General features: G+C 40.9%; 3 protein-coding genes and 1 long non-coding RNA gene across 24 annotated transcripts; 3 read left to right on the forward strand and 1 right to left on the reverse strand.

Moving 5' to 3' along the window:
• Positions 1 to 3,580: 3,580 nt before the first annotated feature.
• On the forward strand, positions 3,581 to 28,140 carry prpf38a (pre-mRNA processing factor 38A). The gene is made up of 10 exons (XM_069938697.1): positions 3,581 to 3,732; positions 8,705 to 8,864; positions 9,367 to 9,488; positions 10,975 to 11,060; positions 14,648 to 14,755; positions 17,393 to 17,505; positions 22,547 to 22,573; positions 22,664 to 22,761; positions 26,588 to 26,636; positions 26,720 to 28,140. Exons 1-10 carry the CDS (start codon positions 3,603 to 3,605, stop codon positions 26,760 to 26,762), a joined length of 936 nt encoding a protein of 311 aa, XP_069794798.1. The 5' UTR covers positions 3,581 to 3,602; the 3' UTR covers positions 26,763 to 28,140.
• A 4,064-nt stretch (positions 28,141 to 32,204) lies between these two features.
• On the reverse strand, positions 32,205 to 145,866 carry LOC138763842 (terminal uridylyltransferase 4-like). 19 transcript variants are annotated; one of them, XM_069938680.1, is made up of 35 exons: positions 136,206 to 136,444; positions 134,099 to 135,118; positions 132,018 to 132,160; positions 129,774 to 129,821; positions 129,313 to 129,364; positions 126,431 to 126,568; positions 124,313 to 125,025; positions 120,590 to 120,753; positions 114,487 to 114,603; positions 114,128 to 114,305; positions 113,337 to 113,425; positions 112,500 to 112,551; positions 104,819 to 104,888; positions 101,799 to 101,925; positions 95,073 to 95,192; positions 94,570 to 94,797; positions 91,847 to 92,021; positions 88,585 to 89,390; positions 83,814 to 83,964; positions 82,710 to 82,790; positions 81,739 to 81,842; positions 79,614 to 79,671; positions 77,172 to 77,275; positions 76,912 to 77,001; positions 74,983 to 75,096; positions 62,171 to 62,248; positions 55,665 to 55,842; positions 54,168 to 54,215; positions 53,997 to 54,085; positions 52,206 to 52,321; positions 50,910 to 51,070; positions 36,112 to 36,230; positions 35,180 to 35,687; positions 33,282 to 33,446; positions 32,205 to 32,708 (listed from the first exon to the last, which is right to left on the reverse strand). In XM_069938680.1, the coding sequence occupies exons 7-35, from the start codon at positions 124,920 to 124,922 to the stop codon at positions 32,626 to 32,628; spliced, it is 4,983 nt and encodes a 1,660-aa protein (XP_069794781.1). In that variant the 5' UTR covers positions 124,923 to 125,025; positions 126,431 to 126,568; positions 129,313 to 129,364; positions 129,774 to 129,821; positions 132,018 to 132,160; positions 134,099 to 135,118; positions 136,206 to 136,444; the 3' UTR covers positions 32,205 to 32,625. The 19 variants fall into 19 exon arrangements, with proteins under 19 accessions (XP_069794781.1, XP_069794783.1, XP_069794780.1 ...); XM_069938682.1 differs by lacking the exons at positions 129,313 to 129,364; positions 136,206 to 136,444 and adding an exon at positions 145,750 to 145,866 and having other exon boundaries at positions 134,099 to 134,213; XM_069938679.1 differs by lacking the exon at positions 129,313 to 129,364 and having other exon boundaries at positions 134,099 to 134,928.
• Positions 145,867 to 145,923: 57 nt separating this feature from the next.
• Positions 145,924 to 183,630, forward strand: LOC138763846 (uncharacterized). 3 transcript variants are annotated; one of them, XR_011357859.1, is made up of 5 exons: positions 145,924 to 146,269; positions 150,411 to 150,522; positions 155,345 to 155,478; positions 156,286 to 156,419; positions 183,400 to 183,630. It is a non-coding gene; the product is annotated as an uncharacterized lncRNA (long non-coding RNA). The 3 variants fall into 3 exon arrangements; XR_011357857.1 differs by lacking the exon at positions 183,400 to 183,630 and adding an exon at positions 175,921 to 176,022; XR_011357858.1 differs by lacking the exons at positions 145,924 to 146,269; positions 183,400 to 183,630 and adding exons at positions 146,923 to 147,233; positions 175,921 to 176,022.
• Positions 183,631 to 183,754: 124 nt separating this feature from the next.
• Positions 183,755 to 215,549, forward strand: gpx7 (glutathione peroxidase 7). The gene is made up of 3 exons (XM_069938698.1): positions 183,755 to 183,973; positions 206,811 to 207,072; positions 214,004 to 215,549. Exons 1-3 carry the CDS (start codon positions 183,776 to 183,778, stop codon positions 214,165 to 214,167), a joined length of 624 nt encoding a protein of 207 aa, XP_069794799.1. The 5' UTR covers positions 183,755 to 183,775; the 3' UTR covers positions 214,168 to 215,549.
• Positions 215,550 to 216,998: the final 1,449 nt, after the last annotated feature.

The following is a 216,998-nucleotide window of genomic DNA, read 5'->3' on the forward strand; positions in this document are numbered from 1 at the left end:
ATATGGAAAGTGAATAATCTTTTCCATAATCCCACCTTTATAGTTTTTAGTGATGTGATGTTGAAAAAGGCTGTATATAATGTTGATACCATACTCAAATTTTGGAACTACTGTGTGATGAAAATCATGCCCATTGTACCTGTTGATGATGAATTGATATTATGGCTCAGGCAGGAGCTATTGGATGACCAGAAGGAAGTAAATGAGGCATGTTTAATGACATATCTTGTGGCATTATGCCAAAAATCTGTATCCTTTTGAGAGGATGCCACATGAGCCTATTGACACAAGCAAGTCTCAGGTTTTGATCTTTAAATATTTTCCTCTATTGAATAGAGCAGGGGTGTCAAACTCAAATTCACGGAGGGCCAAAATTAAAAACTTGGACTAAGTCGAGGGCCGAACTAAATATTTATTGAAAATTTTCAACAACATCTGCATGTTTTCTCTTCTTTCAACATATGTAATGTTAAACTTTTTCCTTATTAAAATAAATGTTTAATAATAGTTTTGGATAAACTCTTTCCAGAAGCATTAATAAATGAGAAATAAAATATTCAATAAATAATATTTCTCTATAGAGGATTTGTCAAATGTTGCTAGTGTGCTGTCGAATAGTAAAATCTGAGGGCTATTGATAATGTGGGAGAATAACATGATTCCTGAAACAATCAAATGGGTGACTGATTGTGGGCATGAACTCTAGCAGGGTTATTTGCCATGCCCTTTTTCCATTGGTACAGATATCCTTTGATTTACACACTTTTCAAGTTTTATGCCTAATGAGTTTGTATCCAGGTGCAGGACCATTTTTAACCAGGAATATATTTATCACTGTGACATGAAACTATTGGAAGATCGTTTTATCCTGAGATTAAAGTTCATAATCCTTACTCAGGCCTGTGTGCGGGAGGGCGGGGTTTGCGGGCGATCGGGTTGGACAACGACAGTGCGGGGGCATCAGCTCTCGCTGCAGGGCAGCATCTCGGCGGATCAGCGGCCCCATCACCGTGAGTCGCAGATCGGCCTGTGGCAGGGAGGGGGAGTGTGCAACGGTCCTGGCGAGGTCAGGCCCGAGGCCTCCGGTTCCGGGCGCTGGGAAGCGGCCTTGGCTTCCCCTGACACCGGCCAGGCCCCAAAACCAGAGTCCACTGTGAGACCCTGCAACGTAAACAGAGGAGGTGGGGGCGATTAGCAGGCTGACGCCAATGCATTCTGAGATTTGTTGTATTACTGTGCATGCGCTATACTGGCGCAGCGGCCAGCGGGCCACTTCTAATACATTTTTGAAATTATCTTGCGGGCCAAATATAATTATATCGCGGGCCAAACTTGGCCCGCGGGCCAGAGTTTGACATGTGTGGAATAGAGGAATGTACTTTTGCACTGAAGATGGGTGTTAATTTCATCATCGTTTTGTGTCTTTGCTGAAGGATGTCCCCCAAAATTTGATTAGTGACATACTCTGTTCAGGATCTTACTGCAAACCTTTATCATCGGAGAGCAGTGAATGCAACAGGGGCAGATTGATAGAGGATCATTTTGAGACATCTCAAGGCATTGGAAAAGTACCACCGATGCAGTCATTGTGAAATCTTGCCTTTTTTACTGTAAGATCAAGCAAATTAATGTTACTATCCATTCCCTGGTTAACATTCCCCAATATTGAGGCCATACTAACTTTCAGTCAGCCAAATTAGGAAGATTATGTTATTTGGATGGTCAACAGCAAATTCCCAAAACATTCACTCTATTCTGAGTTCTTTCATGGATAGAAATTACCAAGCAGCAAAGGAAAAGCCTTTCAGAGAAATGCAACACCACAGTGCTCTTGGTAGTATTACTGCCCCACAGCTACAGTGACCTAGATTCAATAATGACATCTGATATATGAAGTTTGCCCATTCTACCTGTGATTTCCAGTTTTTTCTCATACCCCAAAGATGTACTAGTTGAGGAGTTAATAATCTACCAGAAATGACCCTTAGTGACTCCTGGGAAAATCTGAGGAGATTATAGGTCATGTGTGAAAGAATAGGTTAGTAGAGTAATTGGATTGCTCTCAGTGCTGCCATCCACTACTCCATGGCCAGAATCCTTCTGTCATGAGGAGATGTGTAAGCGAAACACCTGGCAATCCCTGGCCCATGACTCCGACTACAAATTGATAATTTGAGATGGTATTGAAAACCTTGAGCCATGAAATGAAACTCTGCATAAGGCTGAAGGAATGCACCAACTCACACACAAAAAAAACAATTCTGGTCTGCCTTCTTTGATATCTGTAGAAATGTATGCAATTCCCTGTGATAGTTCAGATTCTATCACCAATGTGTACAGATTGTAGTGTGGGATGACCGTGATTGGCTGAGAGCGTAGCCACACCTACAGGCAGGTCTTAAAGCATTACTCCTAGCCAGACCAGGTCATTCTGGACTGGTCGACCTACATGTGATATGCTCTAGTCTTTTTGTTAATAAAAGCCTTGGTTTGGATCAACAAGTCTTTGGTTCTTTCGACGCGCTCTACATTCCCATGCTGGCCTCATTAGTGACGTCAGAATGGAACGAGATAATTTGTGTTATAAAAATACAGAAATCCTAGAGGAACTCAGCTGGTTGTGCAGCGCCCTTAGGAGGTAAAGGTATATATCCAATATTTTGGACCTGAGCCCTTCAAGGTACAAGCATAAAGCAGACAGTTGTCTGAAAGAGAGAAAGGGGGAAGAGTGCAGACCAACAGACAAAATGTGTTAATTAGATATGATAAGAGGCTCCACTTGCACCCACATCTCCTCCCTCACCCCCATTTAGGGCCCCAAACAGTCCTTCCAAGTGAAGCAACCCTTCACCTGTGAATATTTAGGGGTCAGCTACTGTTGTGCTCCTATTGTAGTCTCCTCTACATCAGATAAGACTAGGCACAGACTGGGAGATCTGTCTGTGGCAATAATGTGGATCTCCCAGCAGCCATGGGTCACCCATTTCAATTCCCCATCCCATTCCCTTGTCAACATGTCTGTCCACGGCTTCATGCACTGCAAGACTGAAATTGGAGGTACCACATCTCCCATCTGCACATCCTCCAACCATCAACTTCTCCATGCCTCACTTTGCATCTTCTTTCCCTGTCTCCTTTCCTCTTACTTTGCATCTCTCTCCTTTTCCCTCCGTCTCCTATCAAAGAGGCAAAATCAATTCTCACCTTTCCTCCTCATATCCCTGTTGGTCTGTACTCCTCCCCTCCCATTCTTACTCCTCTCTCTCCCCAGCCTTTAATTCGGACCCTTGCCTGTTTTTTGCTTATTCCTCGAGCAAGGGCTCAGGCGCGAAACGCCGGTAACCTCCGATGGCCGGCTGAGATCCTCCAACAGCTCTGTGCGTTCACTGCAATCACAGCGACAGAAGGCTTTATTGCTGGGGTTATCCCCTGTCGTCGCGGGACGTTCTGCGCATCATAGATGCGCGGCGGCAGAGGGCGCTGCAGTCCTGTTTCCCCGCTCGCCTTCAGAGGAACGTTGAGTTTGTTTGACCACCAGACGCAGGGTGGCGCTGTGAATCGGCCATTTACGTCACCACCTCGCGGAGGTTTCTGGGATTGCAATGGCGAACCGGACGGTGAAGGATGCGCACAGCATCCATGGGACTAATCCACAGTATCTGATCGAGAAAATCATTCGCACTCGCATCTATGAGTCTAAGTACTGGAAGGAAGAATGTTTTGGGCTTACAGGTACAGAATAGTGAAAGGTCAAACAATAAGAGCCGAGTAATGATTGTAGCAGATGTGTGGTTGGGCCGCTATCTCTTCGCATTTACTGAGGGGCAAAATTCGTCGTTTGTGTACATTGGAAACTTTAAAAAAATCTTGCAGATTTTTTTTTTACCTTCTGTTTGATTCAGTTTATGGGTATATAAAACTTAGACGAGCGTTAGATAATGAAGAAGGTTGTCCAAGGTTACAACAGGATATAGATCAAATGGGAGAGTGGTCCAAGGAATTGCAAAGGATTTTTACTGAGACAAAGGGTTTTGGGGAAAGATAAATCAGGGCAGAACATACACCGTGAATGGCAGCGCCCTGAGAGTGTTGTAGAACAGAGGAATTGAAGGGTACAGATACATAGTTCATTGAAAGTGGTGATAGGTCGATAGGGCAGTGAAGATGTTAAATGGCATGTTTGTCTTCATTGGCATGGCAGAGTTGGAACGTCATCTTGCAGTTGCACACATGACGATGTAATGAGGATAATTCTGATCGGCATGTTGCAAGAAGGGTTGAGTAAACCAGAGAGGGTGCACAAGGGTGTTGGGACTGGATGGCTTGAATTATGAGGACAGACTGGTAGACTAGATTGTTTTCCTGTAGTGAGGAAGGATGCAGAAGGACCTGGAAATTTAACGTGGATGATCATAAGTTTTTCCCCCAGGATAGAATGACTAAAACTAATGGGCATAATTTTAAGATGAGAGGGTAAAGCTTTTAAGGGGATCTGAGGGGCATGTTTTTCATAGTGATGGTGGTGAGTGCACAGAACAAGCTGCCAGAGGAAAAGGCAGGAACAATTAAAATGTTCAAAAAACATTTGGACAGTTACATGAATGGAAATGGTCTCTGGCCAAAAATCTGGAGATATTTTGTATGTGAATCATGTACTTGATCATTTCTAACCAAATAGCTGAGCTAACACCATGGATAATTTGACATGTTCTTCCTCTTTTTAAACTGATAATGAAATCCTCAAACACACATTTTATGTCTTAATTTTTTGCTTTTTGCTTTATCAAAGGCCTGCTTACTTTTTTTCCTCCAATATCTGCTCTTCTGTTATTTACCCTTCCATTGTTAGGATTGTTAACCACGATTGCTTATATTGGTATATTTACTTTTTGCCCACCTATATTACTTCAGCTGCCTGCTTTTGTTTCTACAAGTCCTTTTACTGAATTTTTGCCTCTCTTTGTGACTTCCTTCCTTTGACCCCTCCTGAACATGCAGTCATGTATGTTGACAACCATTTCTACCTCACTACCTTGCTTGACCTCTAATCTGTCTCTAATTTGGTAGATTGCTTTACAAGCATCCAGTTAGCATGGGTTCCCTCTGACTAAAGATTAGAAAGACCAAAACTGTCGTTTTTGCTTCTTTTCATGTATTCCATTCCCTAATCACTGATGCCATCTTGCTCTCTGTCATTTGTCTGAAACAGAATCACATTGTTTGCTGCCCTGGCATTGTACTTTCTGCTGAAGTAAATTCTATAAGACTATTTGCCTCCTGCTTCATAATATTCACATATTCTGGCCTTCACTCATCCACATCTGAAATCAGCATACTTTTGGAATGAGTTGATAAACAGTGCTGTCGTGGCTGGTCTTTTTTATTTCGACCTGAGATGATGCAAAGCTCTGGTGCCCTTGTACTTGCATTGAATCTCATTCATCCAACACTCCATTGCTTCTTAACCTTGTAGCTCCCAGCACTTGATCCTAATGTGGTTTCATCCATTTCAATCTTTCTGATATCCTTCATTCCAAATGGCTCTTTGTTATATTCGATCCTTGTACCAATTAGAATCATAGAACATTACAGCACAGAAACGGGCCCTTTCGACCTTTCTGTCCCTCTGACCTTCACCCAGTCCTCCATACCTCTCCCATCATATACCCGTCTAAATTCTTCTTAAATTTTAAAATTTTAAATTTTAAAACCACTCTCTGCTGAAGTTCCCCCTCATGTTCCCTCTAAACCTTTCACCCTTAACCTATGTTCTCTGGTTTGTATCTCATCTACCCTCAATGGAAAAAGCCTATCTACATTTACTCTGTCTATCCCCTCTGTCAAATTTCCCCTCATTCTTCTACCCTCGAGGGAATAAAGTCCTAACCTGTTTAACCTTTCCCTGTAACTTATTTCCTGAGTCTGGGCAACATTCTAATACTGCACTCTTTCTATCTTATTGATATCTTTCCAGTAGTTAGGTGCCCAAAACTGCACACAATACTCCAAATGGCCTCACCAATGTCTTGTAAAATTTTACCATAATATCCCAACTCCTATACTGAATACTTTGATTTATGAAGGCCAATATGCCAAAAGCTTTCCTTAGAACCCTATTTACCTCTGACGCCACTTTTGGGAAATTGTTTTCACTGCTTGTTTTCCTTACTTTCTTGACTCTGCCAGTGTCCTGAGTGAAGACTGATGAAAAATAGCTATTTAAGATCTCCCCATCTCTTTTGACTCTGTATATAGGATTTTAAAGGGGATCAATTTTGTCCCTTAATATACCTGTAGAAACCCTTAGGATTTTCCTTCACACTGTCTTTCAAAGCAACCTCATGTCTTCTTTTCGCCTTCTTGATTTCTTTCTTGAGGTTTTTCTCGCACTTTTTATACGCCTCAAGTACCTCATTAGCTTCATGTTGCCTATACCTGCTTTACACCTCTCTTCTTCTGAACCAGATTCCCAATATTCCTCAAAAACCAAGGTTCCATATGCCTGCTAACTTTGCCTTTAATCCTGACTGGAACACACAAACTCTGTACTCTCAAAATTTCACCTTTGAAAGTCCTCCACTTACCTCGCACATCCTTGTCCAAAAACAATTTATCCCAATCCAAGCATTCTAGATCTTTTCTCCTTTCCTGAACATTAGTCTTTCTCCAATTTAGAATCTCAACTCGAGACCTAGACCTATGCTTCTCCATAATTAACTTGAAACTAATGGCATTATGGTCACTGGACTCAAAATGCTCCCCTACATACACCTATGTCTTATTCCCTAATATTGCACTGTCTCTCATTGGTACCTCTAGATATTGATTGAGTAAACTTTCCTGAACACATTTGACAAACTCCAAGCCATCCAGCCCTTTTACAAAATGTCTGTTATCTCTCTACAAATTTGCTCCTCTGAGTCGCATTGACTATTGAGCAGTCAATGAGTGTAGTCATACCTCTCCCATTCCTCAGCTCCACCCATATAGCCTCAGTAGACAAGCCCTCTGGTCTGTCCTGTCTGAGCACAGGTGTGATATTTTCCCTGATGAGTAATGCCACTCCTCACCCTTTCATCCCCCCCACACCCCCCCCCCCCCACCATTCTAACATGTCTAAAGCAACGGAAGCCTGGAACATTGAGCTGCCAGTCCTGCACCTCCTGCCGGGCAAGATATGAAGATAAAAACAGAAGCCCGGCACCATCACAAGATTGCACCAGGGTAATACTCAAGCGGCCTGGAGTGCGTTGTTGCCAGGGTGGTTGACCAGTCGAGGCATGCGTGGTGCGTCGCGGGTCCGAGATTTACTGGAAAGAGTCTGGGCCGTTGGTGACGCTGGCCGGCAAAAGGCCGAACATGTCGGCTCGGAGTTGGTCGACATGAAGACACGGAGCAAAGTCAGGAAACCATTGATGGGACTGAAGGAACAGGAAGGAAAAGTTCCTGTACAAATTGAAAAGCTGGAAGAGGAAACATTGATTACTGGTGAATTGAGTGAAGGTAGGCCTCAAGGAGAGACAAGTAAATCTACTTTTGATGCTGTGTTTACAATTTTGGAATCTATAGCTCATCAGATGGGCAATATGTCAACACAAATGTCTACTCCGATTGACCAGGGATTTATGAAGATCACTGAGAAAATGAATAATATCAGTGAGGAGGTTACTACTGTTAAGAGAGACATTTCTGTTGTTAAAGGTGATGTTAACAGATGTTTGAATATGGTGGATACAGAGCAAGATAATTTTAAGAAAATGAAAGGTGCCTTTCAAGATTGCAGAAAACAAGTGGAATGTAATATAGAAAAAATAGAAAAAGTGGAAGATTCCTTTGTCGGATGGGAAATTCAGAAGAAGGACATTGAAGAAAATAGACTCTTTGGAAAATCAAAGTCATCGGAATAATGTTAAAATAGTGGGAATTCCAGAGGGAATTGAGGGTTCAGACCCATTAAGATTTTTTAAAAAGTGGATTCCTGAAGCATTAGGATCTGAATTTTTTCAGGAAGGTTTGGAATTAGACAGGGCACATAGAGCTTTGAGGAGTAAACCATGCCCAGGTCATCCTCCAAGAGCACTGTTGATACGCTGTTTGCGGTATCAAAATAGGAAGACTATTTTCCGGGTTGTGGTTCAAAATGCGCATAGATATCAATCTCCGTTGATGGTTCAGGGTAATAAAGTATTCTTTTACCCAGATTTAAGCCAGGAAATTATTAAGAGGCGTAAAGAATTTACTTCTGCTAAAGAAGTGCTGTGGAGGAAGGGATACAAGTTTTCTTTTTGGTATCCTGCAGTTCTGAAGATTTTTTTATGGCGACTTTCAATCACAGTTTTTTGAGAATGATCATGATGCTTTAATTTTTGCTAACTCTTTGCCAGACAGGGCTACTGAAAGGCATTCTCTCCTAAGAGGAAGATATCTGATAAGAAAAATGGAAATGGGAATGGAAAGGCAGATATGTCAGAAAGCCTGATTGACATTGATAATCTGCATATTTTTGATGTTTTTTTATTTCAGATTTCCTGTTTTGGCAGTAACTTGCTTGTGTGGTTACTGTGTTAGGTCGACTGCTTCTCTTGCTGGAATCCTGTCAAGTTCAGTGTAAAATGTTTATAAATAATTGATATTGACAGAATTGAATTTCACAGAAGTTTGCTCAGTGCTGTGGAGACATAGTAACAAATTTCTTTTTACTTAGCGGAATTGGTTGTGGATAAAGCAATGGAACTGAAATATATTGGTGGTGTTTATGGTGGGAATATTAAGCCTTCCCCATTCCTTTGCCTGACTCTCAAGATGCTCCAAATTCAGCCTGAAAAGGACATAATTGTTGAATTTATAAAGAATGAAGATTTTAAGTAAGTATGATTTTCATTTAATTGTAATGTTTTTAAACACTTGTACAATTGTAATTCAGCTCGCATAATGGTGATATGCTATTAACATAATTAACCTGCTGCAAAATGTACTTATAGAGATATAGGGGTTAAGAAAATTGTGCTCAGCTGTAGTGTCATTCTGAGTTGATTATTTCTTGAAGGTTTTGTATGAAGAACACGAGTTTGAGTGGGAAAGCTCTGCTTGTGGATTTGTTCTCAATATAAGAGAAGATTGAAAACTTTAATGCTTTTTTTTTGGTCACATGGCACATTGCCTCAAAAATAGAAAGAAAAACTGTGGGGGGAAAAGTGAAATACTTATTTTTCAGTTATCCCACAGTAAAGCATAACTGTCAACTTCGTGAGTTAGAGCCTTATGTATAATGTTTTCTCAAGTTCTGTTGTGCATTGTTTCCGAGGTTTGTTAATAAAGCCACATGTTTTTTAATATACAAAATACATTAATTGGTTTTCATTCTAGGTATGTTAGACTGCTGGGGGCACTGTACATGCGGCTAACAGGCTCTGCTATCGATTGTTATAAATATCTGGAGCCACTTTATAATGATTATCGGAAAGTGAAGAGACAAAAAAGGGATGGAGGTAAAATAAATCTAGTAATCTAAGTAAAAGTAATGATGTTCTCAATAATTGTACTTTGGGGAAAAAATCTATATTAGACCATTGTTCGTTGATCACTAAGATGCAAACATAATTCACTATCACGGTATCTTAATGCTGTGTCAATTTTTAACTCTCTATTTACAAGTATTTTCTGTTATGTCATGATTTTCCATGTATTCAAGGTAAATTATTGCAATCATCTACATGAACCTTAATGCACAAACAATTCCAGATATTTTTAATTATGTTTGATCCTGCAGTAAGATTATTTGCATGCTTAATGCTTTACAAGCAATAGGGTGTTGAAAATTAGTAGTTATTCCAATCAAATCAGATACTATTTATTATCATGAAATAAAACAGAAATTTAATATTACACAAAATTGCCTTTAGTCTGCCACAGGCAGTCAAAGATTCACCATTAGTTGCCCCAGTGACCCTTTCAGTCAAAGAGCAGTAAAAGAGAGTTCCTACCACCCCCCCCCCCCCCCACCCCGTCACCAAGCATCCATGGATTCGCCTCCAGCGCTTCCATAGCCTCTACAGCCACTGTTCAAACCATCAGCAGCCTGAGCCCAGATCCAAACCTCTGACACGATGAGGAAGCCCTCCGCGCCCATGGCCTTCACGAGCCCTTGCCCTCAGCAGCCTCTCTAGTCTCGCCTCTGATACCTGGTTCTCATGAGCCAGTCTCTCAACAGCCTGCAGCCTGTGTCGTTCCTCACCCATGAATCTAACAGCACAGGCTGTGTATGCCCTTCAGCTGCAGAACCTCTCGCTGGTCCGTGGTCACCGTGATCATCTCTTCTGCTTCTCGTTCTCTAGGACTGAGCGGTGAGACCCTATGGGGGAGTGCTCTCTCTCCGCTCCCTTCTCTCCCCAGGTCCGCAGCAGCACTGCCATTTATTTTGTAGTAGTAGTTATGAAATTGCCTTGAACATGTTAGAATCTAAATCTCAAAACAGAAAATTTATGACAGAAGATGCCATGTGGTGTGACTGACAAGTACACATTTTAAATACTGTAAGGGCTTTTGCCTCTACTGCTCTTGAGGTAGTGAGTTCCTGACTTCTACCCCCTCTATTTGAAAAAAATCCTCATCTTCCTAATTTTTCTATTAATTTCATTTTGTGTCCCTACTTTTTGACCAATCTACTAAGGGAAATTGGTTGTTTGTTGTTATTTGTTATCTAGGGCCCTCATAGAGATCTCAGACAAAAATAAAACTTTGCTTATCTGTTATTTTCTTATAATTAAAATTTTCCTTATTTTTGGTTACTGAAACTGTACAGATGCTTTTTTAATTACTGTAATTTTTCAAATCAGTTGGTGAGTTTTCAAAACAAAGTAGGACTAATTAGTGTGTTTATCTTTATGTCAGGGCAATGTGCTGTACAATGTGTTTTATTCTTGTATGCATTACTTCTGCATTATTTAAACTGATACTATTATGTTTTTCTTCAAGAGTTTGAACTAATTCATGTTGATGAATTTATGGATGAATTACTCCATGAAGAGCGAGTTTGTGATATAATTTTGCCCAGACTTCAGGTATAAATTATTTTATTTTGTCACATTAAACCATACTTAACATAAAGACATGAAAAGATTAATTCTTCTACATCCTGAGTGTCCAACATTCTCTTTTGCCCAGCCTCTCAACTTTTCTGAAAAGTTATGGATTACAAATGTCAGGTGAGATGAGAGATGGTTAGGTGATGACCTCTGCAACCATCTATGATTAAATAGCTTGTCAACATTCTCTCCCAATGCTTTCAGTGGGGAGTGGGGATGCGAGTAGGACAAAACATTACCACACATGGGATCTAAGAGTTAGCACTTTCAAACAAAAGAGGAAACTTGAGTTTTGTTTGATGTCCCTGTAACTGGAGATTAGAGGGCAGTGAAGCATTTTTTCCCATCACTTCTTAGAACCAAAACTACTTCTCCGTCTTGAAAAATTCTGTTAGGATTAATATTCCATCTCTGATTTATAGTAAAATTGACTTCTTTTAAAAAAATTACTAATTTGCAGATTTAACTACTACTGTTGTGATTTTTAATCCCTTCACAAACTCTGCTTCATTGATGTACTTTTGAGATGTATTAGACTGTTCTACAAACCCAGCCTCCTGTTCCATGTCGAGCCATATTTCTGACCAAGTGTTCTATCCCCATCAAGGTATCAAATTAGAGCCAAAATGCATTTGATTTACTTTTGTTTAGTACACTGAGGGGGATATTCTATATATTTATTCATCTTGTTATATAGCAAAGTAAACCTTTAATATATGGTTATTTTGTGATTATAGCTATGAGAAGCTCAATACCAACCAGGATAAAGCAGACTCTCATTTGGGAATCTATAGTGTTCATTTCCTTTTTCTCCAATGCAGCATGACAGTCGTGCTTACTATCTGCAAAATTTACTGGTGTTATTTACCAAAGCTTCTTCAACGTTTATTTTCCCAAAGCCAAAAATTCTACCTCCTAGAAAGTCCAGGACAGTGCACATGGGAACACCACCACCTGCAACTTCTCTACTAAGGTCTGCCTTCTTTCACAAACGTGGCTTCCCCTCCGCCACTATCAACTCAGCCCTCACCCACATCTCCTATCTGCCCTGGTCCCCTCTGGCCCCAGATGCAACAAACATAGAATCTCCCTGATCCTCACTGACCACCCACCAACCTCCGCATCTAACACATCATCTGCTGGAATTTCCAGCACTTACTACAGGATCCCACCACCAGACACATTTTTCTCTCTCCTCCCCTCTTGGCCTTCCACAGGGACCGCTCCCTCCGCGATTTCCTCGTGCACTCATCCCTCCCCACCCATTGCCCCCCTGGCACCTTCCCCTGTAGCCACAGGAGGTGCAACACTTGCGGCCACACCTCCTCCCTCACCATGGTCTGGGGCCCCAAACAGGCCTTTCACGTGAAGCAACACTTCACTTGTACATCCAGAGGACTTATTGACTACATCTGGTGCACCCTTAATGGCAACTCTACATCGATAGCATTGGAATTATGCCTGGCTGCACAGTCATGGGTGTATAAAGAGTAGAGCAGAAGGCTAAGCATGCATTCTTGGGGTGTGCCTGTGTTAATGATCAGTAAGGAGGAGATGTTGTTTCCAATTCCTCCAATGAGAAAGTCAAGAATCCAGTTGCAAAGTGGGATACAGAGACCTAGAGTTTGTAGCTTCTTGATCAGCACTGAGGGAATAATGGTATTGAAGGCCAAGCTGTAGTCTATGAAGAGCAGCCTTATGTATGAATCGCTGTTTTTGAGGTGATTCAGAGCTGAATGGAGAGCCAGAGCTATTGTATCTGCCATGGAGTGATTGTGTCGATAGGGGAATTGCAGTGGGTCCAGATCTTTACTTAGGTACATGTTAATTGTGGCCATGACCAGCCACTCAAAACATAATTTAATTGCAGTAGAAGTTAGTGCTACTGGGTGGTCGTCCTTGAGGCAGCCCATGCTACTCTTCTTGGGAACCGGGATGATTGATGCCCTTTTGAAGCTGGAGGGAACCTCTGACTGCCACGATGAGAGGTTGAAAATGTCTGTGAACACTCCTTCTAGTTGGTTGGTGCTGATTTTCTGTACCCTGCCAGGTACACCGTCAGGGCCTGACGCCTTGCGAGGGTTCATCCTCTTGAATGATGTTCTGAGGGCGGCATCAGAATGAGATCACAGAACCGCAGAATGAGCCAGATTTCCTTATTCTGCCTCATTGGTGTAATTGGAGTTGATTGGGTCAAAGAAACTTCATTGAAACAGGCAACAAAATAAATTTTGGCTGTAATTTTATACAGTGAAACAATTCAAAATTAAAAATGGCCTCTTGTACAAGGTATGACTTATTGTGCTGGGGAAAGTAAACTACATTTTCAATTGTATGCCTCCTAAAACTACCAAACAAGAAACTTGGGGTTGAGATTGGCTAGGGGACATTTTTATAACCATATAACAATTACAATATGGAAACAGGCCATATTGGCCCTTCTAGTCTGCACTGATTTAAGTGAAACTTCACTAGTTCCACCTACCTGCTCCTTGCAGAGAAATCTAATGTTTGGGTAATGGCATAACGATATGTGGATTAGATGATCCTTAATGCAGCCTATTTTAGGAACATAGGAAGTAGGAACAGGAGTAGGCCAAAAATGGCCCTTCGAGCCTGCTCCACCATTCAATAAGATCATGGCTGATCTAATTTATGTCCTAACTCCACCTACCTGCTTTCTCCCCTTATCCCCTAATTCCTCTATCATGTAAAAATTTATCTAACCAAATTTTAAATACGTTTAATGAAGCAGCCTCAACCACTTCCCTGGATAGAGAATTCCAAACATCCACTACTCTCTGGGAAAAACTATTTTTTCTCATTTCTGTCCTAAATCTACTCCCCCGAATCTTGAGACCGTGTCCTCTCGTTTTAGTTTCCCCGGCCAGCTCAAAAAACCTTCCTACATCTATCCTATCCATACCCTTCATAATCCTATATGTTTCTATAAGATCTCCTCTTATTCTTCTGAACTCGAGTGAATACAATCCTAGATGATTTAATCTTTCATCATAAGTCAACTCCTTCATCCCAGGGATCAACCTAGTAAACCTCCTCTGGACCGTCTCCAAAGCCAGTATATCCTTCCTCAAATATGGAGACCAGAACTGGACACAGTACTCCAGGTGCGGTCTCACCAGTACCTATACAGTTGCAACATTACCTTCCTACTCTTGAATTCAATTCCTCTAGCGATGAAGGCCCACATTCCATTTGCTTTCTTAATAACCTGCTGCACCTGCAATCTAACTTTTTGCAATTCATGCACAAGCACTCCCAAGTCCCTCTGCACGACAGCATGCTGTAGTTTTTCACCATTTTTTCAATTTACTTGTGAAGAATAACCCTTTGATAAATTTAAATTTGTCACATAATACCTTGGATAGGGAGAAGGGTTCTTCTGTGAGTGACTCTCTAACATTCATATAGCCATATAAATAATGCAATAAGTGAAATTATTCCCATGAACCAGCCCTTGTATATGCTATGAATTGTTCAGCCTAAAAAACTTTCAATATACTTTTATAGTTTTTAATTATTGCGTGCATTTAATCATTTAGAAACGTTTTGTGTTGGAAGAAGCAGAGATGCTGGATACACGAGTCAGTGCACTGGAGGAAGATATGGATGATGTGGACACAAGTGAAGATGAGGATGAGGATGATAAGGTTTGTAATAGACAGATCATCAAATAGTTTCAGCACAGGGGGAAGCTGTTCTGCTTATTGAGATAATACTAATACCATGTAAGAAACCAGTAAGTCCTATGCACCTGCTTCCTACTTGCCCTTTCAGATGCTTACCAACTTCATTATAAATGTTGCAATTAAATCTGATTCAATGACTATCTCTGTAAGTGCATTGCAAGCCCATTTGCTGTTTCAAAAAAGAAATTAGAATGTCCCTTTGCGAGCTATCATCAGTGTATTTTTTTAAAAGATAAAAATGCTGTAAAAATTCTGCAAATCTTGGAAAGAGAAATTGTCAACATTTTGGGTCTGTCTCATTAATCCACCTACACTAGTTAGGCAATTCTTCTGCTACTCACCCTCACTTGTTAGCCAGTCAACCTTCCAATATACTTTTAGGATGTGAAAGGAAATTGAAGCACCTGGGGGAAACTTGCACAGTTATAGGGAGTGTGAGCCAACTCCACACACATAGCCCCTGATATGAGAATTAAACCCAGTTAACCATCGTAATGCAGCAGCATTTCTATCTTTTCTGATGCCCTGTTTGTTCCAAGATATCCAGTCAAGATGGAATCTATTGTGTGGCACCTTATCAATCATCTTTTGGAAGTCTTTGCAGATGCCATCAATAACATTTCCAGCATTTTCCTTGCCTGTTAATTCTCTAAACAACTATATTGAGTTAGGATCATTGTTTCATCAGAAAACATGGGTAATGAATTGTTAATCAATCCACATTTGTCTTTAATTATTGTTTCTGGAACTTTCCTGACCACTAAGGTAAAGTGGTTGTTGTTACCTAGTTTATCCCAACATTTTTTTGAAAAAGGGTGTAATATCAGCAATTGTTCACTCCTCAGGCATCATCCTTTAATTTAGCTTAGGAGGTTATGACCAGGGTGTTTGTAATTTTCTTCTTTGCTCCCCTCAAGGATGCATCCTATTTGGACCAGGTGATATATCCACTTTTAATATACCAAGACTTTCCAGTACCTTCTCTCATCAATTTTGAGCTCATTCAGAATATAATTTACATCTTCCCTTGTTGAGTTTGTAGAAACTCTATTGATAAAGGCAGATGTAGAGTACTTCACCCACGCCACTGCCTCAATGAGTAAGTTTCCTCTATCTATAATGTCTGATGCCCTACCTTTATTGCAATTCATTTCCTATTCACTTGCCGAAACTCTATTAATTACTTGATGTCAGTCTTTTTTTTTCTTGGACTTTCTTTGCCTCTCTCACTTCCTTTATAACTTTTGAACTTTATGTAATTAGCAGGTTCTCACTTGTATTATTCTGGCATCTGGCAAATGCATTTAAAAAAAAAAGCCAGAGCTCTATAGATGAACGTTAAAAAAAAAAGTAATTCATAGAGCTCTGCTTTTAATTTTCCTTATGAGAACACATGTAGGACACAAATATCTGTACGTTGATCAAAATTTTATCTTCCAAGATTTGATTGCAATAGATCTGCTCTCATCATTGAAATTGGCCTGTTTTTATGTTCAAGTGGTTGATATTCTGTATAATTTGCAAACCTTATGCAATACTCACTGTTTCTTGAAAGTTCCCTATTTCTCCACTGATGCACGTTCCATTTGCTGATTTCCCAGCAATGTCACCACCTCTGAGGGATCCAAAACTCTAATCTTAAAAAGTTCTTCTGGACACACATCTGAAATTATGACCTCTCTTTGCTCCTGATGTTATTGTTAGCTTTATATTTAGACAGTTGAGGTCCCCACTTCTTTATGGCTTTTGCAACTTCCCTATAAGTTTACTATTCGTTATGCTTTGTCCCATTTAGCAGCCTGTAGAGCGATCACTTCCATCAATTATTTATTCTGAATTGATACAGACCTCCCTAGGAGTTAGATTTCTAAATAGCAATTCAATTCACTGAAAAATTGGTACAATAAGAGGTGCAGTAAACCCTTAATTTTTGCTGGTGACACAGATGGTAAGAAAAGTTAGAAGCTAGTTAATCTCTTCCCAGAAAGGATGGAATACATGAAAAGGAAATCACATTTAACAAGCTGAAACAAACATAATCTGAATATTATTTTATTCATCCAGCAGTAATTTTTCCAAGATAGAAGAGCACATGCTCAAGGGAGTTTTTCCATAGTTTAAATAACTTGTTTATCTCATTGTCTTTTTCCCCATTAACCTGATCAAATGTTCTGTTCTGTTTTACTGATTTTTCACAAGCCAGTAAATTGCTCCTAGTGTGCAGGTAAGAAGTAGAATCTGGGAGAAGTTGATGGGAATGTGGTGAAAATAAACAGGATTGGTGCGGGATTAGTGTAAGTAGCACTTGGTTGTTGGTGTAGAAAAGGTCTTTTCCTGTGCTACGTGATTCTATCCACACATTGTTCTTGGCATTTCTGTATGAAAGTACTGTAATCTCGATATTAGGCATATTAAAAATTTATTTCTTTGATATCATTCCCTTGATTAAGGAGAAAATGCATGCTGTTATTGGAGTTAATTTTATCAAATTTTTAACCTTCAAGTATGCATTTAGTGCAAACAAACTATACATTTTTAATTTGTGGTTATGAAGTGTTCTGAAAATGGTGAATATGTGTTATACGCTGCAATCTCCAGGGTGACAGAATGCCAACACCAGATCCTCCACGAAGAGGTTACCGAGATCTCGATCGACCTCGTCGATCTCCCTCTCCAAGGTATAGGAGAAGCCGAAGCAAAACACCAAGGCGGTAAGAAACCTGCTTGTGGATTAACTGTCCAATGATGAATCAAGCAAAGAGCTAGAAATTTACGACCATTTCATGTGTGTATGAGGGAGTTGAGAAACAGAAATTGCTGGGAGAACTTGGGGTCAGGTAAAATCTGTGGGTAGAAATGGACAGTCAGTTTTCAGGATCAGGACCCTTTATCAAGACTAAAGTGGGAGGGAAAAATACCAATGATATGAATGGGTGGAAAAAGCTAAGAGGTTATAGAGTATTGGACAGAAGGTGGAAGAGATGGAGAGACTACTGGGAGGGGAAAAGTTGGAAAAGTAAGAATGAGCATTGATAATGGAAATGGTCGAACCAGATAGAGGTGGGGGGAAAAATACATACAACTAGAAAACCTCATGTTCAATGCTGTTGGGTTTAAGGCTTTCCAGGAGGAATGTGTTATTCCTCAATGGATGAGGCCAAGTATAGACATATCTTTGTGGGAATGGTCCAGTGAATTTAAATGGTTGGCTATGGGAGTTCAAGCTTAGACCCACAGACAGAATGCAAGTGTATGGTGATCATTCATCCAATCTATGTTTGGTCTCAATAATTTGAGGAGGCCACACCCGGCTACGTCGATTGCAGTGGATTAGATTGAATGATGTGCTTGTAAAGCTTGGCCTCACTTGGAAGGTCTATTTGTGCCCCTGGATGGTAGTGAGGGGGGCAGATGTAGGGACAAGTTTTACATTTTCTCCAATTACAGTGGGAAATACCTAAAGGGCTGGAAGGGTGGGTGGGTAGGGAAGTGTGGACCAGGGAGCTCTTGAGAAACTGATCCCTGCAAAAAGCAGATAGGGAGGGTGGGGAGGGGTAAGATCAATCTATGGAGAGATTGCACTGATGTTGAAGTGTCGGTGGATAATGTCTGATGGGATCAGAGACTGGTGGGGTGGTATGTGAGGACCAGAGGGACTCTGTCCTTGTTCTGCCTGGGGGAAGTAGGGTGAGGGCAGAATTATGAGTAATGGAGGAAATACAGGTACAGGCTTTATCAATGACAGTTGGGGGAATCCACTATTTAACAAAGATGACAGTTCAGATGTCCTGGAGTGGAGGATGTCATCCTGGGAACAGATTTAGTGGAGACAGAGGAATTGGGAGAAAGAGATTGCATCTGCACATGAGATAGTGTGAGAAGAGGTGTAATCGAGGCAGCAGTGAGAGTCAGGTTGTAATAGATTCCTGAGGTGGAGAGGTGTTCAGGAAGGGAAGAGAGGTATCAGAAACAGTCCAGCTAAATTTAAAGCCATGGTGGAAGTTGGCAGTAAAGTTAATGAAATTGCCAAGTTCTACACAGGTTCAAGAGGTAGTGACACCAATGTCGTCATTGATGCAGCGGAGGAAGAGTTGGTAAGTGGTAACTGCGTACAGTTGGAACAGGGACTGTTGTACATAGCTGATTTAATAATGCAGGCACAGTTGGGGCCATTTGTGTTCCCATGGCTATTCCCTGGATCCATTGGAAATGGGTGGATTTGAAAGAGGTAATGTTAAAGGTAAATACAAGTTCTGCCAAGCAAAGGAGAATTGGAGTAGATCAAGTCAAATCAGCTCTCTGTTATTGGCACATCCATTGCTGACAATGTGTTGGAGGCCAGAGAATTAGAATTCTTCAGATGTGGTCTGGATGTCGGTGGGAAGGGACTGGACAAAGGGGGACAGAATGGTAATGAGGTATGAGGAGATGAGTTTGGTGGTCAGGAGCAGGCAAAAACAATGGGTCTACCATTACCCACCCATTTCATTTCCCTTCACTATTCCCACATGGATTTGTCTGTCTCCATCCTCATCCATTGCCAAGGTGAGGCCAAATGTAAACATGAGTAACAACACATGAGCAGCCTTGAGCCTAATAGAATAAACATTGATTTTTTTTTCTAATTTTAGGTAATATTAGATCTTGTTCCACTCTTTCCATTTCTCTTTTAAATGTACTCATTTTTACTTTTCTTGCTTACTGCCCCCCACAGTGGTCTCTCCATCTCCGTATCTCTGTAATTCTACCACCTTCTGTCCCATACTCTATCACCCCCATGGCCCCTCCCAGCTTCTACTGCCCTTTGTTATAGTTGGCCTTGATAAAAGCTGGATGAGCATTTCTACCATGGAAGTGCTTCCTGACTCACTGGGTTCTTCCAGCAGCTCATTATTTGGAATTATAATTGGATCGAGTATTTCAGGTTTCCCTTGGTTTACTTGTGTTCTTTCTGTGAAATTTGGTTAAATGTAATTGATTCTTCAAGAAATGTGTCTGTTAAAGTCTTTCATTGCTATTATGCTCAATATTAATGTTGGCAAAAAACAGTGATTGAAATCTCAGTGGAGAGCTGAGCTGCTTTGTCAACTAACCGTAGCTCCTTAAGAGAGTGGTTGAGAATGGTGAGGTGTGAATTTGGAGTGTGGGAGAGGGGAGAATAGAGTGCATGGGAGGATTGTCAAGGCAAAAAATTGTGGAAGATGAGAGAGAAAGACCATGAGGCTCCAGAAGAAATGGTGGCAAGAGCCACAGGAAATTCAGGGAACCATTGTTTTGGGTGGGGGGGGAAGGAAGAGAGAGGCCTGAAAGTGTGCATTAAGATTTTATTATCTTTGGTTCCATTTTTTAAATAAAGCAATAGATATTCTTACTTTTTTGCATTTTTGATTAAAATTCTTGGGCTCTGAAGTTTTTCTTGAATTCTAATGAGAAATAATTACCATATGTTTCGGCATATAAGTCGACCCTCTTCCCCCCTTTTCAACCTCATTTTAAGGGTTTTATGTTATATTCCGTGTATACGTCAACTCCAATTTTCTGGCTGCCTGAGGTGCCCCATTGACCGGCATATAAGTTGACCCCCAAAGTTTACGATGCCTGAGATGGGCCTTTGATTAGCGTATACGTCGACACCCATAGATCGTGTGAATTAATCTGCTGGGTGTTGGCTGGAGGTGATTGCTATTATGGAGGGTCCATCGACACAATGAAGCACACAACGAAAATATGAAGCGAGGTTTAAGTTGAAAGTGATAGAAATAGGCCAAGAAAACCAACAACTGAGCTGCTGCAAGAAAATTTGTGTGAGAAGTTGTTAAGTGATTTGAGGAAGAAAGAAGAGACTTTAAGAAACAGACCAAAAAAGCAATGTTCTTCGAGAAAAGGAATCACTCGTTGGCCAGAGTTGGAAAATCACTTTGCATAATGGGTACGTGAAGAGAGGCAAGATTACTATATAGTCACCCGAAATAACCATATAACCATTTACAGAGTGGAAACAGGCCATTTTAACATCTATCCATAGGTACTCTGTACTTTGGATGTGAAATCTCATATTAAAATATTCATGACTCAAGATTTCTCCCACTATCTCAAACTTTCTGCAAATCTTTGTAATCCTTTTTTCTTCACATTAAAATAAGAACATTTGCAGTGCAGTGGGCCAAGTCATACCCAGTCCTCAGTGATGATTTTGAGGCTACTGTAGGCCGGTGCAATTGTTTCATGAACAGGAAAAATATGATATTACACTCAAAAAGCAAAAATCGCACAGAAACTACCAAAAGATCTTGATCATAAAGTTATAAGTTTTCACCAGTTTGCATTGGTAAATATCGTAAACCCCAATAATTTTAACATGATAGGCAATAGAACAGTGGTGTTAACTTTGCAAATCAGAAGTACAGGACATGAAAGGACGTTTACCATGGTGTTATCGTGCATGGCCGACGGGACAAAGTTAAGACCCTTGGTAATCTTAAAATGCAAAATGAAACTGAAAATGAAATTCCCTGGGTATTTTTGTACATTTTCATTAAAAAGGATGGATGAATGAAAATGGTGTAAAACTGTGTTGTACAGGCGGCCAGGCGGTTTACACAAAGAATGGGAGTTTGCTGGTCTGGGATATGTTTTGTTGGCATTTAACTGAAAACACTAAAAGTAGATTAGCACTACATAATACTTGGTGGTAATCCTGGGTGATTTGACGTCTATATTGCAACTTCTCGATGTCTGCTTGAACAAGCCATTCAAAGACGCGAGCAATGGAATACATGGATGTCGAGTGCAGAAAAATCGTTTAAAGAAAGCTGGGCAATGTGTGCTGCATCACTTGATTTAATGTGTAACTTCATGCTCAAGGCATGGGACAAAGTTAAAGTAGAGTTTGCGATAAAATCATTTAAGAGGTGGAGTATCTCTTTTGCAATTGATGGCACGGAAGATGATTTATTGTGGGACCCTGACAACGAAGCTGAAACTGCCTCATCAGGTATAGACTGGGACCCATATGATGGCTGTTTAAACAGTGAGAGTATGGATGTGCTTGCTGCCATCTTTGCTTCAGATGATGATCGTGAGAGTGATTTTGATGGGTTCTAATTGTGTTGTTTTCAATAAAAAATTTCAATGAAAATCTGTTGCAGTCGGGTTTTTTTTTTGTTTTTCAAGGGTCGACTTATGTGCCGAATCGGTTTTTCAAGGGTCGACTTGTATGCCAGATCAGCACAGATTGGATTTTGAGCTCAATTTAAGGTCTCAAAAGTATATCTGGCTTATTTGCCAGACCCCCATGTTTTGAGAGATTTATTTGGGTTTCACAACTCGACTTGTATGTTGAAATATACGGTATTTGAATATCATGTTCTTGTTTAATGCAGTATTTTCAACAATACAACCAGTGATGTATTTTAAGTATAGCTGTAATTGAGATCCATGAGTAGTAATAGCTTATTTCAGCAGTATTGCATTTGAAGTTTTTTTCTCATTTTTATATAGATTTTTTGGACTCACAACCACATAATTGTTTTTGTAATTTATGGACATTTCTTTCCCTTCGAATGCATTTAGCATTTCTGTGGAGAAGTGAAGTACGCTTGTATAACAATAAATTAGCCAAGAAAAATGGTTTTTACAATGTTGTAATTAGCAGTTTGAAATAATGTCAGAATAGTACTTTGTCTATTTAATTTGGTTGATGTTAAAGGGAATGTTCAAAAATAATTAGCTTCTCAATTTTTCTATTTGCAGACGAAGTAGGTCTCCCAAGAGAAGAAGGTATGTATTTTAATTTCTTTGTCAGCTTTTATATGCTGGGTACATTTTTAAAAAAGACTTATTTTTTTATTTTACTTTGTTTTACTGAAGCCCGTCACCACGTCGTGAAAGACATCGCAGCAAAAGTCCCAGGCGTCACCGTAGTCGATCCAGAGACCGTCGTCACCGATCAAGATCCAAATCTCCAGGTACAGTTCTCTGATTGTTTGCAAATCAATATCTTGCTGGTTAAATCTTGAAAATAAATCTGTTCTGTAACTTGTTCATTGGATGAAAATTCATATGCTCTCTCAAATTACTGTTGTGACAAAAACTATAGTTAGTAGCAGTTAGCACAACACTATTATAATCCCACTGACCTGGGTTTAAATCTGACACTGTTTATAAGGAGTTTGTATGTTCTCCCCTTGGCCGCTTGAATTTCCTCTGGGTGCTCTAGTTTCTTCTGTTACTGTGGCACATCTTTAAAATTTAAAACTTCATCTTCTAACCAGAGCAAAGATAGGGTTCCACTTGTCTCCATTATCCACCCCATGATCTTCTATGTTCAACAAATCATCCTCTATGAGTTCCACTACCTGCATGCACCCCTTCCCTTTTAGTATTCCAGCGGCATGGTTTATTTTGCAGGTCCTTGATTCCTCCATCTCCACCCACACTCCTTTTTTTAAAACCTTGTTTTTAACTTTCCCTTCCCATCACTGAGGGATCCAGTCTTTCGGGTGAAGTAGTGATTCACTTTCCATGCTTCTAGTTCAGTGTATTGCACTCAATGCCTCTAGTACGGTTTTGCCTAATTTGAAGGAATCAATCTAGATTGGGTGACCAGAATGCCTCTGTGAAATCTGTAGGAGCAATCCTGAGTTCCCAGTTGTTTGTCACTTTAATTCTGTGTCTCACTTCCACCGATTCAATGTTGTTGACCCACTTCTCTGTATCATAAAGCCCAATGTTCTTTCTTCTTTCTTTGGTTTGGCTTCGCGGACGAAGATTTATGGAGGGGGTAAATGTCCACGTCAGCTGCAGGCTCGTTTGTGGCTGACAAGTCCAATGCGGGACAGGCAGACAAGGTTGCAGGGGAAAATTGGTTGGTTGGGGTTGGGTGTTGGGTTTTTCCTCCTTTGTCTTTTGTCAGCCCAATGTAAACTTGAAGAAACGCATCTACTTTACCATTTCTGCAAATTGTAGCCCACGGTACTAAACTTAACAATTTCAGTTAACCATTCTTTCCAGTTTGGTTCAGGGCTGGCCATTTGTAGTTTGAAACCAGAGAATGTTGGGGGAGTGGGGGGGGGTCCTCTGTGAGTTGTGTGGAGTAAGTGAGGATATTGGGCTAGCTTGGCATTTTGGATTGTAAAACTTTTTTGTTTGGGGAGGTCCTGCAATGATTAATTAGAATTTGAGATATCCTGTAGTGATAGCCAATTTATTTTTTAAGTATATGACAGGGTAAAAAATCAGCATATTCAAGAGAGGGTGGGGGAATTTGTTCTTCCATTGAGCAGGCAGGAGCCATCTATTTTGTAACCATTGTTAGACTGGTTCTTATAACCATATAACCACTTACAGCACAGAACAGGCCAGTTCGGCCCTACTAGTCCATGCCGTAACAAATCCCCACCCTCCTAGTCCCACTGACCAGCACCCGGTCCATACCCCTCCAGTCCTCTCCTATCCATGTAACAATCCAGTCTTTCCTTAAATGTAACCAATGATCCCGCCTCGACCACGTGTGTCGGAAGCTCATTCCACATCCCTACCACCCTTTGCGTAAAGAAATTTCCCCTCATGTTCCCCTTATAATTTTCCCTCTTCAATCTTAAACCTCTAGTTTGCCCTCTAGTTTGAATCTCCCCCACTCTTAATTGAAAAAGCCTATCCACGTTTACTGTCTGTCCCTTTTAAAATCTTAAACACCTCGATCAAGTCCCCTCTCAATCTTCTACGCTCCAGAGAAAAAAGCCCCAGTCTGCACAACCTTTCCCTGTAACTCAAACCTTGAAATCCTGTCAACATTCTCGTGAACCTTTTCTGCACTCTCTCTATTTTGTTTATTTCTTTCCTATAATTTGGTGACCAAAACTGTACACAGTACTCCAAATTTGGCCTCACCAATGCCTTGTACAATTTCATCATAACCTCCCTACTCTTGAATTCAATACTCCGATTTATGAAGGCCAACATTCCAAATGCCTTCTTCACCACACCATCTACCTGAGTATCAGCCTTGAGGGTACTATTTACTACAACTCCTAAATCCCTTTGTTGCTCTACACATCTCAATAGCCCTCCATTTAATGCTGTAGCTATTGTTTGAAACTACACCTGAAGTGCCCAGGTCATTATTATCCTGTAGAAAATTTGAGTTTGTGTTTGGATGAAAAGTTTAAATTGAATGAAATGGAAAAGGTATTAAAATAGATTTTTTTTAAGAGGAAGTAAACTTATGAATATAGAAATGAGGAGGAATGATTGAATAGTTAAACATATCATTGAGATTAAAAGTTTAGTGGTATGGTGCCAAGATAACAATCTCTCACAACGTCAATAATACAAAGGAGATGATCAATGATCAGAAGAGGGGTTGGAGTCCACACCCCCGTCTGCATTAATGGTACTGAAGTTGAGAGTAGATAGCTTCATACTCAGGAAAAACATGACCTGGGACAGACATGTTGATGCACAGGACAAGAAGGTATAACAATACATCTTCTTTCTCAGAAGACTGAGGAGGCTTGGCATGCTCCTTCCTACCCCTGTCATTCAATAACTCCTACAGATGCCCTAGCGAAAGTATTCTTGCTAGATGCATCACAGTATAGTTTGGGAAGTTCTCTGCTCAAAACCCAATGAAGCTTCAAAAGATGGTGAATAAAGCTCAGATCAAACTTCCCTCCTGTTCATGGACATCCAATGCCCATCACACCCAGGCATATTCTCTTCCCTCTTGTTCTTTTGGGGAGAAGGCACAAGAGAGTTAAAGAATGCCTGGTTTCAAGGCAGTTTCTTAACCACAGCCATCAAGTTCCAGAATGAACCCATAATGCTGCCTTGCTTGGTGCTAATTGATCTTTTCATTGCATTCCAACACTTTGTGCTCTCTTTTTACACAGTTGTATGTTAGAAATAATCTGTTAGCCTGCTCATAGAAGAACCTTTCTCACAGTACTGGATATATTAGACACATAAATTTCAAATTTAAAAACCGAATGAAAGAAGGGAAATTTGAAATACCAAACAAATTCAAATAGTTTCAATCTGTGCACAGTATAAACAAAATTGAGAAGCAATTAATAAATTAAAAGTTATTACATCAATAAGTGTTTGGCAAATTTTAAGTATTCTATTTTAAATAATCTTTAAGGGGAGAGCTTGATATGGAAGAACATGCAGGAGGTAGCCTTGCATTTGAGATCAAAGTTCCTAATGAATATGGGTGTGTAGTCATATTAGAGATTAGTAACACAAAGGCTCATATAATCATTACCTTGCAAAAGTGAGATTTTGAATTTGGATGGTTTTAGTAAAATCTTCAGATAAATTGCTGGTAATACTCTTGGGCAGCCATTTTCAATTTTTTTTGTCTATGGCCACTTTAGGACTCTGCTCAAAGTTTATGGGCCTTTCTTCCCTGTGAAGCAGTCACATTCTGTCAGTTTCTTCTGTACTTCTTTCCTATTGACTACACAAAAAAAAACCCAAAAAATATTTTAGGATTTCAGTCCATGTTCCCTGCCTTAAATGTGCTGTGGCCCTAATGAGAATGGCTGCTCCAGGCGATCATCAAACTGTTGATAGATTTAAAAGCTTAACCAATTCAATTGTTCCCTTAACCATTTTAATGCTCTGACTCTGATCAATTTGGTTGATTTTTTAACTGTTCTCCAACATTACTTTGATTTTGCAGTATATAATTTTTGCATAATCTGCAAAGCTTTTTGGAAGAAATTATCTGGTTAAGCTTTGTCATCTAATGTACACCCTCCATCACTGATACTTACCCTTTTCAAACAGGTCATCACAGAAGCCACAGACACAGAAGTCATTCCAAATCACCTGAAAGGTAGCATCAGCTTCAAACAATTTTTTATTATTAATTTGCACTTATCTGCGCATTACTTCTAATCACATTTACAATGTTCTTAGATCAAAAAAGAGTCACAAGAAGAGTCGCAGAGGAAATGAATGAAAGTTCCACAGTCACAAAGAAACATTTCCAGTGAATCACAAGACACATTTGTAGATAAAAACTGCTAGGTTAACATTTTTTTGTTTTTGGTGTTCATTTGTAAAAATTCCATTTGACTTATTGCAGTGCTATGGTAAATATTTTCAAAATTTTTGGAACAGACAGAATATTCACTTTTTTGTGAATAGCAAAAATCTTGATGACTTTTTTTAAAAAAGTGACTTAAATTTTATTCCTGGAATTTAATAATGTTTTGGGTGTTGAAAAAGGAGATATTCATTTTTTTTAAAGCTTGCAAAATGACTTAAATCAGACGATGGTTAGGCAAAGATTCACTTAAGACCTGGTTTATTCTAATTCCGAGTCTGTGATTGTTAACAGTTAAAGTTTATACTATTTTAAGAAGTAAAATACTGTGGAAAATGTTATCGCTGTAATTGTATAACTAAAGCAAATAACCGTTTGTATACACAAGCTATTCACAAAATGTTTGTCCTCATTCTCAAAATGCAAATGAACAATTTAAAAGGGGATGTTGGAAACACTGTGATTCTTAAAACCTTTGATAAGCACATACTTATAAGTATAAGTAATGGGATTATCAATGTTAATTATATATTAAACCTCCTGTTCGGGAGTTAAAGCAAAAACTGTTTTCTGCCTAATAGTGAAAATGTAAGATCTGAGAGCGCAGCTGGTCAAGTAAAGATGTATGATGTATCATGATTCCCTCCTGCCAGGATCCATTTAAAAAAGTTTTAAAATCTGTTAAAAACCTAGACTATTGAAAAAAATACATTAAAAATTTTGTCTCTGACAAGAGAATTCCCGAGATGACTTACACCATAATTTTTGTTTATATAAATTCTGTAAACAACATAGTTGAAATGAATACCTTCATAATTACTTTTACATTAATATCATGAGGTCTCCTTTATGAGTTGACTGTTGTTAACTGTTTTGTATATAAACAATTATTATAAACCATATCTGACTTTAGTTGTGAAAAATGCTTCTGACCACTTCTCTTCATGTATTTAAAGTATAGGGAAATTAAATAACATGTTATCTTTAATGTCAATCATCAAAAATTGGTAAAAAGGGTTTAAATATAAAGCTACTGGGAAGAATAGGAGACTGTTTAATTTGAGGTTCGTGCTAGACCAGAATTTAAACAGTAATGAGTGATCTCAATTAAACCAAATATTAACCTTTGGTAGCATGTTTGTCTTGATTCAACCCCTTGGAGACTTGAGCACATAATGTAATCCTGAACTAAAGAATGGTTAGATGTAAAAGATGCTATGCAGCTGTTTTGGTGCCCTGGACAATGTTGTATTCAACCAACATCAATAAAGTAGCTTTTTTTTACAGTAAATATCAGAAATGTAGTTCATTTAACCATGAAATGTTTTCAGGGTTTTGAAAGATGTACAAGATTGTTTCTTCATAAACTCAGAATTTGTTAAAGATTCAGATTATAGAGAAAAAAGCTGCACCATTCCCTTCTGCAATTACAATGTAAGTCCATTGTTGACAAACTAATCTGGACTACTACTACTAAACTGACAAATTAGAGGTTTTACAAAAACTGAATGTCAGCGAGAAATTAATGTTCTTTCTTTCCCACATATTTTATATTGTAGGCCAGTAAATAATTCCAAATTTAAAATGAGGTTGTGGCAAAACTGCAGCCAGATAATGCCATGCAAATTGGTGCGGAAATTGCATTGTTACTCAGTCATTTCAAATTTTGAGGTAACTTTTTTTTGGCTTTAATAGAGTTCCACCTATGATGCTCTTATTGGTGAGCTTCAACCTACAGTGTATTGTGAATTTTTTTTTTTTTTTGCAGGACCACTTTGGCCTTGCAGTGTATGCTGTTTCTTCACAAGTTAAACACTGAAAAGACCAAAGCTGGCATTTTAGTTGACAAATGCTTCATCCTTGCCAAAATTTTAGCCACACATCGGGTTGAATACATTGTTGGATCCTAGCTTCATTTTCCTTACCCTCAAAAAATACTTCTATCTCTATAATACTTAACATCCTAGACAAAGGAATAGATCATCTATTGTACTTTCAAAACCTTCACCCTTGACTTTGTTTCACACTTGATTATGCCACTGCTCTACATTTCATAAAGCTCAGCTGGTTTATTTTGATCATTGCTATATAAATCCCATTCCACACTGACCATTGCTTTAATTCTTGACATGTCGTCATCCTTGTTAATTCTCCAAGTTGTTCATCCTCCCTGTCTGTAACTTCATTCAACCCCACAACCCTCTGACTCTCTCTATGCAAACAATTTTGAATTCTGGGTGAAGCTACAATTGTTTTCATCTCAACATTGATTACTGTGCATTTGCTTCCAAGCCCTAATGCTCCAGTGTTTCCTCTCAAAAACCAAACTTGTCCAACATGCTCCTGCTTTGCAACTCCCCACAACAATGGTTAAATATTCTGCAATCCTGAATGTAAATCCCTAGCCTTAAGTTTAATAATTTCCTCAAATATCACTTGGGATATTAGTGTTACAAGAGGAGCTTAATACTGAGTGTACCTAAAAATTCTTAAGGATATTTTCTTTATTTCGCTCAGAGTGAATCAGAGTTCACAATTTATGCCACAGAGAACACAACATGCATGCCTTTTTGAATTATGGATTTCATGTAGCATTCTGCTTCCACAATCTGACATATTACTTATATTGGAAAATGATGAATAAATTCTATTGGAAAATTTGGTCGCATAAATGGGATACGAAAAATGTGTACTGGAAGTGTGGAGGTGGGAAATGACACAGTGGGAGTAATGTTTCTCTAGAGTATGGCAGTATCAGGGAGGGATTGTTTGTAATTTAGATCAGAAGTAGTTTAAATACCTTTTTAATAATAGAAATAAAGTGCATAAATTATAAAATTTAAAATAGGAAATTGAGGAAATTCTTCAAACACTAATCAGCTCTTGGAAAATATTTCCGGGAGTAGCAGTGGCGAAGGCACTGGAAGCATTCAAGAAGTGATAAACTGCAGCAATTGTGTTGTATTTCAAAATTTCTGCTCTACAATTATGAAGTGGTAATGCAAATAAAATAAATGGAACATATGAACCAGTTTGTGGTTCTGATTGAAAATATAGTAGAAAGGATTTTCTCAGGGTTAGGATAGTTGGATGAGAATGAAATGTAATTGTAGCAAGAAAGAATAAATACAAGTTACAAGGCAGGATAGATGATGATGGTAAATAAGAAAATAGTACGTTATCATATTTTCCCCTCTGACTACAACTTAGCTATAGGAGACTTACTATTTCTAAACAACATGAAGGCCATTTAAAACCTGCATTTGGAGAATCCTTTTGACATTCCAAATTCCATGCAAAAAGCAGGTTGATCGAGTACTTAAATAAAATTATTTTAAATTTAAATATTTTAATATAACTTGGCCAGAGACTGACTATTGGAACTGTTCACTCTTGTATGGGGATTGGTATGGCTGTGGGTATAGGGAGATGTGAAACAAATCATAATTTTTAAATAAGCAGTGGACCAGGGCATAATGATAAAGTGATTCCAGAGTATACCACTTTTTAAAAAAAATTTAATAATATTCCGGTGGATAGGATCACTATACCTGAAAGCAATTGTGTGCCAACAAAATATTAGACAACTTCAGCATATCTAAAAACTAATCACTAATTTTTGGTGTTTTAAGAAATGTCTGGGAACAATTAAGATCCTTCAGCAACTTTATTTCTCTCAATACTTTCAGCCAAGGATCATCGAGATGAGTGTTTTTATTGGGTCATTAAGAGACTCAGTGATACAGCTTCTTTTGAATGATGTTTGTTCCTCAGATTTTCACGCCCCACAGATTATGATGTTTTCAGCTCTTTATAATTGTACCTTACATCTAAGGATACATAATAAAATGAAATGTCCGTGTGAGCTGTGTAATAACAAAACAACCCTAAAATCTTGCATGTGTTAAGTTTAGCAGAAGGATATGGAGTGAACTCTTAGTTTTGCAAAAATCCACAATGAAGGTCTTCAAAAGTCCAAAGATGACCTAATTTTAATTTTTCCCCTTTGAAAAACTATTTTTATTACAAATCAATTTGAGTGGACCTCTCCTGAGTATTTTTGGTCAATCAACCATGAAGAAAAACTGAGAATTTATTCATCGAGTTTCTGCAGACCAGCTATGATTTAAATCATAGATTTAAGATGAATGCTTGAAAAAAAAACAAAGTTTAGTGGATGCTGATAATGACCAATCATTTGAGTAATTTGAAGGGTGCTGATAAAAGCATGGATTTATTAATCCCCTTCAGCTCATTTAAAATGATTTGAAATTGCAGTTAGTGCCAACAGGACATAATTTGAATATCCCAGACTTGTACAGTGACAAATCCATGCCCACTAGTACAGTACATCGTGTTTGGAGGTGCACCCTCCACACTTTCTGGTTCTCATGTGCTTCTGATGGCCAGTGTCACGGGCTGTTCCTTTCAAAGGTAGATGTTTCTGAGAATTCTCTGGGATGGTTGTCAGGCTTGCAGTTAAAGATAGTATGGTGAAGGACAGCAAGTGCCAATGACCATATCGTCAGATTGGGAATTTAATAACTGGAAGGTCAGAATGCTATCCAAAAGTCAAATTCCACCTCTGTTCTGAATGTCTTAAAATTAATTTTCATATTCACTGGATTAAATCAAAAGTTATTGCAGTTCAGGTTGTTGTCACAGTGAAATTGCAAAAATGGGCAGGCAAAAAAAAGACAAAGTGACTCAATTATCTTGTATGATAACATTTGCAAATGGCATTCTCAAACAAAAGGTGCTCACTGATGCACAAGATAACAGAGAAAACGTAGTTTTAGCTGCGGCGTAGCTCTACTACAAATAGCACCAAACAAAACCACTACCTTTTTAATTTGTATGAATAACCCCAGGGCTTCTTTTTCATGCTGGATACTGGCTACAGAACTCTAATTTCACTGTGCAGTTCAAATACATAGCACCTGTAGTTAAAAGATGGCTGTGGATGGCCCTGAGCTATCCATGAATGGAAGGTTTTGTTTATTTTTAATATGAATGTTATAGATTTCTGGAATCAGAGAGCATGTTTTAGGTAGAAAATAGAGAAGAATTTGTGGATATTTTTTCACCCAATGGGATGATTAAAATGTGGAATATATTGCTTGAAGCTGGTATTCCCACAACACTCTCACAACTAAGCACTTGAAATTGAAATGCCAATGCATACAAGGCTGAGTGCTTAATAAAAATGGCTACAGAAGGCTGAATGGCCTGTATCCTTGCTTTAGTACTAATTCAACAAATCAGCTGTGAAACAGTTGTTACCATGTGAAATTGAGACTGCTAATATTAGTGGTATGAATGAAAGTTGGGAAGAAATAACTATGTAATACAAAATTATTAAAAAGCTACAGTTTATTTTTAAAAGGCTTTTGGCACTATATACTTCTGTTCTGAACACAGCTGACCATCTTTAAACCATATTTTCTTTTTTTAAGAACCATATACAAAGTCTGAGGCAGCTAAAGTATGAATACAGAGAAAATAAATCCAGTTTTTTTTAAAAAGGCTTTTTACAGTTGCATCAGCAAACAAAAATGATTTTTCCCCACCTTCAAAAATGGGAGGCATTAAAATAGATGTGATCTGTATCATAAATCACATTGTGGTGCATTGCAACAAAAAACTATTAAAAATTACAATCAAGTTTGGTCTATATACACACATCATACAGTTTAAAAACAGTCTTAAAATAATTTTGTTCTTCCCCTTTCCAAATAAGGTCTGTAATTGTATATTGTGTGGAGTTCCACTTAAGTCATTTCTTTTGTTGAATGAAGTTCATCCGTCCTCTTCCTTGTTGCATGATTGGAAAATGCTGGTTACTGTGGATTGTAGAACCTGCCAAAGGAGACAGGTGGACATGTTTTACAGGTAAACTTGTTCTACTTTGAATGAATGATGACAAACTTAGTTTACAATTTACAAAATTAGCTGATGTCTCCTTATATGCGAGGTTTAGTTATCAAATTAATCAGAAGCATGAGCTAGCTTCTTTCTAGATTTCATGGCACTCAATGTTTCTATTCCTTGTATTCTAAACAGTCAACATGCACATGCAATAGCGTATGTGATTCCAAAGAAAATCTTGATCAATTGGAATGAGAGGAAGATTCAAACCAATGAGTTCAAAGATTATTTTCTCTGTAGCTCTAGGAATAACTTCTACAAAAAAAATCTTGGTACAGAAAACTAAGAGATCCCTGTGTTTATAATTTAATGTGAAAAATATTTGTTTTTTTTTGGTCTATTATAATCTGGGTGAAAGACTACTAAAATTCTAATGGTAATTACTTGGTTTCAAAATCTTTTATAATACTTTGGGGAATACATACAAGCTTAGAAGCAATATTCTTATATTTATCTGCCTTATCACTAAGCAATAGACCAGAATGGTTTGTTTTTATTTGGTACCTTGAGAATAGAAGGATTTGTTCTGCTGAGGATAGTTCGTATTTCCCTGCTGAATGAAGTTTTGAGGCATTCTGTAAGGCCACGTTGCTTGAAAATGAACAGGATGATGCTCCCAAGGTATGGGTGGAGGATTTAGTTTTGTAAATTGTCCCTGAAACCTTTGATCTATGTTTCCATGGGGGGGGAAAAAAAAGTCACATGTTTGTTTTAAGACATAATTGCCTAAAATGATTAAGCAACCTATAAAGTGCATTCTTTTGTCTCCTTTTCAAGCTGAGGGACATGTATTTTTTTCCTTTATTATTTCTTGTGAAATATTCTGTTTTAGCCTTGCAATAGGTAACATTAACATATTTTGTGGCAAGATGTATTTCATCAATAATAGTTGAAAACAAATGTTAGAGGTAAATATTATTAAATTCAAAAACACTACATGTTTTAATAACCCTTTTACCAGTAATCAGCTAAATGTTCTTATTGATGATTGTTTTATAAAATAAAGTTAACTCAGGATAATTTTACAAAAATGCATAATTATAAGCTCAATTACCCTCCAAAAACATCCTAAAATCATTAGTCACTTGTTTTTGTTTCTGTTGGCGCCACACTTTTAATCGTCATAATAATTGTTCAGATGGAATTTTTCTGTTGGCATTTTTTAAACCACATCGCATGATTGGTCATAATTTTTCTCTCAAATCAATAGGTCTTTTTAACATTTATTTTGTAATTTTATGATTTTCAAAATACTGCCCACAATAATCAATTTTGCAGGTGTATTTTGCTGTACTGGCTTTCTTTCATTTCCATACAAGATCATATGGAAAAAGTTGTAACTTTTCCCAACAGTATATATTGTTCGATCCTTCCCTCATTTCTTGAGCACAAACTCATGTCAATCTACAACTTTACATTGACATCAATATATGGAATGAATGGGAGAAGAGCCAGCTAATTCTGGAGGGTAATTATAGCATTCCAAAAGCTAAATCAGCACAGATTTGTCATCATAACATCTCTGTAATTGGGTGTTAATTATCAAGGCAGTGCCACCACAGATCATTAACATTGTTGCAAACCTCATTTATCATTTCAAATGATAATTTTGCTCCTCTGTCATTATGTATTTTAGCTCTATTATTTTAAATAAAACACATATACAGGTCGAATACCCCGTATCCGAAATTCCGAAAAGATCCAAAAACCAATTTTTTTTTTTAAGTGCTGACATGACATCATAAGTTGAAAAAAATTTTACCACTTGACTTGCCCATATGGGGCTTTGATGCTCTGTTAGCGCCAGTTTGGTACCTCAGTGCTCTGTGGAACAAAATAAAATCTTTGCTTCTGGCCGGGAAAATGCCAAATGGAGCTGGGTCCAAGTCTTCAGCAGCCGGCCACTCCATTCTCAACATCAGGTGCGGTGTTGTTCGCATCGAAGAAATCACCTCGGGCTCCCAGTCAGGAGCGGGACTACCAGCGGCAAAAGACAAAAACCATTGGCACTGCCATATGAAAAAGCCATCAAGGAGAATTTCTAGTGTTTGATGCTGCATTTATCTTCTTTTGTAAGCAGAGATCAATTTTTTTGTAAGTACATTATTTCATGTGAATTTTCCACTTGTGACGTCATGTTGGTGCTTAAAAAGCCTGCCTTGTTTGTTGTTTAACCGCTGATACAGGTATTCTGCTGATGTTATTGTGCTACTTAGTTCCATAGTTCCAAAAACTGGAAAAAAACCCAAAAAACATCTTGTCCCAAGTACTTCGGATACAGGATACTGTACCTGTACTATTAAAATGTTGAAAGAATTATATATGTAAAATTAATCATGTCCATTACAGCATATTAGAAGAATAAAAGCTACTTATTAATATAATGAGAAAAAGAAATATACCTGAAGCTCCCAGAGTGCCATTTCCCATTAGTGTGCTGCGAGTCATGTGATTGTGCCACTGTCCATCGTGAGGAGTGTTGGAGATACCCATAGGCCTGGGAGCAGGCTGAGCAAAGATGATACTAGGATCATTGAGATTCATACTGTTGGGATTAGCTGTGTTGCTGCCAGACCGCATTGGGAAAGGCATGTTATGATGGTTACCAGATGCACACTGAAGGACAGCAGGCCAATTGCTAGTCGGTATTTGTACCTGGTGGTGTGGTCTGTGTGACTGAATGGGGTTCAGGCTATGCAGATTGGAATACTGACCTGGATGACGCTGAGCGTATGGAAACAGGGGTAACTGAACCTGATGGGTTGGTTGAGCAAGTGTCTGTGGAAGTTTATTTTGAGAACCAGCCTGTTGAGTCTGTGGATGGGTAATAGAAACTGTTTGAGATGCATTTGGTGTTATTTGCTGATGCGCAGTTTGAGGAGAATAAGGAGGCCTCTGATGTGGTTCTGACTGAAAATTAGAAACAAAAAAGCAATGAGACCAACTATTGCTCAGGTAATGGTTTTCCAGTTTCTAACATTCTTTCACTAAACCATGTTTTAAGACGGAAGGAAATAATTTACAAAATATTGTGTGTGGGAAGGTAGGGTAAAGTGATAAGTTCCAAATGATTGATTTGATACACCATTTTCAAATATAAATAGGTCATTACAACTGCATGGCTGTAAATATAAAGATTTGGCTTAACTGTGGCATCTTAATTCTCATACAATTTGTTAAATTCATTTCATTTGCAACCAGGGATTACTCCAGGGCAGTAAGCTTTAAAAAATAATTTGGGGGAGAATAATTACATTTGCCAGTTTCAACATTCGAGTCTTCAAGGCTGGAGGAAACCCTGTGCAACTGCAAGAAGCAAAAACAAACGACTTACACTTTCTGAAGGCTGTCTGCTACGTTGTGAGTAATCCTGATGATGTTCTGAATGTGATACTGATGGCTGGGAAGTAGCTACTGTCTGTATAGTGGTCAGATTCCGTGTACCCTGAGGAACTTCAGGAAAAAATACAAACTCTCAAATGCCAAACAAATGTTTACTGAATAACATTACTGTTTTGAACTATTGCACTCATTTTTTTTTCTCTTTGCTTCTACATGTCACTCATGACTAGAAAATCCTTTTTGAAATATCTAAAATCTTCAAAGAAAGGAATGGATTGCCCTTCCTTTGTCAGGGGTGGCAAATGAAATATATTAATCTTGCTTTGGACAACTGGGGCTTGGATTACTCTTTTGGCTTTTCAGAAATATGAGGTCCCTTGGCACTTAGTAATCTGTAACACAGATTAGGGACTTGCCCTGAAAAGCAATTCAAACAAACCATTTCTCTACAAATGGTTCCAATGTGAGGCATCATTCTGCTATCCAATAATTGTTCCTAATTATGGCCCAACCCAAGTTGTTGAATAAACAAAGCAAAGGGGCATAAGATTTTAGATACCTGGTCCCAAATATCGAGGACTGTTATGACCAGGGGGAACTTGTAACACTTGAACAATAAAAAGTTTGGTATTGCTAACCTATTTAAGGGATAAACTGGTCCCGACAATGACTCTATTAAAATGTAGTGATGTGGAGACTGATTCGAAAGAGAAACACAAAATTTACTTCAACAATCTCTTATTTCAAATGGGAGCCCCAAAGGGGATACACAAGTCTAGACAGAGATGGTGAGACCGCACCTGGAGTACTGAGTCCAGTTCTGGTCTCCATATTTCAGGAAGGATATACTGGCTTTGGAGACGGTCCAGAGGAGGTTTACTAGGTTGATCCCTGGGATGAAGGGGTTGACATGATGAAAGATTAAATCATCTAGGATTGTATTCACTCGAGTTCAGAAGAATGAGAGGAGATCTTATAGAAACATAGGATTATGAAGGGTATGGATAGGATAGATGTAGAAAGGTTTTTTGAGCTGGCCGGGGAAACTAAAATGAGAGGACACAGTCTCAAGATTCGGGGGAGTAGATTTAGGAGAGAGATGAGGAAAAATAGTTTTTCCCAGAGAGTAGTGAATGTTTGGAATTCTCTAACCAGGGAAGTGGTTGAGGCTGCCTCTTTAAACATATTTAAAATTTGGTTAGATAAATTTTTACATGATAGAGGAATTAGGGGATATGGGGAGAAGGCAGGTAGGTGGGGTTAGGTCATAAATTAGATCAGCCATGATCGTATTGAATGGCGGAGCAGGCTCTATGGGCCATTTTTGGCCTACTCCTGTTCCTACCTCCTATGTTCCTATGGGAATCAGACTTAAATATAAGTATTGGTGATCAAAACAGGTCCGATTTTGTCGGGTCTATATGACAAATACAGTAAATGCAAGATATAGATTAGTGCAATATTATTTTTTGCACCAGTCACATCTCACACTGCAAAAATTAAATAAATTGAAATCAGACATTTTGGATCAATGCTTTAGGTGCAGTGAGGAGATAGGGGCTTTTTTGCATTCAACTTGGGCATGTTCCAAGGTAAGACCCTTTTGGTTGGATCTGGGGAAACTTAGAGCAAATTACAGGAATTCAATTTCCTGTATCAGAACCCAAGAACTATTCTTACTGGGGAATATTGCCAGTGTAAGACCTAAAATGAGGTTGTCTCAACATCAAACAATATTTGTCAAGAGCCAGAAAATGTATAGCAGTTAATTGGAAGTCTAATTCACATCTAGATATAGCCCATTGGAATGCGGAAATGCTTAGTTGTGTTCCCCTTGAGAAGATTACCTACAACCTAAGAAATAAGTATGACATGTTCTTACAAATATGGCAGCCATATCTACAAAACGTAGGTGCAAATTTTTAATTGTGCCCCCATGCTAATGTCCCCACGAGATCTAGGTAAACCATGAAAATGTGAAACTTATGGGGTAGACGATGGATCCCCGATAATCCCTCTATCTCTCTTTCTTTCCTTTTCTTTTACTGCATTTCTTTATTACCTTTCATGGGAGGGTGGGTGGGGGGGGGGTGGAGATTACAGTCACCATGTATCAAAGATTATTATTTTTACTCTATTCATTTTTTCTTTGTTGATTGCGTGTTTGGCTTTAAAAAGGTAAATAAAATATTTTAAAAAAAAAAGGAAAAAAGGAAATTGGTCAAGTAGTAGGAATTGGAGATCATCAGCATGGATATCAAACATGGATTTCTATTTCGATCTCAGCTAGTCATGTAATAGATATTGGGAAAGAAGACCATGTATCCAGGTTTACCAGCGACATAAAGAAAAATCGAATTGTAAAGCCTGTAGATGGAAGTACAGGTACACAATCCTTTATCCGCAACCCTTGGGGGACAGTGTGTTCCGAATTTAGAATTTTTCCAGATTTCAGAACAAAAGTCAGTTGCACCAGATTTAAGCCCACCTGATTTGTGCTGCCGTATCCACCTCCTTCCAGTCATGCTGCAGTCTCTCTCCCACTTGCCCTCCTGAGTCACGCTGCCATCTCTATCCTCCCCCCCGCCTGCCCGAGTCATGCTGTTGTCTCTCTCCACCCCGCCCGCCCGAGTCACGCTGCCGTCCCTCTCCTCCCTGCCCGCCTAAATCGCGCTGCTGTCTCTCTCCTCCCCACCTGCCCAAGTCGCGCTGCCGTCTCTCCCCCCCCACATCCGCCCAACCTAGTTGTGCTGCTGTCTCTCTCTCTCCCTCCGCTGTACCAGCACCAGGAAAAAAATGCCTGTTTTTGGAGCTTTCCAGATTTTAGATGTCTGGATAAAGGATTGTGTACCTGTTCAGTAAAACCAGTTATTGGATGGAGTTCAAGCAACCGGAAAAAAAAGACTTCAAGTAGGTTAAAAAAAACCAGTAATTTAAAATTGGTGCACCTCTTCATTAGTTCGCCAATTACACAACATTCAATCTCAAGCAACTGGAAAATTCACTTATCCAGCATCTACCAATTCCCATAGGTGCTGGATACCAGTGGTTTTACTGAATAACTTGGGTAGTTTACTCTGGAGCATCAGAGGCTGAAGAGAATCATAGATAAGGTAGACAGGCAGAATTTTTTTTCCCAGTGTAAAATGTCACATTACTAGAGGGCATGTTTTAAGATGATGGGGAGGTAAGTTTAAAGGTACTGTAATGTTCTATGGTGAAGTCTAGGACAGGTTTTTTTTTAACTTGGAGTAATAGATCCCTGGCTTGGCTGGCAGGGGTAATCATGGAAGCAGAGATACCATAGTAATATTTAAAAGGTTTTCAAATTGACGCATGATTATGCAGGGAATAAAGCAGCAGAGTTTCAGTTTAGAACCATAGAACACTACAGCTCAGAAACAGGCCCCTTTGGTCTTTCCAGTCTGTGGAGAACCACTGACTTACTCCAAATTCATAGCCCTTCATACCTCTCAGATCCATGTAACTGTCCAAATTCTTCTTAAATGTTAAAATTGAACCTGCATTCACCACCTCAGCTGGCAGTTTGTTCCACACTCCCACCACTCTCTATGTGAAGAAGATCCCCCTATACTTTTCCCCTTTCACTCTTAACCCAAGTCCTCTGGTTTGAAACTCACCTACCCTCAGTGGAAAAACCCCATCTACATTTACTCTGTCTATCCCGAATTTTAAATACCACTATCACATCTTCCCTCATTCTTCTACTCTCCAGGGCATAAAGTCCTAACCTGTTTAGGCTTTCCCTGTAACTCAGTTCCTGAAATCCAGGCAACATCCTAATAAATCTTCTTCGGTCTCTATCTCATTGATACCTTTCCTGTAGATAAGTGACCAATATTCCAAATTTGGCCTCACTAATGTCTTATACAACTTTACCATGACATCCCAACTCCTACACTTAATACTTTGATTTATGAAGGGCAGTATGCCAAAGGCTCTCTTTACAACCTTATCTATCTATGACACCACTTTCAGGGAATTAAGTATTTGTATTCCCAGATCCCTCTGTTCTACTGCACTTCCGAGTGCCCTACCATTTAGTGCGTATGTCCTTTCTTGGTTTGTCCTTCTAAAATGCAACACCTTGTAGCAGGCCGAGTGACCACGCGGGTGGACAGGCCAGATCGCTGCAACAGTCAGCCATCCCAAGCTGGCCCAGGCCCTCCTTCACTACCAAGAAGAAACCTGCGTTGACACCACTTGCGAGCTAAGGGAATCCCCCGCTTCCGTATGGCACACTGCCAGCAGAGGAGTGATGCAGTGACACACTGACGCCACTTCCGGAAGCCAGAGCATTCATCACCAGAAGTGGACGTTCCCCACAGGGCAAAGCAGTGAATTTAAATAATAGTCAGTTTTTGGTTCACCCTCGTACTGTGTGGACATCTCTTCATTTTGTAGCGCTACCGCAGCAGTCACTACAGTCGTGACCCCAACCGTTCCAACATCTTGGAACCCACATTGAACACTTCAGAATGCAAGAATCTGTTACTACTACTAGTCGCAACGGCTGAGACCAACGTGGTGGGCGTGCATTTACTGCCCTTCTGGGAAAACCAGCCCAGGAGCTGGCTAGTCCCAGTTCCACATCAGGGGAATCGTCTCCGAGGACGCCATGTCCTGGCACATCGTCTGTGCTCTGGATCCTGCCACCACTGCCAAAGTAAGCTCCTTTGTGGAGAACCCACTAATGGAGCGCAAGTACAAGCAGTTCCTCCTCGATTCCCTAGAATTCAGCCAGCACAAGTGCGGCATACAGATCTTAAACATGCAGGGCCTGGGTGACAGAAATCCCTCCAAGCTTATGCATGAGATGTAAGCCCTAGCGGATGGCCATACAGACGGTTTTCCTCTTTGAGGACCTATTCATCTTCAAGCTCCCGGTACACATTTCCTCAGTGGTTTCGGACATGGATTTCAGCTCCCCGCATCTGGTAGCCAAGAAGGGCAGACAGGCTCTTTCACACTCCACAGCAGAGCTCCCTCCACATGCAGCCTGTCGGCATTGCCATCACGACCAGCCTGCTGGAAACCCCAACAGTGGCTGTGGCACAGCAGCAATGTAACAGGCACACAGAGAAGCACAGTGAATTCTGTTTCTACTACCGCCAATGGGGCCAGAATGCCCAGCGGTGCACTACTCCATGCTCAGATCTAATATGACGAAGGGAGACGGACAAGCCAGTTGCCGATGGTGGCCTCGGCATTTGGCGCTCTGAAAGGCCTACTCTACCTCAGAGATCAATGTACAAAGAGGGACTTCCTAGTCGACATGGGTGCAGAAATCAGCCTCATCCCGCCGACGTATTTCGAGGCCAGACACAAGCCCAAGGGCCTCCTCCTGCAAGCAGCTAATGGATCCTCCATCCCGAGCTATGGGACCTGTCTGGTTACCATCCACGTAGCAGACACAGTCTTCCAATGGGAGTGCACAATCACGGCTGTGGGCTAGGCACTACTCGGAGCGGACCTCCTAAGGGCACACAAACTGCTGTTTAGTGAATGCTACCATGTTCCAGTCTTTCCCCCTCACCCTGCAGCAAAGTTCCTTCCTGCCATTAGGGATCCATGCCCTGGACCGAGATGAGTACGCCCACCTACTGGCCAGGTTCCCAGCCTTACCGGCCCCAAACTTCCATGACTCTAACCCACCACATGGCTTGGAGCACCACATCGAGACCGCTGGGCCCCTAGAGCACGCACGGGTCCAGCATCTCCCACAAGAAAAGCTCCAACAAGCCAAGGCCAAGTTCACTGCCATGGAGGAGCTGGGGATCATCCGCCGTTCAAACAGCCCATGGGCCTCCCCACTCCACATGGTGCTGAAGATCTCCGGCAGTTGGCACCCATGCAGTGACTAAACGAGGTGACAGTCCAAGACAGAAACCCCATCTCACGTGTCCTGGACTTCGATACAACGCTGCCGAGTTTTCTCCAAGGTGGATCTCGTCAAAGGATAGCACCAGATTCCGGTACACCCCAGCAATGTTCCGAAAACAGAAATCATCACACCCTCCAGCCTTTTTGAGTTCCTGCGGATGCCCTTCAGACTAAAAAACACAGCCCAGATGTTCCAGTGATTAATAGACATGGTTGGCAGGGACCTCGATTTCATCTTCATCTATTTCGACAACATCCTCATTGCCAGCCCTGAGGCCAGCACTCACAGGACGCATCTGACCCTCCTGTTTGACAGACTGCTGCAGTTCGGCTTAGAGACAATAGACTTTTTGGGATACCGCATCACCCTAGAGAGAGCCACGCCACACCAACGAGGTAGAGGCCATTCAAAATTTCCCCAAGCCGAGGATGATCAAAGTCCTGCAGGAGTTCCTGGGGATGGTTAACTTCTATCATTGCTTCCTACCGGAAGCAGCCATCCTCATGCAGCCTCTGTTCAACCTCGTCAAGCTCAGTGACAAGATGTTCCAGTGGACACCGGATACCACAGAAGCCTTCCACGCCACAAAAATGGCACTGGCAAGGGCCATGGTGCTTGTGCACCCAAACGACCTCCCCCTGGCCCTTACAACTGATGCGTTAGACAGAGAAGTGTGTGCAGTGCTAAAGCAATGGGTGAGCAAGCACTAACGCTCGCTCCCTTGCTTTCTTCAATAAGCATCTTCGAACGCTAGAGCTAAAATACAGTGCATTTGACCATGAATGTTGGCACTGTTACTGGCGATATGGCATTTCCGATACAATGCTAGAGGGAAGGGTTTTCACCACCTACACGGACCAAAAACCACTAACCTACAGCCTCGGCAAGGTCTCAGACTCATGGTCAATGAGACAATGGCACCTCTCCTCCATCTCAAAGTATACCACAGACATTCACCACGTCACAGGCAAGCCCAATGTCGTGGCTGACGCACTGTCCAACCGAAGTTCGCCGCAAATTCAGAAGGGCTCAACATTGGTTAGCTCACCAAGGACCAGATATGAGGACGCTGACGTGCAGGCCTACCAGACAGCCATCACCAGCATGAAGATCAGCAATTTCTGTCCCTCACCAGGAGGTCTGTCCCTGCAGTGCAATGTCTCCACTGGTTTTCCCAGACCTATCCTAACTGTGACCTGGCGACGGCAGGTTTTCCATCAGATCCACAGCCTATCCCACTCCTCCATAAGGTCCACGGTCCGCCTGCTGGCCGACAAGGTTCATGTGGCATGTCCTCTGCCGAGATGTGACCTGGTGGGCCTGAACCTGCTTACAGTGCCAGTGTGCCAAGGGACACCAGCACATGAAAGCTCTACTCCAGACTTTTGAGCCAGCGCAACGCCGGTTTACGCATGTTCGTCGGCCCACTCCCCATGAGCTAGGGAATGTGGTACTTGTTAATGACAATTGACCATTTTACCCGCTGGCCAGAGGCAATACATACCTGTGTGTGACACGGAGACGTGTGCCAGGGCTTTCCTATCCACCTGGATCACACGCTTCGGAGCCCTGACCCACATCACCTTGGACCGAAGGGCACAGTTCATGTCCTCGCTCTGGTCCAACCTGACTAAATTCTGTGGCAGTTTCCACTGCCACCTAGAGCCCAGCTGTATGGCCCGAACTGGGTGGATGAGCACCCATGGGTACTCCTAGGCATTCGCACAGCACTGGAGGACCTGCCAGCCTCATCCATAGAGATGGTGTACAGTTTCCCACTCTCACCATTCCCGGGGACATCCATTTCAACCCCAACCCCCGGCCCACAGCCCAGCACCTTAGACGTCCTCCAGAGATTGAGGGTGCAAGCGGGTGAACAGCCCCCTCTCCCCGCCACCATCTTGATATAGCTCGCCGCCCAGCCACGTCCCCACAGACCTACAGTCAACCCGCTACATTTTCGTAAGGCGAGATCATCAAGGAACACCCCTACAGAGCTCATACGAAGTCCTGTTCAAGGTACTATGGAGAGATGGTGTCATGTTTACACTAGACATTGGTGGCCGACTGGACAGATTCACAGTCGACCACCTCAAAGCCGCACATCTGGCACAGGACCCCAGGTCAGATGCAGAGGCCGACCGCCCAGAGGCTGCAAGTTAAACCGCTCGGGGGCAGTGGCGATTTGGGGGTGGGGGTGTGATGTAGCAAGCCGAGTAACCGTGCGGGTGGACGGGCTGAATCACAACAGTCGGCCATCCCAAGATGGCACGGGCCCTCCTTCACTACCAAGAAGCCGCCCACAGTTGACGCCATGTGTGAGCTAAGGGAACCCACTGCTACCATGTGGCGCACCGCTGGCTGAGGAGTGTCACAGCGACGTGCTGATGTCACTTCTGGAAGCCGGCATTCCCCACAGGGCCAGATGGATTATTCAAATAATAAGGTCAGTTTTTGGTTCACCCTTGTACTGTGTGGATATCTCTTCATTTTGTAGCGCTGGAATTTAATGCAAACTAGTGCAGGTTAAATTCCATCTGCCTTTTTTCAGCCCATTTTCCACTGGTCAAGATCCCTCTGCAACCTTAAAAACCTTCATCGCTGACCACAACATTTCCAATCTTTGTGTCATCTGCAAACTTGTTGATCCAATTTACTACATTATCATCCAGATCATCGATACTGATGACAAACAACAATGGTTCCAGAATTGATCCCTGAGGCACACCACTAGTCACAGGCTTTCTGTTTGAGAAACAATCATCTACCACTACCCTCTGGTTTCTCCCGTCCAGTTATTGTTGAATTCAGTTCACTACTTCACCATGAATATCTAGTGCCTGAACCTTCCTGACTAACCTCCTATGTGGGACCTTGTGAAAGGCCTTATTAAAGTCCATGTAAATATCCACAGCATTTCCTTCGTCAACTTTCCTAGTAACTTCCTTGAATAACTCTCTAAGATCGGTTAAATACGACCTACTACGTACAAAGCCACGTTGACTATCCCTAATCAGTCCCTGGCTATCAAAATACTGGTATATCTAGTATCTTAGAAGATGTTCCAATAGCTAACCTACTACTGACATCAGGCTCACTGGCTTGCAATTTCCAGTACAAGTATTCCTGGACTTACAATCTAGTGACTTACAACCATCTGTACATACGACAGAAAAAAACAAATACCGTATATACTCGTGTAATCATCAAATTTTTGGACCATTTTTTTCAGGCCAAAGTGGGGTTAGGAAATTGACTTTTAGACTTTTGACTTCATAAGTACAGGTATAATATCTGCTTCTTTCAAGGCTTCGGGAACTGGGATGGCTGCAGGTGGTAAGTTCTTATTTGGGGCATCAGTGATCCACTTGTGTGGGAGGCCGGGGTGTCGGCGGTTCAGATGCATGAGAGGCTGGGCATCGGGAGCTCGGATGCGCAGGCGGAGTGAGTATTTGTGGTCGCATGTTAGCATGCACAGTTAGCCAGTGCAAGGATCTGCGGTCGGGAGCTCAGATGGGCGGGTGGTTAGGGTGAGACTGGCCTTGGTGGTTGCTGTGTTGTATTTCTGACTTGCATCCATTTCAAGATACGACTGGTCACTCAGAATGGAACCCGGTCGTAAGTTGAGGATTACCTGTATTTCTTTTGGAACCTTTATTAAACAACAGAATGACCTGAGCTACCCTCCAATCCTCCATTACCACATCCAAGGCAAAGGACATTTTAAACATTTCTGCAAGTGATCCTGCCATTTCTACGCTAGCCTTCCTCAAAGTTCAAGGGAATATCTTGTCAGGCCCTGTGATTTATCCACACCTATTTGCTTTAAGACAGCAAGCACTTCCTCTTCTTTAATCTGTATAGATTCCACGACCTCACTGCTTGTTTTCCTTACTTCCCATGACTCTGTGCCTGTTTCCTGAGTAAATACTGGTGAAAAATAAAACATTTAAGATCTCCCCTATCTCTTTTGGCTCCAGACAAAGCCGACCACTCTAACTTAAAAGGGATTAATTTTGTCCCTTACGATCCTTTTGCTCTTAATATATCTGTAGAAAGCTTCACATTTCTGCCAAAGCAACTTTATGTCTTCTTTCAGCTTCCCTAATTTATTTCTTGACGTTTTTCTTGCTTTTTGTATACTCCTCAAGTATCTCATTAGCTTCATGTTGCTTATACCTGCTTTACACCCTCTCTTCTTCTGAACCAGATCCCCAATATTCCTCAAAAACCAAGGTTCCCTCTGCTTGCTAACTTTGCCTTTAATCCTGACTGGAACACACAAACTCTGTACTCTCAAAATTTCACCTTTGAAAGTCCTCCACTTACCTCACACATCCTTGCCCAAAAACAACTTATCCCAATCCACACATTTAAGATCCTTTTTCATTTCCTAAAAATTAGCCTTTCTCCATTTTAGAATCTCAACCCGAAGCCCAAACCTTGCCCTTCTCCATAATTAACTTGAAACTAATGGCATAATGATCACTGGAACCAAAATGTTCCCCTGCACATATTTTTGTCGCCTGTCTTGTCTCGTTCCCTAAAATGAGATCCACTATTGCATACTCTCTAATTGGTAGCTCTATATATTGATTTAGTAAGCTTTCCTGAACACATGTGACAAACTCCAAGCCATTCAGCCCTTTTACAATATGGGACTCCCAGTAAATAAGTGGAAAATTAAAATCGCCTACTATCACAATCTTGTTTCCTGCAGCTGTCTACTATCTCTCTACAGATCTGCTCCTCCAATTCTTGTTGACTATTGGGCAGCCTATAATACAACCCTTTGAGTGTGGTCATACCTTTCCTGTTCCTCAACTCCACCCATAATAGCCTCAGTAGACGAGCCCTCTGATCTGTCCTGCCTAACCATAGTTGTGATATTTTCCCCGATGAGCAATGCCACTCCTCCCTCTTTCAATCCCCTCATTCTATAGTATCTAAAGCCTGGAATGTTGAACTGCCAGATCTGCCCTTCCTGCAACTAAGTTTCACTATTGGTCACAATGTCATAATTCCATGTGCCAATACTCTCTCTAAGCTCGTCTGCCTTTCCTACTCCTTGCATTGAAATAGATGCACCTTAGAACATTTCCACCATGTACAACCCATTGACTTCTAATGGTGCATTAAATTTTCACACCATCTTTTCCTTCCTCCACACCTCTGTCTGCTCTGGCACTCTGGTTCCCACCCCACAGCAAATCTAGTTTAAATCCACTGGAGCAGTACTAGCAAACCTTCCTGCAAGGGTTTTTGTCCTCCTTCAGTTTAGATGCAAGTGGTCCCATTGTTACAGGTCCCACCTTCTCTGGAGGAGAGCCCAATGATTCAGAACCTGATGCCCTCCCTCCTGCACCAGGTCTTTAGCCACATGTTAAGCTGCATTATCCTCCTATTTCTAACCTCACTAGAACATGGCAAGGTTAGCAATCCTGTTTGCTGATTAGTTTTAAGGGGATGGTGGTGTTGAATGCCAAACTGTAATCAATAAACTGTAATCCTGTTGTATCCATTTTATCTGTCCAAGTGTTCCAGAGTTTTGTGTCGAGCCGGTGAGATTTCATCTGCTGAAGACCTGTTACTATGGAAGCAAACTGGAACGGATCCATGTCGTGGCTCTGATATGATGTGCTTCAATACAAGCTTCTCAAAATATTTTATCACTGTGCATGTGAGGGCCACTGGTCAGTTGTCTTGGGCATCGATACTATTAAGGCCTGTTTGAAACAGGTTAGTACCATGCCCTGACAGTGTGAGATATTGAAGATATCTGTGAATACATTGGCCAGTTGGACAGCTCAGGTTTTCACTACTTGGGCAAGTACTCCGAACAAACCAGATGTTCTCCTTAGATTCACTCTCCTGAAGGCAGCCTGCATGTCATCTTCAGATACTGACAGCAGTGGATCATCATTGATCTTATTTGAGAGTGAAGCTTTGCTGTCTCCTATTGCACTGGGTTTAGTAGGTTAAATTATTTTAGACCCTGCCAAAGCTGTCAGGTATCCTTTGTAGTTTCTATCCTCGTCTGGAATCTCTACTTTCCCCATGAAATAACTTTCCATTGGTTGTCCCTACTCCTGTGTGGTATTCAGGATCTCCGGACTTAAATGCCTATGATCTGGCTCTCAGCAGGTTCCTATTTCATTATTCATCCAGAGCTTCTGGTTGTGGAAAATCCTGAATGATTTGGTTTATAAATGGATCAAATCATATCAGCAGAAACACGAGCTCTTTAAAGCATTACACCCTGGAAAGGGTAAATGCCGTGGAGTGCAGCTTAGACCTAACAAAATATCTGGACTCCAAAATATTAAATTAGATAATCTCCTTGGAATTAAGATTAATAGTAGTATTATGGGTTACTGAAGATAATTAACATACGGTGTCTCACAAGGATAAACACTGGGACTGCTGCTATTTATGGAATTAATGTGAATGATAGCTATATATTGATAGATATTATGAGTAGATAATTGTTGGAGAGCACAGAGCTCAGACTTTCAAGGATCAATCAGGAAACTCTTCTCAACACAAAGGCTGATAGAAGGACACATTTCTGCAAAAGCAACTGATGTTAAATCCAAAATTTATAACTTTTTGTCAATCCTTATTAAGTATATTAAGCATAGGAGAGTATAGAGTTAATTTGTAGATCAGCCATGATCTCAAAACAATAGAACAAGCCTAAAGGGCTAATGGCTAATGCTGCTCCTATTTCTGCTATCCCATCCCACTGATATGGAAGTTAATTTATGCTAAAGCTGAACAAAGTAATAAAAGCTATTTCTTCCCCACATGTTCAGTCACAAATACATCACATAATGAGCTATGAGCAGACCCGGATGTTCTGTTCTTGGACTGTAATGGTAGTTATGTAATTAGAGTAGTTAAAAGTAAAATTGTTGGCATTGAGAACATCATGGTGAAAATTTACTTCTCTTTTGACTACTCTATGATGTTGAATAGGTAAGAGTCAACACAGCATGGAAACAGTCGTCTCATCTACCACATCTATATTCATTTCACACTAATTTCATAGCTCGGTAGTGCAGAGAGTGAAGAGCCCAAGTTCACCAGACTCCACTTAAGAAGTGACACACATCTCCTCACTTGTCAGGAAGGCACAATAGTGATTACACTTTATCAGGATGAATATAAAATAAATTTGTTTGCAGATGATGTTTTGTTTTATCTAACAGATCCTTTACATTCTTTGCATCATCTTAAAATTAGATTAAAAGAGTATGAAGAAGCACCTGGTTATAAAATTAATTGGAATAAAAGTGAAATTATGCCCTTAATAAATGGAGATTATGCACAAATGAGTAATTGGATTTAGATGGCTGGATGCTGGGATAAAATATTTAGGTATCCATGTGGAACCGCAGTTAAAAAAATTTAAACTAAGTTATTTACCATTATTAAAGAAAATAAGAGATGATTTGGAAAAATGGAATACGTTAGCTATTACTTTAATAGATAGAGTAAATTGTGTTAAGATTAATGTATTTCCTAGAATACAATATTTCTTTGAATCAATTCTAATTTTGATTCTTCAAAAATTTTTAAAGAAATTCCTGTGAAGACTGATGGGGCAAGGCTAATGGCCACCATCCTGTCAACTTCTCGAGGAGCTCTATCAAGTGGCAGGGATGATCACTGGGGTCTTCTCCACTCCCCTTCTCCACTCCCCATCCCCACCCCAATTGATGTGTTTTCCAAGATCATTGTCTAAAGAGGGCTCTCAAAATAAGTGAGAATCCCTACCACCCCACATGCAGCATCTTCCAGCTATTCCCCTTGGGATAGAGATACATCAGAACCAGAACCACCAGGATAAGAAACAGCTTCTTCCCATGGGCAGTCAGACTGCTGAATGACTGATGAACTGCTCATGCAACTCATCCATGATTCTACTATTTATTTTACAATGATATTTATTTATTTTAATATTTAGATATACGTACTGTGCATTTGTATCATTTGTCTGTGTGATATAATGTTGGAAGTGTTTACACTGATGGAACAGTTTTGCTGGGTGGTACTTGAACAATCGAATGATAAATAAACCTGAACTTGAACTAAATTAAAGCCACACCCAAGCCATTTGTGTAGGGAACAGAGGAAGAAATGGCTCAAATACGGTGTGTGACGATGATAATGGCATGTGAATTATAATTATATTGTGTGTGTATGTGTTCAGGTGCCTTGCTATTCGGCGTGGGCGATCAGGTCTTGCCATCCATCATGGTCTCTGACCTTCCAAATTGTAGTTGTTGCCTCCCCTGCTTCTAACCATGACGCTAATCCATCTATCATTTTCATTCTATTTGCCTCGGCTTCTTTTTCCTTCCAGCTTTCCAGTTGTAACTAAATGTTCTAAAGTATCTCTTTGCATGATGAATTTTGATTGCTGTTTTCTGATTCTTTAAAGTAATGTACGTTTTGTCTTTGTAGAACTTCTTTGTTTGTTATCCTGTCCATACATGAAATGTATGGCATTCTTTTAAGAAAAATCACACACACACACACACACACACACACACACACACATTTCCACTGTGTCCATTTTTTGTGAAGTAAACTGGGACATTTATTTTATGGGTACTATATATGGAGATAATTTTTGATTTAGATTGTTCATAGAACATTAGGAAGCAAGTTGGGGTGATTCACACTAGTTTTATGATCATTTTGGAAAATAAATATGCCTTTTCACTTTCTTTAGTATTATTATTAATACTGAATATTATCAAACTGCATCAGTAAATATTTTGAAATATTTCATTCCAAATATTGAAGGAATTTTAAAACTTTTTACTAAGAAATGCATTGAATTAATATACTGCATCTCCTCTCAAAAAACACATTACCTGACACCAAGTTGTTCCGTGTTCGGGATGTTCTATTTTCTGGGCAATCCCTTCTCATGTGACCAGTATCACCACAGATAAAACATCGCTTTTCTCTCAATTCTTTTTCTTCTTCCTTTGAATCTTTTTCTTCCTCTTTCTCATTTTCTTTCTTCTTCATTCTTAAACAAAATAATATGTAGTCAATGTTACAATTCTTTATTTGTAAAATGGTAACAAAGAGGAAATTCTGATCCCCAAATTTTGGCTGATTTTATTAATATAAAGGCCATTTAAAAGTATGGCATTCAAAATAGTATTGTAGAGATCATTAAAAATACATTTAAAATGAAATGCAGTATTTGTGGGGCAGGAGAGAAAAGCAAGGAAAAATCAATGTGAGGGTGGATGGCAGGAGTAATTGAATGACCAAGGATTGATAGTGTAAAGTGAAATATTGGTTATCTGAGAATTTTGAACTCAAATATTAGGTCCTAAAAGCCACAACCTGCTATTAGAAGCAGAAAACATGGAAGTAAGATTGAATAGAATGGAGAATTAACATGACAAATAATACTGGAAGTTCATAAATGGACCAAATGGAGGTGATCCACAGTCATTCATTATTTATTTCAGCAATACAAAATTATGTATTCAAAGTAGTACAGAAAATTGCTCTTTAAATTTCAGATGGTGTTCCGAGACCAATGGGAAGTTAGTAAAATGGCAGCTGTAGCTTAGGAAGGCGCTAGGGAATGGAGATAGGTCAAGATGGAAAACTGAACTAGATTACTGATAGGACAGATCTGATTCTCATCTACAGTACTGGCAAGATGAAGTTTCCTGCGCCTATACCTATTCTGTTTCTCCCATGTTCCAAAAAGCAGGTTGGCTAATAAATCCACAGGTTGGCCCAAGTGAAGGTAGTTGATAAGAACATTAAGGGCTGCTAATGGATAGAAGAGAGAGGATTATTTAAAGGGATTGCTCTAAGACTCAATAAGCAAAATGGCCTACCAAGTTATGAGGAAACATGAAATGAGTTGGTGGTATTTGTTATTTAATTGCATGCAGTGACTGATGAAGCCAGTGGTACCGAAATGCACTATCCTGGATTCCAGGTAAGAGGAGAATAGGTGCAGAGAAATAGAACAGACAGTTAAATCTGCTGCCAAACATGATGCATGGGAATTCATGAATAAAAGATTATAAATCAATATAATTCGTTAATGGCATGAGGGCATCATTGTTAGGTCTAATGTAATGGAAATGAAACTGGGAGAATGGTTTCCCATATAAATGCAAATTCATTGTCACCTCCTTCTTTTTGGACAATCTTTCATGTAATGTCCAATTTTGCCGCAGATCCGACAACATCTGTCATTTGGTGCCAACTCGCCATCAGTAAGGATTTTTGAATCAAAAAAGTAATCCTAAAAAGCAAATACCAGGTTATTGATCATGATAGAAAATTGATCACTGGACCACTATTTTTTTCCACTGGTGATCCAAAGGTTGAACAATATGATGTAAAGTTTGAAACAGAAGATTCAAATTTAAACATGAATGAAAGGCTCTAAATTTTGCTTCCAGTTTTAATTTTTTTTTAGTTTCTGGACCATCTTATTTTCACTTTCAATATCTCATTCACTCTTTCTCTTGCAAATAGACACATTTTACAACCATTTAGATTTTCAATTCCTGATACCTACCTCCAAATGCCTAATCATATTTTGCAGGTCTTGCATCCTTAAGTTACCTTTTTCTCTTTGTAGAACATCAGTTTGCTTCCATGTTCTTGTCTCTTTTGTAGTGTTCATCATGCCTAAGATAACTTCATTTTCTTTTTCTTCCATGTCAACATCTCTTTCCTTATCTAAATAATCTAACATCAATCCTTCCTCTGAATCCTCCTCCATTAAGCTAACTTTTTTAATACTTTGTTTCCTTTCTATCCACCTAATATCAGTATCTATGCAAATTCCCTGACTGCATATTTGGATCCAAAAGTAGAGGCTACATGCCTATGATTACTTTCACCTCCTGACAGCCTTATATGGGCTCCAAAATCTTTGCCAAAATTGGGATAATGTATCAAAAATTATCCCAATGAAATGGATAATGATAGAAAAGTAATATTAAAACAAAAAATTTACGGAGCATTTTTTTTAGGAATTTGGTATTTCAAAAATAGATCATCATAATTCAGCTCTTATTTGCCAAGTAAAACCTTACAAACATAATAGACAATATATTTTGAAACATGAATACCATCATTAATGTTGTACTAAATAAAGATTCTATTTAATTAATAGAATTTACAAAATAGAATCAGGTCATTAAACCTATCTGGTATTGTGTCAGTTTTTTACTGCACATATTGTTCAATCCACATAATTTCCAATTTTTTTCACCCTCATGTACATATTCTCTTAAAGGTCACTGTGCCATGCACCCTCAACAACTTGATATGGTCACATGTTCCACATTCTAACCACTCTCTGTGGAAAAACTGTTTGGCCTGAAGTAACAAACTTAGATTCATGGTCTCGGTTTTGGATTTCTACACCTATCCAATCAAGCCTTTTCATAATATTAAATACTCAGCCTTCTCAATGAAATCATCTCTGGATTGGTTTACAATCAAAATCAATTGAGAGACAGAAACCGGCTGGGACAGTGACTGACCATCTGGGATTGGGACCGACCACGTTATTTCAGGTAAAATGTAATTTACCCTTTCCTATTGCTAAATAAATTGGTTTACTATAAGCATTATTTGTGAGATACATACCCTTGTTTATAGTGTTAGATTAGTTGTTATTTTAAATTTGCAGTAGACTTAATACCAAGAAAGTGGGGTGTGTGTGTGTGTGTGTGTGTGCGTGTGACGGTGGGAGGGCAGGTGGATGGCACTGGGGATGTGGCCTGGGGGCGGCAGTTGAAAAAGTTTGGAAACCACTGATTTACATAAACACAGTTGGATATAGTTAGAACAATATCAATTTGTCACATATGTAAGGTGTTAGTCCTGGGAAACTATTTAGGATATGAGGCAAGCATTAAAATACATTTGAGTTTATTTTAAAGCAAAGAAAATATTCGTACACATACTGTTTCCATGCCAGGATGTGGATATACAGGAGTACCAAATAATTTGCGTCCGTTGATAAAAGCCTTCATTATAAAGTTGGTCACTGCAAAAGAAGCAATTATCCGGATTAAAGCTATGTCGATGCTTTTGTTGCAAGAAAAAAGATCAACTGAAAAAGGGCTTACTTTTCCTCGAGACTCCAGCACCAAGATTGTGATTCAAGTCAAAAGGATCTAAAAAAAAACAAGGTCCAGCATCACTGAATCTTGTTAAGGGTTTAAACTGCCATTAACTTTCTTTATCACATAATTATTAGAAATAATAATGATCTTAGATTTGAAGGTAAGTTTAGAATTATTCCAAATTCGATAAGTTCAAACGTTTTCATCTTTTTAAAATTTCTTTCAGATGACTTGCACAGTTACACTGCCTACATTATATGCAAAATTGATTATAGGCAAATAATACTGTACTATCTATAATGTTGATATTAAAAAAGAAAAGCTAATAGAAAATACCATAAATTTTTAGTTTAAATAAAAGACCCAAAAGAGAAGATCACACTGTGGTAAATTTTTTAACAATTACAAAATTTTAGGTAGCTTCCTTACAATCATTCATCAAATTAAGGAAATAGGCATACTGATTAAAGCAATTTCTAATCTTAGTCCAATTAACTGCAAAAAGAGCAGAGGTCAAGCAAGGAAGGGTAAAATTGGGAGACAGGTTACTTCAGAGTGCTTTCACGTATTATTGATAGGTTAATGGACAAGTCAGAGACCCAAGAATGCAACAACTTTTCCTCTTTATGGTCAGGGTATGGGTTGCGAATATTGTGATGAAAATTACACTGTTCCAGAAAAAAATCAAAATGATCTGTATTCAACCTGCACCTTGTAAGTACAAGTCAACTTGGTGGAAACTTTTCTTCATCCTACCATCAATTCATGTCTTCAATATTAAAACGGCATAAGAAATAACTCAAAATGTTTACTTCAAAATGTAAACATTCATGATGGTTTTCAGTTCCACATGGAATAAACCAACAAAAAAGCTAAAATTATGTAGCACCTTCTCAAATGCTTGAAATGGCATTAATGTGTATTTGGAAGCAAATAACCAAAAACTTGTTTGAGAGAAAGGTTTTATGCAGCAGATATGATGATATTTGAGGAAGGAATTTTAGAATTTAAGGCCTCAACAAATGAAGGAACAACTACCTATGTTAGAGCAAATCAAACTGAGAATACAGAATTAGAGGCGCACTAATATTTTGGACGATTGTGAGTAGAGGAGGAGGGCTGGATGTTCATGCCAAGATGAAAATCTGAAAATAATTAGTGAACAAAAATAATGGTCATAAACTTTCAGAAGAAAGAAACAACGAGTCAAACAATATTCATAAATCATGAAATTTAGGGAATAGGTAAAGGGCAGCAGCCCAATGCTCCTATCTGGTCTACAACATTGAAAATTCTTGCTGGGATTTAAAAAGACAATCAGCAACTAAAAATCAAGTGCAAATCACATTTAAAACTGTTCTATATTAAATAAATATTTCAGGGTTGTGCACTGATTTTTGTCCCAATGAACATGAGGATCTGATTTTATAGTTATAATTAACGGCATTTAAATAGAAGTAGGTAATTGGCAAATGAATAAATGTATTTAAATTTAAATACCTTCTATAGCAATGCATTTTGAGGTCCATTGCTTTTCAAATGTTGTTAAAAGTTTTTTCTGTCTGATACTGATAACATATTCTTTAAAATCAAATTCTTCAGTGTAAAATCGCAAAAGGCCTAACCAAAGTTCACCCACTGATTCTTTGTTCTTCCCAAGTTCTGGCAATCTTTTTTTCTATAGTAAGCAAAAAGAATATTCAATGCATTAAAAAAGACATTTATGACACTGAAGTGGAATACAAAGCAACAAAGACCTGGATTTTACTGGCAGATGCCGGTAATCTGTGGCAGAATACATTTTGATAAACTCTAACACTATTAAAAAACCAAACAGGTGTTAAATTTAGTACTCCTAAAGAAAAAGTGAAAGAACACAAAAAACATGTCCAAGCACAGGCCACCCTCTCAAATTGCATGTTCATTCATGGCTGATCTATGCTGGCTTCAACTCTCTTCTGCATCAGTTCCCTAGAACCTTCAATTACTCAATCTTTTGAAAACTCATTTCAAGCTATCTATCCATCTCCATCTTAAATTATATAATGATCAAGTTGGCACCACTCTTGAAATTTTGCATCTCAGTTTTAAATGACTATTGCAATAGAGAAAACATCTCAACATCTACCCAGTTAAGTCCCCATAGCATCATATATTTTCTTTTAGGAATACAGCACGGTAACAGGCCAATTTGACCCACGAACCCATGCTGCCTATTCAAACCAAATTAACCTACAACTCCCAGTACATTTTGGAAGGTGGATGGAAACTAGAACCCCCTGGGAAAACCCACGTAGACATGGGGAGAACGTACAAATAGCATAGGATTTGAACCTGTCCTGATCGCTGGCGCTGCAACTGCATTGCAATAACCACTATACTAACCATGGTCATCCATCATTTTAAACACCCAAGGAATACAGCTTTTTCTCGACAGAACAACCCTCCCATCCCAAGAATTGGCCTAGTGAATTTCCTTTGGATTATTTCCAATGCTCCTTGATCATCTTTCAAGTGAGGGGACAAAAGCTCTGCACAATACTCCAAATGTGGCTTCACCAACACCATGTTCTCCATTGGCTTGGCTTCGCAGACGAAGATTTATGGAGGTAAATGTCCACGTCAGCTGCAGGCTCGTTTGTGGCTGACAAGTCCGATGCGGGACAGGCAGACACGGTTGCAGCGGTTGCAGGGGAAAATTGGTTGGTTGGGGTTGGGTATTGGGTTTTCCTCCTTTGCCTTTTGTCAGTGAGGTGGGCTCTGCGGTCTTCTTCAAAGGAGGTTCCTGTCTGCTGAACTGTGAGGCGCCAAGATACATGGTTTGAGGCGATATCAGCCCACTGGCGGTGGTCAATGTGGCAGGCACCAAGAGATTTCTTTAGGCAGTCCTTGTACCTCTTCTTTGGTGCACCTCTGACACGATAGCCAGTGGAGAGCTCGCCAAATAACACGATCTTGGGGAGGCGATGGTCCTCCATTCTAGAGACGTGACCTACCCAGCGCAGTTGGATCTTCAGCAGCGTGGATTCGATGCTGTCGGCCTCTGCCATCTCGAGTACTTCGATGTAAGGGATGAAGTCGCTCCAATGAATGTCGAGGATGGAGCGGAGACAATGCTGGTGGAAGCGTTCTAGGAGCCGTAGGTGATGCCGGTAGAGGACCCATGATTCGGAGCTGAACAGGAGTGTGGGTATGACAACGGCTCTGTATACGCTTATCTTTGTGAGGTTTTTCAGTTGGTTGTTTTTCCAGACTCTTTTGTGTAGTCTTCCAAAGGCACTATTTGCCTTGGCGAGTCTGTTGTCTATCTCGTTGTCGATCCTTGCATCCGATGAAATGGTGCAGCCGAGATAGGTAAACTGGTTGACAGTTTTGAGTTTTGTGTGCCCGATGGAGATGTGGGGGGGGGGGGATGGTAGTCCTGGTGGGGAGCTGGCTGATGGAGGACCTCAGTTTTCTTCAGGCTGACTTCCAGGCCAAACATTTTGGCAGTTTCCACAAAACAGGACGTCAAGCGCTGAAGAGCTGGCTCTGAATGGGCAACTAAAGCGGCATCGTCTGCAAAGAGTAGTTCACAGACAAGTTGCTCTTGTGTCTTGGTGTGAGTTTTCAGGCGCCTCAGATTGAAGAGACTGCCATCCGTGCGGTACCGGATGTAAACAGCGTCTTCATTGTTGAGGTCTTTCATGGCTTGGTACAGCATCATGCTGAAGAAGATTGAAAAGACGGTTGGTGCGAGAACGCAGCCTTGCTTCACGCCATTGTTTATGGAGAAGGGTTCAGAGAGGTCATTACTGTGTCTGACCCGACCTTGTTGGTTTTCGTGCAGTTAGATGACCATGTTGAGGAACTTTGGGGGGCATCTGAGGCGCTCTAGTATTTGCCAAAGCCCCTTCCTGCTCACGGTGTCGAAGGCTTTGGTGAGGTCAACAAAGGTGATGTAGAGTCCTTTGTTTTGTTCTCTGCACTTTTATTGGAGCTGTCTGAGGGCAAAGACCATGTCAGTAGTTCCTCTGTTTGCGCGAAAGCCGCACTGTGATTCTGGGAGAACATTCTCGGCGACACTAGGTATTATTCTATTTAGGAGAATCCTAGCGAAGATTTTGCCTGCAATGGAGAGCAGCGTGATTCCCCTGTAGTTTGAGCAGTCTGATTTCTCGCCTTTGTTTTTGTACAGGGTGATGATGATGGCATCATGAAGGTCCTGAGGCAGTTTTCCTTGGTCCCAGCAAAGCTTGAAAAACTCATACAGTTTGGCATGCAGAGTTTTGCCGCCAGCCTTCCAGACCTCTGGGGGGGATTCCATCCATACCTGCTGCTTTGCCACTTTTCAGTTGTTCAATTGCCTTATATGTCTCTTCCCGGGTGAGGACCTCATCCAGCTCTAGCCTTAGGGGCTGTTGAGGGAGCTGGAGCAGGGCGGAATCTTGGACTGAGCGGTTGGCACTGAAAAGAGATTGGAAGTGTTCTGACCATTGGTTGAGGATGGAGATCTTGTCGCTGAGGAGGACTTTGCTGTCTGAGCTGCGCAGCGGGCTTTGGACTTGGGGTGAGGGGCCATACACAGCCTTTAGAGCCTCGTAAAAACCCCTGAAGTCGCCAATGTCCGCGCTGAGCTGGGTTTGTTTGGCGAGGCTAGTCCACCACTCATTTTGGATCTCCCGGAGTTTGCGCTGAAGATGGCTGCATGCGCCACGGAAGACTTGTTTCTTCTCTGGCCAGGACGGCTTTGTAAGGTGAGCCTGGTGGGCAGCTCGCTTCTTTGCCAGCAGCTCCTGGATTTCCTGGCTGTTTTCGTCGAACCAGTCCTTGTTTTTCCTGGAGGAGAAGCCCAGTACCTCTTCAGTGGATTGCAGTATGGTAGTCTTCAGCTGTTCCCAGAGGGTTTCAGGGGATGAGTCCGTGAGGCGGATTGCATCCTCAAGCTTTGCTTTGAGGTTTGCCTGGAAGTACAATTGTAACAAACCCCCTCCTTTTCAACTCCAATCCTTTTACAATAAAACCACTTGCTTTCTTACCTATTATTGGATTACCCTGCTAACCTTTTGTGATTCATGCCCTAGATCACATGGATTCCTCTGAGCAGATAGTAATCGTTCTTTTCATTCCTCTTATCAAAGTACATCATATTAAACTACATTAAAAAAGATGAGACTATTTTTTTTATATACACAGTAACATGACAAACACCAGTATCCATGTTGAAAGCTGAATTCAGGTGAATAAAAAAAATGAAGAGTTATGAGAAAGGGATAAAACCAGTTTTTCAGAAACAAAACTGGTCAAAATGACTATCCTCTGTGGTTGTAAAAAGAGGGGGGTGGGGAGGGGTGTTGAGTTACCTTACTAATCAGGGATAATATCACAGCTGCAGAAAGAGAGGACCTTGTGGAGGGATTGTCTACTGAGTCAGTGTAGGTGGAAGTCAGAACAAGCAGGGAACGATCACTCTATTGGGAGAAGTCCATAGGCCCCAAAGAGCCCTCAGGACACAAAAGAACAGATAAGGAGGCAGATTTTGTAAAGCTGCAGAAATAACAGGATTGATATAAATACGAGACTTCAACTTTCCAAATATTGACTGGCATCTCATTACTGCAAGAGGGACAGATGGGGCAGAATTTGTCATTATGTGGACAAGTTGATGAGTGGAGAGGTCAAACTGGATCTAGTACTGGGTAATAAACCTGGTTGGGTGACAGATCTCTCAGTGGGGAGCATTTTAATGATAATAACCACAACTCCCTGATCTTTAGCTATGGACAAGGATAGGAGTAGACAAAATGGTGAAGCGTTTAACTTGGGAAGGGCTCATTTTGATGGGATTAGGCAGGATCTGAGGAGAACAAGTTGTGCACAGTTGTTCTCAAGGGGGTAAAACACAGAAGCAACGCAGAGGATATTTAGGGACCTCGCATGCAATTCTGGATAGGTTTGTCCCACTGAGACAGGGAAAAGATGATAGGACAAGGGAACCATGGTTGACAAAAGGGCTGAGACAGCTAGTTAAGAGGAAGAAGGAAGCTGACATAACTTTTAGGAAGCATAAGACAGGAAGGTTTCATGAAAATTATATGGTAGCCAGGAAGGAACTAAGGAAGGACTTAGGAGATCTCGAAGGGGGCACGAGAAGGCCTTGGCAAATAGGATTAAAGAAAACAGCAAGGAGTTTTATGAATACGAGAACTGAAGGATGACACACGTGAAGGTAGGGCTGCTTAAGGATAAAGGAGGGAACATGTCTGGAGGCAGAGGAGAGTAAAGGAAACCCTAAATGAATACTTTGCTTCAGAGAGAGGGATCTTAGTCAATGGGAGGTCAGTATAGAACAGGCTTAAGTGCTGGAGCATTTTAAGGTTAAGAAAGAGGAAGTGTTGGATCTTCTTGATAAGTCCCAGGATTAGGACAAAATATACCCCAGGTTACTACAGGGAGTGACGAAAGATATTGCTGAGGTGTTGGCAATGGTCTTTGCATCCTTCCCGGCCACAGGCAAGGTACTAGAGAAATGGAGAATAGCAAATGTGGTCCCCTTGCTTAAAAAAGGTAATAGGGAGAATCCTGAGATTATAGACCAATAAGTCACGACAGTGTTGGCAGGATATTGGAGAGGATTCTTAGGGACAAGATTTATGAGGTTTTAGAGAAGTATAGTCTTCTTAGGCATAGTCAACATAGCTTTGTGAGGGGTAAGTTGTGCCTCAGGGGCCTAATTGGGTTTTTTTGGGAAGTAACAAAAGAGATCAATGAAGAGAGGATGATTTTAGTAAGGCATCTTAATAAGGATTTCAATAAAGCATTTGATAAGATCCATGCTAGAATTATGAGGCATGGAATCCACAGAAACTAGGCTTTGTCGATTCAGAATTGGCTTGCCTCCAGAAAGCAGAGGGTAGTAGCAGTTGGAACATATATCTGCCTGGAGGTCAGTGACAAGTTAAATTCCACAGAAATCTCTTTTGGGATACCAGCTCTTTGTGATTTTTATAAATGACAGATGAAGAAGTAGAGGGACGGGTCAGTAAGTTTGCAGATGTCACAAAAGTTGGAGGTGTTGTGGATAGTGCAGAAGGTTACAACAGGATATAGACAGGATGCAGAGTTGGATGGAATAGTGGTGGATGAAGTTCAATCAGGATAAGTGTGAAGTGATGCATTTTGGAGGGTTAAATGAAGGTAGAGTACATGGTTAATGCCACGATTCTTAACAGTGTGGAAGAACAGAGGGATCTTCGGGTCCAAATCCACGGATCTCTCTAGGTTATTGCGCAGGTTGATAGGGTAATTAAGGTGGCTTATGGTATTCTGGTCTTCATTAGTCAGGGATTGAGTTCAAGAGTCATGATGTAATATTGCAGCTCTTTAAAGCTCTAGTTAGACCCCACTTGAAATATTGTGTTCAGTCTAGTCACCGCATTACAGGAAAGATGTGGGTACCATGGAGAGGGTGCAGAGGAAATTAAATGATGCCTCGATTGGAGAACATGTCTCATAAGGCAAGGCTCACAGAGCTGGGGTTTTTCTCATTGGAATTAAGAAGGATGAAAGGTGACTTTTTCAGGTCTACCAGATTATAAGAGGTAAAGATAGGGTGGACTGCCAGGACCTTTTTCCCAGCGTGAGACTAGCAAATACCAGAGGACACCTGTACAAGGTGAGGGGAGGAAAATTTAGGGAGATGTCAAATGTAAGTGGGTGCCTAGAATGCATTGACAGGGGTGGTAGTGGAGTTTGGTATAATATGGTCATTTAAAAGACTTAGGCAGATGGATGCAAGAATCATAGAGGGTTATGAGTGTGAGGTAGGAAAGGTTTAATTTGTTGAATGGGTATATATCAGCGGAACATCATGGGCCGAAGAGACTGTACCGTTTTGTAAATTTCGATCTTCCATATTTTATGCTCTTCATAAAACATTATTTTTCTAAAACAATTAAATTCCAGGATTGTCACTAATTATATTTATGCTAAAATACACACATATGTATCAAAATAATACTGATTACCAGTTCTTCGATATCATCAAAGAAGAAGGCATTCCATCCATCTACAATTCTCTGCGGCACCTCTTGTCCATCAAAAATCTACAAAAAAAGTTATGATTTTTATGCTCATTTTAGAAAAAAAATTACAAGCATCAGAGATTTGGACGATAAACTTGGTAAAATGTTGAACATCTGGGTTTTGGGGTCCTCTGGGCCCATAACAATACACAACCCAGCAGCAATAGAAATTCACCAAGACAAATGGTGACTGAAACAAAAATTTTCTTTAGACATTAAAACAGGATCAAACTTTAACTTATTACACTTAACTTAACCCCCTTCTAATTCTAAGCGCACGTGTATGCAATGCATATGCAAGTTCAGAAAAGTTCTTTGATTCACAGTCCAATCTCACTTCCCCAAGTTCACCAATATCAGGCAATTCTTCTACTGTGCACAGAATTTAACATTTATGAATTTCACCAGGCTCTGGTGCTTGAAAGGTAAATGGTTACCGCTTGGGAAGATTTTTGTCGGTTTTCAGAGAGAGATTTGTTGCTTGTTGGACATAAGCTGATTCCTTCTGGTCAGCCACTTCAGTGTCTTGCTGAAGAAACTTGCCCCATCAGGGTTTTCCAGATGATAACCTCTTTCTTTCAGGTCAGCACAGAGTTCCTTTTCTGTTTCTCTTATCTCAGGTGAAACCACAAGGACTTTGAACAGTCTGAACTAAGAACTCACAACCCTTCTTCCAAATGGGGTTTTTCCACAAGTTTGCCAGCTTGTCATGTTTCAGTCCCAGCTGCTGCTGCTGAACTGTAGAAATGTACTCTCTCTCTCTCTCACTAAGTTAGAGAAAACCACCTGGCCCTCTAAGAAAATCAAACTACATTCAGACAGACTGCGGCACTGGACCCAATCTTCCAAGTCTGTTCATCTGTTGTTTTCCAAAACAATAATCCATTAATCCACAGCATATCCAATTAACACCTACTTGTGAAGTCTCTATAGGCATTCTTCAAAGTTTTTGCAAAGGCACTCGGAGCCTGGACTGTCTGGCTTGAGCAGAACTCTGGCCTTTTAAATGAGATCTATTTTGTAAGGTGTTTGTAACCTATACTAAAAACACACCACAATTTGTCTCCTTTAAAACATATCTATATACAATATAATATATAACATAATCCATCACAGTATTCATTAATTTGTTCTACAATGGCCACATTAATATAAAACAATTGTAGCCTTAAATGTATTTGCCTTTTGTATTGTTGGAATCTAGGGGTTAAAACATTATGAAAGAAATTATTAATTAATAAGTTTATATGTACTGCATGGTTCAGGGAAAAAGAGGAATGTGATTAAGTGGCAATCACAGCATGGAGCAAAGTTGGCCGAGCAAAATGGTCTGCTCCCAAATACAGGGAGAGGAAATGCATAAAACAATTTAGGAGGAATGCTCAAACTGAAGGAGGTGGTGAGTAGCACAGGAGACACAGGCCAGACCAGAACAAAGAATGGCCTGCAAGAAACAAAGGGAATGGAAAACCAGTCTAGGAGGAAGATTAAGGCATGAGGAGATGTTAAAGAGAACAGCAGAAATTGGCCAGACAGGAACAGAATGGTGATTAGAAATATCTGGGGATGAATTAATTTCTGATCCAATCAACAGGATAGTCTGGCTTGGAGGATTAAGATGGGAGTGCTACAACCCAGATATCTGCAAAACAGGAGATGACTTGTGATAACCCTTATGCAAAAAGATCTAGCAAAAGAAGACAACTTTCGTTCTGTATGATAATGAAATCTAGCAAAGGAAGCCAACTTTTGTTCTGTATGATAAGGTTGATCTATATAAACTGAGCCAACTGGACAATAGGGGTCAGTCTTGGGGAATAGCTCACTGTGCAGGTGACCTATGAACTAACGGCTGTTAAGTTTTATTCTTGTGCTGTGTAATAAATTGACTGTTGAACCGAATACCTTCTCCTATCACTTCATTCAAAGAACACGCTGGACTCAGACCACACATAGACTAAATTAAGAGTAAGGTAAAGCCAGAGTCCGACAATTTGGTGACCCCGACATGATGAAGATGGAGAAGTGACGGAAGAAAAAGATACGAAACAACGGTCGATTGTGGTGTGGTGGTGATAACAACAAGTGACCATTCTACAAAGGGAGGTAAGCAGACACCTGTTTAAACGAAGTTCTGCTATTGGCAACGATAAAATTGTGTGTTGTCACTACTCTGCTAAAGCCCTAGTTAAAGCCAAAGAATAAAACAAAAGGGGGTTGGAGTCCCCCTAGTAGAACGGGGTTGGAGTCCCCCTAGTAGAACGGGGTTGGAGTCCCCTGTAGAAAAAAGGGGGTTGGAGTCCCCCTAGTAGAACGGGGTTGGAGTCCCCTGTAGAAAAAAGGGGGTTGGAGTCCCCCTAGTAGAACGGGGTTGGAGTCCCCTGTAGAAAAAAAGGGGGTTAGAGTCCCCCTAGTAGAACGGGGTTGGAGTCCCCTCGTAGCGATCTCGAGAGATAGGTTTAGACACTTGGCCAATTAGAATAAGGTGTATTGTGATAGTTATTTGTTTCTATAGTGTGTAATAAGTATTTGATTAAGGATGTGTACCATAGTAGTGTATAATAAGTATCTATATAAGGTGTATTGTGTTATAGTTATTTGTTTCTATAGTGTATAAGTATCTGTTTAAGAATCGTATAGTGTATCATAATAGTTTATAATAAGTATTTGTTTAAGGATTGTGTACAGTGTGCCGCTGGTGTTTATAATAACGTGGGAAGGGTCGAAGTAGATTGCAGGGTGGCAAAATCCTACCAGGGGAGAGACCCAGTGAAGTACGAAGTCAAAAGGGTTAAAAATCGGAACAGAGATGGAAGGAGTAAATAGGGATGTAGGGCAAGAGTTCGGGGAAGACAGAGGGGTTCCCCCATCTGTAAACCGACAATGGGAAAAAACAAGGAATCAATTACTGGGAGGATTACCGAAGGGAGAGGAGGTACAGTCTATTGCACAGTACGAACAGATATGGAAAGAGCTGCAGAGTCAGGGGAAGGTACCACGAGGGTTTGAAAAAATCCGGCTGGTACTGTACTTAGGAGAAGCAGAGAGGGAAGCAGCCAAGGAGGTACAGGAACATGAGGCAAAGGGACAAGGATCTATATGGAATAGAAGAAGGCTTAAACAGCAGAAAGAAGTGAAGGAACAGAGAAGGGCAGATTTACACAATATGACATTGGCTTGCATGGCTGTGGAAGCGAACCTTCAACATGATATTAAAAAGGGACCCCTATCATAAAGGAGAAAACGGGGGAGGTTAAGCTGTCAGCCCCGCTATATCCAAAGTTACCAGAGTCATTGCCACCACCTTATCCTATTCCCCAGATGCCAGTGATGCAGATAAATGAGGGAATAGTGAATGTCATTGAATTAGCAGGTCACGAACTCCAGGAGGCGAAGGAGAGACTTAAGAGAGTTATGCAGGAAAGGGTGGAGGAAATTAAGGAGTTAACAAAGGAAATACAGAATGATGTATGTAAAGTGAGGGAAACTAGTATGTGACTGGAAAAAACAAATGAGAGAGAGCAAGAACAGACACTTGAGAATGCCTTCTCGGTAGGAATGTCAGAGGATCACACCACCCCCACTCCTCACAATAGACAAAAGGCGTCAGAGGATGAGGAGATCTTGACCTTTTGGAGTCAGTGTAAGGAGAGTTGGACGGATAAAGCAGGAGTACACCCAGCCACAGATCCCTTGCAGACTACACTCTTTAGGGCTGCAGTAACGAGTGGACTGCCAGCTGTAGTTAGGGAAGCGTTAGAGAATAACCCTGATATTCCTGGCTGCTCGAGTGAGCAATGGGAAAAACATTTGACCCATCACATGAAACGTTACAGGGCTAAGCAAAAGGAGGACAAACAAATTATGGAGTCTGCACAAATTCCTCAAAGGGTGCGAACCAGATGATTCAGCAGCCACCGCAGCCACCACAAGGGAATAATATGAGTTGGCACCCGGCCCCAAATTGGGCACCAGGTCCCACCTATGTGGCCAGAATGGGAGGTCCAATGGGGGGATTCTGAGTAAGAGGGAGAGGTCGGGGTGCTCCACAAATGCAGCCAGCCGTATGTTTTGTATGTGGTCAGCCAGGACACTGGAAGAGAGACTGCCCCCTAATTTGGGGTCCTCAGGACACTGGGGGAAGGGGATATGGACCACCACAAAATGAGCATTGGGTCCAGCCCCAGAGATCGTCAGTGCCACCCCCGGTACATCAGGCACCCATGTGGCTCTAGCTCCGAAGAGACAATTCCCTTTGCTGACAGAGGAGGAGCAATATTGCCCACAGTGACGGAGCCCGAGCACCCACGAGCAGGCTAGGTTGGCAGACCCTTTCCTGCAGATTAAAGTAATGGACATGGAAGTATCCTTTTTAATGGATACGGGAGCCAGATTTTCATCACTCACTGGCGCTGAGTTTCAAGATAAAACATCATCCTCTAGCGTCCAGCTGATAGGGTTCTCGGGTACACCAGAAAATCTGCCGTTTTCTACACCACTAGTCACTTCTGTGGCGGGACAGACTTTTACACATCAATACATTTTGTCAGCCAGGTGCCCTACCAAACTTTTGGGCAGAGACCTGTTGGTCAGGTGCGGAGCATCGATCCTTTGTGGACCCAGCAGAATAGAGGTCACCTTTCCAAATGGATATTCTATGAACTGTTCAGTAACTACACTTCATTCCGGTTCTCAGATGTTGTTGGCGGCAGCTGGAGGATCCGCGTCTGAGAGACAATGGGCTGACATTTACTGGGGGCTGTTGGAACCAGAGGACCCACAGAAGGGAGGGCTGCTAAAGCTTTATAATCAATGGAAGCCGTGGATCCAGATGTTACACCCGTATACCCCTCCCTCAGACCCCCCCCATATGACCCTCTTTTACGATAGGGATGGGGATGAAATGTATCAGCATGCCTTTTATGAAGAGGTAGAGGGCATGCTATGGGAAATTAATTTGGACTACATAGTGGTAGGAAAGGAGGGAGTGGCCGCTACGGTAGCACTGACATCTGAACAGCTGGAATGGTATGTGATGGCAGGTGAGGCCATTCCTCATGTCACCCTTGCAATTGGCACTACTCACCAGGCAAAAGATTTGGGACCGATGTGTCGGAACTTGATGTCCCTAAGTGACTGGTCCGATACCCAAATACCGACAGTGCAGTTCTCCTCATCTGGTCAGGCATACAGAATTTTGTCTCTGACATATGATCAAGTCCTCCTTGAGCATAGACAGATTGAACGCTTTCATGGTAGAGAGAAGATGGATCACCCCGACTCGGCCCCTATGCTAGATTCTCTCCCTGAGAACCTGTGGTCAGTGGGATCAGCAGATGTGGGTTGTTGTCAGCAGGTTGATCCCATAACCTTTGAATTGTCAGATTACACCCCTATTTGGCAGATGCAGTATCCCCACAAACCTGAAGCTGAGGAAGGTTTGGCAGATACCATTGATGGCCTTATGTATTCAGGGGTGTTGGAACATTTGTGTTCTAGTTGGAATACACCCATCTTACCTGTTCCTAAACAAGACACGGGCAAATATTGGATGGCCCATGACTTAAGTCGCATCAATGGTATTGTGCGAACACCCACAGTTTCAGTACCAAACCCATATACTGCCATGACTGCTTTAACCCCTAACCACAAGTGGTTCTCTTGCATAGATTTAGCGAATGCTTTCTTTCGCTTGCCGCTGGCAGAACCATTAAGTGATGTGTTTTCGTTCACGTATAGAGGTAGAAAGTTGCAGTATACTAGGCTTCCGCAGAGCTTTATCTTATCTCCAGGGATTTTCAATCAGGTGTTGAAAGAACAGCTGGGGGGGGCTAGCACTGCCAGATGGGGTAGTTCTGATCCAGTATGTAGATGACATCCTATTAGCAGCACCTGATCATACTTCCTGTTTGGAGGCCACCTGTCTCCTGCTAGTGCAGCTGTTCAAGGCAGGCTTTAAAGTCTCTCGCTCAAAGCTGCAATGCTGCAGACAGGTGGTCACCTTTTTAGGTAGAATGGTCTCAGCGAAAGGCACAGGGATTTCCCCTGCACATCAAACAGCAATACTACATCATCCAAAACCAAAGACAGTTAAGGAAATGCTTTCGTTTTTGGGTTTGTCAGGTTATAGTAGGCAGTTTATCCCATCGTATGGTGAGTTGACGCATCCACTGCGAACTTTGGTGAATGAGCAGGGGATGAGGAATCTGGGAGCTACACTTGATTGGACTGCACAGGCTGAGGTGAGTTTTATTCTATTGAAGCAAGCTCTTACAACCGCTATAGATTTGGCGATTCCAAATTATAGACACCCTTTCTTTTTGGATGTTTCTGAAAAAGCACACACAATTGATGGTGTTCTTTTTCAGAAAAAAGGGGGTGGAATATGTGTGCTCATATATGTGAGTATCACACTAGACCCGACGGAAGACAGACACCCACCATGTACGAGACATGCAGCGGGAGTAGCAAAGATTCTACAAAAGGTGGCACACATAGTAATGGGACATGGCCTGACGGTATTAACAACATATAGTATTGTAGCATTTGTGAGCTCGACAGCATTTACAATGACTGCGCTAAGGCAGACGAGACTAGAAAAGATCCTGAATGCTCCAAATGTTACATTTACCCATGAAGGCATTAACATGGCAGACAATATGGGAGAGGGAGAACCACACTGTTGTGAGAAGAGGGTAGTAAAGGATATTAAAATAAGACCTGACTTACAGGCGACACCCTTAAGAGAACCAGATGAAACCTTGTTTACAGATGGGTGTTGTTACAGACACCCCACAGATGGATTGAAAGCTGCCTATGCGGTGGTACGGAAAACTACAGGAGGATTTGAAGAAATCATTGCAGGGACGGTGAGAGGAAAGGAGTCAGCACAACTCGCAGAACTACAGGGAATGATAGCAGCATTAGAATGGGCAGAAGGGAAGGAGGTCAATATATATACAGACTCAGCATATGTGGTAGGGACAATATAGGTTGAGCTTAGTCAATGGATTAGAAGTAGGTTTTTAACAGCAGCAATGACCCCAATTAAACACGAGAAGGACGTTAGGAAACTGGCTGAGGCACTCCTGAAACCAAGGGCATTAGCAGTTCTTAAATGTAAAGGACATGATAGAACAGATACGATGGTGGCTTGGGGAAATCAGGAAACGGACATGGCCGCTAAAAGGGCAGCAGGATACGGCCCTCAGTTTATTATGATACAGGCAGACAGAACAGCACATGACTTATTACCACCGTGTAAGGTAGAAGTAATAATACAGGAACAAGCAAAGGCATCACCTCAGGAAAGGATGGTATGGGAGGAAAGGGGGGCAACCGAGGATCAAGGACTATGGAGATCGATAGACGGGAGGCCAGTTTTACCATCTAGACTCATGAAACCCCTCCTCGAGGAGGCGCATGGGCTAACACACTGTGGAAAGAAGCAGATGATAAGGTACTTGATACATTGGTGGCACCCCTTCCTGCCGACGATGGTGGAGAACCATATTAGAGAGTGTGAGGTATGTATAGCTTTCAATGTCAAGGCGACTGTAAAGCCACATGAAGGACAATTCCCGTTACCTAAGTTACCAGGGCAGGAAATCGTACTTGATTATATGGACATGATTGAGAGGGTAAGTGGCTATCAGTACCTCTTAGTAGCAGTAGATGTGTTCACAGGGTGGCCGGAGGCAATCCCTGCCAAAAGAGAAGATGCAAGGACGGTATGTAAATTCCTGATCAACCAGTATATTCCGAGACACGGATTTCCTAGAAAAATTAGGTCCGATAATGGAAGTCATTTTAAGAATAACGATCTACAGGAGGTAGAAGCAATGTTGGGATTGAAACATGCCTTTGGAACGGTGTACCATCCACAATCCCAAGGGAAAGTGGAGAGGATGAACCAAACAATAAAAGGTAAGATCGGGAAAGGACAGGCACGGACCAAACTAAATTGGGTGGATGCGTTGCCCCTGGCATTAATGTCAATAAGGAGTTCGGTAAGTTCTGTGACAGGATTTACTCCATATGAACTACAAACGGGGCACCAGTTTCCGGGACCGGGAACCGGAATTCAGACTACGAAGAATGAAGTAAGTTCAATGAGATGCAAGCTTTATTAGATTTTTCACAACAGGTCACAAGACCCAACAGAAAAGAGGAAACACCGATACCTTCAGTCGCGGAGTGGGTTCTGCTAAAGGTCATCAAAAGAAAGTGGTCGGAGCCCCGGTGGACAGGACCCTACAGAGTGGTGGAGAGGACGTCCCACGCGGTTCGACTACAGGGAAAAGGCGAGACGTGGTATCATTGGAGTCCATGTGCAGCAACGGACCCACCGACACGAACACTGGAACAGATTCTAACGGAGATGACTGAGAACCTGTGAAGCAACTACGGACTAAGAACTTTTTGAACGGGTCCCTTTAAAGAGACTATTGGAGTACGGTGACTGTATTTCAGTATTTGAAGTGATATTTCTATCACTTCAAATCACTTCTATCACTGTTAAAGTCAACAGAATTTAGGGGGCTGTGATGGACACTATGTGAGGACTATGGGTGATGTTGTTCCTAGCCCTTGAAGCATCTGGAGAAGGAAACAACTGTACAAAGTGTTTGTGGTCAGCCTGGGAGGCCCATAACGAACCGAAACAGTACTTTGCAGATTGGACTGACATTCCTGAACACTGTGTTGGGGCCCCCACTGGACCCCTTAACAAGGGGTCGGAGATGCCGGTCCTTGCAAAAACTCCTGAGGTCTTGGTCCCATAAGTTAACTGGTGGTTGGTCTCATGAAAATGAGACCAAAAGGGGGACTGTTGGAATCTAGGGGTTAAAACATTATGAAAGAAATTATTAATTAATAAGTTTATATGTACTGCATGGTTCAGGGAAAAAGAGGAATGTGATTAAGTGGCAATCACAGCATGGAGCAAAGTTGGCCGAGCAAAATGGTCTGCTCCCAAATACAGGGAGAGGAAATGCATAAAACGATTTAGGAGAAATGCTCAAACTGAAGGAGGTGGTGAGTAGCACAGGAGACACAGGCCAGACCAGAACAAAGAATGGCCTGCAAGAAACAAAGGGAATGGAAAACCAGTCTAGGAGGAAGATTAAGGCATGAGGAAGTGTTAAAGAGAACAGCAGAAATTGGCCAGACAGGAACAGAATGGTGATTAGAAATATCTGGGGATGAATTAATTTCTGATCCAATCAACAGGATAGTCTGGCTTGGAGGATTAAGATGGGAGTGCTACACCCCAGATATCTGCAAAACAGGAGATGACTTGTGATAACCCTTATGCAAAAAGATCTAGCAAAGGAAGACAACTTTCGTTCTGTATGATAATAAATCTAGCAAAGGAAGCCAACTTTTGTTCTGTATGATAAGGTTGATCTATATAAACTGAACCAACTGGACAATAGGGGCCAGTCTTGGGGAATAGCTCACTGTGCAGGTGACCTATGAACTAACGGCTGACCCAGAGCTCTGTTAACTTTTATTCTTGTGCTGTGTAATAAATTGACTGTTGAACCGAATACCTTCTCCTATCACTTCATTCAAAGAACACGCTGGACTCAGACCACACATAGACTAAATTAAGAGTAAGTTAAAGCCAGAGTCCGACAATATCACTGCTGCACAGCTTGCCAGTACTGCATTCTAATATGTATTTATCACAAACAGAAGCGATAAAAACTGGAAATAATGCTATATATCTCTCAAAGATAACTAAAATAAGCATCCCGCTGGACATACAAACTGGTCTGGAGGATTGCAAAATATATTTGAATGTTGGAATTTGTAAATATGACAATATCCTTCCTCTTTTACGATTACAGCAGATGCTTAATCAGAGTAAGGTCATGGAAATCCCCATAACTGTCAAAAAAAAAGTATTTTGCAGAAACAGCAGTGTACATTAAAGTAGTTGAACAATTACAATCAAGTTAACCAAAACATTAGAAAAATCTAAAAACTTTATATTGAGAATAAAATTCGAGGGAAAAAACAAATTCTATGAAAAACAAAATTTATTTTACAATTCATTTTCCCGGTTCCAGAATAATGGAGTGAATGATTCATCCGAAGATATTCTGCTTGGGTATTTGCATCTCGTTGAAGTACCAATGAATGATACAAACAGATACAGCCTTTTCTGGATAAATATTGTGTAAAGCTTATTCAACCTGCTTAGTAAGAGTTTTATAGCATGGACTCATCATCCAAGCTGCCTTTCTGAGTTAGTCCCATATTTCTCTAAACCTTTTATTTTATTGTACCTGTTCATATGCTTTTCAAATATCAGCATTTTAACCACCTCTACCACTTCCTCTGACACCTTGTTCTATATGTCCCCAACCATTAAAAACTTGCCTCCAAATTCCACTTTAAATCTTTCCCCTCCTCACCTTAAACCTGTACTCCTCCAAGGGGGAAAGACTATGACAATACATCACATCTGTTCCCCTCATGATTGTGTAAACTTCTGTCAGGTTACACTCAGCCTCTCTTCACTCCTAGATAAACGGTTCCTCCTTTTACTTCAAGCCCATCAGTATCTTTGTGAATCTTTACTGTGCCCTCTCTAATAACATCCTTTCCATAGTCGAGCTCACGATTTCCAGATGTAGTCTAATAAACATTGTACAGCTATAATACGATATCCCATGTCATCACTTTCAGGGAACTATGTACTTAACACTCTTCAGAGCCCAGTCAGGAAAGAAGATAAGGAAAGGGAAAACAAAATCATATGTTTTGTTAATTGCAAAATCTTTCAACATAAGCAAACTTATTTTTCTGAGATCTCTGTACTGCATCAGATGTGGAAAAAACTGTTGCACCATTGCCTCCTATGTCCCAGCTTTGTATACAAAGCTCATTTAAGTCATGTGTATGCTGTCCTTCACCAATATCTTCTGAAAACACATTTCCATGTATATGCTGATAGTTCCCATCTATCCTTGACCAGCAATCATTTTGACAACTCTATCTCTATAAATTGTCAGTCTGCTTATCTAAATGCTCTTCTAATCAAATACAGGGGCTCTTTGGATTACAAATGACCTGACCTTATGGAAATCTAACATTACACAAATTCGGTCTTGCATTCTTCAAGCTGGTAATAATATGTTTCATGATATTCATTAATGACTGGATACAATATACAGATGGTTTAGCGGATGGCACAATGCCTATACAGTGCCAGTGATTGGGACTGGGGTTAGAATCACGCGCTATCTGTAAGGAGTTTCTACATTCTCCTGTGTCTGTGTGGATTTTACCCGGGGGCTCCAATTTCCTCCCACTATTCAAAATGTACCAGGGGTTTCGTGTAATTGGCTGCATGGACTCATGGGCTGAAATTGCCTGTTACCGTGCTCTATGTCTAAATTTAATTAAAAAAAAAAATTTAAGTATATTTTCCATTAGTTTAATTTTACGTAGTGTTAGGGTAAATACATAATGAAGTATAACAAGTGAATGTAGAGCAAAACAATATGGGTTACTAGAGAAACAGACATTTCTGAATTATGGAAAAAGCAGCTTATGGACAGTTCTCAGGAATAGAACCCTTATATAATCTGGGAACTGTCTGCATTAGGAAGCCATTGTCTCTGATCCCATTCATAAACATCCCTCCCTAACCACTGGCTCCATATCAATCATGGAATGCATCTGAAACTGAAAGAGCAACGCAAGACAGTTTTTTATTTAAACACAAAATAAACTAAACAATATTTCCTCTTGATTCCTAGAACAATGATCAATGGCCATCTCCCCTGACTCAGTTAATACAGCATATTGCTGAAATCCACATTCATATCTGTTACCTTAGCACCTGGTCAGTCCCACCTCAATTATCCACCAGGCAATTTGATCATCCAAAATTCCCCACGCCTGCTAGAAATTGTGACCATTCTTTCATTGTCACTGTAATATTCCCTCGCTCGCTATAAATTGCTGGTTCGACTTTTGCATGCCTGCTCTTAATTCTGCGCATTCTTTTAAAATGTAAAAATATTCTTATATGGTGCGCACGAATTTAATGCATGGGGGTATCTGGTTAGTAAAATATACATGTAATGCATATGTTATATGCGTAAAAATACAGTACTTGCACAGTTTCTAAAACTGGTGTATTTTCAAAAATACACTTGTTTTCAATCAAGTTCTACAATGCAAAAGCAGGTCCTTTGGCAGAATTTTCCATGTCAATTATGATGCCTGCCTACGCTAATTCCTCGTGCTCATATAAGGCCCATTCGTTTTACTCCTTTTCTATCCCAGTCTGTTTTAAATACTGTGATAATATCTGCCTCTACCACTTCTCTTGTGGCCTATTCCACATAACCACCTCCCTCTGTATGGAAAAACTACCCTGCAGATTTTTAAGTTTCTTCTTCTCACAAACATGCCCTTTAGTTTTAAATTCCCTTCACCTAGGAAGAAGACTCTTACTATCTACCTTATCAATGCCTCTCGTAGTTTTATAAAGTTCTCTAATGCTCCAGTGTGATTAATAATAGCCTATCCAGGCTCTTCCTATAAGTAAGGCTGTCCTTTCCAGGCAAAATCCTGGTTATCTCTGATGCCCTCTTTCAAATGCTACATTATCTTTCCTGTAACATTCATTTCATTGTATATGCAGTTAACAGATATGTGAACCATACAATTTGGACAGGTTTTCAGTGTGAAAGACCTTCAACATGTTTAACATTTGGAACATTAATACTTACTTCTTGGAGAACAGGTATAACTGGTGGTTTTCTTTGCTGTAGAAAGTAGAGCACCATGAGGACATATGCATAAGAGGACAGGCTTCCTCTGGAGGCATCACCAATATCACAACGCTATAAAAAGTGTATTTTTCAGTTAGAATGAATACTGAGAAGATTGACATTGACAATGACTTGTCATGCAAATTCTGCTTTCTATTTTGGTTGCCAATGGTGGACATTCTACTGAGATACATGGAACAGACACTCATATCAACAAGAATGTTGTCCTTACCCTGGCACTCATCTGATTACTAGGTTCCCTGTTCTTGCACCCCCTTACTACACGCTGGTGTGCTCTTTCCCTCACTTCCCTTTCACTCATCCTGTCCAAGATACAATAGTTCCATCATAAGTATGGATAAAGCACATGGCTTTGTCTTAAATTATAATCTTTCCATTAAAATGCAAATGTATCAAGGTGGCTATAGCTTTTCCTTGATTGACTTTCCAACAAGAACTCACAACCCCAAAGCACAAAAGATACAAGTTACATTTTGAAATCAATTCCATCTCCTTGTACATACTCTTCTTGAATAGTTAATCTGCAAGAATCAAAATAACTACGACATTGTAACATCAGTGTGTCCTACAAATAATCTACTGAAACAACATATTCTACACAACTACATCAATATTGGCAGATTCTTGATTTTCTATATAGATTGTCTCCTTGCTCAACAAGGGTTGTTCTCTCCGATTCTGGTGCCCTCCAGTAGTCTACTGCTCCTCAGAGTCCACATCTCTTTGTGGTTGCTGCCGAGCACAGGTGGCGCCATCTTGAACACAGACTTGTGGTTGCAGGATTTTAATTTAAAAACACTGTTGGCTCCCCTAACAGGCCATTTAATTTCTGTATGGAGCCGTCAATATTATTGTAGCTCTGGCAGTGTTGCCTTTTTTTTGTACCACAGCTTTTGATTTTTGTAGTTACCAAACAAATTAAATTTAAAACATTTGACATCAAACTTGGTCAAGTTTATTTGCAGGCAACAAAATTATTTGCTTCTTAGTTTAAAAAAAAATTAATTAATGCAATTGTACAAGACCTTTTCTCCTCCCCAAGCAGAGGCTCTCTGAAATGACTAAGAGTAAACTAATCCATCAAGAGTGGAAGGTATAGCATTTGCTGAGTTTCATTATCTACTGTATTCTACCAAGAACATGCCTTCTGTAAGCAGAAAGAATCATACAATACTGTCAATTTATTTGATTCTGAATGTATTAAGTAAATATCCACACATCTGGAACCTTGATTTCAAATTTATTGCCTCCCTTAATTCAGAATTCTGTAAATATCTTCTTCAACATATATTATTTAAACTGTGCTTGTGATCTCAGTCACCATTTAACAGGTTTCTATTGAAGAATAGCAGGACAACACAGAATCACAAAGGGTCATACAGAATTGAAAATTTACTGTTCCTTACAGTAAGAATAGAATTACATTAAAATACAAGTTAAAAATTAAGATATTTTCTTATAAAAGATGAGCTAAAGTATCTTTCCAGGGCAAGTTACACCAGAATTAGAGGAGCACCAATATACTCAAGGGGAGCTTCACTCATGCTGCTCTAATTTAAATTCTACAGACTATCACAAGAGTCTCAACTCTCTTGTTTAGAGTGGCAAGGGGATGGGAACCCAAGAGGCAGAGCAGCGAGTGGAGAAGTTGAGGGGATGACAGACACTAGGTCAAGCAAGCCTGAAAGGAAGGAGAGGTAAATGGTCACTGCAAGGCTGATGGGATGGTGTGTTTATGCAAGAAGTATGTATTGTGGTTAAAGCAGATGAACTTAGATTGGTACTTAAATAATTCCAATACATGCATAAAATGTAATAGAGAAGATTACATTTGTTGTAATATGACAACATTTCTTGAATTTTTACCTTGGCAAATACCTTCATGGTGTATCCCAAATATTTTACCCTAGGATCTATTGCAGCATATGTAGCCAACATCCTTGTGTTATGTTGTGCCTGTAAAAAGCAGTTAACATGCGTCATTAATGAGAAAAAGCCTCATTAGATAAACTCAAAAATAGAAAACATCAAAATATAAAGATTCATGGGGTCAGTTTTAATGATCAAAATATTAAACAAGTTACTGGAATAGATTCAGATACTCGCGTAGGAAAAAATTTATTTACCAAAGTGTTGTATAAGCTGATATCTCCCTCCAACCCACTTTGTCGATGTTCAAATTTTACAATAGGCACTTTGGCTGTTGTTATGGGCAAGATGTTTCTCAAACCTGTCAAAATAGATATAGTAAGCAATTTCCAAACATAATTCAGCATCTTCTTTTAACAACGAAACAATTATCTATCCTAAGCAATCTTAATTATCTGTCCTAAACAAAACTTTAGGACAGACTTCCTCAGCCCAATATCACTGGCCACCTACCCCAGCCATGCTGTTCTTCCAGCCTAGTTTCAGGCAGAGTACCTGGCTTCGAACACATCAGCTCAGCATGGTTCAATGTAGGAGCTCAGTATAAGCAAGTTTTTCATATTCACAAACATTTACATTCAATTAGATTCTGCTAAAAAGAAAAACAATTTGTGCACAATGAAAATTCCTGAAAAAATGTAGTTTAAAGACAAAAATAAAACTGAACTTAATTAACTTGTTTTTATGCAAATATTGATCCTCTGTGAGAAGTGTCAAATTTTTGAAGCTTCAATGATCCATATGTTTTGGGATTGCCCAAATTTAGAGAGATTTTGGAAAGACATTTTCCAAACTTTATCAATGATTTTTAAGATCAAATTGAACCATGTCCTTTAATTGCTTTGTTTGGTTTTTCATGTGAGCCAGATATACCTGATGCAACTCAGGAGAAAGTTTTAGCCTTTACCACGCTGATAGCCTGATGAGCAATTTATTGAAATAGAAAGATGACTCTTCACCTAACCATACACAGTGGTTATATGATGTAATGTCCTATTTAAGCATGGAAAAAATTAGATACAACATTAAAGATAGAAAGTTTCAATTTGTAAAGATGTGGGGCCCATTCATAGAATGCTATCATGATTGGAAGAATTAAGAATTTTGAATGTTCCGGAGATCCTCGACTGATGTCTGGAGGTCGCTATCGATCCATAATTTTCCTTTATTTTTACAAAATAAACCTTGATTAGAGGGAGGGGGTAGATTAGATTTAGTTTTAAGGGTTTTTTTTTGTTTGTTCCCTTATTTCCTTTTTATCAATTTTTATTTGTATTAACTTGGCAAATATGGGTTTAACATGGTTATTATAGATTAATTCAATATCTTTTTTCTCATGTGGACAAGAACTGTCCAATGTAGCTCCATCCATTTTTTGTACTTGTATGATGAGGTGAGTTGTAATGCGTTTTCCTTAAAATTTGAGTTTATATATTAAACTCAATTAAAAAATTTAAAAAGAAAGAAAAAAAAACAGAACTTAACATAAATTTGAAGCAATTCACTTAAATCCAATAAATGATAATGAGTTTATGGTCACGTATATTGTACATATGGACAGAAATTCTTTCTTGCTACAGCTGAATAGGAACTTCATGAAAAATTACAATAGTGTATATTAATCTAAATTAAAAAAGATAATACAAAAAAAAGATAATATTCACATTTACCATAGAGCAACAAAAAAGTGGCTTTACAATAGTGCAGACAGTTCCTTTGAGGTATATGAGCAGTCCATGATTAATGCAACAAAAGGAGCTTCAAGAATTTGACAGCCATTGTAAAGAAATTGTTCTTGAACCTAGAGGTGCTGGCTTCAGGTTTCTGTACCTCTACCAGAGATATCTATCAGAATTGGTTGTGCCAGGGTGATGGAAGCCTTTTATGAGGTAGGTTACCTTCTGGAGGTAGCACCTCACAATGATGGGAGGTCAGTGCCCGTGAAAGACCTGACTATGTTTATTTCATTCTGCGTTCCTAGACATTTGAATTACCAAACAAGACTGTCGTGCAACCAGTCAATACACTTTCCACAGTGCATCTGTAGAAGTTTGGTACAGTATTCAATGACCTGCCAAATCTCTTCAGACTGCTTGGAAAGTAGAGGCATTTGTGTACCTCCTTCATTGATATGCTAGCTCCAGGAGATGTCTTCTAAAATATAGACTCACAGAAACTTGAAGGGACTAACTATCTCCATCTTCATCCCATCAATGCATGGTAAATAGCTTTACTTACCTTTCTTCTGACAGCTCATTACTTCCATTCATTTTAGTATAATTTGCTGAAATGTACCCAGTGCAATCTGATGCAGGTTCAGCTGGCATATTTGCCAAGTGGAGACCTGTGAAATCTAGGAGTTCTGCAGCAATGGATTCCTTGAGGAGTTCTCCAGTGCAGCACTATAATCTGAAAAAGACTGCTGGAGAATTCCAGTGGCTTTGTAGGAGGTCTGTCCCAATGTTATAAAATATTCAAGATAGTTTGCTAATATTAATTATAAATCAAAAGCTAAAATGAAGCAGATAAACATAACAGGCAATTAAAATGTACTAAAATGTTTACTCGAGATTATAAATAAAGATTATATTGGTAATTTGTTTTCAGTTTAATACTCTTATCGGAAACAACTCACATACCTGGATGCTTTTTAAGAACTTTTGCCAGACCTTCTATTATTTCCTTACAATTGAGTTTCTGTAAGAAATCAAACAAGACTTAAATCAGATAACCATTGCACTGAAATTACATTGAGGTCTCATGCATGCAGTTTACTCAATACCAGATTATGTTTGTTGGGTGGGTATGGAAGGTGTAGATAGGTGCGGATAGATTTCTTGAGAGAAAGGTTGCTGTTGTTCACATTCCAGATTTTACTCAAGGTTATTTGTATACATTTTGATTTGGCCACATAGAAATCACAGCAATTTTTCATAGATAGTCCCCTCATTTCAGGGCACCATAATGTTTGGAACATTTGGCTTCACAGGTGTTTGTGACTACTGACATATGTTTAATTGCTTCATTGGTGAAGGTACAAGAGAGTTAGGCTTGTTTCTAAACTTTTGATCACCTTTGGAGTCTGTGGTTGCCATTTTTCAACATGAGGACCAGAGTTGTGCCAATGAAAGTCAAATAAGCCATGATGAGGGTGAAAAACAAGAATAAAACAGTAAGAGATATCGTTCAAACCTTAGGATGACCAAAATAAACAGCTTGGAACATCATTAAATAGGAAGAACATACTGGTGAGTTGAATAATCACAAGGGACTGGTTTTCCAAGGAAGATCTCCACTGCTGATGACAGAAGAACTCTCATCATAATGAAGAAAAATCCCCAGTCACGTGTCCGACAGATCAGAAACGATCTTCAGGGGGCAGGTGTGGATACGTCAATGACTACTGTCTGCAGGAGACTTCATGAACAGAAATGAAGTGTAATGGATTTGTGTTAATCATTAATGTTGAACTATATTCCCTAGGATCACACACAGGTCACATCACATTTACAGATATACAAATCTACTCAGAGACAGAGGTCTTTTCAGGGTCGTCAGGCCTGGAAGAACACGACCCTAACGGAACTGAAGAGGGTCGTGATTCCAGGACAATGGATGTGTATACGCAGCATTATGCTGGCAGCTGGCAAATTAAGCAAGTTCTTCCTTGAGTGACATGTGCTCAGACTTTCTGGAGTCATAATCATTTATACCTCTTGGACAGAGATGAGCTCAGATGTTCTTATGGATGTGCAGTGTGTTTTGGAGAAACATATAACTGAAGGCAAAGTGACATTCTGGATACTGAAGAGATTGACCATCCTGCGAAAGACACAAGGATGAAACAGTAGTCTGGAGAGAGAGAGAGAGATGCTGTTCTGTATTGTATTATTCTTATTGGAGGAGATACTCCAAATAAGTGGCTTTAAAGTAAGTAAGACCACTTTGCTCTTTATTAAGAAAGATATCATCGAAAAGATCACAGTTCCAAACCCTAACAAGATAGGGGGGAACTTGTGAAAAAACTCATATGAAAAATCTCTCTGGAAGACAACTTATCAAAATACTTGAGAGTTTAAAGAGCTCTGAAGACATGATGTTTAAAAGTGCTTCATGATTACTTCTGAACTGTGATTTAAAAATCTTCAAGCAACACAAGATGTTTAGTGCTGAAATTTAAAATTAACCTTTCAGACTCAAGCTCAAACTATAATGGTTTGGATCCGCGGTTGGCAGTTTGGATAGGTGGACGCCAGGGCGAGGATCTGCTGTCAGGAGTTCAGATGGGCAGGGAGAGAGGGAGAGGATCTGCGGTCGGAGCATCAGGAGCTTGGATGGGCGGGTGGCCGAAGCAAAAAAAATAGGAGGGTTCATTTTTACATGGGTCATACAAAAACCACCGATTATTAGGCCAAAAAAAGGGGGAGTTGACTATCACACGGTATCGATTACTTAAGTATTATACGGTATTTTAATGTATTTTTTCCCCCCATTGCAGTTTGTATTTTTCACTATTTGGTTGTTTGTGATGGGTGAAGAGAAAATGTTTCCTAAGATGTTACAAATATAGAAAATGTTCAAAATTATGTGGCTTAATGATATTAAATTGAAAGTTTATCTGCAAGGCTGAAAGGGAAATTCGGGACTTTTTCGAATTGTTCTCTCGTGATGTGTAACTGGCACACTGTACTCCTTCTTTTCTTTCAAACCATCTTCCCTAACCCAATCACCTCCCTCTATCTTACAATTGTGAACAGATCTCACCTCTGCAGTCTCATGGCCTTCCAAAGTCATGCATATGTCCAGGTCACTATCACGAAATCCAAATCCATTCTTGGATGAACCAAACAAACACAGTCTTGCCTTGTCTGCAGTCAAGGAAGTTAATGAATAAGCATTAGTGATCTTAGAATGTCTAACAAAACTGAAAAGAAATAGAATGGGGAGGACGGGTTTCCAATGAATTGATTAATAAAGGAGGATTGGGAATGAAGGAATGAACAAAGTCCTTGGAGGAGAAGGAAACATAAGTGGAAGAAACAAGATGGAGAAATACCGATGACAGGAAAGGAAGAAAATCTGACAATATATTATAATTGGGAATAATAAACATTTGAATAGAAGCAGTATCAGAGCCTGTTCCCCCATTCAAACTGATCACAGTGACATGAACAAAGGTTCTTTACCAGATACCCTTGAGAAGATTTCAAGGAATCTACTAACAATCCATTGGTTAGTATTGGTGCACCTCTGGTTGGCACATGCTTCTGGCCTCCTTTCCTCACTCTTCTCGTTCATCCAGAGGTCCAATCTTAACTCTTTATTGTTCCAGACTCAAACTCACATTATATTTCTCATGCTTTGTGTGGGATTTTGTATGCTCACCATTGTCACCTCATTGCTCCAGTTGAATACTAGTTTTTTTATGGTAAAATCTCCTCTATTCATTTCCCACACACTCTCCGGATTTCTAATTCACATTGTGTTTTCATCACTGTCTGCAATCTCAGTACATTCAGTTAATATTGGTGGTTTGGGTTTACAAACCAATTCACCTGTGTCACCTCAGGTACATTTAGTAGGCACATACAGAAAAAGAACAAAATGGATTAAAAGAAGAGGCATAAACTCTCAATTTTGTTCAGGCAAGGAGTCATTCAGAGTTGGTGAAATTTTTATAACAGTAAAGAAGATCATATGGCAAAGGTCAAACAAGCCCATGATCTAAAACTCACCATCAAACTCTTTACGAATAAATCTTTCCAAACTTGCCAAAGTTTGTTCCCTGTTTTGCTCCTCCAGAGGGGACAGTTCATCTGAAATTAGAATTTAATTAAATACCATTGATTTGCTTTTGAAGAATTAATACATTCAGATAAATTTACACTGTGTATTGTATTTCCTCTTTATTTATTCTCCAAGTATAAAAATATATAGATCTGCAATCCACACAATAAATTCCACACCTTCTTTTAGAAAGCTGAACCATATCATTGGTTTCTTTTTCTAGTAAATGTATCCACTTCAATTTTCTTCTATTTCATTTGTCTAGCTTGAAACTTCCCTCAACTAATGAGGGATTGGAAAATGAATTCTTATTTAATCAGAGTCTAGTTTCACTGAAAAAGAAAATAATCTGTTACTGTACATTTTTTTTGTGATGTACGGTAACCCATTCAATTTTAAAATAGTTTCTAGATAACACCCATAAAGAACAAAACAGAGAAGCATTACAGATAGGGAAATAAAATCTTATAAAGACAGATCATCTCTGATTTTCCACATATTCCCCCCCCCCCCTTGAAAAGACAGGGAACAGTCCATAAGATTCATGGAGGAAGAACCAAATGCAACTAGCTACTAATTAAATCAGAGGAATTAATATTCCATCTGCTCATCTAATAGAGAATCAAATGTATACCAGTTCATTAAAAACTTGCAATATAAAACCTCTTTTTTGGTGCATTGAATGGAATATTTTAACAAGTGGTTGATAATCTCTTAATTTTAGTCTTTGTGAATTAAATATTTTCATAATCAGCAAATGGCCGAACAAATTTAAACACACATTAGCATGGAGATGCTTCATAATGGTGCAGTATTGTACTTAATTCCTTCGGTGATGTTTATTACTATCCCGATTAAAGTTTGCTTCATCCACATGAAAGTATTGCGATTTACAGATTTTATAGCAACATAAAAATCTAAGTTCTGACACGAGATCAATAAAGTAATACAATTCCACTCATTATTTTTCTTTTTTGAGTTTACTTTTCTGCCAGTGTAAAACATTGCTTAATCCAACACTTACTTTAGTAAATATACAACACTGAACCTACCGTAGCATTTTGTGCAAACTAGATCAAGAATTTGCTTAAATTTATTTGTCAAAGGTGGCAAAGGCATCAAATCAATCTTCTTGAAGTCCTCTGGGCAATCGCTCTTTGAATGTCCATCTCGTTTGCAGATGCTACACACAATCGTGGGAGGCTGAATATGATACAAAACATTTACCAACTTGGTAATCTAAAAAACTGATTATCTTGTTAAATGTACCAGATTATTTACACAGCATAATAAACTGAAACTTCATTATTTCCCATCACCAACTGTTCCTCTAAATTCTGCATTCTGTGCGGCTGTTACAATTTACTGGGATAACGATATGCTGCCAAATCCTATGGTGGACTGCCTCTACTTCAGATCAACTAAAACTACTTCTGCCCAGAATATTTCAATTATATTTCAGAGACAGCATTAACTCCTGAAAAAGAAAACTTTTTTCTTTCAATGTCATTATTGTTTTCACAACCAACTCACCACATACTTCATCTTAAAAACTAAACATAAACATGAGATTGAGTGACAAAACCAGCTGAAACAATGCTCAGATCTTGCTTAGTGCATTAAGTTGACCATCCTTTAGTTTTTAGCTTTTCTCCTTGCTGTAATATTTTGCAGTAAGGCAGGGAGATATATTGGACCTCTCTATGTCAATCCCTTTTGCAGATACCCTGTAAATTCAAATTTCTCCATTGATTTCTTCTTTGTATCAATACCAAAATAAAATGAAATATCAATCTTGAAATGGATTTGATACAACCAATTTTTTCAAGATTTACTTTTCTTCTTCTTTTTCTATTGTCAATAGATGATGCTTTTATTTTATTTTCCTGGAGAGACTTTTTGATTGGATTTTGCCATTCTTGTCAATTGTTCAAAGAATATCTGCACTGCTCACCTACTTATTGCAGCCATTTCAACCTCACAGTGACAACGAGGTCATCAAATCAAAATGAGAAACAAGAATCAGAAAAAAAATTGTAAACGCTGGAAATCTTAAAAACAGAAAATGCCGGAAAAATTCAGCAGCTCATTCAGCATTTGCAAAAGAGAAGCAATTAATATTTCACGCACAAACAATGAGAGGCTGGAAGAACTCAGCAGGTCTGGCAGCATCCTTGGGTCGAAATGGTCAGTCAACATTTCAGTTCAGGATAATTTATTGAGGCTCTCAATAAAGTTTCTTGGGAGTCCCAATAAAGGGACCTGTCCCAAAATGTTGACTGACCATTTCAACACATGGATGTTGCCTGACCTGCTTCCAGCTTCTCATTATTTGTTCAAGATTTCAGCATCTGTAGCTTTTATGTTTCTCTAATTAATATTTAATGTCTGGGACACTTCTGCTGAAAGAATTGAAGAGAAACAATTCGAGCCTGACACAGGATCAAGCTGAAACTTTGCCCCTTTGCCTAGACAGATGTTGCCTATGTGAAACACTAAAGTCTGAAGATGCAATGATTGTAGTAAAAATACACCGAAATTCTGGACAAACTCAGCCAGTCTTTTCAGCGTCTGTAGGAGACAAATATATAATGCTGATGTTTTGGGCCTAAGCCCTTCTTCAAGGAAGAAGCAGAATAAGGCAGAAGCAGGAAATCTCAGAAAGTCTCAGAATTCAATCAATGGGGAGGAATCTAGACCAACAAAAGGTGCTAATTGCATATTATAAGGGAGATGTAAGAACTTAACATGCTTATGTGAAAAGAGACGGAATGAAAAGACAGATAAGGAAAGGCGATGGGGGGAAGAAGAGGGGCAGGGTTAATCAAAAGCCAGAAAAGTCAATATTAATGCCATCTGATTGGAGCGTGTCAGTGGAAGATGAGTTTTGTTCCTCCAGTTTACAGGTGGTCTCAGTCTAGCAGTGCATGGGTAGACATGTCAGCAAAGGAATGGGATGGAGAATTGAAATGGGTGGCCTCTGGGAGATCCATGCTATTGCCTAACTCACAGAGTTCCTCTAAAGCAATGGTTTTCAAATTTTTTCTCTCCACTCACATACCACTTTAAGTAATCCCTAATCCATAGGTGCTCTGTGATTAGTAAGAGATTACTTAAAGTGGTATGTGAGTGGAGAGAAAAAATTTGAAAACCACTCATTTAATCATACCTAATTGACCCGTTATGTGCAGTTTCATAAGTCCAAAGGAAATGGGCCAATGACAGTTTTTTCTCAAGTGACATATTTCAGTAACAATTGGGTCTTGAACAATGGTTCTCAACCTTTTTTCCCCACTCACTTATATTAGTAATCCTTTATTAATCACAGAGCACTTATGACGTAGGGATTACTTAAGGTGGTATTGTATTGCAAGTGGAAAGAAAAAGTTTGAAAAATCACTGCTCTAAAACATTGTTTTTTGCCCAAGAATTTTTATTCAGGTATTTTGTAAGAGGTCTTTTAAAATACAGGGAAAATATGTTTTCAATATTTAAGTATATTTTAAAGTATTTCTGATGGCTTTCGTGCCGATCATTGTTGGAATGGAACAGCAAAGAAAAATACAAGCACAATATGCACAATTGTCAATTAAGACAAATAATTTGTCGATACAGTAGTACACAAAGGTCAAGTCAGGTCACTCGTTTTGAGTGCTACTGCTACCATGAAACCCAGAACTACCTGTCACATGGTCGGCGAATAAATCAGCTCCCCCACCAAGCTTGCCTGGTGCAGAGAGTGGCTATACACCCTGCAGGATGAAAAACAAGACCTGACAAAAGGCAGACAAATCCTCTCATAGGGTCAACAGCCATCAAGCAAACATGTGCCGTCAAGCGTGGAAAGGACATCCCTTGCATTGATCTGGCCATTCACTGCAACAGAACTTCCTCCAGCTGTCTTGAGCCTTACTACGTTGCTGGATACAGGAAGGGATGTCGAGAAGGTGGGTCTGGACCTGTGCAACCCCATTCTCACCTAAAATCCATTCATGCACATGCTGCCCCTTTCTGAGAAGTGGGATATAAACCCCAAGAACTGACTGAAAGGAACCATCATCATCCTATGGGATGGATAACCAGAAGAAGACACAAGGGTGCCAGAGAAACTCAGCAGGTCACCCAGTATCCATCGAAATCACAAGGCAGCAATGTTTCAGATCTGAGCCTTTCTTCAGGAGAGCCAAAAATCAGGCAGATGCCCAAATAAATAGGTAGGGGAGGGGTGAAGGGGAAGAGGCAGGAGTAATAGGTGGAAACTGTTGGGAGAGGGAAGAGAAAGATGGGGGAAGAGGGCATAGGCCCAAGAAGATAACTCTCTGATAGAAGCAAGGGAAGGAGCTGGGTTGCTGGAGGAAGGACAAAAGGATGAGGAATGACAGATACTGAGGGAGAGGGTTAACAGAAATTGGAGGTCTATATTGATGCTGTCAAGTTGGAGACTGTAAGACAGAATACAAGGCATTGCTCCTCCAATTATGAGTATCCTCGACTTGACAGTTCATGATGCCATGGATAGACATCATGTAGCAATGGGGTGTGGAATTGAAGTGGTTTGCCACTGGGATGTCCTTATTTTTGCTGTGGACAGAGTGAAGATGTGCATTGAAGCAATCTCTCAATCTGTGCCATATCTCCCTAATGTAGAAGAGGCTGTTTGGAGACCCAAATAGTGGTGATGGTAGAGGTGTTATGTCCAAGTGATGAGTGGACGAGGGTGTCGTGGAGGGAGCAATTCCTACAGAAATTGAAGTGGAGGGAAATAAGTGTCTGGTGGAGGAATCCCATTGTAGGTGGTGGAAATTCCAGAGAATTATAGGTCGGATGTGGAGACTGGTGGGGATGAGGGGAACAAGCAAAGATATTAAGAATGGCTCAATTTACAAAAAAAAACAAGCCTACTAATAAATATAGACAACGCATGTCTCAAGGACCAAGAAAACTATAGCTCAGGAAATTCATTACTCAATTTGGATAAAGGGCTAGATGCTTCTCTACAGATGCTGTCTGCCTGTTGAGAATCTTCATCACTTTTTGTTTTATTTCAAATTTCCAGCATGCACTGTTTTTCTCTTTTTCAGGGTATTGGTAGTCTAGAAAGGATTCAAAGGGAAGAAGCATATACAGTAAGTATTTGGGGAAAGGTTGGGAAAGAGAGAGGCAGACAGAGGGAAGAGTAGTTAACAGCAAAGGGAAAGGAGACCTGCCACTGAAGAACCAATTGTAACTATTACGGTGGTGCACATCACTGACAACAGGCAAACCAACTCCGCCTGTTATGGTCGCAGCAGCGGAGCAGCCGCATCAAGATGGCGCTGCCGGAGTTGTCTTTTCCGCCAGCTGGGTCGGGTCCGCATGCACGCTGCGCAACGTCATGACATCATTTCTGGCGCAAGGGTGGGACTTACCCGTAGTCTTATAGGGCACAGCGCGGGAAGTTCAATAAACAACTGGAGTGCAAGTGAGCTCACCAACTACTGATCTCGTTCTTCTCAACTCCGTTCAGCTGTCGCTACACTATCATCTTTTAAAAATATTATTTCCATGAAATTACCTAATATGTTATGCTCATAACAAATGTCTTTGTTTGATTGTTAACATCTTTTTATTTTAAGTTTTGAAAGTGAAATAAAACTCTGAAATGATAAATCACACAAATGCGTTGCACATGTCAATTCTTCAATATAAACCTATAATCAGATCTTCTCCTAGAAAGTGCCTTGAATTACCAAAATTGAGACAGTATTGCTTCTAGCTATGTAGATGTTTCAAAGATTACACTTTAAAAAATATGCACCACAGCAAATGTGAAGAATAACTTGCCTTTCCATTCGTTAGAATGCTTTTCTCAAAGACATAATGTAGTTGCCCTCTTTCTGATGAATTGTCAATATCAATAACATTGCAGCCATGAGCTTCAGTTGCTGTTGTGCAAGTCTGTGAGGTAGTTAAAACACAACTGGCAGTGCAATTTGTTCCTTCTAAGCAGGGTACTTCCCAATTGCAATTATCTTTATGACTTAATGACTGCAAACTGGCTGGTGCCACCACATTTCCCAGACTGTTGGAAGCAAGTCCTGTTTCTTTCAGCTCTGCTGGCTTTGAACAATTCTCTGAAGAATCTGACAATTTGAATCCTCTTGTACATTGCTCCACTGAATTGCAGCCGAGCGATCTTTTACCAGAATCTCTTGTACAGTTGCCAGCCTCTTTATTTCCCAAATCTGATTTTAGCAAATTCATTGTAATTCCTCCAGTGGGAGATGAAACACATTTCAAATCTCTTTTAACATGTTCAGTAGATTCTACACATGTGTTAGTAAATACCAGTGTTCCAAAATTACTGCTTCCATTTATCATTTCTCCATTCATGGAAAATTCTTTCAGATCACTCTCTACTGCAGTTCCCTTTTGTAGCTGATGAGAATTCCCTGGATAGTCTTCATATTTTGCAATTTTTTTATTGTAAACTTTTCCTTTTTTCCTGGCATCTGGTTTTACCTTGATCCCATCTTTCATTTGAGGAGAAGCAAAGTATTTATAGGCAGTTCTAAATCGCTCCAGAATATATTCAAACACCATCTGGCTGTTCAAACTCCGAGCAATATTTCTCTTTAGTGCAAAGGGATCTATAAAAAAAACAATTAAATTGCCCAATATTTTTCTAAAAAATTAAGTATAATTAAAAATATCTTTCATGACATTGACATAAAATTAAGATGTTATTGCCTGACTGCTGCCACAAAGCTAGGTCAAAGAACATTCAGATTTTTAAAAATATTTTTAAGAAGGGTACACAGAAGAGATACATTTGATTGTTCATCAACACATATCAGCTTATGCAATTTGTACTGGACTGGCCACAACCATTATTTTAAAATTCAAAGATAAAATGTAGAATTGGGAGTAAAACTTGAAAAGTCACTCCAGGAGAACTAAAATACAGCAAAATAGCCGTTATCTGAAATTCAAGCAAACAGCAAAAAAAAAGTAAAAAAATATGAAGGTTTAAAATTGGGGCTACTCTCGTGGTCAGCTCACCAATCATGCAACAGGCAATCTCAAGCAACCGGAAAATTCACTTATGTGGCATCTACCAATTAGCATAGGTGCCGGATATTAGGGATTTTACTATAAATAGAGAAGAATTCTAATTTAAAGAGAGCTTACAGTGATGTATGTTATCCAGAGTTAGAATTACTCCATCCTGAGCAATGATGGCATATTGATTAAACATAATTTATTTCTTTAAGAACATATAGTCCAAAATCCTCATTTATCCAACTTTTTTTTAAATTTCAGATAAATGGAGATATCCAAAACAAATCAGAAATCCTCATTTAAACAAAATTTTTTGAAGCCAAACTGACCTCACAGGTTGACAAAAAATCACCCAATGTGAAATATGAACGATGATTGTCCTCATTTCAGGTAATTCCTTCCCCTCTCTTGTTCCATTTCTTCTTTACCTACCCCTATTGACTTTTCTCTCCAACTTTCCCTCTAAAATTGTGTGCCACTGTCTCGCAGCTGCAAGCGGTCAGAAGAATCAGAATTCATCAAGGAGAATGGCCTCCAGGGCAGAAGCAGGGACCTCGGACTCCCAGGCAGGATTGGGAACATTGGACTCCCAAACAGGAGCAGGGATCTCAAGCTGGCAGGTAGGCGCAGGGATCTAGGGCTCAGTGACATTCCCTTCCCTCCCTGGCAAAGTGGAGCTCCCTGATGCCGACTCCAAACTTTCCCCTCGGCCTACGACTGCACACACACACTGGACTCCCCGGTAGGACTAGCAGGGCAGGATTTGGAGTTGGGTGTTGGGGTCAGGAGCTTCTGTGACCGAGAAGACAGGAGCCCGCCGACTCGCCAGTGACTGTTCCACCAGCCCAGGAATCCTCCCCAGGGATCAGCAGCAATGGTGCATACATGTCGGGGATTGGCTGCAGTTGGGAGGTCTCGGTGATTGGCAGCAGCCATCATTTTTTTGGGTGAAAATTATACATTATTTTAATGCTTAAAAAGCCTTCTCTTGTTGGTTAAACATTGATACAAATGATTTGCTGTTGCTACTGGGCTGTTTTTTTAAAATGACCAATTTTCAGAAAAAAAAATTATCCGACCTAGACCCTTTCAGATAATCAGAGTTGTACTGTATTTCAATTGATAACAGTCAATAATGAAAAATGGTCACACAACATCCAAAATTGGCTACTGATTCACACTTGCATTAATTACTCTCAAACATTTCCTTTGATTCTCATGGTGTCAAGGAAAGAATTAGGTTAGACTCAAATCAATGAGAGTTAAGCACTCAAGTACCCTGGGGCATCTCATTGTTGGTAAATATTCTCCACCTTTCCAATCCTATCTCCACTATCTTGGAAAAACACTCACTGGTGGAGTAAATTAGGTTCAGCATGTTATTACAGTTAATATCAGGATTACAATGTCTTCTTTCTGTACAAGAAAGATAGTAACTTTTTATCTGGAGGAGCATTAACACTAAATGTAAAGTGTGCCCAAATATATAGTTATCACCCAGTCTTAAAAGCAATCTTTACAGGCAGATAATGCAAGATAACGGGAGGTGAACATTTATGGAATTAACTCATAGATCTTTCATGATCTGAATGATTAGTGAACGAGTCTGATGGGCTAAATCATGTTCTTCAGTTACTATAAGGGAAGTACTTAAAATTGAAAGCAATCTTCCTTATACATTTCATGAATGTTATTTTAATAAAGTTCAATAATAATTAATAGGCTTCAATGGTGGAACAGTGTTTGGACCCAAGAATCAACTTGGACTTCATATTCAAGACTGAGAGTAAGGTTGGTGCGTTACCATTGAACTCAACTGAAATTCAGAATTACAAGGAATGGTTGAAGCATGACAGGTTCCTTCACTAATTTCAGCCATCTCATTTTAATATTAACTTTAAAAATCTTACTCCCAAAATACTTGTAGGGCTTCATGATTTTCTATTTGAAATTTGCCACACAATTATTTTATTAGAAAACTAAGTGCTGATTGGTGGATCATTTATTATACATAATATTATTTAATAAACATTGTTTCCCTCACCCTCAATGGCTATTCTCCTTTTTGGCCAGTTTTTGTGCTCTCTTGATACAAGATCTTTTACCCGTATGCAGATGACATATTCTTCCAATGCAAACTCTAGAGTGTAAAATTTCAATAATTCTAGCCAGAGGTCTCCAAGAGAAACTTGGTGTGATGAACTAAACTTCAGTGCAGCCTAAGAAAGAAATGAGAATGTGTTGATGCATGATTAATAAAAACTCCCGGTCTCTGCATGAATGAAATGTAAATTCAAACTTTAGAATTGTGTTGACATAAAAAAGAAAACAATTACACTGCAAAATTGTTAGCTATCGGGAAATTACCTCCTAATGAGACCAAATCAAAGATAATATTACAATAGGAAAAAGGCAAAATGAAAAGCATTTTTTTTTTTATAAACAGAGGATCAATGGAAAGTCAAACTAAAAGAGAAATAATTACCAAGTTTACTCAACTTGTACAGCACTTATTGGTTCGTGATACCAGTTAAAATATTTATATTCAGGTGGTAAAATATTAAAAATAGATATTCACAATGCTTTTCCTTCTGTTAAATGGATTAACCTTTGTTATTTTTGTCATCTCTTCTCTTCAAAACTAGGAGGATGGGATGTCATCTTAGAAACAACTAAAATTAAATAGTAAGGCTCTATAGAGCTTCAGCAATCTGAGATAATTTTCTGATACAGTACTTTCTTCAGAGTCGAAGCAGATTAATATATATTCTGAGAAGCATGTATGAATATGTCATAGATTTGAAACTGAAGTACGTTTAATCCTTTAATCGATGAGTATTTTAGGGACACTACAAGTATTCTAAGTGTTAATACATAAAGTAACATTGATACAATTTTATACAACATTTCTATGTTCTCACTGAACAAGAGCAGTGAGAGCTTCTACCTCATTGCTCCACCCACCTAGTTCACTCATGACCTCCATGTGCAGTTTACATGTGACTGCATGGATTTCCCCTTTGCGCTCTCTCTTCCTCCCTCAGGAGGAATTGAGATTCAAGGTACTGCAAATGCTAGAATATGGAGTAGAAAAACTGCTGGAGGAAGTCAGTAGCTCAGGCAACATTCATGGAGGCAATAGCATCGTTGACATTTCAGGTAAAAACCCTGTATCAGCACTGATCAGTAAAAAGTGGAAACAAGAGGTGGGGGATGATGACCAGGTGGAACCAAGTGGGGAAGGGGAGCGTGAATGAAAATTTGAGATGGTCTCGTGGCTGATAGATGTTTAACAGTTAAGAAAAACAAATTGGGCAGATATGTGTGATAGAGAGAGAGAGAGAGAGAGAGAGAGAGAGAGAGAGAGAGAGAGAAAGGGAGAGAGAAAAAGTGAGGGAGAGAGAGAGAGTGAGAAGGGGAGCAAGAGAGAGAAAGAAAAGGGAGAGAGAGAGAAAACGGGGAGGGGGAAAGAGAGAAAAAGGGAGGGAGAGAGAGAAAAAGGGAGGGAGAGAGAGAAAAAGGGAGGGAGAGAGAGAAAGAGGGAGAGAGAAAGAGGGAGAGAGAGAAAGAGGGAGAGAGAGAAAGAGGGAGAGAGAGAAAAAGAGAGGGAGAGAGAGAAAAAGAGAGGGAGAGAGAGAAAAAGAGAGGGAGAGAGAGAAAAAGAGAGGGAGAGAGAAAAAGTGAGGGAGAGAGGGAGAGGGAGAGAGGGAGAGGGAGAGGGAGAGGGAGAGGGAGAGGGAGAGGGAGAGGGAGAGGGAGAGGGAGAGGGAGAGGGAGAGGGAGAGGGGGGAAGAGAGAGAAAGAGAGAGAGAGAGAGACAGCCGGGGAGGGTGGTAATAGAAACTAGAGAAGTTGATGTTAATGCCATCTGGTTGGATTGAATATAAGGTGTTGTTCCTCCAATTGCATGTGGTCTCAGTCAGGCAGTGCATGAGATCATGAATAGAAATGTCAGCATGGGAATGGCGAACAGGGAATTGAAATGGGTTGCCACTGGGATATCCCCGTTATTGAGGCAGGTAGAGTGAAGGTGTTCTATGAAGTAAATGAACCCTGCAGACTCACAAATGAACCATTGCTTCATTTGGAAGGACTGATATGGGCCCCAAATAATGGTGAGAGAGGAGGTGTGGGTGCAAGTGTAGCACTTCCTGCTGTTATAAGGTTAGGTGCCAAGGGGGCAATTAGTGAGAAGGGAGGAGTGGACGAGGGAGTCACGGAGGGAGTGGTCCCTGCAGAAGACCGAGAGGGGAGAAGAATGAAGATATGTCTAGTGGTGGGATCACATAGTAGGTGGCAGAAATAGCAGAGTTTGATATGTTGGATGCAGAGGCTGGTTGGGTGGTCAGTGAACACAAGTGGAATCCTGTCCTTGTTGCACAAGGGGGGGGCGGGAGGAGGAGGCAGGGCAGACACTTAGGCAATGGAGGATATTCAAGGGCCAAGTTGATGGCAGTAGAGGGAAGCACATTTTTTGAAAAAGGAGGACATCTAGGATGATCTCGCATGGAAAACCTCATCCTGGGAGCAGAGGTTTTCTTCTTCTTGTTTGTGTTTGGCTTCACCACAGCAGTGACAAAGAATCAGAGAGGGAATAGATTATATGGAAATAAATGGAAAGGGATTGCTCAGTGAAATTGCATGGACTGAATGGCCTCTTTATCCATTGCAAAAAAAATAAATACCAAACTATTAAGCAATACAACAGAGTATTAATTATGAGTAAATGTCTTAAAACACAAAAAAACAACAATGCACTGCACTTACTATGCCTTGTTTTTCCTTCAGTGAACTATTTGGGGTGTTGGGTTCAATGCTTTCCATCTTTTTGTTTGATTTTCTGTGATCAATTTTATTTGAGTTTTTTCCATCTCCACTATTTATGTTTTTTGGTTCCCCAGAACTTGCCGGTCTGTGTTCCCACAGTACATATTCATCATTCTGTATTCCCTTCAGGTGATATTCATCAATCCGTTTCAAGTCAAAGCCTTCAACCTAATTCATTGAAATAATAACATAAAATTCCTGGACATTTCTAAATAAAACTGAGAGAACAGGTTAGACAGACATATTAAAATAAACATGACTTAGTTGTACAATTAAAAAAAACAAATGCTTGAAAAAATACAGTGCAGAAGTTAATATACGATAACTATATCTGCTGCTAGGAAAGCAGCAGCAATGGGAAATGATATTTCTATCACAGCAAAATTGGGCCAGATATGACTATCAGGGAAAACAGAATAATAAAAAATTATTATAATTCTCACCCATGAGCCCAAGTAAGCAGGTAAAAGGGGCTCTTGTCTTTGTTGAAGAAAGAAGATTACCATCAATGTAAAAGAATACGAAGGAATGCCACCTTCTGCTTGGCAGTCTATATGACAAATCTAAAATCAAAACAGGTAATTATAGTTACAGTTTATTATAATCTAAATTATTTAAAGAAACAAACAGGAAAATATTCTTTTAACACCTCATAATTGCTGATGAAACAGTACAACAGTTTGACAACAATATACATATATTACAGTAAAACTCCGATTATTCAAAATCAGATTCTCTGAAGGATATCCAAAACAAATCAGAAATTGTCATTTATCAAAATTTTTTCAGAGCCAAACTGACCTCACGAGACAACTCCCTCCCCTCTCTCTTTCCATTTCTTCGTTACCTTCCCTATTGACTTTTCTCTCCAACTCTGCCTCTCAAACTGTGTGCCACTGTGTCCCAGCTGCAAATGGTCAGAAGAATCTCTTGTGCCGGTGTCATCAAGGAGAGTGGCCTCCTGGGCAAGAGTGAGGCCTCAGGCTCAGCAGCATTCACTCCCTTCCCCTTGCCTCCTATCCCCTACTTTCTCTCCTTAGCACACCGGAGCTCCAGACGCCAACTCCAAACCCTTCCCTCGGCCCACTGCTGCACATGCACACCCAGACTCCCCGGTGTGTGCGTACAGTTGGCCTAGGAGATGGGACTTGGGTATCGGAGCTCCGGTGACTAGGGAGACAGGAACGCGCTGACTCGCCAGTGAGTGCTCTACTGGCCTAGGAAGCCTCCCTGGGAATTGGCAGCAGCTGTGGGGACGTGTCGGGGATCGGCAGCGGTGATTGGGAGGTCTCAGTGATCAGCAGCAGTATTCCAGCCAGGCGGTTTTTTTTTTGGAAAGAATTAGACATAATTTTAATGCTTAAAAAGCCTTCCCTTGTTGTTTGTTATTGTTTAATCATTGCTACAAGTGATTTGCTGTTGCTACTGAGCTGTTTTTAAAAAATGATGTTATCTGAAATAAAACTGATTGTCTGACATGGGCTCGGTCCCAATCATTTTGGATAATCAGAGTTGTAACCGTACTTGTAAAACATCTTGCAAGGCATTTCACCGAGATCTGAGGAAAACAAAAGAGAAGGACTGTGAAGGTGACATAAAGCTCAGTCAAAGAGGTGGGTTTAAGGAGGACTGAAAAACAGAGGAAATTTGTAAGATAAAGAAGGTTATGTGGAGGAATCAGACAGCAAAGTGAAATTGAAGGCACATCTGCCAAAGAAGGAGAAATGCATAACAAACAGAAACAGAGGAATGGTGAATTTTGAGAGAGATTATGGAAGCTAAACAAGATTAACAAATTAGAAACTTATGGATTTAGGAATGGCAAGTTTTGAGTTTTTAATATGGTCAGGGAAACACAGGATGATGAATTAATGGATGTCATGCAGAATTGGATAAATACACATTGAAAGTCATTTCGAGTGTCGTTTGGATGGGAAATTATAACAAAGCCATAGATCACATATTACAAATTTGATCTTTGCAATGTTTAGCTAAACAACACAATGCCTCATCCAAGACTAGATGCCAAGACTGTTGGTTGAGAGCACAGAATAAGCAAAGGGATCAAGAGATGTGGTAGAGATTCAAGGTTATCAGTGATTAAGTGGAAGTTGATACAAGACCATAAGATATCAGAGGAAAGGTAGGCCATTCAGCTCATCGAGTTCACTCTGCCATTCCATCGTGAGGTGATCCACTTGCCCACTCAGCCCCACTCCCCTGCCTTCTCCCCATAACCTTCCATACCCTGACTATTCAGAATCCTATCAATCTCTGCTTTAAATACATTGAACAACTTGACCTCCACAGCCACCAAATTCCAGAGGTTCTCTGGCTAAAGAGGTTCCTCTGTTTTAAATGGGAATGCTTCAATCCTGAAGTTGTGTCCTACCATGGGAAGCAATTTTGCCACATCTACTCTATCCAGGCCTTTGAATTGCTTCTAAAAGGTCCCTCCTCATTCTTCTGAACTCCAAGGAGTACATTCTCTGAAATCTCTCTAATCCCAGCATATCCTTTCTTAAACAAGGAGCCCAAAACTACCCATAAACCAAATAAGACCTCACCAGTGCCTTTAAAGTCTCCAACATCTCATCCCTGTTCTTATAACCTATTCCTCTAAATATGAATGCCAACAATGCATTTGCTTTCTTCAACACCAACATAACCTGGAGGTTAGCCTTGAGGGTATCCTGCATGAGGACTCCCAAGTTTCGCTGCAACTTCAAATTTTGAATTTGCTTCCCATCCAAATAATAGTCTGTCCTTTTATGCCGTCTACCAAAGTGCATGACTGAACACTTTCCAACATTGTATTTAATTTGCCACTTCTCTGCCCATTCCCTTAATCTATCCAAGTCTCTCTTCAGCCTCTCCATTTCTTCATCACCACCTACCCCTTCATCTCTCTTTGTATCATCTGCAAACACAGCCACAAAGCCATTCATTCCGCAATCCAAATCATTATCATTCAATGTAAAAAGAAGTGGCCTCAACACCAAATCCTGCGGAACCCCATTGGTAACCAAGAGCCAAATAGAATAGGATCGCTTCATCCTCACTCTGTTTCCTGCCGATCTATCCATGCTAGTATCTTTCCTGTATTTCTACAGGCTCTAATCTCATTTAGCAGCCTCATGTGTGTCCTAAAGTTAAACATTTTTGCTAGGAAGTTGGAAATTTTTTGGGACAAGTAACGGGGATTAAGTTTCCACAGGATCCGATGTTATTTTTGTTGGGTAATATAGGACTATAAGACCTAAATTGAAATTAACTATCTATCAAATTGAATTTGGACAAATTGCTTTAGAGGTTTCTAAGAAGTACATAGCTATTACTTGGAAATAGGATATAGATTTATGGATAAGAAAGATGGCATGTAGAGCTTCGTAGCTGTATTCCACTTGAGATTACTTATAATTTACAATATAAATATCAGGTATTTTGGAAAATATGGTGCCAATATTTGCAAACTGTAGGTATGAATGCTTAATCGACTCTCTGAAGACTCCATCTCTTGGTAACCACCAGCATTATTATTAAAAACTTTACGTTATATAATTTACCCTGGCTTTTTTCCTTTTTCCTTTTTACTCTCTTTTCCTTTTTGGGGTTTTGGAGAAGTGGGGATGGAGGGATGGATGGATTTCGTATACCACACATATAATTTTTGAAAAGTGATTATTGAAAGAAATGTATCTACTGTTGTGGTTTAAAAATTGTTAAATAAAATATTTAAAAAAAAAATCCAAATGTACAACATCACTGCATCTCCTTTATCTAGCCTATGCATGCTTTCCTCAAAAAAAGCATTAGGTTTGTCATGCAAGATTTTCCCTTCAGGAAACCATGCTGACTATGGCATAGCTTGTCATGCACCTCCAGGTACAAATCATGTCAATAACCTCAACCACCAACATTAGGCAACAGGTCTATAGTTTCCTTTCTGCTGCCTCCCTCCCTTTTTAAATAGTGAAGTGACCTTTGAAATATTCCCAGAAATGCTGGAGGAACTCAGCAGGTCTTGCAGCGTCTGTAGGAGGTAAAGATATATAACCAGCGGCTTGGGCCTGAGTTTTTCTTCAAGGTATGAGTAAAAAGAAACAGGCACCTGAATAACAAGGTTGGGGGAGAAGTGTGGAAAGGGTAGGGGAAAGCACAGGCCACAGACAAAAGGCAGTAATTGGATATGGATAGGACAGGAGAGAAAAAGTGAGAATTGATCGGGGGAGGAGGCAGCTCTGTGAATGCAGAGCTGGAGGAAAAGGAGGCAGGGAATGTGAAAAAATGACAGTAGAAATGGGGAAAGGGAGAGACCGCAGCAAGGAGGTAGCTAATGGAAACCGGATTGTCGATGTTAATGCAATCTGGTTGGAGAGGGCTCAGACGGAATAGGAGGTGTTGTTTCTCTAATTTGTGGGTGATCTCAGTGCATGAGACCATGGACAGCCTGTACATTGCAATAGCAGGCTTTTCCCAGTGACAACAGATTTCAATTCCCCTCCCCATTCCCATGATGATGTCTGTCCATGGTTTTGTGTTTCCGATTTCTCTACCTTCCCACTAATTTTGCTTCCTTGTATGTCTTTTCTTTTGTATTTACTTCTCCAAAACAGAGGAACTACCGACATGGTCTTTGCCCTCAGACAGCTCCAAGTGCAGAGAACAAAACAAAGGACTCTACATCACCTTTGTTGATCTCACCAAAGCCTTCGACACCGTGAGCAGGAAAAGGGCTTTGGCAAATACTAGAGCGCCTCGGATGCCCCCCAAAGTTCCTCAACATGGTTATCCAACTGCATGAAAACCAACAAGGTTGGGTCAGATACAGCAATGAGCTCTCTGAACACTTCTCCATTAACAATGGCGTGAAGCAAGGCTGCGTTCTCGCACCAACCCTCTTTTCAATCTTCTTCAGCATGATGCTGAAACAAGCCATGAAAGACCTCAACAATGAAGACATTGTTTACATCTGGTACCGCACGGATGGCAGTCTCTTCAATCTGAAGCGCCTGCAAGCTCACACCAAGACACAAGAGAAACTTGTCCGTGAACTACTCTTTGCAGACGATGCCGCTTTAGTTGCCCATTCAGAGCCAGCTCTTCAGCGCTTGACGTCCTGTTTTGCGGAAACTGCCAAAATGTTTGGCCTGGAAGTCAGCCTGAAGAAAACTGAGGTCCTCCATCAGCCAGCAACCCACCATGACTACCAGCCCCCCCACATCTCCATCGGGCACACAAAACTCAAAACGGTCAACCAGTTTACCTATCTCGGCTGCACCATTTCATCGGATGCAAGGATCGACAATGAGATAGACAACAGACTCGCCAAGGCAAATAGCACCTTTGGAAGACTACACAAAAGAGTCTGGAAAAACAACCAACTGAAAAACCTCACAAAGATTAGCGTATACAGATCCATTGTCATACCCACACTCCTGTTCGGGTCCGAATCATGGGTCCTCTACCGGCATCACCTACGGCTCCTAGAACGCTTACACCAGCGTTGTCTCCGCTCCATCCTCAACATTCATTGGAGCGACTTCATCCCTAACATCGAAGTACTCAAGATTGCAGAGGCCGACAGCATCGAATCCACGCTGCTGAAGATCCAACTGCGCTGGGTAGGTCACGTCTCCAGAATGGAGGACCATCACCTTTCCAATATCGTGTTATATGGCGAGCTCTCCACTGGCCACCATGACAGAGGTGCACCAAAGAAGAGGTACAAGGACTGCCTAAAGAAATCTCTTGGTGCCTGCCACATTGACCACCGCCAGTGGGCTGATATCGCCTCAAACCGTGCATCTTGGCGCCTCACAGTTCGACGGGCAGCAACCTCCTTTGAAGAAGAGCGCAGAGCCCACCTCACTGACAAAAGACAAAGGAGGGAAAACCCAACACCCAACCCCAACCAACCAATTTTCCCTTGCAACCGCTGCAACTGTGTCTGCCTGTCCCGCATCGGACTTGTCAGCCACAAACGAGCCTGCAGCTGACGTGGACATTACCCCTCCATAAATCTTCATCCGCAAAGCCAAGCCAAAGAAGAAAGAAACTTTTCCTTTGATCTCTCTTGTCAGCCAAAGTTGTGTAATTTTTCCATTCAAATATTTTGTCTATTTTTGGAATATATTTGTCCTGCACCTTCCTTATTTCTCTCAGATATTCTTCCTCCTTGGCCGTCCTCCCTGCTAGTGAAACTTTCCAATCAACTTTGGCCAGTTCCTCTCACATACCCAAGTGTTCCATTTCCATTGGTGTACTGACACATCTGATTTTAGTTTCAACTTCTCAAACTGCTGGGTGAATTCTACCATATGCCTCCCAAGGGTTCCCTGAACTTCAACTTCCTTAGCAATCTGGCTCATTACACAATACCCAATCCAGAACTGCCATTTCCCTGGTCAGCTCACCCACAAGCTGTTCTTAAATGCTATCCTGAAGTCATTCAATAAATTCCTTCTCTTGGGATCCACACTAACCAGGTTGTTCCAATCAACTTGCATATTGAAAACCCCCCTATGGCTATCTCAATTGAATTGCCAAAAGGCTGCATATAAATGAGGAAATGGACCCAGACATGGATGAATGCTTGTGTGATACCTTGAGGATAAAAGAGAAGCCAGCTGCAAAGCTTAATTAGTAGCAGAAGAATGAAGATATTTCATTTTTCGATAATAAAAAATTGTAGTGAAGAGGCAACTATAGAAGACTGTTCAGCACAATGCTGAATGTGTGATAATAACCTTTTGATAAAATAGCCCTCACTTGTAATATGCTGGGAATTTTAAGTTTCAGTGCTTCCATTCTATCATTTTTAATACACAAATATATTACAAACATATTTAGATGTAGAACTTCCATTCTATCATTTTTAATACACAAATATATTACAAACATATTTAGATGTAGAACTTATGAATTTCTTGCATAATTCATATTTAGCAACCAATTCCAAAATGAAAAACTTAGCTTCAATAATTGTGCTGACCTGAACACAATTGTAATTATTAATCTTTAATACTTTTAATTGTAAAATCCTTTGATAAATATTCAGTTAACAGCTCTCAAAACTTTTTGTATAAACATCTAAACTGTCAGAATGATCAAGTTATTCAATTTTATTCTGATTTAGATTAAGAGTTCACACAAATGAAAATACTCACTCTTGCCCAACACCGAAATGCTAATACCAGCGGGATCAGTCGAGGCTCCAGTTTGACCAGTGCTGCCAACAGATTTGTGGTGAGGCAGGCCATATCATTCCCTGCACTAACTTTACACAACAGTCCACTGCAGTTGAAGAGAACGCAATATGTAAATATTTTCTACAGGCACTGCATTTAAATTCATTCTATTTTTCCAGATGACAGTTTATTAATTCAGAATTTGGAAAAAAATGAAAATAGCCTGTCAGTAGATCAATTACAGCAAAAGTACAGAAATAGCTGTGAATTAGTCCATAATCTATTCTCTGAACCAAACTCCCATGAAGAAGCATTCAGTGAAGGTTAAGAGAAGAAGTTTTCATAGCTTATGATGGAGTTAAAAAAAGGAAATAAAAAGGCATCTGAAAACTATAATTGGATTCATCTAAAACATTTTAGGACTAGAGGTCCCAAAGTTGTCAAATCTTTTTAAGTATAGCCACTGTCGGGATGTTGAAAATTCTGTGCATAATTTGCATTCTGCAAAGAACTGCAAACTACATTTTATTTCATGATTTTATCATTGCTTTTTATAGTTTTGACTACATAAATAAATATCATACAGGAGATTGAAACATTCCTGTCCTCCTTCAAACACCGATAAGGGATTTTTTTAGGCTGAGTGAACATGTAACACCTTGATGTAATGCCTCATCTCACGATGCCTCCAAAAATTCTGCAAGTGTCTGCAAGTGCTAGCCTGGGTTATGTACTCAAAAGAGCAGATTGATACCACTGAATCAATCATTTTAAATTCAAATTAGGTTGAGCAAAATACTAGTTGAGCAGTTTATTTAATATGTGATCACTGTATTTTAAGACTGCACTGATCTATTTAAATTTATTTGCTGTGAAGCCATTATAATGAATGCAATTTGATTTGATTTTTCTTAATAGTGTGTTCAGTATAAAAGATCAGATCTCCTCTTGTTCTGAAATCACCAGCTGCTTCTTATACTGTGGTGCCTGGTATAATCTTCCAATAACATTCTAGCTCCCAGAACATTAGTCAGCCTCTCTTAGCTCTGCATTGATACAATGTCTGTGACAAATGGATTATAGTGAGGGTGGAGAGAGGGGATGTCCCTCCTCTAGGCTCATCATTTGTTAATGTTGTCAATTTTTGCATTCAAAATAATTTAAGAGATTTTTTAAAAAATGACAGCTGAGTGCCCTGCTGGGCAAAGGCATCATATTATTCATTTTTTGTATATTTTTAACATTCCAACTATAATTGGTGGGTGGGATCCATTAAAAATAAAAGATAATGCTAAAAAAGTTAGACATGAGAAAATTAACTTTTAAAGACTAAAATAAATCAAATTCATGCATTAAAAATCGAAACTAACTGGAATAACAAAAATACCTGCAAACCTCTTTACTAGCAGCTCTCAACTTCAAATTATTTGAATGGAGAATGGTATGCACAGGTTCAGTGGGCAGTTATCAATCTGAAGATGAAAGCCCCCAAGTGGGATTTCCATGACAATAGCTGGGTGAATCCCAGTAATAAAGCCAGTGAAGTGGAGAAAACTCTATTGCATTATATTTTATGAAGACATTTGAAAGAGACTCTTTCTCTGACTGTAAGAGGCGCTTCAGGCAATTTCTGCCAATGGTGAATCTCTCTCTGCCTTACAGCAGGCAAAAGCAATTTCATGAAATATGACACTGTTTTTATTACATGACAATAAATTGTATATTGAATCTTTATATAACCACATAGAAAGCAATATTCTCTTCTCAACTAATTTCAGAGCATTTGAGGATATTTAAATATATGTCAACGAAGATCATTGACATTTAGAGAAAGAGGAGGGTTGTCTACACAGCATTTATTATAATTTGAAACAAAAAAAACCTGTTGCAAATTAGATTTGTATTGCATGAATAGAATATAGTATGTAAAATTATGTGATGGGGATATTTTACAATTTTATAAAATTACTAATAATCTATAGTACAACTCGGATTATTCAAAATCAGATTCTCTGAAATCCTCAGTTTTTAAAAATTTTTTAAATTCTCTGAAATTCTCAGTTTAAAAAAGTTTTTTTTTATAAATTGGATAAATGAGAATATCCGAAACAAATCAGAAATCCTCATTTATCCAAATTTTGTTCGGGCTCCTGGTGGCAGCAGCAGCAGATCTCTGGTTCCCAGGCAGGAGTGGGATCCTCAGGCTCCCGGTATGAGCAGGGCCTCAGTGGCCAGTATTATTTTGGTGAGAATTAAACATCATTTTAATGCTTAAAAATCCTTATCTTCTTGTTTGTTGTTGTTTAAACACAGTTACAAATGATTTGCTGCTTTTTTTAAAAAGCTATTTTTAAAAAATGACAAGTTCTTTGAAAAAATCGTTTATTCAAAATAGTCCTGGTCCTGACCATTTTGGATAATTGGAGTTGTACTGTACAAATGTTGGAAATAAACAATGAATCCCAATAGAAGGCAGAAGGGAAAAGAAAGGCAATTGTTTGGTCAGAAATCCATAATCTGAATGGACTGTGGAAAATTATTCCTATGTGGCGGCATGCCACTAGGCAGGTGAACCGGTCCCACTTATAATCCATGCGGTGGGGCCAGCCAAAATGGCGCTGTCAGGGGTTACCCCTTCTTCTCAGCACCAGGCTCAGAAGCCAGCGCTGGGGGACCACGTGACACCCGAGTGACGTCGGCGCTCCCCAGCGTGAATCTCAGCCAGGTCCAAGCTGGGAGTATAAGTCCAGCCTGGCAGCCAGCAATAAACCAGTTTTCTGCTCACTGAGCTCAACCCGTCTAGTTGTGTGTTCTTTCAGTAGTAGTGTAGCTGCCGATACACCTACAAGGTATTCCACAATCGTTGAAGAATTCAAACTACATTACACCATTTCTTGTGTTCTATCTTTTATATATTCAAAAATCACAAACAAGAAACATTCACAGACTTTAAGAAGTTATAAAATTAATATTTTTCTGCAACTATAGTTACCACAAACCTTTTTATATCTCTGCAACATATAATTGGAACTTTGGCATGGAAATCAGACTCGACATCGGAATATAAAGCTGGAACATAAAGTTATAAAATTGCTTCAGGATAATTACACAAGCAATCTGTTGAAATTAAAAGATATTTAAAAACAATTATATTCCTTCATTGTCATTGTTAATATATGTGCACTATTTCTCTAAGTGTTTAAAATGATTGTTAATTGACAAGATACTGCATAACACAGCTTTTAAAAAATTAATGAAACAATGAAATGTAGACAATGTACAGAAGATGTCTGCAGTCTATTTTAATCGCCTTCTATCAACCCAGTTTTTGTATGGTGCATTGGTAGTGGTGTTAGCCCTAATTATGTCCATCTTTATTCTTCCTTTTGGTAGTCCCTTGGGAATGAGTATGACTTATTTCATCTCGAGCTTTATGGGTTGAGGTTTCAAATGAGGACAACGTGAGAACCACAGATCTTTATATAGAAAGGGAAGGTAGTGACTAACAGGACAGACACTTTGGTGGTTTATTCCTCCTGCCAGATGTGCAAGGCCTCTGCTTACTCCCTTTGCACGGCCTTAAAGTCCTCATTGCCATCCCAAATGCTTCTCTATTTTGACTGGTCAAATGCCAGAGATTTCAAGAAATCACTGAGAATGTTGAATTTCCTCAAGGAGCTTTAAGCACTTTTTATGTTCTTATTTCAGTGACCAATGGAAAGCTATTTCCCAGGTGAAGTAGAGATTCCACATGAAAATGGAAAGGACATAACCTGCTACAAAACCAAATCCAGTGCAGTTGGAGACAGCAAAGCTTCACTCTCAGATGAGCTCAATGTCTTCTATGCCTGATTTGACCACCAGAACAAGAAAGAACCATTGCAAACCCCCATGTGCCCTGATGATTCTCTACTGTCAGCATCCAAAGTTGTCATGCGGGTTGCCTTCAGGAGAGTGAATCCAATGAAAGCAAATAGTCTGGACGGAGTACCCAGCTGAGTACTGAAAACCCGTGCTACCCATCTGTCCAATGTATTCAGGATATCTTCAACATATCATTCTGGCAGGATGTGGTACCCAACCTTTTTCAAACAGGCCTCAACCGGTGTTGAAAAAAATGTGTGGTAACCTTCCTAAATGACTACCAACCAGTGGCACTCACATCCACAGTAATTTTGATAGGCTGATGTTGAATCACATCAGCTCCTGTCTGAACGGCAACATGTCGATGGCAGAAGCCATCTCATTGACTCTACACAAACATCTGGACAACAAAGATGCATATTTTGAGTATAGTTCAATGTTCAACTGTGCAATTGGATCCTGGATTTCATCACCTACAGATTCATTAGTGTGAATAGGCAAGATAATTTCTTCCACAATCTCCATCAGTAACAGCACCACAGGGCTGCATTCTTGGCCCCTTCTCGACTCACTTTACACCTATGACTCGCTTTACAGCTATGACCCTGTGTGACAACAACACCCTTTACAAATTTGCTGATAATAAAGGGGTGACAAGCCCGCATACAGGAGGGAGATTGAAAACTTGGTTGAATCATTCACTAACAACAACTCAATGTCACCAAGACCGAGGTGATTGTAGAAGGGAAAACTAGATCATTGGGGGATCAGAGGTGGAGAGGATGAGCAAATTTAAATTCCTTAGAGTAACCATCTCGGAGGACTTTTCCTGGACCTATCATGCAAATGACATTGTGTAGAAAGCACATCAGCACCTCTACTTCCTCAGGAGTTTGCAGAGATTCATTATATCACTGGAAACTTTGGCATACTTCTACAGATGTGTGGTGGAAATTGTGCTGACCGACTGCATCAGTCTGGTAAAGGGACATCAATACTTCTGTGGAGAAAGCCCTGCAAGGTAATGGACACAGCCTAATACATCACAGGCAAAATCTCCCTACCATCAACAACATCCACATGAATCGCTTCCGTCGAGAGCAGCAACAATCATCAAAGATCCATACTATCCAGGACATGCTCTGTTCTTACTGCTGTCATCAGGCTCAATCAGAGATTAATTTAAAGATTCCCTACTTTGCACATTAATTATTACTGGGTTTTTTTCTGTGTTTACTCAGTTGGTTTACATTTCCCTCTTTTGTGTATACATCTTTCTTCTTGAGTACAGTTTACAGTTACTGATAGTAGAAATTCTGCCTGGCCTGCAGGAAGACGGGACCTATACAGGAGGGATGGTTTACACCTGAATGCGAAGGGGGCCAATATACTGGCAGTTAGGTTTAATAAAGCTGTCGGAGCTGATTTAAACTAATTTGGCAGGGGGAAGGGAACAGGACTGATAGGGAAGTAGATAGGAGAGAGAATATATAGGGGGCGTGGCAAGATGGCGTAGGGAGCGGACGTGCATTCCCGGTCTCCCCCAGGCAGTTATATAAATACCTGTTTTAAGAATATTTCTTTTCTGTTAAAAGTCTTTGTTTTGTTTATCAATTGTTTTTAGTTTAAAATGGCAACAAAGATTAAGGAAAATAGAGTTCAAATACAGAACAAAACTACACTCTCTGACTTTGGAAGAAACTCGGCCTACTTGCCCAGACAGAACCACGGAGTCAAGGCTGGAATTTTCTTAAGAACGGAGCTCATTAATTGGACTGTCGGATAAGCTAGCCTTGGACACCCCTCTGAAAGATGTTTAAAATGGCAACAAAGATTAAGGAAAATAGAGTTCACATACAGAACAAAACTACACTCTCCGACTTTGGAAGAAACTCGGCCTACTTGCCCAGACAGAACCACGGAGTCAAGGCTGGAATTTTCTTTAAGAACGGAGCTCATTAATTGGACTGTTGGATAAGCTGGCCTTGGACACCCCTCTGAAAGATGGTGATGAATATTGATTTGAAATGTTTTATGAAGATAAATTGCAGTAATTGGCATTGGTTGCCCGTGAGTTTTAAAAATCCAGATAACATTAAAGTTTATTAGTGATTTTTTTTGGATGGAATATCGGAAGGATGAATTTATTATCTATAAATACAGAACAAAATTACATTCTTTGACTTTGGAAGAAATTTGACTTATTTGCCTAGACAGAGCCGGAGTTGGTGCTGGAATTTTCTCAAGAACAGAACTTATTAAAGTTGATTTTGGACTCCTTTTTGAAAGATGGCGACGAATGTTGATTTGAAATATTTGAAATATTTTCTGAAGATAAACATATATATGGAACTCATTGACCTGCAATAAGGTTTATCAGTGATTTTTTTTGGATGGAATATTGGAAGAGTAAATTTATTATCTGTGAGTATGCATACATTGCAAACAGATTTTAATAGTTTTGAAAAGGTTTTTTTTAAACTAAACAACAAGATCAGTTTAATATTGAGAAAATTGGAAAAAACGGAAACTTTATTATTAAATTTGGAAATTCAGTAGAAAGAAACTATGAACAAGATTGATGATTTATAAAATTAAAGTCGAAGGAGCAATGTCCAAGAAGAGTTAAAAATTTTGAATAAGTTTTTCTTGAAAATAAATAATAATTTCAACTTAACATTGAGAAGATTGACAAAGTGGAAAATTTGGTATTAAATTGGGAAACACAGAAGAAAGAACTTATGAATAACATTGATGCTTTAGAAGATCAAGACCGAAGGAATTATGTTCAAGAAAATTTTAAAAGATTTGAAAAAAACTTTTTTTGAAAGTAAGCTACAAATTCAACTTGAGACTGAGAAGAATGGAAGATTCGGTGTTGAACTGGGAAGTTCAGAGGTGTTTTAATTCAGTGGATGAAATTCAGGAAGACTTGAAAAAAAATTTAAAATAAAAGCTTTTATTGATTGTAAACAATGTTTAACTCAGTGTTGGGAGGGTGGAAAGGGTGCAAAATTTAATATCAAGTTTGGATTTTCAAAAAAAAGAGTTTATGAATAAGATTGGTTAAATTGATGGACCGGGGTTTTATGGATATAAGAAATGATGATTTTTCAGTTTATATGTGTATTTTGTCTGCCTGGGGGGGGGGAAGGGAGTGGTACTTCTGCTCCCGAAAGTCATATGCCACTTGTGGTTTATACCACACTCATTTGGGTTTTTGGGAATTAACCACCACAAGGTGGTTTCCTAAGGGGTTAGGGGAGGTGGGGGGGGGTGAAAATTTGAAAATTATTTAGTATCTATTATGTAATATTATACTAAGTCAATTTGAAATGAATGTATGGAGATAATATAAATAAATTTCGAAAAAAAAAGGAGAGAGAATATAGGGGTGGTTCCGATAGACAGTGAAACAATAAGGAATAAGGGAGCTAAAAGTGATAGGAGAATAAGAACGAATGCACCAAGAACCAAGGTGGAGGGAGAAATGAGGTATGGCATCAAGGTATTGTGTATGAATGCAAGGAGTGTAAGGAATAAAATGGATGAGCTTGAGGCGCAAATGGCGATGGGAGGTTATGACATTGTCGGAATAACGGAGACATGGCTGCGGGAAGGGCAGGTTTGGGAAATAAATGTTCCAGGGTACACGTCCTTTAGAAAGGACAGAAAGTTAAGAAGAGGAGGTGGGGTAGCTCTGTTGGTAAGAAATGAGATTCAGGCATTTGAAAGGAAGGACATTGAAACAGGTGAGGTAGAGTCTGTTTGGATTGAATTAAGAAATTGCAAGAGCAAGAGGAATATAATGGGGGTCATTTACAGGCCTCCGAAAAGTAGCTCAGATATCGGTAGTAGTATAAATCAGGAATTAAGAGTGGCAGGTCAAAGTGGTAGCAATACGGTAGTTATGGGGGACTTCAACATGAAGGTGGACTGGGATAATCAGACGGGGGCAGGAACACAAGAGAGCGAGTTTATAGAATGTTTATGAGATACTTTCTTGGAACAGCTAGTGGAGGAACCTACCAGGGGGAAGTCGATTCTGGACTGGGTGCTGTGCAGCGACGCAGACTTAATAAGTAACCTTGATGTAGGGGAGCCATTAGGGAATAGTGACCATGGTATGGTTACTTTTAAGCTGCAATTAGAAAGGGAAATGGAAAGGAAGTCAGAAGCATCTGTACTTCAGTTAAATAAAGGGAATTTTGCAGCTATGAGGGAGGAGCTATCCAAAATAAAATGGGAAGATACACTAGCTGGGAGGACAAATGGGGAAAAATGGCAGGTTTTTATGGACATTTTTCACAGGATTCAGGACAAATTTATTCCAAAGTGGAGGAAAGGCTCTAGGAGATGCAAATGGCAGCCCTGGCTAACTAAGGAAATCAAGTGCATTATCATGTCCAAAGGGAGTAATTATAAGATAGCGAAGCAGAGTGGGAAATTAGAGGATTGGGAAACCTTCAAAGAACATCAGAGGGTAACTAAGAAAGCCATAATAGACGGGAAAATGAAGTACGAGAGGAAATTAGCAGATAATATTGCGGAGGATAGCAAAAGCTTTTTTAAGTATGTGAAGAGGAAGAAATTGGTTCGGTCTAAAATTGGCCCTTTGAAAATGGGCAAGGGTGAAATTATTACCGGAAACAAGGAGATGGCAGAGGAATTTAACAAATACTTTGCAACCGTCTTCACCAAGGAGGATATAGGTTATAGTCAGTTAGGGGGTAGTGGTCACGTGATACCAAGAGACTTGGGGAACTTTACTGGGGAGGTAGGGGATCTAATGGATATCCGGATCCAGAAGCAGGAGGTTATGAGTAAATTGTTGGGACTGAGGGCTGATAAATCCCCAGGGCCTGATGGGCTGCATCCTAGGGTGCTTAAAGAGGTGGCTATGGAAATTGTGGAGGCACTGGTCGACATTTTCCAAAGTTCCATAGATTCTGGAGAGGTCCCTGAGGATTGGAGAGTGGCTGATGTGGTGCCGCTTTTTAAGAAAGGAGGGAGGGAGAAAACAGGAAATTATAGACCGGTTAGCCTGACATCAGTGGTGGGGAAGATATTGGAGTCCATCATAAAAGGAGAAATAGCAGAACACTTAGTCAGTAATAATAGTATAAGGGCTAGTCAGCATGGATTCCTTAAGGGTAAATCATGCTTGACTAACCTTCTGGAATTTTTTGAGGATGTGACAAAGAGGGTGGACTCGGGAGAGCCAGTGGATGTGGTGTATTTGGACTTCCAGAAGGCCTTTGATAAGGTACCGCACGGGAGTCTAGTGGGCAAGATCAGGGAGCATGGTATTGGAGGTAAGGTGCTGACATGGATAGGAAATTGGTTAAGAGATAGGAAACAAAGGGTTGGAGTAAATGGGTCTTTTTCAGAATGGCAGGATGTGACGAGTGGAGTGCCTCAGGGATCGGTGTTGGGTCCTCAGCTGTTTGTAATTTATGTTAATGATTTGGATGAGGGGATTATAAATAACATGAGCAAATTTGCAGATGACACTAAACTGGGTGGCGGTGTGGGGTGTGAGGAGGATGTAAGGAAAATGCAGAGGGACTTGGACAGGCTGGAGGAGTGGGCGGCTAAATGGTAGATGAATTTCAATGTGAACAAATGTGAGATTATTCATTTTGGGGGAAGTAATAGGAAAGCTGAGTATTATTTAAATGGAGACAAGCTAGGGAGTGGGGAAGTGCAAATGGATCTGGGTGTACTTGTTCACCGGTCACCAGGTTCAGAAAGCTGTGAAGAAGGCAAATGGAATGTTGGCTTTCATAAAGAGGGGATTGGAGTATAGGAACAGAGACGCCCTTCTGCAGTTATACAGGGCCCTGGTGAGACCCCACCTGGAGTATTGCGCCCAGTTCTGGTCTCCAAACTTGAGGAAGGACACACTAGCTATAGAGGGTGTGCAGCGCAGATTTACAAGGTTAGTTCCAGGGATGGCAGGGTTGTCATATGCAGCAAGGCTAAAAAAACTGGACTTGTATCCATTGGAGTTTAGAAGGATGAGGGGGGACATGATTGAGGTATACAAAATCATCAGGGGGATAGACAAGGTGAAGTCTGATTACTTGTTCCCAATGATGGGGGAGACGAGGACTAGAGGGCATAGTTTAAGAATACAGGGTAGGCCCTTTAGGACGGTGAGAAAGCATTTTTTTACCCAGAGAAGTGTGAATCTGGGGAATGCTCTGCCACAGAGGGTGGTAGAGGCGGATTCGGTGACTATGTTCAAAAGAGAGTTAGATAAGACTCTTGTGGGTAACGGAGTTAAGGGTTATGGGGATAAGGCTGGAAAGGGGAACTGATGGTAATGATCAGCCATGATCTAAAATGGCGGTGCTGGCCCGACGGGCCAAATGGCCTACTCCAGCTCCTATTGTCTATTGTCTATAAAAAGAATCTCAGGGTAGTATGTAATTTCACGTATGTACTCTGACTATGAATTTGAACTGCAACTTATGATCATCGAGCCCAGAAACTTGATAATATTGATTGGAATTAAAATGTTTATGTGATAATGACATCAACTTATAATTTTACACTTATTCTATTTCTTTCGCTTGTGTTGTTTACATGTACCTTACAATTTGCAATTCAAATTCCAGACTGCTGCCTAATTCCACATTGCAGCTAACAATAATAATGTTAATTGTAATGTGACTTAGTATTTGACAATGTTGGTGCATACATGAGCTCAGGAATTATGTCTCATTTTGTGTGGTTATCCGATGTTTCCACTTAAACAATAACTGATTATAATTACTAAACTTTAAAATTAAAGTTTGTTATAGAACTTACAACTGTTTTTAATAATGTCCAAGACTTGTATCAAGACATCTGGCTGATTTAACTGAAAAACAACCACAAACAAACTTTAATTTTCACAATGGACAGAAGAATCATGAACCGAATTTTAAACTACTCCATATTGTAAATATTAATATATTTAATTTTAAAGATATTAAAAAATTTATTTTAAAATTATAGATATACATCACAGGACAATTTGCAATCTTACACTGCTATTGAACAAGAGAATACCAGAATTCAGACATCTAAAAGATAATTAGAGTGTGAATCTTGACAGAAAAGTTGCAATTGATCCTGGAATGCAAAACCAAATCAAATTCCAGACTTCCTAGAATCCTTCACAGATTTTTAGACAAAAATGAGCACTGACCAGATTAATTTCACACTTGCCCTTTATTTCCATTTAATTTCAATTAAACATTTATAATTTCCATTTACTGCAAGAGCCATGAATGAACTATAGAGAAAAAATAAAATTATTTTTCTGTCAAAAACGTTAGAAAGCAAGTACAAAAATATCATTAAAATATGCTTGGGAAAAGTGAATGGAAATATAAAGAATGAATCTGCTGGTTTATAACTATTCTTTTCAATGGTAGACGAACAAAAAAAAAGAAAATTTTAGAAACAACTTGCTATTTTAAATGAATGTAGTTGCTAAGATTGAAGTTGAGGAGTACAATTCTATTGTCCACAATGTTGATTAAAATGAGTAATATCATGCTCGCAGAACATATTGAGTATATTCTCCTTATTTAAAAACACATTAAAAATATTATTTAAAAAACATTTAAAATATTATTAAGAGTATTTAGCATCACTTACATGAGAGGGGAACTTTACATCAACATTGATGTCACTAGTTTTGAATGCAAATCTTGTAAGACATGAACCATACAATCTTAGTGAGCAAACTGTAAATCAAAAATGCAAAACAAACTGCCTTAGTTTATTTGATATTCTGTCCATAAACATTTTGTGCATTGAAGATATTACTATCCCATAGCATACTGATGCTTAAATGAAAAGACACTTACAAAATTATGACCAATCTGAATTTCTATTCATTTAGTTTACAAAACCAGCTAATCCTCCAATGAGTTCATCTTGTGGTCTTTTGTAATAAACTTCTGTAGAAGAATTAATCTTTGGCTTACTTCATTTTATTGGCAATTGATAAACCTACACTAAATTTTACCCCACCAAGTTGGTTGCTTGGATCCTCTGTTTCTTTCTTTCCAATAATTGCTCGAGTCTTGAAACTTAACTTTCCATCATTCGCTAAGAAAAAAGCCTTTGCCAATCTTGTTGATTCCTGATGGGCCTTCTCTTCTCCCCCATTTTTACTTGCATTCACTTTATTTATCAAAGTATTATCACGTTTCTTTTTCAAATCTAAGTGTTATTGGGCTGTCATTTCTGCTTTCTAAAGTTCAACTTCTAATTAGTCTCTTCTCTGGATGTCCCTACTCAATCCAAAATAACTAGTAATGTTAAAACATACAGCACAAATCAGAGTTTTGAGCATTCAAATTTGACAATCTACATTCATAGATAGTGAGGATTTTTCTTTGTTCTATTTGAGATCAGTTGATGAATCACAAAGCAAATCACACCTGGTAAATGTTGCTGAATAATTTTCTCCATTTCATTTACAATATTTTTCCGGATTTGACAATCATCATCAGAAATTCCTTCTTGCTGTGCAGCATGTAACACAGCAGAAGTCAAAGCAGCTAAATGATCAGGTGTTGGTGGCTTTATGTTACGAAGTTCATTCTCTTCTTGCTTTTCCTAAAGACAGACGGTAGAAAATAAATTCTTCATAAAATAAATTGCTTTATTTAAAAAAAATAACTTAAATCAATAAACTTAAAGGTTCACTTATTTTAGAAAATTACTTAGCACAATTTCCAAATTCCATTAAGTAAATGTTTTAATTTAAGCTTCAAATATTCACATATAAAGTACTTACCGTAATATTTTTCTTATGCCGTTTTTCCTTTATATGCTTATGAGCTCCCTGGATATTTTCAATGTGAACTAGGCAAAGTTTGCATAGATATTGACATGAAGGATATTCTGCTGAACGCTAGGAAGCAAAATATAAATAAAAATAGCTCAGTAACAATTAAATATGCAATCAAAAAATAAATACTGCATTTGGTAACAGCTTTTACTAGCTGGAATGAAAATAAGTGAGTGGCCAATAAAGTAGAATGACTATTTTGCCATAAATGACAGCTTTAAAACATACAATTTTAACATAACAATCCTTCCCTCACTATATCTTTCTGGTGAAATTATGGAAAAAGTTGATGTGATTCATTTTTTTTCTGTTCTTATTATTGGTTGGTTGGTTTTGCAAAATAACAGCCAATTTGCTGAGGTCATCTCACCCCATTTTTAATTCTTTAGCATTATCAATAAATATTGTGCACAATAAATTACTATCATTTAAAGAGTATCTAATGGCAAGCATTTTTTGCAGTCTTATGAAGGATCTAAACCAGTGGTTCTCAACCTTTTTCTTTCCATTCACATACTTTAAATATTCCCTAAGCTATAGGTGCTCTTTGATTAGTAAGAAATTGTTTAAGGTGGTCTGTGAGTGGAAAGAAAAAGGTTGAAAACCACTGTTTTAATCGTACCTTGTTAAAATAGACTAAAAAAAGTAGATTTGTTATGTGCACGGTTTCAGAACTCCAAAGGAAATGGGCCAATGACAATTTTTCTCAAGCAAAATATTTCAATAACAATTGGGTCTGGAGCAGTGATCCTCAACCTTCCCTTCCCACTCACATACCACCTTAATCAATCCCTTTCTAATCACAGAGCATTTATGGCATGGGGATTACTTAAAGTGTGGTATGTGAGTGGAAAGAAAAAGGTTGAGAACCATTGATCTAAACCTTACCATAATCAATCAAGGCTTTGTAATTTTATGGTACATGAAAGGTAACATAATTTTAAATACATGCTTGAAAAAATTCTAAAATAGTAGGCTTAATCTTCTGTTTGCATGCCAGATATTGGAAATGCCACATTTCTTTATGTGGATAGTTCAGAAGCTTGGCACTTCACAGTAAAGGTGGTGTGACAGAGTATATAGATATGTTTTTGGGAGATAAATTAGGAAAGGTTTGTTAGAGTAGGTCATATACAAACACTTTAAAACAGATCTTATTTAAAATACTGGAGCTCTGCCCCATGGTAGACATATCGGCTCCAGAGCTTTTGCAAGAGCTTTAGAAGAGTGTTCAAAAGATTTCACTAATGGATTGTTGTTTGCAAAAGGCAACAATGATAGAGCATGCCAGAGCCACTGCTCTACCACCTTAAACAAAACTTTTTTTTAAGTAACCATTTGTCGTGGTGAATATCTATTGCTATCTGGGAGAGAACATGCTGTTCTGAGAGGGTCATGTGGTTTTGCAAGCAGAGAGAGTTAAACAGGCTTTTCTCTCTCAGAGAGAGAGAGCGATCACTTGTACAGTGTTACAGCCAGTAGACAGTAGCTGGGACTGGAACAGGACAAGCTGGCATGCTTTTGGAAAGCCCCATTTTTGGAAAACGGCCTTGTCAAAGCCCTTGTGATTCATGCAAGGGAAGAGGACTGTCTGCCTAATGTTTCCCTTGGAACAAGGGAAACAAAAAGGAAATCTGTGGTGACCTGAAAGAGGCTATCATCTGGAGAACCCTGAAGGGGCAAGTTTCGTCAGCAAGACACTGAACTGGTTGATTAAAAAGAACAACAAATCTTTCTCTGAAAACTGACAAGAACCTTCCTGAGTGGTAACCATTTACCTTTCAAGCACCAAAGCTTGGTGAACTTTATATATGTTAAATTATCTGCACAGTATAAGAATTGCCTGCAACCAGTGAACTTGGAGGTATGAGAAGTGAGATTGGACTGTGAACCAAAGAATTTTTCTGAACTTAAACACACATTTCATACACGTGCACTTAAATTAGAAGGGGGTTAAGTTAGGTTAAGTAAGTCAATAGAGATTAGCAAGTTTGATTTTATTTCCATGTTTTAATATAATTAAAAACAACCATTTATCATGGTGAATATCTATTGCTGCTGGGTTTTGGAGTCCTCTGGGCTCGTAACAGTGGAAAGAATAAACTTCCATTCAACTAATTACCACTTGAGGCAACTGCATTAAGACTTAGGATAAATACCCACTGAGCTTGCAGATCCACTGAGCAAATTCATTTCAAAGAGAAAGAACAATTACATAAAGTCAGGAACATATAATTTAAAATCAAAATTTTGATTGAATTGACATTTATTATTAATTGTTTTTAGTGAGTTTTAAGACTGACGAATATTCTAAAATTAGGGTCATTTTGAAAGTATGCATGATAAAATAACTACAAATCAACCAGTCTTGCACAATGAAAATAATAAACATTTATAAGGAGCAAAACTATTCAAAAACAATCTCAATCATAAAAGGTGCATATAACCATATACAGCACAGAACAGGCCAGTTCGGCCCTACTAGTCCATGCCGGAACAAATCCCCACCCTCCTAGTCCCACTGACCAGCACCTGGTCCATACTCCTCCAATCCTCTCCCCTCCATGTAATTATCCAGTCTTTCCTTAAATGTAAATAACGTCCTTGATTCAACCACCTCTGCCGGAAGCTTATTCCACATCCCAACCGCCCTTTGCATGAAGAAATTTCCCCTCATGTTCCCCTTATAATTTTCCCCCTGCAATCTCAAACCATGGCCTCTGGTTTGAATATCCCCCACTTTTAATTGAAAAAGCCCATCCACTTTTCTCCAATCCAGGCTGCTCAACTTTTCTCTGTAACTCAAACCCTGACATCCTGTCAACATTCTCTGCACTCTCTCTATTTTGTTTATATCCTTCCTATTATTTGGTGACCAAAACTGCACACAGTATTCCAAACTTGGCCTCACCAATGCTTTGCACAATTTCTTCACAACATCCCAACTCTTGAATGCAATATTCCGAGTTATGAAGGCCAACATTCCAAATGCCTTCTTCAGCACTCTATCTACCTGAGTATCAACTCTGAGGGTACTATTTACCATAACTCCTAAATCCCTTTGTTGCTCTGCACTCCTCAATTGTCTACCATTCAATGCATATGACCTATTTAGATTTGCCTTTCCAAAATGCAACACTTCACACTTATCTATATTAAATTCCATCAGCCATTTCTCCGCCCACTCCTCTAGCTTTCCTATATCTCTTTTTAAGCTACGGTAATCTTCCTCACTGTCCACAATACCACCAATCTTTGTATCATCTGCAAACTTACTTATCCAATTCACCACCCCTTCTTCCAGATTGTTAATATATATAACAAACAATAGTGGACCCAGGACCGATCCCTGAGGAACTCCACTAGTCACCGGCCTCCAATTTAACAAACAATTTTCTACCAGTACTCTCTGACACCTCTCATCCAACTATTGCTGAATCGATTTCACTACCTCCTTATTTATACCTAATGCCTCCACCTTTTTTCCTAACCTCCTGTGGGTAACTTTGTCAAAAGCTTTCTTTTCTTTGGCTTGGCTTCGCGGACGAAGATTTATGGAGGGGGTAAAAAGTCCACGTCAGCTGCAGACTCGTTTGTGGCTGACAAGTCCGATGCGGGACAGGCAGACACGATTGCAGCGGTTGCAGGGGAAAATTGGTTGGTTGGGGATGGGTGTTGGGTTTTTCCTCCTTTGCCTTTTGTCAGTGAGGTAGGCTCTGCGGTCTTCTTCAAAGGAGGTTGCTGCCCGCCAAACTGTGAGGCGCCAAGATGCACGGTTTGAGGCGATATCAGCCCACTGGCGGTGGTCAATGTGGCAGGCACCAAGAGATTTCTTTAGGCAGTCCTTGTACCTTTTCTTTGGTGCACCTCTGTCACGGTGGCCAGTGGAGAGCTCGCCATATAACACGATCTTGGGAAGGCGATGGTCCTCCATTCTGGAGACGTGACCCATCCAGCGCAGCTGGATCTTCAGCAGCGTGGACTCGATGCTGTCGACCTCTGCCATCTCGAGTACTTCGACGTTAGGGATGTAAGCGCTCCAGTGGATGTTGAGGATGGAGCGGAGACAACGCTGGTGGAAGCGTTCTAGGAGCCGTAGGTGGTGCTGGTAGAGGACCCATGATTCGGAGCCGAACAGGAGTGTGGGTATGACAACGGCTCTGTATACGCTTATCTTTGTGAGGTTTTTCAGTTGGTTGTTTTTCCAGACTCTTTTGTGTAGTCTTCCAAAGGCGCTATTTGCCTTGGCGAGTCTGTTGTCTATCTCATTGTCGATCCTTGCATCTGATGAAATGGTGCAGCCGAGATAGGTAAACTGGTTGACCGTTTTGAGTTTTGTGTGCCCGATGGAGATGTGGGGGGGCTGGTAATCATGGTGGGGAGCTGGCTGATGGAGGACCTCAGTTTTCTTCAGGCTGACTTCCAGGCCAAACATTTTGGCAGTTTCCGCAAAGCAGGACGTCAAGCGCTGAAGAGCTGGCTCTGAATGGGCAACTAAAGCGGCATCGTCTGCAAAGAGTAGTTCACGGACAAGTTTCTCTTGCTTTACTAAAGTCTAAATAGACAACATCCACAGCCTTCCCTTCATCAATCTTTTTTGTAACCCCCTCGAAAAATTCGAAAAGGTTTGTTAAGCATGATCTACCCCTGACAAAACCATGCTGACTACTACCTATCAATCCCTGTTCTTCCAAATATTTGTAAATGCCATCCCTCAGAACACTTTCCATCAACTTATCCCCACAGACTTAGATTTGGACCCTTTCTTAAACAGCAGAACAACATGAGCCACCCTCCAATCCTCTGGCACTACCCCCATGACCAGTGACATCCTAAATATCTCTGTTAATGGCCCCACTATCTGTACACTAGTCTCCCTGAGTGTCCTTGGGAATACATTGTCCGGACCCAGAGATTTGTCCACCTTTATCTTTTTTAAACACTGACATCACTACCTCCTCGGTTATCCTTATACGATTCATGACCTCTCCCCTATTTTTCTTTACTTAAACTGGTACAATATTTTTTTTCCCTAGTGAATACCGAGGAAAAGAAATCATTTAAAACTTTCCCCCAACTCCTCTGACTTTTCACATAGCCTACCCTCCCTATCTACAAGGGGTCCAATTCTATCCCTCACTAATCTTTTACTTTTAATGTACCTATAGAAACCCTTTGGATTTATTTTTACTCTGCCTGCCAAAGCCTCTTCGTGTCTCTTTTTGGCCTTTCTAATTTCTTTCTTAAAATTTTTTCTACACTCCTTGTAGTCCTCTTTCAATTTCTCAGCTCCCTGCGCTTTATACCTCTTGTACACCTCCCTCTTTCTCCTAACCAAATTTCTAATATTCCTCAGAAACCAAGGCTCCCTATGACTTCCAGCCTTTCCTTTGATCCTCACTGGGACATATCTACTCTGTACTCTCAAAATTTCTCTTTGAATATTCTCCATTTTTCATTTATATCCTTTCCTGAAAAAATCATGTCCCACTCAATACTCCCCAAATCCATTCTTATTCCTTCGAAATTTGCTTTTCTCCAATCCAGAACCTCAACTTTAGGCCCTTCTTTGCTCTTCCCTAAAATTACCCTAAAACTAATAGAGTTGTGATCACTCGACCCAATTTGTTCTCCAACATTAACCTCAGACACCTGACCTATCTTGTTCCCTAATAGGAGATCCAGTATTACATCGTCCCGAGTCGGTTCCTCTACGTATTGATTAAGAAAACTACCTTGCATACATTTGACAAACTCTAGCCCATTCAGCCATCTATTTTTGACCCCCCCTTTATTTCTTACATTAACATAATTTGACAATTGATTACAATAACTCAATGTCAATACTTATTTAACTAAAGACTCCAAACATTGGAATTTATCACCGTTACAAATCCTATCAAATTTTCAATTTTAAAACTACTACCACCCCCACCCCTTCCCCAAAATTAAACGTGCCCAAAAATCAACATTTATTTCTTTTTGGTTTTAAATTAATCTTTAACACCATTGTGGTTTGATTGCACTCATAGTAGTTAAAAAGCCCTACTTTTTCCATACGAAAGATATAATCTCTTTCCAATCTCTCCTCTGCTTGTTTCAGTCCAAGTTGTTGTTCAGCTGTCATTTTAGACTCATCAATCACAGGTGTGTTCTCTGGATTATCCTTCTCCAAAGGATGTGCTTTGTTTGCATTTGAGGCAACAACTTTACCTGTAACAAAATTAATTTATAATAGTATTTTCTATACTTTTGCATATTTGCTCAAATTGTTTCATAGATAAGATCAATGTGCAGTGAACATTCAACTCTGGAATGAAATGTTTTTGGCTTTAGTGCTTTATGATTCTCTGTAATAATTTTAATTCATGAGACCACAACACAAGAAGAAAACAATAGTATTCATTCTGGTTTAGAAAGGTTGCTCTTCTGAGGTTTGAAAGTAGGTGGGTGGAAAAAAAAAATCTGCAATAAATAACCAACTCCGGATCTCATGCCAGTACACTAAAACCTCATTTGTAACATAATAAAATGGATTTCCAAAATATTACAAACCACAGCAGTATTGTAGAGGGTGCTGGCAATGACACAAAGGCAGAACTGATATACACCTGTGGAGGGGATGACTAATGTAACAACCAAAGTAAAATGATGGAGGAACTCATTGGGTTAGGCAGCATCTATGGAAAGCAATAACATTCAACATTTTGGGCTGAAAATCCTTCATTATGCTCTTCAGTTTGACCTGGTAGCTTTAGTTTCTTAAAACAAGCTAAAGCAGACAAGCACCCCAAACCCTGACTCTGTTTACAGAACTACCCACAATCTTCCCTCGAGTTGACCCCAGCCACAAACCTATCCATGTTTCTGACCTCAAGTTTTTCTGACCCAACACAAACTGCTGATATTTTGCTATGTACCTGCAGAACAAATTACATCCATTCCATGGCAAACAGGATTAATTGGATATCATAGGAGATGGATCTGGAGGAACATACTCCTACTAAGATATTGTTGACCTTGTGACAATGTGGCTACTAAGTCAGCAGAAAGCAAGAACCTGGATTGCAAAGCTCAGTCATGATATTGCACCAGTTTTGATGAAGGCAACAGCTTCCTTTTTTGTCTGAAATCTGCAAAGTCTTGGGAGGAAATGATAAAATTTGCAAAAATGTTACAACTTACATTATATTTTGTGTTTTTACAATGCATACAGTACTGGTAAACTTTTGCTTTATTAATTAAAATTTAAATATAAGGCATGCTTTAAATCTATTGAAAGAATCCAATTAAATAAAAAACCCAGGTGAAAGCGAGTCTCTTGAACTGATGAAGACTTTTCAAAATTATTTCAAGCATATTATGCTGTTTGGCATATGAAATCACGAGTCACAATTTTCTTTATTTTAAATAAAGAAACCATTATTTCTTGTTTGGCAGCAAGGGGAACAGACATAAAGCCATTAATAAATTCTATTGTTCATGATTTTAAATACAAGGATGGCTGTTGTGTGGAAAGGGAGAAAAGGTTCGATGGGTTTAAAGAGCAACGAGTTTGGACACAGGCTGAACATAGGAAGGATCTTAATTAAAACACATGCAAGGGGATCCCAACAGAGATAACACACTAGTACTCTCAATCACACAAAAGTATAATCAGTCACACCGGACTTGCTACTGAGCAACTGTGTACGGACTGAAAAGAACCAAGGATTACAATACACTACCCGCCATTCCTTGTCTAATGTGAGCACAGCTCCAATGCTACTTAACAGCCCTGATTCCTGTATAGTGCACACCTTACCAATGACTACTCCAGCATTGTCCAGTTTGTGACCTTGAATGGAACTGGGTTAGTTTCAAGACAAAAGAGCAAAAGAGGAAGATCTACTGCATGTGGTGGACTTTATACTACAGTAAGCTGGATGGTCCAGCCCAGGTAATCACTAGGTGAATAAAGGGGCCCAATGATCAGGTACGCAACAACCTTATATGGCAGGTGATACGACTTACAACTAAGTTCCAGGTGGAAGTCACATAACCCTCCACAATCCACATTCCCACCAGGTTCCAGATGGCAAGGCCACATGACCCTCCACAATCCCACCAGGTTCCAGTCAGAGAGGTCACATGACCTGCACAATCCACATTATAATGGCACAAGCTAGTAGAGTTGATATTCACAGTGCCAGACCAGGTTTCAATCCTGACTAGGGTGCTGTCTGGGTGGAGTTTGCACATTCTCTCTATAACCATTTGGCTAATAGGTCCTCCTGTTTCCACCTACATGTGGGGTGGTAAGATAATTGGCCACTGTAAATGGTGTCTCGTCTGTAGGTGACTGGTAGAATCTCAGAAGAAATTATGAAAATGTGGGGAGAATAACTGGCAGGATTAATGTAGAACTAATGGAAATGGGTAGTTAATGGTTTCCAAGGGTTCAAAGGTCTTATTTCATAGCTTTATCTTTCTGCGACTCAGAGCTATTTTTAAAAAATCTCCATTGAAACCTCGATCTGCTTGAATACTTCAACTAACTAATGCCAACAATGTTTTTGGCAATATCCTAGAAATAACTCAGCAGACTCAGCACAGGTGCATTCAAACAAAAATCTGATCAATGAGCTCAGATCAAGATTACAAGTTATTCCACATTTTAATCAAAGTACAATGTATTATCTAAAGCAGCATTGCAAATGAGTTATGAGATCAAATGCTCAATGATATAGGGGTTTCCACTAATATCATATTTTTCAAGTAGAAGGGATCACAGTGAACCACTGTGTAACTGTGATGGGAAATGTGAAAATATTCCTATCCAGGTTTCACTTTAACCATTTTCAGTAAGACACCATGAATCAGCAATAAATATATAGCAAATGCTATTTAAGTGTTATTCATGTCAAAACACACAATGCTGGAGACTCAGCAGGTCAAACAGTATTCTTTACGTAGTAAAGGCAGAGATACATAACTGACGTTTCGGGCTTGAGCCCTTCATCAAAGTTTGAGAAAATGCTGGTGAGCTTCAGAATTAAAGAGTGGAAGGGGGTGGCAGGGCAGGAGATGATAGGAGGAAAAGGGAGGGAGGGGACAGCAGCACTGAGGGGGGTGGATGGAAAGGCAGGGCTGTGAAGGTGAACGAACTGGAAAGGCAGGAAATGGGAGAGGGGAAAGAAAAGGCAACCAGGTTTAATGGAAAGCAGTGAAGTCAATGTTTATGCCATCTGGCTGGAGGGTGGCCAGACGGAAAATAAGATGTTGATCCTCCAATCCGCGGGTGGTCAGGATGGGACAGTACATAAGGACACGGACAGACATGTGAGTGCAGGAGTATGACCCAGAATTGAAGTGGTTTCCATTAAACCTGGTTGTCTTTTCTTCCCTCTCCCCCATTTCCTGCCTTTGCAGTTCTTTCACCTACACAGCCCTGCCTTTCCACCCCCCCACCACCTCAGTTCTGCTGTCCCCTCCCTCCCTTCTCCACCCATCATCTCCTGCCTTGCCGCCCCCTACCCCCCCCACTCTTTTATTCTGATGCTCACCAGCATTTTCTCATACTTTGATGAAGGGCTCAAGCCCGAAACGTCAGTTATGTATTTCTGCCTTTGCTACTTAAAGGACACTGTTTGACCTGCTGAGTCTCTCGATTGTGTGTTTTTACATCAACCACAGTGTCCACAGAATTCTATGTTTTATCCCTTAAGTGTTATTCAAGTGTTATTAGAGTAAATAAATGTCTTTTTTAAATAAAACAACTTCAGAACCTTACCAACTACATCTGCTTTCTTCTCCACTTCTTTAAAATCCCGCTTGGCTTTCCCAGACAGAACACTGTTATTGCCATTTGATTGTGCAGATGGCTTGCTCGCCTGTGTCATATACTCTTCCCTTGGTTTCACAGGTGAACAATCCTTTTCATTCACAGTCTTTGTACCACTGCCACAGTGAGAGTTTGCAAATTTCCCAAGAGTTTGCTGCTGTGACTTAGCATTCTTCTGCTTCACTTTATCAATAGATGGCATCCCACCAGATGTCCGGCTTCCTTGGCAGTGGCCATATGTATGCCATATTCCTGAATTCCTTGAACCAGCCAAACAATTTGGTATGTCTTGTTTGCTACCCTTGCCTGATTTTACATCTGTGTTTTTTTCAACATTCTTTCTTTCTATTTGTTCTCCATTCCATTTTGACTTTTTTTTATTCCAGTTTGCAAGAGATTTGCCACTATCTTGAGAATTGCCATCAGCTGGATTTCTGGATGATTTTTGTTCAATATCATTTTGCACAGTAACTTTCATGTCCTTACCTTCACCATGGACAAGGCGAACTGATTTACCAGATTTGTGTACTTCATCCTTCGAATTTTTAGTTTCTTCCATTGTTGATATTCAAAGGATTCTTTTCCTTCTTTTTAAAAATTTAAATCTTTCCCTTTGGAAATATTCACAACTATAAATAAAAAAAAACAAATTTTCCGAATTCCTGTAAGAAAAAGCAGAAAAACGTCAAAATTTTCCAGAATTATACTGACAATGAATATTCGCATTCCTTTCCTAATACTGTATAATCAGAAAGCTTCGAAGTGCCCCAATGGTGAAAATAGGCTGCTATTTGATAGCATCCAACCAACTGATGGGAGTGGAATAGCCAAGTCACAAAAATCAGTAAAAATAAATGACCCAAAATATAGTATAATAGTTTTCTTTCCCCCACACCATTCATTTTCCAAGTGTATAATCAAAATGACTTGGATGATATCCAAATATTATTTTTTAAAATCTTCAAAAAAATTCATAAATGTAATTAGCAAACATTACATAAGAATCCAAAATAAGACTTTATTGTCAAATTTTAATCTGAAAGCAGATCCTTAGTAAATAAGGAGCACATGCATTCCATCATTGTTGCATTTGTTCTGAACTGATATCAAATTTAGACTAAGGTAGTAAGACATGTCTAAGCATGTGGAGCATACCAATTTATTTCTTGTTATAGTCTCTGCTGGTAAGAATATTATTGGGAAATATTAAGTAATAAAGTATTTGAGGAAATGAAAATGCAAGTCAAAATGATGCAAATACAGAAATGCAATAAATAATTCAGCTGTTCAGGCAGCATCCATGAAGAAAGATTGTTGAGAAAACTATTTTCAAGAAAATACTTCTGACCTATTTCACAGCTTTTACTGTTTTTATTTCATATTTCAAACATCTACAATACATTGCTTCTACAAATTATATTGCAATCATGATCATTTAAAGTTCGAATGCAGCACCAACCAAGAATACATGCTTGTGTACATAATTTCCAAATGATGACTTCTTGATCTGAGTCATGATATTTCATGAAGCTTCCTCAGAGGAGGAAATAACATCATTACTTTTGTTCTTAATTGTTAGCCAGTAAATTACAGAGATATGGGGAAAGTTTGAAAGTAGTCATTTGTGCCCATCTTGTAAAGATTGTTGATGTGCACTTGGGGAATGTGGGGGGAAAGAACCCAAGAATAATTCGAATTAGAACACAGAACCACATCAACCATACTATTCAATTTGCAAATGGAAGGTTTTTTTTTAAAAAAAGCTTTATCTTGTCAATTCAAATAAATTTGCTTCAAATGGAGAACTGTTTAAACACTGATATTACTGAATGATTGAAAGAGATTCTGTTTTGCAATTATTCTGGTTCTGATATCTCAGAACAATAAAAGAGGTCATCATTTTCCTAACATGATCCTGTCCTGAGCACAAGCGAGTCAAAAGCAGATATACCTTCAATAATAAAAATGAGAAACAATTATTTTTGTTTTAATTATGCTTGATGTATCACCAAACAAACAGAGGGATGAATTAAAAACACACAGAATAAATAACAGAATGAAACCTACCAGTTGCCTTAAATCTGACTCCAATACATTTGAAGCTGCCAACAGCTCCTCCCAGCAACTTTTCTGGGCTCAGGGACAGTAAAATAATTCATTGTGATTACACAACCACTGGGCCACACAGATCTGAATGCACCACAACTAGAATAAAATGAAGAGTGAGATCTCACATCAATAAATGAACATTTAATCTTTAAAAGGAATCAATTTTATAACTCTATAATTACTATCGAGTTATGTTCCATTAAGACACTAAATTCAAGTCTGACCCTGTTGGTCATACTTCAAAATGATGGTCTACAGCCAGACTACTTCCAATATCTGGTGTGCTGAAGCATTTTCTCTCCTAAATTGTTCCTCATATCTCCAAGTACAATTTGGTTTTTTTTAAATGTTAAAGACATAATATGGTAGATGGCCCTTCTGGCCCATGAAACCCATGCAGCCTTATTACAGCCTCTAACCTGAGGGCAGAGGAAACCAGAGCACCCAGAGAAAACCAACACAGGTCATGGGGAGAATGTACAAGCTCCTGCCAGACAGCTCAGGATTCAAACCCAGGGGTCATTGGCATTGCGCTTATCAAGCTCATCTTGAAGAATCAACTTGCAGGTACTGATATCATTGTTCATTGTGAAAATAAATGATTAATAGTTTCATGCTAAAACAATTTCTTAGTGCACAGCTCTTCCTATATAAATGTAAAATTACAGCAGACAGGACTTGAGTTTGTGATTCTGAACTATATTTTAGCCAAAAACTATAATTTACCTATCTATAAAGTCTTGTAACATGAGTGCATGGCACCTTTTATTTTACATTTCTAAAATTTAAAACTCAAATAAGTTTCTCACTCAAGTCCTCAATTAACTATTGCACACCTAACTATATTCTTCCAGAAGAAAAATTTAATTTTATTCACTACCAGTGAATTAAGGGTAATAGACAGAAGCAGTGTGCTTGCCAACAATTTTTTTTGAAAATAATTTGAAGGCCGCTAAATAATTCTTGCCATGCAAATCAAAAATATAACCAATCTAAACAAGCTCAGAATTTTGTCACATTAAAACAATATAAAACAGATAAAGCAACATAATAAGAACTGCTTCAGATTATTCAATAGTAAGAAACTAAGATGAGAAATAGAAGTGGGCCATCTGGCCCATGTAGCCATCTCTGCCATTCAATATCATGGCTGATCTGGCCATGGACTTTACTCTACTTGCCTGCCCATTCCCATAACCTTTAATTTCCCAATTCTTTAAAAATCTATCTGTGTCTTTTAATGAGGTCCCCTCTACTACTTCACTGGGATAAGTATCCACCGATTCACCATTCTGGCAGAAATATTTCTTCTTCATGTCCGTATTAAATGTACGTCTCTTAATCTTGAGGCTATGACTCCTAGTTCTTGTCTACCCACCAGTGAAAACAACCTCTAAGCTTCTATCCTATCTATTCCTTTAAATATTTTATAAGTTTCTATGATACCCTTCTCATTCTTCTAAACACCAATGAGTATAGTTCCAGCTACTCAATCTCTCCTATAACCTAAGGCCTCATATCCAGAATCAACCTGGTGAACTTTCTCTACACTGGCTTCATAACCTCATGCACAGAGACCAGGTCCACTTCACCAGGACTCTGTACATTTACAGCAGAACCTCCTGCTCTTAAATTCAAACCATCTAGTGATGAACATCCTTCTTGATTACCAGCAGCATCTCCAAACTAACTTCTTGTGACTTATGCACAAGCTCTCGCAGGTCTATCTGCACAAAAGCATGTTGCAATTTTTCATAATTAAAATAAGTTTTACTTTATTAGTATTCCTCCCAAAATGGATTACCTAACAATGTTGTACTCCCATTTTACATAGAAATGCTACACTTGGTCCTTCCTCTCAATCATTTCGGCATATTATGAACAGTTGTGGACCCAGGACCAATCCCTACAGCTTTTCACTAATAATTAACTGCCAACCAGAGAAATATCCATTTATTCCAACTCTCTGCCTTTTGTCAGTTAATTAATCCTCTCCTCTATCTATGCTAATAATGACCTCCAACTCTATCCATCCTTTCCTTATGCAGAAGTTTTTGTGAAGCATTTTCATGGAACACTTTCTGGAAATCCAAGTATATTACATCTTCTTGCTCCCCTCTATCAAATGTGCCTGCTATATTCTCAAAGAACACCAGTAAATGTTAAGATTTGAAGAGGGACGAATTTTGAGTGTGAAAATAAGATGGTAATTAAACTAAACAGATAATTTCACATGTATTCACAAGTACTCGAGCAATATTAAAGACCACTAAAAATGAAGTTGAATTCTCAGAAAATATTAAAGAATAAATCACAAGATTAGATGGTATTTATTGAGTTTTTTCAATGATGGACAGTGATACATGATTCATCGGCAATCAATCTGAAGGAATCATCAGATATACTAAAAAAGTAATAACACACTGAAAACAGACGGAAATGGTACACACTTTCAGGAAGGTTGATAGAGAATTCAGTAAAATCCATGCTCTCTTGAATTCTTTCTTTTTAAAATATTTTTATTAGTTTGATTTTAAAGCAGAAAAAACAGAAGTACAAAAAGCAATTGTGCAGTGTTAAACAGATTCAATAATTTAAAAATACAGAAATCCTAAGACATAACTACAATTTATAAATATATTAATAATTTTATCCCAATTAAAGAGAAATCCAAACCCCATTCCTACTTTATCCACATTGTACAGGTACTCCCCGAATTGTGACCTATGTCCATCCGCACATATGACTACAACATTTTTTTTAATACAGAAAAAATTATATTGTATTTGACAAACTATAACAGGGACACGGCATGTAAGAGACAAAGTGTACGAACTTACCTTGTTAGTCAGTGTCCCGGGGTCCATAGGCTGGGTGCGGCCATCTTGATTTCTGTCGGCATGTGCAAATTTTCGGTTGGCGCACGTGCGATGGGTTCGCATATTGGAGTTCAATTGGTGCATGCATGAGAGTTAAGGGCGGGAATTCAATATTGTTAGGGTGCTTAAGTTTCGCGCATGCGCTAACTTAATTCCAATACTCAAGCCCACCGCGCATACGTCAACCAAAGACTCACGCATTCACACAAGAATAAAGATGGCCGGACCCAGCCCTCAGACCCTGGGGCCCTGACTAACAAGGTAAGCATAGACCAGAATGTAGAAAGATTTGCCAAGGTTGATCGACAAATTCAGGAAGTTTTAAGTTCTTATCGTCAAATCATTGATGAAAAAAAGATTTGATTTAAAATGTTTGCCTAAGACTTTGGTATTCCAAACGCGCGGACAAAATTCTGACTTACGTCCATTTCGAGATATGATCGATCCCTCAGTCCAAATTACAGTCATACCTGTATGATAATAAGCATATTTAATACTAAAATGAAAACTAGAGAAAAAAACAAATAAAAATCAAATATATTATATTAAACACTAAGAAAATGACTCATAAATGGCCCCCATAGCATTTGAAATCTTATACCCGAATTATTAATTGAATAACAAATCTTTTCCAAGTTCAAACATTACATTTTATCTCTCAGCCACTAAGCATGAGTGGGCAGGGCAGCATCCTTCCATCTAAGTAATATTGCTTACCTAGCCAAGAGAGAAGCAAAGGATAGAGTTTGACATTTAATTGAAGTCAAAAGAACATCATCCTTTTCCTTTATTCCGAAAAGAGCAATCAAAAGATTCAGCTCTAAATTTATGTCAAGGATTAAAGATAAGGAATGGAAGACATTTCTCCCGTATTTTTCCAGACTAGGGCAAGTCCAGAACATATGAATTAAAGAAGCCTCTCCTTTCTTACATCTATCACAGCAAAAAACAAGATAATTTAGCTTTGGACATGTGCACCCAATGTACAACTTTAAATTGTAGTAAACGACAAGCCAATAATGACAAGTTATTAACCAAGTTAAAAATTAATTCCCAAACTTCATCTGATATTGAAAGGTTTAAAATCCTGTTCCCAGGCATTTTTAATTTTAAATAATGGGGCCTATCTTAAACATAGTAACTTATCATAAATAGTAGATATTAAACCTTTATGAGAAGGCTACAAACCAAAAACTCATCAACAAAGTTCACATAGGGAGCTCCAGATAAATCAGAAATCTGAGATTGAAGAAAATGCCTAATTTGCAAATATCTAAAGAAATGAGTATTTGGCAAGTTAAGCTTTTCAGAGAGTTGTTTGAATGACAAAGGTGTTGTCAATAAAAATATCTTTAAAACATTGAATACCCTCTCTATTCCATTCCTGAAAGACAAAGTCACATAAAGAAGGTTGAAAAAAATTATTAGATAAAATACGACTTGAAAAATTGTAGAATCCAAAATGTTTTCTAAACTGTACCCATATTCTTAAAGAATGCCTAAAAATTAACTTAGTTAAAGGAAGTGGAAATTGGAAATATTTTTAGCAGAGTTCAATTCCACGGTATGCCATAAAAATGTGACCAAAATGTAAGGCAACATGTAGTGACTGCCCAATAATAAAATTTGAAATTAGGTAGCACCATACCTTAATTTCTTTTAGATTTTACTTAAAAGAGGATGTTTTCCCTTCCATATTTAAGACAATATAGTCGAATCAAGCGAATCAAAGAATAATTTAGGGATAAAAATTGTTATTTATTGAAAAGATATAAAAATTTGGATAAAATATTCATTTTAATGGAATGAATATGACCAACTAAAGATATAGACAAAGCCGACCATTGTGTTAAAGACTGTTTCACTTGCTTTAACAAAGTATAGAAATTTCCCTTAAAAAGATCTTTATGATTCCTTGTAAGTTAATTAATTTCTAACAATCATAAAAGGAAAACTAGAATACAGTAATGAAGGGGGAAAAAAAATCACTTTTATGCAAATTTAATCAATAATCTGAAAACTGACTAAATTGTGGAAGGAGGTGTTAGGGCTTGAAATTAAAAGTAAAAAATCATCTACATAAAGATAAACTTTATGCTCAATTTCCTTCTTCTATTTTCCTCAAATATCCTTACACTCTTGAAATGCAACCACTCAATAAATGCTCAATAGACAAATCAAAAAGTAATGGACTTAAAGGGCATCCTTGACGAATGCCAGATTGTAGATTAAAAGGCCGTGACTGTTATAAATTAGTAAGAATTGAAACAGTAGGGCATGAATACAATAATTTTATCCATGTAATGAAACCAGGAACAAAATTTTAAAATTTTAAGATCGTGAACAAATTTGATCTACCCCATCAAACACTTTTTCTGCATCTAATAAAAGAACACATTCAGGAGCCTCACCAGAGGGCAAATAAAGAATATTCAATAAGTGATGTATATTAAAATATGAAAAATGATTTTTAATAAAACCCATCTGATCTTCAGAAATAATTAATGGCAAAATATTCTTCATCCTATTGGCCAAAACCATAGCTAGAATTTTAACATCGACATTCAATAAAGCAATTGGTCTATAGGAGGAGCATTCGGTTGTATCTTCACCTTTCTTTGCTCTAAGGGACACACAGGTTTCATTAAATGATTCTGGAAGCTTACCCTGCTTGAACAAATCGGATAACACCATGCCTACCTAAGTGAGGCAAGAGCAAATGAGAAAATGATTTGAAAAACTCCACTGGAAACCCATCGGATTACTATTTCCTTCTGTGATATAGGCTCATCTAATTTCATTTGATTATCTAAGGAGATCATGAAAATATTTAGCCGATCTTGGAAATTCATCATCAAACCATTATTGTTTGTACCTTCAGAAGTATAAAGTCGAGAATAAAATTTTCTAAATGTACCATTTATCTCTGAGTGACCTGTAGTCATGTTATCATTATCCTTATGAATCTTTGTAATATGTCACTTAGCTTCAAACCCTCTCAATTGGTTGGCTAAAAACTTGCTGATTTTATCACCTTGAACATAAAACTGACTCTTGGTCTTCATAAGTTGACATTCAATTGCATATGTTGAAAGAATATCAAATTTAGCTTCAAGTTCAATTCGCTTTTTATCTAATTCCGGATTTTTAACTTGAGCTATCAAATTAAACTATTTGTTTAATTTGATTCATTAATTCTAATCTTTCCTTCCTGGCCTTCATTTTTTTAATTAACAGTATAAGAAATAATTTGTCCTCTATGAAAGGCTTTCAACGTATCCCATACAAAGAAACTGGAAGCTTCCAATGAGACATTAGAGTAAAAAAAGTTATCTGCTCTTCCATAAATTTCACTAAACTTTGTGATAATAAAGCTGAATTGAAACACCAATGTCTTTGTTTGAGGAAGATTATGAAAAATTATTGATAGTATAACAAGGGCACAATCCAATATTACAATACTATGGTAAACACAAGAATGAGTTAGTGGAATTAATTAATTATCCATCAATCAAAAATAATCAATCCATGTGAGAAAAATAATAATCTCTGCTAGTAGGATTAAAATATACTAAACATCAGAAATATCAAAATCTGATTTAAAAAAAGAATGAATTAATGAGGTGGACTTACTTAATGTGGCAGGGTTAACAGATGAATGATCTAAAACTGGGTCTAACCAACAATTAAAGACCCTGCCTGAGATCAGAGAGTATAGACTCAAGTCCGGCAAAGCAAAAAAAAAATGTTCAAAAAGCTCCATATCATCTACATTAGGAGCATAAACATTAGCAAAAACCATAATTTTGTTGTACAATTTTCCTGAAACAATAATGTAGTGACCATTTGTGTCTGATATGACATTATGCTTAACAAATAGAATGTTTTGTTTGATAAGAATCAAACCCTCCCTCTCGCTTCACCTAGAAAGGAAGAATAATAATGCTGCCCCCTCTATTGCACCATGAGGCGAGAGTTATCACAACTACAAATAAGTCTCTCTTACAAAAATGCAACTATGGTTTTAAGCTGTTTTATATGTGAAAATAATTTCCTCCATTTCACCAGATGGTTCAGACCTTTCACATTCTAGCTAAGGAAATGAATAGCCATACTTTTCCATTAATAAAAAAGGCTGATTAGTACAATTAAAATTAACATTACAAATATCAATCCAAAAGTAGGAGCTCGTGTCATCAGAACAAACAATGTTCAAATTCCAGATGGTGGTCTTGCAGCAAAAATTGAAATCCAAAAGATTAGGAATAGATTGGCCAAAACACATACTAATGAAAAATATCATAACCACATGGAAAAAAATGAAAATAATCCAACACCACCCTCTTCCTCTCCAATTCCCAAGAATCAACTGCTGTTGGATAGGCAAACAATGCACTCAACAAAATTAATCTAGCAAACCCAAATATTAAAAAATTTTCCAGCTCAAATTTTGTTTATGAATATTCCCAATGTTTCAAAATTCTTTGAACTGAAAAAGGAATCTTATTTAGACTACATAAAAGTGCAGAATTCCAGACAGATATGAAACTAACATTAATTTTTAACAGTTTAAAAAAATGCGTCTAATTATTCTTCTCATTAAAGAAAAATTAAGTAATTAAATAAAGTAATTATGAGAAGAAATGTTTATGCAAGTACTATCCAAATGCATCAGATTCCTGATACATATTCTAAACAAGACAATGCAAACAGCCCTCTCCCTGCAAAGACTTTCAAAGTATAATACCAAATCATCAGCTTTAATCATCCAGTTAAAAAAAATGTCACACAGGGTGAGATGTAGAAGAGTGCTTGATAAGGTATTCCTGAGCCACATTGACCGAGCCCAGCATTTCTTTTGCCTGTTAAAGAGAGAAATACGGAGACAAGCAAGATACAGCAGAGTAGGTTTAAGCCCGAGAGGTCGATATACAACTCCAACATCACTTCTTTATACACAGCATGCTGACTCATAATTTCTGGACTGTAATCTTCAACAATCCTAATCTGCTGTCCATGATAGTCAAGCTTTCCTCTCTGAGGGCTTCATGAATTAAAAGCTCCTTTTTTTTTTTGCAGTTGAATGACAATTAAACGTGGCTTCTGCCCAGGTACAGGCTTTGGCAACAATGAATGGTGTGCTCTGTCAATCTCTGGGGAGAAGAAAACAGCTCCTTTCCAAATACAGCAACAAGCAGATGAGGAAAAGTTTGTAAATTGTCCTTTCTCTATAGTCTCAGCTAAGCCCAGAATGCATAAGTTTTGACACCTACTCTCTACTTTCCAAATCAACAATTTTCATCATTAACTTCAAGTTAATATCTGTTAATGTTGTGTCTTCCAAATGCCAAACCCGTCCACTTAGAATGTTTAAACTAAGTTCCAAAAAAGATAGACACTCACCTTGTTCCTTAACAGAGGAAAACTTGATCAACTTTATTATAAATTAGACTTAGCTGAGTATGTTGAGTTTTGAATTCCTCAGCATTCGATAGTTTGATCTGAGCAAGTGCTTCTGAGATAGCCTCCAAGGATGGATTGGCCAGCATTTCTTCCTTCCTTCCAGTTTTGCCACTTCTTGTAGTCATTTTAGAATAATATATATGCAAGGTGAGAATATGAAACCTGACATACTTAGGTTGTGTAAAAAAGAAAGGCAAAGTGAAAGAATGTAAATTATGCAGGAGTTAGAGACTGAAGCTGTTATTCCATGCCACAGCCAACTGAAAGTCCATCTGGAATTCAAGTAACCTGCAACCTCAAGCAACTGGCAAAAAAAAGGAGGAAATAGATAAATAAACAAATATAAAATCAATAACAATAAATACAAATTTAAATAAAAGTTTAAAATTGTATGAGTAAATGTTCTTTGAAGAAACACATAAACCTTTGGTGAAGATGGGAGCAAATATTCAGCCAGGAGAGAGCCTTGGCCGTACTTTGCTCTTAGCAGCTGTTTGAAATAACATGTGTTTGAATAAAATGGCTGCTCATCGTTGACTGCCTGTGCAGCAAGATAAATGGCTCACTCACTGCTTAGTAAGATTCTTTATCTATATTAGTGTATTATGAAGTATATGGCTGCTTGTCATTGGCTGCCTGTGCAGTAAGATAAATGGCTCACTCCCTGCTTAGTAAGATTCTTTATCTATATTAATGTATTATGAAGTATATTAGTAAGCCTTTATCAATAAACTTGGGGAGAAGGGGTTAATCATAATGTGATTGTTTGTCTTTCGGGTGGCCCCGTGGAGATGCAGTGATGGTTAAATGTTCTCAAAGAATGTGACTGAAAATAAAGTAAAATTCTTTAAAGTTTATATATTCATGCGAGTGAAGTTTGTTCAGTGTAAGTACTGTTAAGAATAAACACTTTAAAAGACAAAAATACTGAATACTGGTGTATTAATTAGACATTGTACTAACCAGTCCTGAGGCTGCTTAACTTCTGAGATCAAACAATCTTAGGCGTGTTCAAATTATGTGCTGTCAGATGCTGGATATTGGGGGTTTTACATGTACTAGCGAATGCATTAGCCTTTAATGAAGTGTGTTTTTTTTTGACAAGGTAGTCAATAATTACCTATTTAAATTAAAAAGCACAGAAATTCTGGAGGAACTCACTGGTCTTGCAACATCCATAGGAGGTAAAGCTATGTTACCGACATTTTGGCCCGAGCCCTTCTTCAACATACCTTGAAGAAGGTCTTAAGCCCAATACATTGGTAATAGAGCTTTACCTTCTATGGACACAGCAAAACTGGCTGAGTTCTTCCAGCATTTCTGTATGTCTTTATTATAATCACAGCATCTGCAGACTTTCGTGTTTAAATCCAATTATTATTCATTCTTACCTTGTTGATTAAGTAGTGAGCTTTTTAATATTAGAAATAAATTTGTCCATATAAATATCAGTGTGTGGCACCGCACATCCTCATTGCGAACCGGCCCCGCTTGTATTGCCACGTGGAGTGGCATTCATGGGGAAATGGCATCGTCAGAGGTTTCTCTCCGACTCCAGCATCCCTTCCAGCGCGCACCCTGGGCAACAATTATGATGTCACAATGCACCAGGTGACTGAGCTCAGGCTGTCCTTAAAGGGGTGAGCTGAATTTGAATTAAAAAGTCATTAATGACCTTTGGTGTGGCAGCAGTGATTTCTTTCAGCTCCTGCAAGTGCCACAAGTGAATAATATTGAGATAAAATCAGATCAGAATCAGGTTTATTGTCATGAACGTGTGTCACAAAATTTGTTGTTTTGTGGCAGCAGTATTATGTTTTACAGATGCAAAATTGTTATAAATTACAATTCTGTAAATACAAGTTTAAAGAAAAAATAGTGCAAAGGAGAGAAAAGAGGTAGTACCTATAGGTTCATTGTCCATTCAGAAATCTGATGGTGGAGGGGAAGAACCTGTTTTTGTAACATTGGGTGTGTCTCTTCAGGCTCCTGTACCTCCCTCCCTCCTGAAGGTAGCAGTGAGAAAAGTGTAGCAAGGGTCCTTGATGATAGAAGTTGCTTTCTTGAGATGCTGCCTCTTAAAGATATCCTTAATGATGTAAGTAATACCCATGATGATGCTGGCCGAGATTACAACCCCCTGTAGCCTTTTTCTGTCCTGTGTATCAGCACCTCCATACCAGGCAGTGATGCAACCAGTTAAAATGCTCTCCTATAGAAATTTGCAATAGTCTTTGGTGACATACTAAATCTCCTCAAATTCCTAATGAAATACAGCCGCTGGTGTGCCTTCTTCATGGTTGCACTGACCTGATAGCTTAGGATAGATCTTCAGAGATGTTGGCACCCAGGAATTTGAAGTTTCTTATCCTCTCCACTGGTGATCCTTTTGGTTGTGTTCTTCTGGTTTCCCCTTCCTAAAGTTGACAATCCGTTCCTTAGTTTTGCTTATGTTGAGTGCATGGTTACTTTTGTGACAGCACTCAACTAGCAGATCTATTTCACTCCTATGTTGATTGTCAGTGAGAAGGAGATGTGTTACCAATCCTCAATGACTGTGGTCTTCTGATGAGGTGCAGAGGCCCAAGTTTTGAAGCTTGCTGGCCAGTACTGATGTTGAAAGCTGAACTGTAATTGATGAAAAGCAGCCTGATGTATGTATTGCTGTTGTCTAAGTGACCCAGAGCTGAATGGAGAGCCAGTGAGATTGCATTTGCTGTGGCGGTAGGCAAATTGCAGTGGGTCCAGGTCTTTTCTTTGGTACAGGTTAATCCTGACCATGACCACCCTTTCAAAGCATTTCATTACAGTCAATGTGAGTGGTACTGGGTGATGGTCATTGAGGCAGCTCACCCTGCTCTTCTTAGGCACTGACCGACCAGTATGACTGATGCCCTTTTGAAGCAGGTGGGAACCTCTCTCTGACTCAAGTAGTGAGATATTGAAAAAGATCTGGGATTAACAATTTTCTTAAGTTGACTATGACAACACAAGTCAGTAGCAGTGAACCCTAATATGTAAGTAGAGTAGTAATTTTCCATTCCAAGTTATCTTATTTAGCCTCAAAGAGCAAGAGTTCGGAAAGAAAATTTGTTTGAAGGGTAGAATTTAACTCGAAGGCTGGTCACAATAAAAGTAATCAGAGTGAAGGACAAAATTTTATTTGGAAAGAATTGTTTCTACTACCTCGATCAATACATTTTTCAGATCAACAAGGAAATAATGTTATTTGCCTCACTCAAATAAAGTGATGTAACTAACTCTTCCAGAGGAACAGGTGAAAGCACCAACCAAAAGCAATGTTCAAAGCAAGAAAAAAAAATTAATGATTCGTAAAAGTATATTGAGCTGGGGAAAAAAAATTCAACAAATGAAGTAATCTGACGAAATTAACTGGATAGAAAGTTTGGCAAATATACGTTGCTCCAAATTAAAAAGGATCTGCATTAAGCAACAGTTTTATTTCCTACACTAATTAATTGAACTAAACGTCAAAGAAGTTAATGAAAATTGAAGGCTAAAAAATAGGGATGGAAGGAATGAAAGTGATTGATATCAGGGCAGCTCCACTGCTTTTTTAAAAAATATTGTTAAAGGGGCTTTTACATTCATACGAAAGAGTGGGTTTAACATTTAATTTGAGGAATATTAGCCACCATTTTTGTGCTCACACTCCTAGAGTGGGACTAGAACTCACAACTCAGACAAAAATGCTGTTAACTAAATCAAATGAAGGTTGAAGTGAAAATGGAATATGCTACAAATGGTGATGCTGAAATAGCTCAAAAAGGAATTATTCTTGAAAAAGAGTAGAACACAAGATAAACCATTAAGGTCTTATAGTGCACTGCTCAGCTGCTGAAGGAAGTCAAGATGTTTAAAGCCTTTTAAAAAAAAAAGTGTTTCCAGAGCTGCTGTAACAGCAGCGGTGCCATTGCTATGGACCCAGAAGAGCGGAGGCACAGTGCTGCACCGGGGGTTCAGCCAATCAATCCTAAAGGCAGCGGCTTCCTACAGGCATTAAACACCCTGTTAAAGGAGTCAACAATATTTTTAAACTAAAATCCTGCAACTATGGGTCTATGCCCAAGTTTGCACCACCTGTGCTCAGCAGCAGCTACAAGGGGTTGCAGACTCTGAGCAGCAGTGGACCAGGGCAGGGCACCAGAAAAGGGAATAACCACCACCATTGAGAAGGCAAAGCAGAGATGACCCTACAGGACAGTGACCATGGCAGCAGACCAGGGAAGGGTTGCTGATGGATCAAACAGGAGTCTGCGTGGCTGCAGAAATGCTGGAGGCAAATCTATGGATACTTAGGGTCTCTGAAGGGACTCTCTTTTGTTTTTCTTTCTCTCTTACTGTAAAGGGTGACTTTTTGTCGGCCTTATGGCAGGAAGATAGCAATTTTGTCTAATATTACATGTTCTGTGTTACCACATGAAAATAAAGGCATCTTGAATCTTTAATCCAAATGCTCAGTTCATAAACATGCAGAATATTCTGCGAGATTGGACACAGCAAATGTTCTTGCCTTGTTCAAGAAGGATGAATTCAGCAACAAAAGACCTGTAAGGTCATCTCATTGAGAAGCCACATTTAGATTACCATAATACGAGATAAAATTTAGAAATGGATTAGTTAATCAAGAATTGCCAAAAGTTTTTTTTAATGAAGTTACCAACTGTACAGACAAAGCAAATCTCTTCTTGTGCTTTTTTCTACTTTAGAGCTTTAAGGGAAGATACAGCTCAGTTCCTTGCTTTCAGGCTGCTTTTTGCATCAGGAGACCTTGGACATTATTATCCCAAAACAGTGCAAGTCCAATATTCCACTATGCAACTATTAGGGAATCTGCCTGGATCAGCACTTGGCTCACCAGGTGCTAAATCCCATACTAGCTGTGACACTCTGTGGAACAGGTCCCCATAATCCCTTGAAACTTGCCCAGTTCACAGTTCTATTTGTTGTGCTTCCTTAATATTGTTTCTTATTCTCCCAGATTCACTAGAAAATTAATCACTTTATTCCACAATCATTAGAAAAATAGATGATTAAACATTGTTGTATTCATAGAGCACCCAACTGTCCAAAAATCAGCTTGTATGGCCCCAGTCTGCATACCAAATCAAGTTTTGGTGCAATATTTTCTCAGCAAATTTAATATGAAAAGGCTTTTGCTGTTCATTTTTTCCTTGTTCCATTCTCAACTCCTCGTTATGTAGTAAGGGTGGTGTGTATTGATTTTCAAAAGGTGTCATGGAGGAGGCTGTCAGAAAGATTTAGGTTTAATGTACAAGAGGAAATAAACAAAATTATTTATTTAGATTTCAATGGACCGGCTATTGATAAAAAAGCAGAATAACTGTAGGAAAGTGGTTTCATAAATTCCATTGCCTCCACTGTGAGGAAGAAGGTGGGCTTTTATTGCAGGTAACAATGGGAAAATAATTTTGTGCAGTTTGGCTGACATTAAATGCATAAATATCATACAAAACTTACAATTTTAAGAAAAAAAATACTGTGCAATTAGTGAACTTAAACAGGAGCACACCATTCCAAAACTGAGCATCAAGAACATAATGTGGGTGTATATGCTTGGTTTAGGAGGTACAAATTTATTTCCAGGATGAAAAAGGCTGTTCTATATGAAGGGACTAAATAGCTGGTGATCTCACTTGAAACAATGAATATTCTTAGCTATTTTAATAGCTGCTGAGTGTCTGTTTTTCCCCAGCTTCTTTATGTTCTCAGAACATGCATCTATCAGCCATTTAAGATTAATCCTTTCACTCAGAACCTTCTGAATCTGCCTCAAACAGTTCTGCATCATTGGTCAATGGGATTACAGTATTTAAAGTTGTGGTCATTAGATTTGTTGAAATTAAAGGGCATCAAAGGATGGATATTGGGTTGTGACAGAAAACTGAAGTGGAGGTGAAGTCCAGCTATCATCCAAAAGAATGCAAAGGAGGGGTGATAGACTGCATAAAGTTCAGCCAATTATGGTTCACAAGTATTTGCACCCCAAGCTGAGTCAGAATACGAGTTATTTTAGGTTATGACTTTCTCAGCAGTTTGAATAAATAATTTTCAAGTAAACAGGCAAGTGTCATGTTCAAGATTATGATAATTCACGTTGAAAGTTAGCTCACAAGTTACAATAAGATTTTACAATCGTAAGAAAGAAGAGTTTTCATTGATGTATTCTGTCACAGTTTCCATGTAAAGTTCAAATAGGAGAAGTCATTGCAGTATATACTTAGGTTTCATGTATATGGAGTAATCTGGGCCTGGGTATGTGGAACATTCCCTTTAAAGTCAGAAGCATTGGATTCCTACCTCATTCAGACAATGATAACGAAAGCACTAGTTTTAAATATTGGATTTACTGATATATCCAATGGAGGCATGCCCTGTTTTATCCATAAGGCATGAATTAGGATCTACCCTCTCAAATGGTCTTACTGTCATGGAATAACACAAAGTAGATGGCTGCAGGGAGAGTGAAAAAAAAACTCAGGAAGCCATGAACATAGCAAAATTTATGAATAAATGCAAGGTAATGTAGTCTGGATGAAAAAGGGAACATATGTATTCATATAGGCAGACAATCCAGAAAAAGAAACAATTTTCAGACTGTAAATGTGGCCATATAACATTTAATAATAGGAATACAATGTGATGTAAAAGTGGTAAATTTGTGAAGACTTTTGATAGGCATCGAGAGCACAGCAAAGGATATTTCATGATTAGAAAAATGATGCTGTGATAAGTAATGACTATGAAAACACTTTATCAATGCATGTTAGAACATGCGACAGTAAACTTGAACCAATACTTGAGTGGAAATACTATTGGTTTAGTTTAGAAATTTAGCACAAATTTAAACGAGATTAAAAAGAAATTCTAAGTTAAAATTAATTGATTTCGATCAGCCATTCTCAACAGAAGCTCTACAACCATATTTAAGTAAAAGCCTGGTTTTTGTTTCACCTCGTGCAACAAAAATATTTTTATGTGCTTTATGTAGTCAGTAGGAGAGAAGTATGGAAGAAACCAAAACTTGATATCTTCGCAGGGGACCCATAAACTTTGAGCAGAGTCCTGGGCAGGGGGTCAGAGCCAAACAAAAGACTGATAATGGCTGATTTAGATGCCTTAAGAAGGGAAAACTGATAAAATATTATGAGATGAACATGGTAAGAATTAGAAGGAATGGAATTAGTTTTGGATTGTCCAGATCAGGGGTGGCAACCTACAGCCTGGATCTGGCCCACAATCCAAATTTATCAGCCCAGTGCGCGGCTCCCCCCTCAGTGCCAGCTTTCCCCCAACACCCAACCCACCCCCATGTGCAGTTCCCACTTTTGTACGAGCTCTACCTCAGTGCACAGCTCCTCAGCATTGGAGGTTGCCTGTGCACAGCTCTGCCATTCTGTGCACTGGAGACCCCCCCCCCCCGCCCTACGTGGAAACATAGATGACATTCTCCCCCTCTCATGGTGACATTATCCTGCTGTCAGCGAGACACCCATCTCCTCTGCGCGGGACCCATCTCCTCTGCGCGGGACCCATCTCCTCTGCGCGGGACCCATCTCCTCTGCGCGGGACCCATCTCCTCTGCGCGGGACCCATCTCCTCTGCGCGGGACCCATCTCCTCTGCGCGGGACCCATCTCCTCTGCGCGGGACCCATCTCCTCTGCGCGGGACCCATCTCCTCTGCGCGGGACCCATCTCCTCTGCGCGGGACCCATCTCCTCTGCGCGGGACCCATCTCCTCTGCGCGGGACCCATCTCCTCTGCGCGGGACCCATCTCCTCTGCGCGGGACCCATCTCCTCTGCGCGGGACCCATCTCCTCTGCGCGGGACCCATCTCCTCTGCGCGGGACCCATCTCCTCTGCGCGGGACCCATCTCCTCTGCGCGGGACCCATCTCCTCTGCGCGGGACCCATCTCCTCTGCGCGGGACCCATCTCCTCTGCGCGGGACCCATCTCCTCTGCGCGGGACCCATCTCCTCTGCGCGGGACCCATCTCCTCTGCGCGGGACCCATCTCCTCTGCGCGGGACCCATCTCCTCTGCGCGGGACCCATCTCCTCTGCGCGGGACCCATCTCCTCTGCGCGGGACCCATCTCCTCTGCGCGGGACCCATCTCCTCTGCGCGGGACCCATCTCCTCTGCGCGGGACCCATCTCCTCTGCGCGGGACCCATCTCCTCTGCGCGGGACCCATCTCCTCTGCGCGGGACCCATCTCCTCTGCGCGGGACCCATCTCCTCTGCGCGAGACCCATCTCCTCTGCGCGAGACCCATCTCCTCTGTGAGAATCCATTTCTCTTTTTCTCTCTGCAACACCACCTCTTCAATAATGCTCTTTCATCTTATCTCTCCCACTTCCTGTTTCTGTATGTAAGCATTTTTCTGTGTGTGTATATGACACCATCTCTCTGTGTGACTCCTCACGTCTCTTTGCAATCATCTGCCTCTCTGTGTTGTACTTCCTCTCTCTGGGTTAGACTCCCTCCCTCTGTGAGTAAACCTCTGTCTGTCACTTCCTCTCACTGTGTGTGTGACTCATCCTCTGAGACACACTCCTCTCTCTGCATAAGAGCCCCCTCTCTTTGTGTGACATTCTTCCCCTCTCACTGGTGTCTGTTTTGGGATTAGTTATTTTGTTTTAATTTTAAATTTTAATGACTAACTCATGATTTTTAGTGCATTTCCAGATTTGAAGATGCCTTCCCTGACCTCAAATGAATCATCATATTTATTTATTCATTCAATTTATTTATTTATTTATTCCATCAATATTTATTCATTTATGTAGCATCAGTACAGCCCACCATTCAACCACTGACACACCATCTGACTCATGCATGGTAAAAGATTGCCCGCCCCTGATTTAGAAGAAAGTTGCAGATTACACAGGGGCAAAGTGGCTTCACTCTGGGCAACTAATATTATTCAATGAGGAAAGCCAAATAAGCATATTTTCCTTTATTGTCCATTAGCTCTCTTTTGCAACGAGTTAGCTTTACAACCAACTTTCAGAATTTCAGTTCAATTTTCATCATTCAGACCCAAGCCTTGAAAATTTACACAAATTTTCATCTTTAGTACACCACAAAGAGTGCATGCACAAGTAATAAAATTTTAAAAAATGATTAATATTGAATCTGGATATGGATTCCTAGGTTTCCAAAGATTACACAACCACCTCCATGTCAGTCACCCATACAATTTTTTTTATATGTACACGAGCTGTATTTCCAGCATACCAGATGCAAATAAAACGATTAAAATACACAAATAACATCTTTAATCTTTCTTGACTCATTTAATGATTTCTTTTCTTGGCATAGTTGTTTTTCAAGTGAACAAAAACTACAAAGCTACAAAGCTTCAAAATTTTCCACGGATAACATCCGACATGCAGAACATTATTTTCTTCCTTAGAGGAGCAAAGATCAAGAGTGCAAATAAACAAACCAATATTGATTCATGGAAAGTTGCAAACTATAATATCATGGATCTTCTATGAAGAGACAGTCAACAAGGCAGATTCTGACTGAGAGGCTTTCAGTCATAATTCCATAGACACTAGTTTCACACCTCAGCCATGCACACAAACCAAATGTCTGACCTGCAGTTCCTCTCATAATGAACAAGATTAGTATTACAACACATTGATTAGTAAAGTCAAACTAACCTCTCTCAAAATGTTGGGCTTCATTGTTTTTGGTAAAAAATACATTCCCAAAGACCACGGGGTAAAACATTTAATTCTCCCACCTCCACACACACACACACACACACACACACACACACACACACACACACACACACACACACACACACACACAAAATTACAAGCATGAATGCAGAATTAACCTCATAACTTTGCTTTAAGAATGCTACTCTTCACAATGTTCACTTTGGCTACAACCTAATTTAATTTCCTTGAGTGCGTGAAATGTTGGGAGAGTAAAAACATGACAAAAATAGGAAAAATGCATGTGATTGCATAAACAAAACTTTAGATGTTGTCAAAGAAAAAAGGTAAAGAGCACATTGGTCTGCAATTGTTATCCTATTTTAATTAAGTTTGAGATCTTTAGAATCAAAGGTCTCCTGGAATACAGTTTTTTTTTTGCACTACCAATAAGTGATAATTCTGCCTTGTCTGCATGAAAAATCTCAGGGTTGTATGTGATGTCATGCATGTACTCTGACAATACGTCAGAAATCAGATAAATTGTTCTTAACATCCAAATATACTCAATTTGCAAAATCTTTAAAAAAAATCCAAACTAAATGAGAATGAAAACAAATCCCACCATAAATGATTAGAATTTTTATTAAAGGCTCTTCATTAATAAATGCAATAATTTTTAGGCAGGTGTATCTTGATTTATCCAATTCTAGTGCTATGTGATATTCCCTTCCTTGTTAATAAATAATGTTCCACTTAAATGCATCAAGTAGAAACATATTAGCTAATGACAGACGTCACAAAAAAAATCAAGAGATTCCTTGGAGGCAACATGTGGCAAAAGTAAATTCAAACCACGTAAACAGCAGAGGAACATTCGTAATATTGTTTACGGTATTAATTATAATCAGGCCTGGTATCATTTTGTGCCTCACTGGTACTCAAAGTAGAGCATCAGATGCCGAGGTCAAACATCCTCGTTTTCTCCGAGGACTGTCACTAAGATGCGATCAAATAACGTGCCGGTACCACCACCACCACCACAGCCCCCCTCCCACCCCCCATCGGTCCAGCGCTTTAAATCTGTCACTGGCCTAAAAAAAAATAACCGAAAGTAAAACCCTGAAGCCCTGTGGGCTAACAGCACACATCTTTGGTAAATAACTGCTTACGTGTTTTGTTTTAATACACCCCCAAACTCAGGCCTCGGATTCTTACCGGAAAGATCGGCCAACGGTCCAGCGCACGTCCCACCATCTATTTATTAGACCAAAAGCTCCCGACCACCAGCAGGCCGTCCACAAAACAAACCCACAACGCGCAAAAAGCTCTGACACCTTCCGGTGGCGTCACAAATGCAGCTTCGAGGTTATCCACCTCTCCGCCGGAAACTACACGTCCCGAGAGCCTCCGCGCCCCTGCCCCAGCAGCGCAGACAGTGGTTAGCGGTGTGACAGCAGAGTTCTGCTTTTGGAAAGCATTCGCATTTCATGCAAAGTGCCCGCTGGAATGGTATCCCGATAAGCATCACCACTTCCAAATGCTTTTAGACTGAGCTTTCACGCTCATTGGTTTTACCCAGATAGATAGGACAGCGCTTTCTTCTGTCTGATGGGGTTCTTGTGGTGGAAGTTAGCCGGGAGGTGTAGCGTGAAGAAGCGTAATCATTTCTAAAGGGTGGGACCGCGATCAATAACAACAAGCAGACTCGCAGAGAGCTGAGGAGCCGTGCACTGAGGTAGAGCTCGTATGGAAAGTGGGAACTGCACACGGGGGTGGGTTGGGGGAAAGCCGGCACTGAGGGCTGATAAATTTGGATCGTGGGCCGGATCCAGCCCGCAAGGCTGTAGGTTGCCACCCCTGATCTGGACAATCCAAAACTAATTCCATTGCTTCAAATTCTTACCATGTTCATCTCATAATATTTTATCATTTTTTTTTCCTTCTTAAGGCATCTAAATCAGCCATTATCAGTCTTTTGTTTGGCTCTGACCCCCCGCCCCGGACTCTGCTCAAAGTTTATGGGTCTCCTGCGAAGATATTAAAGGCTTTAATGACCTCAAACACCTGCTGCTGGCCCGGTTCCAAGGCTGGTATGAAGGGAGATTAGGGCGGATCACCCTTTACTGGGAGGCGGGTGTTGGGCGCGACGACTTGCCCCAGTAATCACACAAAGACTGAGGAGAACGACAGGCTTTATGAAACACGAGACTATTGGCCCGGGTCCAAGCCAGTGAAATGAGAGGAGGATGAGGAGGCTTCACCTTTGTGGCTAGGGTCACAGGGGAGGTCCAGGAGAGGATGTCTCCTAGACTGTGCCTGTAGAACATACAACCATATCATTACATTCACCCCCTCTTTTAAAAATAGAGACCACCGGGAACAATCACAAGGAAGAGGGGGGGGGGGGAGGAGCAAAAAACGGAAAGAAAGACAGACGCTCCCCCAGTCTAGAGGTTCAGTCGCACAGGCCACTTCCTCCTTCTGCCGGACCGCCGAGGGGCCAACGTGTCCGTGCATTGCGTCGCGGGAGAGGCCGAAGCGGGAACCATTGGGGGTCGGGGGACTCCCGGGGGGTAGACTCCTGGAAATCCGGCGTGGAGACAGGCGGCTCGGACTCCAGGATTGTGCTCCTGTGCCGTGTGATCAGCTCCGTCGTCTGGCCGTTTCAGGGTCTCCGGCACTCGCTAGTTCTCGGATCGGTACAGTGTCCTCGTGGCCAGCATGAATGCGTATTGGGGGTTGGCGTGAATGAGGTGCACTGCTTCCACCAGTGGGTCCGTCTTATAGCCCCTGACGTACTTCTGTAGCAGAACTGGCCCTGGGGTTGCCAACCAAGGAGGGATGGATGAACCGTTCGCCAATCTCCTAGGGAAAACAAAGAGGCGTTCATGAGGGATAGTGTTAGTAGCGGTGCATAGCAACGATCGGATGGCATGGAGTGCCTTGGGAAAAACGTCCTGCCAGCAGGACACTGGCATGTTCCTAGTCCTGCTGGTGGCTATGCCTCTGGCCGTTAGAACTGCAGCTTATATTCGGCGCAGATCTGGCAGCCTCTGGTCATGGACCGGACGTCCTCTCCGGAGTACGGGAGGTTCCAAGTCTTGACGAAGTGGTACAGCCTCGTGACTCCAGGGTGGCATAGACTGTAGTGAAGGGCCTGGAGACAGTCGAGATGCACGCTGGCGCACGTCCCCCGGGATAAGGCATCTGGGGGATCATTCAGTTTACTCGGCCGATACAAGATATCATAATTATAGGTGGATAGCTCGATCCTCCACCAAAGAATCTTGTCATTTTTGATTTTACCCTGCTGTTTCACATTGAACATGAAGGCCACTGCCCTCTGGTCTGTCAGCAGGGTAAACCTTTTACCAGCCAGCTAACGTCGCCAGTGATGCACCGCCTCAATGACTGGTGCCTACTTCTCGACAGAGGAGTGCCGTACTTCGGGATCGTGCAGGGTATGGGAGAAAAACGCTACCGGCCTGCCTGCCTGGTTAAGTGTGGCAGCCAGTGTGAAGTCGGAGCCATTGCTCTCCACCTGGAACGGGATGGATTCATCCACGGCATGCATTGTGGCCTTTGCGATGTCTCCTTGGATCTGATGAAATTCAGCCTGGGCTTCCGCCGATAATGGGAAAGTTGTGGGCTTAATCAGGGGGTGGGCTTTATTGGTGTAATTGGGCACCCATTGTGTGAAGTAGGAAAACAGCCCCAGGCACCTCTTCAGCGCCTTTAGGGTGCTTGGGACTGGGAGCTCCATGAGGGGTCGCATGCAGTCAGGGTCCAGGGCAATGACACCATGTGCCATGACGCATCCGAGGAGGGCCAGGCGATCTGTATTAAACACACACTTGTCCTTGTCGTACATCAAGTTGAGGGACTTGGCCATACGTAAGAACTTGGCAAGATTAGCGTCATGGTCCTGCTGGTCGTGGCTGCAAATGGTGAATTGTTGAGATATGGGAACGTTGCCGTCAGCTTGTGCTCCTCCACCATCTGATCCATCACCCTCTGAAAAGCAGAGACACTGTTAGTCATACCAAAAGGCACCTGCAGGCAGTGGAATAGTTTGCCGTCGGCCTTGAATCCCATGTAGACTCAATCGCTCGGACGGAGGGGGAGTTGATGGTAAGCCGACTTGAGGTCAATGGTCGAAAAAACTCTATATTGCGCAACCTTGTCGACCAACTCGGCTATTCGGGGTAGCAGGTATGCGTCCAACTTGGTGAAGCAGTTGATGGTTTGACTAGTCAATCACCATCCGGGTCTTGCCCGTCTCTCTGACTACAAGGACCTGCACCCTCTATGGGCTGGAACTAGGGGCTACGATCCCCTCCGCCAAAAGTCGCTGAACCTCAGCCCAGATGAACTCCATATCCTCAGTGCTATAGCGCCTCTTGGTGGGGATCGATTTACAGTCTGGGGTGAGGTTTGCAAATAATGAGGGGCTACCCACAAGGTGGTGAGACTGCAGGACAATGCCGAAGACTAGGTGCTTGGTTGAGGAGTGGGGTCCGAGAGCTGGGGATTGTGAATGGTAAGCGGCGGTTGGGGGCCCCCGAACGCCATTGTCACACTCCTGAACTGACTCTGGAAGTCGAGGCACAGGAGGATTGGCACAGAGCTGGGGCATGATCAACAATACAAAATCATTGTAACATTCCCCCCCACCCCTCCCACCGTTAGAGACGCTACACAGTACCCCCGGATAGAAATTTGTTGGTCCTTCGCCGCCATTGATACCGATCCAGTCATCGGCCTGATGGGAAGGGAGAGTCTGTGGACACCATCGGGGTGGGTAAAGCTTTCAGTGTTGCTGCTGTCAAAAGAGGGAGTTCGTCTTGCGCCCATTCACCTCGATCTGCATCATGGAGTTTGTGATTGGGTGAGGGCTGGCTTGGTTCAGGATGACCAGTGCTAGGACAGGTACTTCCTTCTCCTCGTCGATGGTGTGAGAAACTGAAGTACCTTCACAGAATTTGCTCGAGACAAAAATTGAGAACAAAGAACATTTATTATACAACAATGCAAAGTTGGGTGCTTCCCCTTACCCTGGGAATACACACAGATACTGGGGCTGACCCAACTTTTATACATTTCATTTCAGTACAGAGATTCCTTCCCCCCAACATTCTTCTGCCTCCTGGATTGGTTTAGCATTAGGTAATTCTGCCCACGTGGATTCTAACTTCTTATCAGTTTATGTGCCTTCCTGCAAACTTGTTAGCCAGGAAGTATCATGTCTTTGTTCTTCACTCATTAATCAATCCCCAAGACTTGCTAAAGCTATCTACTTGTTATCTTGTTTTGAAGATCCTTAGTTTATTACACTTTTACAACCCTTCCTCTTGTTCCAGCATCCCTTCACCCTGATTTCACCCATAATACTTCATCTCTAATGAGCATTTGCTTGACTCCTCACATTCCAGTATCCCTTCACCTTAAGTTAACCCATAATACTTTATTCTTAATTGACACTTGCTTCCAGTATCTCTGGACTCCTAACATTCCAATATCCCTTCACCTTAAGTTAACCCATAATACTTTATTCTTAATTGACACTTGCTTCCAGTATCTCTGGACTCCTAACATTCCAATATCCCTCACAATGGGGAGGCCCAATGCCCAAGATGTTGACCATGCTGCCTTCGTCAGAGAAGAAAGCGGAAGTAGTGTCGTGGTGGGCGGAGTGATGTCATCGAAGTGGTAGGCCGCAGCGTAGAGGATGGGAGTGGTAGCGGGTAAGATGATGCCCCCCCCCCCTTACCGTGTACGCGGTTGGTACTGGAGGTTCCTTGGGCACACATGCCGCGCTGCTCCAGGCCAAGGATCTGGACCTACAGATTTTCTGATAATGGCCCTTCTTCCCACAGCCCGAGCATATCGCTCCTTTCGTGGAGCAAAGGCATCACCACTTCCGCGGTCGGGTTGGTAACACCCGATGTTGAGTCCCAGGACAGCGGCCCTCGTAGTGGCACATACGTGGTAAGCTCACTTCTGCCCGCGATCGACTCTGCATAGTGCTGGGCTGAATCTAAAGTTCTGATCAGTCGAATTGCTCTTTTTAGTGGGAGTTGATCCTCCTTGAGGAGATGTTGTCGGATATAATCCGACCTCAATCCTGACACACAGGCATCTCAGACTAGATCTTCCATGCACTGGGTCAATGATATCGTGGCTGTGGGGTTCCCCAAACAGTCTTTTCCCAGTGTAACCAGGGATCGAATGAACTCTTCAGCTTACTCACCAAGCTATTGTTTTCTAGACGCAAGCAGGTAACGGGAGTAGACTTCGTTCACCTTTGGCTTGTATTGTGCCCGTTGTTCAGCCATCACCTCGATGTAGGTTGCGCTGCTTCAGATTGCCTGGAAAGCCCTCTGGCTGACTCTTGCCTGTAGGACTTTCACCCTCTTCTCGTCCGAATCGACCACTCCAGCGGCAGCCTCGAGGAAGTTATTGAAGCAGTTCACCCACTGTTCCAAGAGTTCAGATGCACCCGGGACTTGGGGATCTACCTCTAGCCAATCAGGGTGCAGCAACCTTTCCATTACCGGAGACCTTCAAAAATCATGTGTATAAATTGTTGCCTCAATAATCACAGAGACAAAGACAGAGGGGAATAATAGGCTTTATTACACTGCTGGCCCGGGTCCAAGCTAGGGAAATGAGGGGAGGAAGAGGACACTTGACCTTTATGGCCAGGGACACAGGGGAGGAGTCTAGGAGAGGATGCCATCAGGAGGGCAGGCCAGCCTGTGCCTGTAGTACATACAACCATATCATTACAGTGGGCTAACCTCTACAGTGTACATGCACCTTTGTTGACCTCACCAAAGCCTTCGACACCGTGAGCAGGAAAGGGCTTTGGCAAATACTAGAGCGCATCGGATGTCCCCCAAAGTTCCTCAACATGATTATCCAACTGCACGAAAACCAACAAGGTCGGGTCAGATACAGCAATGAGCTCTCTGAACCCTTCTCCATTAACAATGGCGTGAAGCAAGGCTGTGTTCTGGCACCAACCCTCTTTTCAATCTTCTTCAGCATGATGCTGAACCAAGCCATGAAAGACCCCAACAATGAAGACGCTGTTTACATCCGGTACCGCACGGATGGCAGTCTCTTCAATCTGAGGCGCCTGCAAGCTCACACCAAGACACAAGAGAAACTTGTCCGTGAACTACTCTTTGCAGATGATGCCGCTTTAGTTGCCCATTCAGAGCCAGCTCTTCAGCGCTTGACGTCCTGCTTTGCGGAAACTGCCAAAATGTTTGGCCTGGAAGTCAGCCTGAAGAAAACTGAGGTCCTCCATCAGCCAGCTCCCCACCATGACTACCAGCCCCCCCACATCTCCATCGGGCACACAAAACTCAAAACGGTCAACCAGTTTACCTATCTCGGCTGCACCATTTCATCGGATGCAAGGATCGACAATGAGATAGACAACAGACTCGCCAAGGCAAATAGCGCCTTTGGAAGACTACACAAAAGAGTCTGGAAAAACAACCAACTGAAAAACCTCACAAAGATAAGCGTATACAGAGCCGTTGTCATACCCACACTCCTGTTCGGCTCCGAATCATGGGTCCTCTACCGGTACCACCTACGGCTCCTAGAACGCTTCCACCAGCGTTGTCTCCTCTCCATCCTCAACATCCATTGGAGCGCTTACACCCCTAACGTCGAAGTACTCGAGATGGCAGAGGTCGACAGCATCGAGTCCACGCTTATGAAGATCCAGCTGCGCTGGATGGGTCACGTCTCCAGAATGGAGGACCATCGCCTTCCCAAGATCGTATTATATGGCGAGCTCTCCACTGGCCACCGTGACAGAGGTGCACCAAAGAAAAGGTACAAGGACTGCCTAAAGAAATCTCTTAGTGCCTGCCACATTGACCACCGCCAGTGGGCTGATAACGCCTCAAACCATGCATCTTGGCGCCTCACAGTTTGGCGGGCAGCAACCTCCTTTGAAGAAGACCGAAGAGCCCACCTCACTGACAAAAGGCAAAGGAGGAAAAACCCAACACCCAAACCCAACCAACCAATTTTCCCTTGCAACCGCTGCAATCGTGTCTGCCTGTCCCGCATCGGACTTGTCAGCCACAAACGAGCCTGCAGCTGACGTGGACTTTTTACCCCCTCCATAAATCTTCGTCCGCGAAGCCAAGCCAAAGAGAAGAGATTACAGTGGGCTAACCTCTACAGTGTACATGCAATGCCATGTTTCACCACATTTACCCCTTCTTTTAGATAAAGTCCGGTGGGATGAAGTGCAACAAAATCCATTGTTACCATTCGTTACAGTCTTTTACAGTTCACGGATCCATCCGGTCAGGTGGCTTTAACCACCGCTGTGATCACCGCCTCGCCAATTGCTGCTCCTGAAGGGCAGTGACCTGAATAGCAGGCTGAATCTCCGGGGGCTGAACTGAATTAGTCCGAACAGGTTTGGGGGGGATGGTGCATGGGGGTGTTTGGGATTCAGTTCGTGGTTGCAGGGGTGGTGGGGCAGAGGCCTGAGGGGTAATGGTGGTGGGTTTGAGCACTCTTTTGTCGGCAAGATATAAGGGTTGGTGGCTGGGGCTCCTGGGTGCACCTCCACTGACGGAGCCCCCGTGTGAACCAGATCCTGGACAGACACTGTGTCTTCTCGCCCATCCTGGTACTGCACGTGGGTGTATTGAGGGCTCGCATGTAGAAGGTGCACTTTCTTAACCAGCGGGGCTGCCCTGGGATCCTTAATATGTCTGCAGAGTAGCACCGGCCCTGGGGCTGTCAGCCAGACCAGCAGCGTGGTTCCTGACACCAACCTCCTGGGGAAGGAGAATAGTTTTTCATGTGGGGTGGCGTTCATAGCTCTACACAGTAGGGACCTGGTGGCATGTAGCACTTCCAGAAGGACCTCTTGCCACTGGGAGAAGGGCATCCCTGTTGTATCCTGGTTGTACCATCAGAGGTCTTAATAAACACTAAAAAGTTTGATAGCACAATTCTTTACTCATTAAGTTACTGGTCATGTACTGGTAAAATGTCACACTGAGCATGCTCACCACTCAAGTGTGATGCGGCTCTTACAGTCTTGCAGTGTTCATGCTCCAGCGTAAAATAGTCCCAAGTTTCCTCAGTATATAATATCCCTCCTTCTTAAACAAGTTATTAAAAATTAAAAGATTTATTAAGATTTAAAATTTATTAAAAATAAATTGTTACTGCTTCTTTACCTGCAATTGCCATTAAGAATTGATTGTTCTAATTACACGATTGTAGTTCTATGTCCCGCATCGGACTGGTCAGCCACAAACGAGCCTGCAGCTGACGTGGACTTTTTACCCCCTCCATAAATCTTCGTCCGCGAAGCCAAGCCAAAGAGTTCTATATTCTTTTAAGGGAATCGCACTGGTGGTAGGATGTTGCTTCTCCGCCTCATAGACCTTGTTACGTTTGTTTGGTTCGGTGTTGTTAGTACGCTTGTGGGTGGTGGTGTTGTTTGCCTTGGTTCTCCTTTTGCTTGCTGTTCAGTCTTTATGGTGTTGTGGTTGGGATTTCTCCTCGCATTCCCTCACAATTTGTTGGAATTTTAGAAGTTGCTGATGCTTCTAGTGCTTTCCATGTCAGATCTAGTGTTGGGCAAATGTGGATCCTTTTTCGTCTCAGCTGCCTGCCAGATTCTGTCAATGATCTCTCAGCTTTACTAACAATCTTTGCTGGGCTCCAGGTTTTTATCACTGGCTCTTAAACATGCACATGCTGCCCTCTGAAGAGTTCTGGTAGTGTTTGTGCATTTTATTATAATGTTGATGACTTCCCTCTTGTATGTTAGTCAACTTTCTTTTTGTTTCCTCTTGGTTGTCTGGTGGATGGATTTTGCTTGACAGGGTTGCCTTGTACTTTCTGCCATTCAGAAGCTCTGCCCGGGATTTCACGTCAGCCCTCAAGGGTGTTGCTCACAGTGACAGAAGAGCAAGATAGGGATCTTCCTTTGTCTCTCAACACTTTGTGAGAGTGTATTTAATTGTCTGTACATGCCTCTCAATGAATCCATGGCCTTTGGGGTAATGTGGTGATGATGTAGTGATGGTGAACCCATATTCTGGGTTCACGTGATGTGATTTGGGTCCCATTGTCACATATCACTTGTTCAAGTACCCCCTGTTCTGTGAAGAGCGCACGTGCTGCAGCAGTGATGGTCGATGCTTTCAGGTCCTTCACTTTCCTGATGAAGGGGAATTTGAAGTAGTAGCAGGACACAATCAGATACCATTCTTGGTTTTCTGTGAACAGGTCTGCTCCCTCTGTGTGCCATGGCTTGGCGGATATTTCCGCAGGAATCATCTCTTTTTTGTGTATTTCTGGCTTGCCGGACATGTAACCACCATGTTTTTGATGTCCTTATACATGCCTATCCAGTAAACTGCTGACTTTGCTCTAAGTTTGCATTTCTCCATTCCCATGTGGCCTTGGTGTATTTTTTGGAGAGTTTATTTTTTCATTGTCTCTGGTATTATCGGCCAAGACCCTGCCAGTAGTACACCATTCTCTAGGGATATGCCGTCCTTGACAGACCAATACTGACATATTGTAGGCTGTACCTGTTTTATCCTTTCTGGCCATCCCTGTATCACCTGTTGGGAGAGCGCTGTAGCTCTTCATCCTTTACTGTTTCTTCTTTAATCTGGTTTAGTTTGTTACTGGTTACCCTGATGAGGTTATGTATCTTGATTTCCATGTCTTTCATTGATTTCCATGTCTTCCATGTACTGAGTTTGATGCTGGCCCCTCTTGTTCTCTCTATGACCTCATGTAGGTGGAGATCGTGGGTTTTCCCATCTTTGCCAAAGATCTGGATGTCATCTGCGATGCAAACAGCACCCTTGGATCCCCTGCAGGTCTAATCTGTCTTTTTCTGGAAGATATCTTGGCACACCTTTAGGCCAAAAGGTAAGTGCAGAAACTTGTACCGACCAAATGGAGTATTGTATGTTGTGAGCAGTGTCGATTCTTCATCCAGCTTGGGGAAAGACGTGACAAAGCATCAGCAAGTACCATTTCCTTCCTTGGCCTATACTTCAAGATAAAGTCATAACATTGGAGCCAGAGGAGTAGCCTCTGTAGTCTGGCTGGTGCTTGCTTAGGTTAATTTTCTGGATGTGTTCCAGCGGGCGATGATCACTCTCTACCACAAACTGTCTCCCTTAGAGGAATATGTGGAATTTTCCGCATCCATATACGACCGCCAACAGTTCCCTTTCAATATTGGCCTATTGGGTCTCTGCTGTCGTCAGGGCTTTTGAGACAAAGGCTATCAGTTTTCCTTCCTGCACCAAATTTGCCCCGAGGCCTCCGATGGGAGCATCTACTTGTAATGTGACAGTTTTATTTCTGTCATAATAGCTCAGTTCTACTTCTCTGCAGAGCACTTCCTTAAGCTTGTTGAAATTTCGCTGATGCAATGGTGACCACTGAAACTCCACATCCTCTTTCAGCAACTCTGAGGTTGGCTGTGTGGTCTGACATGTGTGGGGTGAAGGAACTCGTATATTGGACCAGGCCGAGGAAGCTTCTTAGTTCCTTTATGTCCTTTGGATGTTCCATTACAGCAGTGGCTGTTACCTTCTCTGGGTTTGGCCTGATCCCTTCAGGAGTGTATACCATTCCAAAGAACTGGCACTCCTCCACCTTAATGATGCATTTGTCTGTACTGAGTTTGATGCTGGCCACTCTTGTTCTCTCTATGACCTCACGTAGGTGGAGATCGTGGGTTTTCCCATCTTTGCCAAAGATCTGGATGTCATCTGCGATGGCAACAGCACCTTTGGATCCCCTGCAGGACTCATCTGTCTTTTTCTGGAAGATATCTTGGCACACCTTTAGGCCAAAAGGTAAGTGCAGAAACTTGTACCGACCGAATGGAGTATTGTATGTTGTGAGCAGTGTCGATTCTTCATCCAGCTTCACATTCCAATACCCATTCTTGGCATCTAGCTTACTGAAGATTTTGAATCCTGCTAGTTCAGAAGTGATGTCTTCCAGCATTGGTATTGGATAGTGCCCTCTTTTGATTGCTTGGTTTAAGTCTTTGGGGTCCAGACATATTCTAAGGCAGCCATTTGGTTTTTCTTTTACTACTATAGAATTTACCCAGTCAGTTGGCTCTAGTACTTTTGCTATTACTTGTTTTTCTTCCATTTCTTCCAGCTCCTGCTTTACTTTAGCCTTTATTTCAGCTCGATTGGCACCTTCCGTGGAGGATTGATTATTGGTTTGTATTTTGGGTCTATAGTAATGTGGTATTCAAACTTCCCAAAGCACCCGACTGTGTCTTCAAAGCATTCAGGGTACATGTCCATAAGCTCGGCCTTATTTGTGATCGGAGGGTGTTGCTCAAGTGGGGTGTCGCTATTGATCCTCTTGGATATTTTCTTCTCCCTGATCTCATTGTTTACAGAGATTAGCTGTAATTTTTGACAACTATTCGGGCCTAGAATTGCTGGTCCGTTGGCGTCAACCACAAAGAATGTGCATATGACGCTCTTTCCTTTATGTCTGCCTTTTATTTGGATTTTTCCTAGTTGTTTAATCACAGGGCCAACATAGGCTGTGAGCGTGACATTTGTGGCTTCTAGTGTGCCTGGTCATGTATTGATACAATGTCGCACTAAGCATGCTCACCACTCAAGGTCAGCTTCCTTTTCAATGGCTGACTGCCTGAGTTCGGGGCCCTGGAGGGTCTGGGAAAAGAATGCCATGGGCCTGCCCACTTGGTTCATGGCCGCCAGAGCGAAGTCGGAGCCATCGCTCTTCACCTGGAAAGGGATGGATTCATCAATGGCATGCATGGCCCCCTTGGCAATCTCATCTCTGATGCCCTCAAAAGCCTTCTGAGCCTCCTTCAATGGGGAAAACATGGTGGTATTCACCATGTACCTTTTCAAGGCCTTGAGGTTTTGGGGCAGTGGGAGTTCCAAGAGGGGGCACATGTGGTCGGGATCAGGGGCAATAATGCCATGCTTCACCACATACCTTAGTATCGTCAGACATGAAGCGCAGAACACACATTTTTTCCAGTTATAGGTCAAGTTCAGAGCTTTGACCACGGTGAGGATCTACCGCAGGTTCACGTCATGTTCCTTCTGGTTATGGCCGCAGAGGGTGACATTGTCCAAATACAGAAATGTTGCTTTCAACTTATGGTCATTCACCATGTCCATCTCCCTCTGAACATGGACACTCTACTCGTGAGGCCAAATGGAACCCATAGTAGAGGCAGCCGTCAGCCTTGAATGCCATGTACGGTAGGGTCCTCAAGGCAGATCGGGGTTTGGTGATAAGCCAACTTGAGGTCAGTGGTAGAGAAGACCTGATACTGGGCAATCTTGTTCACCATGTCAGCTATGTGGGGAAGGGGGTTAGCATCCAATAAGGTGAACCAGTTGATGGTCTGGCTGTAATCAATGACCATTGGTGCTTGTCCCCACTCTTCACCACCACCACTATAGAGCTGTGACTGGGCTCTATAATGCCCTCAGCTAGCAGTCACTCTACTTCTGCTTTTATAAATTCTCTTTTTCCCTGGGCTGTATTGCCTAATTTTCATGGCGGCCATTTTGAAGTCTGGGGTGAGATTTTGGAAAAAAGTGGGTGGAAGGACCCAGAGGGTGGCCAGGTCGCAAGTTGGGTGGTCCAGGCAGCATTCCCACATCTGATTGGGCGTGTTTGGAGCAAAGGGTGGGCTATCTAGGAATTGGTTGTTTTGGACCGTGAGGGGTGGATGGGGCCCATCAAACTGCATGAGCACGCTCTTTAGCTGACACTGGAAATCCAGTCCCAGTATGACCAACACACAGAAGTGGGGCATAACAAGCAGCTTGAAGTTTTTATACTTTGTGCCCTTCACAGTTAGGATCACTGTGCAGCACCTGCGAATTTCAATGGATTGGGATTTTGACACTAATGCTACTTTACACTGCAAGGGAATAGCATTGTACAGTGCCCGGGTGTATGAAACTTTCAATGTTTCCCATGCTGAAAAGGCAACCCGTGTCATGACCATTTAACTCTATGTCAATCATGGATCGTGCCAGTTAGTGTGGCCTGTTCTGGTCCAAAATGATTGAGGCCAGAGTCAATTCATTCTCTAAGTCACTGCTGTTGTATTGTGGCAGCGGCTGTTGCCAAGATGGCCATCCCGGAGATCCAGATGATGGCTGCCCCCATGGATTGCATGTGGTGGGGTTGTCATCTTCCTCCTGTTCCCACTATTCGGTTCTCTGCTACCGGAAATTATGCCGGAATTTAGTCGTTCCAAGGTAGCGATTCTGGTCATGGCCCACAAGCAGTGCTGCTGGAGGAAGGTTTTGACTGGCATACCTTGGTGTAGTGTCCCTTCCTCCGGCTGTTCGAGCAAGCCATGCTAGGACCGGGTGCATAGACTGGCCGGATAGTTGCACCTCGTGTGCTCACCAGTGGCAGCAGCTGTTAGGGACCCTGTGTCCCAAGGTAGTGGCGCCTGTGCTCCCCACCTGGTGGCCGCTTTGCCAGCGGAATAAGCTTTGGCATTTCTCTGGACTGCTTCAAGTGATCATGCCAGTTGCACGTCTTTCTGTAGATTCCGATTGGCCTTCTCCAGGAGTTGCTCTCGGATGTGGTTCAAACAGAAACCAGCTACTAACCCATTGTGGATGAGTTCCTCTTGGTAGACTCTGCAGTTACACCTCCACACCCACAGGCTTGTCCCAGCTCCCGCATGGCTCTCACACAGTCATCGACAGACTCACCGGGGGCCTGTCACCGAGTGACCAGAAGGTAACGAGCATCTACATTGAGTTCATGGGGGCACCATATTGCTGCCGCAGTAGGTCCATCACATCATCGTTTTTGTCACAGTCTCGAATTATTTGATAAGCTCAGTGGCCAACAGTTGAGAAGAGTAGATCGTACATAACTTATTTTTGGAAAATTTTATTCAATTTTTCCAAAAACAAACATAGTATCACATATGAAAAAAATATTCTTTTTAACATATTTACACTTTCTTTTAGTATAATTTACTTCTCAGATACAAACACTATGTCAGCTTACTTACAATTTCCTTCCCTCCCCCAAAACTTTGAAAATGAAACAAATAAAGCAGTTAAAGTGACAAACAGAAAAATGGTAAAAAGAAAAATTCAGTGTACCACCAGTCTTTCTAATCTAATTCCAATCTGAGATACTTCACTGCTGTTGTCTTTATGTATTTTGTTAGCTTTTTCGAACAGTGGGCTGTTGCTATAGCTGCACACCGAAGTGCTCCAGATAAGGTTGCCATATTTTGGCAAAAGTATCATAATTATTTCTTAAATTATATGTATTTTCTCCTTGGGCTTGCAGTTGTACATATCCGTGGTCCACTGAGTGATTAACAGGGGGAGTCGGACTTCCAGGTGATCGCAATGTATTTTTTTTGCTGCTGACAGGGCAATATATATAAATTTAATTTGGAATTTAGTTAATGATCTGCCCTGTCCTCTAGGTTTTCCAGTATTACAGCTCCAGATCCAGCAGGAAGTTTGTTCCTGTATTCCTAATTAATATATTAGATAATTCCAACCAAAAGGGTCTCACCTTTATGCAGGTCTATATGGAGTGTATAAAGGTACCAATTTCTAACCCACATTTGAAGCACATTTCCAATAGCTCTGGTTTTCCTTTATGTAATTTTTGTGGTGTGAGATATAATTGGTGTAAGAAATTAGAATGTACCAATCTTAGTCTGGCGTTGATCACCAATATTACACTTCCCCTACATAAATCTGCCCACACTCTTCATCAATCATTATTCCCAAGTCCGACTCCCACCTCTCCCTCAATCTTTGCAAGTCCGGTTTTGGGCTCTTACTTTGAAGTACAAAGGACATTCTGGATATAAATTTGGGAGTCGAAGTAGCCCTTCCACCTTGTTCCCTTCAGGTGGGGTCATGGTAGGGCCCCATTTTTCCCTAAGGAAGGATCTTAACTGTAGAAAGTAGTGAAAGGTTCCATTAGGCAAATCATATTTATCCTTCAGTTATTTGAAGGACATGAGCTGTCTATTCTCATAGCTGTCCTTAGTAGTTTGGATTCCCTTTTGGTGCCAAATATCCAGAATTTTGTTACCTAAATTCATAGGCATCAGTTCGTGTGTATTAAGGGTGCTTTTGGCAATATTTCCACCTCTTTACTGATACAATCATTCATTTCCTTTCAGATTTTTACCAGTTGTTTTAGGATGGGGTTATCTGTTCTTTTATTTATTAATTTGGTATTTGTTTTGTCAGTGAAATCTTTTGCCAACCCCTCCCCCATACTATGCAATCCTATAAAACCCATTTTGGTGGTTCACCTTTAATTAAAGATGTGAAGAACCTCGACTGGGTTGCTAAGTAATATTTCCTAAAATCAGGTAATCATAGCCCCAATTTATAATCCCATATCAAGTTTTCCATTGAGATCCTGGAGGCTTTGCCATTCCACAGGAAGGTTCTTATGCCTGCCATTTAATATTTTTAAAAACTTTTCATGGTATACAAATAGGAATGGATTTAAATAAATATTGTAATCTTGGCAACACCTTCATTTTGATACAGTTTATCCATCAAATCAATGTGATGGGCAGGCTTCTCCATCTGTTTAAATCGTCTTCAATTTTTTCAAGGATAGGGGTATAGTTGACTTTATATAAGTTTCCAAAATCTCTATCCATTGTTATCTCTTGGTATTTAAAACTACCTGATTGCTGCTTGTTTATTTCTTTCATAGTCCGAATCAGTCAGGGGCATAATCCTACTTTTTTCCAGATTGACCTTGTATCCAAATATTATGCCGTAATCCTCCAGAGTGGGCCTGCAGTTTGGGCCACATCAGCTGCGAATATTTGATGTTCAGCTTGGCCCACCTGGAATCCCTTTATGTATGGGTCCTTCCTAATATATCCTGCTAATTAATATCTAATACAAACAGCCCTGGAGACAGTGGACAACCCTGTCTACTAGATCTACTTAAGGAGAATGTTGACAAAATTTGGCCATTTGTTATGATCCTTGTTTGTGGTTTAGAATAAAATGTTTTTAACCAATTAATATATATTTGTTCCAGCCCAATTATTTCCATTACTTTAAATAGATATGGCCATTTCAATCTATCAAAGGCCTTTTCTGCATCCAGAGATACTGCTACACTGGGATCTTTTCTGGATTGTGCCAGATGTATTATATTCAATAATCTTCCCAAGTTGTCAGCAGAAGGTCTCTTTTTTAATAAAACCTGCTTGATCTGGATTTATTCATTTTGGGAGAAATTGGTCCAATCTCTCAGCCAGTGCCTTGGCTATTATCTTGTAATCTCTATTTAATAGCGAGATGAGTCTGTAAGATGCAGGTTTTAATGGATCCTTATTCTTATTGGGTAACACCACAATTATTGCTGTTAAAAAGATGACCTGGAGGGTCTTTGCCTCCATAACTTGATTAAACATACCCATGAGTGGCAACAACAAATCTTTTTCAATTTCCTCCCTAGTGAAGGGAGCGTCTAACCTTATCTGGGCCTCTTGGCTCAATCTCAGCAGCTTAATTCCATTCAGCAAGTCATCTATTATTGTTTGATCCTGTGGTGATTCTGATTTATATTGTTCTGTGTAGAATTGTTTAAAAGTATCATTAATTATTTTTGGATCGTGAGATATTCTATCTGACTCCAGTTGAACTGTATTGATCGTCCTTGAGGTTTCCTCTGCCTTTACCTACCAAGACAAAACTTTGTGTGCTCTTTCTCCCAATTCATAATATTTTTGCTTCAATTTCATTGTCTTTTTTCATTTTGTATGTTTGTATTGTACTTAAGTTTTTTATTTATTAAAGTTTTGTATTTGTCTTTTGAACCAGATTTTTTATATTCTTTCTCTAATGCCGTACTTTCTTTTTCCAGATTGTTAATTTTGGCCATATGTTTTTTCTTGACATTTTTAGTGTATGATATTATCTGTCCCCTCAAGTAGGCCTTTAATGTGTCCCATATCAGGAAACTGTTGTTAGTAGATGGGCAGTTAGTTTTGCAAAATACTTTAATTTGTTCCCTTATAAATGTTCATAAGTCTTCTCTTTTCAACAGTATAGAATTTAGTTGGCACTTATATATTGATGCCTGTTTTTCCAGCATCATTATCATCAATGCCAAAGGTGCATGGTCCGATAATAATCTAGCTAAATACTCTGATTCAACCATTCTGCATTCCAACTGTGGCGACATTAGGAAATAGTCAATTCTGGTGAAAGAATCATGGGGTTTTGAGTATAAGGAGTTGTCTCTAGCTTGGGGGTGTAACCATCTCTCAGCATCTATTAGGTTTAGATCCTTCATATATGCCGGTGTGGCTTTTTTTAATTTTAATTTTTTATTTTTCACACCATAAACCACATTAACCATGATACATACTTTTTCCTTTTCAAATATATACAGTGCCATTTTCTCCCCCCCTCCCTCCTCCCATCCCACCCTCCCTACCTCCCCCCTCCCATCCATTTAAAGTACAAAATCTAGGATACATTAAACCAGTCAAACAATGTTGTCATTCAATAAAAATAAACAAGAAATTCCACTGAGTCAATTCTTTTCATTTCCTTCTCCTTTCGTTAATTTAGGTAGTGAATGTCCCCGGTAGGTTTTCGCTATTGTGTTTCATGTAAGACTCCCATATTTGTTCAAATATTTCAATATTATTTCTTAAACTATATGTTATTTTTTCTAATGGAATACATTTATTCATTTCTATATACCATTGTTGTATTTTCAAATTATCTTCTGATTTCCAGGTTGACATAATACATTTTTTTGCTACGGCTAGAGCTATCTTAACAAATCTTTTTGACGCCTTAGTTTTTGTTACTGGCTATGTGAATTTATCCAATATAGGATCTAAACAAAAATTGAAATCTCCTCCAATTAAAACATTGTTTTGTCCTCCAGCTATTTTAAAAAAGACCCTTTGTATAAAAAGTTCATAATCTGTGTTTTGTGCATAAAGGTTCATAAATGACCAAGCCTCAGTAGATCTGACAGTGTGCAATTATATATCGTCCATTAGGATCCACTACTACCTCCTTCACCACCACTGGAACATTTTTATTTATTGAAATGGCTACCCTCCTCGCCCTGGAATAGATGATATTACTTGTCCCATCCAATCTCTTTTTAGTTTGGTATGTTCATACTTTGTGAGATGTGTTTCCTGTACAATCGCTATATCTGTCTGTCATTTTTTGAGGTGTGCCAAAGCTCGCTTTCTTTTGATATTTCTATTCAATCCACTGATATTATTATTCATGAATTTTATGTCTTATTCATTGATATCTGTGTTTATTCATATCTGTCTCTGGAAGTCCACAAATGTTCTTTTACAGCTGTGTGCATACCTCACTTCATGTATTTCTTTCCTTTGCACAGGAGGTCCTGTGAAACAAAAACACAAAAAAGAAAAAAAATCAATCCTCTCTTTATATATACTAAATGTTCTTCCTTTTATTTTGGCACTAATAGCTAATCCCCTGGCTCCAATGTTCCCCTTCAAGCCAGGTCACTGTCCCACTCCTCATTATATAAATTTACATTATTTACATCGACTGTCTTTGTCTCCTATTATTGTTGCATCCCCTAAATTATGTGCTATATTGCTTTGTTATCCATCTTTGGATTATACAAAAACTGTCAAGAAAAAGGTTATCTAATTATTTTTCTTATCCTTTATGCTCTTTGTCCCTTCGTCCTTGCTCTTCCATCTCCCCTTCAGGTCTTTCTTTAATTTTCTGTACCAACTCCAATGCCGCTCAAGGATCTTTTAAATATTTTCTTTCACCCCCATAGAAGTCAATTTGTAATGCCACAGGATAAAATAGGGCATATCCAGTTTTTTTTTGTATGTATAGTTCTTTTAATGACATTGAATTCTTTCCTCTTCTTGACCAGCGCTGCACTCCTATCAGGGAAAAAGCTGATCCTCGCCCCTTCACCTATCAATGGCCTATCATGTTCCCAGGCCACGTGGAGTATCATCTTCCTATCTTGATATTTATGCAGTCTCATCAATACCGGGTGTGGGCATTGCTCGGAGACTGGAGGTTTGGTGGGCCCTCTCAATTACAATGGGCTCATCATGCCCATTTATTCCCAGGATCTTCGGGATCTATTTCCCGAAAAATACCTACCAATTCTTGTGTCTTCCCCTTTCCCTTAGCACCACAACACTTACATTCTGCCACCTGTTACAATTTTCTGCGAATCCAGTTTCTCCAGCAGTCTCTCTCTTTCAACTTTCCAGATGTCTGTATTGTTTTCAATTTTCTCCAGTCTTTCCTCCATGTCCTCCATTTTGTCTTCAGTAGGTGCCATACAGTTGGTTAGAGTGGCAAGCGCAGTCTTCACTTTGCTCACTCCTTCCATTATCCTTTGGATCCTCTTGTCTAGAGTCTCAGTTTTATTAGCCATCTCGACACCACTTGCTAGCCCTGAGCCCTTCGCCATCATGTTGGGCTCTTCCCGCATCCTGTCTCTCCCATGCGGCAGCTCTGTCGATCTCCTTGGTTTTCAAGAGGGCTAGTCTATTCTTCTTACCCATGCTATAATGATTTTTGGGCTTTGTTTTCTCTTTTTCCAGAATTTTTCAGTTGATTTACAGGATTGTGTTGAGGAGCTCTTTGGGGTCCGTCCGTTTAGCTCCTCCGCATCAGTGACTTCAGATCATACTTATCTACGTCACCTGTGATCTCGTTGCACCTAATGTAGGCCTTTAGACAGTGCAGCCATATTTCAAACTTGATGGAGGCCTCTGGATCCCTGGGATCGGTCTCCAGCTTCTCCACACTTACCGCCTTGTCCATAGCAGTTATTTAGGTTATTAAATTGTGGTGTGATCAATAACCACAAGCAGACTCTAAGCGAGTGAGTAAAGGCTTTAATAACCTAAAACACAGGAATGTCTTCACATGCTGCTGGCCCAGTTCCAGGGTTGGAATGAAGGGAGGAGACGAGAGCGGCTCAGCCTTTATTGCGGAATCTTACAGGGAGAAAATACAAAGTTGAAGGTGGGCCTGCCTGTACAGTATGTGGTGATATGTAATTACACCACTAGGTCACCAGGGGTCATCCCGGTGACCTTGTATATAAAGCTGTCCAGAGCTACACTCTAGCCTTCCAGGTTTGTCTTGCAGAGAGACAAGACCTCTTAGTGTACATATTAGTTTATTAAAGCTGTCTTATACTCGCACTGCTGTTGTGGTTATTGTCAGTACACAGTATACATTGTACATGTCAATGTTTCACCACAAGGGTTTTGGCTCGAAACATTGAATTTCCATGGGTGCTCCCTGACTCGTTGAGTTCCCCCAGTATTTTAAGTAAATGTCCATTTGCATCATTTGCCATTCAACTTTCCACGCACCTAGATAACTAGAGAAGTTACATGCAAGTTCATTGTAATTTTTTCATAAAATAGAAAGTTGAAACTTTAATGAAAGCAAGATAATAACCAACATAGTTGTAAAGTGACTTCAAAATTTATCTGTACAAAGTGAAGGGACACATCAGGATTACCCATTAGGCTGGGTAGGCTGATGCCTAGGGCCTGGAAGGTAAGGGGGCCAGTGCGTGATTTGAGAGATCGTCCGACAGGCCAATGAAGTGCTGGCATCTGCGCAGTGGGCATGGCATACGGCCAATGAAAGTAGGTGTGGGGAGGATCCAGGGGTGGAAACATAATGCAGCTGATGACTCAAATAGAGATTGGTAGCAACCGTTGCCTTGAGAATAAACGCATAGTCACCATGCCGTTGGAATCGTGCCGCATCCTGGAGTGGGTACCTCCACTGTGGGCTGGGATGATGGCGGTCTCCACAGTCCCTCGGGAGCCATGTGCCACCCCAATCTGTGTTTACCACATCTGCTCAGTGTGCGTGCGTGAGAGTAGGCTGAGGGGAGGGTTCGGAGACAGTGTTGGGAACTCAGGTGTGTGCCTGTAGAACTCAGGTGACCAGAGCTCCTGACACCAAACTCTGAACTGTCCCCTTGGACTACACTAGAGCTCCCGACGCCTGAGTCTGAACCCTCCCCTCGGCTTACACCAGAGCTCCCAATGCCCGACTTTGATCCCTCCCCTCAACCTACACTAGATCTCCTGATGCCCGACTCCGAACCCTCCCCTGACCCTTGTTGGAGCCAGGTCTGAGGAGGATGTGCGCTGAAGGATGAGTTTGAATGTGGGCTTCAGCATCTTTCTGCTTCTCTCCCGCCTGTTGCTTAGTGCTGAGAGTCACTTTTCCACCAAAGGGAAGAGGGAACACCTGGGGGGATGGTGACAGTCACTGAACACCTTTAACTTTGGCCGCTCCACTCCTGGAATGTTGCTCACTACTTTAATTCACTGCTGGCCTTTGAAGAAAGCAGAGGGTTTTTAAAATTGAAACGAGCGTCATGTTTTTTTAAGGTGTCGATTATTTTCCAATATCTCAACATATCAAATACAACATTGACTATTTTAGGGTTCTACAGTGGCAAGGACAGTTAAGGGAGGCGAAGTGGATGGCAGGACGGCGCTGAGGGATGGTTGCGGAGTGAAGGGTTGAAGTAAGTTTTAATGGGAGGGGCGTAATTTCAGTGCTTGCCAAAGGCACTATTTTTCCTAGATACACCTCTGCAGGGAGGGGGCCTTACTAAAGCTCAGCCTAGGGCCCAGGTGGTAGTTAATCCGTCACTACATCAAGGGTAGGTTTTTCCATATAGTTAAGGGTGCCTGGATTACCTTGTCAACAATGGTGGAAGCCATTTAAGAGTCTCTTAGACAGGCACATGTTTAAATGAAAAATAGGATTCAAGATAGGAAGGGTTTAGTTTTTTTTGGTAGGAATATTGTATTGTGGGGGGTTGTGCCTGTCACGTAACAGCACTGCCCATTTACCTGGTCGGAACACACACTACCTGCCAATCAAGGTTTGGCTCTGCCCTACTATTAGTGCACACCTGACCATTGGCCCTTTTAAGTACCTTTGTACTTGGCCTTGGACCATTGGCCTTTGTAATCAATTAGACTTTGCTGGCACCGAGCCATTGATTTGGTAAGTCATGCCCTAGTAAAGGGTTGGGAGCATCTTAGTTAGTGACCCAAGTAGCATAGAGCTGTGCTACAAGCTCTAGGCTTCTGTACTCCACTCTGCAACATACAGCCATGCTACAAACTCTAGGCCCCAGTACCCCACTCTGCAACTGGATCCTTGACTTCCTCATTGGAAGACCACAGTCAGTACAAATTGGAAACAATGTCTCCTTCTCACTGACCATCAACACAGGCACTGCGCAAGGATGTGTGCTTAGCTCACTACTTTACTTGTTATACACCCACGACTGTGTGGCCAGGCACAATTCCAATGCCATCTAAAAGTTTGTCGATGACACCACAGATGTCGGCAGAATCACAAACAGCAATGAGGAAACACATAGGAGGGAGATAGACCAGCTCATTGAATGGTGAAATGACAACAACCTTGTGCTCAACATCAGTGATGCACCATCAATTACTCGAAAGACTATTGTAGAGAAACCAATAGAGTTTTATTCACTTAAGCATATCCATACTGTTCAGTTGTCCTGCACTGAGCTGCAGGGGGCTGTGGAACAGTAATCTTTATGCAGGAGTCTGTGGGGAGCAGCCAAAGGTACAACTGACCAATAGGTGTGCCTGACCAGACAATACGTAACAGTGTTTTTCCACATTCACCCCTTGTTTTAAAAAAAAGTGTTCAGTGGAGTGAGTTCAGTCTTTTAGATGGTCTGGTCATTCGCTGAGACTGTCGTAGCACCAGTTGTGGCTGCAGTGCCGTGGCTGGGTCCTGCTCGATCTCGGGCACCTGTACATACTCATCAGTGTTCTGCTGGTGGGCAGGTGCCAATGAGTCTAGTGTAACCTCCCTCGGGACAGAAGCAGGGTACCAGGGGTCAGGTGCATCGTGTGCATTCCACGGTGAGGGGGTTGTGGGGGGAACAGCCGTGGCCTCCAGGACCCTTGAGGGAGCCAAGTCTCTGAAAGAGATGGTGTCTTTGTGTCCATTAGGGTATGTCACATAGGCATATTAGGGGTTGGCATGTTGGTGGACCCTTTCGACCAGGGGGGTCAGACTTGTGCCTCCTCACATGCTTGCAGAGTAGGATAGGCCCTAGGGACGTCAGCCATATTGGTAGTGTGGTCCCAGTCGTGGATTTCCTGGGAAAGGAAAATGTACATTAATGCAGTGTGGCATTTGTGGCCATACATAGCAGGGACCTGATGAAATGGAGTGTCTTCAGAAGGACCTCTTTGTCAGCGGGAGACTGTGAGGCTCTTAGATTGCAATGCTAGAAGGACTGCCTTCCAAACTGTAGCGCTCTTCCTGTCCACTTGCCCATTACCCCAGGGGTTGTAACTCGTGGTTCTGTTCCTGGCAATGCCTCTGGCCAACAAGTACTGGCACAGCTCATCACTCATAATAGATGGCCCCCAGTCACTGTGGATATAACTGGGGAAGCCAGACAGAGTGAAGAGGCTGTACAGGGCCTTGATGACTGTGTCAGCAGACATGTCAGAGCAGGGGATGGCAAATGGAAAACAGGAGTATTCATTGATGATGTTCAGAAAGTACACATTGCAGTCAGTGGAGGGCAGGGGTCCTTTAAAATCAACACTTAAAGGGATGGGTGGCTTTAATTAATTGTGCCCTGTCTGGCTGGTAGAAGTGCAGCTTGCACTGAGCGCAGACCTGGCAGTTTTTTGTCGTGGATCTGATCTCGTCAATGGGGCATGTTGCATGCTTTGTTGACATTAAAACACCTGGTAACTCCAGGATGGCAGAGATCATTGTGGAGGTTTGGCAGTCAGTCGATCTGTGCACTGCCACAGGTCCCATGGGACAGGGCGCCTGGCAGCTCATTACTTTTCCTTGGCCAGTACAGAATTTTGTAATTGTAGGTGGACAATTCAATCCTCCACCTCAGTATTTTTGATTTTACCCCGCTGCTGATTGTTAAAATGCAACTACGTGTTGATTAGTCAGCAGGGTGAATCTCTTACTGGCCAGGTAATGGTGGCAGTGCGGCACTGCCTCGACCAAGAAATGCTGAATCTCAGGGCCCTGTAGGGTACATGAAAAGAAGGCTACTGGCCTGCCTGCTTGGTTAATGGTTGATGCTAGGGCGAACTGGCAATAATGAGGACAAAATTAATAAATTAGAGACCGAGGCCACTGCATGGGAAATGGAAAGGGATGCCTCTGGCAGAGGATTGACACCTTAGAAAATCACAGCTGGAGGAATACCTTCAGGATTGTGGGGATGCCGGAGGGTCAAGAAGGGAGAGATCCCGTGGATGTTTTCAACATTAGTCTTGGGAAAGGAAAAATTGGGGGATCTGGTGGAGGTAGAGAGGGCCCATCAGACCCCAATCTGGGCCCAGGTCCCGGTCAAAAGCCATGCTCTGTCGTGGTGAAGCTCTTGTGTCACCAGGTTTGAGAAAATTTTAAGGGAAGCAGCAAAAGCAAGGGGGAGAGGGCGATGGAGCTGGAGGGAAAAAAAGATTCTATTCTACCCAGACATATGCATGGCCCTTCTCAAGCAAAGAAAAGAATTTGAGCCAATAAGAAGGATGGCTAAGCAGAAAGGGTACTGTGACAGAATATTTAATGTTTTATATTGTATATAGATGATTTTGGGAGATAAAGTGTGGCAGGTTTTTTTTAGTGTTGGTCACATACAAACATTTCAAAACAGATCTCATTTAAAATACTGGAGATCTGCTCAAGCTAGACAGGCTGGCTCCAAGAGCCTTTGCAAACATTTTGAAGAGCTCCCAAGGGACTTCACTAATGGATTGTTGTTTCGAAAAGCAACAGATGAAAGAACTCATCAGAGCTGCAGGCTGTCTGAGTGCACCTTGCTGCTCTAAGGGGGTCATGTGGTTTTACAAGCATAGAATAAAACAGGCCTTTCTCTGAGAGAGAGAGAGAGAGAGAGAGTGAATTCTACAGTCACCAGCAGCAGCTGTGACTGGAACAGGACAAGCTGGAAAGCTTATGATAAAACCCCATTTTGAAGATGGGTTGTAAGTGCTTAGTTCAGCCTGGTCAAAGCCCTTATGGTGCATATAAGAGGAGAGGACTGGCTTGGTGCATAGAAGAGGAGAGGACTGGCTTGGTGCATAGAAGAGGAGAGGACTGGCTATCTAATGTTTCACTTGAAATAAAAGAAACAAAAAGGATCTTTGTTGTGACCTGAAAGAAAGAGGTTATAATCTAGAAAACCCTGAAGGGGAAAGTTTCTTTGGCAAGACTCTGAATGATTGATTAAAAGGAATCAGTTGTAGGTGTCCAACAATTAACAAATCTCTCTCTGAAAACCGACAAGAACCTTCTTGAGTGGTAACCATTTACCTTTCAAGCACTGGTGAAATTCATAAATGTTAAATTCTGAGCACAGAATAAGTATTGTCTGCAACCAGTATACTTGGAGGAATGAGAAGTGAGATTGGACTGTGAATCAAATAACTTTTCAGAACTTACACACACATTACATGCACGTACCCTTAGAAGGGGGTTACGTTAGGTTAGTTAAGTTAATAGTGATGTTAAAGTGTGATTCTGTTTTCATGTTTAAAGGTAATTAAAAGCAACTTTTGTTTAATAACCATTTGTCTTGATGAATATCTATTACTGCTGGGTTTTGAGGTCCTCTGGGCTCGTAACAGTACAAAAGTATCCTTAAGTACCCGGCAACCCTAAAAGTCATAATGCCAAGAGGTGAAAGAAAATTCTTGTCAGAGGGCAAAGAAGCCTGAGAGTTTGTGAAGTGGATACTAGTCTGTCAGAAATAACGTATATAGGTGTAGTGCCAAAAGAACAATGTTAGTAATTTTGATGTATACAAGAATGTTGGAAATAATTATATATCAAGAGAGTAATAGTAGATTCAACCTTTAGAGATATAAATATGCTATTGAGAGAATTTGTGAAAAGGAAATGGACTGGGAAGGGGTGAGGGTGGAGAGGAGAGGGAGGCAAATGGGTGCAAATTGCAAAATTTTAGAAATGAGGGGGATGGTGATGGTACTAAATAGAATAATACCTAGTGTCGCCGAGAATATTCTCCCAGAATCACAGTGCGGCTTTCGCGCAAACAGAGGAACTACTGACATGGTCTTTGCCCTCAGACAGCTCCAAGAAAAGTGCAGAGAACAAAACAAAGGACTCTACATCACCTTTGTTGACCTCACCAAAGCCTTCGACACCGTGAGCAGGAAAGGGCTTTGGCAAATACTAGAGCGCATCGGATGTCCCCCAAAGTTCCTCAACATGATTATCCAACTGCACGAAAACCAACAAGGTCGGGTCAGATACAGCAATGAGCTCTCTGAACCCTTCTCCATTAACAATGGCGTGAAGCAAGGCTGTGTTCTCGCACCAACCCTCTTTTCAATCTTCTTCAGCATGATGCTGAACCAAGCCATGAAAGACCCCAGCAATGAAGACGCTGTTTACATCCGGTACCGCACGGATGGCAGTCTCTTCAATCTGAGGCGCCTGCAAGCTCACACCAAGACACAAGAGAAACTTGTCCGTGAACTACTCTTTGCAGACGATGCCGCTTTAGTTGCCCATTCAGAGCCAGCTCTTCAGCGCTTGACGTCCTGCTTTGCGAAAACTGCCAAAATGTTTGGCCTGGAAGTCAGCCTGAAGAAAACTGAGGTCCTCCATCAGCCAGCTCCCCACCATGACTACCAGCCCCCCCACATCTCCATCGGGCACACAAAACTCAAAACGGTCAACCAGTTTACCTATCTCGGCTGCACCATTTCATCAGATGCAAGGATCGACAATGAGATAGACAACAGACTCGCCAAGGCAAATAGCGCCTTTGGAAGACTACACAAAAGAGTCTGGAAAAACAACCAACTGAAAAACCTCACAAAGATAAGCGTATACAGAGCCGTTGTCATACCCACACTCCTGTTCGGCTCCGAATCATGGGTCCTCTACCGGCATCACCTACGGCTCCTAGAACGCTTCCACCAGCGTTGTCTCCTCTCCATCCTCAACATCCATTGGAGCGCTTTCATCCCTAACGTCGAAGTACTCGAGATGGCAGAGGTCGACAGCATCGAGTCCACGCTGCTGAAGATCCAGCTGCACTGGATGGGTCACGTCTCCAGAATGGAGGACCATCGCTTTCCCAAGATCGTGTTATATGGCGAGCTCTCCACTGGCCACCGTGACAGAGGTGCACCAAAGAAAAGGTACAAGGACTGCCTAAAGAAATCTCTTGGTGCCTGCCACATTGACCACTGCCAGTGGGCTGATATCGCCTCAAAATGTGCATCTTGGCGCCTCACAGTTTGGCGGGCAGCAACCTCCTTTGAAGAAGACCGCAGAGCCCACCTCACTGACAAAAGGCAAAGGAGGAAAAACCCAACACCCAACCCCAACCAACCAATTTTCCCCTGCAGCCACTGCAACCGTGTCTGCCTGTCCCACATCGGACTTGTCAGCCACAAACGAGCCTGCAGCTGACATGGACTTTTACCCCCTCCATAAATCTTCGTCCGCGAAGCCAAGCCAAAGAAAAGAGGGTAAAGTCACCAGAGGTTGGGGGGAGGAAGGGTTAGAGAGAATTAGATGTGGGAAGGGAAAGTATATGGGTAAGGGGATAAAGTTTAGTATTTTATGTTGTCTTTGTCTGTTTCCTCTTCTCTTTTTCCCCCTTTCGTCAAATATTCTTTCTTTTACTTAACCCTCTGGGGCTCGTGGCCCTTGACTCTGTTCTATTTTCTCAGGGTTTGTCATGGGCCCGGCGGTCTGGGACGGACAGCTGGAGGAATAAGGTTGGGCAAGGACAGACATAGGGCAGTGGTGACACGGAGGGAACATGGATCTGGGGGTACCCGGGGCAATGACCAAGAGCATAAAATACGTTAGTTTTAACATTAATGGAGTTAAGAGGAAACGAGACTTGGCGCACATTAAAAAAATGCGACCAATTCTGGCCTTTCGCCAAGAAACACATTTAATGGAGTGGGAACACCAAAAGCTAAAAAGGGGATGGGTGGGTGAGGTAATATCCTCCTCATTCAGTTTGCATGCAGGGTGGGGGGGGGGGGGTGGCAAATTTGATAGGGAAGATTGTTCTGTTGATAGTACAGAATGTGACCATAGACAAAATGGAAAGATTTGTAATGGTGCCCTGTCAGATATATTCAGAATCCTAGACCCTAGTAAATGTATATGACCCCAACTTTGATTACAAAAAGTTCATACAGAGCACTTTCCTAAGATTGGCAGAAGGAAAGGAGAACATCCTGATTGGGAAAGATTTTAATTTTTATTTGGATCATGTCTTAGAGAAGTTAACAAAGAAAATAGCTAAAACAAAGGTGGCGAGGGCTACCATTAGCTATATGAAGGAGCTGAATTTGATAGATGTGTGGTGGCAGAAACATCCGAGGGAGAGGGATTATTCCTTCCACTCAAAACAGCATGACTCCTGACAATTCCTCTAGAATTGACTTTTTCCTAGCTTCAGCCCAAATAAAGGCTAGGATCATGGAAGCTGAGTACACAGCAAACTTCTCTCAGATCACTCACTTTTGACACTAACAATAGAAATGCCAGATAAGCAGGATATGGCATAAAGATGGTATCTTATTGTGTTGCTATTAAAGAAGCCGGAGTTTTGTAGTTTTATAAAAACGAAGATAGACATATTTTGCGAGGACAACTGTAGCTCTACTCCAGATAAATTCCTCCTATGGGATACCCTCAAAGCACATGAGAGAGGATACACAAAGACAGTGAAGAAAGAATATTTGAGGGAGGTGGATGAATTGGAACAAGAAATCACTCACTTAGAAAAGGATTACAGGTACACAATCCTTTATCCGGAACTCTTGGGGGACACCCAGTGTGTTCTGAATTTGAGATTTTTCTGGATTTCAGAAAGCCAGATTTAAGCCCACCCGAATTGTGCTTCTGTATCCACCTCCACTCCCTTCCAGTTGCCCTGCTGTCTCCCCCCTCCGCCCGCCCCACTCGTGCTGCCGACTCCCCTGCCTGCCCAACTTGCTCTGCCAGTCTCCCTCCCACCCAACTTGCACTGCTGGTCTCTTACAAACCAGACTCGCACTGCTGGTCCCCCTCGCCCGCCTGACTCGCGCTGCCACCTCTCTCCCCACTTGCCGGATTTTGTAGCTTTCTGGATTTTAGATGTCTAGATAAAGGATTGTGTACCTGTATCAAAAATCAGGCTCAGAGGACCACTACAGGGCTCGAGCAAACAAGGAAATGAAATATAATATGCTTCAAATGTATAACATGGAAAAGGCCATAATATGGTCAAAACAAAAATACTATGGAGGAGAGAGCCCATAAAATAATCTCTTGGCAGATGAGGGCAGAACAGGCCTTAAGGATGATCAATGCAATACAAAATGGGAATGGCAAGACCATGTATAAACCAAAAGAGATCAATGAGACCTTCAGGGAATTTTACAAGTGTTTATACAAATCAGAGCTAACAGGAGGATCTGATAAAATCAATGGGTTCCTGTCTGAATTAGAGCTTCCAAATTTGGATCCAAAAGAACAAGATAGCCTAGATCTTCTATTCACAGAGAAACTGTATAAAATTTACAATTATAAATTGTTGAAATGCTGACCATGTTAACATTGATACTAATAATGTAGATAACTGAGTTCGAGACTGGAAATTATAAATAAAATATTCAAAAAGAAAGAACCCAAGGCACCTCTTCAGAGCCTTGTGGCAGTGTGGGAGGAGAAGCTCCAGGAGCAGCCGCATGTGCTGAGGGTCCAGGCCGATGACTCCATTCTCCATGACACAGCCATGAATGGCCAGACAGGTTGTGTGAAACATGCACTTGACTTATATGGTTAAGGAGTTGGCTGTTTTGAGAAATTTTTGGAGATTGGTGTCATGGTCCTGCAGGTCATGGCCATCGATGGTGACATTATCGAGGAATGGGAAGATAGCCCGCAACTCGTACTGATCCACCTTCCAGTCCTTCTCCAAATGGAAGACCAATACACTGTTCGTGACACCAAAGGGGACCCACGGGAAGTGGTAAAGTCAGCAATCTGCCTTGAACCCCATATATTGGTGGTTCTCTGGGCAGATAGGGATTTGATGATATGCTGATTTTAGATCAATGGTTAAAAAGGCCCGATACTGGGCAATTTGGTTGACCATGTCGGCGATGTGTGTAAGGGGGTAATCATCCAATTGCGTGTATCTGTTGATGGTCTGACTGTAGTCAATGACCATCCTATTCTTTTTCCTGTTCTGTAGACCTGTGCTCTCCAGGGGTTGGTGCTGGCTTTGTTGACCCCCTCCTTGAGTAAGTGCTGTACCTTGGCTTGGATGAAGGCCCTGCCCCCAGCGTGAGGATCTGCTCCATTGTAAAAAAAACTTTAAACTAATAAAATTGATGCATCATCAATTACCAAAAGACTATTGTAGAGAAACCAATAGGCTTTTATTCACTTAAGAACACAAGCACATCCATACTGTTTGGTTGTCCTGCACTGAGCTGCAGTAAGCTGTGGAACAGTCACCTTTATACAGGAGCAAGTAGGAAGGGACCACAGCTACAACTGGCAAATAGGTGTGCCTGACCAGACAACTATACATAACAATGGTTTACCACAGTCAGCAAAACCAAGGAGATGATTGTGGATATCAGGAGGAAGTCAGGGGAACACAACCCAGTCCTCATTTGAGGGCTCAGTAGTGGAGAGGGTCGAGAACTTCAAATTCCTGAGTGTCAACATCTCTGAGGATCTGTCCAGGAGCCTCCACATTGATGCAATAAGAATGAAGGCTCGCCAGTGGTTATACTTTGTGAGGTGTCTGAGGTAGTTCGGTATGTCACCAAAGACTCTCATAAACCCCTATAGGTGTACCATGGAGAGCATTCTGGCTGGTTGCATCACTGCCTGGTATGGTGGCACCAACTCTCAGGAAAAGAATAAACTCCAGAGAGTTGTTAACTCGGCCAGTGACATCATAGGCACCAGACTTCACTCCATCGAGGATATCTACATGAGGCAGTGTCTTAAAAAAGCAGGCTCTATCCTCAAAGATTCCTACCACCCACCATGCCTTCCTCACTCTGCTACCATCAGGGAAAAGTAACAGGAGGCTAAAGACAAGCACTCAACGGCACAAGGACAGCTTCTTCCCCATTGCCATCAGATTCCTGAATTAATCAATGAACCAAAGACACTGCCTTACTTTTTGTGCACTTTTATTGTATTTATTATTTTATTTTTTATAGTAATGTGATAAGATGGTTATAATATGTATGTTTGAACTACAATGCTGCCGCAAAACACCAAATTTCATGACTTACTCATGACAATAAATCCTGATTCTGATTCTCCCTGCACTGAGTCAAGGGGTGGCAGGTATAGTATTGTTTCTTTTCCTTGATTGTAACTAGTTCATTGTGATGTGTGTGCCTTATCCCTGCTGTGATCTTCCCACTCCCATCTTTTGTTTGAATCCATGGAATCTGTTCCCCCACTCACAACAATTGGCACTGCGAGCAGGGTCTCAAAGGTCTTGGCTGAACACAAGAATGGGGGTTGTTTTGGAACAGGGACAAGAGAGCCAGTGTAGGCACCAAGAATAGGACTGACGAGAAGGAGGGATTTGGGAGCTTGGCCAGCATGCTGGCAGTCCACGATAAATGAGTGCAGTGAACTGGGATTCACGGGTAGTGTGTTGTGCTGATGGCTGGCCCTGCCTCCTGGCTCCACCCCCATCTGCTCACTTATAACCCAGAACCCTTGTGAAGACTACTGTGAGACCCTACCCTTAGTTATAAGCTAATAAAAGTGTTCTTCCTCCAATCGTGAGAGCTTTTATTCATGCTTCAATGAGTGGACAGGTCCAAGCAGCTACTCATGTGGTGAGAAAATGGGCGCTACATGACTTCCTGCAGAAGTCAGGGTTCCCCAAGGCTCAGGGGAATCAAAGGTTTGCCTTCTGCTGTTTGCGTCCCTTCTGAGATGACAGATCAATGGGGAGGAGGATGAGGAGGTCGCAGAACTGTAGTCTGTCTAAGACCACAGAGACCTGGAACTTCTCAGCCAAAGAACTGTCTCAGTTGGCGGATTGGTACTGCCAACAGCTGGTCGAGCACTTGGTCGCATGGCTACTCTAACTGTGTGATAGGAGGCCCCCAACGCAAGTCTCACCCAGGTTTCATGGGCCTCCTAGGTTATTGGCAACATCATATACCCCACCAGACCATGCTCCTTAGATCTCCCTATAGGGTATCCTGTAAGAACAATAGACTGCTTTTGAAGCAGCAAAGCAAGCTTTTGAACAAACATTGACACTTGCTCCCTGCCAGGCAGGAGTCCCCTTTGAATTACAGCTCTCGGCAAATGAAACAGTCACTGAATGGAGCCTCTGGTAGAAGATCCAAGGGTGCAGTATCCCTCTTGGTTTCTGGACTAAATCTGCCTGGAGCCACCACCCTCTACAGCCCTTTCGAGGACCAGCTGCTTGTCTGCTATCTGGCGCTCCTTGCTACTGAACATCAAACAGGCACTGATTCTGTTGTCCTTCCACCCCACCTACCTATAATGTGATGCATCAAGTTCCCCCCATTAAGAGGGCTGTGGCCAGCGGTCCTTTATAGTAAAGTGGAAGAGGTATATCACTAACCGAGCAGGACCTGGACCAGAAGGGGTCAGCCACCTTCATGATCAGATCATGTCCTTTCCATAGGCTAAGAACGCAGCCCCAAACATACCCAAAATCTGACCCTTCCTTGTGTCCTAGGGCCAACCTTTTGACTTCCTCTGGACCACTAGCAAAAATCACACTCCTGGTTCAAAGATGGCTCCAGCCGCTGGAAAGGAGTGAAGCAATATTGGAGAACGGTGCTACTTCATCCCGCCATGCAGAAAATTTTAATGAAAGAAAGAACGGGTGGGACCAGTCAACTTGCCAAGTTGCCGGCAGTAGCACTTACCCTACGAAACACCACCAGGCCCGTCCACATTTATACCGACTCTCAGGCAGTGGCCAATGATATGGCATTGTGGATGGTGTGGATGGCCTGACTCACTTAACTCCCTTCTAATTCTAAGTGCACGTGTGTGTAATTTGTGTTCTTTGGTTCACAGTCCAATCTCACTGGTTGCAATTCTTGTACTGTGCACAGAAGTTAACATTAATAAAGTTCACCAGGCTTTGGTGCTTAACAGGTAAATGATGACCACTCAGAAGGGATCTTGGTTTTCAGAGAGAGAGTTTTTCTTGTTCCAGGACATCCGCAACTGATTCCTTTTAATCAGCCACTCCAGGGTCTTGCTGACGAAGCTTGCCCCCTTCAGGTTTCTCCAGATGATAACCTCTTTCTTCCAGGTCACCTTTCTGTTTCTCCTATTCCAAGGGAAACATCGGACAGCCAGTCCTCTCCTTTGACCAGGCCATCTTCCAAAGCTTGCCAGCTTGTCCCTCTGGAACCGATGTCTGTCTCTCCTCTCTCTCTCTCTCTCTCTCTTTTACTCCCTCCAACTCTGAGAGCAAAGCCTGTTTTTTCTCCTCTCTGCCTGCAAAGATCACATGACCTTCCAGACAGTAAATTCTGTTTTCCAGACAAAGCTGCTATTGCCTGTTGTTACATTTGTTGTCTTTTGCAAACAACAATCCATCATGTGTCTCTGAGCACTCTTGCAAAAGCTCCTGCAAAAATTCTGTTTTAAAATGTTTGTGTGTGACCTGCTCTAATGAACCTTTCCCAGTTTATCTCCCGAACACCTCTATATACTCTGTCACAGACTCAACTGCATTGTGATCCTTGGTTGTCTGTTTGATAACATTGGGTTTAATAGGTTCTGAAATAATCAATGTATATAGAAAACAAAAAGTGATATATAAAATGGTCAAATCTATAGTGGATTAAAATGATAATGTGTGATATCTTGTTAAGGTAAGTCAGAGAGTTGTGCCTCTGCAATTTGGCAATGTAGGAGCATTGATGATGAAGTCATCTGTGTGATTGACTATATGTTATTAACATCTGTTCAGGTAGATGAAGAAAATTGCTATAAGAAGGCAACTAAGATCAAAATATAAATAAAAAAAAACAAATACTGTCTTTATTGTTATGTCTATACACTTGGGTATGTATGACATCATCACGCCATTGAATAAAGCCAAATTGCAATCATTCCTAGGAATGGTTAACCATTATCGAAAGCACATTCCAAATATGTCAATGATGTGCAGCCCACTGAACCAAATGTTAAGGAAAGAACAAATGACGCTCGAATTAAGAAACTAGTATTACAGTCAATCATTTAAAAGAACTACTAACATCATGCAACAATGTTCTTGTCCACTATGATCCAGAAAAGGAAGTGACCCTTGTGGTGGATGCTTAGGAAAGGTGTTGTCACAGGTGACAGAAAAAGGGGAACAACTGGTGCCTTATGCCTCCCTGTCTTTGAAGGCTTGTGAACAAAATTCTGCCCAACTGAAAAAAGAAGGGCTTGCCATAATATTTGGTGTAAACGATTCCACCAATACTTATATGGTAGGAAGTTTAGTAACAGACAACAAAAGACTGAGTTTGATTCTAGGCTCGAAAAAGGGGATACCCGTGCTAGCTGCAACAAGAATTCAAAGATAGGCCCTGCTGCTCACGACATATGATTACAATTTGAAACATAAACCAGCAACACAAAACAATCATTTGATGCTCTACCGGAAACCGAACATAAAGATGAGATAATCAAATGGATAGCAGAAGCTACAGCTATTCATCAGGAACAACTTCGTTCCTTACCAATTACAGCAAAGATTATCAGCAAAGAAGCTACACTGTCAAAGGTCCTATATTTCACATTAAATGGGTGGCCTCAGGCTGAAGCCATCTCTGAAGGACTAAAACCTTATCATGAGATATCAATTGAGATATCAATAATTCCTATAAAATGGCAGATGGGCATGTTATCAGAGCTCCACAACAAGGATGGTTTGTTTGAAGGAGTTGACATGTATGCATGTCTGGAAGCCTTCAATAAGCATTGATATTGAACAGAAGATGTGGCATTTGTCAAGATATGCAACCCAAAGCTTGTCAAGATGAAGCTAACCCACGGAAATGGCCATCACAATCATGGAACAGGATTCACATTGATTTCATTGGTCCTTTTATGGGAGAAAACTTCCTCATTGTTGTCGATTCACACTCTAAATGGCCATTGGTATCACATGAGAAAAACAACAGACCGGACAATTGAAGGACTACAAAGTATATTTGCAATATATGATTTACTTATTGAACTGGTTTCCAATAATGGTCCACAGTTTCAGAGACCTTTAAGGTATTCCTATGCAATAACAGTATACAACATGTCTTGTGAGCACCCTCCCACCCAAGCACTAATGGGGAAGTAGAGCGTTTTGTACAGACTTTGAAAAAGGCCATGAAAACTAAAAAAAAATTCTTAAACATATCATAGAGTCACAAAATGGCAGATTTTATATTAGGATATAGAAACACAACCAAACAAACACTACCAGAATTGATCTTTGAACGTGACTTCAGAACAACTTTCCACAGTACACCCAAACATCAGCCTTCAAATAGAACAATCCATGACTCCAAGTAAACCTACCAGATCTAGAGAAGTGGGAGAGCCGGGACTGATACAGTACTACCAGGACAATAGGGAGCTGTGGGTGAGAGAAGTTATTGTTTAAAAAACTAAGCCCCTGTTCTTATTCTATACTGGTGGAAACTAAAATATGGAAATGGCACATTGACCATTTGGGATGGTGGATGATCCTATGGCTATGCCCACTGCTCACGATCCCGATGAGATTTCCTGGGCTTATTCCACTATCGGCATTGCAGAAATATCTTCAAGAAGTGAGACCCCTTCTAAACCGAGCAGTTCTATGCTTCAACAGAGCAGTCCTACACCATGTCCTGTTCAACACAATCCTATGCCATGTCCGGAAGAGGGTCGCTAAAGACAAAGTTCACAGTCCTTGTCGCCAATGGAGGTACAACCCCAAAAGACAAAGAGACTGGAGAAGTCGCAAAGTATCCTGATGGATTCCACCTCTCTGAGGCAATGAAAGATGGAAAAATGTCCTCCAAAATGACTGAAGGATGATGTACAATAACTTGCTCTTTATCATTTCATACTTACTTTATGGTGTAATTGTAATCCTCTCCATTAGTACAGGGGCACCACATAGTTATCATAGTTTAGTAAAAGTGCTGCCCATAAATTATTTTCACAAAGCATTTACTTTGTGGGGGGAAAGAGTGTTATGTATAAACGCCTGCATGTGTATGACATTATCACGCCAGGCATGATGATGTCATTACTCATATATACTGTGTACTGGGGGAACCATATTAGACTTGTATTAAATAATGAATGAAGCATCATGTCTCCGTGTGCAGTGTATTTCTAAACCTAGAATATTTAACATTTATCATGTTTAGAAAGTGCTTTTCACTCACCACCTTAGTGTTTTCCACCCCTACTACCTGGGCTCTCTCCCCCTTCCCAGCTCTCCTACCTTCATCTGTCCAGTGTCCTCTAACCCTTTGGCCTGTCTTGAGGCCTTCGCCCTTCTTTTTATGCTTGGTATCTTCCCTTTCCACCTTTCAGTAAAAGGCTTCAACCTGAAATGTTGACTGTCCATTTTTCCCCCGAGATAATTCCTGACCCACTGAGTCCCTCCAATTTCTCAATATATTCTGAGTGATCATCTTGTATTTAGAGCATCTAATTCTCTGCCTGTTCTTGTTTTCACACCTTTTAATGTTGGAATTTTTTTAGAGGTACCCGATTGCCAAAGATACACCTGATTACCTAACAGATGTTATCCAATTTTAAATTACTTGCATCTATGTGTTTTAGTATATGTAAGAAGGCTCATTAATGTGAACAATATGTCTGTTTCTCTATTAATTTGTCTTCTTTTTTCTTTGGCTTGGCTTCGCGGACGAAGATTTATGGAGGGGGTAAAAGTCCACGTCTGCTGCAGGCTCGTTTGTGGCTGACAAGTCCGATGCGGGACAGGCAGACACGGTTGCAGCGGCTGCAGGGGAAAATTGGTGGGTTGGGTGTTGGGTTTTTCCTCCTTTGCCTTTTGTCAGTGAGGTGGGCTCTGCGGTCTTCTTCAAAGGAGGTTGCTGCCCGCCAAACTGTGAGGCGCCAAGATGCACGGTTTGAGGCGATATCAGCCCACTGGCGGTGGTCAATGTGGCAGGCACCAAGAGATTTCTTTAGGCAGTCCTTGTACCTTTTCTTTGGTGCACCTCTGTCATGGTGGCCAGTGGAGAGCTCGCCATATAACACGATCTTGGGAAGGTGATGGTCCTCCATTCTGGAGACGTGACCCACCCAGCGCAGCTGGATCTTCAGCAGCATGGACTCGATGCTGTCGGCCTCTGCCATCTCGAGTACTTCGACGTTAGGGATGAAAGCGCTCCAATGAATGTTGAGGATGGAGCGGAGACAACGCTGGTGGAAGCGTTCTAGGAGCCGTAGGTGATGCCGGTAGAGGACCCATGATTCGGAGCCGAACAGGAGTGTGGGTATGACAACGGCTCTGTATACGCTTATCTTTGTGAGGTTTTTCAGTTGGTTGTTTTTTCAGACTCTTTTGTGTAGTCTTTTTAAAAACATTTTTGAAACAGGCACTCCAAAATTCTCTTCCAGTCTGGAATTGACCTTAACACAGTCAGTCAACTCATCTTTATAATGCCTATTTTTACAGGCACATCATCACAAATCGGTCCGGAAAGTTGCCACCAAGACTTGTACTGTACTGTCCAAACAAGACCGCCTGCAAATTGGAGGAGCAACGACAAACTACTTCAACCACGGGGCCTGCAGACTTTCGTGTTTGACTTCCAGGCAGTGAAAAAGGCATTTTCTTTTCGACCAGAGCAACAGTTCCCGATCTTCCTTTCCCTTTCAGAGCACGGGAAAGAAGAGAAATAAAGCAAAAATAAGTGAAAAGACTGGCGAACATTAATTAGTCCTGCATTCTGTGCTTTTTGCGACCAGTTTGCAGCATGGTCGGCTCTAATTGGAGGCAGTGACTGGTGGTTTTACGGCCCTGCAAGTGATCTATCTCGTAGCATCTAGTGATGCAGGAATCCGTTTTGAAACCACGGATTTCCCCCAAATTAAGGGTTCTTTTATTGTTCGCAACAATGTTTCTCGCCGTAGTTATGGTGGTTTTCTTTCTCGTTCTCCCCTCCGAAGAAAAGAACAAAGATTTTTATACTTTTAAGGGAGTAAACATCAGAGGCAAGTTAATTTCACTGGAAAAGTACAGAGGGTCGGTAAGTACAGTATAGCAACTGCACGCTGTGATTAACTGGGACGGCGATCGGCTGTGCAGTTACCAATTATGAAACATGAAGGTTATACACCACTAACCTAAATGATCTTCAAACTAGGTGCTCCAGTTGAAAAATCAGTGTTTGCTGTATTTTTTTTATGGATAGGTTGGGGATCAGGGAGTCCCGTTTGAGGACTCCCAACTGTATACGTGGCATCCTCAATGGAAAATTTAACAATTCTTCCTAAACTTGTTTACTTCCCACCAGAAAAGTTAGAGTTATCCTATAAAACCCTGAAAAGCAACTCCTCTTCGTAGTTACAGTTTCCTAGTTATTTAAGTCACTGATGCATTCAGACAATCGATTTTTGCAAATGATGCGGGTCGACCAACATCACTTCGCGATATCTTGCTCAAACGTTCAACCATTTCGAGGGGGCCATTCTGCTGATCATTTGCAGAATGAATCAGGTAGTTCCACCAAAACCAGAACAATTTTACTCCATTTTATATTTTGAAACTCCTAACAGAATCTCCTTCAGGCAAGCAATGCATTCTAAAAATTTCATCTAGTTTTTTTTTCCAAGTTGAAGTTCAAATTTATTGTCACATGTGCAATGAGAAAGTTTGCTTTATGAGGAGTCTAGCTAGATATCTCGTTTTTAGTACAGAAAGTAAATTATAATACAGAAGTGCAGTTAGGGGGAGATATTAGTTAATACAGAACAACAGCAACTTGATAATAGCAGGAAATAAACTTTTTTTTTACACCAGTAAATCATATTTTATTCTCCATTATTAATAGGTGAGTTTCTCCACCATTGTGTTTTTATTCATACCTGTGAATCTTCTTCCCAATGAGAAAGATATAAAGAGTGTGTGATAAGCTTTTTATATATTGGATGGTTTTCCAAGATAGAAAATAGTACAGATTGTGTCAAAGGAGGAAGGGGTGATTATTTGGATTGTCCTCACAATTCTCACAATGATGCATTCGGGGACATGGCAAATTTCTTCAGGCTTGTGAGGAAGAAGAGATGCTGGTGCAATGTGGGTGGAATGGGATAGGTCACTGGAGATGTTTACTCCTTAAAGCTGCCTATTATCTGCACCTCAACATTGTTAATGTGGACAGCAGAGTGAGCTCCACCCCTCTTCAGAAAGTCTATGACCAGCTCCTTTGCTCATATTGAAAGAGAGGTTGTTGTTCTGGCACTGAGCCACTTGTCCTTCTTTGTCTATTATATATTTCAACTCATTATTGTCATGACTTCAAACTTTTACCAGCTAACTGATCTTTCATTCCTGAATTGAATATCTTTTTTATATATATCTACAAAAATAATATATGTTAAAATACCTATTCTTCAGAAGTACTTGATGAGCTGTAAAATTAGTTGGAATTCCTGAGGCAGCAAAAAAGATGAAATTTTTAAGGCAAGTTCATATGCATCCAAGTGGTATTAGAAAAATATACTTGGATCCTTTCGAGCTTCCATCTTTGCTTTGCTCTTTCTGGATTGATTGATCTGGAGTGAATCTCCTCATCTGAGGAAGACCAATTTTTAAGTTTTTGCTTTCATCTAATTTCATGCTTTTCTAATACTGTATTACTTTGACCTCTGCCTGTATTATAACATTGACATTATCCTCTTCCTTGGTGGAAAAACCTCATTTAGCACCTCACCATGCCCTCAACTTCTTTTGATCTGTAAACAGCCCTGCTCTTTACTTTTGTGCATGCAGTTTGGTTTCTCATTTGTCCTTGCTGTTAATGTATTTTCATCCTTCATTGTCCCTTTTTAAAAGACTTTCTTTGTTCTTTCTACATTTATCTTGGTATTTGTTATATTATGAGGATTGCATTATAACAAACCTTGCCTTCCATTGTAACACTTGGGTTGTAGAATCAGTTTAGGCAAAAGAAAGATGTAGAATCGATTTGAGTGCTATTAGTAAAAAGAGAAAATATGACAGGTGAAGGTAATCTATAACCCACCCCACAATAGTAACACTAGAATGTATTATAAATCAAAAAATTATAGTATTTCTAATAAAAGATTAGCACCATAATTTTGGATAGCTTAGATCTTAATGTGAATTAAATGAACCAAATTTACAAAGGCAGTCTTAAGATTGACCTCAGGGAGCGTACTTTGAATTAGCTTGTTAAAACAAGATTCAAGGTTCCAACTGTGTTCATTCAACTCTTAATTATATGGAATAAAAGAGAGTTAATATCAAGATAAAGATTCCCCTGTGGAAGTGTGATTATAACATGACAGCTTTTTGCACACAGTATGAAATGAGAAACCCAGTCTTAAATTTCAGTAATGACATTTTACAAAGTTAAAATGGACTTATCCAACTGCACGAAAACCAACAAGGTCGGGTCAGATACAGCAATGAGCTCTCTGAACCCTTCTCCATTAACAATGGCGTGAAGCAAGGCTGTGTTCTCGCACCAACCCTCTTTTCAATCTTCTTCAGCATGATGCTGAACCAAGCCATGAAAGACCCCAACAATGAAGACGCTGTTTACATCCGGTACCGCACGGATGGCAGTCTCTTCAATCTGAGGCGCCTGCAAGCTCACACCAAGACACAAGAGAAACTTGTCCGTGAACTACTCTTTGCAGACGATGCCGCTTTAGTTGCCCATTCAGAGCCAGCTCTTCAGCGCTTGACGTCCTGCTTTGCGGAAACTGCCAAAATGTTTGGCCTGGAAGTCAGCCTGAAGAAAACTGAGGTCCTCCATCAGCCAGCTCCCCACCATGACTACCAGCCCCCCCACATCTCCATCGGGCACACAAAACTCAAAACGGTCCACCAGTTTACCTATCTCGGCTGCACCATTTCATCAGATGCAAGGATCGACAATGAGATAGACAACAGACTCGCCAAGGCAAATTGCGCCTTTGGAAGACTACACAAAGGAGTCTGGAAAAACAACCAACTGAAAAACCTCACAAAGATAAGCGTATACAGAGCCGTTGTCATACCCACACTCCTGTTCGGCTCCAAATCATGGGTCCTCTACCGGCACCACCTATGGCTCCTAGAACGCTTCCACCAGCGTTGTCTCCGCTCCATCCTCAACATCCATTGGAGCGCTTTCATCCCTAACGTCGAAGTACTCGAGATGGCAGAGGTCGACAGCATCGAGTCCACGCTGCTGAAGATCCAGCTGCGCTGGATGGGTCACGTCTCCAGAATGGAGGACCATCGCCTTCCCAAGATCGTGTTATATGGCGAGCTCTCCACTGGCCACCGTGACAGAGGTGCACCAAAGAAAAGGTACAAGGACTGCCTAAAGAAATCTCTTGGTGCCTGCCACATTGACCACCGCCAGTGGGCTGATAACGCCTCAAACCGTGCATCTTGGCGCCTCACAGTTTGGCGGGCAGCAACCTCCTTTGAAGAAGACCGCAGAGCCCACCTCACTGACAAAAGGCAAAGGAGGAAAAACCCAACACCCAATCCCAACCAACCAATTTTCCCCTGCAACCGCTGCAACCGTGTCTGCCTGTCCCGCATCGGACTTGTCAGCCACAAACGAGCCTGCAGCTGACGTGGACTTTTTACCCCCTCCATAAATCTTCGTCTGCGAAGCCAAGCCAAAGAAGAATATAATAAATAAACAATATTAATATTAAAGCCTCACAGTTACCCGCAGCATCTTGGCTCCCATCTTGAGTTCTTTGGCAACTTCCCAAGGGTACGTATATAGCTCAGATTGTGATCGACTACTTACAGTTAGTAGCATAACATCTCTTCCATAATTTTAACTCATCAGTTCTGTCACCTGTTCTTTACTTAACACACCTTTACTGTGATATGATCAGTTATTTGATCTACCTTTTTTCCATCCTTCTATTTCTGTAAAACCTTGAAATTAGGAACATTAACTGCACAATTGAAGTGAGAAATGACTGCCCTTGACATCAAGAGAAATTTGACAAAACTAAACTGAATGAATACGAAGGGGAAAATATTCCAATGTTGGGAGTCATTCCTTGTACACAGGAAAATGGTTGTGGTTATTGGGAGTCAATCATCCCAGTCCAAATATATTGCTGCAGGAGTTTCTCAACCATCTTCATCTCCTTCATCAATAATTTTCCTTCTATCTAAAGCAGAGGTTCTCAACACTTTCCACTCACATACCACAACCTCACATAAGTATTCCCTATGCCATAGGTGGTCTATGATTAGTAAGGGATTGCTTAAGGTGGTATGTGGGTGGAAAGAAAATGTTTGAAAACCACTTTTTTAATTGTACAATTGACTCGTTATGTGCATGGTTTCATAACTCCAAAGGAAATGGGCCAATGACAATTTTTCTCAAGCAAAATATTTCAGTAACATTTGGGTCTAGAGAAGTGATTCTCAACCATCCCTTCCACTCACATACCACCTTAAGCAATCCCTTATTAATCACAGAGCACCGATGGCATAGGGATTATTTAAAGTGGTATGTGAGAACTACTGATCTAAAGTCAGAAGTAAGGATGTTCACTGATTGCAGCACAAAGCTCACTGCCTTTCTCAACTACTCGGCAAACTTGCTGCTTTGTTGACTTGCACGGAGCACAAGCTGACCCACATTCAAACACGGATGGTAAGTGGTAAATGCTGTTTTTGTCATATAAATATGCCATTTACAAGAAAGAGACTAACCACCTACCTTTAATGTTCAATGATATGACCATCAACATCCTGGGGTAAATCTAATCCATTTTTGTCCCCTGTTTTAGCTTATTGTGCACAGAGTTTATCTTTCCCCTTTATGTTTAGGCTTGTTTTGTGAATATTTCTCCACAACTCCCAACTTGCCAGCTTAAAGCATTTCCCAAATCCCTATTATTTATTTTTAGAATGTTATTTGGGAAAAGCCTGCCCCATCAGTCCAGCTTCTTCTAGTACTAGTGCTTGTGCTTTACAGGAAAGAAATCTTGGCTTTGCATCCTAACTTTTATCCTTGTATTAACTATTATGATCTATCACAGTTTTGGGAGATCAAACTTTTTAAGTTAATTTCTTCTTCTTAAGGAGAGCCTTTCATGTTCCTTTTGATGTTGTTAGTTCCAACTGTTATGTACCAGGCAGCCACGATAAAAATTAGCCCAGATGGTGTTGTATTTAAAATAATATTTTAAATTATTAAGCAACAATTATATAGCACGTTCACACTTGACTGGAGGGTGAACAAATGCTTTTATTAGCTTACAACACAGGTAGGGTTCATGAACAGGCTTCAGAGGGGTTCTGGGTTGAGGCGGGAAACCAGGGTGACATACAGGCTACAGGGGGAGGAGCTGGGAGGCGGGACCAGTCATCAGTACAGCACACTTCTAGTGAATCCTAGTTCACTACATTCACCCCTTCTGTGGATGAAGAGAACAAGGATCAGAAGCTGATAGTAGACACAGAAGATAAATATTTACAGTACTTTACAAATTCAGGTAGTCCAAGGGTCTGGAGATCCTGGTGGAACACCTTATCACCGAGGGGGCTTGGACTCCTCGAATCTTCTGGTCCGCTTGTGACAGAAGGGTACTGGGCTGGGGCTCTGGCTCAATGATAGAGGGGGGTTCACTCTCCTCCTGAACCAGGTCCCCTGAGGCCCTGGGCCAGGGTGGGGAGAAAAAGCTCAGTAGCTCATGGGGCACCTGAGGCAACAGATCCTCTGTTCCAGGGGGTGCCAGGTCCCTGATAGAGACGTCCGGCTACTCCACGTAGGCATACATGGGGTTGGCATGGAGCAATTTCACCTTTTCCACCAGGGGGTCGGTCTTGCTTCTCCTCATGTGCTTCTTGAGAAGGACCGGACCAGGACTAATGAGCCAGGCTGGGGGTGTAGTCCCTGATGCCGACCTTCTGTCGAATGTAAACATGAACTCATGAGGAATAGCATTGGTCGTAGTGCAGAATAGTGACCGAATTGTGTGGAGCACGATGGGGAGGACATCCTGCCAGCGTGATTCTGGAAAGCCTTTCTGCTACAGGAGAAGCCTTCCAGATCATGTGTTCTCTTTTTCAACCTGCCCGATCCCCCGGGGGTTGTAACTGGTAGTCCTGGTAGATGTAATGCCCCTCACCAGCAGGTACTGACACAGCTCATCGCTCTTGAAGGCTGACCCTGGTCACTATTGTTATGAGCCCAGAGGATCCATAAACCCAGCAGCAATAGGTATTCACCAAGACAAATGGTTATTTAAACAAAAGTTGCCTTTAATTACCTTTAAACATGAAAACAGAATCACACTTTTAACATATCACTATTAACTTAATTAACCTAACTTAACTCCCTTCGAATTCTAAGCTCAAGTTTATGTAATGTGTGTATAAATTCAGAAAAGTTCTTTGATTCACAGTCCAATCTCACTTCTCATTCTTCCAAGATCACTGATTGTAGGAAATTCTTATACATTTAACATGTATGAAATTCACCAGGCTTTGGTGCTTGAAAGGTAAATGGTTACCGCTCAGGAAGGTTCTTGTCGGTTTTCAGAGAGAGATTTGTTGTTCGCTGGATACCCACAACTGATTCCTTGTAACCAGCCACTTCAGTGTCTTGCTGAATAAATTTGCCCCATCAGGGTTCTCCAGATGATAACCTCTTTCTTTCAGGTCACCACAGAGTTCCTTTTTGTTTCTCTTATTTCAAGTGAAACATTAGGCAGCCAGTCCTCTCCTCTTGCGTGGACCACAAGGGCTTTGGCCAGGCTGAGCTAAACACTAAACACTCCTGTTCCAGTCCTCGCTGCTGCTGCTGTCTGTAGAACTGCACAACTGAATTCTCTTTTTTCTCAGAGAAAAAGCCTGTTTTTCTCTCTCTGTTTGCAAGATCACATGAACCTCTTAGACAGCCTGTGGCTCCGATGAGTTCTTTTATCTTTGCCTTTTTGTAAACAACAATCCATTAGTGAAGTCTCTTGGGCACTCTCCAAAGCTTTGGCAAAGGCCCTTGGAGCTGGCCTGTCTAGCATAAGTCGAGCTCCAGTATTTTAAATAAGATCTGTTTTCAAGTGTTTGTATGTGACCTACACTAAAAAAAACATGCGCCATTTTATCTCCCAAAAACGTATCTATAATCTGTCACACTATGAATATAGCCGCAATATCAGAACAGGGCGAAAATGGAGTCTAGGACCTTCATAACGGACGAGGCGGATGTGTCTGGGCATGGGATGGTGAACGGTAAGCAGGAGTACTCATTGATGACTGAGAGAAAGTAGATGTTTCTGTTTGTGGAGGGGAGAGGTCCCTTAAAATCAATGCTGAGCCATTCGAAGGGCCTGGATGACTTAATCAGGTACACTTTCGCGAGGTGAAAAAAGTGCGGCTTGCACTCTGCGCAGACCTGGCATGACCTGGTCATTTCCCTGACATCTTCTATTGACAAAATGAGCCATGTGGGTGATCCTGGATGGCAGAGTTCATTGTGTATGGTCTGTGGTTGACTGGTGCATGCATAGCATCCGCTGGACAAGTCATCTGGAGGGTCGTTAAGGGTCCCTGGCCAGTAGGTGATGTCAAAACTGTAGGTGGAGAGTTTGATCTTCCACCTAGCAATTTTGTCATTCTTGATTTTTCCCCTCTTGGCGTTGCTGAACATGATGCAACAGAGGAGCGTGATTCTTCTACCAGCCAGGTAGTTCCTCCAGTGCCTTACGGCTTCTACAATGGCCTGAGCCTCCTTTTTCACAGACGGATTCTGGAGATTGTGGCCTTGAAGTGTCCGTGCGAAAAAGGCAACCAGCTTGCCTGCCTGATTGAGGGTGGCGGTCAGGGCTACTCTGAACTGTCACTTTCCCCTTGGAAAGGTACATTCTTGTCTACTGCATGTATGACGGCTTTCACAATGTAACTTCAGAGGTAATTAAAAGTCACCTGGGCTTTAGCCAAAAGGGGAAAGTTGCGGCCTTTAACAGGGGATGAACCTTGTTGGTGTATCGAGGGACCCACTGGGCGTAATATGAGAAAAGCCCCAGGCATCTCCTCAAACTCTTTGTTGTCCTGGATAGGGGAAACTCTGACAGGGGGCGCATCCTATCAGGGTCTGGGCTGATGACCCCATTCTCTACATCGCCAAGGATAGCCAGTCATGTAGTCCTATCGGATTGTAGGTGAGATTCAGGGATCTCGCCGTATGAAGAAAACTCTGAAGATTGGGGTTGTGGTCTTCCATGATGTGGCCACAAATGGTGACATTTTTGAGGTAGGGGAAGGTAGCTTTCAACCCATACTTGTCCATCATCCTGTCTATCTGCCGCTGGAAAGTAGACACCCCATTGGTAATACTGAAAGGGACCCACTGGAATTAATAAAGTCGACTGTTAGCCTCAAATGCAGTCTATAGGCAGTCCTTGGAATGGATTGGCAGCTCGTAATAGGCAGCTTTCAGGTCGATGGTCGAATAGATCCGATATTGCTCAATATCATTCACCATATCCGAAATGTGAGGGAGGGGGTGTGCATCCAGGAATGTGTATCTGTTAATTGTTTGACTATAGTCAATCACTAACCTGGACTTGTTTTCCCCTTTACTACCACCACTTGCGTACTCCACCGGCTGGTGCTGGGTTTGATGATCCCCATCTCCAGCAGACACTGCCGCGCTGTACCTCCTGCTCTTGGTGGTGATGGACTTACAGTTGGCAGACAGGTTTGGGAACAGAGGGTGGGGGGGGGGGGTCGATGTTCAGCGTGGAGAGGCTGCAAGTGGGTCCTGATTTTGAGGGCCCTCCATTCTGAACCGTTACTGGAGGAAGGGGACCAGAAAATTCCAAGGTCACGCTTTCAAAGTGACACAGGAAGTCCAGACCCAACAATACTGGAGCACACAATTCATCTAAAATGTACACACGAAATTTACAAAATTCCCCTCCCTCAAATGACAGATGAACTATACAATGTTTCTGTACACGTGCCGAATGGGACTGGGATGCTAGGAAGATTCAGTAATTAGATGGATTCATTTTTAAGTTATATTTTTGCACAGTCTGTGTGTTCTATGAATTTTTCTGTGGAGCCTGTGTCTATCAGGATCTTGGTTGAATGTCTGTTTACCTTCATCGTCACCATCAAGTTGCTGAGCTGGTGAGGTCTGTTCTGGTTGAGGACCAGCGATGCCAGGTTGCAGGAAACGCTGTGTTCTTCCCTCGAATGGCCCCCTCCGTCCTGAGTTGACGAGTTCAGGTAAGATGGTGTCGACCTTGTGATGCAGAAAGATGGCCACCCTCCTTCCTCCTCTGACGATGATGGTGCCAAATTCGAAGTCAGGTCGCTGCAGGATGGCCGCTGAGCCTTTTTGTGCTGTTTCCGGAGGTGGTGGGTTGCGCAGCAGGCAATCTCAGGCGAGTCTGGGGCAGACGGCTTGGTGCTGGAATCTGATCTAGGCCGTGGACTTCCCCGGAACTCTCTTCACACGGCAGACCCTCGCCCAATGTCCCTCCGTCCCGCAGCTGGAGCACGCTGAGTCTTTGGCCGGGCAGCGGTCATGGGGGTGCTGTCCCTTGCTGCAGAGTAAGCACTTCCGGACTCAGGAAGTGGCAGCTGTTAGAGCAGGAGCCGCCGTAGGGGGAGTAGCTGGTCCTTGAAGGTGCTCACCCAAGAGATCGAGTTCGCTGGCTTTGGGGCCTTTGTTCTCAAGACTAGCCTGTTCCAGTGATTTGACCAGCTCGACTTGGCTAGCGAGGTCCTTCCTTCCCATCTTGAGCAGTCGCTGCCTCACGTACCTTGAGTGGACCCCTGTGAACAAAATGTCCCAGATCTGTTCATCTCCCCAGATGCGGCCCGAAGCAGCCTCATACCTGCACTTCTTAGCCAACATCCACAGATAGTGGTAGTCATCAATTGACTCTCCGGGTACTTCACTAGGACCTCGTTTGGGGCCTTCATGTATCGGACCTTCAACGCCTTGATGGCAGTATCGTACATCGGGTAGTCTTAGACGATTACGTACCCCTTTGTCCCTACCCTTGAGATGAGCGCCGACCTCTGGAGCTCGTCTGGGTGGAAGACGTCCCTGGTTGTGTTCAGGTAGGAAGCAGTCTAGCCAATATGCAAACTCCTCAGCTGCATCTGGGACTGGGAGGTCTATTAGCAGCATACTGCGCTTGAGCAACACCTCCATCCTTGTTTGTAAGATAATAAAATTGTGGCATAGATAAAAGCTTTCATTAGCTTATAACACAGGTAGGGTTCACAAATAGGCTTCAGAGGGGTTCTGGGTTTAGGCAGGGAAACCAGGGTTATATCTTGGCCCCAGGGGAGGAGCCAGGAGGCAGGACCAGTTGTTAGTACAGCACACTTCTAGTGAATCCCAGTTCACTACACATGTAATCTAATTTATCTAAATTATGTAACTTCATCTTTGCGCGAATATGTCGGTGTCTGGTGGAATGTCCCAAACCACTACAGCTCAAGGTTGAATTCTGGGAAGGCAGTTTAAAGTTCAGTTTTGGAAGTTCAGTGATGGCAGGTGAGTTTGAAATTGATGTGTCACACAGGCTTTAGAATGGTTGAGACACACAGGCCTTAGAATGGTGTAACAATATTAATATTTGGGGAGAATTTATAAGATTTAGAGTAGGTAACATACACACATTTTAAAACAGTTTTTATTTGAAAGACTGAAGAATTCACATTGCAAGATCTTTTGGAGAACATAAGCACCTTTTACAAGTAGGTGTTAATTGAACTAACGTCATAAAATGCTTGACCATTGTCTTGCTGGAGTCATGCTGTCTATCAGTGAGCAAAGTGCTCACAGAAAGATCAATTCTAGATTGTTTACCTAAGATAACAACTTAAGAAGAAAGAACTCCTGTTGTTTGCTGGAGAAGGTGGGGGTTTTGCAGGACATGAGTCACATGCTCTTTTTGGAATTTCAGTTGGAGAGAGAGATAGAGGACAAGCTCTCTCAGTCAGTGTGTGTGGGACACTGAACAGTGCAATCCAGGAAGAACTGATGAAAAGTTCCAAAAGGAGTGGATGGCTGGAAGTGCTATCTGTCTGATATTTCTCTGCTCTGTTGTAACCTGAAAGAAAGAGGTTACCATCTGAAAAACCCTGATGAGGCAAGTTTAATCAGCAAGACATTGAGGAGACTAATGGTCGTAAGTCAGTTGTGGACATCCTGGAGCCACAAATATCTCTCTCTGCAAATCCTACAAGAACCTTCCTGAACGGTAAATATTTACCTTTCAAGCACCAAGCCTGGTGAACTTTATACATGTTAAATTCTGTGCACAGTATGGTGATTGCCTGCAACCAGAGAACTTGGAAGAAGGAGAAGTGAGATTGAACTGTGAACCAAAGAACTTTTCTTGAATTTATATACACATTAGATATGGGGATAGTGCCGGAGGATTGGCGCATTGCACATGTGGTTCCGTTATTTAAAAAGGGTTCAAGGAGGAAGCCTGGCAACTATCGGCCTGTAAGTTTGACGTCTGTGGTAGGTAAATTAATGGAGAAAATTCTTAGAGATAGTACTTATAAACATCTGGATAGACAGGGTCTGATCAGGAGCACTCAACATGGATTTGTGGGAGGAAGGTCATGTTTGACCAATCTGATTGAATTTTTTGAAGAGGTGACTAGGAATGTGGATGAGGGTAGCGCAGTGGATGTTGTCTATATGGACTTCAGTAAGGCCTTCGATAAAGTACCACATGGAAGGTTAGTTAGGAAGGTGCAGTCTTTAGGTATAAATTTTAAGATAGTCAAATGGATTGAACATTGGCTGAAAGGGAGAGGCCAGAGAGTGGTAGTGGATAATTGTCTGTCAGGTTGGAGGCCGGTGACCAGTGGTGTGCCTCAAGGATCTGTATTGGGCCCATTGTTGTTCGTTATATACATTAATGATCTAGATGATGGGGTGGTGAATTGGATTAGTAAATATGCAGACGATACTAAGATAGGTGGAATAGTGGATAATGAAGAAGGTTTTCAAGGATTGCAGAGGGATTTGGGCTGCTTAGAAAAGTGGGCTGAAAAATGGCAGATGGAATTTAATGCTGATAAGTGTGAGGTGCTTCATTTTGGTAAGAATCAGAATAGGACATATGTGGTAAATGGGAGAGCATTGAGGAATACAGAAGAGCAGAAAGATTTAGGAGTAACGGTACATCGTTCCCTGAAGGTAGAAACTCACGTGAATAGGGTGGTGAAGAAGGCTTTTAGTATGCTGGCCTTTATCAATCATTGCATGGAATATAGGAGTTGGGAGGTGATGTTGAGATTGTATAAGACGTTGGTGCGGCCTAATTTGGAGTTCTGTGTGCAGTTCTGGTCGCCTAATTATAGGAAGGATATAAACAGAGTGGAGAGAGTGTAGAGAAGGTTTACCAGAATGTTGCCTGGGTTTAAGCATCTGGAGTATGGGGAGAGATTGGACAGATTGGGTCTTTATTCTTTGGAGCGTAGAAGGTTGAGAGGGGATTTGATAGAAGTATTTAAGATTATGAAAGGGATAGACAGAATGGATGTGGATAGACTATTTCCGTTAAGAGGAGGAAAGATTAAAACAAGAGGACATGAGTTAAGAATTAAGGGGCAGAGGTTTAGAGGTAACATGAGGGGGAACTTCTTTACTCAGAGAGTGGTAGCTGTGTGGAATCATCTTCCGGGAGAAATAGTGGCGGCGGAGTCAATTGTATTATTTAAGAAAAGGTTGGACAGGTATATGGATGAGAAGAAGATGGAGGGTTATGGGCATTGTGCAGGGAGGTGGGACTAGAAAGGGGTGTTTGGTTCGGTGCGGACTAGAAGGGCCTAATGGCCTGTTTCCGTGCTGTAATTGTTATGTTATGTTATGTTTTACACATCCGCTTAGAATTAGAAGGGGGTAATTTGGGTTAGAGTTTAGTATAAGAATAGAGTTAAGTTAAAGTTTGATTCTATTTTCATATTTGAAGTTGATTAAAAATAACTTTTGTTTTGAAAGCCACTTGTCTTGGTGAATGTCTATTGCTGCTGGGTTTTGGGGTCTTTTGGGCTTGTAACAATGGTGAGACACACAGGCTTTAGAATGGTGAGGCTCACAGGCTTTAGGATGGTTGAGACACATAGGCCTTAGATTGGTGAGGCATGCAGGCCTTAGAATGGTAAGACACGCAAGCTTTAGGATGGTTTCCAGGTTTTTCAACTTTTTGAATACAGGCAACTGGTGCTGCCTCCTTTTCTCTCTATCTCCTTAATGTGGGACAATTTGCAATCACATGATCAGGTTTCCTTCAATAGTAGCACAGGAGACCAGAAGGGTTTTTCTTTTCTTGCTTTCCTTCATATTTACCCCTAGCACTACTTGCTGTGTTTTCTGACTTAGGTGGACATTCCACATTATCCATGAGGAAGGTTTTACTGGGCACAAATTTAACCCTTTGGAAGGCTCCACTTAGCACGAGCTTAACCCTGTGGGTTACAACATGCTCTCTTGTTACGTCAGCGGATTCCTGTCATGGTTCCAATCCTTCCTCAAATCTCCTTTGCCTCACTGCAGCTATAAGGTTCTCTAATTGAAGTTTTTCTAACTCAGACTGCCTTTGTCTCCTGGCTTCCTCATCTGGAAACCTAAAGTTTTTCTAAGTCTAGCTCAAACTGCTTTTGTTTTCTCTCCAATCAAAATTTTTCTAATTCGATTTATTCCCCTGGTGATCGCTGCTCATGGGATTCACTCTGGAGAAATTGTTTTACCTTCTCCTCTCCAAACTTCCCTTTCACTACATAATAGTTATCTAACATTTTCTGGATCACTGCCTTTTTCATCGCTGGTTTTACAACCGCAAGTTCCATCTTTTCTGCGATAATCAACAACTCATCCTTTTTCGCCCTCTGTAAATCTACACAGGTGGGCAATCCCAAAAATTTGTCAATGTTCATTACTACTATTGTTCCACACACAAGCCCTTAATTTGGCTTAAAAGAATTCTAATCAATCAATAAAATTGACAATTAATTGATCACTTGGCTCCCAATTTGGTGTGATCCCAGACGATCCCCCAATTTTGTTGCATATACAACAGCAGTAATAAAGATTAGCTCAGATTGTGTTATGTTTAAAATTATATTTTTAATTATTAATTCTCAATTATATTACAATGTATCTAATTTAACTAACTTATCTAAATTTATATACAATTTTCTAACTTTATCTTTGCGCAAATATATCGCTGTATGGAATGTCCCAAGCTCAAGGCTCAATTCTGGGAAGGCAGTTCAAAGTTCAGTTTCGGAAGTTCAGTGATGGCATGTGTGTTTGAAATTGATGTGTCACACTTTGTGTCTCTTGTGCTGCTTTCTTAAAATGGCCTCTTGAATAAAAAATGTACTGTCTTTTTAAGAACCTGGTCACAGCCTTTGGCTTCTCCAGGGCTGCACCTGCGGGAAGCGCTATGCTCATGCATACACTGAGAGCCTGCTGGTCTCAATGTGGTGCTCCACGCCATGTGCTGATTTAATGTCGTGGAACTTGGGTGCCAACAGTGATGTGTACTTGGCCAGTAGGAGGGCATATTCGTTATTGTCCAGAGCATGGATTCCTAATGGCAAAAAGAAATGTTTCCGTTGAGTGAAGGGGTATGATGGGAGTGTGGTAGCATTGACCTAATTGTCAACTGTTCATGTCCACCAGAAGCTTGTGTGCCCGGAGGAAATCTACTGTGGGATGCTGCTTATCCCACAGATGCAATTGTACACTTCCAGTGGAAAACCATGTCCGCAGTGTGGATTTTGATCAGGCAGATACGGAAACTCGGAATGGAGGAACCGTTGGCTGCCTGTAGGGAAAGGCCCTTGGGATTGTGTTTGAGTTCGAAACACATCAACGGAATAAAGCTTATCTCTGCACCTGTGTTGATTATGAAATCCCTCTTTGTTCGCTGGTCCCTGAGTTAGAGTTGGCCTTTATGTGTGCCAACCATCAAGGCCATTATCGGCGGCCGGCCTGTCCATTTCCCTTCACTGCGTTTGACTTGGCATTGGGGTCTGAGCATGGAGGGACACACTGCTGGGCATTACACCCCATCTGCAGTGGTAGAAACAGTAATCGCATCATTTGTCTAAACACACGTTATGTTGTGGCTGGGCCGCAGCTACTGCTGGGGGCCCGGTTTGGGGGGGGGCGCTGAACTGGCAGTGCCAACGGCATAGATCAGTTATACATGTATGGAGGTCTGTTGCTAGGTGTGGAAAAGTCTGTTTCCTTGGCTACCAGGTATGGGGTGCTGAAATCCATATCAGATATTGCCGAGGAAACGTGCACCGGTAACCTCCAGAGGAACAGGGCCTTGAAGAAACAGTTTGTATGTCTGTCTGCTAAGGCCACCATTTCATGCATGAGCTCGGAGGGGTTCCTATCGCCCAGGCCTTGCATATTCAGGATGCAGATGGCACGCTCATGCTGGATGAGTTTGAGGGAATCAAGGGGAAAACGCCGGAATTGTTCGTACTTGTGTTCCATAGGAGGATTTTCCACGAAGGAGCTTACTTTTGTTGCAGTAGTGGCGTCCAGGACACTGACGATGTGCCAGAACTTGGTGTCCTCTGAGACAATGCCTCTGATCTGGAAATGTGACTCAGCCAGTTGTAACCAATTCCTGGACTGATTTGCCAGAAGAACGGCAAATGCACGCCCGCAGCATTGGTCGCAGCTGTTGTGTCTGTAGCGATAGTAGCATCCTGCATTTTGTTGCGTTCGAGGCGGATTCCAAAGAGATTGGAACAATCAGGGTCACCACTGTAAGGTTTGCTAATGGCAGTGCTACCGAAATTAGAGATGTCCACATGATACAAGGTGAACCAGTAACTGAACTTTATTTCAAATTCCTCGTGCTGCTTGAGGAGACCACCCACTTCCTGTGAAGGGCATGCTGGTCTTAGGAAGTGACGTCAGCGCGTCGTGGCGTCACTCTCTGTGCAGCGGCATGCAACATGGAAGTTGCGCTGCCCCTCGGGCAATGCATGTCACCAACTGCGGGCTTCTCCAAAAGGAAGGGGGGCCTGCGCCATCTTGTGCTGGACGACTGGGGCGGTGATTTGGCCTGTCTAACCGTGTGGTTGTTCGGCCTGCTGCACTATTGTCAATGCAAAATTATTCCCAAAGAACTATTTGCTGAAAGGAATGGTGAAGGCAGACTCCATTACAACTTTTCAGGGCAAGTTGATAAACATTTAAAGGAGAGAGCTACAGAGCAACAGGAGGAGAGTAGGGCAGTAACATTAGTTTTGGCTTGTTGGAATAATGAGTAGTGTGGAAACTTTGGATTGACTTCTGGAAACATTTTTTGACATTTAATCAATGCCGTGGCAAGTTTAAGCCTATCCCCAGCTATTTGCTTTTAGTCCTTAGCAAGTATTTTTGTTTCACTGAAGCAATCCTCTGAGGTCAGAAAATTCAGAGGGCTTTCTATGTTTTGGTTCACATTTTTTAAAAGAATGAAACCTGGATATATCTAAGGAAATTTGTCTAGCGCATCCATTAAGTCTGAAGGTGATTTGAATTAAGACCTTTGGTTTCAATTCAATAATTTAAATGAGTTTTTTTTTAAATTACTGCAAAGATGGAAATCCTGCTTTTAGCTGCATCTCACTCAACTTTAAATGTAAAGACACTTTGCAAACAGGCTGCTCACTTATTTAACAGAAGAAATTTGTTTGCTCTGCTGGGAACAGTACATTGTGAGGATGTTAAATGTAAGTTCTTTCCATCTAAGGTCTTTGTGCAGAAAACATTTTAGCATTCCATCACTGAAACTTCTGCTGTTTCAATTTACACCACTTACTCAAACTTCTCTGTGCTGCCTGGCATTGATTCCTGGTTAAACAAGGTGTTCATATTAAAATTCATATTATTATTCTCAAATCCCTCCATGATCTTGGGCTTCCAATCTCTGTACATTTTCCAGTGATGGTTCTTCCTCATCCAAGAATGTGCCGCACCATTGGCAGCCATGCCTTCGGGCACTGAAGGCCTAAGATCTAGAATTCTTTCCTAAAAGCCCTCTGCCACTCATTCCTCCTTCGTGTTCTTTAAATCTGCCAGTTTAATTTGTTTTTTGAAAATGTAAAGCATATTTTAATAATTTTCTACGTTAAAAATGTTTTAGAAATGTGAGGTTTAGTTGTGTGTTCTGGTTGACTTGTGTATACTTTCCATGAGGGGGCACTCTTGTATCAGTTGCACAGCTGTTCAAAAGACTTTGAAGAGAATCATTTCTCCTAGATGAAATAATTAACTGAGGAAGTGATGTCCATTCACATTATGATTTTCAGCAAGTTTTTGACTTCTGAGTTTGAATATGCAGAATCAAAGTTGGAGAACAGCTAGAGATCTGATGCCTGAAGACCTGATGTTATTTAAATATCTGTGGCACCTACTCTACAGGTAGGGTGACCATTCAAAAAGGAGGACACACACACACACACACACACACACACACACACACACACACACACACACACACACACACACACACACACACACACACACACACACACACACACACACACACACATATATATATGTATATGTGTGTGTATCCATGTATGCAAATGTATATTTGTATGTATGCATATATATGTGTGTGTATATATGTATGCATGTGTGTATATATGTGTATGCGTGTGTGTATATATATGTATGTATGTATATATGTATGTATGTATATATGTATGTATGTATATATATGTATGTATATATATATGTGTGTGTATGAATATATATGTATGTATGTATATATGTATGTATGTATATCTGTATGTATGTATATATATATGTATGTGCATATATGTATGTGTATGTATATATGTATGTGTATGTATTTGTATATGCATCGAATCCATGCTGCTGAAGATCCAACTGTGCTGGGTAGGTCACGTCTCCAGAATGGAGGACCGTCGCCTTCCCAAGATCGTGTTATATGGCGAGCTCTCCACTGGCCACCGTGACAGAGGTGCACCAAAGAAGAGGTACAAGGACTGCCTAAAGAAATCTCTTGGTGCCTGCCACATTGACCACCGCCAGTGGGCTGATATCGCCTCAAACCGTGCATCTTGGTGCCTCACAGTTCGGCGGGCAGCAACCTCCTTTGAAGAAGACCGCAGAGCCCACCTCACTGACAAAAGACAAAGGAGGAAAAACCCAACACCCAACCCCAACCAACCAATTTTCCTTTGCAACCGCTGCAACCGTGCCTGCCTGTCCCGCATCGGACATGTCAGTCACCAACGAGCCTGCAGCAGACGTGGACATACCCCTCCATAAATCTTCGTCCGTGAAGCCAAGCCAAAGAAAAAAAAATGTATATGTATGTATATATATATGCATGTGTATATATATATATATGCATGTATATATATGTATGTATATATGTGTGTGCATATATATATATGTATGTGTAATTATATATGTATTTATGTGTATGTATGTATAAATATGTGTATGTATAAATGTATGTATATATGTATGTGTATATGTGTACATATGTATATATAAATATGTATATATGCATATATATATGTATGTATATGTGTTATATATGTGCATATATATGTATATGCATGTGTAAATATATATGTATAGATAGATAGATATATGTGTGTGTGTGTGTTTGGAATTTAAAAAAATGATCTAAATGGTTTTTATAAAACAACAAATGCAAACACACTGTATATACATGGTAACCCATGACCATGTCCTCCTTTAGGAATGGCCACCCTATTTTTAGGTATATCCCTGTTTTCCTTTCCCACTCTTCCCAGTCTAAGGTTCTCTCTCCCTTTAATTATTTTCTATTCCATTACCTAGAGTCATTACCCTCTCCCACCTAGTTACATCTGCCCATCCACCTACTTATCCACCAGGGTTCCTTCTCCCTTTGCTAATCATTCCTATCTCTTCCTCCATGTAGATCCAAGTGTTATTTTCACTGTCATGTTCCAGCCTTTGTCTCATCAGTCCCCCTCTTCCCTCCTCCCCCACCGAGCTCCATTTACCTTTTTTCCCATGTGTTTCTCTTTCTTACCCTCCAGTCTCTATTTCAAAACTCCATTCTCCCAGTCCCTCACTTGGCTGCATCTGCCTGTCATCTCATACCTCACCGAGTTCCACAGATCATCTCTCCCTCTCTTTCATAATTATACATGCCATCTTCTCTCAGTCCTGATGCAGGGTCTCAACCTGAAATGTTGACCTTCCCTTTGCCTCTACAGATGCTGCCTGACCTGATGTATTGCCCTGAAATTTCAAAACTAAGGTCTTTGATACATGGTTAAGCCTGAAGGTGTGTTTTAAACCGCTGTCAAAACATTCCTGTGGCCAGGGTTGTCCTGACATCTTGTGTGATGATATTTGCTCTGGATTGTGCAGGGAATAATGAGCATGGATCATTCACCATTTCCAGGAAATAGCTGGATTTTGAATTTCAAACATATTTTCCAAACAATGGGATACTGATCCACAGAAATTCGGTATCAATATAAGAGGGACGTTCATTAAAAAAATGGGAAAAAAATCAGAGGGAAGAAGCAATCACGCTTGATCATTTTTGTTTGCTTGTTTAATTTTATTCTTTATCACTAAGTAGTTTCCCTCTTTTCAAGAAGCCTTGTAATTTATGGTAGAAACTTGAATTTTATTTTTTTTTAAATGCTCCCTTACTGAATATTTGACTTTACTAGAACTGAGCATCAGAAAAAAATTATATAACTGGTGGCTAATAACATGATGCCACATATGTCCATTTGGGACTGATAACTGTAAATTTTACTCTGTAGATTCTCAATATTTAATGATATTTGGAGCAGTTGCAAATCCAGAAATGCCATTATTCAAGTAAAACACCATTAACCTCCCCAGTCGTAATGGGTTTCTATTCTCCCATTAGATCAATGCAAGACAAATGAGGAGCATGTTGCAATCTTTCCTTTCTGAATCGTTGCCTTAGAAACAGATGGAAAAGGGAGAGCAAATTACAGATGCGTCTCTATCCTCATTTTATAGCTCAAGAAAAACTACAGACAGCTAAAAGCACCCAAATTTTCATCAATTCCCATAGCTTTATTCAAACATATTAATTTTGTTTTTAAAGTTAATTTTGTGACATTATACCATGTTGGTATTTATTAAGATTCTGAGATGGCAACACACTTTATTAAATAGTCGACTATATCTGAATTGGTCCACTTACAAATCAAAAAGTGACTTTAAACCTCAAACATAAAATAATAAGAAATCTCTTTTCAGTCATGTTACCATTTCAAACTGTTGCTTTAATCAGAGCTTGGCGTGTAGCCACACCAATACTGAAATGTTCAAGATGGCGGAGCGAACCAGGCCTGCTGTGGCTTATCTCAACTACAGTTGCTGCAAATGAAACATAGATGCTGGAGCCATACCTACCTTTTAGGTTCAATGAAGTTGGACATTGGACTGCAGTGAGTGGTGCGATGCAGGGAAAGCGCTGAGTAGGAGCCAATTCGTGCGGATGCTGCGGATTTGTGAAGGATTCAATCGCTATAGAAAATGGAGCTTCGGTTGCGGCCTAGTGGAAGGGTCGAGTTGCTTGTGTCATGGTGGCCGGCGGTTTTCAGATTTCTTATGGCCTTCGCTGGGGTTTCTGGTGTCGAAGGATGAGGAACAAAAGTGGTGCAACAAAGCCGGTGAGACGTCCGGGTGTGACCGGGAGCTGCGGAGTCGTGCCAGAATTGAAAGATTCAGAGATGCTTTACCCTTGGCCTTGTGATGACTATAGAGGTTGCTTTGTTCTGGTCCTTGTGGCAGCCAGTGCCGGAGTTCGGGAAGCTTCGTGAACTGTGACTGCGCGGTGTATACTCTCCCTGACATAGCATGTAGTTCATTGGGGAGTTGCTGAACCTGACTTGGGATGGTGGCATGTGCATCCACAGTGGCCTCAGAGATTAGGGGAAGCGTTCTTCTTCATCTGAATGATGGACATTTTAACATCTTATTGCAACCTGACTTACTGCACCATGTCTAAACTCTAGTAACTAATTGTGTACTACTGTAATGTTTGGCAGCTTTTGTAACTGTATACTGAGATTTTGCTAGTTTTACTAGACAATGACAATAAAGTGAATCTGAAATGCACAGTGTGACCTTTTGTATGGGATGTAGTCTATAAACGCTATTGTCACTTCTCAGCATGAAGAGTCCAGATGACTAGACACTGCCAATGTAACAAGGAAATAATGGCCTGCTCTGAACCATACAAATCTATTGATAGCAGGAGCTACAGATGATCTGGTCACACATCAGTTTAATTATAGTAATTGGTATGATCTGCATAAATCCCATGCTTCTGTTCAGGAAACCATAAGCAGCAGCTGTTAGTAACAATGAAAACTTTATGTAAATCAGTACCACGCACACCAGTGCTCATACCATGTTGGCATAATGCCCCTGACAGCAAACATAAGTAATATCTTGGTACAATTCTCTTTGTTGGCTTGTTAATTAAACTGAATGTTAATGAGAATATGACATTAAAACCTTTGTCCATCTGGAAACATTGGTAACGCAGGGTTTCCAAAAGGTGAGAGATTGGTGAAGTCTGATCTGCAGTGAGATTTGTGTGTCCTAGTGCATAATTTTCAAAGGCCACAGCAAGTATATATTAGGAATATTAACACAGAAACATTTATTATCAACCATAGCAAATTTTATATATAATTGTATATATTAGGAATGATATTGTTAGTGGAACTGAATTCCAAAGTAAGGAGTTCATGCTTCAGTGAGACCAGATCAGGAATACTAGGTACAATATCAGATTTTTTAGTTAAGGGGTATGTAACTGCTGGAAGCTGACTGACTGATAGCCGGAATGGGCAGGTTGTATGAGAGAAGGTTGAATCACTAAGGCTAGTATCTGCTGGAGTTTTGAAGTGAGAGGGGACTTGATTGAAATATATCAAATCCCATGGAGTCTCTACAGGCTGGGTGGGCACTGAGAGGATGTTTCCTGCTGTGAGAGAATCTAGAAGCAGATATTTCCATTTAGAAATAAGGGGCCATTCGTTTAAAATTTTTATAAGGGGGTCATGGTTCTTTGCACTTCTCTTATGTATGTGTTCTCTGGTCAATCAGCTAATGAAGTGTTAACAATGTAAAATCTTCAAATGCAGCCAAATTATGAAGGTGGTCCTCAGTTAGTTGACTCCTTATACACCCAAATTGGAGTATATATTACTTTTAGTTGCTGTCAGGGACATTTTGCCAATATACCTCTTTCCTGATGGTAGCAGCAAGAAAGTGTGCTAGCTGGTGTGGATCCTTGATGATTGCTGGTGCAGTGGAGGCAGTGCTCCCTGTAGGTTTTCTCTAAGCTGTGGAGGGTTTTGCCTCTGATGTCTTGGGCTGTGTCCACCACCTTTTGTAAGGCTTTCTGCTCAGGGGTAATAGTGTCCCCGTACCAGTCTGTGAAGCACACTTTCCATCACATATCTGTGGGAATTTGCCGGGGTTTCTGATGTCATATGAAACCCCTGCAAACTCCTGAGGCACTGACATGCTTTCTTCACAATGCCATTCCAAGAAAAAAAGGTGCCAGCGACTTTCTGCAGAACCCCTTACTATCTTTGCTGTTAAATAATCTTCATTTTATTGTTTCGACATTATTGAAGAGTGTTCCAAATTTGGTTTATGATCATGAAATACAATGTGGATCTTGTTTAAATACTTCTGATATAGGTTGTTATTTGTTTGCAGTTAGGAAATTTGTTTTATATAAATGTCAGTGTGCCTTTTTAACTTTTGTTTCTAGTCCTAAACTGTGGTTGTGTATTCTTCTTCTGATCTTCTCCGGCAGGTTTCATTAGCAATTAATGTTGCAAGTGAATGTGGGTTCACAGAAAGTAATTATAAAGACCTCCAGCAATTGCAGCGGGAACTGGGGCCAATGCATTTCAATGTTCTTGGCTTCCCCTGTAATCAATTTGGGAATCAAGAACCTGGAACTGACCAGGAGATTGAGAAGTTTGTTCGCAAGACTTACGGAGTTTCCTTCCCACTGTTCAGTAAGATCATTGCCAAAGGCCCTGGTGCAAATGCAGCATTCAAATATTTAACAGGTAAGAATGAGATGTACTAAAATTTAGTTTAAAACTCAACACAAATTAACAACTGATTTCCAACATTCAAAAGGTATATTTCTTTCTCTGAGGAGAAATTGTCAAAACTTTCAGTGAATATCTCATAAAACTTATTTGTGTGTCTGAACTAGCCAAGATTTCTAAATCTTTGTTAATACTCTGTTTTTTTTATGGTTAAACAAACTTGTTTACTCACTTTTTCGGTTTTGATGAATGATCTTCAATCTGAAATATTGATCCTGTCACCTGTATTTGTGGAAAGAGAAATGGAAGCATTTCCAACATTTTTTTGTTTTTTATTCTATTATGGGCGTTTTGTAATCTCTCACTGAATTTTTTCCCAACCCCCATCCCCTTTGGTTCTATCTCTTTTTATTGCCACCATTACCACCTTCTCTTATCAGATTTCAGGACTGTCACCCTTGACTTCTAATCACCCACTATATCCTGACTCATCTTCCTCCACCTGACCCCTTTGTGTTTCTTCACTCTCTCTACTTTTGTCAGGCATCTGCCAATCTACTGTCTCTGTTCATCGTGCTTCACCTCTCCCTGGTTCACAAATCCCACTAGTCCCCTGTCTTCTTTGCACTCGCTTCTCCTCTCTACATTCCTAGTCTTGATGAAGGGGTTCGGTCTAAACGATCGACCACTTTTTTTTCACCCACTGATGCGGCTGACCTGCTGAGGTCCTCCAGGAATTGTGCTTAGCTTGAAACATTCATTCTTTGTTTTGCTGAAACAAAGTCCTGTGTTTTACATCTTGATTAAAGTAATAGTGCACGCTGCTGAAGATCCAGCTCCGCTGGATGGGTCACGTCTCCAGAATGGAGGACCATCGCCTTCCCAAGATCGTATTATATGGCGAGCTCTCCACTGGCCACCGTGACAGAGGTGCACCAAAGAAAAGGTACAAGGACTGCCTAAAGAAATCTCTTGGTGCCTGCCACATTGACCACCGCCAGTGGGCTGATAACGCCTCAAACCGTGCATCTTGGCGCCTCACAGTTTGGCGGGCAGCAACCTCCTTTGAAGAAGACCACAGAGCCCACCTCACTGACAAAAGGCAAAGGAGGAAAAACCCAACACCCAACCCCAACCAACCAATTTTCCCTTGCAACCGCTGCAGTCGTGTCTGCCTGTCCCGCATCGGACTTGTCAGCCACAAACGAGCCTGCAGCTGACGTGGACTTTTTACCCCCTCCATAAATCTTCGTCCGCGAAGCCAAGCCAAAGAAAGAAGAAAGTAATAGTGGTATGTCCCCAGGCTTTCTTTCTTTTGCATTAGACACAATCTGGTCTTTCCACAAAAAATGCAACATCCAGTACTTTGAGCAAGTGGCCATTTGTTTTTTTTTAAACTCACTATCACTAAAAAATATTTAAGGCATTACTAAGGAGGTATTTTAATATAATAATTGTAATTCTCATTATTATACTTTATAAGAACAATCCTTAAAATGCACATTAAGCCTAGAAGTAACCTCTCTGTAACTAAAGAGAAAGGAAAACAAATAGTCGAGAGGGGGAGAAGAATAAAAAGGAAAAGGGGAAAGAGCTAGCATCAAAATTTAGTACAATCAGAAAAAGAAATAAAAGTGAAACGATTAAATAAGGGATGAAAACTAAATATAAAATATTTAATAAATAGACAAAACTATCCGGACATTTGATGAAGATCCCTAAATGAGGTCTGGTTTGTGTTCTCCTGATGTTCCCCCCCCCTCCTGAAGCCCACAATCAGTTCATTAGTTTTTTGAACATTGAGTACAAGGTTGTTGTTACACCACTCAACCAGCTGATCTACCTCACTCCTGTAAGCTTCTTCATTGCCCATCTGTGATTCTGCCAACAACTGTGGCAAATTTGTAGATGGCATTTGAATTGTGCCTAGCCACACATTCATGGGTGTAGATAGAATAGAGCAATGGGATAAGCACGCATCTTTGAGGTGCACCTGTGTTGATTGTCAATAAGGAGGAGACATTATTACCGATCTGCACTGACTGTGGTCTTGTGATGAGGACATCAAGGATCCAGTTGCAGAGAGAGGTGTAGAGGCTCAGGTTTTGAAGCTTGCTGGCAAGTACTGAGGAGATGATGGTGTTGAAATCTGAGCTGTAATTGATGGAAAGCAGCCTGATGTACATGTTGCTGTTGTCCAGGTAATCCAGGGCTGAGTGGAGAGCCAGGAAGATTATATTTTCTGTGGAACAATTGTGGCAGAAGGCAAATTGCAATTGGTCCAGTTGGGTATGAGTTAATTCTGGCTATGACTAACCTCTTAAAGCATTTCATTACAGTCGATGTGAGTGCTACTGAGTGATGGTCATTGAGGCAGCTCACTCTTTTCTTCTTGGGCACTGATATGATTGATGCCTTTTGAAGTAGGCGGGAATCTCCAATGGCAGCAGTGAGAGTTTGAAAATGTTGGTGAATACTCCAGCAAGGTGGCTGGCACAGATTTTCAGTAACCTGCTAGGTAATCCATTAGGGCCTGACATCTTGTGAGGGTTCAGCCTCTTGAAAGATGTTCTGACTTTGGCCTCAGAGACAGATATAACATGGTCATCAGCTTCTGCAGGGATTCTCATTGGTATCATTGAATTCTTCTTTTGAAAGCGAACATAAAAGGTGTTCAGCTCATCAGAGAGTGAAGAATCACAGGTATTTATGATGTAAGGCTGCGCCTTGTAGGATGTAACGGCGTGTAAGTCATGCCATAACTGGCGAGTATCCGATTCTGTTTCTAGCTTCACTCAGAATTACTTCTTTGCTGTTAAGACAGGTCGCACCTGGACTTCCTGTCGAGATCTGGATCGATGGTCTTCAACTCCATCAACATAGCCATCAGCAAGTTGCAAATCCTTTGATTCAGCCACATCTTTTGGTTGGGTTACACATACTCATCCACTCAGGTCCTGACGACGTCGATGACAGCTGTGGCATATTCATTCAAATTTGAAGATGAATCCTTGAATATAGTTCAGTCTACTGTTTCCCAGCAGTCCTTTAGTGCTCCTCCACTTCCCTTGACCATACTTGCACCATCTTCTCCACTGGTGCTGTAGTCCTCAGTCTCTGCTTGTATGCTTGGAATAGAAGAACAGCCAAAGTGGAGGTGTGGGATGACTCGGTAGGTGTTCTTGATGGTGGTGTAACAGTGGTCCTTTGGTTGCGAAGTATGTAATATGCTAGTGATGGTTTGTCAGGGCCTTCTCTAGGCTGACCTGATTGAAGTCCCCTTCAATAATCGGGAAGGCATCCGGATTGTGCTGTCTTGTGGCCTGCTGATTACAGTGCTCAGCCCATCCAGCGCCAGCCCGATGTTAGCCTGGGGTGGAATGTATACAGTGACCAGGATGATGGGGGAGAACCCTTGGAAAATAGAATGGATGACACTCGGTCGCCAGATGTTTCAGGTTGGGAGAGCAGGACAGGGACATAACTGTTAAGTTTGTGCATGATGCATTATCAATAACTCAAAAACCTGGAGTTACAGAACCATAGGCTTTTACTTACAATAAACTTGAAGGTCGTCCTGTGCTGTGACCCAGGGTTTCTGGTGAGGGGTTATGGTGTTGGAGCCTTTAGACAGGGTCAAGAGGGAGGAGCCACAGGTACAGTCACAGGACGGGACAGAGCCAGATTAATGAGTGTACAGCAGTTCACCACAGTGCACCATGATGAAATGATGATGAAGTAAACACCACTACCTCTGCTGTTACCTGATGCTGGTGTCCTGTCTGCACAGTGGACCTCGGGCTGTAACGCCTTGTCCGAAATGCTCTCATTCAGCCATGACTCAGTGAAATGCATCACACAGCACTCCCTGATGTTCCTCTCCTGCTGTAATCTGGGTTGCAGTTCATCCAGTTTATTTTCTAAAGACTGTACATTAGCCAGGCAGATGGTAGGGAGTGGAGGCCTCAGGGCCCAGCAGCTGAGTTTAACTTGTAGTCCCGCTTATGTGTCCGCATGGTCAGATCTTTGTTAAAGGGCCTGTGAGCTGGCTGCCAGAATTGCCCACAGTCCATCAGATTTTGCAATTGCTGTCTTTCAACAAACTTAGTGCAGCATTAATCTTGTTGAGGTGTACCTAAAGAGTGGCCATAGAAGAACAGGAGAAACAGGCCATTTGGCCACTCAAGCCTGTCCTATTATTCAATATGATCATGGCTAATCTGCCCCAGGTCTCCTCTATAGATGACACTTTCTAAGTTCTCGTATTTCCCAATTTCAAAACATGTAATTTTCACAGAAACATAAGCAACGATATTCCGAATGACCATCTTTTTAATCCGATAAATCAAACTTCGTAATTGCAGCTGTAAAAAGCCTTATTTCATTGATAAAAGGAATAACATTTTGCATAACTTCACATTGAGATTTTCATACGATGAGTAAACAAAGCAAACTATATAATGATAAAGATATTCAACTTTAAAGAGGTATAAACCAAATAAACCAAAATTAAGATGATTAAGATAGATTCAAAGAAAGGTATCTCGAGCTCACGTATCTTTCATGGTTCTTCGAAGAATGAGATACAAACTCTTGGTTCGCTTGGTTATTATCACATATTACATCATAGTAACTATGGCAACATTTCCTTAAAGAGATAGTCACAAAATTAACAAAAGTTTTTAAAAAAACACAAGGTTTTAACCTTTATATCCTCTTCAGTGCCATTTTCCCATAGCCCTAATTGCTCTCCATCCCTGCTTCACAAGAAGATTTACTTTCTCTTTAAATACCACCATGACCTCCAGGAGTAGAGAATTCTAGATTAGCCACCCTCGGCTATTAGTTCCCATCCTTCTATTTTAAATGACTTTCCTCTAAGACCAAATCCTAGTTTGGTTTCTTAGGTTTTATTTTTATCAAAGTATCTAATATACCACCTTCTTTCACAAAATTAGACAGTCCTTACTCCTAGTTCCAGATTGGATATGATGGTGCTAAACCAGAGTTCCTTAAATATTTTTCATTCGGAGTCTACTGCTGAAGTACTCTTGGGTTGATGACATTTCCTATCCCAGTAAAACTAAGGTCAGCCAATTACATATCCACTGTTGACATTTGTCATTAATTACTGTTTTAATTATTTCCAAAGCAGTTAAAATCTCTTTCCTCCAGAAGCAGTGCACCATGGGATTTCTTCCATGTGTGTTTCCTGTCCTTTTATTATGTAGTTCATGATGTAATGTTGGATCATAGATTAGGAAAACTGATGATGCAGTGGATACACTGATGGAACGTTGAGGAGACAGGGGTTTTTCACTTGAATCCCATTAAATTAAACTTCTAGTAATTCAACCATAAAAAGAGATCAATTACAAAGTTTAAGAAAAACAAGCATTAAACGCGTAATATAAATATTCAAATAAATGTTAAACAATTAAAAAGGTCTACGATTTCTCATAGCTAATCCCTTGCAGTTGTTCCATCTATTGCAATCACTGGTGGATAATTCTCAACGAGATCTAACCTGAACTGCCCCAAGATTCCAACTTCAGAATGTGGTCATAGAATCGTAGAACTGTAATGAGTTTCGGGATGGGAATCCTCAGCTTTCTAAGACACATTTGGGAGTTGCTGATAGATTTTGGCAGAACATCTAGCGGTCTCTGTAAAACCCATGCCATGTGAATACAAAATGAAAAGTATTTTTTTAAATATTCAGATGATCACACAAATGTGACTATTTCTAGCATTTTATTACTTTTAATTTATTTTAAAATAAATTAGGCATACAACACTGTAACAGGCCAATTCAGCCCTACAAGTCCATTAACCTTCACCCTCAGTATCTTTTGAAGGATGGGAGAAAATCGAAGCCCCCAGGGAAAACCCATGCAGACACGGGGAGAATGTGCAAACTCCTTACAGACAGCACAGGATTTGAACCCCGGTCCGGTCACGATTGCTATGCCAACCGTGCTGCCCTTTTTTCTCAGACTATTATCATCGAAGTACTTTGATTTTGTTTTATTCAGTAAATCCAGCATTTAATATTAGCATCACAGCACAGAAGTAGTATTGATTGGAAAGGAATTGATGATGTTATTCATAATGAATGAGTCTGATAAGAAATGGAATGTTCATCTTCATCTGAAACTGGGTGTAAGAAATTTATGTTTGACGAATGCTTGAACTTTGGAATTACTTTTTTCCAAAACCCGAGGTCCTGACATCTGCTACCTACGTGAGGCTTTTACTGACCTGTTGCCCCTCTCCATCAACATGATCGTCACTGCTACTCTGCAGATTTGTTGTGTATGTTCCTGTTCCAGAAACACAGTTCATTCACATTCCATTCTGTTGTTATTTCAAAATGTTCCCACCAGTGTCTCAGCAAGTCCATCATTTTGCGTCATGCCAAACTGAAGTTCATCCAAACGTGTTGTCATACCTCTCACCAGCTTCTGTAAACCAACTCTTCTTGTGCTTGTTGACCTAAGTGAGTTGCCTATCATATCACAAACTTACTTTAAAATTCTTATCCTTATTTCTAAATCTTCCCATGTATACTTCTGCAGCCCTACAAACCTCTTGCCTCTATAATTCTGCTCTCAAATATATCCAATTTTAATCTTTCCGGAATTGGAAAATCTGTTTAACTATTGGACTTCAAACTCCCTAAACGCCACTGTTTATTAACCTCTTTTTGATCTTTTAAGACAATCTTGGATATATTTTGGAATAGCTTATATCCAGGTATCAAATTCAGATTTCAAGTAATCCCAGTAATTTTCTTGGATACCATGATGTTTTTGTGAAATGCATTGCCATGTTTTATTATGTAAGATAAGTCATAAAAACACATAAATTATATTTGAAAAATCCAGGTTGATAAAATTGATGTCTGTCATAATATTTAAAGCAATTTTTTTTTAATTCCTTATAGATTCCACTGGTAAGGAACCAGACTGGAATTTTTGGAAGTATCTTGTGGATCCGAATGGTAAGGTGGTCGACGCATGGCCACCATCTGTATCAGTTGCAGAAATAAAACCAAAAATTGTATCACTAGTGAGACAACTCATTCTGAAACGAAGAGAAGAACTGTAACTTAATGCTGACTACCTTAATTCTTGCCTTGTTATTCAATTGGTCAATCATAATTTTCAATTTTGTTTTGTAAAGCTCACTAATTCATATCACATAATATTAACTTGAACATACATTGTGCTTTTCCAATGCAAAAAAGCTAATTCAACCACTTTTTACATTGACATTGTTACAATTTACCTGCTTTTTAAAAAAAAAGAAAGTATGTTAAATATTGATAGTTTCATATGAAATTTACATAAGATCTGTTTACGCTACTGATGCTGAGGAAATGAGATAGATTCATGAAAAGGCCAAATATAAGGTTATTACAGGTGAACATTCACTCAAAGTAAAATTAGTTCTTCCATATCACAAAATTGTTTTTTCATATTCTAAAGGGCCAATTTTTATGTGGAGTTGAATCCAGAAATAGATGTGGTAAGTCCTGCATGTGATTTTAGCCTGAGGAATTTTTACCTGACAGCCTGAATCAAATGAAAAAATACATTTGGCTGGGGAGTGAAGCCTTGTTAGCATAAAGATAAGCTAGGAGATTTGGCCTATTCTGTAGAAGGAAGAGGCAGTTCATAGAAAAATAGGTATCGGAGTAGGCCATTTGGCTCTTCAAGCCTTCACCACCATTCATTATGATCATGGCTGATCAGTACCTGGTTCCTGCCTTCTCCCTATGCCCTCTGATCCCCTTAGCCAAATCTAACCTCCTCTTAAATATTGATAAGGAACCGGCCTCAACCTGTGGCAAAGAATTCTACAGATTTACCACTCTCTGAGAGAAGAAATGTTTTTCTCTTCTCAGTCCTAAAAGATTTCCCCCTTACCCTTAATCCGTGACCCCAGTCCTGGTTTTTCCCAGCATTGGAAACAACCTTCCTGCATCTAGTCTGTCTAATCCTTTTTTATATGTTTCTATAAGATCGCTCCTAAATTCCAGTGAATACAAGCCTAGTTGATCTAACCTTTCTTCATATGCAAGTCCTTTCATTCCTGGTATTAATATAGTGAACCTTCTCTGCACCCCCTCCATGGCGAGGATGTCCTTCAGATAAGGAAACCAAAACTGAACACGGTATTCCAAGTGTGGTCTCACCAAGGCCCTGTACAGCTGCAGTAGGACCTCCCTACTCCTGTACTCAAATCCTCTTACTATGAATGCCAACATACCATTCGCCTTCCTCACTGCCTGCTATACCTGCATGCCCACTTTCAATGACTGATGCACAGTGACACCCAAGTCTCGCTGTATTTCCCCTTTTCCTAAACAGATACCACTTAGATAATAATCCTCTTTCCTATTCTTACCTCCAAAGTGGATAACTTCACATTTATCCACATTATATTGTGACCTCTTGTGACATTAAAACTGATCTCCATATGTAAAAGGATGCCTACTTATTCAATTTTTACTGTTTGCTCAAAAAGCAAGTTGAAATCTGGGTTGGATTGAAGTAAAACTAAGCTGAAAATTGAAAGCATTTCAAATGCCTGTGATTGCTGGAGGTGCAGGGTGAAAATGCTTTCTCCTACCCTCCATCTTTCTGTTCCTGCATGATAAAGTGTGAATGGTGCATTTTTTGTGAAGTATATCCCAACACTGGTTTTATTAATTCTTCTTGTTGAACTAATCTGACAATTAAAAAAAAGGATTCTCCTTGCAATCATTTGTGTAACTCTAGTGATCAGACATGTTGAATTAAAATGTCATCTGGGTCTTGCCTTCTGAGAGCAATTTCACTTTGTGAAGCAACAATGTCCTTTTCAGGTTAGAGTCTGTTTTTTTGTTTCCTTTTTGGAATCAATTGCTTTTAGCCCATGGGAAGATGCTTTCTGCTCTGCTCTTCCTAATAGACTGAACAAGAAGAAATGGATGTGAACGTGGCAGGCTGCTCCAAAGGAAAACACAGGAACAATGCAGTTTGGGGCAACACAACTTTATTCCACTCACATAACGTATCGTCATATTCACCCCCTTTAAAAAAAATCCTGTACCATTGGTTTCTGCACCCTCTGGGACCTCCTATGGAGGGTGCATAGTTTGGGCTGGGGGGGGAGATCGTTTGGTCGGGTGTTGTGGTATACTGGGTGGGTTCATCGGCTGGCACCAGGTCCCTCATGGAGATGGAGTCCTCCCTCCTGTCAGGGAACGTCACAAACGTGTAGTTCTGGTTTGCATGGATCAGCTCTCCCTTCTTGACCAGCGGGCCAGTCTTATGCATTCGGCCATGTTCCTTGATCAGCACCGAGACCGGTGAGATCATCCAATATGTCACCTCCGAGCTAGAGGTCGATTTCCTTGTGAAAGAGAAAAATCTGTCATGTGGGGTCATGTTCGTGGCAGTACACAATAACGAGCGTATCACATGTAATGCCTCGGGTAACACTTCCTGCCACCTGGATACCAGGAGGTCCTTTGACTTTAGTATCAGAAGGACTGTCTTCCAAATGGTACCATTCTCTACTTGCCAGTTCCCTTGGGGGTTGTAGCTTGTGGTGCAGCTGGTAGCAATCCCCCTCTCTCGGAAGTATTGCTGCAGCTCGGCACTCATGAAGGCTGCCTCCCTATCTGTGTGGATATAGTTAGGGTATGCACACATGCTGAAGATGCGTTTCAGGCACTTAATTACTGGTACTGTGGACAGGTGAGGAAATAACAGTTGTTATTGGTGGATGGGAGGGGGCCTTTAAAATCAATGCTGAAACGCTCTAATGGCCGGGTGGATTTGATAAGGGCCGCCTCAGGCAGGCGGTAGAACTGTGGATTGCACTCTGCGCATATATGACAACCCCTTGCCTCTTCTGCCGAGAACGGAAGGTTGGCGTTCTTAATGAAG

The sequence above is a fragment of the Narcine bancroftii genome, chromosome 5, assembly GCF_036971445.1.
Source record: "Narcine bancroftii isolate sNarBan1 chromosome 5, sNarBan1.hap1, whole genome shotgun sequence".
Classification (NCBI taxonomy): Eukaryota; Metazoa; Chordata; class Chondrichthyes; order Torpediniformes; family Narcinidae; genus Narcine; species Narcine bancroftii.

Coding starts and splice junctions, on each gene's coding strand:
- prpf38a (XM_069938697.1), top strand. CDS start 3,603: ATGGCGAACCGGACGGTGAAGGATGCGCACAGCATCCATGGGACTAAT. Junction 22,574..22,663: donor AGGTCTCCCAAGAGAAGAAG/GTATGTATTTTA, acceptor GTTTTACTGAAG/CCCGTCACCACGTCGTGAAA. Junction 22,762..26,587: donor ATCAAGATCCAAATCTCCAG/GTACAGTTCTCT, acceptor CTTTTCAAACAG/GTCATCACAGAAGCCACAGA.
- gpx7 (XM_069938698.1), top strand. CDS start 183,776: ATGCAGGAATCCGTTTTGAAACCACGGATTTCCCCCAAATTAAGGGTT. Junction 183,974..206,810: donor TGGAAAAGTACAGAGGGTCG/GTAAGTACAGTA, acceptor CTTCTCCGGCAG/GTTTCATTAGCAATTAATGT. Junction 207,073..214,003: donor AGCATTCAAATATTTAACAG/GTAAGAATGAGA, acceptor AATTCCTTATAG/ATTCCACTGGTAAGGAACCA.
- LOC138763842 (XM_069938688.1), bottom strand. CDS start 124,922: ATGGAAGAAACTAAAAATTCGAAGGATGAAGTACACAAATCTGGTAAA. Junction 114,306..114,486: donor GGCATAAGAAAAATATTACG/GTAAGTACTTTA, acceptor GTCTGTCTTTAG/GAAAAGCAAGAAGAGAATGA. Junction 54,086..54,167: donor TGCTGGAGTCTCGAGGAAAA/GTAAGCCCTTTT, acceptor CTTCTTTTGCAG/TGACCAACTTTATAATGAAG.